Genomic DNA, 253,296 nt, shown 5'->3' on the forward strand with positions numbered 1-253,296 from the left:
CGACGCTGCATATGCGTTGGGAATCATTTACCTCTTTGTTGGTACCGACGAGTTCAAGCGCAGAGGCATGGGACTGCTCAGCGGGTTGCAGAAATCCAGATTTCTGCAAGGGGCATGGAAACTTTGTCGTGAAAATTTGCGAGCGCTGGTGAGGATGATATGGGTCAAGAATCCTGTGTTTCTAAACCCAGCGCCCATTTGTTGTGCCATGACACACGAGAGGAAAACATCTTCATGGCCTATGGATGCCGATGACGTGGAGGAGATTACATGTGAAGGCTGCGCTTGCGATGAAGAAATTGCAGCAATTTGTGCCGCCCTACCCAACCGTTAGTGTATAACATACAATGTTCATAACTCCTTTTACTGAACAAATTTGTCACCAGCGTGTACCTATTTATTATGTTTTTTCACTGAATTGACCGCTACTTCGTACTCTCTTAATATTACTGGTTTGAGTCCGTAACAATAGCTTATGTTGGCCCTTGTATGTTCTGCAAAGTATGACTTTCTCGTGAAAGCCCAGCTGTTTATGGCTTTCCTGGAAATAGATAAGAACAGAGTACCCGTTTTGCCATAAATTAATATTTTTTTATCGGGTAAAAGTACAATACAATCGATTAATATTTAATTGACCAGCTCTTTATGGCTTTCCTCCATTATAAGAACAGAGTACCCATTTTTGCGTAAATAAAATTTTTCCTATGGCCTACAATAAAAAGCAAATCGATTTACGTTAATGTTTCTGAACTCTTTATGCCTTTCCTCCAGGCAACAACAGAGAATCCTTTTTGCTAACACTAAATTTATTTATCGGATAACCCTAAAAAAAATTAAACTGCAGTACAATATAAGAACAGCTTTTTATCGCTTCCCTTTACAATAAAATCGATTTACGTCAACAAATTTATTTATGGGCTTAAATGAAATGATACAAGTTCTTGCATAAAACGCCAGCTCTTTTTGGCTATCGTCCATAAATTATCTATTTTCTGATTTTTCCATAAGCTAATTGAGGGGAGGTTTCTGAAAGTATCCCTTATAATATATGTGTAATTAATATTCATAAATTATATAAATACATAATTACATTTGTTATTATGAATAGATTGTAATGTAACCCCTTGCGGGTTTGGCTTCCGCATAACCCGCTCCGGAATACACGCTCCAATACGGAATCGGGTCGACTTTCGTTTGACTAAATCGGGTAATGCCTCCCTGCACGCCCGTCCCCGCCTGATCAATTATCCCACAAAAAGCTTGTCTTTCTTTACCTTCTCATCCTTTCTCCTGTTAAGCCCATCAAATATTGCTTCCCTTGTTGTGTGAACACACTAAACGGCTTCGGTTTAAACTTCCCCCCCCTTCTGAAATTTCGAGCATTTCGAAATTTCAGAGGGGCGCCAAGGTCCAAATAAATCGGATTTTTCGCCTTCGCTTCCTCTGTTGTTCAAACTACTCAACACTCGAATCGCATCCCGAAGCAGGCATAGCCAGTAACATGGAGGTCTGTATGAGTCTTCCAGTTTATGCAGGCATGTGGGTCGACGTAGAAGCTCTCGCTGGTGAGTGTATGGATATCACGGAATATCTTAATGCCCAAAATTTGTTAAATTTGCTGGCACATAATGACAAGTGCTATGCTGCGATGGTTAGGGAATTCTATGCTAACTGTAGGGCAAATAAGCAGAAGTCTGTTCTGCGTTCAGTGGTTAGGAATGTACACATGGAATTGTCTACTGAGGTTTTGTGTTCAGAGTTTGGGTTGGTTGACAGTGGATACACGGTTGACTATAAACGGATTAGCGCAAAGAATGTAGATAAGGTTGCTGTCAAGGGGTACAATGACCTACAATTTCTTGGAGAGATTAGGCAAAATGGTGACAGAGTTATGAACATGGGGAAAAAAATTATGTTTTATGGGCCGTATATGAAAGTGTTGCCACGGCTGTTACATCTGATAATAACTCATAACATTTTACCCAAAGCCGGAAGTATCACTTCGGTTGGTGCATTAGAAAGAGTTATATTGTGGCATATGTTACACAAGCAACCCGTCAACATAGGCAATTTGATCATTGCAACAATGCTGAACAGGATTAGGAAGATTAGGAGCAGGGAGAATAAGATAACACATCTCCCTTTTGGTATGTTGCTGACCAGGCTCTTTAGGCGCTTTAATGTGCCATTCTTGGCTGACCATGTTGACAAAGGATTTTACGCCCAAAAAATGGGAGTATCGTACTTAAAAAAACTGGCATTCAAATCTGAAGATGGTGGTTGGATGTGGAAGAAATCCTATACCTCTTATGCTGTCAATGGTCCGACTGGGGACGCGAATACAAAAGTTTCAGAAATAAAAGAGATGGATAAGGGGGGGAAGTGTGCTGGGGTCGAGGTGAGGCCGGTTGTGGGGGAAAAGGCACACCTTGAAGATGTTGTCATACTATCTGAACAAACCACAAAAGGGGCAAGTGTATGTGACAATGTTATTGTACTGCTTTTTGTTTCTTCTTCTCGATGGCAACACAGGGGCATAACCCAATATTTGTATTAATAGGTTGTGGATAAAGTGACACAAATTTTACAACGGGTTGGTGCCAACGAAGTGATGGACAGGAGATTTGAGGAATTGCCATTTCTACGAGATGTAAGACATGCTCTTGCGCTCTCCTGTAATCTACTTTATATATGCTAATACCTTTATTGTCCAGTGCGTACCACAAGCCTCCGGCGTAGCACCTGATGAATTGAAAGAGGCCGTATGCTTTCATGTCAGACACCTCGTCCCGCAGATGTATGTTAAAATATCGGTACTGTCAATGGGAAACACTGATCTCGCTTTCATGCGATTATTGCACTCATGTCAATCATTGTTCACAGCTGTGTCAGTACACTAGATAGGCAGCATCTCTTTGATATTACAACAGAAGAACTGGAGCAAGTGATGCTTCTGGAGACATGTCTCAGTGACAGAGTAAGCTTTTTATGCGATTGCACAGCCGTACCTTGTTCACTAATGTCGCTAAAATTAATAACTCAATGTTGAGTGTTTGAATTTGTTCCATTCTGTGAAGGTTGTGACCCAGTACCTTCACTTACTGCAGAAAGAATATAAGCAATTTGTTTTCTTCAATCCTATGTTTTGGGTACGTAACGAAAATTATTGTATGTGCTGTTGTGCCTTGCAAAATGTGGACCTAATACTTGCTTCTCAATAACTTCGTTGTAGCTGAAATGCGTGTTAGACTATCCATGCATATCTCCCGCAACCAAAAAAACATTCGTTCAACAGACCAATGACGACTCCATGACAAATCCTGAAAAGGTAAACAATAGCTATCATTCTCGCCTTTACATTCTTATACAATATGAGTTGCAGCTAAGGCATGTTAGTGGAATTGGATTCAGCCTAACATGCCTTAGCTTTTAACACATTCAACATTGCTTGTTGTATGCGATTGCAGATTTTTTTCCCAATCGTTTATTCAAATCATTGGTTGCTCATGATTGCACATGTCAAGGACAAACAAGTGTACATTGTTGATTCTATGCACAATTACAAAACCTTCTACCAAGGTTTGATGCAATCTGTGGTGAGTAAACTTCAAAAGCGTACCTTAGCTTCATTTGCGTACAAGGTAACATATTTCTAACATTCGATACTTGCTGTATTTATTTCCTTTTTTAGGAATGGATTTTGATGGAAATTTTCCATGAAAATCACCCCTGGACCTTTATTGTTGTAAAACACAAACTAAAACAGACAGACGCGGCGAGTTGCGGGGTTTTCACTTTGAAGTTTGCGCAATGTTGGGCAAAGGGGTGTCGGCCACAATTTGTAAGTGCACAAATGGACAACCCCTTGTGGCAACATCACCTCTATTGCGTCTGACATTGTTTCTGAATGTATGTACAGATTGATGTTGTCATTGCTAGAAAATTTATTGCCTGGGAGATCGCTTTGGGGAAACTTGCGGACCCGTTCGCTTATGCTGCTTTCCTGATAGAAAACAAACAGGCACATGAGGCTGTAACCAGAGGAGATTTGCAAGATGATGCTACCAAGGATGTGGGGCATCAGGAAACAGGGAACGGTACATTTTGTCTCGCCTTTACTGTAATTTGTTCGTTGCATATGAAGGCAATATTAAATTTTAAATTCTTTAGGGCTGTAGCAAATTGTTGGTACGAAATTAATCATTGTTTAGACGAAACCATAAAAAGTGTATGTACCTCTGTGCCGATGCATCTCCTCGTGACCATCGCGGTCACAAATTGCTTTTCTACTCCACCTATGATATTATTGCAGGGCTGCTGCTCACAAATCGGGCTAATATATTCTGGAGCCCACAACTTTGCTTTACACTTTCCAATTCCGCTTCTTTGATTTTGCATTATGACATTTAAATTGGATCTAAAAAGCAAATCCGTGTGCTGAAATGCTGTATGCCTTCAATTTTTCCCCAGCCGAAGGTACAAGGGTGAAAACAAGCCCGCCAGAACTTGCGTCCGCCAATGATTCAAAGAAGAAGCTTCTTATTCTTGATTTGAATGGACTGCTTCTGGGCAGTCCATTTACAAGGATGACCAGAAATCGGGACTTTAACTTCAGACCACGTTGCTTTGAATTTTTGCAGGTCTGTCTGTCATATTTTGAGGTGGCTGTTTGGTCATCAAAGCTAAGGTATCCGCCAACCTATATTTGAATTGCTTCGTTAACTGCAACGTCCACAAGTTTTTCTGTTATGTTCTTAAATCAACACACCTGTGCTTTCTGCAGGCACAACATTCAACCAGTGTTGGAGAGGCTATCCGAAAAAATGAATGAACGTTTGGAGCAGAGACTGTTATTTGTTTGGGTGAGATGTCATTGACAAATTACTTCGATTGTGTGTAGTCAGTCCGTGTGTAAGACTTCTCATAAATGAAAGTCGGGAACAATCAATATTGCGCAGGATCAGTCGCGGTGCACTATGACACAAACCAGCCTTGGCGAAAATCCAGACAAAAAGGTGATGTTTAAGGACCTTCAACATGTGTGGGGAGAATATAAGTCGTACAACAGCTCTAACACGATATTAGTCGATGATTCTCCGTATAAATCCTTCCTTAATTCTGTAAGTGCACCATACCCGCTGATCGTTATGTTGTATATGTTCCGGTATGCACCTACAACATGATCAGGGCTAACTGTTTCCGTATTACTCATTCTTCAGCCGTACAATGCCATCTTCCCCACCTCTTATACATGTTACACTGTAGAAGACAATTATTTGGGTAAGACGCGGTTCGCGATGTTTTCAAATGTGGCTTTTGGTAGGTTTACACAGGGTGAAATATTGGGCTGACACAAAACTTATTTGCAGATCCTGAAGGAGATTTTGTACGACACCTGAAGAAATTGGCCAGTGCCGATAATGTACAAGATTTCATTCAGCGAAACCGTTTTGGACAATCAGCCGTAACAGAAGGCAGTGTGGAGTGGAACTTTTATGTTAATGTTGTCAGCAAGCTTGGACCGCAGAACACAGCAAAGCGAGTGACGCGCAAACGGGAAGCCCCAATCAGATATTATGCGGAGGTATCCATTGCATTCATGTTCACGAATATGTTCACAGTAGTTCAACACCTCGTTATGATAGCTAAAATTGCGTCTGCTCATATGCACAGACCAAGAAAAAAAGGAAAATTTGAAAGCACGAGGAAGATCATTGTTCACTGTACGGAAGCTTCTCCAAACCTTTGGAAGGCGAATACCTCTCTTCTGATGGGACACACAACCAAAGCTTTTGTGCTTTAGTGAGACATTGGGCCTGTTAAATTCTTATATGTTGGTACTACTTTCTTCCCTTACTTGTGTTTTTGTTTGCAAACGCCCGTCGCTGACTTTTTTTATACAAATTCTAAAAATGTCGAAGTTTGGAATGACGTATGTTGTCTTTGAGGTTCCGGAATGCACATGAGGAAAAATTATCAGATAATGCCTGTAATTGCTGTCAAATGCAGGATGCGTCAGCCATATACTCCTGCTACAAACGTTGGCATGTACTGAGTTTAGCCTGTTTTCATTGCAGATGGTTGTTGGCAACTTCTCGTCTAAACATTAAGGATCTAAATTTCACTCACTAAATCTGTCCGCCTAGTTAACCTCTCAGATACCTGCAATACTAACAGTGCGTCAGGGAGCAATGGTTGACATTAATTGAGCTAGGCTCCTTGCTTTGCGTCTGTACCAAAATAAAGTCCAGCAATGGAATCTGTTAACCAACACCAAGTCTGTATGAGTAATGTATTCCTTTACCTAACCCCTGGTTCAATATGTCATTGGATAGTGAAAATTAGCTGCTGGACTAGCAGCTTAAGATTGTCTCACTTTTGAATGGGGATGTCTAAGCTGCTGACAGGCTTGGAGAACTTACAATACTTTAGTGGGCCTGTATTCATGCATTCGTTGGACAAATTGGAATACGTTATTGAAGGGATGCACATGATGCAGGCACAGATGTTTCCCATCATGCTAATGGTTTGACGCAACAGGAAACATACCCAGCAGCTTGGACATACCCCTTGTTTTGGATGTGACTTCAGGCTGGAAGGTTGTCTTGCATGAAGAAAATGGTTCAGTCTATTATTGGAATATTGAAACAGGAGAAACTTCATGGGAAGTTCGTGGTTTGCCCAGATAATGCCTGTTTGTGTAGACAGTGCAAGCGATGCGCCGATAGGATAGAACGGTTTCAATTAGAAAATGTAATTGGCTGGATTCTATGATTCCTGCAGCAAATACTTCTATTATATTCTGGTTTGCGTATAACAGCAGAATGTATCACTTTCCCATAAAAGACCAGCTCTTTATGACCTCCCTCCATTATAAGAACAAAGCACCCATTTTTCCACCAATACATTTATTTATCGGATAAAATATATAAAAACTCGTTTTCCAATAATGGTTTTTCTCCATTATATAAACAGAGTACCCTTTTCCATAAAAAAAATTTATTTCTCGAAAAATAATAAAATAAATCAGTTCTCTAATAAAACACCAGCTCTTTATGGCTTTCCTCCATAAATTATCCAGTTTCCCATTTTTTCAAACGGTATTTCAGGGGAGGTTTGTGAAATTATCCTGTATAATATATATGTGTATATAATATTAATAAAGTATATAATTATAATTATATAAAATATTAGTTATGGGTGAAGAACTGAACAAGAGAATTACGGGTGAATTATGGGTGAAGAGAGGAAAAATATTAGTTATTGATGAATTATGGGTGAAGAACGGAAGAAAGCCCAGTTTTCTGATTTGTCAACTTCCTGGAAATCCCATAAAGTACATGACACAGGGCCACCGACAAAGCTTTGCAGTGCATTAAGAAATTTATTCTAGGATAGAGTGCGAATAATGAATTTTTGTATCACACAAAATTTAGTTGAAGGCGTTGTGTTATAAGAGTCAACCTCTTTATGCCTTTCTTCCTTCATACGGGCACCAGTACACAAGTTCCTCAAATACAAATTCATTTATCGAAAACCAGAAAAATAGACCCGTAGTTCATAAAACAGTAGCTCTTTAAGGCTTTCTTCCGTTAAACTGACACACTCCCCAACTTTGTCTCTCTATCTTGCCACCTTCATCCAACCTCAACTTTATTCATCTCCAACCTCCCGTGGATGTTCGCTTTCCGCATAATTTGATGACGGACAACGTTGGCATCATCCAGAAGCAAACACAGTGCTACTTTGCGCCGCTCCTGCTCCGAATTGTACTGCGCCGATAAATTTGTTACTATCTCCATCGTTCGCAACCAAAGCAAGCAAACACACTTACTGTTACAGCACACGACGCCATTCCTTTTTGCTTACCTGATTCCATTTCCAGCTTCCAATTCCACTTGATAACATATCCATGTACTTCAGCATCAATAACCCACAATCCCACCTGCATTACAAACCATAACCACAAATTTAGACACAACCATTGCTGAACTATGGAAAAAACTTCCAAAACTATGCAGGTGCAACTTACGCATTCCGTTGCTGTGGACATGTGGCTGCAGCTTTTATTTTGTACAGCCAAAGGCATGACGAATACTGCCCCTCCAAACCATAAGTCAGCGCTGCTTCCAACCTTTCAATCTGACGGCCATACAAGAAAAACATATGCAATTTTAAGTTTACTGCCACCAATTGTAAAGGTGATGGTCGTGTTCATGAAATGTTTGACAAACCGACTTAGTTTACCACTGTCTCCACGGAGCTGCGCCTATTCATATCCGTTTGCTCGTCTCCTCTCATTGAATCATAAATTAATACTTCTTCGCTTCCCATGTCCACCACACACATATACCAATGCTCATCGTGCCACATTGGCACGAATATCTGAAGCATAGCAGCGGTTAGTTAGTCATCATCATGGCATCTGTATCTATTCCATTTTGCTACATAACAGAGTAGCTGCTCGTACCTTCTCACACTTTTTTATATTACCTCCTACTTTACATTCCTGTAGATATGTACAGTACAGCTCGTCTGCTGATTTGTTGAACTCCAAAATCTCTTGCTACAACACGACAGTCAAATATGACATTTTAATATTAATGTACGTACTCACACCCCCCAACTTTGGCCGAACACTTGTACCTGAAACCAAGTTGGCATGAACCACCATCGCATTGAATGATCGTCAAGACGCCTTTGCTGCCTTGCTGTTTTCATCGCACAATAGCAATTGATTATCTGCACCAAACTCAACTCACATCACTTCGTCCTCCATGAAACAGTCCACACAACACCACCCAATTTCAATCCCTCAATTTACTCACATCACATGCCATGGGTTTTTCAGGAAGCAAGGACCCCATTGCATCCCGACTTGCTGTCTGCCCCTTAATTGACACCAGTACTTCCCTGTCATTACAACAGCGTACATTAATCTTTTCCCTATGTGTATTACAGTTTCATAATCTACAAACTTGATATCATCATTTTCAATCACTCGAGTTAAAACGGCCAGAGTAGGTTCGCTCTTCCTCACTAATACAACCAGCAATCACGGTTTCAATGACCCAATCGGTCCTTACGGTCATTCAGTTAGCCTAAGGCGGTTATGTACTCACCATAAGGGTCATTCAGTTATCATTGTACTTCCATTCTCAAACTTCTGGAATACTCACCTTTTATTCTATATGCAACCATGTTACCTACCCTTGCTTTTTATATAAGGTGGCATGATTGACAGCACACAAATTGTAAGTTTTATGCTCACTTGTAAACCAATTTTAACTGCTTCGAAGCTTTTCGTTCCTATGCCCTCTCCCCTATGGGGATAATCATACTACATATTCAGTCAACCTTATAATTGCAAATACTTTTCTGTCCCCTTTCCCATTGCAATTTCAAATAAAGGATAAAACAAAATAGAACTGTTGATTTAACAAATCCATGTTCCAGTACATACCCTTGCGACAGCTGAGTGTCAAACAAGAACTTCAGTATTTTTGCTCGTCCCTCACTCAATTTTTCCCCGATAGATGCCAGCCTCGTTTCCTGCTACCACAAAAATATGTCATCTTTCATTGTCTATAATTTCCCATACTTTAGTAATTCTGGAACGTTGGAATACTCACCTTTGCCAATAAAGCAACGATCTTCGTTTGACACTTGTTCATCACACTGCTATCCATCTGTACATAAAACTACAATTTATACTTTACTTTTCTAATGCTACAAATACCTTGGCACAAACCGATGCATACCTTTATTCTTTTACCTTGCCTTCTGTTTTGTTTGTCTTCCCCCACAGGCTTCTCCGTATTGTCCATCCTTAGTCTCTTTCTACTCCTCCACTTTGTAATTTTCGATGCACTCTTTTCACCCATTACAGTACTATTCGTAGTCACTCTATCATTTTCACTCCTGCTTTTGGACCTAAAATCTGGCGTTGTAGGACTAAATTTATGTAACTCACTCCCTCTTTTAACATTACCGCGCCAATCGTCCTTCTGCCCACCCTCCACACCAAGTGCCCGGTTTGTTTTGCACACGTTCATCACACTTTCATACATGCTCCTCAGCCTTTCAAAACGACATTCAATCATTGCTTCCATTCTACCAATACTATCCTTCACATCTTTATTACCACATTCAATTTCAATCAGTCTTCTATCAATGTCTTCTCTACAGCTTATGTTATTGTAAAACTGCACATTGCCCTGTCACTACAACCCTTCAGTTTTGTACTACTAGTAACGTCACAAAATGCAGATTGCAATTTCAACAACAATTCACACGAAAGGATTTTACATTACCTGTTCCCCCTCAAATATGTGATTCCTCCTCAATATTCGCACGCTTTCATTAATCTCGTACCTTCCCCAAAATCTTAGCCTCGGCCCTCTCGGCTGGAACTTGCGAAACTCGTCCTCACCCTCGATATAGAATCGTTCCAGATAGTAAATCTGCACGGACAAAAACGCCTACCATCATTTACGGGTCTTTTCTATCAAAGTTTAATTTCATTATTCCAGCAATTCCTATCTCTAATACAAAATGGTGCGTCTTTCTTATACCATCAAGAAAAGTGCACATCCCGCTATTCCGTTGCCGTCTCTATCACGGATGCTCTTCACCAAATTGTCAAGTATGAATTCCGACCAGTTCAAATTTTCCATATTCTCCTCTGTAGCCACTACAGCCACCAGAGCCCGGCTCACTTTGTCATCCAAACTTGGTGCTAACAACCTACCAACAACAAACAATACGAACTTCACTTTGAATTCTAAGCCTTCGTTATGCAAACTACATATACTGTGCCTCAATTCCTCCACTACAATTTCACCGCTATTTATTCTGATATTCAATTCTCTTTCCAACTCTGTATCCATCTCTTGCCTTCGCTTTTCGCTTTCAATATCTTTCCCACGGCTGCTCAAACCAAGTACACATTCCACATCCTCGGCTGTCACCTGTAGACAGTACCCATGAACGTTCAGTGTCCTCCGATCTACATCAAAGTTATCCAGCAGCCACTTCAACATCTCTTCGTCAACCTCTACTCCCTTCACATTCAAAATTGACCCGAATCCAAACTCTCTGACAGCCTGCCGCTGCTCATCCGAGATCCAATCCACCATATTCTTCACGGAATGAGTTGAGTGGCTTACCATTGTTTCCGCCGTCCGACGAATGCCCTTCCTTTCACTGCTGCAACTTTTATAATTCGAAGGTGTTCCACTCTCATGCATCAGCGATACTACCATTGTTTCCGCCGTCCGACGAATGGCCTTCCGTTCACTGCTGCAACTTTTAAATTTCGAAGGTGTTCCACTCTCATGCATCGGCGATACTACATTTTCGCTTTCTCCTTCACTGTCCCACTGCATATCCGAAGCATCTATTTCCGCCGCCAGCTCCATAACAAATCCCTATCTTCTGCTATTCCTCCTGCTCAGCTTTTGGCGCTTTTTCCTTTCTAATACGCCTGCACTCTTTAGCTTATCCAGTAAGCTTCGCGCCTTTTTTCCATGCCCTACTTTCGCGTACAAACCCTCACTTTCCCGGTTGCTTCATTTCGGCCCCTCCACATTTCACATGCCCGGCTGGAGTCCCCTTCAACCCCCAATAGATCTTCCGGTTGCACGTCACAAAAGCCCTTTCCACGTGCCCGCCCAACACACTTCCCCTACCGTTTGTGGCCCAAAATGCTTGAATGTCTTTTCCATTAACTTTCCACACCTCTGTTTTGACATGTAAACATACCGCAGCAACATCCAGCGGTTAGTATCATATGCCACCATTTGATTTGGCATGCCACATGCTCCCAAGATCTCGAGATCAAGGTCTTTCAATGAGCTGTCACGTTGGGAACTTGTCCAACATGTTTATTGTTATTGTGGTGACTCACTGATGTCTGTGTAACTTGGTTTCAGACTTTTTTTATCATTGTAAACACGTGCCAGTGACCGATAAAGACATGGAACATTTTTTTTTAGTGTCTTTTCTCATTTTCCAATTAACAAATCTAATCAAGCATATATGAGTGAGGTTCGGAGGTTCGCGCTTACTCGAGCCTCCTAAGTCCTATATTTATATAATTTTCTATATTTACTATTGTTTAGAATGCCTATTGTGTGTGTATATATATATATAAACAATTACTTAAACTCAATTTAGCTCAATTAAATCGGATTCGTTGCACCTCTATTGGTTTTACATGAATATCGAATCAGACTCGAATTGAAGTCTTAAAGGCATGGCCAAGCTCGGACTCAACTCACATATTTTAGCTTGAGTCAATCTCAATTTGTTTCGGTTTTGTTTAGACGCCTTTTCGTTCACCAAAGACGAACACAAAAGGTTAAAATAGAGGAAAATGTGCAGGCCGTTCTTCATTTATCGTACGTCATATTAAATGTTCCCAAAGGAGAGCGACAAGACGGTTGACGTGCCGTTGGATTCATTTATTAGCTTCATTCAATTCCGAACCATTTAATAAATTCCTAGTTATTTTTTACATCTCATTTGTCAGACTACTCTCTGCTGACTTCACATGGTTGGGCACTTAACCCTCAATAAATTAATTCTCACTAGTCGTGCTTATATGTATATATATGTACGGTGTACCCTTCCTCTCTTCATCCAGTGGTGGGAATATTCAATATTGCAACAAACCGGCAAATATTGTGATAAGAATTGATTTCAAATCGTGATAGAATATTACTTTTTCTTTGGACTTTATTTGTTCGGTATAACACGCAATAACTTTGGATAAATATTATTTAGGATAAGATGAAATTTGTTTGTCTTAGATTCTTGTACAAAATAAAACAAACCCTCCTGAACTAAGGAGTGATTTTTGAGAGAATTCAAAATAGTAGGAAAGTAATTTTCTGCCACAAATCACTCTCTACTTGACCTCTTTATATAGAAAAGATTGTTTAAGAAATAAATGAACTTAATAAATACTTATATGAATAGATTCAATGTATTGTATACAAATTCTTATATTCTAATTCATGCATCACATGATTCTATGATTAAATACATGAATCTATTCTTACATTTAAGGATCCCTACGTACATGAATATATTCATGAATGAATATACATTTATCATAATGGATATACATCTTAGAATCATTTGATTCGTAATACAATACATGTATGTACATCATACAAATTTTGAAAATTTCCAACAATCCAAATGTTATATTTTGTCAAAATAGGAATGCAATTCAATATTTGTTAAAAAGCAAATTTTGATTTTTCCAATTCAAATTGTTATATTAAAAAAAATTATGTATCCAACTGTTGTAAAGCTGTTTTTAATAGATATTATAGTCACGAATATGTGAATGTGAGAAACAATAAGAATTTAACTTAAGCACGTGGCCTGGACTAAAAGGGGGTCTAATGTATACTTATCAGCCAGTATTCAAGAGACACACTAATATGTGTTTAACTAATAGAAAAAAAATAGTTGTAACATATTTTGAGTATATTTATTGAAATCATTTTCAAAAAAAATTAGTTTTATATTTTCGCAAAGCATTTGTAAAAAATTTATTAAAGTAAAAGTTATAAAAAAAGCAGTTATTTGGTAGTTGTTCATAACCATAAAAGGTCGTTGCTAATTAAAATTAAAATTTACTAAATGAGTTGAAAAATAGAATATTAAAAAATACATAACACTTGGTAAGAAATTATAGTGGTAGTGGGTAGTTATTAAAGATTGATAGATTTTTTATTTATACCAAAAGGCCCCTCATCGTCAAGGATAGTTTAGAAAATATATAAAGTAACTGATTTTTATTTACCCCAACCCCCTTCCTCTCTCTCTCTTAAACTTTCAAAAACTGCTAGTTGTTCTTTGGATTCCGTTGGAAATTCTTTAGAACCTAATTCTATTAGAAAAAGGGGGTTATGAACAATGAGTGCTTGTGCTGCTAACGCCAGATCCTTAAAAGGAGGAAGGTGCATTGAACTACAACTAAATTAGTCCAATCAAATCTATATTGTTCTCGCGTAATTTGCCTGTACTTGGACTTTTGTAAACAGCATTTACAGGATACTAATTAACAATAACAGGCTTTTGATTGTACACACCAAATTTTTTATTGTTGTTTTTACCTTTTAGATTTTAACAAAGCCTCGTATAAGATTAATTCAACGTTTATATTATTGTCTAAGGCATGCGATATTGACCTCAACAAAACTGAGCCTTGAAGACCATGCTTAAACCTAAATTGATTAATGTTAAACAAAAAGAAAAGGAGACTAGTATTCTCAGATAAAAGTTTTTATCAAACAAGCCTGTAGAATCATCAAAAAACTCCACTTCCATGTTTTCCATGGAAACTCTGTATCTGTATCTGCCTCTTCTGATCTTAGCCCTTCAGATTTTGACCAACCGAATCCTTCACAAGATTCAAAATCTTCCACCATCCCCTTTTCCAGCCCTGCCATTTCTTGGCCATCTCTATTTACTCAAGAAACCTTTCCATAAATCTTTATCAGCGCTCTCTAGCCGCTATGGTCCAGTTCTTTCCCTCAGGCTAGGCTGTATCCCGGTTGTTCTCGTCTCATCTCCATTGGCAGCTGAAGAATGCTTAGCCAAAAATGATATCATTTTTGCAAATCGTCCCAACTTTCTCAATGGGAAATACTTTGGCTACAATTATACCAGCCTCCCCTGGTCCTCCTACGGTGAACATTGGAGGAACCTCCGCAAGATTTCATCTCTTGAAGTTTTGTCATCCCACAAACTACAGTTGTTGTCAGCTATTCGTGCTGATGAGGTCTTGTCTTTGATTCGGAAGCTGTTTCGAGTTTCCGTGGAAGATCCTGGTCAATTCGCTGATATGTGATCAGCTTGCTTTGATCTCACATTCAATGTTATGACTAGGATGATTACTGGAAATAGGTACTATGGAGAAAATATAGAGAACTCAGAAGAGGCTAGAATTTTCCATGAGATAACTTCTGAGGCAGCAAAGGTGAATCCCAAGGCCAATGTTCTTGATTTCTTGCCCTTCATGCGGTGGTTTGGATTGAGAGACGTGGTGGAAAAGATGAGTGAAATACAGGAGAGAAGAGACAAGTTTATGCAGAACGTAATTGATGAACATCGTGCTCGTGCTGGTGCTTCAGGAGAGAAGAGAACCATGATCGGAGCTTTATTGGATTTGCATGAAAAGGAACCTGAGTACTACAGTGAGGAAACTATAAGAAACCTCATGTTGGTAAGTAGTAATCCAGATCCAGTAGTTTTTCTTTCCCGTTTTCTTTATCTGGAATCTAATTTTCATTGGCCGTCAGTTTTCTACACTTCAATTGATCGTTCTGTTACAGTTTTTACTAGTAGCTGCAGTAGGATTTCAGTAGGGAAGGCAAAAAATGAGTTGCAAACATGGTAGAAACTGATTGAACAAATTGTTGGCTCTTAGTGGAAAAGTCAGTTGGAAAGGCGAAGGAATAGTTGTGCTCTACAGGGCTCTCTAGCCTCATTAGCACTCTTCTGAAGTGTGCAAAAACTATTTGCTGCATAAGTATGGTCCCTACCTAATTTTCTGCTCGCCATTCCTAACATTATTTGAAACGAAAACTTAAACAGGTACTACTACAAGCAGGATCAGATACAACTGCCAGTACAATGGAGTGGGCAATGGCATACTTGCTGGACAATCCAGAGGTTTTAAAGAAGGCACAGGCTGAAATTGACCAAGAAGTGGGACAAGGGCGTTTCATTGCTGAATGTGATCTGCCTCAACTTCCTTACCTCCGCTGCATAATAAATGAGACCCTGCGTTTGCAGCCTGTAACGCCACTTCTGATGCCTCACAAAGCTTCCCAAGATTGCATCGTTGGAGGCTATCGAGTTCCACGCGGAACCGTTCTGTTTGTGAATGCTTGGGACATACAACATAATTCCAGGTACTGGGATGATCCTGAGAAGTTCATGCCTCAGAGATTTGAAGCATGGGTCGGAGGAAAAGAGGAGTTCAAGTTTATTCCCTTTGGCTCGGGGAGAAGAGGCTGTCCTGGAAATAACTTGGCAATCCATGTTCTTGGATTGGCTTTGGGATCATTACTCCAGAGCTTCAACTGGGAAACCAGGGATGGTAAGAAGATGGACATGAGTGAAGGAATAGGAGTTCCTGTGCACAGGGTTCAGCCTTTGGTGGCTAAATGTTGTCCACGGCCAAACATGTTGAAACTTCTCTCCCAAATTTCAACCAAGTCCGCATGCTTGCACTGATGCATGTACCACAAGCTATTGGCCAGCACTATGATTTATCCCAAAAAAAAAAGGGTTCCTATGATCTATTGGCCAGCACAGATGACAAATGAAAGATGTTCATAGAATTTAGGAATACTAATTATATTTACTAGACAAACTTGTTCAATACTTGATATACATTTAATTGGGCTCTGTCACTGACTTTCAACCCGCTACTCTGCATAGAATTACCCAATCTCTTATAGAGTTTTCAAATTTTAGCCCAACACTCTACATAGATCAGTCCAAATAAAAACTAAGTTATGACCATCCTCAAGAATAGCCCAAGGGAGGGGGAGAGAGCTTATGCCCAATGGGCTGCTGAAATTTGTTGTGTTTGGAGAATATTTATTTGGAGGGAGAGACTTTCACACGCATATACACTTTAGAGTAAATTTAAATGTTTATAATTTCTTTCAGGGTACAAAAAGATTTACTACTTATAAAGAATATAACTGTAAACTTTGAAAATATTAACAGAAAAATAGAACTTGGGTGCGGTGTCCCTCCTCGTCTCCCATAATTCTGTCCTTGTATTTGAATGGGAGGTTATGTGGAGAATTTCGTAAAATAATTACAGTAACATTTTTTCGTCTGTGATAAACTATATTTTATTTGGAATAAAAATTTAGAATAATAAATTTAATACTTTTTCATAATGTAACGTTTGTGATAATTAAAAAAACTTATTTGTAATGCAAATAAAATTATTATTATTTTTCCAATTATCACGCATGCAAGCACAGATTCGCGGTGGACTGGAAACAAGCCGAGTGCTGGGCGCTGGCTCGCAAATTCCAGTGCAACATCACTACACTGCGCACTAGTACAGTGGATGATGCAAAGCAGGCTGAAGAAGTCAAAAAGATGATGGGTGAGTGAGAAGGGCAATAAACAGCCCCGTCATGCATGGATGGATGGTGCAAATGATTTTGACCATTTGAGAATGAGGAGGTGCATGCTTTACATTTGTGATGCTACTGTTTCCATACATTTTCTTACATTTGTGATGCTACTACATTAAAGACATTTTATACTGGGACAAGATAAGCTCGATTGTTGCAATTGCTTTTTGCTGGGAAGTACAGTACTATTTTGCTGAGAGTCTGGATCAGGGTCTCACAAGCAACTTTTTTGACCCGTTTAAATCAGTTCTTACAATTTTTTGGTGTAAAATTTGAGTGCAAATTTGAATTTGTGAAATCATACAATTAAGTTGGTGATTACATCAAAACTGTGCGAATTCATACCAAATACAATATAGTAATTATACAAATCGATTTGAAGTTAGCTTGTGAGAATCCTGACCCGCAACTTCCAGCTTTCTGTTCGGTCCAAGTCAAGAAGCCGCGTAGAGCTTCAAAAAGTCGTTTTCCTCTGTTTCTTTCTTGCGCTGTTGCCAATTCTTCAGAGAAACAGAGAAATTCCCTTGCTTCAATAATCTTGTCGGTATTCTTTATTCTTTGATTTGGGTCCATCGGTTCAATGGAATCAAAATGGAGTGCCAATCTTTTTATCCAGTTTCTGTCAATTGGTACAGGCAAACAGGAATCAAGAATTTCCCTATTTGGATGAACATTTCTAGTCTAAGATCAAGCTACCATCCATTTGTATGCTTCATCTGCATCAGATCGAATATGGGGCAACACCACATTATCTGAACACTACTGATATTTTGCTGTCCCCTCAAAATTAAAAATAGGAGTCTTTGGTATGTGGTTAACTAAGAACTCTTCTATTTGCTAAAAAACAAAAAAAAAAAAGGTTATATAAGAATTCTGAATTTTCATTATTTCATTACGAATTCTAATTTAATTGGCATGTCTATTTTTGTTCTCTGTTCTCTCATTGAATACGCAGCAGATAGTTCCATTCCAGAACAAAAGGTATCCAATTCCCCATTTACTTCTTTCTCCCTTCCTAACCATCCATTTTGGAAAAAGGGGAAAAAAAACCTTTTAAGTTCAGATTTATTTTGGCAAGGGAATTGCGGGTGCATGGTGAACCGACCACTGTAAACGTGCTACATTCCTTCTTAATTGCCACACAATTAGGTTGAAGTTACAAGCATAATAATATTCGGTATTAAGCAGGGGGTGAAAAATCGAATCATGCTGGATTACCATCATAACATACTTCTAATCTTTTAATAAATACCCCGCAATCCACATGTGTAAGTATACATTCACTGTTACTTGATAGGGTGGGGATTTAGCAAATCTAATCTCAACTCACAAATTATATAGATTTTCAGCTTTCGGGTTCGTATTAAAAGGGTCAATCTCGACTCACATCATTATATGAGTTTCAAATTCAAATTCGGTTTGGCCCAAATTTATAATTATATATAATATATATTTTATAAATATGAATATATTTATATTTATATATAAATTATTAACATTTTATTTTGCAATACGTATAATTATAAATTATAGATAGTATTCTACTTCCTCCATCCCATTTTATATGTCATGATCAACTTTGCACATAGTTTAAGAAAAAAAAATTGTGACTAAGACACATAAGCTACTAAAAATTGTCTTTTCATTATTACCCTTCGATTAAACTTCAAAATTTTGCAAGTTTAGTTTGAAATTTTAAAAGAGGCACAACTACCTGAACACAAAGATAATTTGTAGCATGATTTATCAAGAGAATATGACTTAAATGCTTTACCTTGGGACTTGTATTAAGTGTACAATAGAAAAGTTGGATTTCATTTATTTCCATTTTAAATCATGATAAGTAGTTTGGGACACACCAAAATAGAAAACATGACATATAAAATAGGACGAAGGAAGTATATATTTTACATATATAAATTATACTCATATATGGACCGAATTTTAATCGGGTTTGAGTCTAGTATGATTCAATCTTGATTCACAATTAATTTAGACCTACTATTTAAGATAAAACTCTGTCCGATTCAATTAAAACTTAAATTCAATGAACTTTTTTTTCCGGTCGAATGGGTCAAACTTGAGTTAACTCTATTCCATTAACCGTCCTATTTCTTGACTACTTGTACACTTCTGGCTATAGTTCAAATTTGATTTGGGTGATGAAGTGACCCAATGTAAATCAAGGTTAAGATTTGAGTCATAACGTGACTTAGGGACTTAACTCTGGTCATCCAAATCTTGTTTTGCATGTCATGTCATAATGTTTTGCACAAGTGGCCGTAGATCTGTAGATGTCAAAGTGTCTACACCTACTAAAGTAATACTCCCTCCCTCTTTTTATAACTGACGTTTAAGGAATTTGCTCTAATATACTTTTATCTGTCATTTTATTATCCCCATACAGTATTAATTATTTTTTCACAATTTTACCCTTTTATCTCTCTTTTCCAATACAGGGTTCTTAATTATTACTTCTAGTAATTATTGCTTCTCTCTTTGTAACAACCCTAGTAATTATCTGCCCCTCCGTATTCTTTCTGCTTTTAGCCTAGTAAAATAGCACCATTTAATACTCTAGTGAGAAAAAATATTGGTGAATTGGATAATTAATGAGGGTATAAAAGGAAAGTAGTGTACAGATTTAAGCAATGAAAAACTTTTCTTAATTGGTGTGTAAAACCTTAAACGTGAGTTATAAACAAAAGGGAGGAAGTACCACTTTAGCACCGAGGGACTAGGCTGCTGTTTAATCCTATGTGTCATAATTTGATTGGCTGAAATCATACTTTTGAACATCGCCACACCACATAAGTAGACAGACATCGTATCAGATCCCCATCTCCAAAACAAATCCTATATATTTCACGAAACAACAACGTTGCTAGCACGAGAACGGCACAAGCACTGGACGAATCTAACTAATCCTCCGACAGCCAACACCAACCACCGCCACCGTCGGAGATCACCTTAATCTCCGCCAGCAGAGTTAATAATACGATGGGCTCAGCTCCACCTGAAGACCCAACACCTTCAAAAGACGAAGAAGCCTGCCATCTTCTATCCTCCTCCTCTCTACCCTCACCTTCACCGTCGCCGTTAGTTGACGCCAGCTTAAGAAAATGTCTACAAGAACAAGAAGAAGAAGAAGTGGCATACGAATCCCGAGATAAAATTTTGGTCGTGGATATTGAATCAGACGGTGCAGATTACTCAACAGTGCCACCTTTCTCGTTCAAGAAATTATGGTTATTTACCGGTCCGGGTTTTCTAATGAGTATAGCGTTTCTAGATCCGGGTAATTTAGAAGGGGATTTACAAGCGGGTGCAATTGCGGGTTATTCTTTATTATGGTTGTTAATGTGGGCCACGGCAATGGGCCTACTGATACAGCTTTTGTCGGCGAGGATTGGTGTGGCGACCGGGAAACACTTGGCTGAGCTTTGCCGGGAAGAGTATCCGAATTGGGCTCGGATTTTGCTTTGGTTCATGGCGGAGGTAGCTTTAATTGGAGCTGATATTCAGGAGGTTATTGGGAGTGCTATTGCTATTCAGATTCTTAGCCGGGGAGTTTTGCCCTTGTGGGCGGGCGTTTTGATTACTGCCTCTGACTGGTACTTTCCTTAACCAAAAAAAAAAAAAAGATTTTTTTGGGTGTTATTGCTGGTGGTTTTTTTTTAATTGAATTTACTTGGTTTTGATGGTATTCTGAGTTTAATGACTGCTTCTGGTTGGTAAATCTGAAAAATTTTTGATATATATATATATATATATATATATATATATTGTGTTTTTCTAGTTGAATTTTCTGAAATTTGGAAGTTTGTTCAGCTAGGATTGTTTAAGTGATGCTTACACATTTTTTTTTCTTTTTTGTGATAAGTAAATTAGTATTGCTTGGGAAAATGATGCTTAAAAACGGTCTGTTTTAAGATCTTATTGGTCTTTAGTAGTCAATTTGCTTTAAAGTTACTATTTGTGTTGGAAAAAGATTGTTGGAGGAGCTGGAATTGAAAAAGATTGTTGGAGGAGCTGGAATTAAGTCTAATAGGTCCTTCTAACATGTTGTTTTCGTAATAATGATTTGGGTCCTGCAGAGGTTATTCCCTTGTTTTGCATCTAGATGTCTTTGCTGAGATTGTTACGTGAAATATATTGGTTTTGCATCCTATCTGTTTCTGCACATTGTCATTTAATTGATGTGCTGCATTTTGGCCGATTGAAATTAGTGTTAGATTTTGTATGGGACTTTTATTAGCGTTAGTCTTTTTGGGGCTTTTGCTTTATGCTTGGAGTGCTTAAATTGTTTTAATTTTATTATTGAAAGATAAGAATTTTGGTATGTTTGTTCTGAAACCAATTACGGCTGGGGTTTATAGCTCCATTGGCTGAAATACTTTTTAGTTCTTTTCATTCTAACTTGGATTTTATTATTACAGTTTTTTATTTTTGCTTCTTGAGAACTATGGAGTGAGGAAGTTGGAAGCTGTTTTCGCAGTTCTTATCTCGACCATGGCTATATCCTTTGCTTGGATGTTTGGTGACACAAAGCCCAGTAGAAATGAACTTCTAATAGGTCTTTTGGTACCAAAGCTCAGCTCAAGAACTATTCATCAGGCTGTTGGAGTAGTAGGTTGTGTCATAATGCCTCACAATGTGTTTTTGCATTCTGCTTTGGTACAATCAAGGAAAATTGACCCCAACAAGAAAGGGCAGGTTCGAGAAGCACTCACTTACTACTCAATTGAATCTTCAGTCGCCCTCTTTGTTTCCTTCATGATTAATGTATTTGTAACAACTGTTTTTGCCAAGGGGTTTTACGGTAGTAAACAAGCTGATGGTATAGGGTTAGTAAATGCTGGACAATATCTTCAAGAGAAATATGGTGGAGGATTGTTCCCCATTCTCTACATTTGGGGTATTGGATTATTAGCAGCTGGACAAAGTAGCACCATAACTGGAACTTATGCTGGCCAGTTTATCATGGGAGGTTTTCTAAATCTTCGTCTAACGAAATGGCTGAGGGCATTGATCACTCGTAGTTGTGCCATTTTGCCTACTGTTGTGATAGCCCTTATTTTCAACAGATCTGAGTCATCACTGGATGTTCTAAATGAATGGCTTAATGTGCTTCAGTCCATACAGATACCTTTCGCTCTTATTCCACTTCTCACCTTGGTTTCGAAGGAACAGGTTATGGGAGTCTTTCGGATTGGGCCCACTCTGGAGGTAAATCAATGATTTCTCTGATTTATCATTTTAGTGCATACAGCTGTTTCTTTTGGAAATATATGTTTTCTAAGATGACAGAGATTCCTCATGACAGTTGAATACGCCGTCCAGAGTTTGAACAAACTTAGTTTGGTTAAAATAATATGGTTTGGGGCTTGTAATGTCAGTTAATTTGGATGCTTAAATCAAAATGAATGGATTATGGACAAAAATAATAATTTTCATGGCTGCACAGGTTTTAAGGCTGAAGTGATTGGAAAATTCTTCAATTTCTGAGTTGTTGCAATCTAAACGAGTAAATTTTGAGGAACATGTATGGGATGTCAAAGAGAGGAGACTGCCCTGACGCTCCAATTAGAGTGATAGACATATGATTTCTTTTTTTAAAGTTGCATTTGGTTTCAATTTGTCCAATTGCTGCTCAACTGTGCTTTGCCTAAACTAAGCTTACTGTGGGACAACTCAGCTATATCTCCCTTTTCTTTTCTTTTCTTTTCTTTTTCATTTTTGTTTTGAATCTTGGCAGCCATTATTGCAATTCTAAAGGTCAATATGATTTTAGCTGTTGGCAATTGGAGACTTATAACTACAGCTTGTATCTGAAATTGAGCTGAGTAAGTGATGTAGTTGATTAAATATTTGGTCAGTGTAGTAGTACTACATGCTTGAATTCAGAATTAAGATTCATCTACATCAACTATCACGTTTGGAACTTGTACATCCTTCATAGCACATGTAGTTTAACTTGTTTTGAGTATATGCTGTCATTCTCGATGATTGTTGCAAGTAAATATGTTAAATGGCTTTTAAAATGAAATTGCTGAACAATCAACTTCCTGGATAATTCCATGTTTTGAGATTCAGGTCTATAGAGTTTGTTGTCCATGTCATAAGAATGGATGTGGCATTTATTTTACTTGTGCAATTCCTGTAATTGTGTTGATCATCATGACTTCCAGAGAATGTTTCACTCCATGAAATTCACGAAGTTGGCAAGTTATGGTCTCTTTTACTGCCTTAGCCCTCCATCTTATGATCGATCCTTGATTAGCTGATGGAAAGTTGCAGTATGCTTCTCACACTTGACCACTCAAGTTATAAAATGCTTTCTTTTCTTGCTTCGAGCATGCCATCCCTTTTCTGCTTTGCATCTTTAACAGTTGTTCTGATTTTGCAGCCAATTCTGTCGGGTTCAGTTTTCCGTATCAGTTTTGAAGCAATAATGAAATCACTAACTTTTCAAGCCATAGTAGATAACAAACTCAAGATTCACAGTCTATTTTCTTCAGCAGCTTTGTAGTTAATTTGCCATTTGTCTACAGCTGCATATATTATTCCATTAACTGTTTGCAGTTCTGGTGAATTTGGCGATCATTGGATATACAAGTCCCAACCATATTAATTGCCAAAACTAGCAATTTGATTCCCCATCTTCTTATGTTGTTTACTTTGTGTTGCAGAAAGTAGCTTGGACCGTGGCTGCCCTGGTGATAGTGATTAATGGGTATCTTTTGCTAGACTTTTTCTCCTCTGAAGTTCATGGATTGCTCTTTGGTTTCCTGGTTTGTGCGGGAACTGTTGCATATCTAGCATTTATCTTATATCTGATATCGCGTGGTGGTGGTCCTTTTTCAAATTGGATCAACATACCGCTCTTCAAGGTGTTTACAACATCTGGAAATTAAGGCAAAAACTTCTTCTTTAGGTCAAGAATTAAAATTATCACCAAAAACGTTGAACAATCACAGCCATGGGGCTGATGGAACATGACCCTGCACTTACTTGACCTGATACACGCTTTGACCAGGATTTCCTCCCAATGGCGTTCTCTATTCACAATGACAATACAGTCTGAAAGTAAAATTTTGTGCATAAGTGTTCAATTACAGTGAGTGCTTCAGAACGGATGAAATTTGTAAATCTATTGTTGGGGAGATGTACCTAATTCATTGAGATGGAACGGGGCTTTTACAGCTGGAGAAGGTGATCCTCTAATGCCGTTGACCAGATATTGAAAGGATCTTGTGAAAAGAATGGGACGTGTTCTCTGCATGATGAAGGTGATGCTCTGGCTTCGTTTGTGCAATTCTTGTTACGTGTCAATTATACTCGAATAGATAGATGTACATTTATCAAAAATTCCCCCATTTTTTTTTTGTGTAAAGAACTGAGATATTTTATTTCCAGAAGACAATACCATTATTGGAATAGACAGGAGGGACTAGCCTTTGGGATGACACTGCAAATTGCTATAGTGGACACCTCAGATCTTTGGATATCTTTTCTTTAAAAGAATTTGAGATCTTTTTCCTTGACCTTACTGATTTCTCTTTTTCCTTTTAGTCAATCTGCTTTTGGCTGGTTAGCTAGAGCAAATCAGGCTGCCTGGTAATTGACATCTCTCATCTTTTCTTGTAAATAATTAGAGAATCTTTCCTTGACCTTACGGGTGTCTCCATCTTCTTTGAATCATTCTGCTCTTGGCTGCTCAGCTAGAGAAAATCATGTTCACTTGGAAATGGCCATTTCTCATGTAAAAGTTCTGAGAATTATGCTTTTTCAAGTCTTTCTCCGTGTTTTGTATGACATGGACTGCAACCGTTAACATCACTACATATCCTACTCTTCAAGTAGAGTTCTTTATAATCATTCCGCAATCCCTTTAAGAATTTACATCCCCACTTTTCAAGAATTGGCTAAGGAAGAGAAAAAAATTTTAACAAAAAAGTAAGCTGTCGTACGTGTTACCTTTCTTGATTTAGAGTATGCAAAGAATTGGTAGTTCGTAAATCCATAGTTGGTAACGTTACCCATTTCCAAATCTTGCCAGAAAAAAGCAGGGGTAGTTGTTACATCCCTTTGCTTGCCCAATCCTTCCAGATTTTCGACGGATAACATCTCAGACCTTTTTTAAGCAGGTGGACATTTGACATGGACGCCAGGATACTTCTTGAGTAGGTGGGCTACAGACAAAGGGGATGGTATGATAGATGGGATCAGTTGTCAATGGGGGGACCCAAGATTTCATTTACTCGCGTTAATAGTTAGAGGCTGTTTCCGTTGACAAACTACAAGACTGATGATCATATGATTGAATGACTGCTACAGTTCTAAATGAAATTCTGGATCTGTCTAGTTGATTTCACATCTTCTATATATCACATCCTCTGCAATAGTTTGTATACAATGCCCCCACAAATAGGTTCGAATCACTTATTGCCGATTATTGTCCTGGAAATCCCCATAAATCGTACTCTTTCTCCACCATAAATCGTACTCTTTCTCCAATTGTGGAGACAGCCTGACTATATCTTTGATTTCTTGAGATCTGTTTCACGATTTGACAAGTAGCGTAGTATAGAATTTTGACATGCACGGATGGCATAACCATCATCATTCATGACCGACAAATCCAGGAACAGAACAAAAACAAGTATTGGAATTTAATTGAATCAATGACCAAGAGTAAAAAAGTGGACATAATCAGTCAATTCTAGGCAACAGAAAAATTGCCTCTGGCATGATTTCATCCATTCAACCGGAAAAAGAAGATAGAAGGGACAATAATTGCATGATGACTTCTCCCCTAAGAAGCTATACCTATCATCTTCTATGTACGCCCTGTATTGCTACCCATCTTTTGCCCCAAAAAGAGAGGTGACAGGAGAAACAATGAGTTTGTTTGGATAAAGAAAATTTGGAAAAAAAAATTTTGCCTCACAAATCCCAATCACCTTTTTATCTTCCCAATCATCTTTTTATCTCACATACATCACATCACAAAAAGTGCTACAGTAAATATCTCAAATAAATCATCTAAATAAACTCTTATCCAAACAAACTCAATGGAATTATCTAATTCCTGCATTGCATTTCTTGCCATCTCCATTATATTCATCTTGAACTTATTCATAAGAAAACGGGCATTGCAGAAAAAGCAACCTCCAAGCCCACCTTCACTTCCTCTCATAGGCCACCTTCATCTTCTGAAAGAACCACTCAATCAGACCCTACAATCACTTTGCACCAAGTATGGTGACATCTTGCTTCTCCGGCTAGGTGTCCGTAAGGTCCTTATTGTCACCTCACCTTCAGCAGCCGAAGAATGCTTCACCAAGAATGATATTATATTCGCTAACCGTCCAAAAACCATGTCGTCCAAACACTTCAGCTACAATTACACCACCATCAGTGTAGCCCCTTATGGAGATCATTGGCGCAACCTTCGCCGTTTAGCAGCACTGGAGATATTCTCTCCAGCTCGAATGGCCTCGTTTGCCAGCACGCGAGGGAAGGAACTAATGCTGCTGCTAAGTGAACTGATGCAAAAGTGTAGTGTTGGTGGAGGATCAGCAAAGGTGGACTTGACTTCCGTGTCTGCTGAGATTACCTTCAATATCCTGTCCATGACATTGGCTGGAAAGAGATATTATGGAGAGAATGCGGCGGATGATGAAGAGGCTAGGAAGACAAAGCTTCTGATAAAGGAGATGCTTGTGAATAGTGTAAGGTCAAATCTGGGGGATTATTTGCCTATCTTGAGGTGGATTAATTATAAGGGAGTGGAGCAAAAGTTCTCAACTTTGATGAAAAGGGTTGACAAATTTATACAGGATTTGGTAGATGAACGTAGGCTACGTTTATCATCTACCAGTTCTATAAATGTGAGCCGTGGACAGGCAGAGAAGACCACCATGATTGATCACTTGCTCTCCTTGCAAAAAGAGGAACCTGGATACTATACAGATCAGCTCATAAAAGGAATTGTAATGGTAAGTGCTCCATTCAAGTTGGGCTTCTATCATAGTGTTTACATTTATTTGTTAGATATATCAAGGAAAATAGCATTATTTTGTAATGAGAAAGAAGGAATTGATCATTCATGCTTCTTCACTCTTGATATTTTACAGGTGTTGTTGATTGCTGCAACAGATACAGTATCAATAACCATGGAATGGGCCATGGCTCTGCTCATAAACCATCCTGAGGCTATCAAGATGATCAAAGCTGAAATAGATGATCATGTTCCGGATAACAGGCTACTAGAAGAGCAAGACTTGCCAAAGTTGGCTTACCTACAAAATGTAGTCAAGGAGACCCTGCGTTTGTATCCACCAATTCCATTTATGATCCCTCATGAAGCCTCTCAAGATTGTACAGTGGCAGGTTATTGTGTATCAAAGGGTACAATGTTGCTGGTGAATTTGTGGGCTATTCATAGAGACCCCAAGCAGTGGGAGAATCCAACAAAGTTTATACCAGAGAGGCATGAAGGGAGGAGAGTGGATGAGTATAGTCTAATGCCATTTGGTGCCGGAAGGAGGGGTTGTCCGGGGGCAGGGCTGGGAACTAGGATTCTGGAATTGGTGTTGGGGACACTTGTTCAGGTATTGGAGTGGGAACGAACCAGTGGAGAGTTAGTGGACATGACTGAAGGTAAAGGGTTCAGCCTTCCAAAACTCAAGCCATTGGAAGCTATTTGCAGACCTCGACAAGCCGTAGTTCAGCACTCTCTTGTACGCTTTTGAATTTTGTCTGTTGAAATTAAAAGGTGAATCTTGGAATCAGAAATGATTGAATAAGGCAATTGTTTTAGCTTGTAACTAGCTCATCGGACGAATAAGATTTGATCCGTTCAAGGCCTTCGTCTATATTTTTATGATACGCTGGGGGGTTAAAATGAAAGATTAGATAGATAAGGGACAATCCAAATCAAAATTCCAAAGTGTATTAGCATCACAAAAACAAGACTAAACACACATAAGGCCATTGTTCATGTTTGCAACCAGAGATGGATTCTAGTTGTTCAATGACTACCATAAAGCCTTTCACTAGAAAATATCACCAAAACTTAAAATCTTATAAGATCCTAGGAATAACAGCTAACTTGGGAGGGGATGCTGGACTAAGTTGGAATCAACCTTTTTGTGTTGATGCTCATGGTAAGTATTGGAGATTAAAAGATGTGAATAGTTCTTAGGTAATCCAATCTTGCTCAATGGAGCCATAAAATTCCACATTTCTTCTCAAACACTTATCTGACAGCCCTCCAACTATTCCAGAAAGAGCTTAACAGCTTCTAATGTTGCTTGCACTTGAAGTGGCAAGGAATATAAGGTAAGAAAGAGCAAAGTCTTTTCCTTTGTAATTGTGGGTTGGGCTCAAACTAAATTCTGCTTTGATGCTGGATGACCTCAACGAAGGCATCCAAAAGTCCAACCACCGTTACAAATCCTCCTTCAGTTAAAGATATACATCATAGTCCATGTAAATGGACATATTGGAAGGTACTTGGACAGAGCAATTAAATGACCGATACTAGCGGACAAATTCTCACATTTAAGTTAATGGGGGCGTTTTTTGTTGTTTTGCGGGGGGGGGGGGGGGAGTGGGCAATAGTCAAAGAACCTTTGCACAAGTAATGTTCCAGGAACAAGAGCATGGGCAATAGTCAAAGATCACGAGCCGCAGCCATAGAAAGAGCTTCTTAGCAATCCAACCTAAGTTTTCTTGCCAAACAAGTACAATAAAAACAATGCCAATAGATTATTGGAAATTAAATGGTAGCCTGGTCCCTATCTCTGTTGGCTTTGTATATAAAAAGGAAACTTGGACAAGGCAATTGTGCACTCAACCATAGCTTAACCTCATCCTCGTAAAATCATGGAAGTGGAAATGTCCTGGTATTACTGCATTTCCCTACTATCCTTTTTCTTGCTAATTCTCACCCTGTCAAAACTCTTCCTCAGGAAAAGAAGGCAGTGCGACAATTTACCACCAGGCCCACCTTCATTCCCAATCATAGGGCATCTTCATCTGCTAAAAGAACCTTTGCACAAAAGGTTACAGCAACTTTCTCATAAATATGGTCACATATTTTCCTTAAAGCTGGGATACAGATCAGTGGTTGTCATATCTTCACCATCGGCTTTTGAGGAATGCTTCACAACTAATGACGTAGTTTTTGCCAATAGGCCTCGTTTTCTTGTTGGCAAGCACCTCAACTATAACTTCACCACAGTGGGAACAGCCCCGTATGGCCCTCTTTGGAGGAACCTTCGCCGCATTACTACCCTGGAGATCTTCTCAAGAGGTAGACTCAACATGTTCTTGAACATTCGGCAAGAAGAAGTGAAGTTACTAGTAAAAGATCTTTATCAAAGATCAAGCCCAAGTTCTTCAAAGGTTGAGATGAAGTCTAGGTTCTCGGAGCTATCATTTAACATCATTATGAGGATGGTAACAAACAAGCGATACTTTGGAGCTGAAGTGCAGAACAATGAACAGGCTAAACACTTCCGAGATATAATAAGGGAATTGTCTGAATTGAGTGGAGCATCAAATCCAGGGGACTTCCTGCCAATTTTGCAATGGATTGATTTTCAGCAGATTGAGAAGAAAATGCTGAAATTGCAGGAAAGTATGGATGAAGTCTTGCAGAGCCTGATAGACGATTGTCGAAATAAGTGTAGAGAATCTCAGACGGAACACAAAGTGGCAGGGAGAGATACAATCATTGACTCAATGCTTTCCATGCAAGAAGAAGAACCTGAGTACTATACTGATGAAATCATCAAAGGCATTGTTCTGGTATGTTTCCTAACCATAACTTTCAGTCAGGGAAGATTGTTAACTCCAGTTTTCAGGTGTCCAACCACACTGTTGTATAGCAACATTTACACCAAGAACTAACAAATAACTAAAGGTTAAAACCCTCATTTGATCATCTCCTAAACCAAAGAACAATTAGATATTATCTAACCAGAATTTTCCTTTAAAGCTAAATGCTACTTCACGCTATATGGGTCTTCTGATTTGGAATTAATCTCAATTGAATTAATGTCAGACTAAAAGAACAATTTCTTGAGCAAATAAAACAAAAAAAATTCCATTTGGTCACATGCTAGATATTGACAATTAGGGGCTGTTCTGTACTTCTGTTTCCTAATTTCCCTTTTATTGCTACTCTGACTTCAATGTTTCTCAAATGCTCCAAGATACTGTTAATGGCTGGCACAGACACTTCAGCTGTAACAATGGAATGGGCCATGTCGCTTCTTCTCAATCATCCTGAGGTGTTGAGGAAGGCAAGAGTTGAGCTAGACAACTTTGTAGGTCAAGATCGTCTAGTAGATGAATCAGATCTTCCTAAGCTGACTTATATCCAAGCCATTGTCAACGAAACATTACGATTGTTTCCAGCAGTGCCACTCCTATCACCGCATGAGTCGTCGGCTGAGTGCTCCATCGGAGGCTATTATGTACCCTCTAACACAATGTTGCTTGTTAATGCCTGGGCCATTCACAGAGACCCTGAATTATGGGATGATCCCACCAGTTTCAAGCCAGAAAGATTCGAGGGGCTGGAAGCTGATACCTACAAGTTGAAGTTGATACCATTTGGCATGGGAAGGAGGGGCTGTCCTGGTGCTGGTCTTGCCAATCGCGTGGTGACATTGGCTCTGGGAGCATTGATCCAATGCTTTGACTGGGATAGGGTTAGCCAGGATTTGGAAGACATGACTGAAGGTTCAGGCCTCACAATGCCTAAAGCCAAGCCATTGGAGGCGATGTGCAGAGCCCGTGAAAAGATGACTAAAATCCTGAAAGAGCTATGAGTTGCTAACTTATTCTCAAACTAGTGGATATAGTAAAGGCAGTCGTATCAATTATCACCATGCAAATTAAACTTGGAGAAGCTTGTCAACTTTTCTCACTCGAAATGCAAATGTTCTGTCGATATTTGAACTGTGACTTACTCGTTTTGAATAAAAAGAGCTGGTTCAGTTGCAAATTGTTAGGCTTTTATGGTATAAATTCTAAACTTGGTACATAAGTAAATTGAATCAATACTGACAACATTGCTGATGCATCTAAAATAGCTTTAAAAAGATAACAAATTATCAATCTGACCTTGTAGAATTTTGGATGTTTCATGTTGAACTTGCTGTAGGCTATAGTTTAATTTTTCGTAGTTGTATGCATTCAAGAGTGAGTTGGTAAACTTTATGATTGGATATGCATCCAATCCTATGCATTTATGCCTATGGCGCGGGGAAGGGTAGCGGATAGGGTTGTCAACGGTTTGGATTCAAGTCGAAACTGAAAATTTCGAACTTGGATCCGTTATAATGTACCAATTTTGGACCCGACCCGTATATCTGACGGGTTTTGTACTTAGGGTTCCGGGTCGGGTTCGGCTCTATTCGAAAAAAATCAAATCCAACAAAATAATGTATTTATACATATTATTATATTTAGAAATAATGTATTCAGAAATAAGGCCCCAACAAGATTAGGATTCGTTAATTTGGTAAAAGAATTATTATTGTATTTAGAAATATTTACAATTTATAATTATTAATGTATTGCTCGAGTTCAGAGTTAGAATCCTATATTCCATATCCGACCCGCTTTTTTGTAAGATTAAACGAGTTCGGGTTCCAGAATTATTTCTTAATTTGTACCCGAAAAAAACTATCAAATTCGAGCCGGATCCAGATCCAAACCTGGCTCGTTGACAGTTGACAGCCCTAGTAGCGGAAGAGGCGTGGTTTTGTGGTGGTGAAGAGTCGCACCTTAATGTGCTAGAGGTGTATTTATATATAGAAGAAAACAAGATGGGATCTAAGTGAACCTAATATAGCCATAACATTATACTATGAAAGTTCAGATTGATTTTTTTTTTTAGTATGAACTTGATATATACGTGAGCTTGGTATTATTCTTTAGCTAAAACGAAATTTACTTGATTTTTATTGTGATGTGCTTAAGCAATTTCATTCATAAAAATGTAAATTTCGACACAAATTTTAGGTGGGTTTAAAAATATTAATAAGCACTAGCATACTGACACTGTTTAACCTTAATTTGATTAGTAAACAAATCATGCTCTTGCTAGTTTGTTTATTGTGAACAAATCATGCATTCAATCAAAGATTTAGCCTCATTATTATTCACCATGCTAGCTGGTAATTCGTACGATATGGTATAGGAATCTTTGTTACACCACGCGGAATCACCGCCACACAGTTTCTCGTACTTCTTTGCTCTGATTCATCTAATGAAAGTTTTCTTGTCCTTTATTGGCTGCAATTCCATGGTCAAAATTCTCCATTTCAGTCTGTTTCCTTGATTTTCCGTCACAACGCAGGCAGCAGCTGTGCCTTTGTCGGTCTCTGGACTCTGGCTGTGTCCGTGCGTGTACATTTTTCATTTTGCCCACTAATCACGGCTTAAAGCCAAACCCCAAAAACTGCAAAATGTTCCAACATGCAAGGGCCCCCCAAATCCAATACCTTCCTTTCCTCCCCCGCAAATCCCAAGGCCCCCGTACCCCCATATAATATGCAGATAAAGTGGGAAAACAAACAGACACAGTTCACAATACTTGCATTTGCCATTAAATTACGGCTATCTGCATTGCAATAAATTCTTTATTTCTTTCATCAGGAAAACATCAGACCAACGAGAAATTCAGCTAACTACAGAAGGAGCAATGATCCATGCAACCCCCAACAATCACCCAGAACAAGAAGAAGATCAAGAATCCAATATCCTTATTCCTTTGTCATCATCAACGGCTACCCATGATTACGTTCATGAAGCCCGTGAGAAAATCTTGGCTCTGGAAATTGAAACAGAGGAGCCATCATCATCCCATGGTAATTCCGACGAAGAAGAGGCAAAAGCACCAGCATTTTCCTGGAGGAAGCTATGGGAATTTACTGGGCCGGGCTTTCTAATGAGCGTGGCATTTCTTGATCCGGGAAACTTGGAGGGTGATCTGCAGGCTGGGGCTATTGCGGGCTACTCACTTTTGTGGTTGTTGATGTGGTCTACTGTGATGGGACTTTTGATCCAGCTCCTGTCTCTGAGGCTGGGTGTCGCCACGGGCCGGCACTTGGCTGAGCTGTGTAGGGAGGAGTACCCCTATTGGGCTGGGCTTTTGTTGTGGTTAATGGCTGAGCTGGCATTGATCGGAGCTGATATTCAGGAGGTGATTGGCAGTGCTATAGCCATAAACATTTTGAGTCATGGGGTCTTTCCTCTTTGGGCTGGTGTCCTCATTACTGCTGCTGATTGGTGAGGTTTTGTCTTCCCCTCGTTGCTAATTAATTTTATGGCTAGGGATTTGATTTGTAGAACTCAGCTTATTGGTTATAAAAGATCCATATGGGCATGATGTCCAGAGTTGTTAACTGTTTCAAGTAAATTAAGGAAAGCTCTGAACTTGGGGAAATGTGAATTAAGTTGAACTAGAAGGTACTGAAGTATGTCTTTGCTTGTGGCTATGGCATAGAATGTGACTTTCAGGGGACTAAATGTTCATCCTAATGTTACCATAAGCACATAAAAGTCGCTGTTCCTAAGGCATTGGTAGAAAGTTGCTTTAGAAAAACCAGTGAAGCACATTTTGTTGGCAGAGAAATTTGGAGGGCAAACCTCCACATCATTGACAGATACACATAACAGAGGGAAGCTTTTATAGACCCAAGGAGAAGATGGGGATTACTTGTGGAGACAATAAAAATTGTGTCTTGTGTTGGCCTTGTAGCTCCTGAACTTAGATTGTACCATGCACATGAAATTTTGATGACCGAAAAATATTTTTCTTGACAACGGTTGATTATTAGGTGAAGTTAATCCTATCAAAGGCCAAAGGATGTTGTTAATGCAATTTTTTTAGGTAAATGTTCATTGTTCAAAACTCTTGGCCCAGGAATTGAAAATTTTTCAATTTCTTTTGGTCTTTAACGAGTATCATTTTACAAATATTATTGCTTTGGATGATAAACTAATTACGTTACTTTAAAAAAACTCGTTTTGCCTAAACTTGCTCTAGCTTTATTATTAGTTCCATTCACTTGGAGATACAAATATATGTGGCAGAGGTGACAGAATTTTCAATTCAAGTTCTTATTGCACATATTTTTTATTTTTTATCAAATATTATTGAGAACAGGATGAAGGAACAATTTGGTTGGTTATGTTCTTTTCTGGTGATAAGTTTCTTTACTGTCATTTGTCTCTCAACCATTAGACTTTTTCTTTACACGTTCTCATTGCATATATATGGCATTTTTTCTTGCCAATATATAAATATATATATATATCTTTATTAAGTTTTAAGTGAAGCATTTGGCTTTCAAATGTTCTTCTAAAAGGAATCTGATTTCCAACATCTTGCGTCCTATCTCGAAATCTTGGTGATTCCTCACGCTTAAGTTTTCATCATCAGGACCATACTTGAACCTGCTAAAATGCAACTTTGTTCTGTTATCTAATGTGTTTTTGCTGGCATGAACAGTTTCATCTTCTTGTTTCTTGAAAACTACGGAGTTAGAAAACTAGAAGCTGTTTTTGCTATCCTAATCACAACAATGGCACTATCTTTTGCCTGGATGTTTGCTGACACAAAGCCTAGCACTAAAGAACTCACACTAGGTTAGAATTTTGCTTTATTTGGCATGCCTTTTGTTCAATGGGATAAAATTCTTCTTTATCTTGTTCAATTAATTAAGATGTCATCCTTGTGCAGGTCTTTTAGTACCAAGACTGAGCTCGAAGACGATTCAGAAAGCAGTGGGAGTTGTCGGTTGTGTCATAACCCCTCACAATGTCTTTCTTTATTCTGCTTTGGTGCAGTCAAGGAAGATTGACGCCAAAAATAAAGGGAAGGTCAAAGAGGCTCTCAATTACTACACCATTGAATCTTGCATTGCTGTTCTTGTCTCTTTCACTATTAATTTGTTTGTCACAGCAGTCTTTGCAAAAGGATTTTATGGCAGTTCACAAGCCAGTACTATAGGCCTGGTGAATGCAGGGCAATATCTTCAACAGAGGTATGGTGGAGGTTTGTTCCCTATTCTCTATATCTGGGGCATTGGGCTTCTGGCAGCTGGCCAAAGTAGCACCATGACTGGTACATATGCTGGACAGTTCATAATGGGAGGTTTCCTCAACCTTCGTATGCAAAAATGGATGCGATCATTGATTACCAGAAGTTGTGCCATTGTACCAACCATAATTGTGGCTATTGTCTTCAATAGAACTGAAGATTCGTTGGATGTCTTGAATGAATGGCTTAACGTGCTTCAGGGTATGCAGATCCCATTTGCCCTCATTCCACTGCTCACATTGGTATCGAACGAGCGTGTCATGGGAGTCTTCAAAATTGGAACTGCTATGGGGGTAAGGAAGGATTGAGACTCAGATTCTGGATTGGAACTTAAGATGCCTCTCTCTCTCTCTCTCACACACACACACACACATGCACACATTTGTTTCAGCGAACTCCTTAGTGCTTCAGCATGTCTAATTTCCTACGTCTCCCCGATCTGTGCTGTAGAGAACTGTCTGGACCGTGGCTGCCCTTGTGATAGTGATAAATGGATATGTTTTGCTGGACTTCTTTAAATCTGAAGTTGAAGGACCATTATTGGGATTGGTGGTCTGTCTGGGGACATTAGCATATTTGGCTTTCATTTTATACCTCATCTCACATGGTGGTAGCCTGCCTATGACCAATCTGTTCAGCCACATGCACTCTACTGGATTTGCCCAGCTCAAGAGCTGAGCCAACGATCCTTTTGCCAGATGAATAAAATGGAACTCCATAACACCCATCACTGAAAAGCCTTGTTGCATTACAACAGTGCCAGGAAGCCTTTGTCAGAATTGGCTATGCCGTATCAGGTGACGTAAGTGCACATCAAGACTCAGGATTCAAGTGCGAGAGCTGAGAACTGCTCTATACTACTTTTGAGCATGTCCTGCTACAATCATGGTATAAAAGTTTGTTGACTAATTGAGAATCTTTACTGCGCTCTTGAGTTTTTGACTCGAGTCATTAAGTGCATGCATGACAAAGTGAATCAACTGCTGAAAATACAACGGAAAATCACTACTATGTTCAGAGGGTGTGGAGTAAGAAGAAGACATGCACATGTTTGGAGGATAGTGTCGTTTAGTAATGGGTACGGGCAGTTTTACTCCATTGCCAGGGAACTAATATCTTGTTTGTTTGTTATTATATGTATAAAGCTAGTAGGAGTTAATTGATTATATTTGATACCTAAGAAGTTTAGAGATTTAACTGTCATGTCATTAGCATACAGCTGAATTGTATCTTTTGAGAAAATGAAATTTATGGTTTGCTTGAATCCATCAAATGCAAGTCACTTTTTTATGTCTAATGTGACTTTCAGAACTTGGCTTTTTTACTTTAGAGAATAAGGTCAATGAAGTTGCACAAGATAAAGTAAACTTTGCTGGTTTCTCAATGACTACAGCCTTCATCTGGCCTTGTGATATAGTAGTAGTATTAGGCATTAATCACGAGAACTGAGAAGAGGATGGGGGAACACAGAAAATACAGCAAGATGCAGATAAATGAACATATTGACCAGTGCCAAAATGATAGTAGTACCACTATCTACAAATCCAGCAATTCAAGGTAACGCGTGAGTTCATCCAATAATACTCGGGGCAGTAATTTGCTTGGAAAATGCAGGCGTGGAAGATGACAGATTCACTAATGCCATAATCCTTAAGCAGCTTCTAGACTTCGGGAACAGAAATGAATTGCTAGCCAAGGAAGCTCGATCTCAGTCCAAATTTTTGAGGGAAATCAGAAATTTCTTGAGTTGTCGTATTTGGAAGGATGACGAGGAATCGGAGTCAAAAGTAATTACCCGAAATGGAAAGAGACACGGTTTTGACTGTTCGAATGACTTTGAGTCCAGTCAATATGGTTGGACTTCGGACTTGCCTAAGCATCACGCATGGCCAGACTCATGATTAGACCAAGGCTATTATTACATCGTCTCACAAACTCATAAGCAAGTGGATTCTGCAAAAGCAGGTATCACCTGTCTGGGAAGGATTGGATTGGATGGTAAATTGATAAGCATCACCTATTTATGAGATAATTTACTGTATTAGATCAAATTTAACAATTGAACATCTCATAAGCGAGTGGGATCCATACACGTAGCTAGATCTCACCTATGTGCAAAATGATCTAATGGTGGATTAGGTCTATAATAGACTCTCCCACACATAATTAAGTTTTTAATTAGGGGCTCTTGATGGATTTCAGCAAGGGGGTTAATTTGATATGTGACATAACACAGTCAGTCGTAGAGTTTTTTTTTTTTTTTTATCTAATTATGCTATAGATGTGTTTCTAACGAGAGAAGTATAAAATATATGCTTTAACCAAACAATGGCTACCCAAAAGAAAAATGAACAATGGATATAGTAATTGTTTTGAGTATCTTACCTTTCGTAGCTCACAAGTTTCTTTGTGAACCCTTATCACTATAAAAAATTCTGGAGCTGTCAACAATACGTATAATACTACAAGAATTAGAGATTATGTATTCAAGTCTGACTAAATACCAGTTTTGGCTAACTCTATATTTAGTTACCATTTAAAGTATTTAATCAATATGTCTACTACAAGGGCGGATCTAAGGTGGGGGCACTGTCCTTAAATTCCTATAATACTTATATAATTTTAATATAATTTTAAGTGTGCCCCTAGAGTTTTTTTAAAAAGGATATGAAAGAATTACGTGATTTTTTAAATTAGTTCATAAACTAAAATTCTAAAAAGATACTTGGGCACAAATTCCATTTAAAATAAGTTAAAAAAAAACCTTTTCATTTCAATTTGCAAGTACCAATCATATTATTCACTTTCTTTGGGCCCCACTCCCCAATTTCCCTTCCCTTCTCTGGGCTCCCATTTTTCCCCCACAACTGAGAGTCACTACCTTCCACAACCAAGCAGCTAGCTACTCTTTCTCTTGATCAATTCATCCAATCATATCATTCACTTCCTTTGTTCCCACTTCCCAATTTCCCTTCCCTCCACTGGTCCCTCATTTTCCCTCCACAACCGAAAGACATTCTTATTTCCACAACCAAATTAGTTATCAAAATATAAAAACTTACAGTGAGCAATTGTAAATAGTTTAGTTTGTTTTTGAAATAAAATTATTATTACACTAATAATTTTGAATTTATCTTTTTATGTTTTTCATGAAATATATGCATCATTTGTACTTATTGGTGAGTTTTTTTTTTTTTGCTTAAAAAATTAGAAAAAGAGTAGATAAAAAATGTTAATGTTGTCTTTGCCCCCACTAAAAATTTTTTCTGGCTCCGCCCTGGTCTACTATATCCATAACGTTCAGAAATATCAACCATTTTTAATCCGTGTGTTTCCTTCTCAATACCGTATAAATTTCACACTTTAAGGGCTAAGACATCGCAAGGAAGTAGCGTCGTTGACATGAAATGTCCCGTTATGGTGCTATTGACAAATATCGGTTGCTGAGAGAGAGATGCTCGGAGTTTTTTTTTTCGTTTTTTTTTTTGGGTTTTCCTTTGATTTCGGCAGTTGAAAGAGTAGTTGAAAACTGAAGTCAGTTGTTTGATTAGAAGACCTCTTTGTTCCTAGACTTTACTAGCAAAAGAAATTAGAATCAACAAGAAATTTGAGTCGAGTACACCTTTATTTTTTCATTTTATGAGAACACGTACTTAATTATGCAGCTTAATTATTTTTCTCCAAGAGACCTCAAGTACTTTGATTCAAGCTCAATTATTCAAATATGTGATTCCTGCTTATTTTAAATAAAATCAGTACGTACACGGTACACCTAATAAAATTAGTATGTACACCTACTTATTTTTCTAACGCACTCAAATTTATTATGACTAAAGTTATTCATGGAATAGTGGATTATTTGTTTTACTTGGACTAATACCTAATAAAGTAACAAAAAGTTAGTTCGTCCTTACTGTTGATCTAAATTTGGTTTTCTTACTAAAATTGTAAAAATACTTAGTTAAGTACTTTTCTACGCTGTAACCTAACCATTTAATCCACACAATATAGACACAAAAACATTTTCTTGGAATGTTAAAAGTCTTATTGCTTGTTCTTAAGTGTTTTGTGAATGACAAAACATGCACCATGTATTTAGTAAATCCTACAATTTCATTCTTGTTCAACTTAATTTACCCTTATTGATATTAATAGCTAAAAGATGTACCGCATTTTGCATTTTCTTGCTAGTCCAATCAGAAGAACTTACTAGAGATGCTTTTTTTTTTCATAAATATTTCTTTTACATATTTTTCAATCATTTTTTTTTTTTACCTCACATACGTTATATCTTTAAAAAAAATATTACAGTAATATTTTTCTCAAAAACCCTTGAAAAAATTATAATCCAAACAACCTCTCACTGAGCTTAATAATAGCAAAAGGATGCACCACATTTTACACTTGCTTGCTTGTTCAAACTTGCTGACTCTCCATCTAATGGCAAAATATGAACTAGCTGCTGCAATCTTCTGAAGGATGGTACCGTACTGCCGTGTTCAATGCGATTAAACACCAGTTTTGACCAAGCAAATCATCCATGCACAAATTGAGCATGGTCTAGTCTAGCACAGCCTCGTGCAAGCTTTTACCTAGAATTTTCTTCAGCTTCCAGCCTTCTACAAGTGACAAGTGACCTGCAGAAGTTGACCCACTCTTGCTCCTCTCACTTGGTCATTTCCAAACTGCCATCACCTCAATTTCCTTGCATTTGCATGCAGCCTCCAGCATGAGTAAGTTCAGTTCTATTGAGGAAAGGGTTACTGGAGAAAGTTTTGCTTTTAGCCTTTGGCAATAAAAATGGCACAAACCATGAAAGGTCTGCCTTTCCAATTATATCAGGTGTACCAGAAATACACCAACTGGCCATAAACTCAACAAAAAAGGCAAAGACGTGAGAGGGAAAGTTTCTTTACTTCATCTTTTGAGTCGATTTTCTCATTTTTCGTAATTAACTGGAAGACAGACACACTAAAGTTGCAATAATACAAATTAATTTCGTAAAAGAAACTGATCCGCAATTAATAAATTGTTAGTACTATGTCCTACGTCTTTTGCTTACGAACCATGTAAAATTGTTCTATTAACTTGTCATGTCGTAGGATGCTACATTATTAGAAGGTTTTAAAGAGCATGCTGACGGAGTAAAACGTCCAAACCACATATTAATGACTCAATAAAGGATTACAAGACATCAAATTATGCATCCAGATTGCTCTATGAAGCAGGTTCTAGTTTTCACCAGTACGTATGAAAGAGATAGAACTTGTATATATAGTAGATTCTTGTGTACGCAGTCAAAGATTAGGCTGTCTCTATTGAATGGCTTGAATTACTTGTTGTAATTGACTCGACGGACCCACTTTTCACATATCAATTTACCAGAAATTTTCTCTCAAAAGACGTAGAAAAGACCATAGGACGAAGGATAAGACATGGATCCTTGGACTATCACGGTTGGATAGATTTGGTTTACAGTCTTGTTAACCGTAGTATATCTTAGAATTACATTATTATTATCTTGTATCACCATACATTACTCACTATCAATATACACGTATTATCATACATTTATGTGACTCCCGAATGGTGGTATAATTTAGGCTAATCACACTTTGCACCCCTAAATTTTAAATGTAATCATATTTTGCCATGCTCAACCTTGAAAAATGCAATTTATCCCTCTCACTTACACGGTCTCCATCAAACAATTCTGTCTATTCCTAAAATTTTTTTTTTTTCTAAGTGTAGGTGAGAGGGTTTGAATGTGAGAATTCTCTTACTTACACTAGTAGTCTCCGTCAAACAATCCTGTCTATCCCTAGAAAAGTAGTTAACTTTAAAACTTTTGATTTCGTAATAAAAAAAATTGAATATTAATGACAATATTATCCTTGTATTGTTGAATATATATATATATATATATACATACACGCATATATATACAGTTTGCCCTCAACCTTAAATGAATTCGTAAATCGACCCTACCTAGCTACTATTTCCTAGAAAATACACGAACAGAGGGATGCAGGTGCAATTTGGCAGAAGCCACGTCCAACATATGGACGCGCATGAGTTGCAGAGAGAGACTTTACTATAAATTGCATGGACTCTCTCAGGCTTTCCTTTCATCTGCAAACTCCAATTCTTTTCCTATTTCTATTAGATGTCTTTCTCCTCCACTCTACCCGATCACCCCCACACACACACATCCCCCCCCGACCCACACAATCCCTTTTTCCCTTAAAATTTTAAAAGTTTAAAAGGAAAAAAACCGAGAAAAAAATGCGTCCTTTTTAATACCTATAAATACACCCTTTTGCTGAGAAGTCAGATAAAACCCTCTTAAAGCCTTACTCTAGAAAACACACACACACTCTTTTGGCACTTGTAACGGAGATATGGAACATAGGGGCTTAGGGAACCGGCGAATTCCTTATTTTCCGGCCAGTTATTCACCGGAGAGTCAAGCCCAGAATTTTTTCATGTACCCTTTTCGCCGGAACTCCTTGCCTGAGGCTGGCTTTGACCACCCCCCACCACAAACCCCTAACGTTTTTCCCTGTGATCAAACCCTTGAATCAGCTCTCTCAAGACTCAACCTCTCTTCGGATATTCACCACCAGACGGCACCGTTCCAGCCTCCGGAGACGGACACGGAGGGTTCAATGGGTTATTTTCGTTCTGTGGGTTTGAACAATGTGGGATTTGAGCAGGGTGGTTTAATGGGCTTTGATGATTATCACACTGGTGGTGGGCCTGGTGGCCGCCAGCAGCAGGCTTTTGGCTTTGGTGGGGCCCACCGGAACCCCTTCTCGGGCCCGGGGATCTGGGATTGTGGGCCCGCGATTTCTGGCTTTAGTGGTGGCATTTGCAGGGAGCCATGGTGTGGGGATGAGGCTTCCTGCTTGTTGAATGTTGACCTGAAAAATGACAACAGTCAAAGGTTTTGTGATCATGGCAACTCTTTCTTGCAGTGCAAGCAATCCTTATCAAGAGGAAACCAGAATGGTGTGTCGATGGAAAATATGGATGGACTATCTAATGGCTTTCTGTCAAGAAATTTAAGCTTCTTGAGGCCTAATTCGCAAAACAATCGACAATTATATGCAAGGATTAAGAATCAATTAGATGGATTATCTTTGCGAGATATGAGGGGAAGGATTGTTTCCTTCGCTAAAGATCAGAGTGGAAGTAAGATTTTGCAGGCGAAAGTGGATCATGCTAATGAAGGAGAGATTGAGATGGCAATATCTGAGATTTTGGATCATGCTTCTGATCTGATGAAAAATCAATCTGGTAGTTATTTCATACAGAAGCTTTTTGTGGTCTGCAGTGAGGAACAGAGGACTAGGATTATTTTGGCTGTTACCAAGAATTCTTTTCAGCTTGTTGATATTTGTCTCAATCCACACGGGTATAATATACTGTTGATTGTTGATTTGATATATTTTAGCTTTGTCTGGATCTTGAATAGCACTTAAGTTTAAATTTTTTTTGGTCTGAATTGGCCTATATAATTTCTACAGAGCTCGCACTATGCAGAAATTGTTGGAAAACTTAAGTACCCCTGAGCAGATATCGTTTGTAATCTCTGCTTTAAGCCCTGGGGCTGTGGCTTTGGCTAACGACCCCAATGGTCAGCATGTTATCCGATATTGCTTGATACATTACCCCTATGAGTACCACAAGGTAATCCCGTTCTATTTATATATTGTTTTCCTTTTTTTTTTTTTGTGGTGCCGGTGGGGGTGGAAGATTACAATTTTTATATGTAGCATAGGGGACAACTAAGAATGTTAAATGTAAGAATTGGAGCAATTACCATCTTTCTCTTCGGTTGTGCTCTGGATGGCAAATAGGTCGAAATTTATCTGGATGGAATTGTATGCATTCGGGGGGGATAGTCTGACATTATTTTGTTTTCCCTGGACAGCAGACTGTTGCTTTTAATTTTTCAAGTGAAATGTTCTATGTGCTGCTTGGTGTGACGATTTACTGTGACGGATAAGAGGTTTAGGAATTCATTCAAGTAGGAAAGTGTTCATCATTAGATATTCTGTTAATTTATTTTCCTCGATGGTGTGGCCTAGATGGCAGATATATGTGATGCATGTCAAAGTCATTGCAAAAGTCTTTGTGCTGTGATGCATGGTACCTTTTGCTGACTAAGATACTCTGATAAGTAAGTTTTACTATCACCTGAGGATCCCTCCTCATTTTGTCCCACTAAAGAACTTGCTGGTGGTTGAGCTAGATGCTCCACCATTAGAGATCACCTAGAGGTTGGTTAGCACCCCCCGAGATTGCCATGTGTGTCGTGCATTCGTGCACTTCTCAAGCACTACCTTAAGGATGGGCCTTTGTGGTGTATGCTTAGAGAAAGTCACTTTGGGTGTGACCTTCAAGGCTGTATGCTGCACAAAGATAACTTTGAAGGTTTTATTTAGGGGCTCCTACTTCATTATGCCCACAAAGATGAGCTAGATAGCAATGGTAGTAAGGGGACAGTAAATTGGAGGTTCAGCCTAATGTTACTTAAGTTTCTACTAGGGTACTAACTCTTATTTACCATCCTTTCAAAAGGTGAAAGGTGCCACAGGGGACAACTTGACTGCCTAGTGACACTATGGAGGCCATTCACATCTATGCTCATGACTTTAGTTTTCACATGCCAATCTTGCGCTCTTCATTGTTAAATATATCAACCTATGTAAAGCTGACATTCTTAAGCAGATTGTGAGTCCTGCCAAGCCTCACGATGCATATATGATTGTGACATTCTTAAGCGATATATGTATGATGCCTAGCTATATACTTTACCCTGAAAGTCCACTTTGTTTGCTATTTTTCATAACATGCTTCTGATATTCAGTTTAGGTTGCAAAACTTGAGGCCCTTCTTGTATGTTCCTTGGTCTAGTGTTTGGCTTTTAGCTTAGACAAAAAAATCTAGAAGTTGTTTCCAATCTTCTTTCCTGTCTACGTTATAGCTTTTGTCAAGTCAAAAAGAACTCAAAGCAAGAAGCTGTGTGATAATAGCTTTCAGAATCATTTATTTGCCCGCAACTTTAACTTGAAACAAGAATGAACCATGCACGACTTAGCTCTCCTCTTCTGGAGGACTATTTAGTTGTGCGAAAAGTTTTGAATTATGACATACATAGACCAAAGAAAAGCTAAGCTTGGTTGTTCAGTATATTCTTACAGATTATCATTACCAAATACTTACTATTTTTTTTGTACTGCAGCATTCAAGCAAAAACTTCTGCTAGTATAATCATTTATAATCTCAAGGAATCTTATCTTTGTTTACTTTTACCGTCAATCATCTTCTAGAGAACAACTTAAGAGCATGTGAAAGATAAATCTCAGCCACTTTGTTATTTTCCTTAGGTTTAACTTTAAGTTAGGGTTTAGGTTTTAGACATTCAGGAGGCTTTCTCATAAAATTCAAACTTGATAGAAGAGTACTTTTGTATAGGTGCTCTTTTTATATTTCACAGCGTTATACTTTTATAGGCTTGTAGATTTGTTCTCTATCAAAAGCGATGTTATAGATGTTCCTTTTTTCTCTGTGGGAAAGGAATAGCTGCTGGGTGAGAACAGAAAGTCCTAAATATATGTTCTTGAGAGTGCTAAAATATGATATGAAGGTATCATTGAACTATCATAATTTCCACTCAAGAGTTTTGTATCCTGAGGTGGTTATAGTTCGTTGTTATACCATTTTAACCACTTCATTTCACTTTTGCAAATTAATGAACCCATTGTCAGCTTCATAACAAGTTTATCTAACATAATACGCTTGAATTTCTTGTTATGTAATTTCTTATTCTTCTTGTTCTTCTTCTCTGTGAGGTTGTTCATCATGCTTTGAACTAAACTGCGTAGCTTTATTCTAGCATAACTTGCCAACCTTCATGTTGAGTTTCCTCTCTACTCGAGTTCTCAATGATCACGTCATTGGGAAAGGCAACAAGTGAGATTATGGTCTGAATTCCTCTTCCCTATTTTTCCTTGTTTGACTTTTCTCTTCTTTATGCTACTGACTCAACAATTTGTATTGCTTCTCCACGCTACTTGGTGGTAGCTTCCTTCATAGTTGGTTTTGAGTTTTTCAACCACAATAATACTAGAAAGCAATCAAACTGGTGAAAAATATAAAAATCTACTGTTAAGATTTCTCATTTTTCTGATGTTTACAATTTCTAGCTTGAGGATGGTACAACACACATCTTCCTAATTTAGTTAATCAATGTGTTCTTGTACTGTGATCCTTTTACTACCTCAATCTAACTGACAAGATCCACCATCAGCACACCCCACGTATAATATTTACCTCATGAGAAAGTTAAAAGTATTGCTTTGTCAAACAAGCTGTCTTGAAATGGCCAAAATTGGTACTTACAGTCAGCAACAACTATAGGCTGAAGAATAAAGTAAAATTATTTGCTTGCATTACAAACACATTTTCTAACACACCTTTTTATCTCACATATATCACATCGCAAAAAGTACTGCAGTAATTATTCCAAATAATATTTCAAATAATTTCCTATCCATTAAATGCATTTGGGTCTTGGGGCTCCTTTCTCTAATCGAAATGTAGCTTAATGTCCTTGTCATCCGAACTGATAAGTATGACTATGCTGTTCCTTTGTGTGCCTAGTACCAATTTCTTTGTGCAACTCATTCCCCATTTCAAATCACTGCCCATTGGGTAGCTTGAGCAGGTAGATATTTGTATCCACATGATCTGCTCAAGCAGTGATAGACACACTCCGTTGCTTAAAGATAGTCAATTGCAACTTCATTGCTTGCATAAACTTGTTTTTTGGCCAATCTGAACTTAGTGTTACTCTAGCAGTAAATCTTGGATGATATGTTTGCCACAGTTGCTATTCAGGAACCAATTTGTGTGTCTGTTCGTGAAATATATCATTCTCCTGCACCAGCACTATCTGCCTATACTCAGACACGTGATAGATGGTTTACTGCTGCTCTCATATGTTTGATGAGTTCTTCCCATCTCTAGATACTTTGTTTAAGGAGTTTTTTTTTTTTCTTTCTGTATACTAGCATGTTTGGACTAAATCAACTGTCTGACAATATGTTGTATTTGGCAGCACCTTCTCAACGAAATTGTACATAACTGCTATACAATTGCAACAGACAAAAGTGGGTGCTGTGTGCTGCAGTCTTGTGTGGAGAATGCTTATGGAGAACCCAAAGAGCGTTTGATGAATGAAATAATAAGAAATGCATTACAACTAGCAGAAGATCCTTATGGGTTTGATTCTAATGCATGCTTTTTTTTTAATTCTTTACCCTAAGTTGTAAAACAATAATAATAAGCATGTTCTTTCTTGATATGCTTTTTGCCCATCATTCTATGTAGGAATTATGTGGTTCAACACTTGTTGGGACTAAAAATACCAGAAGTTACAGCTCTTCTGTTGGAACAGCTTCGAGGCCATTTTGTGGCCCTCTCCAGTGACAAATATGCGAGTAATGTAGTGGAGAAAATTCTAGTTGATTCTGGAAAAGGGCACTCCGCAACAGTTATTATGGAATTGCTCACAAGTCCAAATGCTGGTAGTCTACTAGTACATCCTTATGGGAACTTTGTCATTCAGAAAGCGCTATCAATCGCAAAGGTAGTTTGATGTACTGGATTTCTTTGCTGTCCCTTGGGCATGTCACTCTCCAAAGCTTCTGATATTTTTCTGATGCGTGATTGTTTTAAATTCAACAAGTACTTTACATATCTTTTGAGTTGCTTACCGTTAACCTTCTTGGAAAATGCTGAAATGACTACCTTTAGCCATGTTCATGCTGACAAACAGAAACCATTCAAGGCATCATTATCTCTTGCCTTTTAGATGAGGGGTCTCACCACTCAGTCTAGGATTGATCATTTGATTTCCTGCTGGCTGACTCAGTCTTGGTTTTTATGCTCATCAGCTACTTATTGACTGCGTCACTTTGTCATGATTTTGTTGTACAGGGTGAAGTATACGTTGCACTTCACAGCTTAATCCAAAGCAATGCTCAATCAATGCGCAGCAACCTTTTCGGTAGGAAGATTCTTGCTTGGTTTGAGAAGAAGAAGCACCAGCATGTATAGACACGTACCCGTAAGGAGGTGTCACAAACTCTAAAGGCAGCCGGAAATTGTAGCTTTATTCTTACTTTGTGTTGGTTCCGTTCAGATCTCCTACAGAAACCAGCAGTTTTTAACTTGTGTTTATACACCTTGTAATAGTAGCTTCGTGGTTGTAGTGTTAGCCTTTTCCTGACTTTGTTGATGGATGAGCTAAGCTTTAAAGTTGCTGACCTGAAAGAAAGAGGAGTGTGATGTGATGGTGGGAAAAATTGTGAAGCTGCAACAGAAGCATTCGTAGCATCATCAATCCAGTGGAGCTTTGTTGTTGGGATATAGCGGAGAGAAGATGATGATCAATCTCTTCCATTCCATTTTGTTGGTTTGTTGCATGATAATTTGTAGGTGTAGTAGAATTGTGTTGGTGTCAGCGTCTGTCTAGGAATAAAATTTTTTTACTCTCTGTTGTTTAATTAATCCTTAGAATGCTCCCTCCCTCCCGTCATGTGTTGTTTACTGTAGCAGCCTTTAGGTTGTGATTTTATACACTGTGATGAATATTTAGAAAGCAATTGTTTTGTTGCTACTTATTTCGTGGCCTTTGTATCCTTAAAATTATTTATTTCTCAATAAATTCACATCGACCTGGTTTAATTTTTTGTGAAGTGTGCTTGGTATCGTGAAAATTACTCTCTATATCCATCATATTTTCTTGATCTGATAGGTAGGTAGACAATATATTACATGATAAAAACCCTTTAAAAAAAAAACAGAAAAGTTGTAAACTTGTAATAATAACAATGACAAGAAGAGTGCTTCTCTTATAAGCTTAGGGACATCCATGATAAAAGGTGCAATCTCGTTGGTACGAAGGAGTTTTGTTAAAAATACTTAATAATTATTGGAATATTGAAAAAAAAAAAAAAGCTTTCTTGTTTAATTTGATTACATATAATTTTGTAATTTTGGGATTAATACAAGAGAATGCACGGTATTAATTTAGAATTGACTTGCACCTTTGTCGACGTAATCAAAGGCTCTAAATTTATTTCCTTGAAACTGTGTGTTTGGACAAACAAGATTTGAAGTAAAATAATTTAATTTACAAATTTCAATCACCTTTTTATATTTTCAATCATCTTTTTATTTCACATACATCACATTACAAAAAATGATACAGTAATTATCTCAAGTAAGCCATCCAAATAAACTCTTCGCAATTGTTGTTGATTTTCTGATTGGATTTGTTACCCTTTTACGAGCTGAACCGGGCCGGCAGGTGGGAGATGCAATTATTATGTATGGCGGGGACCGATGCAAGAGTAAAGCATAGCGTTATTTTCATCGTACAATGTGCATGTGACCGGGCCACATTCTCATCTGGGATCAGTCAACCTCGGACTTAAATATGCCAATGCCACCACTACTGCTACTTCCTGCCTGGCGATGTTGGGGGCGAATCAATAACGGAAAACATTCGGGTAAGTGTTTGGATGCCCACTCTTTGAAAAAAAAAAAAAAAAATTTTTGTTTAATTTGATGCTACACTACTTTTTTTATGTAATCTATGGGAAATTAAAAAAATAATTAAATAATGTGTGTATGATGTAAGTCAAATGATTATTTCAAATAATGAAATATCTAAACACAAGATAGCCCTTAAAACATACGCAATTATGATAGTAATTTTGATGCGTGCATCTATTTTGAGCGTTCTTTACAAAATATGTAATACATGTTCTGAATTATCTTGTGCAAATAATTGATTAATTTGTATAATTTTCCTTCTGTTTATGTTCGTTGTCATTTTGCATGTATTTTTTGAACTTTAGCTTTGCTGTCTAAAATAGAGGAACCTTCTAAAAAAATTATACACCGACGGTATATAAAAAAACTCACTCATATAATTATTAATATAGAAAAGATTGACACACAATGCTTTATGGCAGTAGCATGACACTCTTAATATATATTTTATACAGCAACACATATGAGGAAACAGCCAAAACACTTTTTTAAGTTATTCAACCATATAACTTAGTGGCCAGCGGTGACGGCCAAGATACACAGTAGTAATATATTTGTGCTCTCTAGATTTGGTAAATGAAACAGGTGAATTAAGTCAAGGGCATTTAGGCTTGCCCTTGGAGTTCTTCTTGTCCCTGTAGCAGGGGCACTCGTGCTTGTTCCCATAAGTTCCCGAAGGCACGCAATTGCACTCTTGACAGCAAATTTTGCAGTATTTCAAGCATCTATCTTGCACTCCAGCCTTCGAGCACCTCACTCCACATTTTGAATCACAAAAGCCTGTGACCAACCAAGTAGAACAAATTGAGATTAAAAGCAAAGGATAATAAATGCACAAGAATAAATGTATGCGTTACAGGTGAAAACAAAATTCGCAGCTTATTAGTATAATTGGCCAGACAGGTGCATGCGTTGGTACGTAGGAAGATGTTGTTAATTTCAATCATTATGTCTTGTATCCCGTCGAGGTTAAGAAGAAGATCTTACTTGATCCAGCCATTGTGGTTGGGATGAAGCAGGAGTTGAGAACAAGAGCAAGGAGGAGCAAAGTGAAGAAGACTGGCTTCATCTTTCTGGGCTCTCAAGAAACTGATCAGGCAGAATATATGTGGAAAATGTACTAGGAAAAGGCAGATGATTTGATAAATGCTAGGGGAAAAGAAAAATGGGATGCTTAGGAGGGTTGTGAGTGATTCGTTGTGAGTGATCAGAAAGGGCTTAGTTGGGGGGGAATTTATAGCATGAAGGTCTGTCTGTGGTAGGTAGAGGAGAAGAGCAGGAGAGGGCTTGTTGGAGTCTAGTTGTTAAGATTAAGTCATGTAAAGACTGACAAGTGGCTTCTGTTTGTAAATGCTGTTTAAAGATCGTCCCGTTTGAATAGTACATTCTTTTTTCTTTTTCTTTTTTTTTTGAAACTTCTGTGAAAAAAGAAGAAAAAATCTTGTAGTAACGTGATATAGATAAAATAAAAACGTAATTAAAAATTTTTTTACACGAACTCACAATTCAAATATCCAAGCTACATTGGTCAAGTTCAAACAATTAAAAGGACTTGAGAAAAAATGGAAATTACGAAGCTTCATTCGTGACTCTTCCCATGACTTCGGACAACTGTCTTAAGGTGTCGAGGACTGTCAATCTCATGTTAATTTTCCATTACGCTCGCGTCACGAGAATATCGTTAAACACTTCTCATTTGTTAAAAGGAATTTTTCAATTTAACTTGAATAAGTAAACTAATCAAAAATAGCAATAAGCAAGGATCAGGCCGTCTTATCTAGAATATGAAAAAAAAAAATTGACTTCCAAGCAAAGAAGATGAAGATGGCAAAAGGCAATGCGCCTTTACAGCTAAGAATTGGTGGTATGGGTGGGTTACACCACAAAACATGATGACATAGAATTACTTCTCGGAAACGGTACAAAACTTTCAACCACCCATACATATTACATGCTCTACTGAACAACTGAGCCATGCAACGTTAGGAGTGTAGCGGTGACGAGTTTTGGAAAAGAAGCAGCCGCCACAGCCACGATCGGAGTACCGAACGCCTTCTGGTATCGTTTACGCGTTTGTGACCAAACACCATTAGTCTGAAATTTCCGTAGCCCATTGTCGTGATGGTGATTGATTGCCAAGCTTGCAATTTTTTTTTTTTTGGTGACTGACGAGAAAATTCGCAGCCGCTGTTCGAAAGTGCATATTGAATAAACTCTATTCCGTACAATAGCTCGTCAATTAAACGAAAGGAAAAGACGTACCATGTAAGCCTTATATGACGGCCAAATGTTCCAATACAGATTTCAATTCCAGTTGGTAAAAAGACACCATACCAACTCTACTATTTCGACTAATTCAAAAAAACAACAAGCTTGTAATTTTGTTGGTTTCTTTTTTTTTTTTTTGGACATACTTTTGCAGCGATGGAAGGAGGTTTGCAGAGTTGGAGGCCCTCCCGTTATTCCTTCCTCGTATTATCTTCGATACGACAAAATTTTATCATCAATAAATTTGTAAACTGGAAACGAGGGAATAGAAATTGAATGTTAAATATTCAAAGTCATTGCTGTGAACAGATCAAATATAAAACCAAGCTGCAGGAAATTACTGGAGACACATTCGAGCAATTGGACGTACAAATGTTATTTTACACTCGAAATACGTATTACAGAAAATTCATAGTAGGAAATAATTAAGCGCTTCATGTATTGATTGTACGTCTTAAGTAACAAGCCAGAAATTCCAAAACCAGTGGCCGGTGAGCTGCGGCTGATTCCGCTGCAGAGGTTATTTAGAGCATTCTGGAAAGCCGTTAAAGGGCTGTCTAATCAAGAATTAATGGTTAAAGCCACCGCCCTACTGCGACCAGTCACCACCTTTACACCTTGCATGAAAAGAGAACGGTCGGCTCTATTGTCCTTCGGCGATCAAAAGTTCTCCAACTCTCTCCAGACATGTGACATGTCTTGCTCAGGTTTTGCAAAGAACAAATCCTTTATCTAGAAGCTTATTAAGGTAATTTTGAGCCTTTAGTCCCCTTACATTTGTTTCTTATGAACTGAAAAATCAATTGTCCATAAAAAAAAGAAAAAGTTACTAATTGTTTCACACTTCCATTTGTTTCAAGGATTACCTAGTACGATCAGGGGAAAACAAATTGAATTTTCTTCAACGGAAAATATTTTGCAGGAACTATTTTTGGGGGATATCCTTTCTGCTCTCATATTTTGGCCAAAATTTACAAAGTAGGTCTCCTTTTGATTATCTGTTTTAAGGTTTTTTGCACTTGGTAGTTTTAATGTTTCAAAGCTTGGTAGATTTTGCAGTACTTTGTGTCAATTTTTCCGCTTATGTGTTATTAAGGGTTTTAGTTGGTGTTTGATTCCTTAAGCTAATAATGTGTCGTTTTTGCCGACTGAAGGTGGTTTGCCAAGAACCCCAGCTTTAGCTACAAAAAGTTTTCCTTTTATTTATTTATTTATTTTGGTTGAGAATAAAAAACAAAATGGTTAAACTTCGTCTTATATCTTTTTCTTGTGAAATTAAAAATTGGACCATTCCCCTTTGTCCTCGGATCCAATTGGGCCTTCGGGGCCACATTTACTGTGAGAAGTTGAAGCTTCACTGGATTGATTGCAGATAACATACTGGACGACAACCTTTTGTTCTTGCAAGAGGAGTAAAAATACAGAGGAGGACCAGCTCTCTTGGTTTTGTTTTATTTTGGTATAATCCACAGATATCTATATCCGTTTAACGATTTGCGACTAATCCTGTTCGAGTCGAGTCCGACCTCTTGCAGGAAAGCTGTTCCAACGTTGTCCTTTCCATTTCCATGGATTTTGAATCTGATACCTCATGGTTAAGGGATGGAAGCCCCTTCTGCTTGCACCAACATCCGTTGGTTCGGTTTTGTTTTATGACTCAACAGTCTGTGCTTCCCAACTAAGCCAACTTGTGTTGGCTTCTTTTTCCAATTTATTTCTTCTAAATTTAAGGGACCGTTTATTCATTCCCCTAACCAATCTAACAGGACATTGAATGCAACCTTTTTTTTTTTTTTTTGTGGGTTCAATAAAGACTTCAAACCTAATAAAGGGATAGGAGAAAGGGAAAAAAAAAACTGACAGTCGAACTAGGTCAGGTCCCACCTGAGATGGATCATTTATGGAGTTGAAAAATAATTAGAGACAGGTGCCTCCAAAAAAAGAAAAAAAAGTAAATTAGGGAAAGGTCCTGAAGTGTGAATCTCCTTGCTCTGGATGGGGCAGTATTGGGCCAACAAGAATTACAAGTTTTAATCCATAGGTAGCCAATGAGTTGGGTAGGCAGGATTTAGTTAGGATACAAAAATATGCTGTACACCCAAGGTAGCCCATATGCCATTGTCTGCTTTGTTACGGTGGGAAAACAAGATGGGCAAACTGCTAGTCTAATCTGGTTGAGTTTACCCATCACAAATGGAAGCTCCCGCAAAACCCAAAAGGTCTCGTCCCACATTCAGGCGTGGCTTCACTGGCCCAAGTTAGGGTCCTTTTCGAAATTTGTTCTGGTGATGTGACTTTGCAAAATCGGATGCTTAAATTCTATCCTATTAGCTCCTTTTATTTCTTTTTCGGTCGTACATTAATATCTCGTTGATGGTATTCGTGTACCTAAAAGTTAAAAAGTAAAGTATGTAGATCCAATCTAACGAGCAGAAACATTAATTAGATAGATGATCGTGAAATCTCTAATTCGATTCTTAAATTTTGTTGATTCTCCCTTTCCCGTATAAGGCTAGTGTCTCCCTTTGCACAAAACCTCCAGAAAAATAATTAAATTAAAGCTTCTTCTCCAAGTTGGATGATTGAATAGTGAATGAATTCCTCCGTATAGCAACTGCACAGACTTTAAAAAAAAAAAAAAAAGGGGAGTAGAAACTTATCTGAGATTTAGACGAGTCAAAAGTTGCTAAAGCAACAATATTCCGTCCCCAACATTTTCTCAACTAAACTTTGGTAAGTGCATCAATCAAACAACAATGGTCCTCTCCTTTCCTAAGTTTTATTTAGGAGACAACCTAAGTGGTTGACGACTTTTGGCAAACCAACAAAGAGATGGACCGGCCTTTCTATGACTTCCTCGAGCAAGTTTGGTATCCTAAATTCCAAATTTTTACTTGCTGACACACTAGAATGAATGAAGTGGAGCTTTTCTTTTCTTTCTTTCTTTAGTATTGAGTATTGGAGAAGCCAACAAGAGTGTCACTACTCACTTAGGGTCTAAATTTGTTTGATGTTGAATATTTCAATTTGAAGAAGAAGAAATGAAGCCATAAAAAATGAGTACACTTCTTAGGTTGGTATGACTCCACTCCACATGGAAATCTTGTGTCAAAATTTGACATATAGACCATAAATGTCTAGTACCAAACTAGTAATTATTATCTTTTCTTGAAGGGCCGAAGGGATCTTTCATCTTTATTGGGAAAGCAAATAGGGTGCGAAGCCATGGAGCGAGAGACAAAATACTTACTAGGCTTTTTCACAATACTTACTAATTGATTGGAACTATGGAAGAAAACAAAACTCAAAAAGGGTCCATTTTGATGCTACTAAACTACTGCAAAAATGCTAGTACACATTACCAAGTGCTCCCTCGTCTCGTCAAACCACCTAGCTTAAGCTTTGCCATTCTTCTCCGCAATTTCCGCCCGAAACTCACACCAGCTTAATGTGATCCCCCTCCCATCAAGAAAAAGAGGGCTAAGAACTTTTACTGCAAAATATATTATAACGATTTAATGTATGTACGTAAGAATAAAAGATGTGTTTATGAAAGATATACAATTTTTTTGAAAAATCAAAAAGTGTATTTCCTAGGTAACCTTCCTTCACGTTAAGCTGGGTTGAACACATACACTAGAAGATTTCTTAACTCAAAAAAAAAAAAAAAAATACTCGAGTTTAAGAATGCAAAGGTTAAAATAAGACTGGGTTCTTCTGTCTTTACCGAAATAAATAAATAAATAAATAAAAGAAAATTTCCCATGACTGTGAGAGAACCAAATTTTTTTGAAGATCATGTAGTCTGCGGATGAATCAAATTACGAATAAAAAAAGGGTTGATACTTCAAAATCAATTTACTGGGATACTAGTATCCCAGCATCAGTCCAACATGTGATCTTGTGTTGGTATTCTTTTTTAACCTTTAGCATTTTACACGTTACTTGATTCCATTGAGATTCTCAATCTTTCAATTTCAGCTTTTGACTTTGACTTCAGTCTACTTAGGACACCTGTCAGCATGGCAAAAAATAATAATAATAATAATAATAAAGAGCGAACAGTTGCGACTCCCAGCCCGCAGTTAACTGAAGACTCGAGCCTGCCTCAGTTCTTTTATGGCTACTGAATACTGAGTGGGTATATTTTTTTCCCATGAAAAATATATAATTTTTTATTTTAAATTATCTTTTTATTTCATATAATTGTGTCAAAAAATAATACTATAATAAATATATTAAATAATATTTCAACAATTGATTTATGAAATTTACTTTAACCTGCTATTAGGTGTATAAAAAAAAAAATTGTTTGCCCGGTTCTTCATGATTGCCACCATTCTAGACCAATACAAAACATCTCTTGCTAATTGAGAGGCCAAGATGATTAAGTATTAGTGAGAAACATGGACTAAAGAAAAGCAAAAAAAAAAAAAAAGAAAGACAAATATCGTGTACACGCATCATTTCCCTATACACCCTACAATGCACAATAATGAGGGGTGGGATGCACAATACATGAACAAAAAGAAGCGCTGTGGTTTTGCTTTCAAAGTTTAAAACAAGTTCAAATGGACAATAGTTTCATGAGCAATCATGAACACCATGCGTGCTTGAGATTACTGATTAATGGAGCCGTTTAAATTTCAGGCTATGATATCCGATAATAATACAAAATTTTGAAATTTTAATCACTTGACTCCTATAACCAATCATTATAGGCCATGGCGAACAAAGTCAAAATTTAATTCAATTATCCCTTTTCACACATATGGTTTGTCGGGCAAAGAGAGCCAGAGGGTAACTACAGAGTATAGAACAATAATAGATGATAGAAGAAATGAAAATTGAAAAGACTTTCAGTGCTCCGTGACGAGCGCATTGATTGGGAGAATTTTGCTGCCGTTATGTTAGGTGCCTAACATCCATCCAGGCTCCATACAAGATAGAAATGCCAAAAAGTTATCCTTAAGTTCCATGGCTGGAATTAGGGTTACAAAGGAAGAACTTAAGTGGAGAATGAGCAGACAAGGAGCAACTGTTTACTTGTTTTCCTTACTGGATTACGCAAAATAGAAAATGCAATCAAGATAAGAGAGAGGGGAACTAAGAAGCAATAAGATGGACAACAATTAGAAGAGGGTTTTTAGAGATCTTTTCGTAATTAAGTTCAGGTTCGAATTCTGAACCTCAATCTGACAATTAGGGATATGAATAATGTGGGGCGAGATGAGAGGATAAAAAAAAAAGAAGAGGATAACGACAATGCTGATAGCAGTAAGGGAAAACAAAAATAAACCATCAAAAGAGCAAATCTGTAGCCTCCAAGCTACGTAAATTATTGTTATTAAATTAATGGCAGTCCAAGAGTAGAGTACCCAAACCACATTGGACCTGAGTATTGCAATTTGCGCGGCGCATGATGTCCCATGCCGCCCTCATCTCAACCCTGGTCCCACTTGCTCTTGCGCGCACAGGAAACTTTTTATCTCCATGCACCATTTTTCAAGGGATAGGATTTTTTTCCCCGTACACGGATGTTACGCTCGTATAACGACTGTATCATGGGAATATGATAGGACGCAGCAGTATTTAAAAAAGTGGATTCAAACTTGATTTGATCCGATTTTTTTAAAGACTAAATGGTTTTAATCATACTACTATATCAACTCAACGGGTGGTGTAATCTAATCTAAACCATTGAATATTTAAAAATCGAATCTATCCAAATTTTAACTAAAAAATGTACTGGAGGAGTGGTAACCGCTGTAACAACAAAGCAAAGCAGTAATATTGGCATTTTTGTTACTTCAATTTTTCATTCAAGACGGCTCCAAAAACATGAATTTTATCTTAAGAATGGATGTGTCGCATTAATTTAGCCCAAGCCAGTGTTAACTTAAAAGGTAATTAGATGCATCTGCTGCTAACTGCCCTCGGCCAAGAAAAACAAATCTTTAATGCAAGTAGTCACTATAAGTTACGTTCTTTTTCTGTCAAGTAAAGTAATTACTTTTTTTTTTTTTTTTGTCTGACAGAGGGGATATCCGGGCCGTCGGATAAACCGGACCCGACTAATCCCTCACCGGTCCGAGAGGAGAGGTCCCATCCCCCGAATACGATAACCATGGAATTCGAACCCTGGCCAGCACTGGACAACAGCTCCTAAGGAGGCGTGCTATGACCAATCGAGCTGCCCACGAGGAGCTTAGTAAAGTAATTACTTGTATCTTCGTTATTAGTGGTACAAATGATGAATCAAATTTCCTTGATAATGCCATAGTACTTGTACTATTAAATGCTACAGCCGCAGAAAAATAATAATAGAAAAAAAGTGAAACAGGGTCTGTTTCACTGTTTGTTCATACCCACCCATATATATAATATATGGGTCTGGACTGGAGTTCCAAGTGGACCCGTGGAAACCGCTTCATTATCTGGGTTTTGGATCAGATTAATGAGGAGGAAGAATCAGCCGTTCCAATCATCATAATCGGGTCACGGAAACCACCCATCATCAGAATAGCTCGTCAGATTCCAATAATAGCCTTCAGCCCCTCAATCCATCTCTCTGTTCTAATGAAACTAGGAGGCATGAACGCGCTTCGCGCGATAGAAATATAAAATGCCCTGTCCAGTTTTGAACTAATCAAAATAATAATTTATGTAGAAAAATATATTTTTAAGTATAGGTATTCTACAAGTCTGAAGTTTTGTTGATATTTCTTGGATGTTTCTCACAAAGCGTTTGGTGAATGGCAATTGGCAATTTACATTTTTTAGAAAACCATTTCTGATGAAACAATGGAGCCAACGTAGTATATAATATAGAGTAAGGAAAGAAAGAGTACCGCACAAGTTCCTCTTGTTTATGATTATAATTAAGAGACCAACATTTAAATATCTGTAGTTTGTTTTCAAGGCATGACTCTTTAATAATTTTCCAAATTAAGATTTTTTTTTCTTTCAATTTTTTTTTCTATGTGTATTACATCTAAACTATTAATTTTGTTATCAATTATTCTTATTTAGTAGTGAGAGGTAAATAATAACAGACTTTAAAAAAATTATAAATTAATTTTAATATTGTCATTCCATCAAATATTTTCTTTTTTTATCATACATTTTTGTTAGCTTCCATTTTGATCTTTAGTGGCATGAATAGGTGGTATAGAATTGCAGTATTTCTTTAAGTCCTAACATTTTTTTGTATTTTATTCAGGCCTATTATTAAAAGTATTTGAATGTTTGTTATTGGCCTGTAAGTTTTAAGCTTAAATTTATATTTTTCAAATTATTGTATTTTTATGTATTTGATCATGACTGCGCCACTATCCTAGCGTACTCAATATCTTCTAATGTAACATAGTCACTGTATAAAAGGTTATGCCTGTGTTATTATGGTATCAATTTATGATACTTTTATTAATAAAAATATTTTGAAGACTAATGTTAAGAAAAGAAATAATCAGAACGATAATTTATATTTTGTTCTTTTTGGAGAACTGACGTATGATAAATGGAAGCTAAGAGAAATATTTTTGGTTCTTTTTCTTTTTTTGTTGTTTGAGGGGGGAGGGGGTTCAGTCGGAGGCAAAAGCCTAGTTACATAGGAATATTCCACCCATCTAAAAAGTCTGAAGGGCTAATTTTCCTGCTTTGATGGTTTATTGAAATGCTTAAGATTGCAACCATCACATTGGATAAAAAAAATGCACCATCGAAAATGCTATTCAGGCCTGTAGTCAAAATGGATAAAAAGTTGGAAGCCAAAAAAAAAAGGGATACTATCTGTAACAAAAAGATTAAGGAAATAAGTAGCTGCCTTTGTTTGAGAGCATTGGTAATGGAAGAGTCCAAGGCATTAAAATGTGAGTCTGTGTCTCAGAGAAAGCTAAAACATCATAGATAAGATTTCCTTTTGTGCGCAAGAAAACCATATTATTTTCGTCAATAAGATTGTCTTTGCAGAAGGAATGCCATCCTTGCTCGAAACATCCATCTTTGATGTCGATTTGCCAATGCTGTATACCATGGTAGATTGTAATAGCATGACCGTTTTGAAGACCAAGTGAATGAAAAATAGCAGCAGAGATTTCCTACAAGAGAAAAAAGCTAGTGTGAATTTATCTGTTTTAAAAGAATGTATAATAGTGATCTGAACAGGTAACCTGCTTTTCTCTGTTTGAGCAAAAGAAAACGTGACACCATGGTCTTCCTTCTGGTATTTGGGGTACCTCTTGATCAGCCATTTCTGTAATCATTATAGTTAGCAATAAAAATAAAAATTATTTTCATCACGAGCGTAAAAAGATTCGAACATATAATAATGGAAAGTGGGAAAACAGAATCATATACCTGTATTTGCAAAAGCTTCTGAACTGATATCAATGATGTTTTGCAACCACTGAGTGACGGAAGTGATAGAGTGTAGAGATGGTTCACCTGTGTACTGCAGCACCATTGGATAATCTTCAATGAATTTTCTGCTGATATAGTATACAGCTGTTCCTTCATCTGATGTCTTAGCTGTTGCAGCATGGATGCGTTTCTTATCAAATGTGCAAAGGAAAAACTCTATGTTATCTGTTCCAACTGCTTTCCATTTTTTGAAAGGATTTCTAGGCTTATCCATTGGAAAAGTGATGATTTTTGCTACAGGTGTTAGAAAGAAATGGAAGCATGATTTCATGAATGTTTGAGCTTTATTTATAAGACCATGTTGTTTAATACATGATGTAATGAAAAGAAAGCCATCAGAGAGGGTGGTTGAATGAGTTAAATGAGTAATGAATAGAGAGACTGCAACACGGTCTTCTGTTGTATGTGCAATAAAGAGAGGTGTCTAGATTTTCTAAAATAGCAACGGAGCAATTGATTATCTCAGCTGAACAGAGTTTAGATATACCAAATAGAATAGAAAATCTCTGAACATTGATACTTGTTCAGATACAAGTTTAATAGCTATATTAAAGATTCTGCAATTTTTTTGTACAGATGGAACTTTGGATTCCTTGTTTTTTGTTTGGAATAGTTTTATCAATTCCATTTTAGTTTCTTAGTTCAATTAAGTGATAGAGACTGCAACATGACCTGATATAATGCAGCCATGGTACCTGTTTAGATATAGACTTAATAGCTACATTAAAGATTCTGCATTTCCTGTAAAAATGGAACTCTGGAACTTTGTTTCTTAACATGTAGTTTAGGGAAGTTGTTAAGATTGTCTCAGCATTAACAAATTGCAGAGGCTTTAATTTCAGAGGAGTGTATCTATAGTTAGTCTCAGGAGTTTTACATATATTTAGATAAATGCTGTAATAACCGAAGAGAAAACAAATAAATGTAGTTTTGATAATTATAATTAAAACAGGTGACTATCTATTATCATCTCCAATGGATTGATAAACTGAAAAATACGGCATCAGCAAGATAGAAATGAGGTATGATGTACTACTGATGGTAGAAAAGCATCGCTGCAATAGCTATGATAGAAAAGCAGTTCCAAACAGAAACCAATACAATATAGTATTAAAAGTAAATAGTCTATAATTCGGTCTAAGAGTATGACCTTGCAAACGAAATTTGTATACATAACCATTGCAGAAAAGTATTCCTAAAGACAAGTCAATGGCACACAGCATTAGCAAAAGGATTAAACCAGAATGCTAAAGCATAAAGCGATGGTGTGTTGGAGTAAACTCATATATTTCTTGGTTTCTTGTTGGAAGTAAAACCATCAACATCTAAAACGTCTTGCTGCTTATCCAGAGATTCCTGAGAACCAGTTTGAAGAAGCATTTTTGGCTTTGATGAAGAATGCTCCTTGCCTATATAAATACTTAATTAGCAAAACTAACAATAATTATAATGTATGAAATCAAAAATTAATTTATATAGAATCTAAGATTACCTGATTGAGAAATCATGGTAACTGTAGCATTTGTTGCAGTGGAGACATTCTGTGAGCTGTTTTCTTTAGCATATTCAATGGAATTCATGTCTGAAAACCTTTGTTGTTTAGTTTCAGATTCTTCAAACCTAGCCTCCAACCGAATTCTTGCTTTTGGTGAAGATGGCTGCTTATCTGTGTGATTGTTTATTTAGCTAGACTATCAGTAACCATAATGTAGGAAACTAAGAAGTTAATTTATAAATGAAGTAAATAATATTACCTTCAATGTGTTTATGCTGAGTACTATTTTCTTCAGGATATTCAATGGATTTGATCTCTGAAGTGTCTTCGAAGTAATACTCTATAGTGTAGCGTTTATGACTGTTTCCTTCTTTAGTAGTGCCTGGCTTGATTTGAACTATGAACATTTTTGTTTTCAGCTCTTTATGAACCTTATCCAATGGCAAGTCTATTTTCTACAGTTTAAAAGAATTGTTGAGATCATAAAATCATATATTCAGCAGCAATAATAATTTATTTTAAGCATATCTGGTTATTGATTAATGAATGTATGCAGCATTCGGTACTATGTAACAGGAACTTGCCTTGTCATAATATTCCATTGCTTCCAGTGCAGTCATTTTGAGCAAGCCTTCAGCTAATTCGCCAAACACTGATGCAGTGATTGTATCAGTATCATCAGTTAGATCAACATCAAATCGGCACCTATATTAGCAAAAAAGCATGCCATTCAAAAATTGCAAAAAATGCTCACTGAAAAAATTAGCAATAGTATGGAGAATAGCATAGATAAAGCAGAAATAGATGATTTTAGTTATATCAGGTCTAATAAAAAGAAAGGGATAAAAACAAGCAAACTTAACAATAAGCATAATACCAATCTAAATATTCCACAAGAAGAGAAAAAGCATGCCATTCAAAAATTGTAAAAAATGCTCACTGTAAGGATTAACAACAATATGGAGAATAGCATAGATAAAGCAGAAATACATGATTTTAGTTATATCAGGCCTAATAAAAAGAAAGGGAAAAAAAGCTGACGATAGAAAGTGCTGGAAAACAATAAAATTTTGAACAGATCTGCATTGTATCTGGGAAAAAAAAAACGATTGCTTGAAACCATCACCAACAGAACTCGATAATGTTATTTTCTTGACAGTCATAGTCCAGCCAGGCTGAAAGCATATGGAAAAGAAAATTCTTGGAATAGATCGGCAAAAAGAATGATTTTTTGTTTCTTATGAGAGCGCTAGACCAATATTAAAGGGCGGGGGACAAGAAGGAGGGAAAAAGTGCAATAGTCCAGAGACTAAAAAAACCACATCACGAAACACACAACTACATAGCCTCGAGTTTGCAAGGGAGAACCACAAAAAAGGGAAAAAAAATAGCGCAACGCAGGGGAAAAAAAAACAACGCAAAGGCCAACGTCAAACCCATGTAGACCAGATAACGGAACAACCAAACAAAAATACAACGCAACGTGGAGGTAAAAAGCAAAAAAAGGAAAAAAACACCGCAACAAAAAAAGGCAAGATCGACGCTCACCGGAGAGGAAAAACACCAAAGGAGGAAATATCAACCCTAGGCTAAAACATACAAAGAAAAGTCACATTGAAGAAAACTTACCGGTGTAGAAGGCGAAGTGGCGATGGTGATTATTGTTGGTAGTTCTGAGTTTGAGGGATCTGAGGAGTGGCGGCGGAGGAGAAGAAAACCGTCTTCTGTTCAAGAAAGAGAGACAAAAAGAATGAAATAAAGAAAAGAAAGGACAGAATAGAAGAAACGGCGGAGTTAACCTTAGTTCGAAAAATTTTTTTTGTTGCGTGTAAAAAGACATGGCCGAACTCCTGGCAATGAAGAAGTAGAAAACTCACCGGAAAGAAATTTTATGGAAGAAATAGAAAAGGTACAATGGCGGAGGAGGAGCGTACCTCACCGGAAAGGAAGAGGTAGAAAAGGTACAATGGAGGAGGAGGAGGCGACGCGAACGGACGGCAGCTGATCTGGACTACTGCAACACAAAGAAAGCGAGAGACAGAGGATGCATGGCCGCTACGCAGCTCAAAATGGGAATCAAAGAACAAAAAGCAAAAAAATCAGTTTCAGGTTACAACTCACAAAGGAAGCTCACAGTGAATCATGCACTTCACCGGAAGTAAAAAGAAGAAGAGATAAAAAGAAGACAACGGAGGAAAAGGAGGAGAACCCAACGGCTACCACTGCAACCCAGAGACCGCGAGAGACCGAGGATCAATGCTCCTTGCGTAGTAAGAAGAGAAACAGAGCAATATCGTCAAGAAGAAGGAGAGAGAGAAGTTAGGCAAAAGCAGAGGCATTGGATTCTGCCAGATTGAGAAACAAGTCTTTCAATGTGGCAGAGCAGGCAGCAGGAGCCTCAGTGCGGCAGAGAACGCAGCAGCAGACACATGGGTTACTGACAGAAAGAGAAGAGGCCAACGGAGCCGAACCTGCTGCGCCATGCGCGAACAACACAACGCTCCCAACCCACATGCGCGGCACGTGAGAGGACGACGAAAGTTTTGGCTGAATGCTGTTGGGACGTTATCTACTTATGTTGAAGAAAGAGAAGAGGCCAACGGAGCCGAACCTGCTGCGCCATGCGCGAACAACACAACGCTCCCAACCCACATGCGCGGCACGTGAGAGGACGACGAAAGTTTTAGCTGAATGCTGTTGGGACGTTATCTACTTATGTTGATTATGTTGAAGAAAGAGAAGAGGCCAACGGAGCCGAACCTGCTGCGCCATGCGCGAACAACACAACGCTCCCAACCCACATGCGCGGCACGTGAGAGGACGACGAAAGTTTTGGCTGAATGCTGTTGGGACGTTATCTACTTATGTTGATGAAAGGCTGCAACCCGATGGGCGCCCCTGGAAGCTGGAACCCACCAATGTAAATGGTCCATCACAAAAACGATTCACACCTCCTCTTCTTTATCAACGACCACCAGCTAAAAACTAAAACGAGACGGAGCAAAAAGCAAAACGACAAATCAATGACGCGCAAGCTGGATAACCAACCTACCACTGCCCACTGCATCCTACACCCTATTTCAACAGCCGTCTACTGCCACTGCGGCAGTACTTGTCCCCTTGTGCTATTCATGATCATCGATACGTCCTAGACGGACCCCTCTTATTCATTTGCTCTACCCAATTTACCCACCATTTTTTTTCCTTTTTTCCTATTTTTGCAAATTTATACAGTCTACTCCCACCACTATCTATTTATCAAATTACTCTTTTAGCCTGGTTGAGAATCCCTATGAGAAACTTTTAATTTTTTTTTGTGGCTATTTCAATAATGCGACCAATATATAATATCGTTGTACACTTGTTCTAGGGCTAAGATTGTAGATTTGATTAGAGATGCAGATTAGTTATGCCGAAACACTAATTAAACGGATGGAAAAGAATATACTTATAAAGCAATGGGTTCGGCAAGATTAATGTAGAAATTACACCATGCATTAAAGTTAAATTCAAGCTGAGTAATATTTCTAGAATGTTGTGTTTGGATTGCATTTTTTGTGATTTTTCATGGAAAAAATACTGTAGCGATGTGATGTATGTGAGGGAAAAAAGGTAATAGGAAAATGTAATCACGGAAAATGACGTAATTTTTCGACGGAAACCGACAATCCAAACAAGGCTACAATACTTCCAGTATTTGTCCTTATTTCAAAAAGAAAATCAGTTGATTAAGAATTATTGCTGCTTATGTTTTCAATTGTTCTTGATGGGAAGAGTTATTAGAAGACTTAAAGACCATTGTTTTACGGGTAGGGGAGGGGGGGTACAGTTGGTGTAACAAATTAGATAAGGAGATCAAATCAGAAATTGATTTCATTACTGTTCGTAAATGGCTAAAAGCCATAATTTAATAATTAGGTGAAACAACCGTTTCTCTTGAGAAGGTAAGGCAACTAATTATTAATTAAATCTGCCATTCATTTTAGCCTTACATAGCCGATAAACATGACTTGTTATACAAACCAATATTGTGCTTCCAATACTTTTCTTTTTGGGTTTTTCTTTTTTTTGTTAATATGATGTTTAGCGTTTTAAATGATAATTGCTTTCAAGTTATTATGACCAAAACTATCCATAAAAAATGAAGCACCGTGGCATACACGTTATTCACAATGTTTTTTTTTTTTTTGGCAATCTACATGTTGCTTTCAAAGCCAACTATTGCTATCATCTTTATTTTCATTCTACCAACATGGCTTGCAACTGAACATGATCTAAGTCTCAACCGCTGCTATAAGCTTAGTAAATATAAATCTTTAGGTTGCAACCATAAGTTGGTCCAATAAAAGTTTAAAATATTTTCTTACCACAATCTATATTAGCACCATATCTATGTCTTAATTATTTATCTTATCCACCTCAAAGATACCTTTCACGTTTTAATCAACATGATTATCGCGACAAATTCTTTATGCACAAAATGTCATTTGTGCGTGTTAGGATTGCAATTTTTTTTTTTTTGGGATTGCAATTTGTAGAAGAGCTTTTGACAGTTGTATTTATTTTGATGCTATGTGTGTAAGATGTAACGATAGTTGGAAAGATAAAAATACAATCATCAGGAAACATGTTAAAAACAAAACGAAATAGAATCCAAAAATTTTTCAAAATAACCTTACCTACTTGGCTAGTTTCTCACTTATTTTGGAATTTGGCTGATGTCAATCGAGAAATGAAACCCATAAATGCTGAGGGTAAAAATGACATTAAGTTATCAAAACGTTTTGACCGAAGTCAACAGTAAGAGTGGCCATAAATATGTAAATCACACATTCCATTCCACACTAAACAATGAGAAAAATGTTTTGCTTCTTTATAACGTCATGCCCTTCTGCCTTCTTTCAGTGACTCCTCACTCTCTCCACTCTCCATAGCTGCTGCATTCTCTTCACGATTTCTTCTTCGTTTTAAACCTTCCCTCTACCGTACTTGATTGCAGAAAACTGAAAAGGGTTCTCATTTTCATCTCCATTTTCTGCAAAAAAATGGAGCGGAAACAGGGCTTCTTTTCAGCACTCAGAGAGGAAGTAGTACGAGGTTTATCACCGGGTCGGTCCAGAGGGCGAAGCCCATCTCCTTCAAGGTCGAGTTTAAGGAGGAGAAGGAAGGGAGCCCACACGGTTCCGCCGGAGGCGTTCATTTCGAGATCGGGGAGTTTGAGGCCCGGCGTCGAGACTCTGTCGCCTTTGAGGGAGGGTCCGGATCCGGCCGGGTCGGAGGTTGGGGATAGTAAGAGCGAGAAGTGGGGCCACTGGCTGTGTCGGGCGCCCTCCCTTTCGACTTCTGCCTCCGGATCCGGGTCGGGTTATCAGAGGTCCGATCTGAGGCTGCTGCTTGGTGTCTTGGGTGCGCCGCTTGCCCCGGTGCACGTCAGCAGCAACGACCCTTTGCCTCATCTCAGCATTAAAGACACTCCCATTGTTAGTCTCTCTCTCCTCAACATTTTTCCTACAGCACTCCAATGTCTACTCTCTTACATTTTCTTTTTTTTTTTTTGGGTTTTTTGGTGGGCTTGGATTTTTCTGTGCTGTTAATGTTCTTATATTTGTTATTTCATGTGGTGGGGTTTTAATAATTGTTGGGTTTTGGATGTTACTGCTTTTCGGAGTGATGAATAAGAATTGTTGGGATTGACTGATAGCAACAGTTATTTTACAAAAAGATTGTTGGGTAGTAACTGTGAATGTTTTTGTTTGTGGTTCACAAAAGAACTGAGCTTTCGTCCTTCCAATCAGATACTGAAATGGATATATAAAAACCTTGATATAAAAATGTTTTGTGGTTTTTGTTTGTTTGATTTGTCACGTCTATAATTTAGTTTTTTTTTTTTTTTGGGTTTTGGCTGCATTTAAAATTTTTTTTTTATCCGGGGTTTTGGCTGCAGGTTAACCAATGAGTACTCTCTTGATCACTTCCTTTTCTGAGTTTCGTGTATGTATTGCTAAGGTTTGTTTAGCTTGTTGGTCCTAAATAAATATAAATGAATTTGGGTTGTTAATGTAATGGGATATTCTCTGAAAATGTGGTGAAGTTTGATTCTCAAAATTGAATACGTCAAAAGAAATATAAAATAAAATAAAAGAAATCTGCGCCTTGAGAATTTGGGAAAATGGATAATAAACAGACAGTGAATTAAACTTGGGGTGGGGGTGGGTAAGGAGATTGTAGAGGGCTTTGAACTTGTTTTTTGGATATTGGATAACACAGATTCTCATTGGTGTTAATTGAAATTTATCTTGGCTGATCATCTCATGTTTCGATAAATTGCTGTGCAGGAAACTTCATCAGCTCAATATATACTGCAGCAGTATACAGCTGCATCGGGAGGACAGAAGTTGCAAAATGCTATTCACAATGCTTATGCAATGGGAAAAGTGAAGATGTTGGCATCAGACATTGAGACTGCTACAAAGGTCATTAAGAGCAGGAATTCTTCGAAAGCAGCCGAGTCTGGTGGATTTGTTCTCTGGCAAATGAACCCAGATATGTGGTATGTGGAGCTCGCGCTTGGTGGTAGCAAAGTCCATGCTGGATGCAACGGGAAATTAGTTTGGAGACATACCCCCTGGCTTGGTGCACATGCTGCAAAAGGGCCCGTCAGACCACTGCGTCGTGCCCTTCAGGTAAATAGTATTGTCTTTAACTGTAGGACTTTCTTTTTCCTTTACCTGTGCCATCTCTGTTCGGTCAGTCTTCAACATGGTTCTGTTTTGGACTTCAGGGACTTGACCCGAGGACCACGGCAAACATGTTTGCTAATGCTAGATGCACAGGAGAGAAGAAGATTAATGGGGAGGATTGCTTTGTTCTCAAGCTTTGTGCTGATCCACACACATTAAAAGCAAGGAGTGAAGGACCTGCGGAAATAATAAGGCACGTTCTTTTTGGCTATTTTAGCCAGAAAACAGGGCTTCTTGTGCACTTAGAAGATTCCCATTTAACGCGTATTCAAAGCAATGGAGGTGATGCTGTTTACTGGGAAACAACAATCAATTCATTTCTTGATGATTATAGGCCTGTTGAGGGGATCATGATTGCTCACTCTGGGCGGTCAGTGGTTACCCTTTTCAGGTTCGGGGATACAGCACTGAGTCATACCAAAACCAGGATGGAAGAAGCATGGACCATCGAGGAAGTAGCCTTCAATGTTCCTGGTCTGTCGGGAGAGTGTTTCATTCCACCTGCTGAGTTGAGATTGGGTTCTCTCAGCGAAGCATGTGAACTTCCTCAAGGAGAGAGGGCAAGGACAGTGGCTGCAGCAGCAGCTTATCGGGCTAAGGTTGTTGCGCTGGAGAAATCACGGGAGAGCAATGTCAACAATATTGTACTCAAGATGGATATTTAAGACATGAAACTGGTTTAGTAGCTTCTTAGTCCCAGTAGGCTAGTTTATTTGCACAAATAGACTGACGAAAGGAGGTAAGTTAGTTAGCTAGGAACTCAGTTGATCGAAGAATTTTGAACTTGGATACAGATCTTTCTGAATTGTATATATTAAACTAGATGCCTTGAAATGAAACTCTCAGTCAGCAGTTTCTTGCTAGTGGAGGCTTATGTTATGTACCCGCAGCGCACTTTCAAGCTCAGTTGAGCTGTAACTTTTTAACATTTGAGATTTCGCTCTTGTAAAATCTCGTCTCAACTGTAATATTGAATATGGTCATCCCTTTCTGTCATGGTTTTGTATTATTTAAGGTTGTACTGGCATCCAAATATTCACTATCGCTACTGAAAAGCTGTTTGCGTGAGAGGCATTGGAGCTATTAAATGTTTTTGTTCGTTTTTGTATCGTGTCTAATTATTTCTGCCACTCTTTGTTACGTCCACGTCTACGCAGTCTCTGTATCTATATCTATACACTCTTTGTATCTATATAAAAGTCCTAAAAATTTATCATTGCCCGTTATAACCAAGGATGAGTGAAGTTATCGTTCCCATGATTCTCATTCTTCATGCCCAAAAAGAGAGATCATTTGTTGTCTCTCATGCGGTCTTGGCATTATAATTGATAATCCGTTCATGTAGATCCCCATAATAGTTAATTCCTTGAGCAATAATGACAAGGGAATTGTATAGTAGAAAACCAAGGTAAAGCTTGATACTTTTTTTTTTTTTTCAGGGTAACCCGAAACATACCCAATTCGAGCTATTTGGACTCGATACATCTGTATCAAATAAGAAGAGTACGCTGCGGTCCCACGCAACGCACTCACTCGGGCGAGTCATGGCCAAGTAAAATTCGAATTCAGAACCAAATGAGTTCTTAAGAGTTCGTTTACCACTAGACTATCCCATAGGGGCAAATCTTGATACTTGCTCTGGAGTGTAGGGATGGCTTTGAACATCCACAGATGCTGATCAAACCTCATGTATGCCCACCAATGCTTCAATTTCAGATAAATGGGCATAGCTATGCTGTCTTCTGGCTGTTTTCTCAGCCCTGCATCCGGGCCTCCAGAATAAACAAACAGCTTCGCATTCTCAGTTTCATGATGCTTGTTTAATCTTATGAGACAAACAAGTGCTTTAATTTCAAATGCATTAGGGATTATCTGATTATAGTTTGTTCAAATAATTAGTTTAAAAATTGGAACAGGAAATAATTGCGTGGAAATCCGGATAGGCAGAATTGCATAAATATCTGAACAGAGCAGGATTCTTGTGATAGTAAAAGAATGTTTTTAGCTAACAAAACAGAATACGATAATGTAGATGTCCATTGACAGGGATGGAAGCGCAACCAGCAGCAGTGCTTTTATGTCGGGCCGCAAACTGCCCCGATTCTATTCTTGGGAATAAAAGACTCACATGATAGGAAGGGAAAAAATCGTTCAAAACTATCAAAATGGATTTTTTCATCATTTACTTTTAAAATGACAATTATATTTTTCTTACAAAATCAAATCGATAAAATTTAGTCCCAATTTAGATTTTTGACTATTTTTTGCCCTGAATTTATTACGTGATTCATACATGATTACTTATTTTTTATTTTTTAAGAGCAAAAAAGATTATATCTTATTTGTAATTAAACAAATAAGCCTACTTATATTCATTTTTATCTCTTAAAAAGTGAGATCGAACCGAATCATATTCATTTCCCCCCCCCCTAAAAAAGTGGGTTCTAAGTTCTGATCCAATTCATATTCATTTTTGCTATTAAAAAATTGAAATTTGACCATTTTGTATATTGAAATTGATGACATGTGAGTCACGTGATTATTTCAGGTTAAAAAGCGATCGGAAACTTAGGTTAAAATCAAATTTTACTAATTTAAATTTGTGAGAAATGTAAAGTTAATATTTTAAAAGTGAAAGACAAAAAAATTTATCTATATTCTATACACACGCAGAGACGTGTGTGTATATATATATATAATTGTGCTAAATAAAAGCATGTTTCTTACTTTTTTGGATCTACCTAATATGTCCTTAATTGAAAGATTGTAACTTCTTAATGTAACGGACAAACAAGTCATTAAAATGATAAATACATCTCTTTATCAAATTGGGAAAACTTCTATATCCAATTAGAAATCTTGCTAAGACAGAATCTTTTGTTGGAAAATTTTCATAAAGAAGCAGAAATCTACCCAACAAAGGCTCCAATTGAAAACTAGAAGTATATCATCATTCAGAGTATAATTAGACTCATTACTTGTATAATTACATTCAGAACTCTAAAGGTGTATCATTAGACAGAAGCAAAGTGTTTTTTTTTTTGTGGATTAGAAACCGATCAACATCCATATAAAAAGTTTAAACAAGCTCTATTAAGCAAGACTATCTCATTAGTGGCCAAGACTTCACAGGATCGAGGATCAGATAACAATTATAGACAATGTGATTTTTCCCTCCATATTGTACTATAAAGATCCGTTGATGCCATTACTATCATAGTATAAAACTTTCGTTGAAAATTTATCATTCTTTTACATAAACACCATGATAGGGTGTTAATTGTTGATTATTTTATTATTAATTTCCCCTTTGTCCTTGCCAAATATTATTTTAATTATTAATATTTACTTATATTTGGCATTGGACCCAATTTCAGGAAGTGAAGCAGAAAACTACAAAAAAAGAGGGACTTTCTGGAGACAATTGAGACTTCAAATAAGCCACAGACCTGGCCCACATGGTGATACTCGCGGACTGCATTTCTTTTGCTGATGAGGAGTGTCTTGAATCCTAGGAGTCCTAGACGCAATGAGAAACGAGAAAAGAGGAAACATTAAGAGGCCTTACCCTTTGATCAGCGGGGACCACGGAGATAAGAAGCATGCGTCATTTGGGCTCTTGGAAAGAAACGTACAGAGGCTTGTGAAATGGAATTGGACTCTCAATTCGTGTGGGGACCACGGGACTAGATAGTATGAGTCATTTTCCTTTGGCTTTAAAAGAAGACAAACGTACAGGAGGTTTGGTGATCAATAGTTTTAGCTTAACTTTTAGCATAGTTTTAGTTTTCTTTTCTTTCTTGGCTCTTTTGATGGCATGGATCTCAGTTAAATTACGGGGAGATTTTCTCATGAGGCGTGGCTAAGTTTCTGATCTAGTCGAGGAACAATGGAGGACTTGGTTCTACTAAATTTGTGAGATCGAATTAGTTTTTATTTATTTCTATTATTCACTGGTATTTGTCTATCTTCTACTTTATGTTCATATGGTTGTTTTATTATTCGATTATCCAGGGCCCGGATTCTAGATTAATTCAATAACCTGAAGCCAATTAGGGTAGTTAAATCCGTAATTGTTTAATTATTCTAAACTGGTGGCAACTAACATGACTGGGTTTGTGTCAGGGAGATAGACAGGCTAACTTAAAGAGACCCTCGTAGTGTGTTGATTGGTTAGAATTAGACTCTTCTAATTATTCATGCAATTAGGGAATTGAACTTCTATGGTCGTACCTAGGGTTGTTTCCTGATTAGAGAAATAGTCAACGGTCGTACCTTGGCTATCGACAAATTGAGGAAGAGTTGGTTGTTTATCGCGTGTATGACAACTATAACTAATTTATCAGATAGTAACTGGAATAATCCTTGCATCTGTGATCGAATTAAGTGAATCATCTCCGAAGTTGTCTCTTGGCTAGAGTTCGTCTATTATTATTTTTATTGTGATAATTAGTTATTTGAGTTGTAGTTATTTTATTTTATTTTAATTTATTCCAAGTAATTTAGTTACTCTCATTTTCAAAAACCCCCCATATCTGGAACTTGAGAAGAAATTAAATTATCCCCAATCCCTGTGGATTCGACCCTACTTACCGCTATATACAGAATTTGTATTTTATTTGAGCAGGTATTTATTATTGCACAGGCTCGACACCCTGTCAATTTTTGGCGCCGTTGCCGGGGACTGGTGCCAGATTAATTTGTTTCTTTTTTAGTTCATCTTTTTTTTATTTTATTTATTTATTTTTCTCTTTTTTTTTAATATAATTTATGGCTTCTAACACTCCGTATTTTGGTGATAGACTGGATTTTGTTTCCAGGGAAGGCAATGAGGCTTCTTTCTTTGCTAAGTTTGCATATTCAGAGGCACTTAACTCTATTAGAGAAAGAATGGCTGCTGCAACCTGTAAAATTTGTTATGCCAGGGATCATTCAACCGGTATGTGCCCCGAATATCAAGATAATCTGAGTGTCCCACTCAATAATTATGGAGATTTTTCACTCTGGTCTCAAACGTGATATAACCCTAATCCAAACGGGTATGATCAAGGATGGTGGGATAACTCCAATTATAATTATACAACAGGACCAATAAATTTTCAGCAGTATGAGTCTCAAGAATCATCATCTATGTCAGGTATGTCTCTTGAAGAAATAGTTGAATCAATAGCTACTAATACATATTAATTCCAACAGGAGACACAAATGAGAAATGGGATGATGAAGGATGCAATGAGTAATTTGGAAGATCAAATATGTCTATTGACATCCAGAATAAATCGATTGGCTTCTCAAATTGAAGAATTACTCTCGAAAATCATTGTTGATTTTGAAGAAAATAAGAATGCAATTTGCTTGACTAGTGATGAGGAGATGCAAGAGTGTCAAAATGAGAGATCTACAGATGCAGTTGAAAAAGTTGCCGAAAAGGAAGAAATAGAACCCCAACCGCAACCCATTCAAGTGAAAGAATCCAGTGAAGAATCTTCAAATGTGGTGACACCCCCTCCATCCCTTAATCTATATTCTCTTGACTCTTACTCTATAATTTCTGTTAATGAGATTGATTTTGTTATACCGGAAGTTCTTGAGTCTCATGGCAGGAATGAGTTAAGAGTAGTTATGGTCAAATATCTTGAACCGTTGAATGCTCTTGACGGAGGAGTGGATGAAGAATTGCGATCAATACTTGATTATTTGGCGCCATCAACTAGTCCATGGAAGACCGTAACTCGTGTGCTCAAAAATTACTCAATCTATGAGGGTTACCAGGATCACATTGAAGATGAAGTATTGAAACAAGCCACAAGATTTTATCCTCCATGAACAAGACATAACAATGTCTAGCCAAAAACATTAAAGAAAGGCGTTTTCTGGGAGGCAACCCAATTGTTGATTTTGTTATTTTTGTGTTCAATTTCTTAAATATGTCGTTTCTCACTTGGGTACTAATCACTCTTGATGTTTCCTCACTATGACCAAAATAGGTAATCTTGGCGTGCCCACGCGAGGAGGGCACGCGTTAAGCGTCTAAATTCAAGTCTCATGGTCAGTGGACGTTTTACAATCTTGGCGTGCTCACGCGGTGTTTGGCGACTCAAGAATGAATTCGAAAAAAAAAAGAAATTTTTTTTTTCACATTGAAAAAAAAAGAATTTCAAAAATTCAAAAGAAATAAAAAAAAACATTTTTTTTCTTTTTTTTGGAAAAAAAATTGAAAAAAAAAACCCAAAAACTATTTTTTCTTCTTTCTTTTCTCTTTCTTTCTTTCTTTCTTTCTTCCTTTCTTTTCTTTTTTTCCTTTCCTTTTCTTCTTCTTCCTCGCTGCCCTGTATCCCTTTCCTTCTTTTCTTTCGCTTATCTGCCATCATCTCCCTCACTCTCTCCTTAGCCCGACGCCACCAGTCTCCCTTTCTCATCCATTGCCGCACGCCGCCTCCGAGCTCCAAGCTCCACCTCACGGACAACCTTCAGCAGCTCCAAAGGCCGCCGCTGCTCCTCTGCCCACGGCCGTCCACCCACAGCTCGCTGAGCTCCTCCGTTCCAAGCTCCACCCGCTACCTCCACTCACCAGCGCCTTTGACCGCAGCCGCAACTCCACCATCACGCGAGCACCGCCAGCTCACAAGCTCGCCGTGGCCTCCTCTCTCCACCACCAGCTTGCACCCCTCTGCCCTCAACCCGCCGCCACCCTCTTCGCCGCTGTCTCCACTCACCAGCTCACCACCACACGCACCAGCAGCTCCAAAGCTCGTCACCAGCTCTGCCCAGCCGCACCTAGCTCGCCAGCCGCCGCTGCCCCGCTGCTCACGCCACCCACTGTCACGCCATTCCAATCTGTCCAATTTGACAGGTGGAGGTATTGACTCTTCCACCTCGATTAGTATTTGTCTGGTTCTTCTATTGCTGGAATTTGCGCTTTTGTTTCGTGGGTTTCTTGATAGCTAATAGCAGGGGGTGATTGAGGCATTTTTTGGGGTTCATTTAGAACTGAATTGAGTTTAATTGCTGCTAGATTGTTGGCCGTTTGATTAATTTTTCCTTGTGACTCACCAGTGGTACTGGTTGAGGTCTTTTGCCCTGTGATTTACCAGTGGTACTGGTTGATTAATTTTAAAATTTAAGTTCTTGCGGTTGAGTTGCTGCCATTGAATTTAATTCTTTCCTGTCTGTGCGCCAGTGGTACTGGTTGCAGTGTTGCTTTCCATTTCGTAATCCTCTGTGCTGGCCTACCTATTTGATTCTTGAGTTTTGGTGCCTGAACTGTTCTCGAATTCTAACCATTGGTTGTTGCCATTGCCTGTTGCTTGGCCCAATTGCTAAGTTTTGATCGTTTGAGTTGGGTACTTGACTGTCCAATTGGAGGCAGTTGTTGAGATTTTGGGTGGATTTGTGTCCAATTGCTGAAATTTGTTGCTTTGTTTAGTTACTCACACTGCTCCTAGTTTGTTCGAATGAAATTGGTTGGACGTCCCTTGCCCGTGGAGTTTAACTGTTACATTGTTTGGGGTGATTTTCTGGTATTGATCGAATTGTTGGGCATTATTTGGGATTTTGGCTGCTGGAGACCCCTATTGCACCCTTAGTTGAGTAATTTTCTGGGTTGGTTTGTTGAATTAGTATTGCCATTGGTTGACTCTAAGTACCTTGTTTGGGGAGTATTCGGTTTTGTGATTTCAATTGCTAAGCTCATTGGAGCACTTGCAGAGATTTTGAGTTGCATTATTTCTGCATTGACTAATATTCGGACCACCATTGCTTATTGTTTGTAATATCTGTTTTGTTGAGACTTTCGCCTAGTCCTTAGGTGCCTGAAGTTTCCATTTTCTTGATTGGGGTGGTCCTTTTTATTGCTTCATTATCTGTGCGAGGCACCAGTGGTACGGGTTGGGGTATTTTGACTGCATTTGTTCATTCTCCTTGGTTGGCTGCTTGATTGAAAGCTCAGAGCTTGTGACTAAGTTGTTATTGCTTAAATTCTAACCTGCTATTACTGGACTTGCTGAATTTTAGGGGACATTTGTTGCGATTTTGGGTAGAATTGGGTTCATTTGTTGAGATTTGTTGATTTATTTAGACTCTATTACCGCTTCTAGTCTGTTTGATCTCCATATTCGTTGGAATTGACTGCGTTCAAGCACATTGTTGGACGTTCTCGGCCATTGATTGAAACTGCTGCATTGTCTGGAAATTTGCTGGTTTGCTGTTCTCTGTTGCACTCTAGTTCGCCTGGATCAAGACGCACGTCGGAGTTCTCATTCCCTCTACAATCTTTCACTGCCGCGCACTACCGTAGCACCATTTTCACTCCACCGTTCCCACCTATTCCATAGCCGCCCGAGACCTTCCACCACGTATTCAGGGAAGTGTAGTTGTCCTATTCGCTTTCTTTACTGTATGATCTCCATTGAGGACAATGTCGGATTTAGGTGTGGGGGGGAAAGCTGTGGTACAGCTGGTATTTCTGGTGTTCAGTTTTTAGTTTTTTTTCTTTTCCTTTATTTTCGTTGTTATTTGTTCTATTTTTCGTTTATTTCCTTTTCTTTCTTTTTAGTGGTCAGCTCTTCTATGACTACCAAGTTTTGATGCTGGATTGTTGCCTCTAATTTTGCTATTGCCAAGTTTTATTAATAAAAGGGTATGAAGTTAATGTGGTTGAGTTCAGGGACATCGCTTTGGTGAATATCAGTAATTGCTTAACTTTTTCAATTTTTGGTTAACTTTTCTAGGTATAGGGAATGATTGTTGGCATTTTTCATGTGAATTGGTCTGGCTATTAATTTTAGTTCTCCATGTTTGAAAATTTGAGGCTAGCTGCTGTTATTTTTTTGTGTTATTTTTAGTTATCGTGCTATATGGTTGTAAATAAGAGTTGACTGTACTCCGCTAATAGATTACTACTGAATAATCGGGGATCTTCACCTAAAGTGTCGATTCTCGCGTCAAAAGGTAATGATTTCTATGATTACGTGGTCATACAGCGATGGGGGCTGAGTAACCGGACTTCTTCATCTGACAAATGTTGGAGTCCGCGTCAAAAGGCTCCGATGGCTATAGACTAAGTCTTTTGTTATTCAAAAAAAAAGAACGAAAAAAAAGTAAAGTAAAGAGTGTGTTAGTATGTGAATAAGTCAGCTTGCCTATTTGTGATCTTAATGTCGAGATTTTGGTTAGTAATTGGACCGTTTGCTGATAAATGTGAGCAACCATTCCTTTCTCTTAGATTAGTTTGCTTTAAATTGGAGAAGTTTGTGGTTTAGAAACTAACCGGGGTGATGTTTCTTGAACCCTGATCACTGATGCTTGATAGATGTTTTCCTTGGTATCTTGGCAATATGGTAGATGGAGCAGTACCCATTTTCAAATTTTGGTGTTATTTGTTGTCCCCATGCTTGAGGGCAAGCATGATTCAGATGTGGGGGGAATTGATAGGGTGTTAATTGTTGATTATTTTATTATTAATTTTCCCTTTTTACTTGCCAAATATTGTTTTAATTATTAATATTTACTTATATTTGGCATTGGACCCAATTTCAGGGAGTGAAGCAGAAAACTACAAAAAAGAAGGGACTTTCTGGAGACAATTGAGACTTCAAATAAGCCACAGACCTGGCCCACATGGTGATATACGCGGACTGCATTTCTTTTGCTGATGAGGAGTGTCTTGAATCCTAGGAGTTCTAGACGCAATGAGAAACGAGAAAAGAGGAAACATTAAGAGGCCTTACCCTTTGATCAGCGGGGACCACGGAGATAAGAAGCGTGGGTCATTTGGGCTCTTGGAAAGAAACGTACAGAGGCTTGTGAAATGGAATTGGACTCTCAATTCATGTGGGGACCACGGGACTAGATAGCGTGAGTCATTTTCCTTTGGCTTTAAAAGAAGACAAACGTACAGGAGGTTTGGTGATCAATAGTTTTAGCTTAACTTTTAGCATAGTTTTAGTTTTCTTTTCTTTCTTGGCTCTTTTGATGGCTTGGACCTCAGTTAAATTACGGGGAGATTTTCTCATGAGGCGTGGCTAAGTTTCTGATCTAGTCGAGGAACAACGGAGGACTTGGTTCTACTAAATTTGTGAGATCGAATTAGTTTTTATTTATTTCTATTATTCACTGGTATTTGTCTATCTTCTGCTTTATGTTCATATGGTTGTTTTATTATTCGATTATCCAGGGCCCGGATTCTAGATTAATTCAATAACCTGAAACCAATTAGGGTAGTTAAATCCGTAATTATTTAATTATTCTAAACTGGTGGCAACTAACATGACTGGGTTTGTGTCAGGGAGATAGACAGGCTAACTTAAAGAGACCCTCGTAGTGTGTTGATTGGTTAGAATTAGACTCTTCTAATTATTCATGCAATTAGGGAATTGAACTTCTATGGTCGTACCTAGGGTTGTTTCCTGATTAGAGAAATAGTCAACGGTCGTACCTTGGCTATCGACAAATTGAGGAAGAGTTGGTTGTTTATCGCGTGTATGACAACTATAACTAATTTATCAGATAGTAACTGGAATAATCCTTGTATCTGTGATCGAATTAAGTGAACCATCTCCGAAGTTGTCTCTTGGCTAGAGTTCGTCCATTATTATTTTTATTGTGATAATTAGTTATTTGAGTTGTAGTTATTTTATTTTATTTTAATTTATTCCAAGTAATTTAGTTACTCTCATTTTCAAAAACCCCCATATCTGGAACTTGAGAAGAAATTAAATTATCCCCACTCCCTGTGGATTCGATCCTGCTTACCGCTATATACAGAATTTGTATTTTATTTGAACAGGTATTTATTATTACACAGACTCGACACCCTGTCAATTTTTACCACTTAATTAAACATACCAAATCATCACTTGGTTGGTTAGTATCTTCTTTGTGTGCATATTACTTGGTTCTAATATGTTTTTTCCGAAAACATATTACTTGGTTAGGCAGCAGACTTTTTTGACCTACCTAATATGTCATTGATTAAAAGATTGTAGTACATCTCTTTATCAAAACTTTTATATCCAAGTAGAAATATACCTAAAAGGACTTCGATACATTTCTTTGGTCTACCAAAAAATGTTTACGTTTTCAATAAATATATTTTTTAATTATTTTTTTATCTTTTATATATATATAATCGCTATAATATATTTTAAAAAAATGAAAAAAAAAAGAAGCAATCCAAACGGACAAATATGATATATCCCGCTTTTGGTTTCACGCATGCGATCCACGCTTATTACTAATTTATTTGTGAAAGCTTTACTGACAGGACAGCTGCATACAGCTCCACTAGTGATTATTTGAGAGTCATCCATGTCTTCTGTTGCTTCATCAATTCCTCTTGTTTCCCCTCTGACAATCTAAGGGAATACAGCTCCCGAACGAGAAATGCCGCCCGGCCAGCATGAAGATTCAAACTAAAAGGCGTTGCCTTGTATCTATATTGTGAGTCTTATTCTTTGCATCTCAAACTCAATTTGAAACATTGCTTCCACGGCTAATCTGTTTAAGTTATCAGCTATTGTGCATAAGATGCATAGAGGTGGTGGAATGGAGCATATTTTCTTTTTAGAATCCATAGCTTAAATGAATGAATTTTACTTCAAAATTTTCACCCAGTGGCAGTTGAAAAGGCTCTGCTTATGAGGACGCCTTGAATTCTGGTACGCCATATAGATATAGGCTTTGTTTTCTCTTCAGTTCTTCGTTGTTAGCTTATCATTTCTTAATTGCTGCAGCTAATCCAAATTCCAAGGTTTCCATGCCACTCGATTGGAAAAGAAATTCAAATGCAGCCTCTGCACTTAGCCCTGCTAGTGAATGATAAACTGTTTCTGGCATTTATAATCCATGAATTGAATACTGTGATGCAAGAACCTTACTAATATGGCAAGGCTTGTCCAATTGTTAATAAGATATGTCACAGTTAACTGATGTGCAAGTCATTTGTTGTTATTTACACGAGGAAAGAAGATAATACATGGCTCAAAGAGATTGGGAGAATTTGAACATCGATTGCCTGGTTGAAGTGTTCAAATGGGTTGGGATGGAGTCACTTCTATTGAGTATTCCACTTGTGTGTAAATCATGGTACAAAGCCACCCTTGACCCAAAATGTTGGCAGATTCTCGTTTTCCCTGATATCAGATGTTCAGAAAAATTGCCCAGAACAATGACAATGCACTTTGTGCATTCATACAGTCTATCGTGGCATCATTTTCCAAATGCTTCGTTTGCTAAATTTGTAGTTAGCCGAGGTCAGAGGTCTGCTACAAGTTTGGTGCTTCCTGGCACTTGCTCATATCAAGCACTAGAATATATCTCAGATGAGTAAGTTTGTCCTTTCCTTCACTGAAAATTTTCTTTCAGTTTTGTGGTTATCAGGATAACTAACCCGGAAATTGTATTAATTCTCTGGACTAGCAGGTGCCCGGACTTGAAATTCTTAGGTTTGTCGCTTGATCTATTGTATCACAACGGACCAGTCATCGCAAACCTGATCAGTAAATGGAAGAACTTGCAAGTATTGAGCATTGGACATTGCTATATGCTTAATGAAATGTTTGCTCAGCTCAGGCTTCATTGCAAGAACTTTGTAGGGCTAATTTGCTGCTATAGTTGGATAGGTCATGAAGAAGCATTTGCCATAGCCAGTATGCCAAAGATCAAGTACTTAAGTTTTAGGAAAGTCCATTTCCACCAGAATAACCTTTTGATGATATTGCAAAGCTGCAGAGAGCTTGAACTCCTGGACTTGAGTGACTGCAGCGGATTTGATTATGGTAATGAGATAAGGAAGCTTGCTTCTCATATCAAAACTTTCAGATGCGAGAGGTCAAGTTCAAGCGAGGAAGAGGATGATTATCACTACTATGCAGAGGAGGAACAAGCCAGACTGGTTTATAGAAAAATAATGTAACAATCATTCATCTCAGTCCAAATAATCTCGGCCGACGGACAAGAAATGATACTACTACAGGGCCTTAAATATGCTTCTTTCCACTCAGATGCCATATTTGGGATGATACAATTATTTTTGATGGTTCTGTAATAAAGAAAAAATATTTCCATACATCTTTTGGCTCAATCTTGAATAGTGAATAAATAGTTATGCAGTTGGTACACTAGCATTAACATCCTATAGTTGGGATCTTAAAAGAATTATTTTTCTTCTGCCAACAAAGTTTTATTACACTCCCTATTCTGCCTTGTCAACAGAGGATAGATCTCCTTAGTCTTGGCATTTGACATTGGAATTAGATGTCGCCAAGTTATTCAAAGGGTATGCTGTTAGGGCACTGTACACTGCTACTCTTTATCCTAAGGCTCCGTTTGATTCAATGTAAAATATTTTCAACGGAAAATGTCTTCCATAGAAAATTTTATCTAGGAAAATAATTACTTTCTCCATGTTTTTTCCAATGTTTGGGAGGAGATGAAGACTACAAATCTTTAGTGGGGTATTGCACAAGTGGTAGGTTTTGTTCTGAATCTTAAGGCTGGTGGGGGAGCATGAATGGATAGTCTTACGATTTACGAGACGGATATGGAAAATAACTTCAGTTCATTTACATGGGAAGTCATTTTACAGCATCTGATGTAAAATATTTTCAGCAAGAAAAAATTTTCCCAAAGCAATAACCCAACCAAACAATAGAAAATCAGGAAAACATTTTCTGGAAAATATTTTCCTTCCAAACAAACAGACCCTAAATGATGACAGAATTACATTGTTAAGAATTTGAGATCCAGACTCAATACTTCTTTACCCCCGTTATGGTTGCCCTGACATTTTTCCTTCCATCTCAAACTTTATGGTTCATTCAACAACCAGTCCCTCAATTGTCATTCTGCTATCAAGTTTAAAACAAAATTCTCTGTTGCTTCAGGTGAAAACATCTACCCTGCACCTTCCTTGTGCACGCTGCAGAGTCACAAGAACAGGAAATTTTTGAAAAAAGAACGGGAACTTTAGTCAATCATGCAGAGTTGGCAAAAAAACTTACATTAATCCTGTTTCTGTTTGACTAGAAAACTTAAGCAAGTGTCCTCCCTCCTGATGAGCTAATATAGATGTTTTCACGCGCATTATACAATTTAGAATAAACAAACTTGAAAAGAATCCCAGATGAAGAGATGTTGTTGAAAGAACTCAGTTTTAGAAATCATAACCATTAGAATATTCTTGAAGGTACACGAGCTGGAGACAAACAAGATTATAGTATACTCGTTAGTACTAATTAACATAATATATGTGAATCTGCTTTTTATGCTGTTGCCTGTGGGTAATCTTGTTGCAGCCGCATTTTCTTGAGACCTTCCCCTTTTTGTATGCTAGTGCTTAGCAGTAGGACTACCTTTCTATGCTAGTGTTCTTCACCAGTTGGAAAAAAGCTAATTTGAAAATGGACCACAATATCACTTACTGAGTTGAAGAGGGAAAACTTCCCAGTTTTGAGGTTGTGGTCCTTGACATCCTTCCGCAGCATTTGCACCACATTACATCAAATGTCTCTCCTATCATTAATTTGCGCGTGTTCGTAGCAAATCTTCTTTAATGCACATAGATTGCAAAGTAGTAGAAGTTAAGAGTTCAAAGCCTAGCATGACTAGCATCATCCCGAGATCAACATTGGTTTTGCAACTCCAGTCTGGGTTGAATCTAAGACTCGCCATACAAAAGAGTTTCTTGATCATATTATTGAAGTATATGTTACTTTCACCTCGTACGACGAAAAAATAAAACTGTTACTTTCACCAGCTAAGGTGGCCAAGAACATCATCAATACAAAATCCTTTTTCCTGTTTTAAGTCATGTTAAGGGGATAGGGTCGATAATCCTTTTTCTGTTTAAGTCGTGTTACGGGGATTGCCGACAGAGGGGGAAAAACTGTAAGAGATAATGATACATACTTTGAAACAATAATAATAGTTTTGCCTACAAAAATGTCATGAAGCAATATCTAACTCAGCCCCTAAACTATTCTCATTACACTCTTTTGGCCTCTCAATAATATATTGTCGCAAGCAAGCCCGTCAACCAAAAAAAAAGTGCCAAGTTTAAGTACTTTCATCAAATTTAACCGTTAATGCTGATGAAACGAGAGAAAAAATTGACCGAACACAAGAATTTTTCAACAATAAAGTATTTAGGGGGTCCTTAAACTATTCTTGTTAAGTTTTGGTCTCTAATTTAAATTTTGTCTCAGGGTAATCCATGAATAATTAAAAGTGTATACTTTCAACCCTTTTGGTCATTTTAATCTTAAATGCAACCAAAACGAAGGGATGTTTGTGTCCAACTACTTAATATAACTATCGCAAGTAGAATTAAAAAGGTAAAGAAGGAGAATGCACTTCATTTTACTATGATTAGATTTAGCTTTTTGCAATGCTGAATAATGAAATGTATTCTTCATCTTAACCCTTCTGATTCTACTTCGGATGACTATATTAAATTAAATGATTGGATAAAAATGCCATTTAGTTCCGCCTGCACTTCCGACTAAAATGGCTAGAAGGGCTAAAAGTATATACTCTAGATAAAATTTAGATTAGGGGCCAAAACTTGATAATAGAAATAGTTTAAACCCTTTCTATACACTTTTATCCCTCATTCTATCTAGCACTAATGCCAGAGTTTGACTGAAATCCTTAAACTTGGTACTTTTTTTTGTTGAGAGGTTTGTTTGCAATAATATATTATTAAGGGACCATAAGAGTGCTAAGAGAATAGTTTAGGGGTCAGGTGGATAGTTTGATCTGTCTAATGTTAGTTGTAATCACTGGACGCACTGGAAAAAACGTGGATTTACTGCAACAAAAAGGCAAAACTGAGAATTACCTCGAAGGAAAATTATGCATGCAATTCAGGCTCCTGATGACTAGGTTTTACTTTCTTTCAATGGATTATATGTGCACCCTTTACACTTTCCGGTTAAGGGCAAACAAGCTTTTTGGTCTCACCAATAGATCATCAAAAACAACAGCAAAAAGAGCTGTTGAAAGTGGAAAGAAGAAAAGGCCAAAGCTCCTAGACATGAAGCTTTGTCTTAAGTTGTTGCATTATATATCAGATGATCTCATCTCATGAGCGGCTTCTAGTCACTCCTTACCGCAGGATTGTTTTCTTCCGTTGGAACTTCTCTTATTTTTGCTTCATATTTTTGTGAAAGAAAACAGCAATAGGGTGACAAAAACAAAGAAGCCTGAAGTAAAACCTTTCTGAAATCATCTATTGTTTTTTGATACAAAACGGACAAATTAGTGTCTTTCACCTATATCTCCATTTCAAACACCTACCCCTCAAAATTGCAAATATGCCTAAAGATCAATTGAGTAGAAGCATGAGTAGGTGTTTCTTTTGCACACTCCAGGAACAAGATTTATTGCTCAGGAGAGCTGGAATTGCAAGCTACTTGAGAAACATGCATCAGATTGAAGACCAAGAACTTGTTCTAGTACTCAGTGGGCTGTGGAATATTGCCATGACTGAACCTCAAGATGGAGAGCTTCCTTCTTTAGGTGTTTTTGAATGCATGGCAAGTCTTATTGAAAGAAGTGTCAATGATGTAGATTGGCTTCTTAGCTATCAAAACATTTACAATGCATATTATGCAGCTCATATTATTGGTTCCTACACGATAAACAATGCCGAGTATGCTGTCAAAGCTGTTGATGCTGGTGTCATACCACCATTATTGGAGCTTCTTAGAGGAAAGATGAGCTGGGTAGAGCAAAGGGTAGCTGTTAGAGCACTAGGACATTTGGCAAGCTATGAAACGACCTTCAAAGCTATAGCGCTTTACGAAGAAGAAGTGGTTAGATTAGCCATGCGTTTGGCTTCTACCTGTCTGGAAGTTGTTTATAAGATGTTTGTAGGGGTAAAAGACAAGAAGAAGAGGTTGAGATACCATTGTGACTTGCTCACGAGAGGGTTAGGTCTCGGGGATTTGGAGATAGAAAATAGGAAGGCAGAGGAATGGGCTAGTCAACTTCAATGTTGGTGTCTTCATCTTCTAAACTGCTTTGCCATCAAAGGGAGGTCATTAGATCTCATGTGTAAGCCAGAGTTCTTGAAGGATTTGTCTGAGATGTGGGGTGGACTTGCCAATGGCACATCTCCTTCAGGGATTGGACTTATCAGAATTCTTTGTTATAGTAAACTTGGAAGAAGAAGCATAGCAGAAATAAAGCAAGTCATAGAAAATCTATGTAATCTCTCCAGATCTTCAGATGATTGGCAGTACATGGGAATTGATTGCCTTCTTTTACTTCTGAAAGATCCAGATACGAGGTACAAAGTAATCGAAATTGCCACATTACATCTTAGTGATTTGATTGAACTTAGGGACATTGGAGGAAGGTCAAACATTGGTGAAAAGATTGCAAGAGTACTTCTCGGTGATTTTAAACTACGAAACTCCAAGATCGTCATGAGCAATAATGTTCAAAGAGCATTAGAAGAAACATGGAATCTCAATATAAAGAAGAGAATGAACGAGAAGACCATGTCTGCTGAGAAACTCGAAGAGCAAAGAGTATTGGTGGCCTTGATAAAACAACAGGGAAATCATAGCTTTGAGTTGGGAAAGATTCAAGAAGCACAATTGAAGTACACAGAAGCATTAGAGCTGTGCCCCACGAGATTGAAAAAGGAGAGACTTGTGCTGTATAGTAATAGAGCTCAGTGTTCCTTGCTGCTGAAGGAACCTGATGCAGCCATAAGCGATACAACTCGAGCACTTTGCCTTTCTAATCCTCCGAACTCTCATGGCAAGAGTCTTTGGAGAAGATCACAGGCATATGACATGAAGGGATTGGGTAAAGAGAGCTTAATGGACTGTATTATGTTCATCAATGGTTGTATCAAATCAGAAGCCACAAAACATGTGAAAATACCATATTATGCAGTACGGATGATCTGCAAGCAGATGGATTCAACATGGCTCTTTAAAGCTGCTCAGTCAAAGACATTAAGCAAACGTGCTGAAACAGAAGAACAATCGCAAAAAGATGATGATCTTAGAATTTACCAGGACAAACTCCCGAGTTTGAAAATCTCCATCCAAGGGAAGGGTTTCATGGCAGGTAATCAAGCTCCATTATCTATGTTTATCACCAAGTCTAGATTTTTACGACTTATATACTTGCTTCTTCAATAAATGAACGACGACATAAGAGTTAATAGTACTTATTACTCCTGCCTTATGCATTGGATCAGGTCTGTCCACCACTTCTCAAGAACCTTTGCATGGAAACTGGAAAGGCAGAAGGAATCTTGATGGAGCTGGGGGAAGTGGAGAGAGTTTTTCAAATCAATGAGGCATTCTACCGATCATTAAGAAACAATTAACAGGAATTGGTCTTAACATGATTGATTGGTGAAAAGCGGGAAACACAGAAGAAGACAAGATGCTAACTTGATTGATGATCAAATGTAGTCTCCTCTCCCGTAAAGTAATTGATATCACCTGGTCTTAGGGTACGATCGCAAATTTTGTATTCCACTCACTATTCAAAACTTTCCTTTTTCTAGTACCTGCATGCTTAAGGATTACTATCACTTATGGAACGGAAGTGGGCAGGACCACAAGTCCACGTTAAATTGAATGCATTAATTTGTTCCTTCAATCAAGCAATGCTCCTTGCATGTTAAATCCCTTTTCTGGTAGAATTTGCACTTACATCAAATCATCATACTTTCTTTTTTTCCATAGAACAGGGTCCTTGAACAAGATCAATAGGTTTGCATCTCCCCTTTTTTCTTATTTTTTTTTGTTTGGGGGGTGGGGGTTGGTATACATTAACTTTGCAAGTCCTTAAGCATGTTGTTCTTACTATATTATAAGTTTGAAATTTCCTAATTTTAACAAGTTATTGGATTTAAATCACTTTCCAAATGCACAGGGACTATACTTTTCACTGGGATATCGATCGTAAAGATTTGTTAGGAGTATATAAATTGTAGAAAGTTTTATATCAGAATAAAGAATCATTTGATTTTTCGTCTCATTTTGCTATGAATTTGAAGAGGATGAAGGTAGTTGTTCCTCATTGCTCCAGAGTTAGTCATTTGTGGAAACCGAATCCACAGATTTAAATTTTAAAGAGAACGTAAAATTGAGTCCAATCTTATTGTTTACATGTTGCTTGAAACAAGTGTGTTTGGATCCTTGTTTTTGGGGCTGTTTTTGAAAAACTGTTTTTCACATCCCAAATGCTACAGTAAATGTGTATTTCTAAAACAACTCCAAAAACACCATATCCAAACATTTTATCAAAAACAACTACATATGTATATTTCAATTATGTATATTATATATATATATATATTATATTAATATAAATTGAAATATACAAATTGAAAATTATATATATTATATATTATATAAATATTTATATACATTAATATTATACATAATATATTATAATATACATAATATAATATACATAATATGTAATATTGTATACATAAATGTGTAAATATTTATACATAATATATTATGTACATTATATTATAATATATACATTATTAATGTATAATATTATTATGTACATTATTGTGTATAATAATGTCTAACAATGTTAGGTATAATATATAATATACATAATATGTAATAATGTATATTATGTATAATATATTATATTATGTATATTATATTATATATATACAATATTATGTATATTATACAAATTGAAAATTATATATTATATATTTATATATTATATATTATATGAATATTTATATAATGAAATATACAATAAATATTACAAATTGAAATATTATATAAACACCATATTTATAATATTATAATATTTATAATTTATATTAATTTATATTATATATATTAAATATTTATATATTTATTTTTACATATTATAAATATTTTATTTTACTTAAAAAATATTTTTACATATTTATAATATATTTATATGAATATTATATATTATATAAATTATATATAATATAATATATATTTTACATTTATATAAATGTACATTTATACATAATATATATATTAATGTATATTTATAATAAACATTTATATTATGTATTATACATAATATAATACATTTATAATACATTTATATTAATATACATAATATTAATTTTATATTTATACATAATATTAATACATTTGTACATTTATATTAATTATATTAATACATTTATACATATATTAATATATATTAATAAAATTATAATTTATACATTTATATAATATTCATTTGTAATTTATACATTTATAATAATATACACTTTTACATTTATAAATATATTTATAATATGTATTATATGTAATATAATACATTTATGTATTTTTATATAAATACATAAATATATTTATTTATAAATATTTATAAATGTATATTTATATAAAAATATATAATTTATACATTTATACATTTATATAATATTCATTTATAATTTATAAATTTACAATAATATACACTTATACATTTATAAATATATTTATATTATGTATTATATATAATATAATATATTTTTAATAAATTTTATATTTTTATATAAATATATTTATTTATAAATATTTATTAATGTATTATAAATCCATAAATGTATATTTATATAAAAATATATAATTTATACATTTATACATTTATATAATATTCATTTATAATAATATACACTTATGCATTTATAAATATATTTATATTATTTATTATATATAATATAATACATTTATAATACATTTATATATTTTTTAGCGAATATATAAATATATTTATTTATAAATATTTATAAATGTATTATAAATGCATAAATGTATGTAAAAATAAAATTATAAAAATATCCAAAAATATGTTTTAAAAATACCTCTAAAAATAATCCAAAAAAATCTACAGTAAAAATTTTTCATATAGTTTTTGAAAAACAACCTAAAAAACAACTAATCCAAACGGACTTGTATTTCAAAAACGAAATGCTACAGTGCTGTTTTTGAAAAACAACCCCAAAAACAGCTAATCCAAACGGAGCCGCTGCGCGTTTTATTATTATTATTATTTTTTAACGATCATAGGCTCGTGGTAATCTTGCTTTTAGATCTTATACTAATGGGCCCCGTAAGCCCATGAACAATTTCACTTATTCTTACTGGGTTATATACTTTACGAACTAGTGACTGTTAACCCACTAATTATGAACCCAATTGTTAACCTCAATTGATTTAACTATTATATCTTGAGTGAGCCAAAACCAGATCGATCTTGAGGTAAAACTCAAATTTTAAGAATTCGATGAGTCTGAACTTCTTCTACTCTATAAAATTTGTCATGTTTTGTTCCAAATTAATTGTTATCTTATGAAAATTAACTTATCTTTTTCAATAAAATTTTATTTTTATCCTTCATCTGACCGATCACTTATTCGTCACAATTATCAATACATCAAATAAAAGATGACTCACAACTAAGAATATAAGATGAAAGTAAAAATTTTATTTCCTACTAATATCACTATATATAAATTACAAATTTATTTCAAAAATAACAAATTTTATGGAAGAAAAGAAAGGAGTAGTATTGTAGCTCAAATTTGAGCTCGAGCAGTACACCATCCGATCTCGATTTAGACAGTTTATACTCCTAAGATGTCACAGTTGATGAACCTCGTACAGGCCCTTTCTTGGTCATTTCCAACTGAGAAAATCAGCTTTACTTGATTCAATTTACTACTAGTTCTTCTTTTTTCTTTTTTTTTTTGTTTAATAAATAGGAGGGAACTAACTAACTTTTAAGAAAATTAATTACAATAAAAGTGAAGCAACGAATTTCTCAAACAAAAATTAAAAAAAATACAATTTCAATCGCGCGACCAATGAAGAAGATGTGCACGCGCAACTCGAGGGTGGCTGTTGTCAGCGTGCCATCTCGCGAGAGGCCAGCAGCAGGTCGAGCCGTAGGGGAAAGGAAGAAGGCAACAACCAACAAAAGACTCTAAAAATTGATTGGGATTTTGCTACTAAATGTCAAAAACATGAATCCAAATGCCAACGTAAAGGGGCCAATTTAGTGCTCTTGTTCCTTGTCATACAAATAAAAACAAATTCTTCACCACAAATCTAATTTAATCAGTGGGGCCCATACATGATTGAAATCAATCAGCGGGGCCGCTCGATCAATATACAAAACTTCTCGGAATCAACGATCATTGATGAAAATGAAACGATGGTACGTTCTATAGGAATCCAAAACTTTTTTGGTTACTGCTTTCTCGACTTATATCTGTCATCATTAAAGATAATGATTTAAATTTTTAATATTTAACATTATTTAATTTAAGAATTGATAATATTTTTTTTCACCATCCAACAAACCACGTCTTGAAGCAATTAACTATCAAATTTTAGTGTGGCCAGTAGCCACCCAACACCACTGCCGTCTCTCTTTAAATCAACTGAAACTTGTGCCCTTAATTGCATCTTTGTCTCTGGAGCCCTCTCCAATTTCCTCTGTCAAATCCTCCCATAGTCTCTCTGAAAAAATGAGCTGGTGGTGGGCTGGTGCTGTTGGAGCTGCAAGGGCAAGTCTACTGCTCTTTCTGATCCTATCTAGTCTTTGATTTCCCCTGCTGTTTTTATTCTGTTTTTTTTTTTTTTTAAGTTCAATTCTATGAGCATGTTCTTGACTGATATTTTGGGAAAATTTGCAGAAAACGCTGGGGGAAGATGGTGCACCTGCTTCCAAGAATTTCCAGAGTGTGGCCCTTGTGGCGGGAGTCACGGGCATAATTGGCAACAGCTTGGCCGAAATCCTCCCCCTCTCCGACACCCCGGGTGGTCCATGGAAGGTTTACGGGGTGGCGCGACGCCCCCGGCCGTCCTGGAGCCTAGACCACCCGGTGCAATACATCCAGTGTGATGTCCTCAACGCTGATGACGCTCGGGCCAAGCTCTCTCCCCTCACTGACGTCACCCACATCTTCTGGGTAACCTGGGCTAATCGGCCATCCGAGGCAGAGTGCATACAAGTCAATGATGCCATGTTCTTGAACGTCCTAAATGCCGTTGTCCCAAACGCACCAAACCTGACCCATATTTGTCTTCAGACAGGCCACAAGCACTACATCGGACCCTTCGAATCCTTGGGAAAAATCAAGCCCCACGAAACTCCATTCGTCGAGGATGTTCCCAGACTCCCCGTCCCCAACTTTTACTACAGCCTGGAAGACATATTGTTCGAAACTTGCAAGAAGAAGCAAGGACTAACATGGTCAGTCCACAGGGCTGCGGCGATATTTGGCTTTTCCCCGTATAGCATGATGAATGTGATTGGCACAATCTGCGTTTACGCTGCAATCTGCAAGCACGAAAAGGTGCCCTTTAAATTTCCAGGCACAAAAGCGGCCTGGAATTGCTATTCGGTGGCATCAGACGCTGATTTGATCGCGGAGCACCAGATTTGGGCGGCCGTGGATCCCTACGCAAAGAACGAAGCTTTCAACTGCAGCAACGGGGATTTGTTCAAGTGGAGGCAAATGTGGAAAGTGCTGGCGGAGGAATTCGAGTTGGAGTACGTGGAAGTTGATGAGAATGAGGAATTCGTGAGCATGAGTGAGTGGATGAAGGACAAAGGACCGGTGTGGGATGAGATTGTGAAGAAGAATCAGCTGACTCCTACGAAATTGGAGGAGGTGACGACTTGTTGGTTTGCTGATGTGATTTTCAGTGGAGAGTGTATGTTGGATAGCATGAACAAGAGTAAAGAACATGGGTTCTTGGGGTTCAGGAACACTACAAAATCTGTCATTTCTGTGATTGACAAGATGAGAGCTCACAAAATTGTTCCATGATTTGTATCTCTTCCTGCAGGCTTTTGATTCTAAATAAATATTTTACTTCTGGTGGTTAAATTTTGCAATAAATATGTGAAGGAAGATTTAATTTTCCTCCCAGGAATTGAACTTCCCTGTTGTATTTTCCTTTCAATTTTTGTAATCTTTGTACGAATGACATCATAAACAAACTAGCTTTGATACCGGACACCCCCTTTTCTCTATCCTTTTCAAGTTGGTTCTCTTTTTTTTCTGGCCGGGATGTCCATAGATGATGTGATACCCTGATAGAATCACAAAACTAATTTCACTTTTTTTCCCACGGAAAAAAATCAATAATGCCTTTTTTTTTCTTACGCATGCAATGACGTAACAAGTAACAATTTGTAATTGTAAAATTTTCTCTTTGCAGTTTTTGGGTTCTCATGACCATAATAGGAGCAAGAGAATGTCACGTCCATGCATTAATTGGATATTGCAATGGGTACAGGCGCCAGAAGAATAATGTTCTCATCTATTTCACGTCAAATTTCTTGGGTCACTACTAAATTTGCCTGGTGAGAAAAGAGCCCAAGAAGTTTCTTGTCGTAAACTGTCTCACAAGTCTACCTGTGTGATATTGGAAATCAAATTAAAGATGAACCACAAATACTCAGAACAATGGTCATAATCATTGAATTGGACTTTGCAAACTATTTTTTGACCTGATCCATTACTTTTGCAACAAATGGTCGTGGGTTTTCACACGAAAACTCGCTGGAGCTATGGGTTTTTCTTGTATCTTAATAAGGGATGCAGCAAACATTCAAGCTTCATGTATGCATTTCATTGGTGAGTCAATCTCGTACCACATACAAGATAAAAGGGGAAGAAAAGGACACATACAGCGAATAACGCGCGTGGAAAGAAGGGGAAAAAAATAGGACAAATAATAGAGAAAAGCTAGCAAGAAACTCTCCAAAAAATATCCAATTTGAAAATAAGTAAGATAGAAAGCTAGAAATATGTAACGATTAGCATTTATTGTGATTTTTTTTTCTTTAATAAAAAGAATTAATAGTGATTCCTCACTAATTATCATAGTGACCAGATCGAATAACTTTAACGAGTAACCTTTCGATTATAAGTGAAACATCCTGATAAGTAATCTTTCGATTATAAGTGAAACGTTTTATCAATTGGTTCTCATTCATCATCGCAATAGGTTGTTTACTTTTCAACGAACGGATAACACGTTGAAGTCATTTAGTCAAATCTATTCTTAGAGCGTGCATGCGATCCTCGAGGAACTTGTATTACTCGTCAATTGTCACTCATCATGCATGGAACTCGTGCTGCCGGTATGACAAAAGAAAATATAAACAACGAGTCTATTTTGCAGAGATTCCCAACACCCACAAACAAAAGATAATAAAAAAAGAAAAATATTTTTTGTACTCCCATTTTTATTAATCATATTTTTATTATGATTTTAGTCATATAATGTTTATTTATTAGACGATGATGTGAGTGCATTGAAAAAGTTTTGACCTATTGATTAAGGTTGGAGACCTGGAATATAGTGATTCTGAATTCTAATCTTTCGATCCCCTTTCTATTTTTAAAATCCTACAGTTCTCCTACTAGACTTTTTGTTTTAAAATAATAGGAGTACAAATAACCAAAAAAAAAATGGAGTGTAAATAACATTTTTTTTTAAAGGAAAAAAGATTTGTTTTGGTTTAATAAACCATCTTCCCAAGTTCGATTATGTATTGGGTTAATTTGTCTTGTTTCTTTAGTTCTTTCTTGTGTTCGACTGTTCATTTAAATCCAAGCAACAATTTGGTGATTATTAATAGTTAAATGACCCACGCTCTCAGCCTCGTAAGTTCTGCTGCAATGCTCTGTTTTAATTACGAGTGCATATCATTTTTCATTGACAACAACGATACCAACAATTACAAAAATAGATAAATGTTAGGGTAATCAAAATTTCTAATCTGACATGCGTCATGCACAAAAGGTGTTAAGGTATTGTTTTAAAAAATATTTTTCTAACGAATGCCTCGAAAGTATTTGTTAAAACCTAAATTATACTGAATTTACCAAGTGAATACACACGTTCATATTTATTGCGCCTCTTCAATTTGAAAACTTCTATGAAATAGTTACACTTTGCCCCCAAAAAAAAACATCTGAGCCCCTCTTAACGAGCATTTATTGGCCAAACTCTTTTAAAACTTTTTTTCTATATGATCTTCTATGTAAATACTTGTTTTCAGGAGGCAACTGCTTATCCAAAGATCAGTAAATAGATCAAAGATATTTATCAACTAAAAAGCTAAAAATGTAATACCAAAACCTAACTCTACCATCTAACTATACTAAAGTATATCTCAACTTCACTAGTTTAAAAAGGAAACCACCTTCAATTTCAAAACAAAAGCCATGGTTGAGTTTGGATTTTATCCCACCCAACACTTAGTAATCAATTTAGTAATAATCAAATGCATCTAACTCAAACCGCTGATTAACTATTTTACGCATGCGATCCTCGAGGGTTATTTAGTCTTATCTACTCGCGTGTGATGTGGAGTCCTTTTTCGTCTCACTGTTTAAAAGCATTTACGTTCTGTTTTTTTTTTTTTTTTTTTTTGCATATACTTATTATTTATTAATAAAGAAAAGACAGAAACCCAAAAAATACAAACATTAAATAGCCAGCAGATTTAATTATTAATGATAAATTGTTTGGATTGGCCATTTTTTTCCAAATTTTTTTTTGCATTTTTCGTGAAAATATTTTTCATTCATCTTTTTATTTTATACATATTAAATCGTTACAGTATATTTTTCTTTTAAAAAAAGTATAGAAAATAACAATCCAAACAGGGATGTTTTAGTTTTGTATTATACTATTGTGCTTTGTACATGCGGCCCTCGAGGGATTCATCTATTCAATATTAAAAAGAGGATGTTCACCATTGATTTTGCAATGTCCTTTTCGTTTTGAGCCCACGAGCCTCTGCAATGGAAAATTGGCCGGGAGTTGAATTTCTAGTAATGGTGGTGGTGAAACCCAATAAATTCAATGGTGCCCTTAGATTTTAAAGGGCATGTTTCTATTACTTTTTTTTTTTTTTTTGAAAAAATGTTTATATTGCTTATAACCACTAGTAGTTGGCTACAAAAATGTCCTTCCATAATGTCAATGAGAACAACTTTAAAAACTTCAGAAAATTACCAAATATATGCTAGTTCCAAGATTAGATAGTATTTTTCGGCGGTGCTATATGCTATTTAATTTCATTGTAAACAAAATTAGAAAAAAAAAAAAAAAGGCCAAAGATACTCCATCCATAAAGCACCAGAATCCGATGACTTAAAAAAAAATAAATGAACCTACGAGTATAGGATATGAATTAGTAGAAAAGAACTAGTCTCTTTTAATTTACCTCTTTTTTCATCGTATTTTCTGGAACTGCGGAAGATAAACACATTTCGCTTGCATGATAAATATATTTCCCAATCCACCTTTTTATGTTCTCAACCACTTTTTTATCTCACACACATCATATCACAAAAAATGTTACAGTAATTATTCTAAATAATTATTTGGAATAATAATCTATCCTACCAAAGCCAATGTTAAATTATTATTGTAACATTAATAAAAATGCGGTGAAATTTAGCCCCTCATTTGATGCATGTTAACATTCCTTTTTCATAACTGCAACAACAATTAAACCTTACAAAGGCTTAGTGCATTAGTGTCCCTTCAATTTAGACCATACTCACTAAACCCATCTGTATCAGTACTAGTAATTATTCTTAGGCGTTTTTGCAAATAATGTATTCTATGCGTTATAGTGAGAAAGATATCATTTTTGTAATGTAAAACAGGATAAGATGAATGCTCCTAGTCAAGATCTTAGCAGATAATGCATGCATGCATAGTAATAAATAAATAAAAGGATTGCAATCCCAACACTATATATAGAACCTGAATCATATTAGACTGAACACTCGAGGCTTTTAGTCATAGTTCTTAGTAGTGAGCCTTGAGCTGATTAGAGTGCCCTTTCCTTTGTGTCCTGTTTCGGTCTTGCAATCAACAAGTCAACATGGCAGCCAACTGGTGGTGGAACAGATCCGTTGCTGCAGGACAGGCATGTACAGCAAATGTATTACTTGTCTACTAAGTACCATTTTATTAGTGTGATCCTCATCTCGCCTGCAATTGAATAACCACTAATTTCACTGCTCTTTCATGGTCTGTTCCACTGTCATTTCGTTTCCGTCTTGCTCCCTAAACTTGTGTCAAGTCTCTTGAAATCGATCTCTCCTGATGATATTCATTTGTGGTTATTGGGGATGGTTAATTTGAAGCTGATCAGGTTCATGTACTATAAAATTGAAACCTGATCTGCTTATCAGGTTTTAAATTAATAGTATTAATTTGAAGCTGATCATGTTGCTTTGTGAAAGAGAAGAAAAAGCAGCTTGGGACTAACTAACAAATTCGCTGTGTTTGTTTTTGTGTTTCTGTATTCAGATTTCGCCGAGGAAATGTGTGGAGAACGGAGGACAAAAAGAATACAACAGTGCAGCTCTAATTATAGGAATCACTGGAATTGTTGGCAGCAGCTTAGCTGAAATGCTGTTGCTCCATGATACCCCTGGCAATCCCTGGAAGGTCTATGGTGTGGCTCGCCGCCCTCGTCCCACCTGGTTATCCGACAAACGACTCAACTACATCCAATGCGACATCTCCAATTCTAGAGAAACCATTTCCAAGCTCTCCCCTCTCATCGACATCACTCACATTTTCTATGTATGTTGGGTTGGGTCGGAGGACTGTGATTTAAATGGTTCCATGTTCAGGAACGTCCTGAGAGTCGTCATCCCCAATGCTCCAAATCTCCAGCACGTTTGTCTCCAGACAGGTATCAAATACTACCTTGGAGTGTTCGACGAACGATACAAGCAAGAACCTCATGAGTCGCCTTTCACTGAGGACCTGCCTAGACTGCCCATACCAAATTTCTACTATGACCTGGAGGACATTCTTGAAGAAGAAACCAAGGCCAAGCTTGGTTTGACGTGGTCCGCCCATCGACCTGCTCTGGTTTTCGGGTTCTCCCCTTGTAGCATGATGAACATGGTCAGCACCATCTCCGTTTATGCTACCATTTGCAAGCACGAGAACAAGCCCTTGGTGTATCCTGGAAGCGACTTCTCCTGGGATTGTTACTATGATGTTGTGGACGCGGATTTACTAGCTGAGCAACAGATATGGGCATCGATGGAGCCCAAGGCCAAGAACCAAGCTTTCAATTGTAGCAATGGAGATGTCTTCAAGTGGAAACACATCTGGAAAATATTGGCAGAGCAGTTTGGGTTAGAAATGGTTGGATACAGAAAAGGGCAGAAGGAAACAAGCATGGCAGAATTGATGAAGGGGAAGGAGCCGGTGTGGGATGAGATTGTGAAGAAGCACAAACTGGTGCCTACAAAGCTGAATGATATTGCAGCATTTTGGCTTGCAGATGTGGTGTTCTATTCGGATAATCGAGTGAGCTGTATGAACAAGAGCAAGGAGCTTGGATTCTTGAGATTCAAGGACTCGACAAAGTCATTCCTCGACAGCATTGAGAAAATGAGAGCTTACGGATTTATCCCTTAAATTAGCCCATGGTATAACTGTGATTGATGTTGGTAATCATTTCTCTGTGTGATTGAATTAAAAAATGTGTTGGTTTTGTGGAATAAACTATAGTGAAGGGATCTTTAGCATAGGCTTGATTTGTCTGTTTCTTCTAGATGTGTGATTTTGTAATTGTTGTATACTTATATCTGCAATTTCACACGCACCATAAACTTTTCCAGCATTATTGGGAATGGAAGCCTCCCTTTCGAGTCATTTTGACGAACATCTCCGTTTGGAACGTGAGTTTTTTGGGTGTTTATCTAAAACTTTACTGTAACTTACTGTAAAAGTTCTTTAAAAAATTTTTGAAGTGTGTTTTTTTTGAATATTTTGAAGTGTATAGTTTAAAAACTTTGAAAAGTTTTTTGAGGTTATTGTAGTTAAAGTTTTTAAAAAACTTAAAGCAAACAAAATTGGCAAAAAACTTGGCTTCCAAACAAGGCGGCACTAAGAGTAAAAGTAGCTGCTTTTTTGGAAAGATTTTTAATTATGCAAAAAGCATTAATTAATTGTGTTGAAGTCAATTAACTAACTTGTTTTAGACAAGTTGGCCACCAAAAAGAATTTAAAATTCTTGTTTAGACCTAGGTCGGGATTCAAATCTTGCACCCTGCCCGCACTCAACAAAACCAAAGATAATATATAGTCAATTTGAACGTGAAAATCAGAACAGGAAAAGGACAATATTAAAGCATTTAAGCAAAAAAAACAAGGGATAAATCTTTTACACACCGTCAGAGTATAAACTTGCGGATTTAGATGTATGCCACACATGTAAAATTTAGTATTTAAATTTAAATTTAGATGATATAATATGCATTTAGACCCGTTAGTGAATATATACACTAACAGTGTAGATAAAATTAATTCAAAAATAAAATCTAGTGTTACTTTACAAGATAGGGTCTCGTGGTCTTCCATAGCAAGTAGTAGCAGTTACAGAAACAAAAAGCACTAAAACATGCAATTGCCCTCCTTACACGCAGACAGGATCCTCTGTCCAATTTTCTGTGTCCAATTTCCTATCCAACACAAAACTACGTAGTTTCACTTATTCTTGTGACTGACGTGGCACATAAAAATAAATGTCTGTTTGGCTCAAGCACCAAGCAACAGCCCTGTCAAATTGTAACCATTCACCGTGAATTCCTCCAAAGCAAACCACTAGCCTAACGGAAAGACATAGCAAAATTTGGGACATACAGAGAGACAATCAAATCCTTGGAAGTACAAAGCAAAATTTGCAGCTGGGCCTAACGGAAAAAATAATCTAAAAAATTGGTGAAGGAAAACAAATTGTCCTTCTCGCTTTCTTTGAAGGAAAACAAATTGTGTTTTAACATTTTCAGATAGAAAAAGTGTTTCTTGTACCTTTTGCAATCTATTTTTTATTCTGGTAAATTGATTCCTCTTTTTGTTTTTTAAGTAGAATTATGTCTTCATTGATACAGTGTTCATTTAATTTATAATCCATCTCTTGGGGAAATATGGTTAAAAACTGACATATTTCATTGGCTTGGTTGACAAAGTTGCTAATTGAATGAAAAACCATGTGATGGATAAAAATTGAAAACCTTTAAACATCATGGAGACCTCTGCTATTTTAAGATGTAATAGCTGTTTTCTTTTCTTACCACCCCCTCTTTCCCAGAGAAAAAAAACACCACCCCACCCACATACACACATTTTATAAGGCATACGGATTGCAGTGGTAAACAAATATATGTGCTGCAATTTGGTTCACGATGATTGTTGTTTCAGATGTCAATGCCTAGAAGATTATATGCTTAGCCAGTTTTTTTATTTTTTTATTTTTGGTTTTATGGAATTATATATTTCCTTTTCACATACAGTGATTTTTGTGATCACTGCTAAACCGGGGGAAGTAGAAGGTGCTGTGATTTGATTGCGTTGTCTTTGAATTGTTTATCTTGTTTGAGCATTTTTTATGATGTTGCGGAGAGAGTCTATCATCGACATCTTCTATGAGAAGCACTTGGGTCATTTGATTGATGTCATAACATCCTCATGCTCACCTAATAGCGTTGCTCAATAGGTAGTAATAGGGTATTGTTATGGATCAGTGTTGGGAATTGTTATGGTAGTAATAGGGTTTTGGGAATTGTAATAAAGATATGTAAATAAAGAAAATCCAAAAAAGAAGAGAGATCCAAAAGTATAATGGAGCCAAACAGGCATTTATTTTTATGTGCCACGTCAGCCACAAGAATAAGTGGAACTACGTAGTTTTGTGTTAGACAGGAAATTGGACATAGAAAATTGGACAGAGGATCCCGTCTGCCTTACACGGAACCAACTTACTTTAGAGGAGTTGGTCACTACCTTTATTGTGAGGTGAGAAATCAAGGGTTCAAATCATGTTTTTCATTAAAAAGTTGTCACTTAATATGTCTTTACTTAGATCCATGTGGGCGCTTTGCACCCGTATGGGCCGATGGTGGTTTAGTCCCTGTCGGTTCTTTGTGGAAATAAGAGTAGATATAGATGGTAGATGGTGACAATTGATCCCAAAAAAATAAAAGAACAAAGAAAATAGGGGTTATTCCTTTTCTCAGTTTTGTTTTCCCCAATGAATGGAACTCCTTACGGGAAATCGGCATGGCATGTTTTTCCAATAAAGGAAGCTGACATCTAGAAATGAAAGGTAGAGCTCAAAAAATGGGAGGCACCAAATGTGACAAATCACAAGAAAATGAAATTATTGAATGGAGCATTGATGTGATATCTCGAACTATTTCTCTCCAATTATGGAGAGAATAGAAAGAGAAATGATCGTAAAACTATTCTGGACCATATCATTGGTGGCCAACATCAAATTTATATGACTTTACTCTTTGTTTCCGAAATAATTCTCATCAACTGTTAGGAATTTGAAGAGGATGAAAAAAGAAATTTATATGAAAACGCCACGTTGTTTGAGAAATTTAACTGGACACAAAAGAAGATGGACAATTAATTGATATGGTATGTAGAACTATTTCTTTCCAATTATAGAGAGAATAGTAGAATAAGAAAATTGATGGAAAAATCTTTTTGGACTATTTCTTCTGCCTACCAAAGAAAAGAAACGAGCAAAACCAGTCGAACTTCAAAACATAATGGCCGAAAATTGAAAATGCTTTTGCTCCTATTCAAAACCATTACACTGGGCCTAAGATGTACTTTAAGCGGCCTACCTCTGTTCCAACTCTGGGCCAACAACATGGAAAAGTTTCACTACTAGGTCAGCCCAGATATAGTTTATCTGCTATCAGTAGCCCATCATTCTGATTTCTCATCCCCAGTGTCCTTACAAGGAAGAATCCATTTTCTTCACTTTCTTCTCCCCTGCTCTCAGGTGTAAATCCCCCTAAAATCACGTTAAAAAAAAAAAAAAATAGGGAACAGGCCTGAAGGAAAAGGCGATGGGGCTTAAAAACTTCAATGGGACAGGAGTGGGTTTTGGTAGGTGTTTTTTTTTTAATTTTTTTTCTTTAATACCCATTTGCTGATGTAGAAATTCTTGGCATAATTTTGATTTAGCTCTGAATTTCGATTTGTGTGTTGTTTTTTACTTTTATCAGCTTGGCCCTTTCTGTAACCTGACTGTTTGCAGTTGTTTTCTTTTTCAGGATTTGGCATTGGCTGCGGTTTTGGGGTGGGATGGGGTTTTGGTGGTAAGTTTGAAGTTTCTACTCTTTACTATTCTCATTCCTCTGCATCTTTTTCTTTTTCTTTTTGTTTATCTTTTTTTAATTCTATTCCTGTTGGTAATTCTAACTTTTCTGTGTAACAGCTTTTTTCCCCTTTTCTGGTTTTGTTTTTTAGCTTACTGTTTTGGAAAAACCAGGTGAGCACTAGCAGAATGTGAAACTCTTTGATGCTATATTGCCTCTTTAAGTCTTAGCACTAATAACCCGCTCTAAGGGCATCATGCTTAGCTGGGATGAGGATTGATTGATTGTGAATTTCTAGCTTTAATAATTAATCGTGATATATCCATGGAATTCGATGGTACTAGGATTTGAACTCGCCCTGTAGCAACTGCATCCGGGACCTCCTAACCTGGAATTTATGTTTCCCTCGGCCGTAATCTACTTGGGATTTCTGTAGTAAATTTTAAAAATCCTGTTTGGCACGATCAGATTCAGCTATGCTATGATTCCTTGCACTAATAAGTGAATTTTCCAGTCATAGGAAATCTTGCATCTGTGAGCTTTTCTTTTTACAGCAAACCTCATTGTCAAGATATATGTACTATATATGAGTATTTGTGCACATTCCTTCAAATATCTATGAAGATTCTTTTCCAATTTTAGTTAATGGATGATTATGCTTAGAATTTAGCAACCTTAGGATGCCAAGGTTTATTTATCGTGCTGAGATAATGTATTTGTTAGATGAGTTTTACACCTGTCAAGGACTGCATTCTTGGTTCAGTGACCTTGCATTTTTGGCAAGCTGAATATTTTTTTTAAAATTAATCTTGTGTTGAATATTTAACAACTTAATATCTGTTCTTAATCTGAGGTAGACGAAGATATTTTCACATTTCAGGATTAGCATAGCAATATTATTACTGTTTCAAACTCCAGAACATTGGCTGCTCACTGGAACGCATGCATCATCATTTATGCGTCATGCTACTCAAAAAGAATGAGTAACAATTTGCAAGTTAGGCACCAGGTTTCCTGAATTTAGGTCATACTCAAACCAACTTTGTTCTAAATAGAGAATAACCGTGTCAACCCTTTGATAACAACTGAACTTGAAGATTTTTTTTTTTTTTAAAGGATGTAGTTTTTTGTTTACAAGCGCCTAAAACATTTTCTAATTTTGGATGTTTCAGAATTGGATTGCAATATGTTGGTCTTTTGTCAATTTCAATTTACTATTACAGGTTATAACATTGTTCGATATATGAAATATTATTTTATGACACATTTAGTTATCAATGAAGTTACCATCTTTCAACCTTGGTCCATAGAATGCTATTTACTTAATGTCTATTCACCTGCCTAATTCTTAATACTTAATCTAGTTCTAAAACACAAATGCTATAATGGTATAATTGGTAACTTATTGTTTGTTAGATTAAGAATGTTTGAAAATTTTAGATGGGTGAACTGGTAATTACGCTAGAAACAGGTAGTTCAGCTAAGCTTTATTCCTGATACTATAGCAGTGGGAGTCATGATGTCATGGAGGGATTTCAACAATGTAAAGGAGTAATAGGGGACATGTTGTTGCAGGACAGTAAGATTAATTGTGATGCAGGTTTATCTATGTGATCATTACCCAACTTTTTGCTCAAATTGAACCTGTAATTCCTTCAGGTATTGCTTAAAGTACAAAATGATGGATTAATTGTGATGTAGGTTTATCTATGTTCTTTGACAGAAGATGATGGATTTTGCTGAGATTTCTTCTTTTAGTAATGTGTTTATAATGGTCAATAAGACGGGATAGATCTATGCATTAATGATGAAATATCTTGGCCATGTTTCTGTACTGTGCTTTACTTTTTACAGAGCTTTGATAGCCAATTGAAGTACAAAGCTTTCTGTTTTGTCCTATTTGGTTGCCGTTCACGCTTCCCTCTGGAATTTTATGGTGTAACTCCTCAGTGTCCTTATTTGGTGAATATATAGTACTGGATTCAGTTCTGATGGGTGTTGAAGAACAAATTCTACTCATTTTTCTGCGACATGGTTGAAGGCCTTTCTTGGCTGCAGTTGCGAACATTGTTCTTTCTTACTTAGTTTCTTATTTCCCCTTGGCAAATTGCTAGTATATCTTGTTTTCGATTTCTACTTGTACCCATCTCTAATCAATTTCCCTTAAATGTTGTGTCCTTATCAGGCATGCCTTTGAATTTTCTGGGCCTCGGTGTCGGTAAAACTGCATCTCATTTGATATCGTTCCCCCTAATATAACTTCTGTTGTGACCTTGTTTGGATTCTGATGTATGCTCACTGATCTGAAGGTGGTGGATGCGGAGTTGGTGTAGGCCTTGGATGGGGATTTGGTGCAGCTTTTGGTAGTCACTACCGAAATTCAAGGGTCATATTTCAGGGGACGGATCTTGACGCCAAAGATTCTAGCAAAAGTAGCTAGTGCAAGGACTTATCAAAAAGCACTCAGAAACTATATGCGTCATGCTGATTTTCACTTACTGATTACTCCGTGATGTAATGACTACATTTGCACCAAAATTAAGTTTGTAAAGGCTTGCTTGTATTCCTTTTCGGCAGTCCTAGTTGGACATAGATTTTAGAGGTACCCGAAGTTAGGTCCTGTTTGATAACTTAATTCAGCACTTAAACTTAATGGATTCAAATATTAATATATTCAAACCGTTTGATAATCAAAAATTGAACATTTGAATTAATTAAGTGACACTGAATTTTCTGGATAAAACTTGCTCTCAAATTAAATAATAAATTATTCACTTATCATTGAATGTGATATGCATTCAAATATATTAAATTTAATACTTAACAATTCAATAACATAATAGATTCAAACTTTCGATTTCAAACTTTAGTTTTATGTAACGCATCCTTAGTTGAATGTCTCAGTATTCGTAGCTTTCTTACATACCGCTGGTTCACAACACTGTAAATTGACTTGTGATGAGAGTCTGGGATACAACTTTCCGATTATAATTGGTAAAATCTTTCATTAACCTCAAAACGTTAGATTTAGAAGTTAACAAGGGCAAGTAACCTCAGCCATTTCCACAACTGTTCAAACCTAAGTAAACATGCAACCTGACACAGCAAATGCAACCAACGATGGTACTTCTGCAGCAGAAAGAGGACAGGCACGCATTTAGATCTCCAGATATGCCCACTCCTGGATCTCTCTCTCTCTAAGATTGCCCAGAGGTCAAATGCATGACCCTCGACGGTGGAGCAGTGTTCAAAATCATAATAATCGGGGTTTGTCGCACCTGCTCCCACGTTATCGAAGAGGACAACACGATGGTCGTGAAGCAGATGGGACACCAAGCACTTCCATATAAACTGATCAGTCCCAAAACCATGAGCAAGCACTGCTTGCTGCTCTCCTGATGCTGCTACATTTACATTGTGGGCGTCTAGTATACCCGTTGCCTTTCTTCTTCTATAGAAGGATGTGAGAGTAAATAAGCTGTGCCAGAAAGTTGGGCAGCGTGACTTCCTTTTAAGCAGATGGAATTTCAGAAGCCCAATTAAGGTGAGGTAGGATCTTAGCAGCCATACATGCACTTCCAATCTCAAACACAAAAAGGTATCTGAAGTGAAGGCAGTTGGTCCAGGTCCGGTTGGCCCTCAGCTAGCCAAGCGCCTTTAAAGAGAGGGTACTTCAAGCAAGGCGTTATCCAGTAGTACAAGTGGAAGTGGACAGCGGACACTGCTCCAACCCGAAAAGAAGCTAAGCTAGAGCAGGTTGAAGGGTAAATGGTGAAACTATTAAGGTGGTCGTCTAGAAAGTAGAAATTATTTAAGAGAACCTTAACCCATGAGGCATTGCGGGGGTTCAAGGAATCTCCGAAATAAGAAGGTAAATGGTGAATAATTTCGATCTGGTCCTGAAGAAAATGAAAAAGATAGAATCAGGATAAGAACTTAATGATGCAGTAGAGGGGTTTAAGCAATCTCCGAAGGAGTCACCCTGCAACTACAAGATACAAGCACAAGACATTTGCTTTCCCAAATTGACAGAAGACATAATGTCACAAACCTTTTGGCTTCCAATTCACTGGATAACAACTTCAATGAGCACGTTTTTAACTATTGAAAGTCCTTTACTGGTGCAACATATTTGATGAATCGAATACATGAGGGAATAAAACTAATATTAGGCAAGCATGACTAGCACCACGAACCTCATAACTGGAAAAACAAAATATAAAACATAACTGTGGAATCAGATCTGTTATTTTACGGACATAGAAATGAGAGGACGCCCAGACAAATTCTACACAAAGTTGATACTGTCTCGTTACTTTATACATCATGGCTTTCCAAGAGAACACTATAATGCTATAGGACAAAATATCATGAAGCAACACTGACGAAAGTAAGTGTATTTTGGCTTCCAAAGAAGCACATGGTACAAGAACTATCATTGCACATAAATGATAAAAGCGGGACTCGAAAAACACCGGAGAAAAGGAAAAGTAATATGCTGCATCATCTAGCCAGTGGAGTAGAGCTAATTATCCTGAGATTATACATTTTTACAACAAATTCACCCACCATCATCTGAACTAAAATTTAACAATTATCAGAAGAGCATTAGGTGGGAATTACTGTAGTAAAATTGATTTGCAAACCTAATTAGAGCTTTCATTCCCAAGCATAAAATCAGGTGAAAGAGAAGCAAATTGTAGCTCTGTCCATCACCTAATAGCATCAAGAATGCCAGCATACCTCCGTGACTGCCAATACAAGGATCATAGTGTTCTTCAGAACCCACGAGATGCCAATAAAACTGCAGAGACAATAAAAATCCCACATAAGTATCCCACAAGGACAAGGCATGCAATTTAAACTTTTAAGTGCCTATCTCCATTCTTGTTCAGACAGAATTACACACATATGCTTCGCCAAATCAGATTATAACATAGACAAGCCAAATTGCAAGATATGTGTACAAACATAATCCCACACCACCTCACTGGATACTGGGAGCAGATAATTTTAGACTAGCTATTTGCATATGATACTTTCATTATTATTTAAAAGGACCAAATTTGACATTGATCTGTGAGAGTCTCCAAATAGAAAAAGAACCATATCAACTCGGTTCCGCATTTGTACCACTTCATTGGCAAGCCAAAATACATTGTTCGTCATTATTTCCCTTTCTTTTAATGCCACTGTGGGTGGATGGGCTTGAGGCTGAAGATATCTGGTAAAGCCTTAAAAGTGTACACCTAGGTAAACGCAAGTATGTGAATAATATCATTTACCAAGCAATCAAGGCACATGTATCTAGGATTATTAAGGGTTGCAGATCTTAGCACTACTGACTTTGAACTCAAAAGAGAAGAATGACACAGATGCTTGTCAAACAATTATTAAAGAGTCGGAGAGATCTGCTAGGAGTTCATACAGCAAATACCTCTTATTATAATACGATAAACTATACCAAACTTACAGTTGCACAAGATTAATTTTTTTAAAAAAATCTCAATGTCTTACAATGACAAAACAATTAAAGATAGGACCACATTTAGGCAAAATCAGATTAGTTTAGTAAAAGATGTCATAATCAATATGATTAATTTTAAAGCCACTACCATGGAATCATTAGATCTTATTCATCCATAATCCCCTTTATAATACCCATTATCCAGAATATAATTCTTATACATGATATGTCAAAATTCATCACTGCCAAAAAGCTTATGTCCACCAACTACCCCACTTCATAAACAGAGGACTTTACGCCATTCTAGATGCTACGAAGGTGGACTTTTTACTTTTCCCCATGCTTTGAGTATATTTGGCATCAAATTAGCCAGCATAACCAAGGACAGGACACATGAATTTCCTCTAATCTCACTTTGCCTGTGTGATTCAGCCTGACATTTTGCTATACAAGCTATCTCAGACGTGATTCAGTAAAATTTCCTGTAAATCACCTAACATGCCTCGTGAGTAGCGGCTCAATCAGTCCCAAAACAGATCATATTCCTATTGATAGATCACTCAATTTAGTTACTGGCAAAAACAATCAAATAATCAGGTATCTTTCCAGGAGGTAGCATGCACCAGAAATTCTAGTCATTAAAAAAATGAAGGACCTTTTTCCTTTGGCATATCAATATTATACAGTTATATTGATTTCGGATATAGGCATGGCAAGAAAAATAAATCATATCACTGGAGGAAAAATTCAACTGAAGAAACAACATTCCTTGTTAACTGCCAAAAAGAAAAAGGAACCAAAAAAAAAAAAAAGAGGCATCCACTCACTAAGATGGCAAATTACTGCAACTTGGAAGAAGCATATGGTACCAAGATATTTTATAATACTAACACACAGTTAAAATAAAGAAGCAATGTACTGTCAGGAAAGAAATCAACCCCAAAAGCATCAATAATTTTAAAATGCTACTAGATTAAGATCAAAGTTAGTATTTTTAGAATTCTAAAATATTTCATGCAACAAACATCCTTTCTCAATGCTACATACAAACATAATCAGGCACGGTACAATCATCTTATTATCAGTTATTCAAAAGAATCGCAGGAAACAAAATCAAAGCATTAAACCAACATAAATCGAAAAACTTTCATTTGATCTGATTAAATTCCCATAAATTTCTATATTCTCATGCAATTCAATCCTAAAGAAAAAAGACAGTTTAAAATTTCTAGCTGCAGCCACATCTAGATATCTCGAGTTAATCAACATTGCTATAGCTCATAAAACTTTCTCTTTGAGGACTAGAAGGAATAAACATTAATTGCACCATAAGCAAAATTCTCAACATCTGCTTTAAATATCAGAATCAAAGAAAGAAAGCTTCACCATCCATTTCAAAAAGACAAAAAGCTCCATAATCAGCAGGCTCACCAATCACACAGAGAAGGATGACAGCTGAAAAGACGACTTGCATGGGTCTACTATACTGCATGTGATACTGAGATCTTTGGAGCTGTCTTTGGATGGCGCCATACCAACCATAAAGTTGCTTATCATAACATTCATCACAACCCTCAAGGCAACTCTTACTCTTCTCGTAACACAAGTTAATGCCCTGCATGTTAAAAAGTTCATTTCATCATAATCAATAACATGCTATATACGTGAATAAAATCAGCAAATGAGTCTATATAAAGCAGTTTAAAAATCGCACTAACTCGAGTCAAGGGCTGAGTTCGAGGTAATGGAGTATCAGCTTCTGGATGGTGATCTGAAAGCTTCAATTTCCTATAACCATTCTTTGACCACTTCAACTTAGCTGCAGATTCTATCGTATTCAGAAAACCAGAAAAGCTCGGAATCTTTGGCGGTGGTAGATCTGATTGAACATCTGGTGAACTCTGAGGCAATGCATCCTCGGCAACTGAAACCTTCCAGTAACCCATGTCAGCATTAGCACTAGCAGTTCTGCGGTGCCCAGGCAACTTCACCTCCTTACTCTCCAGTTGCCCCAACTCCAAAGAATGAGAAGAATTTGTAGGATGCTTCAGTTCTGATTGCTTATCACCCTCCTGCAAATTTGCTATTTGCTGCTCTCTACCATGGAGTCTTCCAAAGTTTTTATCCCCAGAAAAGGACGCTGACGGTCCTGAGAGAAACAAAGCCAGCTCGTCACTTTCTCCCTCATCCAGATGTACCCATGGATTTGGTGGTTTTCCCCGAGAAACAGCTGATTCATTTAACGAGGCTTCAACCTTTGAAATCTGGCTCCCGATTGCAATAGCGAACTCCCTATGTCTATCCTTGGCATCATCAGCTGCATTATTCGTGTAGCTTGAACTAACTGCTCGTTCAAATTCCTCCAACTGCATATCATTGGCAGAACAACCGTCAACCCAATTCACTATTTGTTGCAACACCAAAAAGTTGGAAGAAACATAAAAGCACCCAACATAAACAACAGGCTACAACACAACTATCTAACACATTTGTCATTAGCTTTATGAACTCTTTTTTTCTCCTTTCCCTTTTGCTCGCTTTAGAGCTAGAAACTAAGCAAACAGTGCATAGAAGTGCACAATGTGGTTAAAAACGCGTGATCATTTTCTAGTACTGCCAGAGGGGTGTCAAACCTGCCATTTAGTCGTGCCAAGGGCAGTACGAAGGTCTCTACGAAGCTCATCGGAGTTCCAAAGACTGCCGGAATCCTTCATAGAATGAATCCATGTCCTATAAGTTGACTCCATCCTGCCAAAAAAAACATATTACAAACGAATTTTTTTTTAAAAAAACCCAAAAAATTATCTCAAATCCGGCCAAACACTGCAACCGACATAATCCAGATCAACTTCTCACGAAAAAAGCCAATTAATCATAAAAACTGCAATAAAAATTCCAAAAAGGAAAAAGCAAGGATTTTTACGAACTTTGAATTTAAAGTTGGTACCTGTCGGCAGATTCCTGAACCTCCTCGGCGGCAGAGAAGAATGGATCTTTTTCCCACCGATCAAATTGTGAAGCCATATTTTTATTAACCTAATTGCCAAGATTTCAGTCTCGCTCACTTCTTCCTCTAATTTGATTTTCCAAAAAATAATACAAATAATTTACACCAAAAAGAATGTTTCAAAGAAATAAACCCTAAAATCAAAAAATCGCTAAAAAGAATTAGAATCTCCGGCAAAAAAAAATAGAAATTCCAGATCTATAGATTATCTGTATTCAATTATCCAAATCAGAAATAAAAATAGAAAGAATTTAAGGCGCGAGAGGAAAAGGTATTGGATAATCTATCTGGAATTAACCTCAAATTACGGTATTGTTCGGATTTATCATTTTTTTCCTGTTGTGATACATATATACTTTTTGAGTTTTTTTATTTTTTATTTTTTTAAGCGTGGCGGATGTAATTGTAGCATGGGGCGACCTTCCAGGTAGGCGGCGAGTGGTTGTCGTTGAGGAGTAAATCTGAAGGTAACGGTGTCGTTTTCGATGGTGTTGGACCGTGTTGGTTTTTTTAAGAGGATTTTAGGTGCGTGGTCAAAATAAGTGTACAATGATTGAGTTGAGACGAGTAAGACGCAAAGATAAGAGCCAATCGACTATTCTTCTTGAAGTCCGAGTCGGTTGACAACTTTTCTCCTTCCAGACTTCCGGTGGATGAAAAACAGGATAAGAGTTTATTTGGATGATTTATTTGAGATAATTATTATAGCATTTTCTGTGATGTAATATATATGAAATAAAAAAATAATTGAAAAAATAAAAAAATAATTGAGATTTGTGAGACAAATTATTTTCTCTATCCAAACACACTCACTAGTGTTTACTATTGAACAAATAACTGTTTTCGTATGTTTTTTTTAGGGGCGGATTTAAGGTGCCCCACTGCTCCCTTAAATTCCTATAATACTTCTACAATTTTAATATAATTTTAAGTGTGCCCCCAGAGTTTTCTTAAAAAGGATGTGAAAGAATTACGTGATTTTTTAAGTTAGTTCATAAACTAAAATTCTAAAAAGATACGTGGGGCACAAATTCATTTGAAATAAGCTAAAAAAAATCTTTTCATTTCAACTAGCAAGTACCAATCATATCATTCACTTTCTTTGGGCCCACTCCCCAATTTCCCTTCCCTCCTCTGGGCCCCCATTTTCCCCCACAATCGAGAGCCACTACCTTCCACAACCAAGCAGCTAGCTACTCTTTCTCTTGATCAATTCATCCAATCATATCATTCACTTCCTTTGTCCCCACTTCCCAATTTCCCTTCCCTCCACTGGTCCCTCATTTTCCCTCCACAACCGAGAGCCATTCTTACTTCCACAACCAAATTAGATATCAAAATATAAAAACTTGCAGTGAACAATTGTAAATAGTTTAGTTTATTTTTGAAATAAATTTATTATTACATTAATAATTTTGAATTTGTCTTTTTATGTTTTTCATGGAATATATGCATCATTTGTATTTTTTGGTAATTTTTTTTTTTTTTGCTTAAAAAACTAGAAAAATAGTAGGTAAAAAATTTTAGTGTTACTTTTGCCCCCACTACATCATATCATTATAATATATTTTTCTATAAAAAATTTAGAAAATAATAATCCAAATCAAACCCATTGTTACTTATGTAAAATGCTGATTATGGTTGAAATATGAATGATGAAAACACATAAATACTTTATTTAGGTAGCAGGACTGGGTTTGTTTGTATAGAGTATTATTTGAAATATTATTTGAAATAATTATTGTAAAATTTTTTGTGATGTTATGTATGTGAAATAAAAAAGATAGTTGAAAATATAGAAAAATATATAGAAAAATATGTTTATGATGCAAGTGAAATATTATTTGGAAAAATTTGCTATCCAAGCACTCCCATTATTTGGAGTAATTCTTGATGTTCTTAAGTGCTTTTGCATCTAAAACCAACTACTTCTATAATAGTTAGTCACCAGGAGACTTTTAAAAAACTATACTTATGTATAGGTCAAGGGGACAAATTCCTTTGTCTACATTATAAAATCTAGAATTTTCTGAAAAATGTTGTCAGCAAGTGCACAGGCATTCGTCTAGACTAAAATTCAGAATTTTCTGAAAAATGTTGTCAACTAGTGCATAGACATTCGTTTAGACTGGTGACAGTTCAGTCTCCTCCGATTTCTCTTTGAATCTCTTCAAATCCTCCTTCCTCTAGTATAGAGTAAGTCTAGATCTATCGTATCTCAGAAAAAAAAAAAATGCTTTTGCATCTAAGGTTCAAATTTTTTAATAGTAGAAAAATTAAATTATAAAATATATTCAAAAGTGGTTTTAACTTATTCTGATTTTCTCTACATTTACATAAACATGTCTTGCGAGATCTACACAAACGAGAACAAGCTTTTTTTTGGGATATGCAATTTTACTTTATTACTAACATTTAAATGATGACTCATCTTAGGGACGAGTTTGCCTAGAACAATTATAATGGGATATCCATTCCGATTATAGTTGAGCAAGACTTAAAACATAGGAGTGCATGCCATACTTTGAGCGTATTTGGATTATACATTGGTTTGTTTGGATAAAGTATTATTCGAAATATTATTTGGAATAGTATTTTTTGTGATTGATGTATGTGAAATATAAAGGTGGTTGAAAATATAAAAAAGTGATTTGAGAAATGTATTTATAATGTAAGCAAAATATTATTTAGAAAAATTTGGTATCCAAACATTATTTCTGCCTTATTTACACACACTGATTTACTTGCATTATCAACACATTTTTTAATCATTTTTTTATCTCACACACATCACATCAACAAAAATGTTACAGTATTTTTTCACAAAATTATCTCAAATAATTTATTATCCAAACACACTACTTGTTAACTAATAATAATAATATTTGATGTATAATAAACATACTAAATTACTAATAAATAGTTTTATTAAATACATATACAAACTTAGTACTTAATATTATTTGGGTTGTGTAATAAATAATATTCAAGGCAATAATGCAAAATTTTAATCCTTGTATTGGTTGGTCTATTTTTGGCTCCAGAGATCATTTTCTGTACTAATAATGCAAGGACTGTTGCCTTCTTTTTTATCCTTCCATTTTCCAATACTTATCGTTTCTAGGTTGCTACTTGCAATTTTATTATGTCTCGGAATATTTGTCTTCCTTTAAGAGTTTTAATAGTTGTATTGATTGTGATGACTTATGAATTAAGGCGTATACAATGGATGACTTATATGCTTATGTGATATCTCAAAGGATTCTTATGTACATGATACATTTGATTGAAATTTTCATATATTTTATTGAATTACTTGTTTTTCAGTTGAAATCCAAACCTCCAAATAGAAGTTTGGACAATAATCAAATTTTTCCCACAGTGACAGTGCATACACTATTAATATTGGATGAATGACAACTATGCAAAAATTTGAATTTGAAATTTAACTTTTGCACGCATGTCATGAATCTAACGATGATAGTGTATATACACCGTCAGTGTAGAAAATATTTACTTATTATTTAATCTCAAAATATTTCAACTCGATTAATGGTTCTATACTTGCTTTGGAGCATTAAATCTTTGTTGATCATATTGAATTTGTACTCAGTTGATGATTTGAATTGATTATAGATTATAACTGTGACTATTTTTCATATCTTCGTTTGCTTTAGTTTTTCAAATTATAGAATAAATTCAAATTCATAATTCATAGTGTATACAACGTCAGTGCAGGAAAGATTTACTCTTAAATAATTTGTTTTACAAATTTCAATCACCTTTTTATCTCACATACATCAGATTACAAAAAGTGCTACGATAATTATCTCAAATAAATCATCTAAATAAACTCTTATCCAAATAAACATGCCTCCAAAGATTTTCACTAAATTTTTTATGACAAAGACTTACAATCAAGTTTCAAATTTAATACTAACAATCAGATTATAGGATGTTGAAGACCGGCACTAGTACTAACAGCTGTCTCCTTGGGAAATTGAGAACTAGGGGTGGCAATTCGGGTCCAAATCAGGTTGGCGGGTCGGGTCCGGGTCAACCCGGCAGAAAATCTGTTGACCCGAACCCGACCCGCCAACCCGTGACGGGTCAGGTATGCTGACCCGAACCCGAAAATTTCAGGTTTGCGGGTTGGCAGGTCGACCCGAAATGACCCGAAACTTAATTTTAATTTATTAATTTATCACTGTAATTTCTAATAAAATCAATTTCTCACAAAACTAATTACATAATCAAGTAATAAAAATTTAAATAAATAATTCCAAACCAAATCTAAAATAAATTAAACACCGTAAAAGTGTTTTATCCCAAACAAAATATAAAATAAATTAAAACAATATAAAAGTAAAAAATAATATAATATATTATTTGTCCAAATATAATAATTTCAACTTCACACAAATTAAATAAATTCATTTAGGATTAAGTAATTAATGCCTTTGAAAAAAAGAATAACTTAGTTTAGTTAGATAAAATTATTTTTAAATTTATTAAATTATTTTTAATTCGTAAACGGGTCATATCGGGTCACCACGGGTTGACCCGAAATCGACCTGTTTTCTTTTCGGGTTCATCGGGTCCAACCCGATTCTGACCCGAATTCCCGAAACCTCAACCCAAACCCATTAATTTCGTGTTAGGTTCGTGTCGTGTTTTCAGGTCGTGTCGAAAATTGCCACCCCTATTGAGAACCCTCTATTTTGTCACAAAAAATTGAGAAAACCCGAAATGGGGAGCCTATTGCCATATCTAATAAAGCAATGGCAGATTAGTGGAAATTACATAAACCTCCAGGGTCTTTAGTGAATAACGATTTTGACACTAATGCCACTTCTAAAATGCTAAATCGAAAAAAACCCCACTAAAATTTTTTTTTCTAAGTTTCCAACCCCGCTCAAGCATTCTTCTTTAATCTTAAACCCACACAGCAGGATTTTCTTCTCACTCTCTAAAACCCCATCCCAGAAAGCAACCAACCATGGAAAACGACGAGTTAGTCTGCGAGGCAGCTCGAAACGGCGACGTTGGAAAGCTCAAGACATTAATTGACTCTGGAGCTGACGTCAGCTGCTTCGATAAAGATGGCCTTACTCCCCTGATGCACGCCGCCAAGCACGGCCATGCTGAGGCTGTTAAGTCCCTCCTCGAAGCCGGCGCCCCCTGGAATGCTCTCTCCCCATCTAACCTCTCCGCCGGCGACTTCGCAATGGATGCCGGCCACCAGGACGCCTTCGACCTCCTCCTTAACGCCGGTCTGTGGATTCAATTCTTGCTTAAACCTTCGATAATTATTATCACCTTTTTTCTTTCAACAGTTGCATTTGCTTGAATGTTTAGGAATTCAGTTAATGAATATTTAGGAATTCAGTTGATGTTGAAATTTTGTAGGACCCAGTTGATATAGCATTGGCATTAATTTTTAGCTCGGCTCAAAATGGACCTGGATAACTATAAAAATGTAGTTTTTACAAAAAGAAAAGAAATCAAGATATTCGAGCAGGACCTGGGATCGACATGATAAAAACTTGGTTGAGCTTGACTTGTGCAATAAGCAAGTTAAGGTTGAACACAATTTTAAGCTTGATGAGGAAGAGAATCAAACTTAGGTTGAATACTAATAGTGTCGGGCTCAGTTAGGCTGATTTTGCACGTAAGCTGTTTGGAGTGGCATTTTCTTCATTTTTTGGTTGTAGCTGATGCTGAATTTCAAGTACTAGTTTAGTTTGGAAATGCTTTCTTTTTCCCTTTTTATTATTTTTGGTGGTTGTTTCTGAAATTTAACATTAGGGAATTGGTTTCTCTATTGTTTTCTAATAGGGATACAAGCTGAGCTGGTGCTAGGAACAATTGCTAGGAAAGGAAGTGAAAATGGGGGATCCAATGTTGATTACTTGGAAGATAGAGTGAATTTTAGTGAGGACAAGTTGATGGATACGGAAGATAAAGCAGTAATGATGGCATGGGAAAAGCCATTGATGGAGGCTCATGCAAAAGCTGTTTGCTCTGGAGGTGGACACATTTTGAACATTGGATTTGGGATGGGCCTTGTTGACACTGCTATACAACAGTACAATCCCACGAGTCATACCATTGTTGAAGCTCATCCAGGGGTGTATAAGCGTATGATTGACTCTGGGTGGGGTGATAAGGAGAATGTGAAGATCATTTATGGTCGGTGGCAAGATGTCCTTGATCAGCTTGGATCTTATGATGGTAAGATGACATTTGCTTTATCCGCTTCCATATTCACACATGAATTAGTGTTAGTATAGGCCTGAAGAATTTCAAAAATTGTTTTAAAGCTAATTCAAAGTAGTACTTCATAAATAATCAGATTGTTTTTCTTGTTGTGACTGGCATCATTTTCATGGAATAATAAGCTCTGCTGAAAATTATTGAAACCAAATGCTGATGAGACTATACCTTGTAGATGAATAAATACATGACATATTGTATACAATATACACTTATATCTTAGAGACAATTTAATTTGTTTAGCATATTTTGTTTCCTTACAGACATACGTGCGTTCAGCATGATTATATAGTCTACTTATATTGTATAGAGATGTTTGAATTTATAGAGTCTACTAATAATAAATTGAAGATATCTATGAAGTGCATAGCTGTGAGATTTATCATTTTTTTTCTTGGTTGGTCATGAACTATCACCATCACTATCATCTTTTCTGATAACTCTAAGAGAAACGTCTGTGCATGTGGCTTCTGCTGTAATAGTATTTGAGAAGGGTCATGAGTTAGCAACCTTAAGTGGTAGTAAAGGGGTATCCCTTGTATTGCATGGATTTGGATTCACAATAGAGCAACTTTACCTCTAAGCCAATTCTCAACATAACTACTTGTTACTCCTAATCGAAAGACACTTTAAGCATTTTTTTTTTGCCAACTCGTCAAAAATCTTCCTGTGTGATGTGAAAATGTGCCTGGTTCTTATTTGTTCCATTTGTACAGGGATATTCTTTGACACCTATGGGGAATATTATGAAGATATGAGAGAGTTTCATCAACATCTTCCTACACTTTTGAAGCCTGGAGGCATATATTCATTCTTCAATGGCCTCTGCGGAAGCAATCCTTTCTTTCATGTTGTTTACTGTCAGTTGGTCTCTTTAGAACTCGAGAGTCTGGGTTATTCAACGCAGCTGATACCATTACCTGTAAAGGACTGCTTGGGTGAAAAAATTTGGGAGGGTGTGAAACATAGATATTGGCAGTTAGATACATACTATCTCGCTGTTTGTCAAGCTGTGGAGGATTCTGAGTGATACTTTACTGTAATAGCTTTAGAAAATCTTCAAAAAAAAAAAAAAAAGAGATTAGTATGCATTATTGCACTTGATTAGAAATATCTGAATGTTAGACTGCTGGAATAACCTTAACGACTCTTGCACTTTGTGTGCCTTTCGTATTCTAATGACCATTGTAGTCCTGCCTTGAAGAATTTTCATTCACTACAATTCTTCATTGTGCTATTTGTCTCCAGCATTTTACATAGATGTAAGAGCCTTGCATCTAATAGAAGGAAAAAGAGGAAAGAAGAAAAGGCTCATTGTTTTGATTTCCAGCATGTACGGTTAAAGATCTGCAGCAATATTTAGGTTTGTTATGTGGTGTGCGTTGAAGTATCCCTTTGCACAAAATTTTGGATCTGTAAGGTATCTTTAGTTTCGAGTTGATCATCCCAGAAGTTGTTAGACCAATAAGGATCCATGTTTATACACAAAGAAAGAAAGCAAAATGAAAGCAGCCTAATCTCTTGCGGCCACTTGCCACACTTTGTTTGCATGGGCTCTCGCATTATTCATGCAAATTGCCATCTCTACCAGAATCATACCCCACGCTTTGAGACTTCTGTGCATTCTTTCTGCAACATCCTCACTCGCTTTGTACAGCAGATGCATAAGCCAACAATTAGCATCTCCTATATATATGAGAGCTGCCACCGAAATAGACGAGCAGATCTCCCTTTCTGCTATAAATCAGTACTACTAGTTGTTATCAATTATAAAGTATGTCATTCGTCAAGGCTCTTGGCTTGCATGTTTAAGTTATTTTCGACTTCCTTGCACCATTTTCTGAGCCTTAACTTCCTAAATTTTGCCTCATTTCCGTTTACATTTCTTTGAAATATTTTCTACGTTCCTTATAGTAAGGATTGCCACCAAGAGTTTCCGTTAAATTTAACCTATGCAACTTTGTGAGAAAGACAATGGCACATCATGATGTTGGTTTGTTGAGTCTCATTTTCCTGCTTGTGGTGTGTCTAGAGTTTTATGCTTGTGTAGCTGTCGAAGCTACAAGGCCTGAGAAAACCTTGGCTGTTAATCAGTATCATATAGGTAAAAGGCATGAGAAGAAGTACGTGAATAGGGCAGCCCATGTGGGGTTGACAGCTGGTAATTTTGGTAGCGGCTGGAATGGTGGTGGTAGTGGTGGCAATGGATATGGATCAGGTTCTGGGGGCAATGGTGGTGGATATGGGGCTGGAATTGGAGGCAGCAATGACGGCAGTGGATATGGCTCTGTAGGTGGTAATGGTGGTGGTTCCGGGGCTGGAAGCGGAGGCAGCAATGACGGCAGTGGATATGGCTCTGTAGGTGGTAATGGTGGTGGGTCGGGTGGAGGTGGTGGCAGTGGGTCTGGATTGGGTGGAGGTGGTGGTCCAGGCTGTAAATATGGTCCAGGTGGTGGTGGTAATAGTGGTGGATGGAATGGTGGTAGCTATGGTCCTGGTGCAAGCAGCAGGCAAGGGAGTCGGGGCAGCAGCTATGGCTATGGCAGGGGCTGGCGCGGGGGCCCTGGCTCAGGATATGGCAGCGGTAGTGCTGGTCATGGCAGCGGAGGTAACAACGGAGAAGGGCAGTATGGAATCAATGGTGGGCGCCTAGACAGGGACAAGCAGCAGCTCCCATGCAGCATGAAACCATGACATAGCCAAGGTGTTTCCTGAGCTATAATTGCTCCATTAGTGAAGAAATAAAGAGCACTTTCTCCAGTGTAATAATTCTGCAGTTTGCTAATAGCTATGCTTGCTATATATCTGCAACAGTGATCTCCAACTAGTGTATAACTTCCACTGTTTGAGAATAATAACGTTCTTATTAGCCGTGGCCTTGTATGTGCCGAAATCAACTATAGGTTGTGCCCGTCAGTTGGAACCAAAGCTTCACATCGCACAAAATTAAGGATCACACTATCTAAAGGCAAGCAATAATGCTGTGACAAGGGTGTTGAAGCCAAATCTTTTAACAATTAGAGAAACACAATACAGGAAAGAAATACAATCCAATGAAGACCCAAGTACGTGAAAAGAATTATTGATTAAGTCAAGAGGCCAATCGATCTCTGGACAAATGCTGATGTTCCATATATACATATATATATATATATAACTTGCATGACCACTATCATAATCATCACCAAGGAGAGATAAATGATAGCAAACAGCCAAACGGTTCAAATCCACACTGCACATGGTTGGAAAAATTACATTGTGCTTTTATTTCGGGAGAAGGAGCCAAATTTGTTGCCAACACAAGCGGTTAATCAACTTTCTCATTCTTCGTCCTGGAATTGGAAAGCAAATTCTGTCAGAATTATCGTATCATGTGTAGCAACAGGTGATTATCTAAAACATGATCAGTGGAGGAAATGCAGAGTGATTTAGAAATTTGAGGGGCGAAGGCAACCGAACCTAAGAGGATTGGATAAAGGCAGTCCTCAAGCAAAAAAATGGCGATGTTAATTTACAGGTGGACTTGGACTGTTCATCACGAATGCCAGCAAAACCTTGGAATTAATACCAAAGCAAGGACACTCAAGCCATCTAAGTGGTTTTCAGCATTGTAATAGATAGCAATGACGGGGTAGGATGACTTGAAGTTCAAGAGAAAATCATAACAGAGATTCCTAAAATCAAGATGAATATGTAATCCCCTGACAACCTTAACATTAACCATTTACACAGTAAATGAAATAGAAAGCTGGAATTGCCGCGGATTCCAATCATCATCATTAAGAAAAAGCACAAGATCAGTATATGCCATGCTGGACCAACCAGCATACTCAACATCAACCTAAAGCCTCAAATGCTGAAACTATCAGTAGTCTTCAATGAAGCTCCTCAAATAAGCCTTGCTGAAATAGAAAATAAGGGCTGAAATAACAATTCTTAGATCTCAAGGGGATGTTGTATGACAGGTCCTTTTTTTTTTTTTTTAAAAAAATTTTTGTTGGTCAGATTGTAGCCAAAACTCAGACTACATAAATAATTTCAATTAAGACCACAATATGCTGTCAAAGTTTGCCCAAAAAAGATCTCCAGAAAATAAGCTTTCAAATGGACTAATACCAAATCAGCACGTACACAACTTAACTACCTCATGCCTCTCAGCAACTCAACCTCATTGATCTATTCCCCTCAGTAGACCAGTAACAAGAAGCAGAAGCTACATTATAGTATGAGACAGCATAGTATATAAATCATTATGACCTCGAGAAAAAATGAAGCAGGAAATAACTGAATTTTCCTGTCATCTAAGAACCATATTCCTATCTTTAATGCTTTGACTAGAAGGGATGCAGGAAAGTAATGTATTTAACTAGTTTCCTTGAAAGGGTAAGAGACAATAGAGGGCGGCACAGAAGCATAAGGAATCAAGTACCTATTTCAGAACCTTTAACTCAAAATGTGAAATTTGTCTATGGAAAACAAAATAAAGACTTACTTTCCAACTTCAAAGCTAATCTGAGGGTCCTGAACAGAGCTTGACTCAGTATCTGGATTGCCACATACTCCAGTTTCGGATTTTAAAGAACCATGCCGTTCATCTTCCTGCAGCTCAAAGGCAGTAGCATGAGGCTAACAGTCTTCCTGTGATGATTATTGAGCAACTTCACTTGGATACAGGACAAACTTACAGCAGAAGAATGTTGCATCCAACCAGGATTGTTGTCTGACAGAATCTTGATATATTCCTCCATTGCGACCTCTGGCCTCATGTTTCCCAGTTGCTGCCACGCATTCCTTGCACAATGGAATTAGGGCCTCCATCACTCACACATAGCAGCTTTCAACCCTGTTATGTAACTAGCAATCAAACTATACCCTGAACGTCTTTCATTGGTTGGTCCTAAGGTGATCATTGGACTCAGTCCATCTGTCTAGTTCAAAACCCCCATATCTTACATGTCTATGGTATATGTTACTCATGAGTCAAGCCAAGGTATTTAATCTATCAATCAACTTTTACCATATTCTGTTCTCGCTTACAAATTTAAGTAGTACTAACAGAGTTGTCTTCTATGAAACAGGGAAGGTCAAGGAAAGGATCAAAATCTAACAATGAGTTAGTTCCTCACTGAAGGCTGTGAACTCTAATTCCAGTCTAAGGGGTGTCTGGCTGAAGATACATGCACACACACATATTGGTTCTTATGCCTATACTATTTTTGTCAGCTACATTTACACTTTTTCTCTGTTGCACGGTAACTCATACAACCCTTGTAAATGTATTTTCAGATTTTCAAAGATATTTTCACATTGATTCAGTTAAAAACAACTAGGCTGCCAATCTTGACAGGTATTTTAGCTTAAAATTGTACCAACTTCCTTCTACATTTCCTCAACAACCACCATATTATGAAAATAGTCCTATTTACTCCTATCTTCCTTTCACTCATAGATGCCCACTAGTTATGTTCAGGATAACAATCACTTCACTAAAGCAACTTAATTAAACACATACACAGAAAAACAGGGTGATAACTTTCTAAAAATCAAGGAGTATGGATGTTTTATCCAAGTAAAAACCATTACCATTTGGCTCGGGCAGAGAACATAAGCGCCATTGGCTGGGGATCATGGCATGGCCCTTCCAATGCAAGTTTATGAAGCGCATACAATTGCACCAGCACATCACTTCCCAAGCTCACCAACTGTTCATCCTTTCTTTTCGCCCCATACTCCACATAATTAACAGCTTCAGCAAACACCTTCTCTAGCTCACTTCTCTCTATTCCCTCCCAGTCATCATCATCAGAAGCAGCACTATGATCGATTTTCTCATCCCTTAGTATATACTTATCCTCCACCCCTTCATTTTCTTTACTCAAGTCCTCTACGATTCCAATCGCATTGCCCTCCTTAGTACTCACAACTCTGCCTTCCTCATTTTGAGGAAGGGAGATATCATCGTAGGCCAATTTCACCTCAGACTTTACCTTCACTGAAACAACCAAATCATCCAAATTTCCACTCACCATTTGAGTGTTGCTGTCATAGACCTTGTCTGCATCAATTGCAGTATGTTTACCCCTTTCATAAACAGCCTCTCTGTCCAACTCTTTATTTAAGTACTCTGCATTAGCAGCCAACTTTTCTCCAGCTGCAGCATCATTTTGATTACTCTCATAACTCATCAACTTTAGCTCATTCTCATCACCAGTACTTTCAGTTTTTATCTCCTCTCCAATCACCACACCTCCCAAGCCACTACCAACCACAACTTCATTCTTTACACTACAAAGATCACCAAATTTAGCATGCTCATTCTTTTCTCCAACAGCTTCTCTATGGAATGCCTCATCCAACAATTCAACATCTTTAGACGCTTTTTTGCCTTCAACAACATCATTTTGATCACTCCCATCACTCATCAATTTTAGCCCGTCTTCACCACCAATACCCTCAGTTTTCATCTCCTCTCCAACTAACACATCTCTGAAGCCACTACCAACCACCTCTTCATTCTTTTCACTACAAAGTTCACCAAATGTAGCAACTTCTTTCTTTCCCTCGACAGCCTCACCGTCGATTGCCTCATCCAACAGTTGAACATCTTCAGACCCTTTTTTCCCTTCCACATCACCATCCTTTGCATCCCTCGTCATATTTTCATGAGCACGTTCCTCAACCAATTTCTCACCATAAGCCCTCAGTACTTCAGATTTTTTATCCACTTTTTCACCCCCAAATCCATAATCAGCCTCCAACGACTTATCCAAAATCCCAACTTTTTCGGATATACTTTCACTTGTATGAAAATTTTTAACGGGTTCCTCAGAACTCTCCAGGTGAACAACGTTTCCAACCACAACATCATCCACAAATTTCACTCTCCTTTTCTTGCTCTTAGCCCTCCCAACTTTTAACCCTTTATCAACCTTCACCTCCTCTGCTCCAACCTTTTGATCAAGATTCTTTTCCTCACTACTGCTGGGAACAGCAACTGAAACCAACTTTGCAATAACAAAAGAGAAAACCAAAGCCACAAAGGCTGTCAGAAGGAGCTCCAGAAACAACCCCATACTCTGCACTCTTCTTTTTCTTTTTTTTGTCAAGAAAAAAAAAATCCCAACTTTGGAGACTACTATCAGAGGGGGAAACTTGTATATGAGATAAGAAAGATTAAAGTATAACGGAAGGAATAAGAATTGCAGAAAAATATTAGCATTCCAAGAATGAAAGACACCATCAAGTACAAGTTATCAAGGGATATTTACAGGGAAGAGCAAAGCATATTCTCTATTCCCAAAAGACTCTTTTGTCTTTCAATTTCTAAACAATTTTCCATGTTTGTGGGGCCTGGCATTTGGCTCTTCATTGGATGATAGTAGACGAAAAGTGCATAAAGAGCCCAGCTAAATGACGAGATCATGTGAACTTTGCTACAGGTCCTCTGAATCCTGGTACACATTTAATTTTCATCGTGGAAAACATTTTTGTTAATTTTGTTTTACTACATGGTTTTTATACCCGTGACAAAAAAAAAAAAAGTGGATCATAACATATTATGATGTGAGTAATCTTTATAAATGAGAAGCTTAGACTACTATTAAGATTATTAAGTAATGTTTAAATATATTGATAAAATGACCTCTTCCTTCTTATGTATCCAAAAAAGAAGAGAGAGAGAGAGAAATAAGAGTTTAATTTAGCACATTATACTAATTTCGTAAAAGAAAAGGGGACCATAATTTTTATGGCAAAGAAAAGGAATCTCGGCAGTAAGGAAATACTTCGACGAAAAATTGGATAACGTTCTAGTTCCTCGGCAATCACAATCACAACCTTGTAGGCTTCTTGCAGTGCATCGATTTCCATAACTTGCAAAATCTTTTTTCCTGGACCGTAGTTAAGGACCTGACCGATTCTACAAGTTAGAAGCAAATTGTGCGGAAGTTACAACATAAGAAATCAAATAAGAACGTAATAAGGCTTAAATTGTAAGATTAAACGGATTTTTTATTAAGCATCCGACACTACACTTAAACTTCACATAATTTGTCACATATATACCCATATTAATCATTACTATCGTTCCTTATATTTATATACTTTTTTTTAAATTAATTTTTATCTTTTTTTAAAAAAATCTAACAATTGAAATATATCTGAATCGAATAAACACTTGTTAGATTGATCCGTTTTAAAAATACCATGCGACTATACAAGTCACGTATGGAGGTGAGTTGATGTAGCTAAATCGCAAATGGAGATAACTTCTTTCCTGTGTCAAGTCAGTTTAACACGAATAATCAATATTCTTAATTCCTTCCGGTGCAAGTAATGATTGCATGTGAGCATTTTCGTTAGGTTGGAACCATACGTACAACCTTGTCCAAATTCTATGCACACGCATAAAAGGGGAACACACGCGACCCAAACAAAATGCCTGTACCAGATAAATTATGCTCCATATAATGTAGCCCCGGCTGACAAAAGATTCTTCTGTTTCCAATACGGTAATTAGAAAACCTTTCAAGAAATTATGTAAAAAATGATGGTCCAAAGTTTGACCATTAAAATTCAATTGTAGCGTGATACACTTTTTTGGACACGGGAATTACATTTTGCTAGTATTAACTAAGTCAAACGGTGTCACTATCATTATCCTCTTTGCATGAGGACATAAAATGTTGTAATTTTTTATGAAATTAATCGTATATACACCGTCACTATTAGATACATAACATAATATGTGTATAAATTTTGAATTAAAAATTTAAAATTTTCTCATATATCATGTATTTAACCGTGACTCCGTGACAACGTATAAAGTGTTAATGAATATAAAATTAATTCTTTTTATTTTTTTTTTTGCAGCGATTGTTTGTTTGGCGGATACAACAAAAGATCCAGATGCGTGCTTGCTTAGTCAGTAAGCTTATCCTGTTGAATAGGACGGTGTTGTTTTTGTAAAGACTGCTTTCCTTTCATCATTATGGCAGTAGGTGCAAACATGTGATTCCCTTTCCTTACCAACGAAAAGAAAATGGCCACATATGATATGATCAAGTTGGTTTGTTTGGACAGTTGATTATTTTCCCACGTGTCAAATTTCTTTGAGTCTTGTAGCATACTTAGGAAGTATTTTGGATTTCTAATCCACCAATTATTTAGATTCTTCTAGATTGGATTTAAATTTTCCGGCGTTTCATTCTCTCTCTTTTTTTTTTTTTGGGTTACAAACCTAAACTATCCTCCATTTGGGTACACAGAAAAAACTTGATCACGTTCGTTTTGTGCGTCTAAATGTGCAATTACATCTTCAGGATGTTAAGATAGGTTGTCAAATTGGGATTCTATTTTGTTAACGTTAGAGTAAATTCATTTAGAAGATAATTGCAATTGTAATCCAATTTCAGTTATCCAACGAACTGTTTCTATGAATCGACTGTGAAGCCCAATCTGTTGAGGAAAAGTCTTCCAAGCCGAAGTACTGCTTAACATTGAAAGCCCAGCCCAAGGAGCTTTGTGAACGGATTGAAATGTTTGTTTGAGTATTGGTTCTTCAGCCGATGGTCATTATAAAAAAACGCTATGGGCCTAAATCTCCACTCCAAAATCCGAAACACTTTAATTTTCTTTACTTGTTTTGTGATATTTAAAATCTTTAGACACCAATCTAATTTTTTATTTAATAAAAATTGATCAAATCTCCGATTATGCGACTAAATTGTTAGGTAAGATACAAAAAGAACCACACTCTTTCTTCAATTTATTTTTGTCCCTTCTTTTCTTATCACTTAAATTTCACGAATATATTATTTCGTAAATTAATCTTCCATTGCTTTGGTAAAAATAGTCCAGCACTAATTGTTTTCAAAAATGTGAGAGAGCTTTCCAAAGAGAATAATCATTGAAACTCCTGATTTAGCAAAAATGCTAATTCATTAAACATTTTTTTGGTCTAGTCAGATCTTTAAACTCCCCTTTCATACAAAATAAAATATATTAAGTTATAAAAATATTATCGTAAGAAAAAAATGAGCTACTCAATTCCCATTGTTTACCTGTAAGCAATGCTGCTAGTTTATATATATATTTTTTGACATAGGAGTATCCGGACTTTCGACCCGACTAATCCCCTATGGCTCGAAAGAAGAGGTTCATTCCTCTCGAACACATTAACCCCGAGACTCGATCCTCAGTGACCATAAGAAGAGCAACACACCACACGAGCTACCCCGGGTTGGGCACTGCTAGTTTATACATACACATCACTTTTTGCGAGTGCGGATTAGGTTAGGTGAAACAAACAAAATCCATTACGTAGTACCCCGGAAGATCAAAGGAAAGGACATATAATTTATTGCCCTATCTCCCAACTTCCACCAGAGACAGACAGAGGTTGGACATTTTCTTTCTTTCCTTCTTTCTTTGATAGTGGCATGATCATCAAGCCAGAGACAAAGCAAAATCAAGACGGTGACCAAAATTTCTTGTATCACTTGGTTAGCGTGTTAGGACCACCAGCTGTTGTTCTTGGCAAATCTTCTTGAATGCGTACCACCAATTTACAATTAATTTATAGTGAGCTCCAGCTGTATGCTGTACAAATTCTTTGACCACTATTATTAGTCTACCCAGGAAGAAGAAGACCCGCAACGGCAACGCCCCTACAATACCCATCGGTTTATCATTTACGGCCACCCATGATAGTCTCAAACTACTACTAGTATATTATTATTGTTTCTGCATGGCCGACCATACAATTTCCACCCTCTGCATCTTCGCAGTTTCGGGCTTCAAAAGTCCACTCCTAAATCCCCACCTACTTGGTGCTGTTGCGTCTCACGGCTTCTTTTTTACTCCTTTTTTAAATTTAGGTTTCATTTTGAGTTAATGTAGCTCTTTAATATGTTCTATTAGTGGACTTTCTATACTTATATTAAGAAATTCAAGCTGCTAGATAGTATCATGGATTTGTTCTCGATTGATTATTTTGACTGATTATAAATTCTGATTTGAGTAATTAGTTTTTGTGATATTTTCAGTTGTTTTTGTATTCTGATTATATATTTTTTTAATTACTACAAAATTTAAAAATCATAATAGCCCAAAAAAATAACTTTTATTGATTTTGAATAATCAAATTTTGTAAAATTTAAAGCAACCAAAAACAAGGCACATATATGACACTTGTTTCATTATATATAGTAGAAAACTTGGTATAAAAATTTAAAAACAAAAGGAAGAAAGAAATCTAGCAGTAATCGCAAATTGAAGTTTTCTTTCGTTTTTTCTTTATACTCCCTCCGTTCCATTTTGATAGTTCTAGTTTTTTTTTCACACATTTTAAGAAAAAATAATTAACTTTGTTGGAACAATAAATTTATTTTGCTATTTTTCTAAAATACCCTTACATTAAATAGAGTATAACTTTATATTAATTATTCATGAAAACCTGAATTGATGGTTTATGGAAACTTGAATTGATGATCAAGAAAAATTCAATCCTCATTTTACATTATTTCACTTGAAAGAATAACAAAGCTGGTTTTTCATATATAAATATGTTTTGGAAAATCTAAATGTGTTAAATGGGGTAGGTTAACAATCTATATTAAATAAGATAGTTTATAATAATAATAACCTACATTGAATAACGGTATTTTAGAGAAATTAAAAGATAATTATATTTTTCAATTGGAAAGTGGACTATAATTTGGGACAGATGAAAAAGGAAAACAGCTACAGCTACCGATTTTAGACTTGTGGCTTAATCAGGGCTGCTGTCGAGTTGAGTCGACTACTCGAGCTCGACTCGAGGCAAATATAACTAAGCTCGAGCTCGATATCAATTTATGGAACTCGAGCTCGAACTCGAGCTCAAGTTTAATTAAATGTAATTAATTCAAATCAAGCTCAATCGAGCTTATTCGAGCTCAATCAAGCCTAATCAAACTCAAGTAATAAAAATTAATATTTTATATATAATTTTAAATAAAAGATATTATTGACATTTCATAATAATAAAAATTAAAATATATATTATAAAAACTCGATAGAGCTCGTCGAGCTTTCGAGTATTATATTTCCAAGATCGAGCTCGACTCGATAGCTCTAACGAACTCGATCTCGAGCTCGAGCTCAGCTGCCGAGCTACTTGGTTCAGCTCCACCCCTAGGCTTAACTAATGCATGAAGCCATGAAGTCCTTGGAAACAAAATAGGAAGTATATCTACAGAAATTTATCATCTTTATTTTACAGTTATTGAATCCCTCTCATCGAATGATCTTACGTTCATATCCAATAGAATATTCTAACTCACATATTAATTAAGTTGACTTATGGCTGTACATTAATGTGTGTCAAAACATCTTAATCACTGGTTTCATATTAAAATCCAATTTCCTGTGTTTGTCTTTCAGGAAAACAACAAAACGTTTGGCATGTTATGTTATTGGCCATATGCTTATCCCATAATTTCTTTTCTTTATCTTGATGTGAAGCAAAGCCAACCATATATTTGAAAGGGAAAATCATCCAAAACGTCCCTCACATTTTGTAAAATGACTTTTTTCGTTACTCACTTTTAAAAGTATAATTTTATGTCCCTTACATATTCACATCGGTCAAATTTAGTCTCTAACTAGGTTTCAGATCATTTTTTGGCCGGAATCCATCACGTGCAAGGCACGTGATCATTTTTTAAAGGTAAATTTGTCAAATTTTATTTTTTACATAATCTAATCTATAGTCCTCCGCATTTTATAAAACAAATTTTTTCTTCCATCACATTTTATAAAATGATTTTTTCATCCCTCACATTTCACAAAATAAATTTCTCTATCCCTCACATTTCAAAAAATGAATATTTCCATCCCTCACTAATTATGTGTGTGAGGGAAACCCTAAAAAAAAAATATGTGTGTGAATATATTTTGTTTAAACACATATATACATCTATTTGATTTTGCTTAATAATACGAATAGCATAAATATATGTATGTGTCTATTTGATTTCACTTAACAATACGAATACCATATATTATACGTGATCATTTGATTTCATCTGGTATTAGCTAGTAAAAAATCTTGCATTCATTGTCAAGTTGGCCAATAAAGCTATTTTCGATCAAAATACAATAAGAATATGCAAATTAAGGTTCTATTGGTAAATATTAGTCATAATCATACAAAAACAGAAGATAGCCCACAAGTTGGGCCCAATTACATATATGTGTTTATGCTATTATTATTAAGCAAAATCAAATAGACATATACATGTGTTTTAAAAAAAATGTATTCACACACATAATTAGTGAGAAATGAAAAATTCATTTTTTGAAATATGAGGGATGGAGAAATTCATTTTGTGAAATGTGAGGGATGAAAAAAATCATTTTATAAAATGTGAGGGACGAAAAATTTTATTTTATAAAATGTGGAGGACTATAGATCAGATTATGTAAAATATAATTTGACAAATTTACCCTTCAAAAATGATCACGTGCCTTGCACATGATGGATTCCGGTCAAAAAATGGTCGGAAACCTAGTTAGGAACTAAATTTGACCGATGTAAATATGTAAGGGACATAAAATTACATTTTTAAAAGTGAGGGACGAAAAAAGTTATTTTACAAAATGTGAGAGACGTTTTGGACGATTTTTCTTACTTGAAACTATCAATTGGGGTTGAATTTACGCTTGAAAGCATGTAGTTACATATAGTATAGGTTTTGCAGTATCAAAAAATAAATAAATAAAACAATAAAAATTGAAAATAAGGTGGTAAGTTAATATGTTCTTGTTCTTTTTTAATTTAATGTGTTTTTAATTAATCGTTTAATCAAATTGTGGTTCTATGTTTGAAAAAAAATATAATAAAAAAAATTGCGATTCTGAGACAGATTGAAGTGTATCTTTACCCATAGTCCATAGATTTATGCCAATTACGTAACTTTGACTAAGCACAGGTATTGCCCCTCCTGGGATAGCTCGAGTGGTTTCGATCCCCCTCTTTAGACTATGTTGATCATGGTCCCAGGTGTACTTCGTTCGGATTTCAGGTTGGGCGCCTTCCCCGGCCCTGGGGGATTAGTAGGGTCGTAAGGCCCGGACACCCCTAGGTGAAAAAAAAAAAAAAAAAACTAAGCACAGGTATTAAGATTGAGTACCGGGAAAAAAACATCAATAGTAATTTCAAGCGGTACTAGTACCAGTACTAGTAGTAATTATAGTAATTAATTGGCCGTCTCGTTTTTTCTCTGTGTATAAAAACGAGCGATATCAGCAGCCCCCAAACAGGCAGGGGCGTCAAAGAAGAGGGCAAAATCTCTCTTCAAAGGGTCAGAGGGAAAGCAATTCTCAGCAGCTAACAGGCAGAGATGGGCGGAGGCAATGGCCAAAAATCCAAGATGGCTCGTGAGAGGAACCTGGAAAAGATAAAAAACGCCGGCAAAGGTTATTACCCATCTCGTTAATTTGTTCTCTCTTCGTACTATACTACTATTAGTACAAAATCTTAGCCACAGAAACCTTCTTTCTTCATGTACTGCATAATAGTTGTTGAATCAGATTAGAGTGCTGCTGAATGGGGTCTCTCTGATCTCTTGTCTTCGCAGGAAGTCAGCTGGAAACCAACAAAAAGGCCATGAATATCCAGGTCCTTTTTTTTTGGCTTTTTCTCTCAGAAACGAAATTTTAATTCAATTTCAAGCTTTGGTGGTGTAGTCGTTGATTTTGTTGTTTCTTCCGATCTGATCTATCTGTTTTGGTATTTGTGTGATACGTATGAGAAGACCCTTATCTATTTGAAAATACTGCGCAAAGGTTAAGATTAGAAGGTTTATCGGCTTTCAACTGCTAAATTAATTCCCGCAGATGCTTTTAGATAAAATTATTTTGGATCTTTTTTTTTGGGTTAATTTCCAGTTAGGCTGTGAAGAATCGGACAAAAATTGAATCTTGCTAGGCCACTTTAACAGGGTATTTTAACTTTTTATCCCTCCGGTTGTTGGAGGAACTGTTGTAAAAGAAAGGATTCAGTAAGATTGTTTTCAGAACCTATACTTTATCTCATGGTATATGCTTTTTACTCATTTCCTTGTTATTTTGCTTTTATCCCCCTTTAATTAGGGGTGGCTAATTCTTCCTCCCCCTGCCCCCCACTCCCCCACTCCCCCCGGGTGAGGGGGTTTCTGTGCTAATTTATATTGGGATCTTTTACTAGTGTGGGTTGATTGGGTATGTTATTGATATTAGTACGACTTTCAAGATGTTATCAGTGATAATATGCACAATACACCATCCTTGCTTCCATTTTTGTATATTGTTAGAATCCTTTATGCGTACTTCTCGTGTTTTAGCTGGATTTTTCTGGTGGCATATTCTGTATGTTATGCAATTTTCTATCGCAAAGTGTGAATTGTTGATGGATGTTTTGGACAAGCAAATCCTGAATGATATGCTCATGTTTTTAAGTACCATGTGGACCATGACACTTTGTGCCGGATTGAATGAGTTCTTTGCGTATTCAAGTCCTGACTTTCTGATGTTATCTCCATTGTGGAGTGATAAGAAAGATAGTTTTAGCACCTACCTCTTACTAGAGCAGTAGCTACTGGTATATTGAAGGTCACTTAGTTTTTGCTCAGTTTATTGGTATTCTTTAAAAGTAGAATGTTCACAGGAGCCTGCCATTTAAATAGCTATTCATACAAGTACTGAAGAAGGATGTGAATGACATAAGCTTCAAAGTCAGGTCTCAATTGTGATTAGGAAGCACTGACCATATAGTTATTGTACATCTAGAAACATGAGTATCTTCCATGCTGTACTAATTTGCTTAACTAAGGTTAGGTTTCTTAGTTGTTACCACTAATGAACTTAAAGAACCTTGTAAAGATTCTATGCCTGTGCAAAGTTAGAAGTGTGATTTGTATATGAATCTCTGAAGTTTATGGTCAAAGAAATAACTGGGAAAGAATATGTTATGTACCACCAACATCTCGTATGTGTAAATGTTTATCTCTTTCCTCGTCTATGGCCCTTTTGACCCAACAATTATGAGCTTGTTTTGTTTTGTTTTTTTTTTTTTAAATGAGTACTTAATGCAAGCTATGCATGTTATCATCTCTTTAATCAAAATTCTTGTTTGATGTGAATGCAGTGCAAGGTCTGCATGCAGACATTCATGTGTACTACCTCAGAGGTGAAGTGCAAGGAACATGCTGAAGCAAAGCACCCAAAATCTGATCTCTATGCTTGCTTCCCGCATCTTAAGAATTGATATGAAAGTTGGCAACAACTTTTCAGGATGGGTTTCGACTACGTCTGTGATTTGTCAACATTAGCGAGTTTGAAGCTGTTTCAGTGCTGTTACTGAGATTGTGTTGCAACTTGTTGATGGTTATAACTAGTTTGAAACTCTTTGTGGAATATGTTGATAAATATCTTCTCTTATTCAAAATCTGGTTACTATCTCTGAAGGTGGGAAAAAAAAGTGGTTTTGCTGATTCTTTTCCCTTCCATTTGTGACCCACATGGATGATCATTGTTTCGGTTTAAAGTTTACGGGGCAAAGATCAACCGGGTAAATAGTTGAGGGGTGCAAAGTGAAATGAACCCTAAACAAAGTATAAAGAGCAAAGGACAAGGACATTGTTGCCCGTTCAGCGAGTCGGGGGAATGACAGAAACGGTGACCTTGGTAGCCAAGCAAAGGCAGAACTACTCTTGAGATGAAGTTGACCGTCTCCTTTGATATCTAATGTAATGATCCCTCGGCCGTTTTCCGCAATATACGATTAAGCGATCCATGTTCTGAGTTTTAAAGGGGGCAGGCATTCAACAGAAAGAATTAGACCAAATTTACTGCCTGCGGCAAAAGCAAACTTGGGTTGTCATCCTTCGCATTCGTATTATGCTATTTGGAGCATAAACCTACATTTGCTGCTCACAACGTGCAAATATAAATACGAATTCTTGGAAAATTGATTCCTATCGCTCATCACCGTATAAGCTTTTATGATCACTATTGCTTGATTTTAAGGTCAGCACAATATTCTGTTTCAACCTGAGACTTTGGAAGCTCTGTAGGCAGCTTCCACCGGTTGGAAGACTAGCTTGACAACATGAAAGGAAACTCAAAAGAAGGCCCCACGAAAGCAGATAAAATTGTACATGTGAAATTGTACATGTGAAAAACAAAACCTTCACCGAAAGCATAGTGGTGTTCAATTAGGAGGGTATACAGCAGCCAATCAGGTGCCCCCCCCCAAAATGACAATTTAACCTTCAAACTTGACATAGAGCTTACCTTAGTGCAAGAAACACCATGTATTTTTAATTTTACCCACACCTGAAAGACTTGGTCTTGTATTTGCACTAGAAATTTACAGTGTCTGAAGGATAAGCGTGCTGGAAGAATGTCGAGACAACATAAAACATTTTTAAACCCATTATGAAGCTTATGGTCCTTCCTGCACAGTAAATATTTCCTCAAAAAAAAAAAAAAAAGAGTACAACACGCTAGTTCATTCATAAGCAAGTGTCAGTCTACTGTGTCCTCATCCTACTATTTTCAGCAGCCCTCACTTGGAAGAAGTATGGATGAGCCTGAAACATCAAAAAGCACGTGTCACAAATCAAAGCCAAGTAAGGCACAAAAAGGGATAACAAAGGCTTGCATATCAAGGTAGCTGGATAGAAAAGCTATATTGCTAAAAGTAGAAAGATTAGTATCTCTTTAAGTTTACTTGAACGCTGGACTCCAAAACATTCAAGACTTGGAAAATCAAAAAATTCTGACCTAAAAAGGTTTGCAATAAAATTTGCCTAAAGTCAAAAGTGCTAAAAAAAACTTAAACCAATGCAAGGCTAAATAAAATGGCAGATCCACAACAGGAACAGGAAAGTGCAATTTTGGACCCAAATCAAATACTCCTCGAGTAACTACATATAACATCGAGGACAAATTACTCAAAACAGCAAACCTTGATCACATCAAATATAACTTCCAACAGGTTCTGGAGAATCCAATTCAAAGTAGACTGGATCCTAAATATGAGTAATACTAGATTAATCCTCAGCAACAGAGTAACAAAAATTATGGATATTGAAGAGCATCCAGAATTACCATTGCTTCTTTTGCTGTAAGCCTATCTTGATGATCATAACGAAGAAGCTTGTCAAGAAAATCAATGGCCTGACCAGTCCATAAAAACAACCAAGAGAGTATCCAATGCTCACGTCAGAGCAAGTAGTAGTCAAAAGGCAAAATTAATTTAACACAGTATATTCATCACCTCAGGGGAAACTAGATGCTGATTGTCAGCATTAATAAACCTGGACCAGGGCTTCCTGCTGTGCCTGTGGTAAAAAAATAAAGACATAGAAACTACACATTAAATTTAAAAGTTCATTGACAGGCCAGTAAGGCATGGGTTTGACAAATGAAATTTTCTCATAAGTGAACTTTCAATTATGATTAATTAAAAGTACCTTCCAATAAGAGTATCAAACTGCGGATCCAATTCTAAATGATATTTGGTCAAATAAGCATTCAGCTCATCCGTACCAAGAACCTATAACATGATAACATCACAGATAAGCACTTAATCTTTGTCTAGAGCTCCAGGTGCTGTGTGACTACATGCCAGACAACAAGAACCTGGAAACTAAGACAACGCCTAGGTCAAGGATTTTAATTATGGATCAGCAATTCTATGTGTGGACTTGGAATGAATGATGAAGAATTATAGACTTTGCAATCACTTGTATATGGTGAGACCTAAAAATATCTGAACTAATTAGAGAATTGGTTTTGGCATCATGCCAAAAACACACAGTTGAACTCAAAAAATGCCATCAACTGTCCTCTATAATGTCTTTCAGTATAAAGCCATTCTCTCCCTAAAACTTGCAAGCCAATTTCTGCCTCATCTCAAGATACAACCTCATCACACCAGAAACAAGGGAATGAACCAAGTAAGCGAAACACAAGTACCCTAACAAGTTGAGGTTCTGAAACATATGACCTATTTTGTGAGAAGACAATGACAGCTATACTGCTTCAAAACACTGACAGACAAAAAGGAACCAATATTTCTGGTTATCTTCGCCGTCTCACTTTTTCTCTGTGTTTGTGTCTGAGGATGATTGGATATGAGGTGATGTGCCTCTAAGGAGCCAATATTAAACAAGTGCAGGTGACAAGATAGTGCTTCAAAAAATACCTTGGCAATTTTCACAAGCTGATCGTGGTTATCATGACCATAAAAGAACGGCTCCTTCCGAAAGATCTGCAGGTTGACTTTAAAAATTTTTAAGGCCACATAGGAACAAAATAAAGGCAAACAAGCAGGAGAATAAGCACAAAAAGCTTACCATCCCAGCAAACATACAACCCAGGCTCCAGATATCCAAAGAATAGTCATAGTCTTGCAAATCCACAAGTAGTTCTGGTCCCTTAAAGTACCTGAAAAAGAATTATACAGAAAATTAAAAAAGCAGGACTCAATATATAAGCTCAAGAGCAATCTCTCAGATCAATATATAGTCAGCATAAAGTCAGTGGAGAGACCTAGCAACGATGGGTTCTAAGATGAAGTCAGAAAAACAGACCTTGAAGCCACTCTGATATTGTATTCTTTGCCAGGATGGTAGAATTCAGCAAGACCCCAATCGATCAGTCGAAGTTTCCTTAGATCATGATCAATCATAACATTGTGAGGCTTGACATCCCGATGCATTATTCCCTGTGAGTGGCAATAATCTAATGCCTACAATTAAGAAAAAGGCAACGCTATTAACCTTGCTGTATGGATGGAACCTCCAAATATTGCCTACTTTGACCACGATGATCATGAGGCATTCACTCAGAAATGCAAGAAAGAGTACCCTCAACAGCATCTCAATATAGACAATAGGCTATGCACACGAAAGAGTACAAGCAACTGAGAAGGTAAGAAAGAAACAAAGTGATTCAACAGTTGATAAGCATGTTCTGCTTGTCTTTACCAAATTCTGATTAAAAAAAATTGAAAAGATCACCAAACTTCTTTTTACAACATTGATCTGCTATCTTCAATTTACTGTGCATGGTCCCCGGCCACCAAGACTATGTAACTGCAACATAAGACCATTTGCCAGCTTCATTTCATACTTTTATATGCATGACCAATGTACTCATTTACCATAGAATGTCTTAAAGATACCCAATAGCTGGGAGGGAAAATGTTCTGTTGTCAGGTTCCAAGTCCAAAATTATTGACCAAGCTCAGGAAACAGCTGAACTCAAATGCACCAATGAGAAAGCCAAACAAGTTTGGCTTTCAACTTGCTCGGACACTGTAATGTACTCATGTTGGTGAGGATTCAGTAAGATGAGAGAGGCGCTTCCATGCATTCTCAAAACAATTTGCATGTAAAGAAATGATAGGATGGATATCTGTTGCATAAACTGTAAAAAGCAGAAAGCATCCAGAAAATCTAGACGTAATGCAGAAATCTGAAACTAGATGCAACACAAGCAGAACTTCCTGATATCTTTCAGCATTCACAAAAGTGACATCATAAACGTCCAAAATTTATATGAAGGAAAACACCCATTGCCTGAAAAACTAATTAAAGAATGTTACGAAGCAAGAGGAACAAAATGTGGGTGCGAATTTGTAAATCCAAGAATTTCAGTAAAAATCCAAAAGGTTACATGAAGGAAAATACCCATTCCCGGGAAAACTAATTACAGAATTTTACGAAGCAAAAGGAACAAAATGTGGGTGCAAATTTGTAAATCCAAGAATTTCAGTAAGATAAAATGAAGCACCAACCTTGAGAAGCTCATATATGTAATAACGTATGTCATAATCTGTCAGCGTTGGGTACAAGACTTTAAAATCGGTGCTGTTCACGTACTCAAAAATCAAACTGGGTGTTTTCGAGTGCTGATCTCTGACTATGTCAAGCAACTTTACAACATTGGGACCACCACATAGATTTTGGAGTATCTGGATCTCCCTCTTGATCTGCACATGTGAAACAATTAAATATAGTAAAGAAGAAAGTAGAAAAATTGATTGAGATGACAAGCTAATTAGAAAATGAAGGGAAAATTCGCAGAAACAGCATATATATGTGAAGCAGGAGCACCATTTTCAGATGAAGACATTTCTATTCTGTATCCATATGCACTTGAAACATTTTCATGAGTAAGATACATGGGCAAACATAGCCACTTCAATGGAAATTCCTCATGTTCAAGTCTTGCAAACAAAAAGATGGGACACCTTTTTACCAGGAAGAACCAAGAAAACTCATTTACTGGACCTTTTTCACTCTGCTGAAAGGCTAGGTTTATCAGACCAGATAAATACTGAAACATCACAAAGTTAAATTACATTCTGAGCACAGATCGGTAGTCCCTAATACATTCGAATCTGTACAAACAAGTTCATACCATGATTGTGCTCCCTCTATCCCATATGTGCGCGCGCACGTGTATACACATGTGGCTGTAGTTATTGCAATTAACATTACTTATTCCAACTTGGCATCCATCAGGTTACAAGAATTACCTTTTTCTTTTTCACCGGTTTAAGGATTTTGATGATGCATCTTTCATTGTTTGTAACATTTATACCTTCAAAAACCTCACTGTATTTTCCCCTTCCTACTTTCCGGACAACCTCGTAGTCATCTTGGTCACTGGAAACAAAACAAACAAAAAAGAAAACAAAGACATCATACCTTAAGAAACATGCTTACACAACGTTTAAACGAAAGAAACGTTTCTTAAATTGGAGAGAATGACAGAAAATTTTCTTTCATTTGTTCATTTTCTCCATCATCCAGCTTTAACTTCTATTCAATTTTTCCTCTTCTGGTGGCATAGAGGGTGAGAATACATATGAAGCACAGAAGAAAATTGGCACACGAGTCAAAAACTAGATTCCTGTTAGGTTCTCGGCAACAATTTTCACAACGCCTGCATTCAATTATCCTCCCTCCCATCCTCTTGTAAAAATAAAACTGTTTTCTTCCTCCCTAGAATGTACAAAGTATTGATACAAGCGACGAACATGAGGCCTGGCCAGTCTATACATGACCACCAATATAAGTCCCCTAATTTCTAAGAACGCAAATGCAACAATCTCAAAACAGACCATATGATGACGACAACGGACTCTTACCACAGCCACCATACATAGTTTACCCTATCATCTTAAAAATAAGTTCTATAGCACAAAACTCCAAGGTATTTCTATAGTCAAATACAGATTGCATAAAAGATCCCCTACAGACCTAATCCAAGTGTATTGAACCCAAGGATTGAGTGCAATCTGAAATTTAAGTCGACACTCCGACAAAAATATGAGCAAGAATGGGATATTTCTAAAAAGGTTTTTCTTCAATAAATTTCAGACACAGTATACACTCAAAATTAGGCGCAGGTATGCATAATTTGAACAGTAATGTAGCCAATAACTGAACTCCGCAACAAAAATCTAATCATACCTGGTTACATAATTGTTCCACCAATTTCATAAAAGTTGGATTATTTGCGGATAAAATGTGGTTACAAAATAAGTTAAACATTGAAAAGTTAACTACAAAAAGTTAGCCAATTATTCCGCCAAGTTAATCCAAAAAACAGTTATATAAAACCTAGATATCCACTAATACGATATGAAATACACAAGTAAAAGAAGAAATAGGCTAATTAGAGCTAACTATCTAGATTAAGCGGGATTTACCCCCACTGGACGGTGAGAGCTTCGTAGTTCCAATAATCTTGAGGACGGTGGACATTGATGTCTGCGTATACTCGAGCTCGAGACATGGCTCTGACGAAATTTGGAATTTCAAGCTAGGATTGAAGCTCCGACGATTGAATCCGACGAAATTTCACCTGATCTTTTCTCTGTTTCCGCTGTCCATCGTCATTCGTCAGCTATGAGCCTATGCCATATTGGATGGGTCCTCATGGTTTTGGGTTAAAACGAGAAGGAGACCGAACCCTTTCGGCAAATTCAGCTTGAGGCACTTATATCAAGCCTGTTGGGGAATTTCTGAGTCGGGTCGGCTTCAAACTGGAGTTCAAATTAAAAATTACTCTACCCGGACCATGTATTATAAAATAAATTTCATAAAAACTCCCGACGACGTGTAGGTGCACTTCTCGAAATAAACATAAAAATAAGTTTAGACACGGGATTGAGCAAGATATTTCATATTAATAAGTATAAAATTTCTTTTAAATTGAATATACACTTGAGATTGTATTCGAGCTTTATTTATAAGTTTTTTTTTAACTCGAAGTTATTAAATTATTTAAATTACTTGAACTTGATATCATTTTTTTTCTCGGAAACGATAGATGATATTTCATAAATAATTGAAATGTACAATATTTGAGCAACGGCTCAAGCAGCTTTACAAAGTGTATCATGACATTTAAGGAGAGCCAAAAAATCTCTCCCCATCCATAAGTATGTTTAGAGCATGATGGCTAATTTGATTACATAGAGTCATATTACTATCATTCCTAGCTTCAAAAGAGCACACTTGAAACAGATTAGCTAAAGCATGTATGTCTTCAATCATCAAAGTGGCAGTGTTTGGATTGTCTCCTTTCCCATCTCTTAGCAAGGCAATAAGTTAGCTTGTTAGCATTGGTGACTTTGATTCTTTGCCAACTTTGTTGTCTTGCTTTCATTAGCTTGGATTGTCTCCTTTCCCATCTCTTAGCAAGGCAATAAGTTAGCTTGTTAGCATTTGATTCTTTGCCAACTTTGTTGTCTTGCTTTCATTAGCGCCAACCTTACTGCTACAGCTTCATCTTGAATATCCCTTTGCGAGCTTCTATCCACTAAAGTCCATTCAGCTCTGATCCTCCCTCCAGATTGCTTGGCGACTATGCCAATTCCCAGTTTATGGCCCACTGCTGATTTCTTGGTGAAGTTCCATCAGCTCTCGTTATCATGCTAAATATAATTTTCATTATTTGAATACTTACATATCTAAATTAGATAACGAGTGTCTGAGTCCAATTGAATCCATCAATTTCGAGTCGTGTCTAACCCGATCTCAATTATACATGGTGCTTGTTTTCTTAAGCAATAAAATTAAAAGTTAGCGTAATAAACACAAATACTTGAGTTAATTGTAATTTAGATGCTTACTCATTTTGCTCCCGCAATAATCTTATCGCTTTAGCTGTTGGCAAAAGAGATTATTACTTTCATTTTCCTTCTTTGGACTTTTCTAGGGAGAAATTTTGGTCTTTCTAATTCTCTATTTTGGTCAGAAATCATTTGGGCCTATTTGGTCCAAGGTTTTAAACAAAACCTACACACACACACAATTGAAAACTGTGACAAGAGAGCTCTGAGATCTCTGAAGACATTGATTTAAACAACTGTAATATCGCATATAACAGTCAGCTGCTACACCCCTTTTCGGATAATCCCAACTCATTTGTCATTAGCATCACTCCCGGACTCTCTCATACAATCGGTACATAAGCGTTGATTTTGACATCTGAGGCTCCCTTTCTAGAACAGCAATCACATCCTTGACTGAAATAGTGCGAGCCACCTTGGGTTGTGCCACTACAACTTGATTTCTTCCTACTTTTCTAACTGCACCTGCAGAGAAAAGCAAGTTTAACCAAAAAAAAAAAAGGATCCCACAACAAAGCAGACTGTGCCACATGAACAATGCACGATTAGATTATGCTAGGACTCCAATAAAATGTCAGCCAACATTATGTAATATCACCAATAGCTGGGTATAACAGTTGGAAAGAAAATCTTGTCGAACATTTCAAAGCAGCAGTGAGCCGTTTAAACACAAGCATTTTGCAGTAATGCAGCCATAGGCATGTTTTCATAGACAATGAATATACCAGTAACAGGAAGAAAGCCAATTCTGTACCATCAAGCAATCACCATCGGCAAAAGTATGAAGACTAGTAACACAAAACACTATGATGCTCAAAATTCTTGGGACATATCAGCACTAACTGATACATTTGAGCTCATACTAGAGTATATAACAGTGAACACTTGCTGAGCATCCGGGGGATTGGTTATTGGGGGTAGGGTGGGGAAGGGGGAAGACGTATTAAAATGTCAACTCTTTTACATAAACTTTTCACAGTGCTTAACTCAACAGGCCCTGTTACCAGGATTTTGCCCAGAAAAACAAAGGAAAAGAAGCTGCTCACTAGCAACTTACCTAGCACTTTATCTGATAGTAGAAGTTTTTGTTACATTTCAGAATGCACTGCATTAAGTGGTTGAGTTATTAAAATATCATACACATCATATGCTTCCGTCAGTTCCTTCCTTTCGAATATCTACATTACTGACACCATCAATTGACAACAAACCATAGTGCTAGTGTTACAAAATAGCAACTGTTAAAACCCAATTAGCAAAGTTTTATCCACTACCATGCTTGCACAATTTCATTCATATCTGATAATCTTGAACAGCAACAGCAACATGCCACTAATATAGCAAGCTCAGACATATCCAAGATCAGCTCTATACTAAGCAAGGTTAAGAAGAAAGCTGTTCACAGCTTAAACATGCAGCAAAGACTTTTGAGGCTCAGTAGATCTTCATATCATCCTTGAAAATGCTCTGAAAGCGAAAAGAAAATGTAAATATACCAGGAGTGGAATTAGCAGCAGATTGGCCCCTTTTCTCCACTTCTTGATTGTCCCTTGAACTTCTTCCTGATGACGGCTTTCTGCCTGTATCTTTTCCAGGCTGTGAACCAGATGCTGCATCAATTCCTCCTTCACGTTTCTGCCTGGCTTGCTCAGCCATCAGTTGCCACTTTGACAGCATGTCGTCTCCTCCAACAGCAGCTCGGGCAGCAACATTTGCAGCCGTTGTCCTCATCTTGTCATCTTCTTCCTTGTTTGCCTGCAAGTGTACAGAGTTTGTATAGTATCTGGCATAAAGCATTGAGTAGACGATAGCTAGAGATGAATAAGCCTAGGTACCTTTACCGGTTTTACACGACCTTCATCCTTCTCCTTCTCACCATCAACCCCAGGATTACTCTCAGGCTGCGATACAGACATATCAAAAGTAACAACGCTTTTGAACTGTCAAAAAGCATAGAATAGTCAACTGATGGCAAAGACAAGAATTACTCACTTCATTCAGCTTTTGTTGTTTCTCTACTTCAGCTTGTTTCTTCTCCCATTCTTCCCGAGCTTTTCGGTTAATCAACATGATTTGTTGGTGAACATCCGAGGTCACAACAGTTTTGTGCCTAGACTTCTCTATATCCAAGCGCTATGAAAAATGCATCAAAGTCCATCAAAGGGTTTAGACGACTAGATTCCTTTTTCATTCAAACAATTCTTCACTGCTTTAAGAGCAATGAAAATAGCTAAAAGTAAAACTCACCTGCTTTGACAGTCTGATAAGATTACCTACCAGCCCACGCATTCTTTCTTCCACACACTGAAAGAAAAACCAGCAGAACAATAAAAGAAAATGCAACATAAAATTTAGAAGAAGGGGAAATACCTATACAATTTAGAATAAGGGGAAATAACTATCTTAAAATCTCACCAGAGACAAGCACCGCTCAACATCATTGCTGATACCCTTTAAACCACATTTTGCCACTGCCACAGATAGCCAAAAGATAAACCCAGATCAATCCTTTTAATTCTAATAACAGAGTTGTACAACAACAAATTCATATACCAAAAGCAAGAACAGGTTGTCAATAGAGTGAAGGATTTACAAATCTCTGCTAATTTCCGCTTAAGAGGGATTTTTTCCAAAATCAGCCGATCTTCTTCTTCTTGCACAACACGTCGAGATGCTTCTGAAACACGACTATCTTCCTTTGGACCAGAAAATAGTTGTTCTTCCTCTTCCTGTTTCATGCATTGAATTATCATGATACTGAGTTGAATACAATGCAGTGCAAATTGCCTGTCCTACATGCGTGAAACTGAATACATAGGGTTCTTGTCTTTCTCTTTTCTATCTTGTTTCTAGCAAAGGGATATGGGTCAGTACCCTGAGATTAACACCGCTGACAGCAGTCACATCATTGAGTTGTTCAATGCTTTGATCCAGAAAGGCACCAGATACTTTTTGCTTCTTACTGGAAGATGTGCCACAAATGTATGCAAGCAATCGTTATACATAAATACCAACATTAAGAAGGAAAAAGACAATTTGCCTCAGTAATTAAAAAATTCTCAAGTAATCATGTGTCCTAATCAGTCACATGACTCGTGTCAACCTTGATGGAGGTGGTGAGGAACCAAGGGCCTCCTGTGGCTTTTTTTGGCCGATCGAAGGTTTTTTAGCGGGAGCCTTTGAACTGGTTCCAATCCCCATGCTGGCAGAGGTAGAAGAATGCATCCTGGAATTTAACTGGTAAAAGGGGTAGGGGAAACCAAAAAAGGACAAGTTGTAAATAAATCATGCTGAGATCGACAAGATTCTGAGCTGGGCACCGACATAGGAAAGAAACTTTTACAGCTGGGAAGCAAAAGAGTTACATTTTCACTTTAGAAAATTTGTACTTTTGGAAAACCCAGAAGAGAGATCATAGTTAAATAAGAGGCAAACATAAAAGAATCACTTGACGAACAACAAGATTGTTAGTAAAGTCTGATGATAGCCCACATCCTCAGATAATATTACATATGACAAGTTTAGAGAAAAGTCCTCCACGCTCCCCACCAGAAAATTAAGGGAATCCACCGTGAACTGTTCTGCAAACAGTAACACGTGGAAAACAGGTGTCAAAGAAGGGGAATTTAAGCGCATCAGGGAAGGAAGAACCATGAAGATATTAATCAATGGAACTCATTCCTTTATTAACCAGAGTTGTTAATAAACTAACTACAAGGATACTCATAAGCTAAAAAAATTCTCCTAAAGCTGAATGCTACTTGATCAGGACTTCGACTCCTACCTGACAATCCTGCTATCATTCAGATTTTAATTACTTTCCCAAAATTTTTATCGTGATTATGGTTTTGTTTCCTACTTAAAAGTCCTATTATCATTATACTTTTGATTCCTAGTTGAAACACATAAATCTAGAAATCTTAACAATTAAGACTTCAATTAAGATCCTAATACATTTAAGGCCTGATATGAACTCAAGAAACATAACTACAGCAAAGTCAAAGCCAAAAAAAGGAAAAGACCAAAATACACTTGACTCCCAAACTTCAGATAAAGCATTCATAAGAAGTCCAGAAGCAGATTACCAATGGTTCGACCAAAACAGCAGTCTGACAAAGTTGCCAGATGTTGATCAAGCCATCTTAAGGACTTTTGAATTACCATGAGTAACTCTGGACCACAAAAAGCTCTTGCTTGCAAGTAATACCAAAAGCTTTTGTCTTAAGCTTCCAAAGGCATAATTTCTATTCAACTGCCTTATACTGCATCATAATATGCTAAAAGCTAAATCACCATACTACCCCAATTCACAGCAATTTGGTACAAAAATAAGCAAATTTTACTAGACACAGGAGTGGACTCCGAACCAAAAAAAAGTACCAAATCTTATTTATCGAGTTTCACACCGATGATGCAAACCAAGAATGCCTATCCCATAACTTGTGAAAACATAAAAATGGAATTGAAAGATGCTAATTGAAATCTAGATGAATTTGGGAAGTTCTCTTCAATTTCGAAATGTAGAGTATTGATATGCTAAAACCAGTGGCCATGTAAGACAAATACAAATAGAGATAAAATTAGGAAAGGCAAAGACAGATGCTAGAATCCAAATTCTTAACAGAATCACTACCACTACCAGCAAAAGTAGAACAAGCTAGCAGCCACAAAGATCAGAACAAAAAATACCGTATTATTAGGTTCCATCTGACTGGGCATTGATGACAACATGGGATTTGTTGGCACCGTGCTTGTGGGTGCCGAGAACCCCAATCTGGAGGACTGCATTTCAAAAGTTTCATCCTTTAAAGTTCCAGGAAGAGTGTTTCCTTGTTCAACATTTGTGGAAGGGAAGGATGACAACCCCTGTGTAGCTGAAAACTGGGATTTGTATTGTTCATTTGACTGATCAAGCGGTTCTGGTTTAACAAAGGTGGTAGAAGATGGAATCCCACTTTTCTGCTCTTTAGCAGATAATGATTGCCACTGAACTGAATTCTGGGGCAGCACTGGACTGTTGGTGGCGGGTGTGAGACTTCCACTTTGCAATCTTTTAGGGTCATTGAAAGAATTCTGCCCATCAAACTTCGTCACACTCACCATATTCATGCCCTGGGTTGTTGTTCCCAATTGAGTTGCATTCATGGTTTGATGAGCTGGAATAGGTCTCATTTGGGAGTCGTGGGGTAGTTGTTTGAGAGGTGTTGAAGTATTTGTATTCATTGTCGAATACGGGCGATGAATGCTCCCAGTATTCCCATATGTCGGAAAAGACGGATGTGAGAAGTGCATATGCTGTGAATGCTGCTTATTGATTCCTTGTGGTGGAAAAGCAGAGCGTTCCTTATCTTGATTAGCAGCCAAACTAGCAGTAGACATTTGGCTTAATGGGACTCCATGTGAATCTGGCAGTCGTTCAACCTCTCGTGGTTTCTGAGCATTGCTATCAGATACCTTATTGGTCGAGTCTGTTGTCATGGCGACTGCAGAAATGAAAAGAAGTCTAGTCAGTGGAAGAGATCTTGCACTTCTAATTGAATTGTGCTAATGCTTGAGATTAAGAGAATATTTTGGCACCAGTAGATGAGGTTGGCAAATTTTGCTGCTGAGTTGAAACCTGTGACTGTGATGGAACTTGACTTGGCACATTCTGTGTGTTTCGAGCAGCCTGATTTTCAAATTAGAAATTTAGCATAAATTAAACTAAACTGGGATTTTTTTTCTTCCATACAAGCGTTGGAGGAGGCAGGAAGTCATGGAAATTTATGTCTACTTAGTTACTTACTTGAGACTGCAATTTATAAACAGCCATCTTCAGCATCTGGTCTCCGACAATACTTCTCATGTGCCGGACAAAACCATCCTTAGAGATTTCATTTTTCTGAAAACAGAAACTCAACCTAAGGATGAAAATGCAAAGGATTTTAATTGATGCAAAAAAATGCAACATTTCAGAAAGGAACCGGACTCAGCAACTCACCCTTAATTTAAGGTAAAGAGTGTTTAGTTGCATTGCTCTATCCTTATCAAGTTGGGGCTGTATGACAGGTAGCAACAGAGCAAAAGGCACTTGTTTCCCACGATTCAATGCGTTGTTGGCCTGTTGATTACTTGTTCCTGGAGCCTTGGGCTGTTGATTGGTCATTGTTGACACCACAGCCTGTTGATTACTCATTGCTGAAAATGATGCCTGCTGATTATTTGCCTTCTGCAAGTTTACAAGCTGAGCATCATGATCTGGATTTTGTGTTCTCTCAGGCCCAGTGTTATGGACAACATTAGTATAAGCATCCTGCATATTAATTTCCTGAGAAATAGGAACCATCTTTTGCTCAGCTTGCGGAGGATGCAAATTGTCCTGGGATGGTTTATTTTGGACGGAAAAGATGTTCACCTCCTGCATGGTGTTATCTTGTTGTTTCTGATTCTCGTGGACCAATCCAGGTTGTTTCACATCCATTTCCGCTGATAATGGCTCACTTTTCTGTGAACCAAGAGGATCTTGCTGACTTAGAGAATTAGCATTGTCATCGTGATTCGAAGTTTGCCACTGGGGAAGAAACTGACTGGAAGCATGACTACTTCCTTGAGACAATGCATCTAGTATTCCAGTTAAATACATCAGTACTTATGCACTTTTAAAGACAAATTTCAAGCCAACCTCAGATGCAGATTTCTATAGTAAGAAGCAACAAACAGAATGTGTATGGTGTTCGACATGAGTTGATTCCATGATTCCTTATATACCACTCAGAATAAGAACTTAAACCAAATCTGCAATAACTCCAATGTAGAAAAGATTCAACACATGCATGCATTCATCTATAAAATGAGGACACATTTGAAAAATGTTGCTGTATGCCCATGCACCGCAAGAGGGTTTGTTTGGATATCGCATTTTTTGCCCAAAAAAAAATGATTGCATCACAAATACATATTTCAATCACCTTTTATATCTTCCCAACCACTTTTTTATGTCGCATATATCACATCACAAAAAAAAAATGCTACAGTCTCATTCCAAAAACTTTTTCCATGCAATCCCGTAACCAAAAGCACAAATATTCTTTTAGATGCTAAAGGAGAATATCACAAAATGGTTATTTACAGGACCCAAATCCTCAAATTCGGGGCATGAGAATTTCATTATTTTCAGTTAATCCTGCTCATAATTTTCTCATCTGAAACCAATCTCATGCTTCCAACATTTTCCTTTATCAATTAAGCTACGCAAGAATCTATAAACCCATGGAAATCAATTTTCTCCGGAACTCGTGCTGTTTAGATGACATTGCCATAAGACAGAAAAAATCAATTTATTACCCCAACTTAAACGGGAAAAAGAAACGAAATAACCGAAAAAATTCTGGCAAATATTAGGGAAGATAGAGAAAATTCATACTACTATCTGAATCAGAGGGCTGAGATGTGGAAATATCCCCTTCGATATCTCTATTCAGGGCAGCTGTGAAGGCCTCCACGTCGGCCCCAGAATGCATCGTCTCATCCTGCAAAACAATAAATTCACTCGTGAAAATTAAAATATTTCGAGGCTTTAACCTGAATAAACTAACTTAACGTGCTTCCATGGTCGTGAACCTCATCTTCTTCCAGGAGTTTCATGATTGAAGGGTCCATTGGGGATCAAAATTTAATTGCTTCGCCGTATTGAATATTATTGCAGGTGCTGAACTTCGAACAATGGACGATATTTGCTTAAATAGCCATAGAAGGAAAGGACTGAAAATCTTCAATTTTCTGGTTTGAAGTTCCGGAGAAATTTGTAAGAAAAGAAGCACTACTGTCAAGCAACTCGCTTTATCAGCCCGGATGGCTGGATCCTCCTCTCAGGTGTAGCGGTATTTATAGGGCCAAAAAAAAAAAATTAGTAATAATAATACTGTTAAAATACAAAAAAAAACCCCTATAGTTTGACATATGTACATTTAGTTCCCTGTAGTTTTTTTTTGGAAGGTAGTTTCGAAATCTACAATTTATCCTCTTTATGTTTGTAATTAAAGTGAAAATTGTTAGATTTTCTGTTAAATTTAATGGTGAAACTTGAATAGTCAAACTCTCCAATAAATTTATTATCCAAATTATAAATTCATCCTTCAATTTAAGATTAACATAATATTCTAAAAAATATGATTGCAAGTTATACTTTTAAACAATTTTGAGACAAAAAATAAATTTTTAACCGCTATGATATAAAAGCTTATACTCTATGCTATTGCCTTTTTTTTTTTTTTAAAAAAAAGATTATAAATAGCCCACAACAATGAATTAATACAGACTAGTAAGGACACCATAACTAATAACTTACATATAATGGGATGAATACTAACATCTAAATAAGAATGAATTTATATTTACATTTGGTCAGGCAGTACCATTGCTTGTTTACCGCCTTATTATATATAGTTCGATGAAGTAGCAAAATGCTAGGATTTGAGCTTTGTTTAAAATTGTTTTTAGCTGGACAAAAAAAAAAAAGGAAGAAGAGAATTCTTGTGCAAAATGCCTTTTATGATTGTCCAGTAAGTAATACACTACTTAGATTTGTTATCTTCGACGGTGAGGCCAAATAATTGCAAAACAACCCAATGGACCAACATATTTTTTCATACCTAAGTTGGGCTAGATATCATGCTATAATGCATAAAACTTCAAAGTTTAGTTGAAATTATTGGGCTTATGTTGTGGAAAGAGATTTGGGCCCAAAAGATTAATTGACATAAGCTACACCATCCTACTTATTTGGGCTCAAAAGGTTCTCGTACAGTACAACACCGTAGCGTGCTGCTAGCTCCTTTCCCGCCACGCATCACGCAACTTTTTCCCCCATCCATCCATCCGCGACTTGCCACGAGTTCCCCTCGGAGTCCACCATATAAATAAGCTCGGCTCTCGCTTACAATTTCTCCCTCTTTCCGAAATAATAAGGGTGTCTCTGTAAATCCATAACCAATCTCAGAAGAAACATCAAACATTCAAGAATTCAAGATGAGATTAGCTAATTCTGTAGTAAATCATTTTACCAAACGAACCTTTATCCAACACTCTCAACAACAGCGACAACGACAGCGTCGTTGCTTTTCTAAATTTCTGCCAGCCAAAAAAATCCCACAATGCCGAAGCACACCACAACCAAGTACTACCATTAGGGTTCCTTCTCAAACCCCTTGTCGAAATTCAGTGATATTTTTTTCGTTCCTTCACAAGTCATACTATTCATCATCATCTTCATCGGGGAATCGAAAGATGGGTTTTCTTTCTTGGTATTTGTCAATGCTGGATTCGCGGCCCATTCTTACAAAGAGCATATCTTGTTCTCTGATCTATGCAGCTGCTGACATTACTTCCCAGGTACTTGGAATTTTAATGTACTAATCAACTAGGGTGACTAGTTGAGTAAGCAGGGCATGTTTTAATGTATCGGTATGAAACGTGCACAACATTAATATCGTTTAGATTTGCTCAATTTTTTTTTGCTGAAGTTAGGTTTTCTTTGAAATTTTCTAGGCTAATAGCAAGTCATTTGTCCCGCACATCTTTACTGTGAAACTAATTTAACAAATGTTATAGAAAGAACTTTTATTCTCAATGAAAATCCTTGCTTATAAAAAAAAATCACAAATTTTAAAATTGGTTACAGCCGAGCCAGCAAATTGTCCCAATCAGTACAGACTATGATCGTTGAGGCTTTGCAGACATATACCCCTTATTGTGTAGATAAAGTTGAGCAAAGTGTCTATGGTTGATGGGTTGCTGTTCTTTCTTCCTTTAACTGCCAGATGATTACAATGCCACCTTCAGGTTCACTGGATTTAGTAAGGACATCAAGGATGGCTGGGTATGGGCTGGTTATACTAGGTCCTGCACAGCATATATGGTTTAACTTTATAGCTTGGTGTCTTCCCAAACGGGATCTCATCACGACACTGAAGAAGCTCGTAATCGGCCAGCTTGTCTTTGGACCTTTCGTTACTTCTGTTTTCTATTCATTTAATGCAGCCATGCAAGGTACTGGTTTATTTCCCTTTTTCTTTGGAAAGTATTTATTGGATCTATAATTGCTGTGGATTCAGCATAGTTCATGGTTGGAGCCTGGCACGCTGATTTTTTCCTTCCAAATATGTTGGAAAGTATAAAAATGAAAAAAGGTGATGTCTTCTGCAGTACAAATATTCTTTCTACAATAATTCCGTACCATGCTGCAACTAAACTTCTATATGTGGCAATTTAAGTGTTTTCACTGATTAATTGTGATTTTGCATTAGGTGGTTATGCATCTCTGTGTTTTACGCTAATCCTAGCTTTTTGCTTCAGCATAAACAAGTCTTCTTTTGTTTCATTTTGATTGAAATTGTTGAGTAATTGGTAATCGTATAACGTTTAGGTGAAACTGCGAGTGAGATTACTGCCAGATTGAAGCGAGACGTGCTCCCAACATTGTTGAATGGCCTTATGTTCTGGCCATTATGTGATTTCTTCACATACAAAATTATTCCAGTCCATTTACAGGTTCTGCTCTTTCTTAATCTGGACATGTTTGGGATGGAACATTTTGGTTCCTTTGTTTATGTAGCTTGGATGCTGGATAGATTTCTCATCCTAGTTTTTTAATATCTGAAATGGTGATGGTTTATCATTTGTATATTTGCTGCAGCCATTGATGAACAGCTCCTTTTCATACATCTGGACTATATATTTGACCTACATGGCAAGCTTGCAGAGGGCAGTTGCTAATTAGTTCTCCCCTCTTTTGCTTTAGCTGGCTGTATTCCATGAGCGGAAGAACAACTGTAACTCATTTGATAGATCACCCTTCATGTTTGAAAGATCAGCATACATCAAATTACAATTCCATAGGCTGCAGGCAAGTATGCAACAGAACTGAGGATCTAGGGGGCTTGTGAATGTGTCTCTAGATATTTCCCTACTATTTTGACTTTGACTTTTTTATTTTCTTGTTTTCCTTTTCTGGTTTAGTAACTTCTACGCAATGGTTTTATCTGCACTTTTTTTTTGTTCTCAGATGTTTGGAAATATATTACCTTTTTGTCATACCCGCGGGAAAGAAGTTCCTATAGGCGTTCTTTATCTGTCTGCCTCAGAAATTTTTTTTTTTGAGCGCGTCTGCCTCAGAATCAATTAATTTTCTATTTCTTGACATGGTTAGTTAATTTTTTTGATAAATCTACTTATCTGCTGACGCATCTCCTCAATAGCCAGGAGCTGGAGAACATATTTCCTTTTATTCTGTTGGTCTTTTGGGGTACCAACTACTTGAAAGATATTAATTCAAATTTTGGTGGAAGAAATGGAAAACGAGATCATTAAGATGATCCATTTAGGCAACCCTTAAAGTTTGAAGGGATGGTCAATTAGAAATGTACATGGCAAGTCTACCAATTGCAGTTGTGGTTCCATTCAGCAGTGATGTCTCATGTCCATTTTTCGTTCATAGTTTCCCAAGTTGATGGAAAGAGCAAAAAACACAGAGTGCGCTGTCTCCAGCACAATTTCTTCTATCTTTGCAGATTTGCTTCTAGTTCCACATAATGTCATAGTTTTGGGAATCAATGGTGGTGTACTTCATCTATAATAGTGTTTCAGGAAGCTGTGTTTCAGCTGGATTACTGGTGATGATCCTTTCAAGTTCGAGTCTTGGTTTTAGTATGTGACATTATATCCAACCCTTGCTTTTGCTAGCCAGCAAATGCTGCATAATCAGAGATATGAAACATTTCCTGGCTGTAATCGGAAACCAGGTGGATTCAATTAGAAAATATATACTCATCACAGAATTTGTTATGGAAAATTTTGCTCTTCGTGTCCCTTCCTTCCTTTTTTTTTATTTTTTAATTATCTTATGGTTAGTGGAAGGGTTCGAATCCAATACCTCCTACTTACACTCTCCTCCTCCGAACCATCCAATCCATCCCCCGGTTCTTTGTGTCCTTATTGAAAGGTTCTGTAGCACCTTTCATAATGTCATTATTATCTTTATCAAGCGGATGATTTGTAAACTTCTGAGGATTATAGTAAAGTAACAACAAAAGCATTGGAAAATTCTTGAGGGTAAACTTGTGGGCAAAATTGAGCCGTCCTGCCTTGAGGGTTATAAAACGTCCTCATCATTCATTCCCAATCCTTACTGGTTAAAATCTACCAAAACTACGTACTACTACAGAAAGTTTGCATCTCTTACTCTGATGAACTCACTGAATTCGTGTATCAATAACTTAAATTTAAATGTGCTACACAACGTTACCTGTATTTACAATTTTTTTTTAATCTCTTCTTCTTGTGGTTTGACCAGTGATAGCTACAGAAGATAAAGGGCTGTCAAAAACAATAATTTATAACGTTTACAGAGTGATTATTACATCTTGTACTAACAAGTGCTCTGGCTAGTTGCTACAAAATCCCTGTCCCGCTACAAAAGCGTTTTCAGATCTGATGAAAACCATGGAAAGAGACTGTAATTCTTGGGCTTGCCACCCCTTTTCATGCTCTGGGATTGTCAATGGTTGTCCAATGCTGTAGAATTATGACTGGCCTAATCTAATCGTGGTCAAAGATGCCCACTTTGGCAGAATATCCTTTAAATAGCTGAATTAATTTATGAAAGTATCTCAAGTAAAAAACAAAAAATCCAATAGCAAAGTAAGTGATAGCCTTCATATAAAGGTCAGGATAAAATAATATAAGGTAAATCCATTTGGATTGGTCATTTTTTAAAAAACAAGGGTTCTGTTTGGATCAATTAGTTTTTTAAATATTATAAAATTTTTTAAAAAATACTTTAAAAGGTATTCTAAAAAGTAGTTTAAAATTTTTATATATACTATTATAGTAAAATTTTTCAAAAACAGTTAAATCCAAACGAAGCTACGTATATATAGCTCTAAAAATCAATAAACACCATTCTGATAATAAACTCTCATGTTTTGCATATGGAAAATTTTAAGTGCATCATTACGGTAGTAATTAACATTATTGATAGAAGGATCTAGAACAAGAATTTTGATATCAGGGCATTGATGAATCTTTATGATTGTAAATACGCCGAAAGGAACGTGGAATTTTTCTATCTGGACTTTCTGTTTATATCTCGCATGTCTCCTGGGAACCTTAGGAGCTAGGACTGAAGGTCCAAACTGTAGGGGAAAAGATCTTCCGTGAGACCCACACCACAATAGTGAATAATATTCCCACATGGGTAGACCAACCAACGAGAAACTCGGACCAATAAAAAGCGCCCGCGTGGACGACCAAAATATGGTTCTGAAACTGATTGACGAAGGGTCGTAATCAACGGGGACTCGCACAACATCGGATTCGGACACAGTCTCCACACGAACTTTTACAAAAGTAGATTCCCGACGCGTGTCACCTCAAACTCCCGCTCTTGCGTCAGCAACATTAAAAACGTCAGTCCCAACGATCTAACGCCCCATTAACGACCACGCCTATATCCAGCTTCTCCCTTACCCTCCGGTCCCTCCCTCCGATAGAGAGTGCGAGAGACAGAGAGGAGATAGATTTCGTTCCGTCAGAGGTTTTTGCCTCCTTCATTTCAGGTACCCAAAAAAGAAAAAGAAAAAGAAAAAAAAGCTTCTTCTTCCTCTTCTTCATGGGTTTTTATTTGTTTTTACAAGTTGTGAGTTATGTATTTATATATATTTTGTTTTATATATAGCAAAAGGTATCTGCGGATTTTGACGGTAACTGAATTTCATGGAGTGGTGGGACAAAATGATCGTTCCTATCAGAAAAGCTTGGGTTAATGTTGCTCAACATCTTGGTATTCGAAAAACGGGTCAGTTACTTTCCTTCCCCTCCTCCTCCTCTGTCAGCTCTCTCTTTTCTTTTCTTTTTTTTTTAGTTTCCCTTTTTATCAAATTATTATTATTTTTTTGTTGGTCTTCACGTATTGGATTTTTTTTCATCTTTTTGATCTCGGCATACCTTGTTAGCAGAGTTCTTTGGTCCCATAAAGTTCTAGTTCTGATATTTTGGTGGGATTGGTGAATCTTGTATGAGTCATGATGGATATCATAATGAATGGATGATGGTAGTGATCAAAGTAGGTGTATGGTGGAAGAGGGGCCTCAACAAATTAGACTCTGTGATTTTTGAAGGCAATTTGCATCTAATGACAATTTAAAACTTGGCGATTGAGCTCGATTGGTCTACACAATTTCTAGTTCGTTACAAAAATCAATAAAAGGCGTGTTGAGTGTACAATTTGCATAAGAAGGCGTGTTGACTGTTGAGGGGTTGTAAAATTTTTTGAGCGATGATCATGTATTAGAGTTTCCTGATAGGGAAATATGTCTAGTTGACTCGGAGACTGGAAAAGTTAAAAGAAAGGTAAAAAGGATGAAGGAAAGAAACCGAGAATTCTTGTTGTTAGCGTTTACTACGACCATATTGACAAATAGGAAATTAAGAGGGCGGTTTGTTTCTATCCCAGCCAAGGTTAGGAGGAGGTTTTTCCATACGTGGCACATGTCATTTTCTGAATGATGTGAAAGCCTTATGCAGGGTACGTAGCTTGTTTTAGTGTAATATAGGCAGGGAGTCATATCGTTGCAAGAAGAACAGAGGAAATAACAGCCTCAACTGAAGGAGGAAAGAAAAAAAAAAAAAAACGTAACCTAGCTGTCTTGATCAGTTGCTTAAGTAGAGGTTGACATAATGCTTTTCTTGTCCTTTTAAATTCTTTTATTCGGGTTGTTTATACTATGGATGTTGGTAATAGTTAAAACCCATCATTTTCTTTTTCTTGCTGGTGATCTTATCTGCATCATGAAGTTGTCACCTAGACTTTGGTCTCCTGTCTCCAAAGCCTTCAGAAGATAGAAACAGGTTTTGAGAAGCTTGATGTCTACGGATTTTGTCAAAAAAAAAACTGTTTCATATGTTGTTAAAGATTTACTCTTCCAATCCCGTTTAGAGATTTTTGTGAAAAAACTCAAAATTGTGCAGGGCTTGTTAAGCTTCGCCATGATGTGAGGACTTGTGAGTACGAGGATGTCCACATCTTGTGGGAGTTGCTGAAGAAGAATGACGCACCGCTTCAAACATCTACAGCTGCAGGAAGCACAAAGAGACGATTTTGCAGGGTTGTTGAGTGGGCAAATATTGCTCCAATATTGCTTTGCCACCATGGTGTATAGTCAAATTATTAGCTGTGATTATTCTGTAAGCTCCAAAATGCTTGTGGTAGATAAAAAATTTTGGCACTGTCTTACAACTTTGGAGTTCAGAAGGATTATAAAATGCAAGATGTGTGAGTGCATGGTCGCATGATCGTGCATCAAAACCTCCTCAGGTGGGGGAAGTGGCCTGTCACTCGCACTTGTCTGTGGCAAAATAAATTGGTGTGTGTTTCATTTGATTTCTTGGCTGTGGTTAGTGTGATTTGTGGGATTATGCTCTTTGGCGTCTTATCACTAATAATCTTAACTGCTTGTATGTTGCATACGAACAGTAGCAGTCTAGGAGACTTCCGAGCCTATTTGGTTGTTCTGCTTGATATATATATATCAAGCCAAGAAATTAGTGCAAAAGGGGTCTTCAACTATAGCTTCTGTATCGCGTTGTAAGTTTCTTTTTATCCTTTTTCCAGGTTGTTGGTGAAGGCTACACCTTGTCTGTGTCTTGCATAGCTTCAATTGGTTGCATCCCTCAAAAAGTTCTATTTTTGGATGTTTGATGACTTTATCTTATCAAGGTAATTCTGTAAAAATTTCTTTTTTTTTTTTTTGGATGACAAGACAAAACTCATTTATCAGTCTTATTTAATGTTTGGAGTATACATTAAGTTATTTATTATTAATTTTTCAAAATTAAGCTTGTCTGATGGAGAAATTTGTGGACCAAATGATTTTGATTGGTGAATTTACAAAGAGAAAAGTCGAAACATCTCTTAGTTTCTTATTATGAAAGTTGCTGCTCAAATAAGTAATTGTACCATTTTAACTAAATTTGACTAAATCAATTCCTTATATAGAAGCTAGCCTGCTTAATGCCCGGTTCACTTCACTGGGCAAAGGGTTTCAATCTCCAACTAGGCCGAGTTTAATAACTAAAATAATGGCCACGAGGGATATTGGAGAATTTACAAAGAAAAGTCAAAACTTGTTGTAATTTCTTGTTCTAGTAGGTACCACTGCCCAGCTGAATGGGCAATTTTGCCGCCGTGGCCTTTGGGATCTTTGGAAAGCAAAGGTTTGACTTTGGGCCGTTACCGTGAATTGCTAGTCGTAGCATGATCTCCCACTACGAGCCCACGCTGCTTCCGTAATTGTCAACTGGGCTGTTTGGTGTCATGCGGAATAGTCAACCGCTATATCCTCGGCCTTATGGTCTTTTAGATGGATCTGAAGTCCGAGTTTCCCAAATTTCCTCTCTAGTTTCTTCTTTTCCCATCCTTTTGGCTGTATATTTGCCTGAAGAAATTGAAGAGTTCCACCCTAGGAGTTGAAGCAAAAGATGACAGATTTTGGGAATTGATATTCGCAATTCCATCTTAGTCTCTTGCACTTCAATTCACTTACTAAATAGTATTGATACCTTCAAGGAGTGCAAGAGACTAATTTCCCCAGATTTTAAAGAGACTAATTTGCATTATTTTGTCTTTAAGTGAGATTTCTCGTTCTAAGTTTAGAAGATTGCTTCTGTCTGGCCAATTAAATTGAACACATAGGACGGTAGTGTATCCAAAACCATTGTCCATTTAGCCCGGATTCCATATAAATAAGTGCCATGCCAACAAAAGGATTTAGGCCATCTTTGACAAATGAGTTTTTTAGATGTTTATCTAAAACTTTACTGTAACTTACTGTAAAAGTTGTAGAAAATTTTTTTGAAATGTGTAAATTTTTGAATATTTTGAAGAGTATAGTTTAAAAATTTTGAGAAATTTTTTGAAATTACTGTAGCTAAAGTTGTTAAAAAATTTGTAACAGACAAACTTGGCAAAAAACTTGTTTGCCAAACAAGGCCTTAGTTCCATGTATATTCTTTCTACCTTTTACTAAATTAATTGTTTTAAAAACAATCATTATCGCAACTAGGGGTCCAAACGAGTCGAGTCGAGTAGAGTTTTGGCCTAATTGAGCCGAGCCTCCAGTTAATTTTATGAAACTCGAACTCAAGCTCGAACTCGACGAGCTCAAAATATCGAACTCGACGAGCTCAAAAAATAAAAAAATAATAATTATTTTATTTTTAAAATGAATAAAATAATAAATTTTTAACAAATAAAAAAATATTAAGAATATATATAATTTTACTATTAAAATAAAAAAAATAAAAAAAAAATATATATATATATATATAATCGAGCTCGTGAGCCCAACGAACTTAATGTTTTTGAACTCGAGCTCGACTTGATTAGCTTGAGTTTGAGCTCGAGTTCGACTTGATTAGCTCGAGCTCGAGTCGAGTCGATCGCGAGCAGTTCGATTCGTGAACAGCCCTAATCGCAACTACCTCATTTATTCATGTGAAAGTTAAAATAGTTGAATGATGGACTTTTTAGTCATTTGACTTGATAAAAAATGTAAAGGTGAATGTATAAAACCTGAAGGGAAGTATATATTTGTCTTGCCGTGGAAATTGGGATGATAGCGTATTTACTAACTTGGTCGGTGACACTAATTTTGATGCTGTAAAATGTAAAAGATGAAGCCTAATATTCTTTTCCTTTGGACGTATAAAACTAGATTGTTTTGGCCAAGTAAACAAAATTTGTTTGTTTTTGTTATTTTTTAAAAATTCAGGAAATTGACAAATTTGGAGAGTTTATTCGCACCTCTTTAATGGCACAAAAGTAATCACCGCCAAAATAGTAGTATTTTTGGATTTGGTTGTCGGGGCCAAAAGGGCAATCTTCAAGACTGCAGGGGCAGCGGGGGCTCAGTTTCCATCGCGCTTTTGCATTCATTTCGTTTCACATCCCACCATCTTCTGCTACACAAAACAAACTACAATAACTCTCCCATTTACTACCGCTCATCCCCCATCACTATTCAACTCTCACACAGCTATGGAAGACATTGAAATCCACATGATTTTCTTGATGACTCACAGCCGAAAATCATTTTTTATACTGCATACAAATTTCCCTTTCTTTAATATGCATGACATACCCCTAGACATGGGCTCATAGCCATTTTTCTTCTTATCTTTGCGGGTATTCTGGACGACTGTGGTTTGTTTCAGTTCCTGGGGTGGTAATTTTCTGAGGAATTTGCCTAATGGGTTGAGTTATTTAAAGGCCTCGTAGTCAAGAACATACGAGTCATTCCACTTTTTGCATTGCTTTTGGTTGTGAGAAAAGGTGCAGACCTTTGGGTTTCAAGAGAGCAAGAAAACGCTTGTGGTAGTTAATACTTAGATTCCACTTTTTTGGCAGCATGAAAAACTTTGGTTCATGGGTTCTGTTCTTGGTGACTTCGACAGGTTTTTTATGCTTTGCTTTCTCGACTGAGAGCAGCATCACCTCATCAAGTCCCGGTAAATTCTACCATCTTTCTTCTTTTCATGCTTAAATTTGTCTCTCTCTATCTCTGTGCAGGATAAACCAGATAAGGACATCATGCTCGTCTACTTAGAAGTTAAGATTACATGAAAATTTCGAAAAAGTATGCTTTTGTTTAGTAGTATGTGAGAAGGGGTTCAATCAATTTACGGTCATTATTCAATTTTAAACTCATAGAACTTCCTCTGAAGAGCTTGCCTATGTTCTCCTTCAGACTACATTTAATTCAACTTTCATAAGTTTCAACTCATGGCCTGGTGTTTTTATACTAATAGGAATTGGTTTTGTTGGATGATTGTTCATATCGAACTAACCTTGTATGGCCAAAAAAGAGAAACATATTGAATTGCAGTTAAGTTTCCTGTCAGAAGATGTTTGATAACAGTAATTGAATTGCATAAAAAGAAAAAAAATGCCACCGGAAGCAAAGCAAACACCATGAACAGTTTCCCTTGCTTCTTTTCCTCAAAAGAAAATCAAGAAAAAATAAAACTGAGAAATATCTGAGTGAACTTCAGTGTCCTGTGTTTGAACTTTTGTCTTCTGAAAATATATTCTTTTTATCTGGTTTCACTTTGGTTTAATTTCCAGATTATTCATGTTTGTTTAAAGGGCTTAAAAGTTTTGGTTCGTCCTTCTCCATAATTGTCACAAATCTATCGGTACAAAAGGCCAAATTGACAAAAGTCACCCAGCCGCCAGTTTGATTCCTCAAAGGAGCTGCTTGGACCAGGAGTTTACAAGGATTATGAACAACCTTGTGCCTCTATGATAATAAAGATTGGTCCTTAAGAAATAGGCGTAACTGAGATTATCTGTATAATTAACTTTCCAGCCAATTGGACTTTTGGCAAATGGATCAAGTAGGTCATTGACTGCTCGTAGCTAATGCTGTCTCTTGATCCCAGTATTCTTCTGGCATATGCCTGTGGTTACCTTTTCATTGTACACTAGACGATCGCCACTTGAACCGATCCCAATAGTAGAACATAACTGTTAACTGAATAATTGTTGTTTTTTTATATGCATTGGTATAACAGAAAATAGTTAGAGAAGCAGTGTATCAATAGAATGCTACAAACAATAGTACGAATTTTATCTAGAATAATTTTCTAGTCCAGGTCAGGTGCTGAATGCTGATATATCTACTTGGAAATGAATCTCAGGTTTGGTTCTCGATCAACTTGGGAGTGATATAACAGTGACTATCCAGAGTAGGAAGTTAAAGGTACTTTTAACAATTAAGACAGACTTTCAGGCATGGAAGTCACTTCTATCTGCATGCAACTATTTGATTGATAAATACCTGAAAGGCCATTCCAGCTCCAATATTTTGTCCCCCCCCTTCATGTCAGATTAGTCCTAAGTAGTCACTTGGTTTTATCTGATTCTTTCTTTCTCTGATATGCAGGAGTACACTGCAAGTACTTATAAGGATGAAACAGGCCATGCAGAGCTTGATGATTACCGTCCAATCGATCCAGCTCCTAATTCAAAGGCTTCCATAAGACCTGGGCCTATCCAACATGGTACTCCTCTCATGCCTTACATCCCCAAGCCTTCTCCTCCCCCTGGTCACCAGAAAGAAGGCGGCTTCCCTTAAGACGATTTCCAAGCTCCCTCTTGATGCTCGTGCCTGAAGGGGAAGAATGTAATAATTTTTAGGTGTCGGAGATTATTAGTTTTCTTGTCTATCATGTAATATGTCTACGTTGAATGAAAACTTGCATGAGGCCCCTATAGGCCTTGCCTAAAAGAAAACCATAGTTGATCGATATATTATGATTATAGCTAGTGTTAAATTGTAATCCTTTGATTGTTTAATTAACCTAGGAAATCAGCATAAGCATTAAGTTGATTCTAGGCAGATAATTGGCATTTAAGCACACAGTAAAACTGCAGAGGCAGCATCAGTTAACAGGCTTATCTGGTGAGTCAATCAAAAATCCTATTCAGAAAATAGATCTTCAACAGATATCCTAATTCCAATAGCTAAAGGCATGTTTTTGTTGAACATCCTTGTCCTTGATACGGGAAATTTTCTACATGATGGCAGCCCCTGCAGTTTTCTAGCCGTGATTTGCACCGCCAATGTTAATTTTCTGACTTCAAGTATTTAGGCTGCATACTTAGCAGCTGTCGTAGCAAAATGGTTTCCGTCAGGCTTCCTTTCAAGAATAGCCAGCTTGACTTTTACCATGAATAACGAACGCAAATTGACCTTAAAAATTTTTAGTTGCATAAAAAAATTGTCAATGTGGAGTACAATGCGAGAAGGAAACCTAGGGAATTTGTAATTTACTCATTCCATGGTCAATTTACTAGTGACTGGAATGAAGGATGTACTAATTTGCTTCAACAATTATATTTTTATCTTTGGCTCTTTGTATAAAACGGTTCTTAGACAACCAAAATCCCACCTTCCCGGAAAGAAAAAAGGCATCAAGGCAAAAGACATCATGCTCAATTGCATGGATAAAGGAGAGCAAGGAAACTAATGTTTTCTTGTCTAAATATCCTGAAATGGAGTGGGTGAGTCTACTAAAGTGGATGCAATGATAAATTTTACTACTAATAATCAAAGCATTGTGGTTGGGAAAGTTGGAAGGAAGATTCCTTCTTCCTCAAGGGTAAGCCTTTATTATTGAAACTTGGATGGTTGCCCACTCCAAAACCCTCCCCACCACAGCCCATAACTTTTCTCCTTCCTTTTTCCAAATGTGGTTATTAACCTCTATTTTGGATAACCTACTAACTGCATCATTCTGTATAGTCTTTCTCCGTCCAATAAAACAGTAACTCTTAGCATGATGATAATGATCGTCAATAGTATGAAACCCGTGTTTTGTGTTAGTCCCCACATTTTCACTCCAAATCAGATAATCAGTGCCACTTAATTAGTAACAACTCAGTATCACTCCTTCATCTGATGCCAAGCGTCCAATTAATTTAAGTTAGAATCAGATATCACGTGATAATTTAAATTAATTGGACACTTGATATAATTTTAAAAGTGACACTGAATTGTCGTTGAGAAAATGACATGGCGCTAAAGATCTCAATTGTTTTCACTCCTTTCTTTGGTGGGATGGAAATTAAGTGGATAATAAGATCATGGAGATATGAAAACTACCTCTTATATATATATATATATGTGTGTGTGTAGTTTTCTCTGTCGTTTCATTTACACTTGAGACTGGATTTGGGCCATGGTAATTGAGTTTCTAAGTGAAGTTTCTTAAGTTACTTCAGTATCAGTACCAATAACACTAGGCAATATATATGAAGTGACTCTTAAGGTATGATGCTTTCCATCTCCTAACTATCATTATTCGCTAATATAATTACTACGTTTTAACTGAAAGAAAGGACTATTGACAACTTCACCTACTGATGACTGACTGTTCACAAAACTTTCGAGAATTCAAATCCCCGATACGTGTATATAAATCCAGTACAAGCAAAGTTCCCAAGACTTCAGCAAAGTTTATTCTTGAAACCAAAATAAAGCAATTTGAAAAAGAAAAATAAAAAAAAAATGCAACTTTCGTCAAACCTACAAGTTGAGGTCGTCTAAATTGAGGGATTTCATGGTACATGGATTGCTAAGGAGAAGCAACAGTTGATTCTGTTTCAGTCAATCTAAATTTGTGCTTTCATTCGTGCTTTTTCTCATATATATTGCTTACTAAAGAAACAAAAACCCGATCAAGTATGCATTACAAAGCCAATAATGTGTCTGTTTGTGGCTTGTTTTGGAGAGGGGACGAAGAACTTCTTTCTTCTTCTTTTTCCTCTTTTTCTTCCCCTTTTTCTTCCTTATGCTAGTGCTCAAATTTCCCTGTATATTATAGAAAGTAGCACGACAAGAGATACATGAAAGTGTTAATTCCAGTATTGGGTTAATGTATTTCTACAAAAATTAAGGTGGAAAGGTACGTGAATGCTAGTTGCAAGCTTTGTAGGACAAACTGGAGTTGGAGACGAGATGTAGTGAGAGGGAATCAATGTATATGCTCAATCAAACGTTTCCATCGGAAGCAAAAATCATTTATTATGGCTTCAAGTTGCAAATGTAGTGCAAATACACGTACGAGCAGATATGATTGCATGCTCTCTCGAGCCAAAAGATATTTGGCTCCGAATAAGCAGAACCCATATCCTCCAAAGACAAATTTACTTCCCTGGTTCGACTCTCAAGTATCCTTCTATTTTGCTCCCCTCATTAATGATTAATTTGTAAGATTTTAAATCTCCTCTTGAAAAAACAAAAACAAAAAAAAAAGAAGAGCAAATTTACGTGGTAACAGAGAAAGTGCCTGCTGGGAGTAGGACCTAAACCGTGTTGACACCATACAGAACACAAGTAAAGGCGCATAACAAGTAAAGATACTGATTGACAAAGAAAGGCGATTCGGGACCGAACGAGAAGGCCAAAGGGCCAGCATATGATGATAACTCTGTAGCATCCATAATCCATGCCATCTCTTTTTGCTGTAAAGTGGATGTTAAATTCTCCAATTAATTGATGATATACTGTGGTAGTCCTCCAGTCCTACTACATAATTATTACTTTATTAGCATATGTTCCATAAAATGTGAAAAATTCAGCTTATTTATTAACTCATGATTATTGTTTGGCTACATGGTCATTATTATTTGCATTACAAAATTTCTCTAAAGATGGACGCTTACTCACTATTACATGTTAGTTCACTATTTTCTCATTAACCATCATTAAGGCTCTTTTATCTTTATTTTAACTCGTATTACATGTATAATATATCAATTGTCCTTTCTTTATCCAAGAGAAAACTTTGAGATGTTAAGTTGGACCATAAAATAAAGAGCAAAAAACCTCAGCGCCCGTAGACTTTTGATTATCAAACAATTTTTCATTACAAATTAGTCACTGAATTAACTAATCAGCACACCTGTGGTCATTTCGTCGATTATTGCTCTTAATTTACAAAATAATTAGAGCACATGTCAAAATGTAAGGGCATATTTGTCTACCAGAGGTACTTTATTCTGAATATTTTATAGATAAAGAACAATAATTGATGAAATGGCCATGAGTGTGCTAATTAGTTAATTTAGAGGTTAATTTGTGACGAAAAATTATTTGATGATCAAAAGTCGATACAGATAATAGTTTAATGACCGCTGAAAATTTTTGTTCTAAAATAAATGTGTTCATGATCCTAATTGGGGTTAAGTGAAAAATGGGTATCTTTTCATTTCTAGAAAACAACCTAGCGGAGTTGTCTGATGATAACTAAAGAAGATAAAGAGAAAAGCATTTCCACTTACGTGCTGGAGAAGGTATGAACTTTTAGAACAAAGAATGAAAGAAGGGGAAGCGGTCCTTCTATATGCATGTGACATGTGTAATGTCTTGGATTTGCGCTTTGATTCGGGCACTTTCGTTATCAAAGTTGATGTCCCGGCGTTGAGATTCCGGCATTCAGCTTTAGAGATCTTTCTGTTGACCGTTTGTCTGTCTTGTACACCTATTCTGTATCACATTTAACATTTGAATACATATGTTGTTGCCCTCATTGTATTTAGATAGTGTCCCAATTAATTGCATTTTTCTAAACAACTAACACTTCGAAAGTAATATTAACCCAAAATCAAGAGAGTCGCGATTTGATCTATGATATATATATGAAAACTTAATTTTAAATCCAAATTAATTGTTATGTAAGCGATAATAATGAGTACATCGTAAATATATAATAAAATAAAATGAAAAACTAATTTCTTGGAAGGATTATAGCCTTCAAGTATCCTTGTATGTATGAGAGTTGGTCCTCTTTATCTCATTTTATTTGTAACAAACATTTTGATGACTATCCTTGCAGCTGAAGCATAGTGATGCCTATGTAGTAATGCTTTATGTTGATGAGCTCTAAGGATTTTTTTTTTTTAATATAAGAAAAAGTTTGGGTAAATTCAATTCCAATCACCATCACGAGTCAGTACATGCCCCCTAAAATCATAGATTGCTTAAAGGGGCTTTTACAGATCATCAGTGACTTATATTATTACAGATCGATCACCAACACAATTCTCATATTGACAGTGAAAATTGAATACATGATGTTTTACGAGAAAGTGGTCTATCTTTACCAATTAAGCTAACACTCTGGCGAAGGATTGCATCCAATGAATGCTGAAGCAGGGACGATGAAAGACATTAGAATGTGGACATTGATAGAAGACATTAACAACCTAATTAGTTTGTTTCAATTGTACTCCTTTTATGTAAGAAATACCGGTAGTATGAATCTATGTAAATGTATTAGTGAATATAAGTTAGGCATATTAATAGATAAGGAGAGATTTTTTGTCACTCCTTAGATGTCAGGTACACTTATGTAAAGTTGATTGAGTCGTTACTCAAATACTGTACAGTTTTGACATATTAATAAAAAACTTCTATTGTTTTCAAAAAAAAAAAAAAAAAAGAATGCCTAAGTGTGTTCATTTACGCTCTCATCAGATGTATCCCCTATTTGCACTGAAAACCAAAAGTTATCCACAAAAAAAAATTCTCTGTTTAAATTAGTACAACTAGTTACTGATTAATCAATTATACGTCTCTTGTGACGTATAAATGTCGCGTGCTTGTTATCTATCGAAATCCTGATTAACTTAGTATATTTGATTGATAGAAATACTTTTATACCTGTACACTTGATGGAAATGCCTAATACTTGGGATTATCATAAAGAAAGGATCGGGTTAGCGTTTCACGAACTCAAACGGGCCGGCCGACATTCTTTATCACTTTCAATTTCCGATGATTGAAGAAACCTTAATACTCAATTAGTAGTCAGATGAATTGTCCTTAACTAATCTTGACGTTAACGTCTGGTCAATATGTAGATGTTCGCAGTTGATCACTTAATTGTCCGTTGGTTCACCAAGAATTAATCATCATCCATTCTTGCACCTTCGAATTTCAGTTTTGTTTGAACTAATATGTCCAATGGTGAGTGTATTAATTAAAGTGTCTTCCTTCAAAATTTGACTTTCTCATAGGTTGATCGATATACATAAATTTCATAATTTAAAGGTGGAACTTGGTAGGATTTGTTATCTTATCAGTCAAGCACTCATGGTATAAGTTTTGGCCAAATATATTTAATTAATTTCTTCTCTCCACTTCTCCTCTTCTCTAATTTCTCTCTACTTTTTTTTCTCTTTTCAAAAGTCTTCTCTTAGAGAGGGAGACCACCACACATTACTTTAGTTTTTTTAAAATAAAGTCTCGCATAAGTTTTCTTAGTGAGAGGTTTCTGTTTCTCCTAAGGTTTTCTAGTGAAAATTTTTTGTTTTCCAAAGGGTTCCTACAGAATTTTTTGTGTTTTTTTAGATATGAACTTATTTCAGATCTCATTGTCAGATTTGACTTCTTTTTTTTTTGAATCTTGGTTTATTTTGATAAATTTCATCATCATTATTGGAGTTTAAAACCGTTGATTGGTAGATCTGACGATTACAACATGCTAGGAGGGAGTTGCAGCAATTTATCTGTTAGAAGACAACTTTAAAATTTCATGTATTTTTCAGATCTGTTCATAATTTTTTTGGATCTATTCCATCTGTTAAATTACAAATTTGTAATTTCTAATGCATGTTTAACTTATCATTAGGGTAACAATATAGATCAAATCATGCTGGACGATTTCTAGTAATTTGCTAATAAAATTTACTTTTTGTCCAAAAAAAAAAAATCAAACAAGTTATTCATTTAAAAGCGTTGGTTGGAAGAATAGTCATAAAGAGATAGATCATTGCAGCAAAAATTGAAAAAAGAAAAGTGCTCCTACATCATACGTTATGCGGATAATTATAATTTGGAAAGAATTATTGGACTTATAATTTTCTTTCTTGTCAAATTATTATGACAAGAACAATGGCGGAAACTCCAAACTCCCACACGACGCCTTATGCGTTAGTTGGGGTTGGATAGCCTATTCATTATGTCACCGCTAGTAAGTAAACTTAATTGTAAGCTGCTACAGTTGCAAAACTTTAATTAAAGACATCTCATAAACAATTGTGCATGGCGAATTGAGTTGAAATAAAGTAGATGGATCTAAAATATCAGAAAAGTTGCGATGTTATGACAGACAAAATCGAAATCATGATTATTGATTGTCTCAAACAATTAGAAATGACAATTACATTGGTTCAATACCATACAAATTGATAGATGGAATCATAAAAATTTACCTTGGCAAGTTGAATCTTGATATATTTATCTTTAAGCTCATAATATAAGATATTTTCAAGTTTTCTGAGAGCTGTCTCCTAATTCAAGTCCATTTCGATGATATGTTTTTTAGATGTTTGCATAATACTATAATTTAGTGTAAAATTTATAAGAAGAACTTTTTGTAGAGAAATTGAAGAACTTTTTTTTTTAATTATTCTTTTCCCTTTCTTTCACCTCTTCTTCTTCCTTCCTGTCACCACCAATGCTTCAATCACTGTTGGCCATCACTGCCAGTTGGCACCCCTATTGGTGCTAGCGGCGCCGCCTCCTCCCCTTTTCTCTCTCTCACTCCTTTCCCCCTTCATTCCCTTCCTTCCTCTCCTCCTTCCCTTGCTACGCCTCTCTCATCTCTCCCTCACCTCACTCCCTCCACTTCCCTCTTCTCGGCGTGATCATAGACTAGTGCACAACTAGATTTGGTCACACGACAAGGTCACAAGGAAGAGGGAAAGAGGGCCAGGAGAGGAAGGGGAGAGAGAGAATGACAGGGAAAGGAGGAGGAGAGACAAGAGAGGAGAGGAAGAGGAGGAGAGAGCAAAAAAGTAGAAGGCTGTAGTGACAGTGCTTGTAGGTTGAAATGGGAAGGTGATAGTAGAAGAGAGGAATGAGCATGTGTTTTTTTATTGTTTTATGATGCATATGTTAAAAATTTTGTGGTGTTTTTAGTTGTTATTGTAGATAAAATTAAAGAAAAATTTTGAGTGTGTTTGAATAGAGTATTATTTAAAATATTATTTGGAATAAATATTGTAACGCTTTTTATGATATAATGTATGTAAAATAAAAAAGTAATTTAAAATATAAAAAATATGTTCAAAAATATATTTATGTTGTAAGCGAAATATTATGTGGGGAAGTTAACTATCCAAATTTGTCTATTAAAAATAGGCAAAAAAAAACTGGACATCCAAACGGACCCGAGTAAGCATAGCGCAGATGTTGTCTAGTTCCTTCCATGCTATAACCCGTATTATGAGAAGGATTTGTGTACGTCAAGGGAAAAAACAGGGCCTTGTTGAGTAATTCTCCTACAATGAAAATTGGTCGCCAAAACATCATTTCCTCATCAGAAACCCATCAAACAGCGTACAAACAATCATTATTATCGTCTAATCTACAAGAAGTAAAAGAAAAGTATAACCATTAGATAGCTCTAATACTTTAATTGGAAGAGTAATGATGTTGATTCTTACTTGAATTAGTAAATAATTTTCGCCTGCCCTTGTGAGCAAAGAAAAGGTTGCCTTCTCAGAAGTACCCTTTTAACCCATTTTTGCCTGTAACCTCTTAATTAATCCTCTCATTTTGCACTCATGTCATTCTCTAATCTCTATCAACAATCACGTCACGTACAGCTCCAAACAGTAGTATCTAGTACAGCTCCAACTAAACTCCACCAATATTTATTTTCATCTAATTTTCATCTAAACCGACACTAAAGAATATCCTTAATCAATTGTCATCATCGTAACGTCTCTCCCAAGATTCACCAAAAAAACCTTCATCAGTGCCCCCCCACTCTCACTCAACTTTCCTTAGCAGCCAAAGTGACTTACGCCTTACCCCAGCTTTCTTCCTCCACGTGTCCGTCCATGTAAGAATCAAATTAAATTCTCTTTCTTGAAAAAGTTTGGGTTTGAATATATTAATTTAATTGCCCTTTGGAATTGGCTTGAATGGTTTTGGGGGTAGCTCAGTTGAGTCACGAGATCGCATGTTCGAACCACCTCTTTTACCGTTTATGTATCCTTGGGAGGCAGGGTGCACAGACGAAGGGAGATTAATTTGACAAAAAAATTAAGATACTTCCTGTGTTGATAAAAAAAAAAAAAGAAATTTTGAAGAGAAATACTTTTTCTTATAAGACCACAATTAACCTGGGGGGATTAGCCTCCAGATCTGAAAATATATATATATATATATATATATATATATATATAAAAGACCACAATTAACTCACAACAGAATATTAACTTACAACCGACTAATGAACAATCAGATAGACATTAATTTATTCGTGTAAAAAAATTTTTGTATACTAACAGATTTGGATGGATGGCACAGAATTTTAATTCAAGAATTACCCCTTTTCTTTTTTTCTCAGATCTAGATGGATGGATGGCACAGAATTTTAGTTCAAGAATTACGACTCTTTCTTCTTCCGGACGCGATGACATGAATTTAGGATGCTCGGGTTATGAGGAAGATCAATTCGTTCCGAATAATCCAAGTTTGATGGAGCTATAATTTATAAAACTTGTTTTGCAACCCATTTCTAATATTCATTTTCAACCCAAGCATGAATATGTTAGTAGTTGAAATTAGATGTCATTTTAATATGAAGAATTCGGCTTGATTTGGCTAGCTACCAATAATATGTCACCAAATAAAACTTTCGCTCTCTTAAATTAAGCTACCCTTTTAAAACCTCACTCCGTTAAACCCAGCAAATACTCCCTAAATCCTACTCTACCGCCTGTGAAGGAGGAGTCTGAGTAAGACTTCGCTCATGCGGTCCGTGCCATATCTGTGTACAACTTTTAATGCAATAGGCCTAGCCCCGGAAGTACACCAATTTTTCTCTCTCACACAGTCACACATTGGAACGACAGTTATGCTTCCCAAAATCTCGTCCTTAACAGGCCCGCACTTTCTCTCCCTTACTTCCGCGTGTAGTGTCGCCGGATTCGGTAACGGTCATTTTTCCCGATCCCTCACTCTGTCCTTTCTCTCTCTAAAACTATGCATAAACCCCACTCTCCACTCTCTCTCAGGCGCTAGCTAGATACACGTACACAGTTAACATCATTGCTCGGTCGTAATTTTCACTTTCTCTGATTAAATTGAGTGCTTTTTTCGGAGGATTAGGGTTCTTAAGAAATGTGAAGTTAGCAATGGTGGCTACTATTTCTGCTAAAACACCAAACCCTAAGCTCTCATCAGAATTCTCGTATAAGAATAGTACTAGTAGAATTGATAGTAGTAATGTCCGGCTAAATCCAAAGAGACCTCCATTGCTACCTTCGGAAGCTGAAAATGGACCTGCTGGCCAGCTACGGCGGCCGAAATCCAGAGAGGTTACGTCACGGTACTTATCGTCTTCGTCCACGTCATCATCTTCTTCAATTTCGACGTCGTCGTCTTCGAACTCAGGAAATTCCATTTCCTCGCGCCGGTCGGCTTCGCCGATGGTGTCAAGGACTACGACAACGACGGCGATGACTCCAACGCCGCAGAATTACCTGCGTCGGGCGCAGTCTGCGGAGCGTCGGAGGCCGGTCACTCCAAAGCCTTCGTCGGTGGAGATGTCCAGTGCTGCGAAGCTACTTCTGACGTCGAAGAGGAGTTTGTCTGTGTCGTTTCAAGGTGAATCGTTTTCGATGTCGGCAAGTAAGGCGAAGCAGGCTCCCGCTCCGGCATCGGCTTCTGCTCAGGCGGTTATTGGTGCGGGTAGCGCGAGGAGAGGTACACCGGAGAGGAGGAAACCGACGCCAGTGAAGGATCGGATGGAAAATTCAAGTTTTAAACCTAATGATCAGCAGCGATGGCCTGGGAGATCGAAGCCTGGGAATTCGAGTTTTTTGACTCGGAGCTTGGATTTTGGCGCTGCTGCTGATAAATCCAGATTCAATGGATCTTCGAATGATGTTAAATCAATGCAAAAATCTTCAATCGATGCTGACAATAGACTTAAAGCTGAAAAAAGATTGGAGCCAGCTACGAAAGATGTTGAGCTGGAGAAGAAAGCTGAGGTTGTTGCTAACGGGACTTCAGCTTTATCAAATGCTGCTACAGATGCGGCGCCTTCAGATAGTGAGAGTGTTTCTTCAGGGAGTACTACAGGTTTACAGGAATGTGGGAATTTGGCTCAATCACGAGGAGGCCCACGTGGCATTATCGTGCCTGCGAGATTTTGGCAAGAGACAAACAATAGGCTCCGAAGAGTGCCGGAGCCTGGTTCGCCACTGTCAAAACATAATGGATCAAAAATTAAAAATGTTTCAAAGTTAATTGGTGCAAAAAAATCTTTTAACGATACCCCTGTGTCATCTCCTCGAGTAATTTCGGGGTATGTATCTCCTCTTCGAGCTGGCCCAAGGCCATCATCACCAAATAGGAGTTTGAATTCATCTATCAATTCTGCATTTAGAGGGATGACTAGTCCAATGAGGATGAGAAATGGTGTTGCAAGTATGTTGAGTAATGATGTATGTAGCACGCCGTCTATTTTGAGTTTTGCTGCTGATATTAGAAGAGGGAAGGTGGGGGAGAACAGAATCGAAGATGCACATGAATTGAGGTTATTGTATAATAGGCAGTTGCAGTGGCGATTTGCAAATGCTAGAGCAGAGGCTGCTCAATTGGTTCGGACTGAGACAGCAGAGGTAGTGCTAATGTTTGTCCCTTCTTTAATTCGAAAGACCAGATTGCACCTTCATGCACATTTTGCTTTGTCTCTTTTTGGATATAGCTTTGCTTGGAGTTCGTTCCTCACTTAATTGCTGTCTTATTGTGGTATTCTGTTGCATTCCTTTGGGCTCCTCTGTGGAGGCTTTCAATTGCAATAAGCGGTTGGAATTATCAAATTTCAATGCAGATAACTATGACTAACGTAGACCAGTTTATTACCAGTGCCGTATGAGTCTCTGGGAAATGAACCATTGTGCATACTTTTTGCTACCTTCACTAGTAGAAACAACACTACTTGGTTTCGAATTTGAAAGTCAGGTGTAGGTGGATGCCTTGTTGCTAACATTTATGAAGCCATTAATAACTAGGATAGAGTCTGAGGATGGCTAGTTCTGAGGGAATTTTCTGGGGATGAGGAGCTTAAATGCTAAAGAGACATGACAGAAAAGGGAGGCTATTTACTTCCCTCTCTGATAATAACTCAAATTGGAAAGATTGCTTTCATGCATTTTAGACAATGACACGGTAAGCGAAAAAATAATTTGGCACTTACTTCTGCTGCCAATCTTGAGAGAAGAAGTATACTAGTATACAAATGGTAGGCGGAGAAATGATTATTGAGAAATGCTAGGAATTTCTTTTTTAAATAAATAGCTAGATGCAGCCCATTCAAATTTGAAACCTATTTGTAGGCACTGAGATAATAAGACCCTGGTTAATAGGTTCAGGAAGAGAAACCCAAGGTGAGTTGGTTTTGCAATTTCAAGTTACTGGAGCTGGAGAAGAAGAGCTCCAGTAAAAGGAATAGTTCGGGTGAGCTTGATTACTTGGTTTTGTTTATAAAGTTTTTGACAGTATAGCTATTTTCTAGAATCATTCTATGGGTATTGTTTTTCCTAGCTGTGCAAATCAATGACGTGGTAGACTTAGTGGTTAGATTTATCTGTATTCAGGTGATTTCGGCCTCATTTGAGACATGGTGTCACTTCTGTACCAATAATTGACCTACTTGTGACTCTTTAACATCCTTCTATGCATTTCCTTTAACAAATCCACTACTTGTTAGTATAGAAAAAACATAAAATTCACGAATAATGTGTTACGATTAGTTGAAATCAGTAGATAACATCGTGGACAAGGACTTTGGATTGACATGATTAAAAATTACGCACCAATAATGTTTAGGATCCTTTTTATAGATTTTTTTTTTCATGAATCCCCTGTAATCTAGTTTATAAATGAAAGAAAGTAATCTAAGTATACAAATGAAACAATCTATGTTGATTACTGAAATCCAGTTTATGAATCAAAGTAACCAAATGCATTTTTTCATGCCGCTAAACATCTTTATTGACATCATCAAGTTTCTAACATTTGCTTCAGCTATGGGTTGAGTCATCTATTGGGTCTGATATTCTCTATAATGAGAACCTAGCAGCCTTGGTACATTCTTTCCTCGCACATGAAATCTTGGGTTATTATGACATTAACACTAAAACCATCGTTGCCCCATAATTATCATATTCTGTAGGGCATAGATTGAAAAAATCCTAGGCCAAATTTTTATTTTGTCGACAGTCATAATATGGGCTCCTTGCAACAATTTAATTACTTAAGGCTACAATTCTGTTGGCTGATATTTCCTTTGATTTACTTATCCACCAGAGAAGTCTGTATAATGCCTGGGTGACTGTCTCAAAATTGCGGTATTCTGTCAAATCAAAAAGAATGGAGCTGCAACTACTGAGTCAGAATCTGAGGCTATTCACCATCCTTAATGATCAAGTAAGACTCATTTGTTGTTGTTATAATGCCGTATATGAATTACTAGTTAGTTGTTCAAGACTTATTTCATGCTTTTAGCACCATAATCTGGAAAGCTCTAACCCTTTCTTCCTTAGCTCATGATTTATCTATTGGTTCTTTCTTGAATGTGCATCAGATGATTTAATCTCTCTCTCTCTCTCTCTCTATATCTCTCTCTCTGTCTCTGCGCATCTGTGCATGCTCACGTGCTTGTCCAGCTTAACCTGGAAATGCAGATGTGCTGCGGTAGTTGCAACTTTTTAACAGGTTAATTTCATGATAACAAAGAAAATTTCTTTGCTTCTTGATCTTAGCCATGTTGAAAGTGATAATTCTTCTGCCCCATATACCTTTTGACTTTGAGGCCAGTTCCAGCTATATGTATCTTTAGTGGATGCCACTGAATTAAATACGTTTGGCATATCTTTCATGCTTTAGTTAACATGATAAGAACTGTTTCCATCTACTAGCAATGGTCTGGATCTGTACTAAGTCTCAATTTGTGTCTATTTATTTCAGGTTCCATATCTGGACAACTGGGACATGATTGAGAGAGATCATTGCTCTGCTTTGTCAGGGGCTATAGAAGCTTTGGAATCTAGCACTGTGCGTCTTCCAGTTGGTGGTGGTGCCAGGGTATTTGTTCTTTTCTTCTTTTATTTTTATTTTTATTTTTTTAAAATTTGTGTTATGTGTGACAGCCCATCATTTTTTAAGTTTGGCATGTGATGGCCTAATATTTTCCCTTCTCCAATTGTCTTTTTTTGCAGGCAGACATTCAGGATGTTAAAAATGCTGTTTATTCAGCTATTGATGTGATGCAAGGAATGGCATCCTCCATATGCTCTTTGCTCCCAAAGGTGATTTCTGTTTTTAATAAATACAAGGAGCTACTGTTTATTATCAAATATATGTAGCAAACTTTGTTAACTGTTAATTGTTTGGTCTTCATTTTAACCTTATTGCTTCTACGCTTTTTCTTTTGCAACTGAAGAGCATCGTTTTAGTAGCTTGTCATCTTTCCATCAAACTATCAGCAAGGGAAAATAATTGAAGGGTAAATAGATGGACACTATTCCACCGCAAGCTCAACTTATATGATAGGCTAGGTTTTCGCATATGCGACGAGTGGCAAGTTCAAGGTGTTTTTCTTTATGTTGAAACAAAAAACGCTAAACTGAAAAGGAATTGTAGAGATGCCTATTTCCTGTCAGAATGTGGAAACATTAAGTCTACAAGAAAGAAAAGAAAAGAAATGTATATTGGTTACTACGTATAGAATGAGCATGTTTTGTCTACTTGTAAATCATTTATTTTCTCTGTGTTTTTCCTTTCCCCAAAAAAAAAAAATTCCTACTGCATATCGGGAAGTTTTAAGCAGCCAGTGTACAAGATCTCGTAGGCAGATGTACCACTGTTTAATTAGTCTAATGCTTTGGGTAGGCTCTGAACATTCAGCTCAAGTTATACCTGCAAAGTAACATCACAGACACATGCTTCCATTATCATACTTGTGGTTCTCCATAAACTTGGAATATACTTCTCTACTATGTTCTGAACAATTTGGTCAACAGGTTGAGCAAGTCAACAAATGGATCTGCGAACTTGCAAGATTGGTAGCAAATGAGCGCAATCTGATTGAGCAATCCAGAGATCATTTGTCAAAGTTAACAGAGATGGAGGTAACAGTAAGATTTAGTTTTGTGTTCTGTGGAAATTTTTGATACTTATACAATTAATATCAAATTTGGTTGGTAGTGGTATCTATCTCTTCTATCATTGTGTTTGATCCCCCACTGTCTAACAATTGAAATGCTGAAGGACTCTCCTGATAAAGGTTTTATGTTTTCCAGGTGAAGGACTGTAGCCTCAGAGCACACATTCTGCAATTAAGACGTTTGCATCCTGTCTTAACAACCAAAGACTAAAGCTGATCAAACTTGACTGACGTGAAATCCTAAAACTTCCCCAAAAGGCCAATTTTTGCCTTGGATAACACGAGAGGTGGTGATTGACAGACAGTGAAACAGTTAACTTTTGGGTTGAAGAACTGAAGAATGGGCATTTTCTTCAATCTTTGGAAAGTAGTAAAAAAAGAAAAAAAAAAATTTTTGGCATGCACTGTTGGTAGGAAATCATCGAAGTACGACCTAGATTTGTATACTGCTCATGTTCAGTAGCTTAGTGATATATATGTAAATATTTCTAATGATGATTCTGATAATCAAAGGCTTTCTCACTCAAGTTTGTATGGAAATGCACGTATTCGTATCATTCTGTGTATTCTTGTCTCTTTTTTTGTTTGCTTGGTTATTTTGGCTGCTTTAGTTAACACATATGGACTAAGTAGCTAACTTTGCTACACTACCACGGTCGTCCCATGTGAGTAGCACTTGACAGAGGTTTTTTTTCAAAAAAAATTTTTTTTAACCGACACCATCAGTTGCCTTCTATTTTTCATTTTCTTTTCCGCCATAAATCTTAACCAAACATGTGCTTGAGATGTGAGGGGTTGGTTGCTTTTTGTTGTCTTTCTGCGAGAGCAGGATAGCAATGGGGTCAAGACTTTTTCTGCCTGTGACATCATTCCCACTCCCTTCCTTCTCTACCTCAGTAATCTTCTCATTCTGTTCCATCTCTCGTCTCTTTTGTTCTTCTGGGTGATCCACTATTACAGGAGAGAAATGCTGAGATTCTTCTTCTCGGTAAGTGCATTTTTTAACCCCCCCCTATTTTTGGTATCTGAGTTCAATTGTTAAAATGATGCAGGTTGAAATGCGTCTTTAATCTTTATATGTACTGCTCCAGATTAGTGTTGCATGTTTCATAATTTTTTCTGATTTCCAGTGATATGCTTTGATTCTGCCCTAAAGCCCTCTCGTGTTCTTGATTTTGCTGTATCATCATATGCTTTTTGCCTTGATCAACTACTTTGGCTTTTTTACTTTTTGATTGTTTACTTCATGGGGTGATCCTTAGGAGTACTAATGATTTTCGGGGAATTATTGCAGGGACAGAATATTATTTGGAGTGTATATATGAACAGCTAATGGTTGGAGCACTATTGTCAGGTTATATATTTGTTTGATAACTTTTTTGGGTTTGAGTTTCACTTTTTTTAATGCAATTGGCTCTTCAAATTCAGCATGCTATGCCTTAGTTTACTAGGATTCTGATGATACCCTCTTCTCTTTTCTTATTTCTTGATTTTCTTTCTTATGAGTGGATTTAAGATTTTATTGGTTTGATTATCTGAAAACTTCAAGACAATGGACCATACAAACCAATACAATGTGAATGTCGAGTGCTTAAAGGAAAATGAAAATTTTAAACACCATCTTATATTTTCCCCCTTTACCGTGCTATAGGGAACAAGAAGCGAACCAAATAACTAAGTAGAGGTTCCTTCTTGTGATGAAATGGTCAAGATATGAAGTTTTCCAATGTAATAACTAGCAAATGTAAGTTGTTTATTTCATTACCTTGAGGTTCATTCAGAACATTTGGAATAATCATAAACTATTTGCGATGATTGGTCTTGAAATGATTAACAACCTATATGTCTTCGTTGTGAAAAACCTTGAATCTCCTAAGCTGCCATTCGTAAGTAACTTGTAGAAGTTGCTGTTCTTGGCAGTGTCGAGATTAAGTGAACTTTTATTACTAATGTTTGATTTCATTAGCACTTTGACTTGGTCTTATTCTTCAGTTTTCTTATGAAAAAGAAGAAAAGGTAATTGTGACTGGATTTCATGAATATGTTTGGATTGGATAATGCTTCGTGGGATGGTGTGTGTTATATGGCAGGATGAATTAGGTAAATGAAGATCCAATAGCAAAAGCCATAAAATCTGCGATGAAGGTTACATGTTTCCCTTGTTTGGACTGGATAATGAATCATGGTATGCTGTATATATTGACCACAAATATTGGACATCTGTATCAGTTATTTATCAATGAAAATTTGAAAAGTTATGCTAAAAAACTTCTCTCCTATTTGCCTTTCCTATACGTACAGCTTGTTGTTCCCCTTTTGGATCACTCATAGTAACATACAAGCGTCTTTAATTTTCAGTAGGAGCAGGGTTGATAATTTTGACAATACGGGAACTATTGTCATATGTTGGTCAAAGTGTTGATTTTTTTCTTTTGTTAGATTTTTAGTTTTGCTATGATCGTACAAAGAATGCTTGGAAATCTGTAATTCATGATAAATGATGTGGATACTGATCTCCAAAAGAAACATATATACTACTTGTAGATTTCCCCTTTTCATGCATGATAGTGGGGAAAATATCTAAAACTTAGTCACTGTTATTGTTGTTTAAGCAAATATGATTCAGCATCTTCCAGCAGATGAAAGATTTTCAATTAAGCTTGATTATATTCGTTTATGCTTTTGCAGTTCGGAAGGTAAGGCTTAAGCTACTGCAAATTATAGTATCTAATGTTTTATTTGTTCTTCTCTTGGACATGGTACTTTTACTTGACAATTTTATTCATTCCAATTTATGGACTTTTGAGAACTTGTTCATATTGTGCCTATCTGTGGAGTTTTTGGTCCTCTCCTTTGAATTTCTGGTAGCAAGGATTGTTTGGTTTACATATTCTAGGAACATCTCAGGTAATTTTGATAAAACCTGAACATGTTTGAAAGACAAGTGTCGAAGATTTCCTTGTTTTGGCTGATGAAGTGTCCACACCACCGGTCAATTGGAAAATTCACATTATTAGGCTTTTCTTTCCCATATCTCATAAACTGACGATCTTCTTGAGAAATATTAGGTTGGTTTACAGGCAAACATCAATATTACAAGAAGAGGTTGATTAACCAGGAAATTAGATTTGGTTTAAAAATTTGATGAATGGGAACAAATTCATGCAAGCTTTTAGGATTCTCCTCTCTTTCTTGCTGATAAGGCTTATTTTAGCTCTTAATTTTGTTTTTGATGTTGTTTTTCAAAATTTCAATCGACAATTCTGGTATCCTTGTGATTTTTTAACCTATAGCCGAGGAAAATTCCTTGCTCCTGGATGGTGGTTGTTTTGAGATTTATCGAGAGACAAACTCTGTGATGTTTGACTTGATTCTGAATATTGCCTGCTATTGCTTTAAGTCTTCAGTCTAACCGAGTTTTTTTCGTTGAAAAAAAAATGATAAAAGTAAAATTTGTACAGTTACCAACCATGTTGATGTTATCAATGCGTGATTCCAATTATCAGCGATGTTTTTTTTTTTTTTTATCAATTATTATTAACAAGCATCGTGTTTTTCTTAAATTTATTCTTCAATCAAACGAAAACGTCGTCAGAATCCTGTTTCGCTAATATGCTTTTTGCTTTCTACGCGAGTGCCACTGTGAGTAATAAATTCATAAAGTCTCATTAAATTTGATTACGTCCTTACAATCTTTTAGGATTGGGTGGAAGATTATTAGTTGCTCACTGCAAAGCATAGATATACAAACCTTTCTGTAAGATTACATGTTACTAGATTTTTCCTCCAGTATTTACCGTTACTCTGTCAATGTAGATGATAAATGAAATGCTCCATGTAGTCTTTCTTAAGTGTATTCAACGTGCATCTTGTTTACTCACAGAACCAGATCGTCGAATGGAAGAAATCTTGAAGACAACGGCCACAGAAAGAGACAGGAAGCACCATGATTATGCCTTTGATCCAGATTATCATTCAGGTACGGGTACTCCATGAACTCTTCATGCAAAAATGTAACGTCTTTATTGCTTCAATGCTAATATCTTCTTATTTGTCTGTAGACGAGATGAGGAAAATACAGATGAAAAGTTCTTCAACAAAGAATATTAGAAAGGTAAGATGTTTGAGATCAAGGTGTATGTCTAAGGTGAAGAGCAAGTTAACTTCCTGTTACGTTTACTTAAATCTACAATATTTCGGTTAAACTACTCATGAACACACTCTGGGAATTCCCTACTGAAATTCAAATGATAATTACGTATGTTTCCCATCTTTTGCAATTTTTCAATTTCCTTCCATGCATTGGTTCATTGGTTGTTAGTTTATCGTATATTTTTCTTCTTAATATAATGATGCAAATTTATTTATGCTCTGTTGATTATTAGAAAAATGAGGAAGGAAACGAATTGAGCTTGTGTTCGTGGGTCACGTAGCTGGTTTTCTATCAATCAGAACCCTACAATAACGCATCAAGATATTTATGTGTATGGTGGAATTAAACGATTTTGAGTTAACCATCAAGGAACCACTGGGCCAATGGCTCAGTGGTCACTAGGGAGGGGCTTGAGTCCCTCCTTGGGCTGAACCCTCACTTGCAGCGAAAAAAATCTAAGAGTTGTGTCAAAGCACTTCCTTGGTTTAGTTGGGTCTGTGTATGTATTTTTGCTGACAAAAAAAAAAAGTTAACCATCAAGGGGTTAAAAATTAAACGTTAGTCTATTTGGATTGTAATTTTTTTCTGAGAAAATTTTTGGGTGCATCCTCCATACTTTTTTCAATTACCTTTCTCTATTTCTAATTGTCTCGTAAAAAATTAATTTTTCATAATGTATATATACTGACGGATCTAAATGTATGTTATATTAAATGAATTTAAATTTAAATATTAACTTTACATGTGTTACGTAAACATAGACCCGCTAATGTATGTATAAGAGATTGGATTAATCTTTCCTACACTATTATTTTTGTATAAATAAATGATAATGATATAAAATTTAAATTTAAATTTAAATTTTCATGCATGTATCATAAATAAATTCAAATTTTTTTTGAAAGGTTTATCCAACAAAATGTGGAAGTAGACTAGAAGCAGTGTTTTGAAAACCGGACCGGACCGGCCGGTTCGACCGGTTGAACCGCGAACCGGCCATGGCTCCGGTCCGGTTCAATGCCAGGTTTGACTTTGTCAAGAAACCGGTCAAAAACCGGTCGGACCGCGAAACCGCTGAACCGGATGTGAACCGGTTATTTCCGGTTTTTGAGTTTTCCTTTTTTTTTTTTTTGCAAAATGTAGTTATCAAGATTCGAACTCAAGACCTTTGTAATAGAAGACCAATGTAGTAACCGTTGCACTATCACATCTTATTAGTTTTTTTTGATAACTTATTTATATAAAACAAACACTCATATTTCTTTTGTTCCATTTTTTTTTATAAAATATCATCCTTTCATGACTCTTTCTTTTTAATCTTCAACACACACACACACACACACTCTCTCTCTATCATCTTTTCTTTTGCCACTCATTTTTTTAATCAAACCTCTTTATTTTTTATTTATTGATGTTTTCTTCCATATTTTAATTTTGTTTTTGTCCATTAAATTTAAAAAAGTTAAAAAAGAATTATTTTTCTTTAACCCAATTTATTTAATATCACAACCACTCACTTTTATCTCATTTTTTGTTTCTTATCAAATTTGCATTTCTATTTTCAATTCTCTTGATTTTCTTCGAACTCCAAACTTCCTTTTTTAAATTGTAAATTTAAATTCCAAAATGTAAATTAAAATTTAAGTTCACAATGTCTAAATTTTCATGGACGTGAATTTTGTATAATTTCAAATATTGTGATATTTTTGGATTATATTTAAGATTTTTTTGGTAGATATAATTGAAATTGAGATGAAATTTATTTGTTTTAACTTATAATTTAAAAAATTTATTTTTAAAAATCCAAATTATTCAAAAATAGTAAACTTTTCATCATATAAAGTATTAAATTATCCATTACATGTCTTATTTTGTACACATATATATTTATATAAATTATTTTTTAAAAATTTCATTGAACCGAGGTTGAACCGGTCCGACCGGTTGAACCTCGACCCTTTCACTTCACCGGTTCGATTAACGGTCCGATTTTTAAAACATTGACTAGAAGTAGAAGTTAGAGGCTGCAATGGGAGTAGGACCCTCATGTGGGGAAGCGGCGCGACGCAAGTGCAACCATTAGCGAATCGTTTGCCATTTATGATTTCTCTCGCCTTTTTGTTGCAGTCCAATGACTCCAATTGTCCGGACTCTTTTCCAAACAAAATCTTTATTGGAGGGGAGTACATTAAAAGATGAAAAGAAAAAGGGATGACGTGGATCCCACTGCTGATGGAGGAGAAAACCAGGGACCTTGCTGACGCGTACCGCATGTTTTCCCTACTGGATGATATGATATGCTATGAATTGACCTCCTTTTCCTTTTTGTTAATCTCGCAAGGCCTATTAAATAAATGATTAATCACATACTAAACAAAATGCAGAGGAAAGACTGGAACATCTTTTTTAAATATGAATTATTCTTAAAGGTTAGTAAATAGATTCATACTATGCATTTCATGGTCTTAGAGTTGTATAATATAATGGTCAACAATATTTTCAATGGTTCTCTACTATAACAAGGGTTGATTTTACTTCATATATGTTTTTTTAGTATTGGTGGAAACAATTCAATTGAGAACCTGAACTGCGTCCATAACTATCAGCATTGTCTTAGATTATATGTTTTTGTTTTCGAGTTTTCATTAAAGTATTTAGGAACCTTCAAAGAAATTATGCATCAATAAAGAGATGATGGATAATGGCTATGCTGGTGCATGTTGTGAAAACATCATCATTTTTGTATTTTTTTTTTTCGAGGATTAGAAAAAGATAAATAGACTATCTAAAGTATCATAAAGTAGTTGACTGTAAATGAAAAGCTCCGTGCAGAAAGGGTATTAATCGCTTTTGCCTCACACTTTGGATCCAACTCCCCGAATGCGACCAAAATAATTTTCGAAATGTGGAGACTTCCAAATCCCTTTTTGTTAAGGATTTTTCTTGAAGTTATGAGACTGCTCAGAAAGGTTCAGGACCATAAAAACCAGTAGTACAAAGCCAGCTGAGGACGAACGCATATGGTACCATTCGGTTTTTATTGTTTGGATTGATTTTTGACCAAGGGAAAGGAAAGGATAAGAAGTCTAATTGTTTTGTTGAATTATGGTTCCCATCCAAAAATGAGGGGAAACGGAGGAAAGTGAAATTAAATTAATTAGATAATTTAGAATTTTTTAAAAGGATCATTTTTTCCTTAATTTTTTCAATATATTAACACTTGATCCTTTTCTTTTGCTTCTTCAATTCTAATAAAAATTTAGTATTAGTTTGAAATATTATTTAGAATGATTACTATAGTAATTTTTGTGATGTGATGTATGTGAAATAAAAAAATAGTTAAAAATATAAAAAAGTGAATTGAAAAATGTATCTATGACACGAGCGAAATATTATGTAAAATAATATAGCTATCCAAACACTCTCAAAATCACTGTATTTCCTTTCTTCTCCTTCCATCCTTAATCTTAATAAGATGGTGAAAACCACTTTCCTCTGCTCTCCTTTCTTTTCTTTTTTATTCCTTCAATCCAAACGGTGGCACAAAGTTTAGAAATGCAGAGATGAAAGTGTCCATTTCCTCTTCTTGGTTTTAAGTTTTATTTTCTTATAATCGATCGAGTCTCTTGCAATCGGACCTCTGCTGACGGAAGCCAATGAGAAAGTGAGTTGATTCCTAAGTGCTCCGTGCCCGATACCATCATGTACGTTTAGGAGACGCCAAACTAGCAGCGGAACGCAAGAAGTACTGCATAGATTAAAGAATAATATAAACCTGACTTATGGTAGTAATGAACAACTCAATAAGTCGTTATTATAAACTTAAAACCAATCAAAACATTATTGAATTGTGCAGACAGAAACGAAATTTTTTTTTTTTTTCAACACAGAGGTGTCCGGATCAAGACCCGAAGGCGGCCCGACTAATCCCCTGCGCCTGGAGTACAGCACCACCCCAACCGCACCCAGGCGTTAAGTGAGGTTCGACCCCACGACCTGCGAGTGCCGGAAGCAGCCACAGACCGCGTGATCTAGACCGGGGGTGCAGACAGAAACGAAATGGGGGAGTAATTTATGAGTATTTGCATAAAGAATTAAAGCTGGGGAATGAGTATCACATGAACTCCGCTATTCGGCGGTGCAACTACACGGCAATCGAGCTTCGACCAGTTCCAAAACAACTTGTACGGACATTTTTGTCGTCTCTTCATTTTTTAATCTATAACTTGAACTGATGATTTCTCTATTGGTTGTATTTTTCTTTTTATTGTCTAATTTTTTAAGAATTAATCTTTCCTATTTATACACAGCATCGTCAGATGAAGGATAAATATGTAAAATTCAATTTTTACACAGATATCATAGATTCGATTCAACAGTGATAGTGTATATTAATTATCAGTGTATAAAATATTGAGTCATTTCATAACGTGATTTAAAAATTATACTCAATTAGTTTCATAAATTCTGATTGTTCTCATAAATATGTCCATAAGCTCAAGTAATTTACCAATTCTTATTACCAAAACAAATATTACGTGATGATTATTGTTGTTTATCCTTCGAGATTAAACGCAAGCCCTTCATGAAGAAGGCAATTAAATGACACTTGAAACCCTCAATAATTTCTCTCTCAAACTGAAAGGCATTAATATATTATTATTATTATTATGGTTTCAAAGGCCGTTCTATATTTTGCAGATGGAATTCCATAAAAATTACGAGTTATGATTAGTAGTAGTCCATTAGAATTATTTATTCGCCAAAAAGCAAAAATAGTCATAACAGGTCAGCTAACAGCTCAGACCACCACAACAATTAGCCGATTCTCGACTCACCGGGTTCCAGAACTCAGCCACATGCTACAAAATAACCGAGTTCCGAGTTCACTCGTTAGTCATATGCTAGTAACTACCGCCACAAAATTCAGCAAAATTACACAAAAAGATTCAAAAGCTTTGGCTCTTTTCCACCAACTCCTTCAATACCACAGCTTCCAAAACTCCCCCACACGTCAGACGCCTCCGACGACCGAAACGAGGCCGACGCAGACATATTCTGATCAGATTCAAATTCAACCATCATTTCATCACCGTCCGATCCATGCATGAAAAACGGCGGTTGAACTCTCCACAAGCCGCCGCTGTTACAGAATGCTTCCGAGGCTTCATTCGAATCAGGACTCAATACTCCGACACCGTTCATAGGCCGCAACGTTCCGCCGGCGAGGACTGTTTCCACCGCCGCTTCACACACTGGCCAGTTCCCAGTCGACAATAGCCCTACCGCTCCGCTCACCGGATTCACCGTACGACCACATGCTTCATATAACAGCGACTGAAATAAAGCTAAAAGATAAAACAAATTAAAATTTCTACTTTTTTTTTTTCCTTAAAAAAATTAAGCAAAATTCCAAACGATGCATTTCTCATTTGCTATTGATCTTCAGTTACCAGGTTTTTTGGAGTCGGGGACGGCGGTGATGAAGGACATGAGATCACTGCGGCCGAAGAACTTGGAGACGAAAAGAGTGGCGTTGGCTTGAGCTTGGGGAGTGGGGATCCAGCCCAAACAGGGCCTAAGGGCGCATTTGTCGCTGCATCCTCTTCGGAGAACTCTACATCCATTGCAGCTCATCTTCTTGTTCTTCTTCTCAGGTAATCTTATATTGATTTCCCTCGAATTTAATTAGCTAAAAGTTTTGGTGTGTTTTTTGGATTTCTTGAAGCCAAAGCAAAAGCAAAATACTAGTAGTACAAGAAAGAGGATAGGAGAACAGGGGTGAATGGGACCAAAGCCTAAGCGGGGGTGACGTTGAAGTTATAGTGGGGAGTTGCACTGTAGAAGTGTGCGGGACACAACAATATGCTATCAATAATTAAACCATTTGGGTTTTATCTATTTATTAATATTTTACACTTTACAATAATAATTTTTACTTCCTGAGACATTTAATTGTGTGAGTATTAAAATTTAGATTTTATTGATAGTCTGAGTTTAGTTTAATATATTGTGAAGGTGTGGAGATGTAGGGATCATTGGAAGGTAGTGAGGATATTTGAAAAAAACTAGTCAATGTATGTATAAGAAAAATATTTAATTGTTATTTATGAAGCTCAAATCATGTGATAAATATTATATGGCGTAATAATTCCACACTTAATTTTTTTTTTTTTGGTGTTGATAGCTAAATGATGACTACCAACATCGGGGAAATGAAAACTGTCATTTTGCCCTAATCCCTCTGCTATGGTTTAAAGATAGATTAGATCAGCTTAAGGGTTTTTTGAGAAAAAAGTGAAGTAATTATGGTTTGGTTACCCTCAAACAAAAAAAAGAAAAAAAAAACTATGGTTGGTTAAATTGATTTATTCTTTACTAGGAAATTGTGAGTGCGAGTGTAAAGTGATGTGATGTTTGTAATAATTTTTGGTGGGGTTAAAAGACGAGTTCGTGATGATGGATGGTAAGACGGAATATATCTTCCAAACTTTGGGTTCGAGCGGCTGCGTGTCTCCGCGGCTTTCGTGATGAGTCATTTTCCACCATTGGATTTGGATGTCCCTTTCATCTGTTTTTGTCTCTGCCTTTTATTCGTGGTGCTTTGGGAGGGGGACTAGGAGGTGGATAGAATGAGACTCCTGATATCCAATCCCACACCCTTCTTTTTCTCTCCACCGTTGGATTTTTTTTATCTTGACTTGCATTTCTTTTCCCTCCGATATGATTTGTCTAAATGACGCAGAAGCAAGATCCAACAAGAGCGTAACAAAGCAAAGGGTGCTGAAATTTGCATCCAGCATAAAAGAGAAAGATGGGGCTTTAATTGGTCACTCAACCTTGGAGAGAGTGATTAACAGCATATCACATTTCTACACATAACATGTTTGTCCTTAAATTGCAAAAGAATGACAACAGTTGTGAAATACCCAATTAGTCCAAAATAACATCATCTGATTCCAAAACTTTCAATACTAGAGAAATTATTGAAGTTTCCTCGTAACTTCTTTGAACAATTTGCGATGATGACTACGCTTGGCAGTTCAAAAGCAACTTGCAAGATGAAAAACAAGTACGGAATGACCTTCTACTTCAAAATTTATTCACTTTGAAAGTCAAACTTCTTTAGGCAAAAGAAATCTTAGAATAAAGTACAATTTTTTGATAGAAATGGGTAGTTAACGCCTTTTCACCTGCGATAGTGGACAATTTTTTTCAAGATAACTCAAAAAGAGTGGCCTAATAGAATATTAAAATTCCTTTGTTTGGATTCACTTGTTTTTTCAAAAATTAATTTTTTAAATACAATACTACAGTAATACATGAATAAAAATAGCTCCAAAACAGCTTATCCATACAATATATAAAAAAATAACTCACAAATATATATAAAAAAATTAAATTTTACAAATCATCACCATCCACCACCATTGCCACCATCCCCTCTTTCGTTTCTCTTCCCCTCTCCTCCTTCTTTTCTCTTCCTCCTCTCTCTTCCTTGCCCTCCCCCGGCCCTCCCTTCCCCCTCCGATCTGGCTTCAAATAGATTGTGATAGGGGAGAGGGGAGGGGCCAGATCGAGATAAGGGGAAAGGGAGGTGCGGGGGTGGCGAGGAAGAGAGAGGGGAGGAGAAAGGAGGAGGAAAAGGGTGGTGGCCATAGTGGGTGGGGGTGATGGTAGTTGTGAGTGATAGTGTTAATTTTTAAAAAGAACACTAAAAAATTTTTAAATTTTAAAAGGTACCTCAAAATATATTTCAAAAATTCCTCCAAAAACACCACAAAAAATATTTATAATAAAAGTTTTTCGTGCACACTATTACAATAAAATATTTTAAAAACACTTTCAAAAGTAGCTAATCCAAACAGAGTGGAGAATGTAGCCTTTTCTTGGTGCCCATAGAGTAAAGAGTCCATTCTAACATCGCCTCTGTGCTAGAGAACAAACTGTGGGCCATAAGCCCCAAAAGTCGAAACACTTGATTTGGAGCAATTTTTAACCCAGTCCCTAACTGGCTAACTGGACGCAGATTCGTCATAATGTACTCTTATGGATACTTTATTGGGCCTCAAATGCTACATAGCCCAATGGACAGTGGCTGAAGGTTTGAAGTTTTGAACCTCGAAAGGAATTGAACGCCCCACAGAGTAGCCCAGGACCTGAAGTTTTTAACGATTTACCTACTCTTATGTATAATTACATTGACCCTGTTTGGCATTGTGGTACTTTTGCTAAAAGTGTTTTTGGACGATATTAAATTCATTGAATTTAGGAGTAGAGTTTTTGGATATTAAAACACTTTTAGTACAAATTCAAAATTGGTACTTTTAGAACAGCATTTTAGTTTCAAAAAATAAAAAAAAAAACTAACTTTTAACAATTCTATTGCAAATTTTGAACTAAATTAAGAGATAAATACGTTTTATAAATTTATATTTGCACATTATCAAATAGAAAAAAATATTTATTCAAGTATGCACCAAAATTATACGATTAAACCTTAACAAGTACTTTGACCAAAACCTCTATGCTCATTAAAGTGGTTTTTGGTTAAGTCATCGCAACTTCAAATGGACCTTAAGTGATACTCCTATACGGAAATACTTTTAGTTATTAGTTTGTTACAAGATATAAGCAATCTACAATCTACGTTGTCAGTTAATAATCCTTTTTGCATGAACAACTTTTTTTAGATCAAGTTCGTGAAATGCCATCATTATAATCAAGATGGACGTAAAGATAAATCTTTTGTAGATTTTCTTCTAGCTTTATTGCTCGACTTCAAATAAGCTTCTTGATTGAACTGACAAGTACGTGCCTTTTGTTAATCTTCGCATTGCCGTAATTGTTAGAATTCATTACGATTAGCTCTGCACAATCATTTGCAGATGTATGACTGTAAAGAGTTAAATCTCTCGGCAGTTGGTTTAGATGGATCAGGATTAAAATAACGATAATTACCTTCATTGTTCCTTGAATAACTTGGTGCAGACCATTAACACCAGTTTTCAGCATGCACAGCCCCATTTTGGTGTACCTCCTTATGTAGGTTTGGTGAAAATTGATAACCTTCCAGGACCTTCTGATGAATCTTCGAACGTTCAATCAGCCAACAGTAATTTATTCAAGCATTTCTAGTGTATAAAAGCCAAAAGAATATACCACTTCTTTTTCTTTTCTTTATTACTCGATCAAGACTGTTGTTTTTGGCACTCTATTTTTGTCAATGACACTCCATATTTTAATATGTTTTCAGAAAAAAATACAAAGAACATAAGATTGTTATTAATAATAACTGAAATGCCATTAACAATGCTCATCGATCAAATGTATAATGATGGTTTAGTTATCCGGGCATGATTTCACATTTATATATCGACTATAAGGCGTGCAACCTTCATTTTGGATGGAGTTGTTAGATTTCTTTAAACCCTATCCGGATCGTTATTTTTAGAAGTTTTTATAAAAAAAAAATGTATTGTACTGATTTGATGTATGTGAAATACAAAGGTGATTGAGATATGTGTTCATGATAAATATAAAAATTTTTCTGCAGAAAATCACAATCCAAACAAGGTTTCTCTAACTTCCCCAAAAAGGATTGATTTGAGAAAGAAACGTACGGAGTTTGTACTTGACATCTCTCTAAAGAGAAAAATACCTTAACTTAGTTATCACTATATCAAGATTTTAAATGCTTGTATTTTTTTTTTTAAAGGAGAAGGTGGATATAATTAGGTATTACCAAGTATAATTATTCAAAGCTAATTAGCCACCAGACCGGGTCGAATTTTTTTGCCGCGGATAAGAACAACCAATGGGACTTGGTTGGTGGTTGATGTAAGCTATACAGGGTGGAGTAATTGTAAACTTGTGGCTGTTTCAATGGCCATGCGTGATCCAAATGGTGTTGTATCTATCTGATGTGGCCAATGAGAATTCCCTTTGTGACTTAACTGCATCGATCACCTTCTTGAGTTGGTCCAAAACAGTGCCAGAGAAAATTCCAAGTAGGCAGAAAGCCTCTTGTTTTGTTAGCTCATCCTAAGCTGCTGACTCACCAAATGGGATTGATGATTTGTAAAACTTTAAAATTTGAAGAACAACAGGGCAATAATAGTATTTTTTTTTTGTCCTTATGCAAATTATAAAGAGTTTTAAACGCAAGATTATGAGTATACATGCTACCTACAGCCTTCGGAAAAGATCTTTTCTCTTTTTCTGATTCCGGTGGGGGCAAAGCATCTAGTCAGCGTTCCCGCAAATAGCTCAAATTGACTTGGCAGACACGAGCTCCTGGATTGAAACGTGACCAACCATTTGGCACCCTAATCAGCAATATAACACCACTCAAGTACTAGGCACTAGCACACCAACCAACTATACCTTTGCGGTAGTTTGCCGTCACATGTACTGTGAGGTGAAAGGACAAGAGTTTAAACATTATTTCCTGTTAAAGTTGTCACATTAGTTGTCACTTAATGTGACGTCTCTTAGATCCATTTTGAACATAATGCATTGGTGATGGTTCAGTTCAAATCGATTTTCCTTAATCCTGTTGAATCACCCCTAGAATAGGTTAGGTTAGATTAGGGGTAGATGATGACAATTGACAAAGAAAAAAAAAGTACTAGCACATCAATCCTCCACGGTTGGTTGGTTAAGACTTAAGAAATATATACAGGAAGGACAGTAAGCATTAGAATTTCAAAGCCAGGGACAACGTACAACTTCTTCTTTTTTTTCTTTTGATGATGTATAACATAAATAACTACGAGTAATTTTAAAACAGGAGGCCGAAGTTAGTTGAAGCCACAATTTCTTGCTCAAGTGGCCAACCACTAATTTTCCACGGCATACTGGAATAGTCTTCATGTTAAGCACGATTTAAGTTAGGTTGACATAAGATAAAAGAGTTTGATCAAATCTTACTACACAAAAGGAATACCTAAATAATAAGAAAGAAACGCGAGAGTTGAGACGTGGCGACAGCACGAATCTGTCAAGGCGAAGCAACTAGGTTTTGACGTAGTTGAGGTGCATGACTTTTAGGTTCCAACTACGGTGAATTGGACCGCGTATGTGTGATGAACTCTTCTTAGAGCGTGTTTGGTAAATCGGCAAGGAATGAGTATCAATCAAAGTCAATAACATTTAAAACTAATGTTTGGGTAAATCATTCGTTGTCATATGCATCCAATTGTCATATATATATATATATAAAATTATCTCAATTATATTAACAGGTGTAAAAGTGTTTGACTTCAGCCCATTTGATTAATCCATCAGTTGAACGAAATCATTTCCATTCCAAACCGAAAAAGGTTAAGGGGGAATGAATGTGAACCAAACGCCTAACACTGGAAAAAGTGTGAATGTGGAAAGTCTCTAGTCATTCCCATTTCCCCTCCGAGTAGACGTTGATGGCTGCTATTAGCTTCTGCGGTGGATGAACCGGAATGGTTTCTATATGACACCGGGCCTTGCTTAGTTGTCTTTTCTAGATCATTTGCGTTCTTTCATAACTTTGGAATGGTTTCTATATGACACCGGGCATTGCTTAGTTTTAACAAAAGCGTTAGATTCACATCCTATACTAATTTAAAGGTGCCATGCACCAAGGCAAGGCTTAGTCAAATTGATGACTCTGCTAATCCACCGGATTTCTGGCGTAATCGTGTGCGTGTGATTTGGTTCCTAACGCTGATGAGGCGTTTAAGAATAATAAAGAGTGAGTTCAACCACATTAATTATTAAAACTCATATGTTTGAGATAAATACTACATTGATGAGGGAGGGGAGGTGTTTAATTAAGATTAGAAGTGAGTAAATCCCTTCCACGTTTTTCATGTGATATGTGTGGAATTGCATGGTAAACATCAATGATCAATGTTAATTGTGTTTCCTTCTTTTTAACGCCAATCTTTATCAAGGATTGCTTGCTTTCTTTTGTTTTCATTTTTTATTATTCACCTCACTAATTAACACGTTTAAATGTAGAGAATGGCTTGGTCTTGTGTCATACCATTATTGATTACAAAATTATTTTACAAATTCGATAAAGATCTTCTACAGCGTTTTGCATGAATAATTCGACCAAGGTATAAAGTTGCAGAAGGGGGTAAGGTGTGAAACAAACACAGAAATTGTACTAAATGTAAGGATGTTGTCTAAATGTGAACAAGTGAATATACTTAAGACTCGTTCTCGATTGATTATCGTAATTGATTATAAATTCTGATTTTGAATAATCGATTTTTGTGAGGTTCTTTATTGCTTTTGCATTCTGATTATATATTTTTTTTAATGATAAAAAGAAAATCAAAATCTACAATCATTCAACTTTTGCTGATTATGATTATTCTTCATAATCAGTTTTTATTATAATCAGATTCATTAAATTCTAAAACAGCCCAGAACAAAAGCCTTGCATGATAAGTTAAAATCTGCTATACTGACAAGTGTCACCATTAGCAAAATCCAGTCATTATTGGCCTTTTGTGTGACCGATAACGTGTAACTGAGTTTTGTCGGTATATATATTTCTTGTTTCTTAAGAAGTGCAAAATGTCGGTACAGTTGAATATCGTACGGAAGTAGAACCCCGAAAAAAAAACAAATTTTTTTTTTCTTTTTCAGTTTATGGACATAGGATGGTGTGTAGTATTAGGAGTAGGGACTCAAAACTATCCTAATTAATCTCCTGTACTGCTATATATTTATATATAATCTCTGGCTGATTTAGAAAGAAAATTCATGACAGCTTCTTAAGAATATATTCTTTACGATTGATTAACAGTTGATTAAACGTTTTGCTGTGAATAGGAGAGTCTTATTCTATTCCCTACATCTTAAGTAAAGCAAAGCTACCAGCTGCTTGCTAGCTAGCACACTGGATGACCGGCAGCTGGGATGGAAACCAAAATCAACTGTAAGCAGAAAATGGAAGCAAAACAACTAACTATACAGCACACTAATTAATATGTTGTCATAATCAGCACCAGTATCAGTATGGGGAAACAACTTGCCAGTAATATCATTATCTTATCCCACACCAAACCGTCCATCCAGGTCTGGCGAGTTCCTATCCTCACCGTCTTTGTAGGGGATAAACATTAACAAATGCACCGCAAATTATTGATTAGTGTATTATATCAAAAAAATTAATTTCTATTTGTCAAGTCATCATTGCTAATCCGAAAACTCAACTAGACAAAAAACTTGGAGTCTAGCTAAGAGTAGCCCTTTTTTTTTAAAAAAAAAAAAAGATTTCAGGAATCATGCGAGGCAGGGCACTTAAATTAGAGCTCACTAGGTGGGCATGTGATGTATCATGCATGTTACTCATCGTGATTAACAAGTCATTTACACTATTTACTCTTTTTTCTTAAAAAAATTTAAAGAATAAAAAGCAAAGAATTTTTCCTTTTGGATTGGTCTATTTTTCAAATACAATGTTACAATTAATACACAAACAAAAACAACTCAAAAAACACTTCATCCATACGATATATAAAAAAACAACTCACAAATACACATAAAGAAAATAAATTTTACAACATTTTTTCACCTATCACCACCACCCACCCCGACTGTCGCCACCGTCACCACCCCCTACCTTCTCCTTTCTCCTCCCCCTCCCTCTTCTTCCTCCTCCCCTTCCCTTTAACTCGCTCCCTCCGCTTCCCGGCCACCCTCCAAACCTCCCCTCGATCTGGTCGCTGGTCATGACCAGAAGCCGTGGTCTAGTCGTGGCCAGATCACAACCAGAAGATTTGGTACTTTTTGGCGCAATTTAGTCACGACTAGATCAAGAGGGGAAGGGATGGCTAGAGGGTGGAGGGGAAGGAGAGGGAGGAGTGGTGGCGGTGGGAGTGGTTGTGGGTGATAGTATTAATTTTTAAAAAGTATTCTACAAATTTTTAATTTTAAAAGGTACTCCAAAGTATATTCTAAAGATCCCTCAAAAAACATGTACAGTAAAAAATTTTCATATACACTATTATAGCAAATTATTTCAAAAACACTTTCAAAGACAGCTAATCCAAACGGAGCCGCACGTTATCTCTTCTAGTCAAATATTTGATACTCTGTCCCTAAAATCCAATTTAGCTAGTAGAAATATTAGTTAAGTAATTACGAAATTTTTGATTTCGCTATCGAGCCCTACCTTTTTTTCTTCTCTCAACCAACCGCAAATAACACACACACCCAGAACCTAAGCCAATTTCACAGCCCAACCCAAAAGGCATGCTGAATTTTTTTTCTTCTCATTCTTCCTTTATAAAGTTTGGAGTCTCCTTTTAAATAAGAAAAAAATGCAAGATACTCTGTTTTTTTTTTCCCATTGACGTCAACTTTACTTGGTCATATACTAATTGCATACTACACTACACCACAAAAAACTCATGTCACGTAAGGCATGGGAGTATAATACTTTGGTTGTAAATTCAGTAAATACTACAACACATACATTTGGCAGCAAGAAGTAAGAAATCAATATATAAATCACTAAAGAAATGCGGCTAAGATGGCACTATGGTGTAACGCGTGAACCTCATGGACGCAGCCTTTTGTACACTCATCTTGAACCCCCCCCCCCCCCCCTTCTCTTTTTTTTTGAAGGAAGTCATCTTCAACTTGGAAACAAGAAATGGTCGTAGATTTACATGTGAAATCCAAGTGGCCACAACTCAACACAACTCAACCTCACCTCGCCCAAAAGCATCAACTACCAACATGCCAACAAAAGCTTCATAGGCCTAGCGTACCATATGGATCCCCATGTCACCATTTCCCACCTCCCCCTCTCAATTCTGACCAAATTTGGCACCCTTTACAGTACTGCTACAGATACAGATGAACGATGACGCGTATATGCCCCGCCACCAACCACGACTCTTTGTCCCCCCTCCCCTGCCTGCTCACGCTTCTTCCTGCAAATTGCCAATTTGACTACTCCATACATAATCCTTAGGTACACATAATATTGCATTTAGTCAAGAATATTAAGGAGTTCTTTTCAAAATTTCAAGCCCTTCGTTGGATTTACTAGAATCTTTTTCTAAGTATCATGCAATTTGTTGGATGTACAACTTTTTACGATCATGAAATACAGAGGAGGTATTTTATAGTTAGTGTGCAGTGCAAATATGAACTACACGAGCTAGCGTCAAATAATTCTGCATAGAAAGAAAAAGATCACGCCCAATGTTCAAAGATTCACAACTTTAAATGTCAGCTTCTTAATAATAGTTCAGGATTAGTGAATTGACAATAATAGAATGATCACATAAAACATAATACTAATAAGCATTAACCCGAAAAAAAAAATGGAAAAAAAAGTCCACTACAAGTCTACAACACGTCTAAACTGCATTAATGAAAAAATGAATTAAATTGATTGATCACTGTCTCTATCGACAAGTTCATCTGTACATAGACAAACAAAAACTTTCCCATGAATTAAAAAGAAAAAAAATAAATGATTTTACACCATAAGCTAACATGAATATTTCAACCTAGACTGCAAATTCCACTAGTATTTAATGTTCTCCACTTTAATTGGCAAATTGAAGCGAGATTTTTTTGCGGGATGAGGGCTCTCGACCTCATCTTCAGTGGACCAAAACTCCGGCAACGCAGGCAAGTTCAAGTCAAAGTCCCGGTGGCTGTTGGTATTAGTTGACCCCGCCCCTTCAGATGAAGTAAGTCCGCTGTGTCCGCCGCTGCTGCCGCCGCCAATTGTGCCTTCATAGTGGCACCGCTTGTGGCCTCCCAGAGCCTGTCCAGAAGGGAAGCACTTATGACAAATAGAGCACTCATGAGTCCTCCCGCTACCGCCAGCGCCGACGCCGCTAGTACTAGTAGTAGTCACCGTAGTGGTGGAGGTGGACGGCTGGTCATCGCCGCCACCGCTAGGAAGCTTCCTATGACTAGCTTTGTGCCCACCTAGAGCTTGGTACGACCCAAAAGCCTTGTTACAAACCGAACACTTGTACAAGAGCTTAGGAACATCCGAGGAAGTCGAAACATGAGGCGGCGGAGGCGGCAAAGAGGCCTTTGGCGCCGCTGCTGCAGCCGTGGAGGAGGAGGAAGAAGAGGGAAAGGAAGAAGGGAGGTTGAAGTTTACTTTGCCACCGCGAGCGAGCATAATTAGGCAGAGAGCTAGATACTCTTCCTCAGTGGGCTGTGGATGGTCAAGGCTACGCGGTCGTTTTGATCTTTTTCCCTTAGCCCATGGCTCCGTTAGATGGCGGAGGCTTGGGTTGTCGAAGGGGAAGGAAGGAGTAGGTGTAGTGGGAGAGTTCAATGCTTCCAGAGCCATATCAGGTATTGTTTCTGAAAGTAATCAAGAAATCAGCAGGAAGGAAGTTTGGTTGCTTGTTGTGACAGAAAAGTCGCGAGAGAGAAGGGTTTTGCTGGGGAGAGGAGAGCAAGTAAATTGGTGATTGGAAGAGTGATGGGAGTGAGAAGTGGAAGGTGGGGGGGACTATATATATAGAGGAAAGGGTTATGGGAGTCCGTAGAAAAGTAGGAAAGGAGTGGAAGTTGCGTGAGGGGTGACAGGAAAGTACTAGTAGCAGTAAGACGGTTATGCAAGGTATTTTCGCTCTTCTATTCTAAGGATGACGATGTAAATAAATGGAAGCAAGCAAACGAAATTTGGGGTCAAAGGGGGAGCATTAAAAATTGGAAAGTGAGTGGAGCACGTTTAGTTGAGGTGAGGGTGAGGGGGTTTGGTTGCTTGGGGGCCAAGTGGAGCACGCTTGGTGAGAGTGAAGTCGGTTAGTGTGTGAGCGTGTGTGTGTGTGTGTGTCATTGCTGGGGTGTGGGGCTTTCTCACGGAGGGAGGGAGTGTGTGAGAGTGGAGACTAGGTACGTAAGTGTGAGTGTGTGAGAGTGGACCAAAATAAGTACAAGTGGTAGTGGTCTGGAACTGGTACAAGAATTCCCCCTTGGACTAGAGACTGCGTCAAAGTCAATCCACATGAACGCTAGTAATCCCCCACGCGGCCTTTTACGTGGTACAAACTACAAAGAGTGCTAGTCTTTTTCTTTTTTTCTTTTTTCTTCTCCCTTTTTATTTAAAGTTACGTCCTTCGATTATACTTGAATTCTCACTATTTTAGCTATGACACTTTAGTTTCTAAAGTATAAAATCTACACCATTTTAATTCTTAAAATATAAAATTTGCCTCCCTTTTTGTCATCAATTTCAATTGCGCGAGCCAATGAAGTTTCATTTAAGTGAAATCTGATTAGATCAAACGGGTATTCTGATATTTTCTTTGAATCCTTTTTAAAGCAGGTGGAGTTGGAATACTCGATCTATAGTCGAAAAAGGGATTTAATCTATTTTTAGTGGCCACTAAACCAAAACTGATAAGTGGTTTCATCTGTTTAAGTTGAATGAAGTTTCGCTTTCTTTGGATTTAAGTAAACTTGTAGTACAACATGAGCCCTCCACCATCCACCGCACCACCAGATGTCATGTGAATATGTGCGTGTATTCCAGTCGGGTCACCAGCCGGCGCCCAGCAGCCATTTGGGAATCAAAGAAAGAAGGAAAAGCAAAGCCCTTTGAACTTCGGTGAAAGGCGGCTGAATTTGCTTTGTGATCATCTGGGGTCGGCTAACATCTATTAATTAGTTCAAATAATTCTCTCCACCTGTCTATCCTATACAATTTGCTGCTCTTGCATGATTACTAGTCTTCTCAAGTAAATTCATGCATCTCTTCCCCTGGCAGCCGGCTGCTATTTTGCACATTGCAAAATTGATGTGCCGACTTGGACATTTCAGAGTGGTTAAAATATCCAGTCTCACTTGGATAATTCTAAGTTCAACAACTATAGGTAAGAAAAGTAGTACTAGTATGCAGTGAAATTGATTATTTCTGAGTTTCTCTTTTATCTTGATTGTCAGCTGATGCGTTCTATTTTTTCAGCCCTTCAATGATTTTTCTACAGTAAACAAAGTTAAACTTGTCCTTTTCAAAGAAAACGTGATATATTGTTTATATCATATCAGAAAAGTGGGAGGGGGGGGGGGGGGGAAATCAAATGCACCACGTGTTTAAAACAAGCCAGAAGTAGATGGTAGTGTGTTAAAACAAGCCAGCACAAAGTTAGACATTGTACAAATAATCTGACGTTTATATAATTTCGTGTGGTATAAATTCAAATTATATATATGTAGTATGCATCTGTTGTAGCTGTTGGTGTAAAAAAAAAAATTACTATATTGTAAGTGCATAAAAAAATTAATCATTAAATAAAATCGAGTTATTAATTCCGGATTAGGGTGCCGTGGACCTGGAAATAAATTGGCAATCTCAACAAGCTCATACTTGTCCGATTGTCCACCTGCGTGGTTTTATTGACAGAAGATGAGTTGATACCGATCACCAAGACGAATTTGGGCACCTATTGGCTGATTCATTTCTGGGGGAAAAGGAAATTGGAAACTACAAAAGACCCTACAGGGTTACTTGATGTTTGACATTTGTATTCATTGTGGCATGTATTTTGATGTTCACGAGACCACGTGTTACATAAACGAAAGTTGTTCTAGATTCGGAAATTCTTCTAGATTACTTATAACAAGGAAAAAAAACAAAGGAAATAATTCCAGAAAACCATTACATAAATATATCTCAATTCTTACCTCTTGCTAGTTACTAGCCTAAATATTGTATGTGAACCAATTATCCAAATGGGTAAAACTCTATTCCTACGTGGGAATCCTGTACCCTACACTTAAGAAGATCGGAGGTTCAAATCTTGTATCCTGCATATAAGAAAATTTAAGAAGTGTACCAAAGTACTCATTTGATCTAGAAAGATCTATCTTTCCTCTACCCTCTTATACCTATCTTCCGATGTAATCCAATCCGATTGGAATCTCCCTCCCCTCTAGATTCTAGAATAGGATAGTACAAATATTGTATTTTTTTTTTTCGAATAGTACATATATTGCCGATTGGAAAAAAAAAAATCTATGGGATAAAGAGAGCAGCATGATTTGAACATTACTCATCTAGCTTTTGACGCCGCCGGAGGAGATCTACATGGTTCCCGTACAGTACAGCCACTATGAAATTTATTTAATCTTTTTAACCGCGGTTGTTGACCTCCTCATTTAACCAGTCAACGTTTGATTGCCAAAGAGAATGCTGGCCTCTTCTGTTGACTGTCATTCTTCTTCTGGATTTTGACCAGTAACGCATACCCTGGAAGCTGGAAGCATCCAGATTCCCTGTTATCTGTTGCCACTGCCTTACTTCAAACCCTGACGACTTTTACCATACAATTCAACTCCCTCATCCAATTAACTCTGATTAGTGCTAGAAATTAGAATTGCCCTTCCAATACAACAACTCTTTGTGACCCAAAACAGACCTCACTCGTATGCCATCCATTACTAACCACATCCTTGTCTTTCTTCAATATTCATGTCATCATCTCAACCTAACACACTTATATGTACGATGCTAAAATGTGGTTCACATATGTTGGGAAGGGACTGAATACAAGTAACTTAACTAACAACTATCGAGGACAATAACTTGGTGGCGGTGAAGTTTCTGGTTGACTCTCGAGTCCTTTCCTCTCCTGTTTTTCCTTTTGCAAGACTTAAAAGTCGTCGTTAGACCTAAACTAAAAATTAAAAATCGATAAAAGAATTCGCCGTGAATTAGAAATTAAACAAGGTTTTCATGAGTATAACAAAGTTTACAAGACTTTGGTTGATTTATTCAATCAAATTGAAGAAGTTCTAAATGAATGAAGCGGTTGCTCCTCCTTTGGGAACGATGAGAAAATCAAAGATTGTATCCAATTTGTGTTGTGCTTTTGTTGTTCTTGACAGGATAAGCACAGAGAGAAAGAAGGCAGCCTGCGCCAAGTAAGCTAGTGATTTTAAGTCACTGCTTACCTAAGTAACTTGCTAGTTCACTTTGCACTCCGTTTTCATTGGTTGGTGGACTGGTCGCAGCTAAAACCACTGGGTTTTGGATTTGCTTGCAAGATACACACATAACATTTGTTGAATGAATATGACTTTTCTGTACAAAGCCGAAAAAGCCCATTTCGGCTGCCAAGTGATTGACCCGCCGGGCGACTACTCTTTGGCTCTCCATGAATCTTTAAATTTATTGAGAGCAAAATGGAAGATTAAATTAACGACCAGCTTCAATTTGCATTGCTAGATCAATCTGTTAGCACGTGTGTTAAAAGCTTTCTACTTTATTTTATTTTATTTTATTTTACATCATTTCCCGTTGCCATAATAAAATTTCGGCCTTATTTGACAAATAAGTTTTTGGCTAAATTTGTCGGCTACAAGTTTTTTAATAATTTGAACTACAGTAATCTCACAAAAATTTTCAAAATTTTTAAACTATACAGTTTAAAATATCCAAAAATTTACACATTTCAAAAAATTTTTCTACAATTTGTATAGTAAGTTTTAGACAAATACTCAAAAAACTCACTTGCTAAACAGGGCCTTCGTATTCTCGCAATAGTGAATCTTGATATGAGACAATGATCAAATTTTATTGATTGAAATTATACTGCAAGTTTTTTTTATTGAGTTTGAATGTTATTGAATATAAAACGCTGTTCAATCTTGACTTAATTAGTTAGCGAATCAAATTTGAATGAACTCTTATCAAGTCAGAGCTCATAAAATGCTGTTCAATCTTGATTTAACTAGTTAGTGAATGAAATTCGAGCGAACTCTTACCAAGTAAAGTTCAACTCGAATATCAAATAATTTGATTCATCTTTTAACTCTATTGATTATTGTCCAACAGGCCTCTAATGAGTTTTTAAATTATGTTAGAATCATAGTCGCTTGACTTGCATGTAACTTTTTAGTTTGTATGGGCCGAGAAAGTTCTGGATTCTAATTTTCCAGAAAAAAGTTTAAACAAAAAAAAAAAAAAAAACCTTCTATGCTCCTACTACATGTTTTAGTCAAACCTTAAGCTAACTTCAGAAAGCGTGGTTCTTTTGGGGAAAATTACCACGCTCTCCGTGAGACTCGTATAGTCGTTTTCTGGATCACTCGTAATACGACCGAGAAAATCCCAGACCCAAAGACAGAGTGAGAGAGAGAAGAGATGTCGTCGCACGCGCAGCAGCCAAACGATCCAAGGCTACCGTCGGCGGCGCGGCCGTACAAGGCTCGGGTCGTGGCCCCGCAAGATCTCCCCATAGATTACTCCGGTTTCATTGCTGTCATCTTCGGCGTCTTCGGCGCCATGTTCAGAGTCAGTTAATTTCTCCCTCCTTTCTCTCTTGCATACTGATCTGTTGATCCGATTTCTAGGTTTTGCAATTTTTCTCTGATATCTATAATAATAAATGCAAAATATTGGGTGATTCATTGTGCAGTACAAGTTGTGCTCGTGGCTAGCGATTATATTTAGTGCGCAAGCCCTAGCTAACATGAGGAATTTTGAGAATGATTTCAAACAGATCTCCATGGCCATGATGTAAGCATTTCCATCTCTCTTTCTCTTTTCCCTCTCATTATTATCATTAATTGCTCATTCCTGCTCCGAAGAATCTATGTTTTAGTTGCTTAGATTAATGCGTTTAATCGCTATTGGTGCCCTAATTTGAAACTACTCTTGGGTTAGACACAAATCTGGGAATTTGTAAGATACTATAAAATTTTTTAGTTTCCTTAAATATGTTTCGTTGCTTAAGTTGCAACTGAAGTGGTGTAAGTGTTCAAGATATTTCATGAGCAGCATCTGGATTTTGCTCTTGCGTTGGGAAATTACTAACTAGGATACTTATGTGAGGAATGTGTTTTCTGCATGAATTGATATGTCAGAGTGAGTTATATGGTCTGACATGGTTTTCAGCTTATGGTTTTAGTTGCTTATTTCTTGTTGCTTGCGAATGTTTTGCTCTGGTATTTTATGCGTTTGCTGGGGTTTGTGTAAGTTTGATTCATTGAGTTACTTGGAGGTTGTGGGATGTCTTGGTGCAAGTGTGACAGCGCAGCTTAGTTTTACTCCTAATTCTTTTGAGTTCCTTTTGAGGAGTAAATAATTAAGTTTTGTGACTGGACACAGGCCGACTTAAAGGTTCTTTAGCAGATTTTCATGATTTAGGTAACAATCAGTTTATACCTTTTGATGGGATTAAGTTCGAGGAAAGCAAAAACTTCGTTGTTTTTATTTCTATAAGAGATGAATGATACCAGGATTGTGAAATTTTTTGATATCGTCTTTGGTTTCTCCATGAAGTTTAGTAGTCTCTCCATGATTGACTACAAAATGACTAAAATGCTGAATTATAGAATGAAAACCAGAAGTGATGAATATCTTGGTGAAGGTAGCTAGAAATTCAGACTTGGTATTAGTGTCCCTAGCATCCCCAGCATCTACATTGATAACCTGATTAAGCATACTAAATGATTTTAGGATGATTCTCATACTCCTGGCAATGTTGTTAAAGGATGTAGCGTTGCTAATAACTGATACCATATCTCAGGTTTTGTGGTAATTAACATTTGCCAGTGTGTGCTGTTGTTTAAATTTGCAAATTTGATCGGTCAAGATAGTATTGTTGTGTGATAGAGTCTCAATTTTGTTTTGAGCTTTATTTTGGTTATTGTTTATAGTGTGTGTTCTTTGTTGTAACCTAACCCTGCTGGCATACCTATCCCTGCGTTTGCCAATTTACCTAGGTTTGGCATCATGGGCTTGGTGACAAACTATTTGGGGATGGGACCTAAGGCAAGCACAAAACGATGAAATCAGCTATTGCAGTTTCAACAAACAATTCCTGGAAGTGGTAAAGACATCACTCACTCTTTGGTTTTGTGGGTTAAAAGCTCTACATTCTCTTGCTTTCTTTTGTAGGGTGGGGGTGCATCAACCCTTGTATGTTTTAGTTGCTATTTTCCTTGGGGGAACTTGGAGATTTCTTTAATGGCCTGAGAAAATAGAGGTTTACTGCTGATGTTTGATTAAACAAGTAACAGGGAGGTGAAATTTTAACTTACCTTGATAGTGGTATTAGGTCTTGCTACGTTACAGTCTGTGTTTCTTATTTTTGTTTTTGTTTTATGTGAGGTTACTCATGGTTTCTACATCACAAAACGGGGTGATATTTCAAACCAAATAACCTAGTGCCACGTTGTGTGAGTTATTTATGAATGTGAACAATTGATGATTATATGTGGAAATGAGGAACTTTCTGCAATGGAATTTGGTGGGACATTTGTATGATCTGGGAAGGCGACGGATTGAGGATATCATTACCAGCTTTTTACATTTTATCTTGTTGGAGAATATTTAATGATGAGATTCTTCTTATTATTATCACTCCAATTGAGTCAGGCGGTAGTACAAGCATGGTTGTATCATCAGGTTTCTTTGTGAATGGTGAGTCAATGGTGCCAATATGAGATACCGTTAGAGAAGAAGAAGCAAGATATTAGTTACCTTTCAATTTTGTTCATCTCTTTAAATCAACTAAAGTTGAATTAACGTGGACTTTGTGAGTTGTATTATGAATCACCTCAATTGATCATGAACTCCACTTGTTCCTCGACGGGTAAATGCTACTGTAAACCGTTTTCCTTAAATCACGGTTCACTTTGGGACCTAGAACAGATATTAAAATGGCCAGGACAGGATTTGTACGAATCTGATCCACTAATCATCTCATCTAGACTTGGATAAGCGATACAAAAAAACTGTAATACTACAGAATTGCTGATGCATTGAAGTGACAACTTGAAGCGTGGTTCATGAAATTCATCACGCATGCTTCATGCTGTCCAATCCAGAGATGCAACTTGCAACAAGTATTTCTTTGATTATTAATCGTCAGAAAATAGGAGCGCGACTCTCTTCACACACTTGTGCCGCTCCCATCCTCTCGCCATATTTTGTTTACATCGGCTTCAAAGAGTCAATGCCTTACTTGAGTGTGAAAAATTTAGGGAAAATGCATGCTACTAGTGTGTCATTAGAATATGAATTAATGTTGGCAACACTGAATGTATATATATATATATTAATGAGTTTGAATATATGACTCGTGTGTAAAATTTAAAAATAAATTAGTATTAACTGTCACGTACTCATGTTCCTTAATTTTACACTGTCAAGTAGCAGATATTAATCCAACAAAGTATATTATCAGTGTATGCATTAATATAATATGCATAGATAAATCTGAATTTGAATGTAAATGCCTAGTTATGCCCTCAAGCGTCTACGTTGAATACATAGAAGGTGGTGTATGAAGGATTAATTTAAAGAAAATTTATTGATACAAAATCTATCCTACTCGCCGTCTAATGAGAGAGATCCAGCTGTGCAGAGTTTTCCAGCAGCTACTAATAATAGGGAGGTCTTCAGACTTTAGGGAAGCAAACAGTTGAGCAGGTTTTTTGGCCAAGTTAGGTGCTGAAGCTACAGAATAGAAGACTTCCTTTTGTTTCCTGTGTACTATTTGGATTTCTCATCTTTTGAAAAACAAATTTTCATACACAATGTTACAGTAATATATAAAAAATAATTTTTTTAAAAATATCACATCCATACAATATATCAAAAATAATTTTAAATATATAAAAAAAAAAATTTACATTACTTTCTTATTTCATTTATTATCGCCACATATCATTACCACACTTACCCACCACTGTTACCCATTCCCTCCCTTCTCCTCTTTCCTCTCCCTCCCTCTTTTTCTTCCCTTCCCCTTCCATCCCTCTTCCCCTCGGGAGTTTCCTACCACAACCTACTCCTCCCCTTCCCCTTTCCCCCCAAATTTGGCCATGACCAGATCGTGACCAGAAAAACTATGATCTGGCCACGATGTCATAACCAGAGCCCTCGATTTGGCCTCGGCCAAATCTGGAAGTGGGGAAGGGGAGGGGTGAGGAATGGGGGGGGGAGGAAAGAGGAACGGAGGATGGGAGGAAAGAAAGGGAGGAGGAAGGAGATGGAGGAAGAGGAAGGGGGGAGAGGAGGGCGGAGGAGGGTGGTGGCGGTAGTGAGTAGTGGTGATAATTTTTAAAAAATATCATTTTTAAACTTTAAAAATACTTCAAAATATAATAAAAAATATCACGAAAAATATTTATAATAAAATTTTTTTAATATATATTATTATAATAAAATATTTTTAAAATACTTTGAATCCAAACGAAGCAAATTGTCTAAACACGTTAAAAAATAATAAGGAGAGGTACCAATGAACAATTGGCCACCGTCTACTTTAAAACCAACCCCCTTCTCTTGCTGACTCGTGTTCTCATTTGGTCCTTGCTCGTCCTTTATATACCCGACCAATGAACATAGCCAGGGATTTACTCCCCATTGTGCCCAACTCTCCGGGCCTAAAACTGTCACAGAAACCTACAAAAGATATTTCCACAGGGGCATTTCTGTAAAAACAGTAGAATTACCTAACTCAACCACAACGACCACCACTGCCAGACGAGCTGAGCACACCAACTCAGTAGCAGCAGCTGGTGGCGAGAGAGATCAAGTGACGTCATTCAAAGTACACATGGCATCTTCTACCACTGACGCCGCAGACGACCGAATCCCTCGTATTGCATCTACTATTCGGGTCATACAAGATTTCCCAAAACCCGGGATACAGTTTCAGGACATAACAACGTTGTTGCTTGATCCCAGGGCTTTTAAGGATGCTATCGATCTGTTTGTTGAGAGATATAAAGACCAAAATATCAATGTTGTTGCCGGTCAGTTGCCTTCTTTTCTTTTCTTTTCTTTTTTTCTTTTCTCTTTGCTTTGTCGTTTCAAATACTGTTTCAGAGTTTTGGTACTTATTCCTTTGTTGTCAAGTCCTGATTATTTGTCGTTTTCTTTTTATGGATGGTTTGCCTTTCAGTTTTTGTAGTTGACCGTTTGCAGTTCTATACATAATTTGTAGTTCATGTGGGATTTTTAAATTTTAGGAGTAATGGGCTGTAAAATGAGTCCTACAGGAACTAAGTAGAAAGCATAGAGATTTTGTGCACCATCTAGAAAAAAAAACCTTTTTGATAGACAATTTGGTTTAAATGGCCAATTCTGAGGAAATCTTGTTATAGACTAGTATAGTCTTGCTGCATAATCTGCGTACTTTACTGGCTGCTACACAGGAATAGGGGAGAAAGACCTCTATTTGGGGGCATATTTATCTCTATTTGCCTGCTGTTTATTCCCCACGCTCGTCTATTGTACCCTTTTTTTTTGGAAAATAAAGGGTACAAACATTGCTTTTAATTGATGATTCAGGTCCAATATGATAGACAATATGAACTGGTTGTTGATTCAGATCTTGTTTGGATCATATAGGTTGAAGGTTGTTCTAACCGTGTTATGTGTAACTAAAAAAATGTTAACTTTGGATCATTTCTGACGTGCTTTTCTTTCAAGTTGTTACTTTATTTTTTGAAGATTGCCTGCATTATGCTTATTGCGGGATCTCAACGAGTCATTCACTGGTTTTTCTGGATAGTCATTGCCATATATGTCCTTTTCACTTTCTTCTTTCATTTTTCTCATTTAAATGTATTCCTTCTTTGCCTGTGTCTGCATTGCTGCTTCATATTTATATCGTACATTCGATACTGATGGAAAACAATTATTTCAGGTATTGAAGCACGAGGTTTTATATTTGGCCCTCCTATTGCCTTGGCTATGGGGGCAAAGTTTGTTCCCATGAGAAAACCTAAGAAATTGCCTGGTAAATCCTTGATGCTTTTGTCCTCATCCTTTCTGTGATTACTTTATACTGATTTTTTTGATATAGTTGTGGAGGAGAGCATAAATATGAAGAAAACAAAAGACGAAATGAATTAAAGATCCAGAAATAGAGGAAATAATGGCTTTCATTACCTTTTTTGTCCCTTTGTATACTTTTAGGATTACTATAATTACTGTTTTTTCAAGTCTGCAACATGGAATTAATAGGAATGTTTACTTTTCTTCATTTGTCTTTTCTGAATTGAGAGTGTATCTTAAGGAGGAATAGGATATTTGACAACCTTCAAATATTCGCAATTGGACTACTATAATAATCAGAGGCATATATTAAACTTAAAAAAAGAAAAAAAAAGAAAATGAAACATGTAAATAAACACAATTGTACAAGTATGTTATCCAAAATGTATAGAGACCTATCCAATTGCTTATAAAATATTTATGTCATTATGTATTCTCCTGTATGACAACAAATTATAGCACTGAAGTATAATATTCCCTGTGCAAATTTTATTTAACTGATTTTAGAGCAAGTCCACCAAGAGTTTGAACTTGATAAGGTCAGAAATTTTATCTTCTTTATGCTGCACAAGGACTAAAATATCATTTGTGAACACATCACTTGGAAGGATAGCTTTAGTAGAATGCTTAGTTCCCACAGACATTTCATGTAGTTCACATTCTATTTTGTGGTTTCCATCTCATCCAGGTGATTGGAGTATCATATCCAAGTTATATTTGTTATACAAAGAATTTAGGATTCTATGTTATATCAAAGTTATATTTGCATGCACTAGTCAAACATCATTTTATGATGCATTTAAGTTTCTCCATGTCTGTGGGAGAATATGTTCTTTCCTGTTATTACCATAGCTGGAAAGGTTTTGGTTATGTTTCTCTGTGTGCCAATATCTCCATGTTTCAAAACCTTCTTTTGAATCATCTTCATACCCTGCTTATCAGCGAAATATGACTATTATATAGTTATCTGATTATTTAGCTTTGTGCTATTCCTTTGAGGCATTTTCTGTAATTGACCTGTTTTTTCTGCTGCAAATAATCTTCTGTCTAATGCAATCTTTCAGTTTGTTTGTTATCCATGTTTGTGAATATCTTATATTAACATCCCCTGACTATAAGCTTCTTAAAACTGTGTTTGTACCATATAACGATCGAATGGAGATGGAATGTCTTTTCAGGAGAGGTTATTTCAGAAGAATACTCTTTGGAGTATGGTACAGATAAAATGGAGATGCATGTAGGGGCTGTACAATCTGGAGAACGGGCTCTGGTAGTAGACGATCTCATTGCAACTGGAGGAACACTAAGTGCTGCAATCAGGCTACTTGGTAGTTGCTACCTTCATAAAAAGCTGGGATGGGCTTTAAATTTTTTTTCCCACTTTTAATGTTGCTTTCTTTTCTTATCGGGTGAATGTAACTTGGAGCCCATTGCAATAATAAAGATAAGAGGTAACTATTCCCCTGCACTGAAGGTTTGGCTTTTCCTGGGACAGGAGGGGAAGGGGTGGGCAGAATGAATTTTCTAGTTATTTGACACGAATCTACTGACTGAAGCCCTGCCAATAGGCTAAAAGTGAGAGTTTGTAGTGTTTGTTATTTCTCAAAATGATTGGTCACAAAGGGATGCTTTTTTTTTTCTTTCATTATGTGCTCGTTTTGCTTGGACAACTATGCTCATTGGAGATATGGTCTTTGAGAGTTAGGAAACATGAAATAGATTTTTGGGCTATTTAACTTATTGTTGTTCATACTTCATAGTATCATAACTTGGATCTTTGCATGCTTCATAACAATGTACGACCACTTCATTAAAAAGCTTAACTTGGTAGAATGGTGATAAACTTGTTCAGTTTTGCATTCTAATGAAAAGAAACACTCATTTGAAGTTTCTATCAAAATTATACAGCGTTGTTTCTGAAATATGGTGACTGTCATTTAAAAAATTGTTCAACAACAAATGACATGTTCGATGGTAGTATACCTTTTGGCTAGTTTTTTCCCTGTAAAAAAAATTATTCTTGTCATTTAGGATTTCCAATGTTCAAATGTAGTTTGCTTTTCCTTTGCAGAGCGCGTTGGAGTTCATGTTGTTGAATGCGCATGTGTTATTGAATTGCCCGAACTCAAGGTATGCAACTTTGATAAAATCCAAAAATATTAGCTGTTATTAAGCCATTGCCAGCTTAACGCATTTTGAGACGACAAATTGCTTGGGACTTGCAATTGAATAGACACAGGGATCTTGAGAAAAATACTATGTAGATCCGGGTGTGAAACTACTTGTCTTCCTGTAGCCTGTTAAATCAATGACTGCTTATGTGTTCTGTAACTTCAGAACAAATTACTAGTCAGTATACCGTTTGAACACATCTAAACCTGTTAGAAAGGGGTAACAATAATATCTACAACTCTACCATCATGCCTTGTAATTGTGTGTGGAAAAGTTTACTAGGTTTGCACATCCTGGTGGTACATTGGTATTGTAAGTTGGTCATCTTTTCATGCGGTACAAGCCTACACCACCGTACAATTAGGTTTTTAAAAGTAAATGTATGAACATCAGATTATAGTATAGTACCTATGAACATCAGATTGTCACTGTATATTGGGGTGGCACTCTCTGCCATAGTGCTTGTATGTTATTGACCAGGGTTTTGGAAGTTTCTTAGTTTCTACGTAATATAAGTCAGTGGCAGAAACTACTAATTTTGTTATGGCTTTTGTCTCTTTGTGTACTCTCCTTGCTTCTTGTGTACCCTAATTCCAGTGTTATTAATCTGTTGATGCTGCATTTTGTTCAACTGTAGGGTCGGGACCGGCTAGGAGACAAACCACTTTTTGTTCTTATAAGTTGAATTTGGTCTGGGAAGCTGTCATGGAAGAGCAATATGGAAGTTTGCTTCTGATGTAATAAATTAGTTGTAGAATTAATAAGGACATAAAATTACTATTACAAGGCAAGTGAATCTTGTTTCTGAAGTGGGTTCACTTTTTCGTATTGATTGGTGGAACACATTAAAGCTCGAGTTGGCTATGACCGGCTGATGATTTTTATGCGGCATATCACGGGAGAAGGATGTTTGACTTTCGAGTCTTCCTACTGGTGTTAAGACGATAGAACATCCTTTTCATTGTTAATTTTGATCAAATTATACTTGACAATCAGCTATGCAATCTTTCTTTTCTTGGCACCGCTATAGAAGATCTCTCACTCGGTGTGATTGTGTGTCCCTTTTTGTTGTGCAATTGTTTCTTGATTGTTCTTTTGTTCATTTTTTTTTTTGACATTTACAAGGAATTGTTGGAGAATGAAGCCTGGAGGTCGGCAAAAACTGGGGAAGTCAAAAGTGTATGGGGGGATCGCAGCCCCCATCTCCTGCCCCTGTAGGATCTTAAGACCCTCCATTTGGCAACCAGACGGAGAGTTGGCTGGCTGGTTGCTTCTTTACTTCTTTTTTTTTTTGTTTCCAACAAGCAGAACACACACACACACACATATGTATATTATGTCTGTGTGTGTGTGTGTTTATGACACACGCACACATGATAATATAAGAGCTAATTATAAAAAGGAGCAACTGCCCTCATATCCTTTTGTACGGATTCTGTTAGCCACACCGGAAAGTTTCTTTCCCATTGAATGTCATTAACTAGCCTAATTACATAACTTGTTAGCGTATGACTGCTTACATTACCTCTTCTAGGTACAGAAGTGAAAGAGCAATGTTCAAAGCTCAGGCCCAGTTCTTCAATGTCCTCCAGGATCGTAGCAATTCTGGTGTTCTGGACATTGCTTGCTTGGATCTTGTCAATGGCTTCCTTGAGGTCTGAATGTAGTTCTATCTTACTCCAGCCTGCCTCCTTGCCATTAGTAAAACTAGTCTACCAGTTAAAGTTTCCTCTATTAGTGCCTCCCCTCTCTTCTGCTCAACTATACCCCGTGCTCTAATCTAATGAGTTTCCCAGTCCAGTTCGTGGCTATGATTCCTTTTCCTGACCTGATCATTCGTGCCAAGATGGCTGCATCTGTGTTGATCCTTATTGTTCCTTCTTGAGGTGGCTTCCACTCCCATTGGTTTTTGGTGATTCTCCCTCCTTATCCCTCGCATTGGCTGGTTGCTTTTTTCAGTTCTAGCTATTGGCATGGGAAGGGATGAAGAAGATTAAAGATACAATCAAATATCTGTGACTAACCCCTCTTCTCCTCTTTTCTCTTTTTGCCCTTTTTAGAATAAGGGAGGAAAGAAAAAAGGTAAAAGTGTATTCGATTCAACAACAGTTGCGAGACCTGGGTTCAAGTTCGAATTCTAAATGAATATTAATAGTAGAAAAATGGGTTTAGAATAAGAACAAAAAAAATACTCGTCCAAGGAAAAGGCATCAAAATTAGAAAAATGTATTACAAGATATATAACTGAAAAATAAAATGCTATATTTCGATTTGTAATAGAGTTTAGAAATTTTTGTATTCCTTATTATACTATGACTTTCATACCCTACACAATGGTCATTGAACAACTTATTCTAGTTCAAGTTTACCGGCTTCGAGGCTTCAACTGGTAAAATCTTTGCAGCCTCCAAAATTTTGCTTCGGCAATTCGGTTGCGAATGGACGCCATACAGGTCATTGAACAACGTTAACCAGTTCAATAAACTGATTCACAAATTTACAGAGGCTTCATCTGGTGAAATCTTTACAACCTCCGAACTTTTAGCGTAGCCAGCTCCTAAAAAAAATATGAATAGGCGGTGCTAATTCTGACGGCGTACCTACTGCAGTTGACTTTGTCCCCAAAAAAAAAAAAACGCATTTTAGTTTGACTTGTCATTTGCACTGCGTTGACATTTTTCAGTGTCAAACAGGGGGTTCCACCAACGGGAAAATAATGCATCTACATACTACAGATTCCAATTTCCAACAGTTTCCATTTTTAGCAAGGGTTAAGTGTTTTGTTTTTTATGATCGTATCAAAATTGGTTAAGGGTTTTTAAATTCCGGTTTTTTAATGAAAAATCGATTTGCAATTGCACCACACCTTTCTGATCATTGCCCTTCATGCTTCCTGCTCCTCATCACTCCTCTTCTTAAATTTTCCTTAATGAAAAAGGTTTTTCTACTCCACCTTTTCTCCCCTTTGGTTTTTAATGAGGCTCGAATGCTATATGGTGCTACACATCTGAAACTCCAGTAGAATGAAAAGAAATAGGTTTTGTATATGAATAAACCACTGAGATTGGTTCATTGGTCAGTAGAGTACTTTTAAAGTTCTTCCGACTAAAAAACATTTTATATATGAATAGCAAAAACTGTTGGAAAGAAAGAAATAGAGAGCAATCAATTTTCAAATTTGTAATGATGAAAGTTTTCATCATTTTCTTAAATACATTTTTCGACCCAAAAAATAAATAAAGGTTGGTGTCTCCATTAAGATTGAGGAGCTCCTAGACAGGATATTTCATTTCTATTTTTCCCCGAATTTTTTCTCTTTTTCCCAGATTTGAAGATATGTTACTTAAAAAATTATTTAGTCAAACTTTTGACGTGGCGTTGGTGTGTGTGTGAAGGGCGAAGACCTTCTCATACCATACAGACTATAGTACTATTATTGGTACTTCAGTAGAGTTGACTAAGCAAGCATACCTGCAGATATAGCTGTCTTGATGTTGCCCGGGAAGATGACCATTTCAACTTCCTTATTACACCGAACCAAATGGTTCATGATTTTGTATCGAGTAAGTTCAACAATAATAATATTGCTTAGCTCATCCGAAATTTGAACCAGCTTAAGATGGTTTTAGCGGCCTTCTTCTTTCATACATATTTTGCAAGAATGGTTTAACATCTTCTACAAAGCAGACAGACACCTCTAATATTGCATTATAATCAATTCCTGTTTTTCCGAATCATAATGCATCTGGGGAACCTCAAATTGCAGTGCTCTAAATAACGTTTGAAACTGGGCAAAAGGCAGAAATGCAGGAAGAACAAAAATAGTGCTGACTAGTTGAGGCATGATACAGCCCCCGGGCAGATCGACTGGTTTCCGTAGTCCCCTCTTTAGGGGCAGCTCATTGGTTCGACCCCCGAGAGAGCTAACGCGCTGTGAACCTTGGGGCGGGGCTCTGACAGCCGCAGGAAATTAGTCGGGCCCAATGGTTCCGGACACTCCTGTGTCGAAAAAAAAAAAAAAAAAGTTGAGGCATGATACACAAATATGCAAATGCAGTATTAACAATTGACGTTGCTTCTTGATGAAACATGGAAGAAAAAATGAAGGAAAAATGAGCCATTTTTCATTTAGTTTATGATATTTGAAGGCATGACTCGTTCCTGCAGTTCTCATTACGAACCAAAAACTAAGAAAGACATGACAGTAATCCAAAGTCAAATCCTCCAATAAGCTGGATGAGTTGAAGAAAATGTAATGATGATTTGCATCCATTGTACCATTTCTTTGACGCGTGCTGGGACTCATTGAGCTGTACTTTCAAGTAAACATGCATTTATAATTGTGGGTTGAAAATTAAAAGCACTATCCTCTCAATAAATTATTCGGTAGTTATGAATTATGTGTTGCAATTCTAAAATAATGCTCCTAGACATTTGAGCTTAGTTGTTTTTACACTTTATGCAAGTCAACCAACAAGAATATTAAACTATTCTTTACACCATCTAGGGCTGACTTGGAACTTGAAATGGTCCCCTTTTGCCTACTCGTTTAGTTCATACTAATAAACTTATCTTTTCTATTTTCTGTTCCATTATTTCTTGCCTACTTCTCCAAACATGCATCTTATTTTAGCTTAAACATCGAGTCAGTTTCTTTTATATTGAATCTTGATCTTGTAGAATAAAGATATCACATACTATATGAAGTATGGAAGACTTTTTGACGCCCAAAGTCCTATAATTACGTTTCAGAAGAACTGGGATAAGCTTAACTAACATTAAGTATGGTTTAATTAAGGATATATATATATAATCCTATCTTTGCCTCTAATCATTGGCAGAATTATGAATTCTGCACTAGCTTAATCTTAGTTCAACTCCTACAGTTAGAAAAGACGTGGCCAGAAGGCATTATTATTTTTACGAGTGCCATAACAACCAGAACAAACTTGTATTGTTGAAATATTGTATTTCATTTTACAAAGCTATACCATACTTAAACAATGAATAAGTAAAAGAAAATAGATGGCACGATAATATACTTTATATAAAAAATACAAAAATAAAGAATCTATTATCTCTTTTTTATTTTTTTGAGGAATGGTTTAAAATTGTGTTATGTAAGACCTTTTTTTTTCCCTTTTTGAGGAATGTTAAGTATGACTTCACAATAGTCGCATGTCGGCAACAGGCTATAGTTTGGGCTATTTGAATCTAAAAGTCGAGTTTTCTCATGTAACTCAAGCACCAATTTTGCAAACAAAGATTAAAAGAAAAAAATGAAATAAAGACTCAAAAATGAAAAAGACAGAAATAAACATTTTCTGTCTCAAATTCTAAATACTATCACCACAGCAGCTCATTTCCTATTTCCTTCACACATAATTAATAATGTTATGCAGGCTACAACCTTCATAACTGTTGATTAAGTAGAAAGGTCATTAGAGATGATATGGATACTAATAATTAAAAGTTGACAGGTCCTGAATTGCAAAGGATGTGAATCCATTATTAAATAAAACTGCTCATGACTAACCTTATTTGGTGGGCGCAATGACGCGTCTATGAAAAGAATAAAAATATGTGTCTTCAAATTAAGTAGCCAATTTCTTTGAACTAATGTTGAAAGTGTTTGAAATCTTCGCTAATCGCAAACTAACAATTAATTAAACCCTTGATTGTACTTTCAACACCTAAACTAAACAAAAGGTATACGCAGCCCCGGACAACGCTAGCGATCCAGAAATATGAAACTGAATATTTCCTGCTCTTGGAAGCAAAATGTGGCTGAATATCTTATGGAATGATATATTTATGGAAGAAAAGAAATGTTGAAATCATTAAACTTTTGGCCTCCAAACATTAAATTAAAGTTTTTATCAAGTGATGTAGTATAAAGGGTCTGTTTGGATTGAAGATTGTTTGAAAAAGATTTTTAGAATATTATTAGTAACACTTAAAAAGATGATTGGGAACATGTTTATGATGTAATCAAGAAATTTTTTTTCCAATTAACATCCAGTTGTCATGGTTTACGCTTTGACCGGACAGATTGGTCTCATTTTTTATCTCTAATGATTTCAATTTCATTTCCTAAAGTAATAATGGTTTATTTCAGTTGAACAAGTTCATTTATATAAGTTTTTGAATCTGCATATTTGTCCCTTGTCAAGTTTTATGTATTCTACTGAAAAAAAAAAAAAGATATTAGTCAATTTACGTATTACTAGAAAATTTATTTAATCCAAGTTTTGGTCCGGCCTGTGTTGATCACACTGGTTTTAACAGCTTTCTCGAGCCAAGAAAAATCAACCCGTTTGTAATGTGTGTCTAATTGTAACTTGAGGGATTTAGTGAGCGCAATTGAAAATGAATCCCGAACAAGGGAAATAGAAATCGTTCCCTTCTATTTCAATTTTTTTAAAAAAAATTATCCATTTTTAAGTTCATATTCAACATGAAAATTACAAAACGACTCTATAGACAAGTCTAATTTGAACAGAAAGTGCTGAAATGGACCTATATCTCAAAAGACAACTACATGTTATATGCATGTAATTGTGCAAGGGTAAGTAGAATAGCAAGATAATTGTAACGTCTCTGATTTGACTTTGAAATCCTTCTCTTTCTCTTTTTCTGAAATTATGCATGTTGTATAAGCACATCGTGTAGTAAAGCTCAAGTGTTTTATATACATTAATTATGTAAAATATATTTTAAGGGATTAGAAGAAAAGTCCCGTCTAAACCAAATGAATACTGTCTTGTACCCTCGAAAATTTTTGTTGTTGCAAGGTGTGATATTGCAAAATTTGAACCTTGAGCCTAAATACAAGTCACTTATTCATTTTTCATTTTACCATACGAATGCTATATCATACCCTTCCAAAATTTTCTAACTACAAGCTACTATAAAATTTGAACCCGCACCTACACTCGTGGGACCAATTGCCAACTTGTCTTTAACAAGTTATTTCTTCGTTTTTCATCCTGTAAGCGAATTTGGGAGATATGGAGCGAAATTTTCAACATTGGCCCTTCATTTTTCATCTTGGAAGAGAAATTGAGAGATAAAGAGAGAAATTTTCTACAATCTCTACGTTTTCCTTTGTTGTAAGTGAGTTCTCTTTGAGATTTGCAAAAGGCAATTCTTACAACAACTAAGGGTGCAAATGTCAAACACTGATGTTTAAAATGTGGGTTTAATTTAGAGGAGTTTAGAGTTGACGTACACTTCCCTCTACGAGTTTATGATTTCAAACGAATCAAAAGAAAGTAACTCACAAAAAAAAAAAAAAGATTAAAAACCACAACAACCCCAGGCGAGGCAGAGAGTAGCTAGAGGCAAAACACGTGTCTTTCGATAAATGGCTTAAGGCAAAACAAATTCCTAATGTTGGTAGTTTGATAAGACAAAGTTAGCTGTCACCTGAATTTTTGCCCCTAAGTGCTTTAGATGAAATGAAATGGTACAAAATTGCGACTCATGCATACACGAAGTGACGACTCTTTATTATTAGAAAGAAAGAATCACTAACTCCTACTTTGGAACAAAAATACCTCCTCCAGTCGTGCAAGCTGCAAAGCCGGCCAGCCAAAAAAAAATACCATCCCACCACAGAAATTCCCAAGAGAACCAAATCTGATTTTTTGAAATTCCAATATTAGTAGATTTTATTCTCAAGCCTGTACACATACGAATGTCTAATTGAGTTGCTGCTTTTTTTCCCCTTTTCTGAGACAGAATGAGAGATGAGAGATCGTGCATTGGACGGTGCACTTGTTCTTCGCACACGGTACATTGAAGACTTAAAATCTGTAATGTTTTTGTACTTGATCTATAGATTAGTTGTGTAGTACGAAAATTCAGAGGGATTGATTCCCAGTCCCTTTCTGACGCGTAGGATCGAAGCGTGAGAATCGGCGGAATCAATGGGGGGGCGGGGGGTGAATGAAGCAGTTAATGACTATGTTCAGGTAATCTGAATCGCTTTCTGCTAAGCTTCTTGGGATATCCCAAAGTGTTTTTAATCTTAAAAACCAGACTCCCAAGATGTTACAGCTGGGTTTTAATTCTGTAGTAGATACTGTCCTTCCCAAGAGCATTTTCACAATTCTTTTCTATCCATGATTCGCTCCTGTCTGTGTAAACTTGCTTGGCATTTTAAGATTCTTCTTTTTTCTTTTTCTTTTTTGACGGATGCATGGGGTCGAATTTAAGATTTTAATCAACCTGCAGACAGGATTAAAATCTTGATATGGTGCAGATTTAATACTCACAAAGAAGAGTTCATCAAGATAAGCCAGATAGATTTAATATGAAGGGAGAAGAATTCCATCAAGATAGGCCAGAGTGAGAGATCTATCGCATTGTGCTGTATGGAATGGGAGATTTTATGCATTTGCACGACGTATTTAAACTATGACTATGTCTCACCAAGATTTTAAACTTTGGATGGATGATGGAAAATCCCCATAATGCTCTTTATTCCAGAATTAAATTCTTAATCTGCGCTGCGAATAGAATAGTTTTAAGGAAGAACAAAAAATGTTATCAAGACAGGCCAGATAGAACAATGCATGCAATGCTGCCACTAGTGAATGGAAGATTAATGCATTCGTTTAAACGACATTAATCAAGACAGAATCTCATTTGAACTTCGAATCACATTACATTAGCCCTTTTGCGTTCCATAATCAAGCAGCTAAGAAATACATCTTCTCATGCAAAATGCAGAAGTCACACAAGGAATAAGTTAGCGAACTTGCATCAATGTTTAACCTGAAACTAGTAGAGACAATGGTTAGGTTTTTGCCCTTTCGGGTTTCGGCAGTCTCAGGCCGGGGGACAAGACCCGAAGTTTGAGGTTACTCTGTCTGATATGGAGGCCTGTAAGGAATGTCATACTCAGCTCCACGATCAGGCCGACTTCCCTGATTTTGTTTATCATCCCTTGAAACAATTTTTCTGCTTGAGTTTTCTACTTTATAGTATTCCCTGTACCAAACCACGTTGTCTCAATCCCATCAGTACAACTTTCCATTCTCCGTAACTCGCAGTCTTAGCTAGTTTTCGGGTCGAAACTTGCATTATCATCATCACTTCTGATTAGTCATAATTAGTCGCACCTAAATGAATGTTAATAATCATAAGACTACGACAGTTAACCCTCCCGTCAACCCTAATGCTTTTTTAAGCTGAGTCTTAATATGGTTTAAGCCCATTGACATAATGAAAGTATTTTAATGCATAATTGCAAGAACTTGTGGGACCCCCTTCTGAGTTGTATTTTGCCTGGTTTGGCCACGGTGGACTAGTGACTCATGAGAGAGATTAGTTACAAAGCATTAGGACCTCCACCTAAAGAATGATTAGCTAGGTTTTGAGTACTCAATATTCAAGTCAAACCCTAGCTAACATTCTTTCATTCCATTGTAACAATATACTAGTATATATATGTCCCCGGTTTTTTGTTCATTTCAAGCGTGACCGAGTATCATCATCAGTATCGGTACTAGTGATACAAACATTCCCTTTTTTTCTTTTTCCCAAAAGGCTGCTAACTCCACTTCTAAGAAACTTAAAAACATGGAGCCAATGGCAGCTTTTTTTGATGAAGAATGGGAGTCTTTGAGCAGAATGTTCTCCACTGAAGATGCAGAGTTCATGATACAGCAACATGGGCATGAATCCCTGTCAAATGACTCTGACAGCAGTTTGTTCTTCCAGACAGCAGCAAATTTCTGGCCCGTTGGTGATGCTAACATTGAAAATGTGGCAGGGGTTGGTGAGAGTTTTTTGTGTTGCGATAATATCATTGATTATAGTAACTTCCTAAATGTTTCTCAAGACAGTAGCAGTAGTAATGCAAGTGATACTAGTATTGTTTTTCCCAATCTGAGCTATGAATTCCACCAGGCTAGTGATATTAATGTTTTCCAAGTAACAAATGGTTCACCTGAGTCCATGGATTTTAATGCGATGGATGAGAAAAATGATAACTCCTCAGTTCCAGTTTTCCTTGATGGTCTCGTGGAGGACATTATCTCTCCAAGGGAAGTGATGGGTAGTGAAAAAATGAACAATGCAGAGACTCAGCCAGCAAGCAATGGCAATTCAGCTAATGAATTGCTGCTTAAAAGGAAGTTCAAGAAATCTAAACTCCAAACTGAAGCAGAACCTGTTGAAAATTCTAAGAAGAAATCTCGAGTTCCGAGAAATGTGAGTAAACTTTTACAACTGGATGTGTAAATTTAATATCTCTTTGCGGGCATCTTTGATTAGTCTTTGTTACTCATGCACTCTGGTTTCTGAGCAGGTTCAGAAAACTAAAAGGACTGTGCAGCCCAAATCCACGAAGAACCAGAAGGCACAGCAAATTAACAAGGATGAAGAGGAGGCTAATGGTGCACAGAATGGACAGAGCTCCTGCTCTTACAGCTCAGAGGATGATTCTAATGCTTCTCAGGAGTCAAATGGAGGAGAAGCTTCAGATAACAAAGGGCCAGCCCTCAACTTGAATGGTAAAACAAGGGCCAGCAGGGGGTCTGCAACTGATCCACAAAGCCTCTATGCAAGGGTAAGAAATTCACCAGCCTTGTATAAATATTCAGAATTTAGGATGATGAAAACATGATCTAGTTTGGATTACAGGATTCTTTACTAAAGATTTGATTGTTTGTATTGCAGAGGAGAAGAGAAAGAATAAATGAAAGACTGAGAATCTTGCAGAATCTTATCCCGAATGGAACTAAGGTAAACTTCAATAATGAATTGAAAGTGCCTAATTCACATATTCTTCACTACAAGAAATAGGTATCATCTTGCTTTAGTGGGATTTGGACGAAAAAAGTGCCTAACAGATCCTGATTGTACTTGACAGGTTGACATTAGCACAATGCTTGAAGAGGCAGTCCACTATGTCAAGTTCTTGCAGCTTCAGATTAAGGTAAGAACAATCCGACAATCCTGTCTTAATTTGTCAAGTTCCTTCCCTGCTTTTAGCTATCTAGTTTGATGACAATTTTGGCTAAGTCCTATGCTCTCGTGTCTCTGCAGTTACTGAGCTCAGATGATATGTGGATGTATGCTCCTATTGTCTACAATGGACTGGATATTGGTCTGTATGGGAGGACTTTCCCCACCCTATGATCCAGGAAGCAGCTGTTGCAATTTTTGTTTTTCATTTTTTTAATTCTTTATCTGCTGCCAGAGGAGAAAGAAATACAAGAAAAGGACAAAATTGCAGAAAAAAAAATGCAAAAAGACTGTACAATCTGACTTGTAATTGCTTCTCAGAGTCTCATGTTTGATCATGAGTAATAACTTACATATTTTAGATTAGCTTTTGCAATTAAAGTATTGTTGCACATGGCTCTCAAAGAGTATTTCCATTGTACCAAAGATTAAGATTCATGAATCTATTCAATCAACTGCACATTTGCAATCATGATCCTGATTCCTGAACAACTCAATTTTATGCTACATGTAAAGAATGAATGTGAAGAGTCATAAAATATTATTCCTGCTTGCATTATTGATCTTCAACAAAACACACCTGTCGCTAATGCTAATTGATGGTCATATTTTATGACAGCAAATTTTGCATTTCTCTTCAATAACTGTCCCCTTGATATGAAAATTTGGATGTGACAAAATTGGTTTAAGCATTACGAGCTTGAAATTATGGTTTTAATCGCTTCTCACCGTGCAATTTCTAGTTTGCTGCAAAGCCCTCGAAAGTTTCTAAGAGCACAGCATTGAATTTCACAAGTTTAATAGATTATGTTATGATACCTTTTCACGTTCAATTGTTCAGCATTGGGAACAAGTCAGTTAATAAGAAAAAGAAAAAACTCAGAAGTTCGGTCTGTAGTTTCGTAAATTCAATTCGTATGTACTTGTACAAAATTATGCCAGTTTCCCTTCATGAATCTCAAAAGGGTTGATCAATTTTTATACCGTTATTCTCACTTTACAATCATTAGGGTGGAGGTAACCATTCATTAGAACGTATGATTAGCAGGTCCCCCCCCCCCAACACACACACACAAAGACACTACAAGTCTTACAAAAGAGGAAGGAGAAGTGAAAAAGGGTTGAAATAATATCAAGTGGCATTAATTTGGAGATAGATCTATCTTGTAGATCTTAGTAGGGCAGGTGGATTTTGACATAAATTGCCTCGATATTGTGATTATACTAACTTGGCGCCCTTGTTTTTTTAGCATGTCTTTGATAAACAATTTTTTTTTTTTTTTAACAATTTTGTCTACAAGTGCTTTCTAAAAATACACAAAATTTTTAAAATGCGAAGCATAGTTCATTTGCACCTCTAACGCCACAGCTCCCACCTTGGTCCGCCACCACTTCCTACTGCCACTACCCCGCTTGCGGTAATGGGAAGAGGGAGAGGGTGGCAATAGTTGGAAGGGAGGAAGAAGAAAAGAGGGAATAAAGGGGGAAAAAGGAAAAGAAAAACAAAATAAAATTTTAAAGTTTTTCATCTACTTTCTAAACATCCAAATACATAAAGGGTATTTCTATAAATTTTACTGCAAGTTACATTAAAGATTTAAACAAACTATAAAAAATATACCATTCAAGTGAAGCTAAAATTCAGTCGGAAGACTTACCGTGGATTGCCCTTTTCCATCCCACGGGTGTTGTTGCTCCGAAACTTATTTTGATTATTGCATTAGGGGGAAAAAGGGATCTTTCAATCAGACACCTTAACAGATTTTATGATTAAACTGAAATTCATCCAGAGTGGAGAATATTTTTAAGGATGTTTGGTCCCTGTGATACTCATAAGTCATACCTATTGTTTGGTAGTATATTACTATGGAAATCATTTAATAGGAAACATTAGAGATATTGCCCCTATTATTTCTCTGTTATCGGGTATTGTTCTAGTTTCGAATTAATTAACTTTTTAGTAGAATGAAATCGATTCCAAGCCACCCGAGCAAAATAGACCCATAGTAGTGGCGTTTATGATTCCCGTTCCAATTCCAACGCCAGAACATAAAACTGAAAATTGTAGTGGTGGCTCCTATGGAGTTTGTCTTGTCTATAAGCCTGTTTTACCATTGAGCTTTTTGAAATGCATTATTGGGCTTGAAATGAATCGATGATACAGGTTTGATGACAACTTTCAGTCCATCAGGAAATTGTTTGTTTTTCAGGAGCAATAGGATTGGGCTTTTTGAACTTCATGATAGGGCTTGAAATGATACAAGTTTGATGACAACTTTCAGTCCTTGAGGCATTGTTTGATTCGGGGGAATGATAGGGAAAGGAAATAAAAAGAAATAGAGGGATAAGATTTTCTATATTTGGGCTAATTTTTTATGAGAAGAAAGAAAAGGATAGGGAGAAAAAGGAAGACATAAGATCTAATTATTTTTTATTAACTTACTTTCTATCTCAAAGTGAGTGGAAATGGAGGAAAAGGAAATCAAGATTCATGAAAATTTTGAAATTTCTTCTACTCTCCTATGTTTTCTTTTCCACTGAAATCCTCTACTTTTCTTTCTTTCATGCCAAATAGTATAGGCAATACCGTCAAAGGATGAAGTGAAGCGGATTGTGTTTGAGTTGGAAATAGAGCTGTAAACGAACCGAATCGAACCGAGTATCTCATGTTTGAGCTCTGTTCGTTAAGCAGTTCGAACAACGTTCGTGTTCGTTCGTTAATTTTCGAACTCCAAACTAGTATTCGTGTTCGGTTCGTTAAGTAAAATTCGTGTTCGAATTCGAGTTCGAGTTCGGCTCGTTTAACATAAACGAGCCGTTTGCAAACATGTTCGAAATGCTCGAATCCAATTTATTTTATGCCTTAAATATGCCATGCAAATTATTAATCATTCTCAAAAATAATTAAAGCACTAAGTGACTAAATTCTATTATTCAGTAACTATATAACTAACATTAACATAAAAGCAACAAATAAAACAAAGAAATTTGCCCTCCAAATATAAAAGTCCAGCCATAAAATTAATCCTAAAATTTGTCAAATGATAATTATGTCTATGTTCGCGAACGTTCGTTAAAACTCGCGAACATGTTCGTGTTCGCAAACGTTCATTTAGCATGTTCGCGAACGTTCGTTAAAACTCGCGAACATGCTCGTGTTCGCTCGATTATTAATCGAACAAAAAAATTCGTTCGAACTCGGTTCGTTTAAAATTTCGAACGAGCCTTTCACGAACACGAACGAGTCGAAACGAACCGAGCTACTGAACAGCTCGGTTCGTTTAACAGCTCTAGTTGGAAAGAGATGGTGCAGCGGGGCCAAATGGTTTTTTTTGCCTTTTTTTTTATCAAGTTTGTTGGGGTATAATCATACAGGATTTACTGACTGTGGTTCGGGATTTCTTTTAAGGAAGATAATCCCTTTCTTTATACACACCCTATAGTGTGAGGAAAGAACGACAGAAAGCCTCAATTTTTCTACCGAATGAGCATGAATGATCAAAGGATAAAGTGCCCTGAGTTTATTACTTTTCTTTCTTAAAGAAGTACAAAGAATGAGCTTTGGTTGAAATTTGAGAACAAATGATTTTGACATCTATAATATATATATATATATATATATATAATGGAAGAGCTTCCTATTGGTACAAACAATTAATGTCACTTAATATTATACCAAAAATACCCTCTAAATTTATTTTTAAACTATTCAAGTTCTTTCTTTCTCTTTATCATGATCATAAGTATATTTACTCACATTTCCGCTTTTTCTCGACCATCATTTTAAATACAATAACTTCCTAAAAAAAATAGTATCCATAAGGGATTGAATAGAGCAAAGCAAATGCGCGACACTTCAACATGGATCCATTTGCAGATCATCTCTAGGATAGTCAATGGGGTCGGGCCAACCCGAGTTCGACTCATTCAGCCCCACAAAAAGTCCGATTAGCCCGACATTTTAGTGAACCGGTTTGAATTTGAGTCTAAAAATTAGGTCCGAATTAAATATGAGTCGAGCTTGAACCTCAACAAGCTCAAACCCCATATAGGTCCAACCCTTTAATTACCTATATATATGATATTTATATTTTTTATATTTTGTATAATTATATATCCAAATATATTATTACTAAATATTAAGTATATATAAATTACAAAATATAAAAATACATCTGAAGACTCTTCTATGAGCTTTCTTGAAAGCCAATATTAGTAATGCATAGCTAAATCTCTAACTTTTCTTATTGGTTGAGTAAATTTTTGTGTTAGTATAATATTGGTTGATTTCTTTTTTGGTTTAGAAACACAAATCATCAAACATGTTTGGATTTAAATTATAAGGCTATAAAAAAGTTTCAACTTTTGAAGATGTATTGGTTTATGACCGCATGTTTTATTACTATTTTTCATGTATTTTGAACAAATTAAATATAAATATTGTTGAAATTTTTTTGGTTTATATACTTTTTAAGAATTATTATTTGTTCTTGTTTAGTTTTAATATTGTAGTCCTGTAAATGTTAAATTAGTTTTACAACTTAATAATTATAGTAATTATATTAAGAAAATTAAGAAGTAATAAATGAATTTAGGTCAAACCCGAATAAGACTCACAGCCCGATTATTACGTGAGTTGAGTATGAGTTTCATATTTATTAACCCGAAACTTATAGCCTGAAACCCAAAGATGTTACAAATTAAATGAGTTGAATTCGAACTTATGAAAGCTCGGCTCATTAGGCCCGATTGACAGGCCTAATCATCTCGCGGATCCTTGTGTTAATTGGTGCAACTTGTTCATCCACATGCACACTTTTCTCACTTCTTTTTGACCATCTATATGTACTAACTTCTACAACAAATTGGGACACTCTTAGACATCTTTTTAGTGACTCTTGAGAGCAATTAGGAGCAAAGTAGCTAAACTTTTTTGTATAAAAACACCTAGAGATTTAGGAAATTTTCCAACATTTTCATAGCAAGATTTGTAGTAGAAATTCTATCGTACTTGAAAGATTTGAAGACAGAGTAGTAAGAGGAGCATGGAGGAGCTTTATCACTACATTTGAAATAAGAGCTCTTCATTTTTAACTCTTTACTTCTTTACATTCATTTATTATCTTGTTGCAAGAGAAATAAATGGTTGTACTTGCTTAAATATATTCATAGCTAAACTACTTTCTCATAAAATTGAGATGGATGTATTTGTATCAGGATTTGCAATGATTATGGTTGATTGTTGCTAATTATTGCACTTGTTATTTCATGTATTCATGTTTTATATTTGTGATTACTTGATCGCTAATTGCAAACCATCTAATGTATTGTTAGGAGCAATGAAAATTATTTTCAATAATAGATTTGGATTCATAAACCCTAAAGAGTATACTTACGAAAGTAGATATACATTTAGGTAGATTTTTAAAAAGTAATTTTACACATCTTAACGATCTTGTATCTAATTATTCAACCATGAAAATGGGTAAGTGATAGATATATGCATAACTTGATTCACCGGTGAAATTGGGTTTAAAATACACTAGAACATTACTCCTTGGTAAAATATTAGTCAATAGTTTCAATCAACTTAATCAATTCGAATCTAGAGCAAATAGAGGAGTCAAAAACCTTAGGAAGTGTCTTTTATTGATCCTCAATTGTTGTTTCTTTTCATCTCAACAAGTATATTTTCTTGTATAATTTTTACCTAATTTTTAGTTGTTCAGATAATAAAAGAGTAAGTTTACAAGATTTAATAACTGCAATTGTTCCTTATAGAATCGATCATAACTCGTCTCGACTTGTATACTTGCATACTTGCTGAGAATGATAAATATTTATTACTTGATAATTATTACTTGACATACAAGTACAAATGCACAATCAGTATATATGATTCAGTATGGCAATAAGGGTAAAGAAGTAAATTGATTTACAAAGGAAAAAACTATTTGTTTACAAATTGTATTTGTATAGTACTTATTTGTCCAAAAATTATTTGCATGAATCATAAGCATATCTTCTAAATTATTTTTTTATTTTTTCAATCAATTTTTTATTTTATATACATCACATCACAACAATCATTATAATAATTATTTCAAATAATATTTTAAATAATCTATTATTGACGATAATCCTTATTCCAAATATTCCAATTAATTTGGTGATAATCTTAGATTCGGAGCCCCAAGTCCAGAGCCCGTATTAATCTTCTAATAGCAGGCCGAGCTCTCTCTCTCTCTCTCTCTCTCTTTTTCTCTCTCTCATTCATTGTGCGCCACCATGACTTCGGCGGAGCAGCCGCTGAAGAAGCGGAAGATATTCGAACAATTTAAACAATCATCACCATCACCGCCACCTCCACCTCCATCTGCTCCACCGTCACTACCAACACCACCACAACAACAACATCCGCCACCGCCAGGAACGCCGCCAGCTCAGCCTCTAACGCAGGAAGAAATTTTTCGAAGACAAGGAAACCTCGAAGAAATTCGTAAAGTCTACAATTGCCTCAAGCAAATCAAATGCTGCATCGCCCAAGAGGAGCAGGAGCCCCGTCACTTGCCCGAACTAGAACAAGCTTATCTGTATCTCATCACTGCTTCCCGAGGTTAGGAATAAAGTTGATCATTACTGTTTAGCCCCTCTTATTTTGAGAACTCTACGTTTTTATACCCAAGTTTCTGTTTGCTAATTTTCTTGTTCGGTTTTAAATGCGGATGTTAGATTGGAAAGGAATTTAGGCTAACTAAGTTTAGGGTATTTTGTATTTGGAATAACCGGAGCCAATTTCGCATTGAGTTAAATTTCATTTATTATCTCCTGAAGGTTCGATCTGTTAAGCGTTGGAACATAGAAGGACTTGTAAGAACTGAGGAAAAAATGTGGTAGAAGTGGAGAGAGAGGTGTTGAAAATGAAATCCTACTTAACCTCATATGACTCAAGCTAATTTTCACTTTAGGCTCCGCTTAGGCAAAACCAGCCTAATTCAAACCAGCACTATATGTTTATGCTTTTTTTTTTTTTTTAATTCTTTTGACGAGCTCAAAGTTGTGTTTGAGCTTAGATTCATTACTTTTTCAGCTAGTTAAAATGAGTTTTTATTGAGTCAAACAGGAGTATAGCACGAATAGCTTGATTGGCTCGTAATAATATTTGAGTAGCATGCCTATCAGTCTCCCTCAGCTTGAGAAGTAAATAAATTTGCTTGAGCGTGGTTTTCATTGCTTGACAAAGCAATCCCGAATAAGCTGTTGCAGAGGCAAGTAGCTTGATCAGTGTGTCAGAATAAGCTCTTATTGAGCTAAGTAGCAGAGTTCAATATCATGCCAAGTGGTCTAACAATAAAATGGCTGAATATGTGCAGCATTTAAATATATATGCATGATGGTCTAACATCAAAGTTGCTCTTATGTTTTTAGTTGAGTCCTACCAAACAAAAAAAAAGTACATTTCTCTGTGAGGTTTTGGCAGGAAGGTAGTTTACATTAACTTTATGAATTATTAATGCTGACTTTCAGGCTGTACAAGTGTACAACGTATAGTAGCTGATTTGATTCCCAGATATGCGTCATATTGTCCTACTGCACTTGAAGCAGCAGTAAAGGTTGTTATTAATATGCACAACTGCAGCTTGGCATTGATAAGCAATGGGGAGGATTTTGACGGTGTTGCATTTGAAACTGCCGAAGCATGTATTTTTGGTCTGGTTGATATCTGCGGAGCTGCTGCAAAGGAAGCACCAACATCATCGGTTATTCAAGGCATTTGTTCGGCAGTTTTTCTGAGTGTGTTTACCTTCTTCATATCTTCTTTTGAGGGGAAGGATATTTTTCAAATTATTGACAAGGAATCTCTAATGATTCAAGATGCCAAAGAATTCACTTCTGAGTTCAAGGAAAAGTTTTTGGATGAAGGAGATTCAAAATTGTTGAAATTACTTAAATTTCGTGCTGTAAGTTTCCTCAGGTTATTCTTTAGTTGCCCAAAACATTCACTTTCAGCATGCTTTGAGCTCTTCGACTCTACTGCGACAGATGCGACAAACATGGGAGGACATTACTTTCTTCGTCAACTGACAAACAGGCTTGATGATGCTGTTTCTTATAATTTGACTCATGAAAGTGATGATGAAAAGCCATCTCTAAGTTCCATGGGAAAAATTTGTCAAGGCAACAATGTTGGTGCCTATCGACACTTAGAAAGCAACCTTGTTCCCAGAAATGTTTCTGCAGTTTCCAGGAACTGCATACTAAGCCTGGTGAGTTTTTAGTGTTGCTTTAGATTGTTGATTTGGTACCAATATTATGTTGAATTCTGGTATGTTCTCTTTTCCCCCTTTTGTGCAAAACTTAGATTTGCTTGAGTCATGTCTGTGAACAACATTGAAGCCTTTTTACAACCTGAGATCTAGATAGATATTGTTTGTATCCATATTCGTTAGGATTGGTAGGGAGAGAGCAGGGGATGGAACGTGCCCATGAGAATCTATGGATGGCTTTCCATATATATTCCTGATTCTGGAGATATAAAATTACCCTTTTGCATTGGTTATCCAAGCAAAGTCACCACTAGTTTCAGGGCTATAATTACTTGACAGACTTGCACCTTCAAGGTATTGAAAGATTTATATAACACAATATCAAGAGGCCTTTCAGGCTTGGTTTCAGGTGCTCTGAAATCTATGTGAAAGGCTAGTTTGACGAACTTCCAAGAGCTGTATTCTGTTTGAATATTTTATTCTTTACTTATTTTGGTAGTTGAAGTATCAATGTTGGCTTATCATATAGCCCAAAAGGAAAAAATTCTGGAAACTGTACCTGAATATCTTCGTTATTATCATTTTATTTGAAAACTACATGGATGGAGCCTTTGTGTGTTGGTTATGGTCTATTTGAGGTGCAGAAAAGAGGAGGATCAACAACAAAATCTGCACAATCGAAGAAAAAATAATAAAACTGAAAAACTGAGAAATAAAACAGCAACAGATGACAATGGCAGAAGAAATTCATGGCAAATGAATGGCCTCAAAGTCATCAGTATCAAAGGCAAATTCAGATACATGGAAGATGGAAAGCATGTGGAGACATCTGAAGACATCAACACAGTTACATTTGTATCACATGCAGCCCATGTGTGTTCAAGAGTCATGGTTTTTGAACTTTAATGCTTTAGTTTAATTGTTTCTTTACTTAGTCATAGAATTTTTGGATGAATCATCAAATGACATGACCCGTAGATTGTACATGTTGTAGCAAGTCCCAACTATAAATAAGGGACTCCAGAGTATTGTCAATACAAGTTCACAGCTACAACCAGGACATGAGTTCAGGAATTCGTAATAAACAAAAGCTAAAAAAAAAACTTACGACAGTTAAGTACGCAGCTTTATACCTGACAGGAGCAATATTCAGATTTTGCTGGGTTATGTACAGGATCTTTGAGTGAATTGTAAACTATACTAATGAAGTTGTTTGGAAAGAAAAGGAAGGCGAATTTTATTGATAAGGAAAAAACTTGTATCTATGATACATTGGAGTCCCCTATTTATAGTTGGGATTTATTACAATATACATGTATAATGATTCATCGAATAACTCTATGACTTAGCACAGAAACAATTACAATTCAATATTGAAATCTGAAAATCATGATTTTTGGACACAAATGGGCTGCATGTGCTATGGTAGTAGTTGTACAGATGTCTTTGAGATGTGTCTACGTGCTTTCTATCTTCCTTGCCGTCGTGTTTGTCTTTGATACTGATGACTTTGTGGCCATTCGTTTGTCTTAAAATTTTTCTGCCATTGTCATCTGTTGCTGCCATTGAATTTTGCTGCCAGTGTCATTTGTTGCTGTACCTATACTTCTTGACTTGCCATGTTTTATCTGTCAGTTTTTAATTTTACTATATTTCATTGATTGTGCTGATTTTGTTGCTGATCCTCCTATTAAATAGCTAGAATTCGATGCAGATAGTATGGAAATAGTATGTGGTGGCTGTGGTGGAAAATTACAAAAAAATAGCAATTGATGCAGATAGAGGGTGAATATCATATAAAATTCATAGCAGTGCAGTTGTTCTCCTACTTAATGATGGACCAAATTAGATTCAACACTTTAGTAGATGATGTTGATCTTATCATTTGTCCCTAGGCAACTGTTCTGGTATTGTATTAGATAATCACCCTGATAACTATTCCCAGCAGACACTCTTTTATTTATTTTTTTGTGATATAGAGAATATTAAGTTATGCATCTTTGACCTAATTTGTTGATATAAACTTCTACCATGTGCCTGTCTATTTATTTATTTTTAATTTTTTACACTTCTTGTTCTTGTTGTGTATTCTTTGTTCCCCAATTGAATTGCCAAGTTATATTGTCAGATGGTTGGTAAATCAAAATATCTCCTCATGTTTTGGTCTTCAGTTTATGACCATCCATGAAATGATTGATCTAGTCTTTACACACATCCTCATGAAATGCAACTGGTGGAATCTTTTTTTTTTTTTTTTTTAAAAGTCAAATTAGAATGCCACAATGATAACTGCGACTGTGTTGTCAGTCTATGGTTCTCCTTCTCATGTCCTGTTTCCGACGTTTTCTGTGCAGGTTCTTGGGAAAGACTCATCCCTGAAAAGTTGGATTTTCTCTAGGTACAGAAAGTTACGTGCATCAGTAGCTTCAGAGATTGTTTCAAAAATTACTTCTCTTTTGGATGGAATATTTGAATCTTTCACAGAACAAGTAAATAGAGAAGAAACCCAAGCAGATGATAACGAGAGTGAACGTAGCCAATCCAAGTATGTTAGTCAGTACTTGGTTTCTAGGGAACATAGTCAACCAGAATCATCATCTGAAGTTAGTGGGAAAGATTTTACTTCGATAATTTATGATAAACCTTGTGCAGACAACATGACTAGCAGATTTTCAAGCTCACATTTGAAAAGAAGCAGCTCAGTCGATTACCATTCAAGTGCAAGTCCCTCCATTGATAGTGGAGGGTCAAGGTCCATGGACTTTGATTTTGGGGGCCCAGGAGATTCATCCCATTCTAGGTCTTCTGTTCCAAGAGACTTGTTGAACCGACATATTCCCTCGCCTATCACAAGAACACCGGGGGGCTCAAGGAGTTCACTCCATGGTGTCCAAAGAGAGAAAAGTCAAGTTTTGAGCATGGACGTCTCTTCTCCTATCTTGAGGTCTGTCAGTGAAGCCATGAGTTGTTCTTTTGATTCACCTAAGAATCCTTTGTCACTGGGAAATCCTTCAATGAGTAAAGTGGTTTGGTACTCTGATGGTGACCCGGCAGCCATGGATGTTTTTGCAGCTTCTAAACAGCTTTGGTTGGGTCCTTTAGGTCCTGATGCATCTGAAGGATTTGTAAGGTCTCAGTTTGAGAAGTTTGGCCCCATAGACCAGTTCATCTATACTCCGTTCAAAGGATTTGCCTTAATAGAGTACAGAAACATTCTTGATGCTTTCAAAGCCAGGGAGAATATGCGAGGACATTCAACTTGGGGTGCTAGTCTTCAGATAAAGTTTTCAGATACAGGGTCTGGAACTAGGGGGGATATAAATGGGGTTGCTGTTGGTTCAACTTGCCATGTTTACGTTGGTCATGTTTCAAACAGATGGGTCAGGGATGAGGTAATGAATGAAGTCAACAAAGTACTCCATAAGGGACCTCGCATGGCAACTGATCTTATTGGTGAAGGTGCATTGCTGATGGAATTTGATACACATGATGAAGCTACTATTGCCATGGCTCATCTGAGAAAGTGGCGCAAGGAAAGTGGTATCACTCTTCTGCAGTCACATGGAGGTCCTGCTGATGTGATGCATTTCGAAGGAAATAAGTATTATGGTAATAATATAATTGATGCTCAAGCACCGTCCGAAAAGCCATCTGATGGTTATTTGCCCAGGGTATCACGTTTGTCTTCTATGGTTTCGCAGTTACGAATGAAGTATAATATTCCTCAAAACCTGGCTCATCCTGACACTCATTTATCTGGAAATCATCACATTGCTTCCACAAAAGAACAATTACCAACGAATATTCTCTGGATTAATATCCCCCAAATGAACCCCATTTTTCTCACTGATGATGAATTATTGGCCCTTTGTAATGTTGCGATCAACAATGTTGGATCTATTGTCAGGTTGACAAGACAAAATATATCTACAGGTTCCTGTTGGTTTGTTGAATGCAACAGCATAGAAACAGCAAGAACTCTTCTAAGCACTCTTCGTGATTGTCCAGAGATATTCTTCCAAATTGAATTCAGGTTAAATTACTGCTGATGCTTCTTTGTTTCAATCATTTTCCTTTTCTGTTGATTGATGATTTCGGTTTCTGCTTTATCCTTGAAACTAGAGTTTTAGGGGTAAGCTCATTCACTTTATACTTTTTTGGGTTAATACAAAGAAAGACAATCTTAAAATAAGAGGCATCTTATTTGTAATGCTGATTTTATTGAGCAAACCGTGTCCTACAACATGTTATCAGTTGGTTTTGAGACTTTCAAGAATTGGCTTAATGGTTTTCGGTTAGAAAATGAAGGAAAAAAAGGAAAAAAAACATAAAACTGAACATAGCCTCAGTTTTGCTGGTGCAGTGAGGGACATTCTATTGATTGCATAAGGATGTTGAAACGAGCTCTTTTAGATTAGATTTTATAATTGGTCACCATAAAAAATGAAGAATAGCAGGCATGTGCAAATTAATTGGGTGGCACTTCATTTTTCCTTGACATATCTATGCATTTGTTGGAGGCATCTCATCCTTTCATGCTTTAATTTGAGGACTGAAGGAAATAAATTCATGTTTTCTGAAACTCATGGGTGCCGTTGCCTTTCAGCATGAAGCAGTTGCTAGACTCATATTTTGATTAGCCTAAAGCATCATGCTATAGTTCATGCTTTGTATAAAACTAGTGGTATAGGTGCACTCAAAGTTGTGCAAATGTAGGGAATTAATCGAGGAAAAGAAACAAATGGACAGTGAGGCTAAACTTTTTCAAGTGGTGGCACCATTTTACCCATTAGTGTGAGGCTAAAGGAAATACAAAAAGTGACAGAAAAAGTTAACTCCAACCCCTTTCTCTGGCTTTGTCAAGTAATAAGATATCGGTCCTGTTGTTATAATATTGGGCGCGAACAGATTATCTTCTACTTATTCTTCTTCCTTCCATCATATATGTATGGTGTCAACTACTACAGTCCTAACAGAAGTATGTCCTAATGTTTTCAACAGTCATCCTGGAAAGCTCCAGACCCAGCTCCTGGTAAAGCCTGATGGCAATGCTCTGGAGCTTACATCACCCAGACTAAAGCCAGAAAATCATGGAGTCATGAGGCAAGGTGGACATGCATTTCAGTCAAACTGGGCCCATGTTGGTCATTCTGGCAGGCATGAAGTTCGGTCAATAACTCCTGAAGCATTGTTTGTTGATCCTTCTCATGGAGGTAGTTTTTGTTATCTTATAAGTTTATGTGCAGAGGATGGTTGCATATATTGAACAAAAACTACATGTAATCCTTTATTTTCCTTCGTATGCTGGAGAAGAGTAAAATATTTTCAGTGTTTATGTTTTTCTTGTTCATGCTCAGGGGGTCATGTTGTTTCAAGTTCTGCTGAACAGATGTGGATGTACAGAAAGCCAGAAGCAGAGCTGCATTCTGGACCACGAAGCATTCCACATATATCTGCACCAACTGTTGGGCCTTCTATTGCACCACCACTACCAGTTCAAGCGCCTTATTTCCGACCTCTTAATTTTCCACCAAATAGTTCATGGGATGTGCGTGGTTTGAACAACCATATGCCTATAAATCCAATTTCACCTCGTGTAATGCCGAATGTTCATCGCAATCCAATTCCACCACCATTTATACCAGCTTCTGTGACTCCGTTAGCTCAATTTCATGGAAACTCAATGCCTTCATTTGATCAGATGTTTTCTGTTCCTGCAGTTACACCACCTCCCCTCATAGCTCCCTTACCCCCTTCTCAACCCGATGTCCAGCCTCCATTACCTCCATCCCAGCCTCCACCCCCACCTCCACCCCCTTATTCTCAGCCACCTGTCGCTCCTCCTCCGCCTACTTCTCCACCTCCACTTCCACCTTCAGTATCTTCTAGTTCAGAATATAGTAAGCAGTCTAATGTACAACACAAGTGGCAGGGAACCTTGAGCAAAAGTGGTATACATTACTGTACAATTTATGCACAGAGAGTTGATTCTGATATTTGCAAGTATTCAGATGGGATGGTGGAGCCAACAGAGTACATATCTAATTCCCACTTGATTATTTGGTAAATTGAATTTGAAAGACTTCTGAAACTTTCTTATTGCTGTCTGTCCAGATGGCCTATTAAATTAGATATGACAAAGCGCACTGATTTCCGGCATGTCAAAACAACATTTTCCAATACTCCGCCACACAGAGTGAGTTGTTGAACACGCTATTCAATTTCTTCTCTCTCCCTCCCTCCCTCTCTCTATCTCTCTCACACACACACTGGCGCACCCATAAACACACATACATTGTGGTAGCGCTACTGCCTTCTACAATATCTCAGTTCCTAAGCTTTGTCTTGGTCTTGTATGTTAGCCGGGCATCAAAAGTAGGTAGTTTCAATTTGTTTGGCAGATATAAGTGTTTTAAGTGTATTGAAATCTTTTTGTCTGACTGCTAGAAGATCATGGATGAGGCTGGTACTTTTGTTTGCTTTTGTTTCTAAAACTAATTTTTTTAAATGTTCAGGAATTATCTGGAGTTTCCTTTCTAATTGTTATCACTTTTATTTTGTTTCCTTCTAATGGTTAGTTGATGGAAATAAGGCTGCGCATGCCTAATCACGTCATCTTATCTGAAATTTTTTGAGCTGATTCAAATTAGTGTAGGTCATAAGATTTTGGATTATGGGTAAAAACTCTTTTTTCTTTTTTCTATTTCTTTTTCCGTCATTAGTTACTTCACAAACTAGCTTTACAAAGCCGAGTTAACTGGAGTTGTAACATGACTTAATTTTATATAATGGCCTTCTCAGCTCTCCTTCCTTTCCTCCAAGAGACTTGAATTGTGTTCCCCATTTTATATTTGCTTCTCTATACATCCTCTTGCAAATATGTATCTTATCCCATGAGATCTGCACAAGGCAAGTTTTTGGCTATTTCTATGATTTCAGTTATTCGAAGTCTTTGTTTCTTTCATCCTTTATCCTGGATATCTTGATTATTTAAGCTGGTGTGAAATGTAACAGTACTATATTTTATAAATGTGATGCAGAGAGAAATATGCTGGTTGCTTCCCTCCTCTCAGGACGACAATAAGGGTGTAAGTTTATCCTTCTCTGCTTTTTAAAATATGGATGTTTAAACCAGGTACACGGGAGCAATGATTTGTACACAATTTACCATGATTTATCGTAAATGCATACCCTTATATTTTTTAACCCCCTTGCTTATGGTAACTTTCTTGATTTTAGCTTTCTAAATAGTTAGTGGAATTAGACAACCCGTAAAGTTCTCAATGTGGCAAGGTATTAATGGGATTCACTGAAAACTCTTCGTGCTTGCACATGCCTCTTATTTGGTGGCATCATCTCCTCCAATTTATGCTTAGCTGATGATACTGCATCTTGATGCAAGATGAGATTCTCATTTTGCAGAAGCTTTATGCTATTGTGTCAAATACCTTCGTGGATTTGATTTCTGGTGAAATTTGACTAACTAAATGTAAATTCATTGACTACTATAAGGGTACTATTCTGTCTGGTCTCACGAATACTTGTATTCTTGTGCAGTTTCAAGATTTTGTAGTATACTTGCAACAAAGGCAATGTGCAGGAGTAATCAAAATCCCAGCCATGAAATCCATGTGGGCAAGGCTTCTTTTCATTCTTCCGTATTCACCCGATGTGTGTTCCATGCTATCTATTGCTCCTAATCCCTCACTTTGCCTTCTTGGTTTGGTCTTGCCTAAAGAAACAAACTTTGAATGGGTTTGACCTGTTGAGTGGTGGAGGTAAGGAAGGAAAAGGAAGATTGACTTCTATTAGGTGACATGTTTCTTACTAGTATATTTCAGATGCCTGAATTCTCCAAGAATTTTGGCATTGATTAACTTTTGCATGAAATATCGTAGTTTCATTCAATACCCTGTAAATCAGCATAAATTTCTGATAGTCTGGATGAACTCCTTTGCTAGGTAATATCTTCATGAATTTGTAAGCATTAATTAGTCTGATGTTGATAAAGGTTGCCTATTTTTGGTGCATTGCTAGATATAAAATCTTATGTTCCAAAGTGTTCATATATGTTATCTTATCCAAGCTTAACTTTGCTGGTTCATAGCTAATCTCTTCGGAGTTTGGATGGGAAAGCAGCTCAAGGAGATGTTAGTAAACTTTAAACATCTTGTTTTAAGTTTGTAGAAGTCTGTATATGAATGTGTATCATCCACAGGATGACTGATGAGGATGACTAATTTTTCCATCTTTAGCTTTGTGATATGCTCAGCCACAAAGGTTCCGCTTTAGATTTCTTTCCCCTGTGCCAGTATGCCAGCATAGATTCCACGTTAGCGAATAATTGATTGATCTCATAGTCTTGTGCTGCGAAAATGATAAAAGGTGTCACAGAATTAAGTAGGTTTTGTGAATGCTTCCTGTAGTTCCCTCAAACTTTAAAATTTGGATGAAATGATTGAAATTTTATTGCTACCGCAAGAATCAGGTTGTCAACCAAGTTATCCTCACTCTACTGTAATTGGTTGTTGAGAATTTGTTCTCGGTACGTGTAGGTATAGTGAAAGTACCCCATTAATGTTAAAAATACGGTTCCACAGTCTTTGTTTATAACCTCTTTTGGACGTCAACCTGAACCTAGGATTTGAAGCAGCGTTGGAGTAACAATTGGCTAATAAGTAGTAGCTTTTATGGTTAATTGGCCTCTCTCTCATTTTTGCCATTTCAAAGGTAATTGTAAAATTAAAAATGTTGAAGGAAAATCAAGATAATTTTAAAATTTCTGCACAAATTCCAGGAAAAGGTATTATGATCACGCTCATGACGGTGTACTTTGTTCTTACCAAAGGCCCTTATATGCTCCTACCAAAAGAAAAAAAAGAAAAAAAAAATTGCATGCGGTACCCACTCCTTTGTCAATCCACCTTTTTTTTTTTTTTAGGGGTTTCAAAAGCCATCTCTCTCCTGCACTAATTTCCAGGTAAAAAATAGGACTAGAGCGAACTTCCAAAGTTTACCTTTTTAAATTACAAAAAAGTTTGAGAAACAAGTGCAAATCCAATATGTTTAAATTCTAGTAAAATTTGGTCCATATGATGAAATACAATCTAAGTTTCATCAAAAGTCTTGCGTGAATAAACTAAACAAATTCACTATCAATCAAGATCAAGTTAGTTTCTCATGTAGTAATGTTGTATTTTATGTTAAATGGAATAATAACTAAGCCAAACTCACACACATTCTTAACCTTCATATAAAAATGGTTTTTTTTTTTTTTATTGGGTGCTCAAGAGCACACTCATTAGTACACTTAGATCACACTTATCTTTTGTTGCATTTGTATGTTTTTCCTCATTAGCATTACTTTCCAAAAATATGAACATGCTTTCTCTAGTTAACATTATTTTTCTAAAATATGAATACCTAAAATCCGTTTTAATGAGTATTTAATGGGCACTAGTTAGACAATCTCTACAAAAATTAAACAAAATATTTTTTTTGGAGAACTTATTATTTTTTGTAAGTTTTCAGAAAAACTAAAATAAAACAAGAAAAAAAGTTGTTCAGGGGACTTTTTATTTTTTTTATGGGATAATTTAGTAATTTCAAATAGCTCTCCTCACGTTTTGAAAATTACACATACCTCTCCTAAAACATAGGTTTGGGTTTCACCTTGATGATGTAAAACCAAAAAAGTATATGAACGCTCAAAATTGCCTCATCTAAATTTCCTTAATATGAATAATCATTAAAATTTTTAAAAAGTCAATAATACACTTGTATACTACCAAAATTATGAGTTTTATTATTTAGCCAATATTTTGATATTTTCCATCCCCATGGTTTTCTACATCTACCCAAATTTTCAAACTCTTATCACTTTTTCTTCTTGTGAACAAACTCTTTGTCTTAGATGTCAAAATCCACCTTCGTAATTCTTACCTTCATAATTTTTACCTCTTTATAGGTTTCTTTCATATATTGCTTACCAAATCATTAGTCATAAAACTCACAATTCTTACCTTTTTTTCACTCAAACGGCCAAGCCCTCAGTTACCAAAATCATTCTAACCCATACTTTCAACATTTGGGTTGGTCATCCTAAATCAACCCACATTTTTTTTTCCTTCTAAATTGACATAATTTTATTGAGAACAAGTTTGATGTCTATTAAGAGAAACTAGGCAAAACATCAACAAAGTGCAAGTTTGGGATAGTAGTTTTAGTACAATTTATCAAATTTTACTTTTCTGTAATCCAGTAGTTTTTTTGTGCTCAATGATATGAACAATTGAGTTGTTGATAGTGATGATTGCTTCCATCATCATCATCAACGGTAACATATTTGAGTGATAGAAAGGAAGGAAACATCTATCTTGATTAGCATACTTGAGTGATAGAATGTTATAATTTAATGGTTATGGTTAAAATAGTTTGGCCACAATATATGGCTCGGTCAAAAAGAATTGTTTTCCTTTTTTCATTATCCTTTTTCTGTTATCTTTTTCCTTTTTTATCAATGGCTTGTCTTTTGAAAAATTATGAAGGTTATTATAGTCATTGTGTATCATTAAGGGAAGTAAGTGTAATATTGAAAACCTCAAGGAGCTCAGTGAAATTGTTAGAAACCTCAGGGGAGGTTTCTAAAATTAGCCCCTTTTTTATTTGTAGATTGGTCAAGGTGGCGACTGCTACTTATATATATGTTGCTGGCGACTGCGAGTATTCAGTACCGAATCCCTTCTCTGCTGTCTCCCCTTTCTCTGAATTTGCTCACAAAAATGTCGAATAGATTCGGCAATCAGAATTACAGGAATGAAAGTAACAAAAAGGGATTTCATAAAACTCAAAAGCAATTTATTCCTAAGAAAGAATCATCTGCAGATCAAACCTTCTCCAATTCTTTAAGACAATCCTTTTCCCGCCAATCCGATGCAACATCCAGCGCCGCTGCTGCCGGCCGAAGTGGAGGTGGCGGTGCAACGGCGGCTTCTGGGAATAGTAAGGTTAAGATGGGGGAGAATGGGAACTGGGTTTCTGATAATAGTACTACTGGAATTCAGACTGGCAATTATGTTAATTACTTGCCCCAAGATGAGGCGGTGGCATCTGGGCTAGGGGCTGATGAGGGTGGAGTGGACCCTGTGGAGTCTCAGCGGGTGGTGGATCTTCTGAACAGGGAGTTGTCTCGGTTGCTCAAATTGAAGCCCAGAGATTTTTGGAAAGAAGGTTACCATTTTGTCTTTCTTCAAAAATTTTTTTTTGTTTTCTGCTAGTAAACAGTTTGCATTTTTTTTTAATTAGTTCATTTTGAATTGAGAAGAGTCTTATTAAATGGTGATAAATATGTAGGATGAAAAACTATTGCCTTAGAATGAAGGAGCCGGCAGGGTTCCCTTTGTGCTAATAGTGACAAATTCAATCTTCTTTCAAGGTTTAGCTTTGTACATTTTTGACAAATTACAATGCCAATTGAAAGAGTATTTTCAGCAATAAGGTCAAGGAATTGTGAAATGCTGTTGGAATTTGTTATGGAATTAGTATATTAGTCATATAACTAGAAATTATTGGCATGCCACATATGAATAATTACTTATGCTAAGCGTGCTCGTAATGATGTTGACCCCTTTCCTTTTTGTTTTTCACAGTGGCCAGCGACACCTCTCTGCATGCTTTTCTAGAAAGCTTCTTGAAGTACAAGAGCAGATGGTATGATTTCCCATATCGTGGAGCCAAGGGTATAGTCGCTGGAGTCATTGTTGGGGAGTTTGAGCTGTGTCGCCGTGTATTTATGGTCTTGTATAGAATGTGAGTTTTGAATGCTGTAGTTAAATTTCTATGATAGGTTTCATTCTGTGAGGTGGAGATTTTTAGATTTGATTGATTCGGATATCGTACCATCCAGATCTTCAAATCGGGATCCTGGTGCTAAGACAGCTGATAGTCTCAGTTCAAAAGATCATGCAGGTATGTGGTTCTGTAAGAAGCATTTGCAAATGATATGTTGCCCTAGTTGTTGGATACGAATGTGCTGCTGGTGACTTAGAGAAAACCCACCCCCCCCTCCCCAAAAAAAAAAAATTATAGCATGCTGTTCTATATGCATACTGGAAGGTAGATTCTTTTGCCTTCCAATGCATCACACGCTATTTGGTAGTTAAGAGAGCATGTCTTGGTATTTTTCCCCCTGTTTGTGATTTGTTCTCCATTGGTTGTTGAGATATATAAATGTGCTATATAGGCACTGAAAACACTGAGCTGCAGAGTTTTCAAGTAGTAGTTTTATATTTTGACATATGCTGGACTTCTTTGGAATGCACTTTGTTCACTAATTCCATTTGTAGTTCTTCTGCAGGACAAGAAGTTGCTTGACTTGCCAAAGTTACTAGATATCTGTGCCATATATGGTCATGAGAATGAAGATCTTACCAGATTATTGGTAAGTGTGTGGGATTAAACTGGTATACAATTTTGTTTCTTCACAATCCTTTGCTATTGTGCTTCTGTCTGTTACATCATGCAGGGTATAAATCGTTCTGAATTGTTCATGGGACCCCAACTCAGTCTTCTTCTTCTTCTTCTCTTCTGGTTTTGCCAAATTTGGAAAACTGCTGGGTTTTTTTTTTCTTATGAAGCATTTTTGTGTTTTGGGTATTTATTTACATGATATTGGATGCTTTTAATGGTTCTGTATCTCTGTGTCATCATCATCATTTAGCATAAAGCATGCCTAATGTCATTCTTTGTAATTGGACTCTAGTTACTGTGTTTTTTGTTTATTGGTTTCTGGGCTACCCTCATTTGTTTTGCTGGTTAGCTATATGCTATTTCTTCCTTGCTGAAAATGTCTTTTTAATCTGTACCATGCTGTATGCAGTGTTTGTTCAAATACTCAGCCTGTCATATCGTTTTAATTAGATTTCCCTATAATATCATTAGCTGAATTTATTGGTTTTTTTTCTGTAAAAAAACACATTTGCTGGTTGAATTTCTGGTTTTAGTTTGTTATTTGCATCTTGCATCAATGAGTTTTCGGTATATTGATATTAAAATCTTACAACTAATGTTGTGCCTGCAAACATGTTGAAAAAGGCCTGTGGTGTATGAGTTGGTAGCTCTTTCCCTATTTCCTCTCTCATGTTGCTGTGTTTAATGATGTTCCTCAGGTTGTGAATGCAATAAAAGCTCAGTGGTGGATGCATGATAAGTTTACAGCAGTTTTGTCACATTTTCTGACCCTCATCCAGACAATGTATCAACGTTGTAGCTCATCTTTAGAGGTGGTCTTTCTTCTTCTGTTTGCGTTTATATGTTTCCTGGAAGGTGGAGTAGATACTAAGAACAATACATTTTTTATGATATTATTATGACAAAACATTTTCATTAAATTTTTTCAATCTGCTTTTTGGTGAGCTTAGACTTATAACAGATGTTTTTTCCCAGGACCTGGTTTAATTTTTCTCCATCTTTGCATGGTTCTTTATTGGTTATGAACATTACATTTAGCAAAAGCATCTTATATGATGTGCCTGTTGTATACTTGCTCATGGCCGGGCATGGTTGTGCAAACGCACAACATATGCCCATTGCCACATGCACATAGTGTATGGTGAATCATGATTTTCATCTGCATTTAGTTGACATTTTAGGTGACAGGAGAAAATTATGATTCTCATAAGAGTGGTGAAGTCATATGTATTTCTCATCTGTATACATATGTTATATTTTTTTTCAGCGCTGGGTAGTGTTTAGTATAATGTGATTAGCTGGTGGAGTTAAAATTGGTATCTGAAAGTTTAGGATCTAAAGGTGATAATCCCATTTGGATTGTTAGTTTAAGTGTCAATTAGATGCCCTTATTGGTCCTCAAAGTGCTTCAATTTTTTTTCTACTGAATTCTAGGCAACCAGCTGGATTGGATTTTTAAAGTTTATTTCCTAAATCAAAGTTGTTGAAGGACTGTACAATGTGATGGAGAAAATGAAAAATTTTATTCTAGCAAAGTTTTTCTTGTTTACCTGATTTGTGAGTAATTTGTGTTGAAGAGTTATGCTATGTATTTGATGCGGATGCATGTCCATTTGCAGGTCCTCTTTGCCACAGGTAACTTACAGGATCAACCAGTTAGTCGGCTTCGTGCAGACTACTTAGAGGTAGCTTTTTCTTCATTTCTTCATAGATTTTTAGGGTAGTCCTCTTCCAATACCCTCCACTCCCCATTACCCCTGCCAACAACACCCTTTTTGCTGTACAAGTAGAAGAAGAAAATTTCTCATTGACAACCAAAACAAAAACAAATGAAGCACTGAGAAATTCCTCCTTTTCCCTTGGGGATTGTAGAATAATTTCATCAGAGCTTTCAGAGAAAAAGCATCTTACCATTCTATGAGGACCATCCTCAGTCCTTAAAAGGGTTTAGTTGGTTACCAAAAGCTAATGTATGTTTGCTTCAAATGGGTGGTTATTTTGAAGCTGTCATTGTTTCTCCTCACTTTCTAGAAGTACCAATCTGTCACCACTTTTTAATAGTTCATCATTGTCTTACTATCATTTGCAGGTTATGGATTTTATAAATGATGCAGTTGTCAATATGGATGCATTTGTTGCTGCATACAAGTATGCAGCTGTCTTCTTCTGTTGTCCTGTTGATATGAGGTATTGCATTCACTCTGGAAGTTCCCCTCGTACAACCATTCAAACATTGTAGATGCACTCCATTTCAATTAGACGTACGAGGCTAATGCAATCATAACAATAACCAATGTTTTTGGCAAACTCAATGTGTGTCCATATTTTTTGATGTATATGTTATTAGTTAAGTGTGAAAAAAGATTTTTTTTTTTATTTTGTGCTAGCAGTTTGAAGGAAGTTTTTAACTTATTCTAAATATCATTAAGACAGAGAAGGGGAAGTAGGTCAGTTAAAATCGAGATGAAGAAGGGTATTTTAGGCATTCTATTAAGTGGCAGAAAATTTTTACACAAATGACTGCTCACACTTCAGAGAGATACTTTTGGGTAACCCATATAGCTAACTGGCTGAATGAACTAGTCAAGGAGACAATTCTGCTTTAGAAACAAATTTGAACATGATAAGAATGACCCCACTAAAGCTTGCTTAAAGTTGCCTCAGCATTTTGCTAGTAGATGCATTACATTTTTGCGCTTCATAGACAAAGGAATTTACTGAATGACGTTACATGGCAGGAGGATGAGAAAAAAAATGTTGTGCTTCATTGCAATTTAGTAATATTGTGAACCCACATATTCCCCAATTATCTTGGTTTCAAATTCCCCATCTATGTTGAGCATTAATGAGTCAACCACATTTTTAACCAAGGAAATTACCAGTAGTCATCAACAAGGAAGAAAATAGTTGTTGATAGGTTCAATCATGATGCAGTTTTATGCCTAATTTTTCTATCTGCATGCTTTAAGAAGTCATGTAATTTCCTTCTCCCTACAGCCATGGAAATTAACCAAGGAAATTACCAAGGAAATTCCTTCTCCCACATTTTTAACCAAGGAAATTACCAGTAGTCATCAACAAGGAAGAAAATAGTTGTTGATAGGTTCAATCATGATGCAGTTTTATGCCTAATTTTTCTATCTGCATGCTTTAAGAAGTCATGTAATTTCCTTCTCCCTACAGCCATGGAAATGAGGAGCTGCTCACTACTCTTGCAAGACTACATGATTCACTACTGCCATCATTGCAGAGGGGTTTTCACATTATTTTGGCTTCAAGAGATGACGCAATACAGGAAACATCTGGTGACATGCTTTCAGATATTTTAATCAGTTTGAAGTTGTTGTCAACGAGAATAGTAAAATTTGGTTGGAAACTACTGTATTTCTGTTATTTAAGTGATGAGGCATTTGAAAATAGTTGTCCTTTTCCGGCATCTATGAAGATGTTTCCAGCAAATGTGGATGACCCTATCATAAGGACAGACATTTTGGTACAAACACTAAGAGATATTGGCCAAGAGTTCTCAAGCATAACTGAGGCAGAAAAAAGAGGAACTTTTCTCCAAAATATTGAGAAGGAGCACAAGATCATGAGCAGAGTTGTGTTATTACAAAACACAGGTACAATTCTATGTGTAACGAGGTTTTAGATTAGATGGTTGGCTTCCTCTAGAGTTATGAGACATTATCAGATGACATTAAGAGTTACCTCACTAGAAGGTATATACAAAAATATAGCTATATGTTTCAGGATTTCATGTCAGAGGGTGATTTTTGGAAAATTTTAGGAATTGACAGTTAATACTGTTACATGTAGCATATTCAGTTTTATGCATGTGAGAGATTATTGTTGCAATGCAGTGTCTGTTATATTCCCAGAGAAGGATGACATAGTTTCATGGAAGACCTTACCATAGACAGAGATAAACATGCCCCTCTCTCTCTCTCTCTCTCTCTCTCTCCCCGCTGGTGTTTGAAAATCATTAAGCAATTCCCGGAGGTCTCTCACGAAATATATCAATTTTGTTGTTTCCAATGCTTGTTTTTCATGGTAGTGTGCATAAACGTCTTACCAAACGCAGCATGTTTTGAGACTTCGACTGTTTTTTCCCCTTTCTTTTGCAGGATGGATGTCTTTGGATGATGATCAGAAGCAGTTTCTTTCTGGTATCCTTAAGCATCCACTGGAAACCAATGCAAATGATGCATCGCACACAGCATCTTCAGGAACAGTTGGTAGCGTGAAGACTGATGAAGACAATGCAATTTTGGAGTCAAAAATCAGTCAAATAAAAGATTTGTTCCCAGACTATGGCAAAGGGTTCTTAGTTGCTTGTCTTGAAGTATATAACCACAATCCAGAAGAAGTGATTCAGAGGATCCTGGAGGGAACCCTTCATGAAGATCTTCAATCCCTGGACATATCATTGGAGCAAAGTCTAGTAAGAAAATCAGCTGTGTCTGCAAGCACGATGGGCAAGGGAAAAGGTAAACTGGTAGAATCTGCAACCCCCATGAGTCAACTTGTAGCCTATCAACCTGAGGGTCCATCAATTTCATCTTCCTCATCTTCTATAGGAAGGTATATCAGGAAGACTGCTACTGACTTACCGGAGACGGAGACCCTGGATTGCAGGGATGAGAAGTACATAGAAAAAACTTCCGCTCTTGTTTCACAACTAGAGTACGAAGATGAATATGATGATTCTTTTGATGATCTGGGCCTTAGTGTTGGTGATTCAGGGTTGGAGGAGACTGAGATTTTGGGTGACAAATTAGCTTCTGATAAGGGAAAAGCAAGGGCGGCTGATAATGATAGCTCAGCTCCAAACACTACCTCAAAATGGAACTCTCGTAAAAAGCCCCAGTTTTATGTCAAGGATGGTAAGAACTACAGCTATAAAGTGGAAGGTTCTATCGCCGTTGCTAATTATAATGAGGCCAAACTAGTCAGTCAAGTCCAGAAGGAAACTATCCTTGGTCTTGGACGTGGCGGGAATATTCCATTGGGTGCAGTTAGAAGGTTGGCTGAGTCTAATGAAGAAACTGATGTCGGACCTGATAGTAATGAAGGTGCAGGAAGAGGTGGTAGGGGGAACTTCAGGGGCAGAGGAAGGAGAGGTGGTGGAAGAAGCCATTACCGAAAAGATCAAGCTATGAGGAAGCATTTTTCTGGAGTAATGAATTGATTCGTACAACTATACCCTCTTTTCTGTGATACTAATATAAGATCTCGTTGTATAGTTAATTGTACAGAAGATAAAATTTTCTTTAGTGAGGGAAAATTTCATATTTTACAGGAACAATAGCATACTGATTCTGGTGTTTTGAGACTGGTTGCGCGGAAGTTACTGCATCTGGTAATGGGTTAATAACAACATGCACCCGTGAGAAATACATAATTTTTATTTTACCCCGTGCATTGTCCAATTGCATCAATACGACTTTTTTTCCCCCCAATATGATGCACTTCACTTAGTAAACCAATTTGACTATGTTTTCATAATTTAAGTCCATTAAATACATCCACAATGATTTACACTTTTTAGAATGTAATTCACATGTCACGTCAGCATTCCATTTTCTCCTCTTTTATTACACTTTCACTCATAATGGATTACACTCCACAAAGTATAATAGTATGGGTCCACTATTAAATTAAATATTTATTTTAATAATGCATGACTCATATCCCATAAATAAATAAAGTAGTTTTTAAAAATAATTTTGTTATTTTTAAATAATAAAGTATTAAATTTCATTAAATTTTTTACCTTTTGAATTTTTTATTTTCTAAAAATAATATTATTAATTTTCTATATTTGGAGCATTTAACATATTTGTAAAACTACTAAAATTTTCATCCATAATCACAAAATATTGAAATTTTAAAAAATTGTGCACAAAGGTTGAGGAAAATGAGTGAGAGAGTAAAAGAAATAATAGAATAGAATAGTGGGATATGAAAAAAAAAGTGTGTTGTGTGTTTATATAGAAAATTAAATTATGATTGTTGGAAAAAAATGAACGTTGCAAATGGACTCCACAATTGCAAAAAAATGAACACGGCTAAATTTTATAATAGATAGCTCACCCATTACACGCATCATTCTGATGATGCGTGTAATGGGTATTACACAGCCACAATGGATAGCCATGTAACCAACCCTTAAACTGTCAGACATTACACCGCTTATTCCACGCAGTTGGAGATGCTACGTAGTTGGAGATGCTCTGAGATTCGATGAAACGACCTAAATGAAATGATAACTCGGGAAGAAAGGTATGGCCGCGCGCATCCATACATATCGAGCGACAAACATACCCTCCTAGTGATGGCTTGCGGACAATGATGATCTTATCATGTGTAGACCTTTTTCACAAATTGAGACACAATTAGTTCTTCCCTTGAAATATTTACTCCTCAGACGACGACAATTAATTGTATTCAATGTAGGGTTGCGAGGTTGATTGTCTCGCACTATAAAATTTGAAACTTTGGAAGCGTGAATCGATCTAATCAAACAATGAAGAGGGCAAAGTGGATTATACGTCCTCCCTAAAGAGGTACTTTGGCAATTGACTTTCAATCTCTTTGGTAACTAATGCTGTAAGCATCCGTATCTAAAGACAAAGGATGCTTTGCCCTATACACCTAATCTCCGGTGATTTATGCTTTTGCTTTTCTGCCGGCTGAGGCTTGCATATTTTCCCCCCCACCGGGCAAAATGGAACCTGATCTATTTTGTATCCCGACAATCTACTACTTGATATACTAGAATCGTGAAACAGGGATCATGCGGCAATACGAGCAAGGAGATCAAACGAGCACAACATCATTGATATTTGCACTGTCAAAATGCTGAGACTTGCACTTTCACTGCAACTTCTGTCTTTGGGAGACAAAATAGTTCATCCCAGTAAACAGTTTATCAAATGCAGTTATGCCCAACATTCTACTACATTAAAACCTTATTCATTTAATTAGTACAAAGAATAACACACATCCCAGTATGGGAAACTAGCACGCTATGTGATTACTACTAAAACAATGAACGGAGTACAACGGGAAGCTGGCCACATGTAATTTCAATGATTTACTGAATCTCAAGCCATCTCGTTGAAACACACAGCATAGTGCCCGGTGTTCTTGTCCTGCATACGAGCATAACGACGTCAAAATACAAACCAACTATAGCCGTATTAAGATGCCAAATTTACCAGAAACGAATTATAATGTGTTTCTGCAAAGAAGTTTCCCTCAAATGACACATTTCCCAACACAAAGCACCAAAATTTTAAACAGATTACATTGTACCAAAGTAACGCGCCAATGATCCAATACCAATACCAATACCATGTTATTCACACACTATAAAACAACACAACGGTGGCTTCAATGATTAACAAATCAGATAAGAAGTTTCTGTATTACCTGGGATATCATCCTCTGTTTGTTCAGCAACTGAGTCCTTGCCTTATTAAGACAGGAATTTGGTGATCTGTATAGCCTCTGAGGAAGGAGAAAATAAACCACAGTTAATCACAATACCACAGGACAGAGACGTGTGCCTGAATATCTAATGAGCCACACACACCCACACACCCAATAGACGGGAGGTAATGAAAGAGGTAGCGAAAAGCAAGCAAACCCAGCATCTCTATTCCCGTTCAGTGATAAGTAGCAGATTCATCATGGCAATTCAAATACAGTACAAATTAATCAATAAAATTGATTAGATATATGACCCAAACTACTCTTCTGAAAATAGATGAATAATTTAAGGTTACTCACTCAATCTGATACTCTTAGAGACAATAGTAGTAGATCTAGAAAGCAAACATCTATACCAAAATAAAAGTGGCAGAAAATTGTCACCTTTTCACTGGCAGATAAACGATGCTCAGCAGCTGACATGAATTTCTTCTTTGGATTGAAACCAAAAACGTCATGAAGAAATTCATTTTCCTATTTGGACAACAATGACCAAATTTTAGGAAACCCAATAAACATCTATCAAGAACAAAATATTTATATGGCCCAATTATTTCCTGAGGCAAAAAATGAGTTAAGGGATCAAATTAAATTAAAAAAAAAAAGACCTGCACATGCTTCACAAATCCTCCCCCAAGAAAATGCTTTAAAAAATTCAACTGTCAAAACAAAAGAACAGTCAGCTTTGACAAAGCTTGCAGGTCTGACATTCCAAAAAGAAAGAGCAGGGTGAACCTGGATCAATTGAGCCCACGAAGTTGTGCTCAAAGACTCTCCAGCAACCTTCATTGAAGTTTCTGGACTATATCCATCCTGATTAGCATTTAAAGAATAGCATCAAATGAGTTTTTAATCCTTAGGATGGATAACTATCACCACCACAGAAGTAAACAAAGAAAAAAGATAGATCACCTCGAGAAATTCCAAGATATCGCGAAATGTATTTCTTTGGCTATTGAGATCTTTCTTTGCAGAACCTTTGCCACCAGCCTCTGTTGAAAGATTCCTCACTTGGTTTAAGATTTTACCCCTCAGACCCTGAATATGCACCAGCTCCCGAGATTTGTCTGCTTCACTGTTAGAGCCATCACTGGATCCCTTAGATTCACCCGCAAACTTCTCCAAGCTCCCCACCTCAAAAATTAAAGCAAGAGCTTCACCAGCTGCAATGCGCACAGATCTCTCCTCCTTTTCCAGTAAAGTAGAAAAGTAGTAAATTGGCCTGCATAATCAAGAAAATGAATATAATTTCTTCTACCTGCAACACTCACTAAAATTACTCCAGAATATAAATATAATACTGAAAGGAGGAGGAGGTTTACTCTTGCCAACTTTTTTGGTTAAGCGTCCAACCATCCACAGTTGTAAGCAGGAATGACCAAGCAGACACTACTGTGGTTATCATAGCTGGCGAAGGTCTACCTGCTTTGACCTGAACGGTAAAGAAACCAAATAAGAATAAGCATTAGATCTACAGCACTAAATAAAAACATTCTATACCTACAACACCAGGTAAAAAAAATCTCTACATGTCAGCATATAATAGCAAACCAGAAGTTTATTACCAAACTATAATTGATAATGAATATATGCACATTCATGCCCAATTTACAGGTATGTGCAGAGCAGGGAAACATAAAGTAGGTAGAAAGATGAATCCCACTTTAAACAGAATAGGAAAGTTTATGCATACATACATTGGGACCCAGTTTTGGATGAGCCACTTGCCACATTATTTGCATTGATTTTTCCGTTTGCTCTGGCTCTTCAGCACCAACAAAAGTGATGATTGCCAGACACTCCAATAACTAGAATCAGCAAAGGTCCATAAAAACAATCAGCTTTAACAGCAAAAAAATTCAACTTAAGAATCCCAAGTCCAAATAATATTATCCATCAATATACAGACCGAAGACATCTTAGATACTTCACTTCGAGATCTGAGGGCCTCAGAAATAGGAGAGATTGAGTCTTCCAGTATTTCTTGCGATTTGTCTCCAGGTCCAGCAGTCAAAGCCAAAAGTCCTACAGAGAACGACATAAGTTCAATAATAAGCAGATGAGACATAAGAGCAATTTAACTGATGATTAGCTCAAGGATTACCAATAGCGTGAGCAGCCAAAGCAACCTCTTTAGCAGAACCACGCTTGATGGAACCTATGCACTGATGCAACAGTGTAGCAAACCTGGAAAGCAACATAACTATGAGAATTTGAAAAATATATGAATGCCACTTGAACAAACGTACAACATCCAAAATCTTGAACTGAAAAATATAAAACCACACAAAAAAGGTCTCTTTCGCATATTCCCATCCCCATTGTAAGATAAGATTCTAGCATTTGGAGTAAAAAACAATGTAGAAGCAGTTTCTTATCATGTGTCCAAGAGAAAGCAAAATTCACGAAAACCACATCTCTTTTCAAATAAAACATCATACATATTCTTTGAAATATGTTAAAGCACCAGCAAAAAGTCATAAAACATCAGTATATCAAATCCCTATATCTTAACAAAATTATAAAAGGGCAACAATTAAACCACACCCAATTGATAGATGCATACAATAGAGTACCATAGTTCCCAAAAGTTGAAAAAACCCAGTAATAGCCAAACAAATTAAGAAAAGCCTTACTTCTTTTCCACAAACTCATGCTGTAAATTGCTATTAAAAGACTCTATAATAGCTGCCAATGCTTTCTCCCTTGTAGACCCCCTGTAGACATACCATAATTGCAAATCTCAGACATCATATAAAATGGAAAGTCACCACAAGCCAACATGTCACAATGTCCAAACTCTAGTAAGTGCACAGCGTTAATGAAAATCTGTATGATTAGTTTGAAAGCCAGTACCTTTTCTCATAAAGATCATCTAAACATTGATCAAGAAAAGTCTCCCTATCAAATTGAACATCCTCAGAGCCTGACACAACCATAGAATCGGAACGGACAGTAGATGAGGAGCTAACACTATCAGTATCATCACTATCCAGCATAGCTGCATTCTTCTTTTGTGAACTCCCTACAATTTCAAACCCACATAATCACCTTCAATATCAATGTCAATTTACAAACAACCCTATATCAAAGCAAAAAAATTGCCAACTTGGGCAATCTAATAGCACACAAAACAGGAAATTGCATCAACCAAAACAGGCAATTAGTTAGTAAAGTGGTGACATTTATTATCCTACAAGCAAAATTATGGCAACAGACTTCCCAGCAGCAGACATTACCCCATGAACAAAATGCACCAATAAACAACAAACAATTTCAGAAAAAAAAAACACAATTCAATGAACTTCAGCAGCCCTATTGGACCTGCAGCTATTATCTGTAACAGAATTGAATAAGATTTCTAGTAAATATTACGAAAAAAATCAACCAAGAGAGGGTATCACTTGATTAATCTAACCTTAAGAAGTTGCAAACTAAAGATTGAAATTAAAGTGGTAAGTTTTATCTGGGGCACATACAGAACTAGCATAGGTCTTTCCGCCCAAGATAGCAAAAATAAAGAAAAATGATCATATATTTGCCTGATTATTTCATAAAATCTCACAATGACAAGTTGCCAAAATCAGAAACTATCCCACCGGAAAAAACAATTCAAGTAACACCCAGAAAAGAAAAAAACTAAAAAGACAGAATAAACGAATAAATTTAAAAAAAAAATTTTGAAGAACATACGTCTGCCCATGGTGGTGATGATTGATGAGAGCTCCTAATTAAGTAGCGTCAGAAGCAAAAAGCACAACAAGATTGACTAGTTGGAATTGGACGGTGGAAAGCTATTGAAACAGAAAGATCGGATGGCTGAGATTGAGAATTAGAAACAGGAAAGGAACTGCTGGCCAGATGATTCAACTTCTTCAACTTTATTAATTCGAGGAACAACGTATCCATGAAAAATTTCTCGGAGATAAAAAGATTGGAGGATTTTGAAGGAAGGGATTCTGACGTTGTTTTTCTTTTTCAGATGATTTTTAAGGAAGAAGAGCGAGGCGTGTTGAACGAGGGTACACAGGTTTTATAGAAGAAGTTAAACACCAAGGGAAAAAAAAAAAAGACTTAATATTTACTTTTCCAGTTAGGGGAAAATGGAGATGGAAAATTGCACAAATGGGCCTCATGTCTACAAATTATCTGTCCTTCCTTGATCTTGCACATTTGAAAGGATATATTGTCATTTTACATGTTGATAATTATTTACTGCCACAAACTAGTTAGGTATTTGACAAGCATCAGTCTCTCATTTTGGCACATTTCAGTATTCAAGAATGTTTATTTATTTAATCAAAATTAAAATTTCGGCTCAAACTTAAATAGCTCTAATTTTATACATGTAAATTTCATATTTTATAGGAATCGAGCTAAATTCAAGTCAAATTTGAAATTTTATCGAACACAAAATTCTATTCATATTTTAATTAGTTAGTTAATAGATTTAAATTAAAATGAGCTTTTATCACATAGAGTTTGACTCAATTATTGGCTAGTTTAGTTTGTCTTCTAATTTATGGTCCATAAGTTATTAGCAGGAAGTGTAAGCTGAAAAAAATGGATTAACATGGAACTTGAGACGAAAATGTCAAATTTCGGATGTTTTTGCCAGGTTGAAAGTACACAATTCTAAACTAAAGGGGTAACAAGTAGTAATAACTTTACAACGAGTGGGACAAATTGCGAGACGGTGCAAAATGGAAAAGCTGCGGCGAGGAGCAATGGAATTATTCACGTTGGCTGGTTTGGAATATTCGGGGTCCGGCGATCGTGTGGGGAGAAGTGGTTGTGGTGACGTGGAGAGATCAGGACCGTTGCTTAGAGACGGGTCCGATGATGTTGTGGAACGCTCGCCGCTCGGTAGGAATGGAAACAAAATTAATTAAACCAAATATTCTAGTGTTTAAATTTTGTTCAATTATTTTAATAAATTTAAAAATTTTATTTAATTTTGATTTATTTGTTTATTGAATCGAATTTAAATAAATATTTTATTAAACTTATTGAATATAAAATACTATTCAAACCTAATTTGATTAAATGACAAATGAATTCTTACGAATCCAACGCAAACTCAACATCGAATAGTAAGGTTGTGTTTGGATTGCATTTTTTGTCATTTTTTATGAAAAAATTACTGTAGCGATTTGATATATGTGAGGGAAAAAGGTGATAGGGAAATGTGATCACGAAAATCGATAATATTTTCCGACGGAAACAAGTAATTCAAGCACGACCTAAGTAGCTCAACTATGAACGCTGGTTCCATATGCCACGTTCGGCCAGTTGTTCAAGAGGTTGAATCGGGATGTTGGAGAGCTGCCACATGGTAGGAGCACGTGCTCTTCGCTGTTGGTCCTGAGTCAGCCACGCAACTGGATGGCTCACTCGGTGGTACAGGAATTTACTGGAGGAGGAATATACAAACAGTTCTTGCTTTGCTTTCTAGTTTCTACTTCCGGCAGCCAATTCTTGGTAATAGTCTTCAATTCTACCAATTAAAAAAAGAAAGAAAGAAAATCGCTTTCGTATACCATCCAATTATAGCTACACAGAACAAATTTTCAACGTTTTTGATATCAGTAATGACATGTTGTTATCACATGGCTAGAGACAATTCATCTGTCTAATTAAATAGTTGTCTTCATCAAAGATTGTTTTGTTGCCATGTTTGACAAGTGATTTGCTTGAAAGCAACACCAGGCGAGGGTTTAAAGATGGTGGGTTGTGGTTGATTTTATTGGATTGAACATAAATTTTGGTTCGAAACCCGCAAGCAGTTGGCTAAATTTGGTGTCAAGCACCTGCGGTAGAGACCACCGGTCTGTATCTGTTGCCAGATTCATCAATCAACTGCAGAATTAATTTGGGGATCTGATAAACGGATTATCCAGAAAGCCCAAGAAACTTTAGCTTTATGGGCTCTCAGACCCAGTTGATTTCATCAACCCTTTTTTGGACAGCTTTAATCATGGGACCAATATGGGTTGGACCCATTTTAATGCAGCCCAAATACCCAATAAATTCCATTTTATTTTTTAAACTATTTTTTCTAAAGCCAAATGTCTCAATTACCTTTTTAAATATCATTTACTAAGTTTGTTTAACTTGGCAAAAGTATCAACCATCAAAGTCATGGATTCTCCTCAAATGTTTGATGATTTACTTTTGTACCTGTCCAAATTTTTACTTCCTATGACTAAATGCAACCCATGTT

The 253,296-nt window shown here is 36.7% G+C and overlaps 36 protein-coding genes across 43 annotated transcripts in view; 25 read left to right on the forward strand and 11 right to left on the reverse strand.

The window, feature by feature from the left end:
• Positions 1-14,353: 14,353 nt before the first annotated feature.
• LOC113749295 (cytochrome P450 81F2-like) lies at positions 14,354-16,260 on the forward strand. Its single transcript, XM_027292982.1, is given in 2 exon segments — positions 14,354-15,244; positions 15,616-16,260. Coding segments are annotated over 2 exon segments (1,536 nt in total).
• Positions 16,261-20,073: 3,813 nt separating this feature from the next.
• LOC113750204 (metal transporter Nramp2-like) lies at positions 20,074-24,149 on the forward strand. The gene is made up of 3 exons (XM_027294180.1): positions 20,074-20,800; positions 21,626-22,415; positions 23,879-24,149. The coding sequence occupies exons 1-3, from the start codon at positions 20,187-20,189 to the stop codon at positions 24,101-24,103; spliced, it is 1,629 nt and encodes a 542-aa protein (XP_027149981.1). The 5' UTR covers positions 20,074-20,186; the 3' UTR covers positions 24,104-24,149.
• A 2,114-nt stretch (positions 24,150-26,263) lies between these two features.
• On the forward strand, positions 26,264-27,365 carry LOC113749296 (cytochrome P450 81E8-like). The gene is made up of 2 exons (XM_027292983.1): positions 26,264-27,190; positions 27,351-27,365. The coding sequence occupies exons 1-2, from the start codon at positions 26,264-26,266 to the stop codon at positions 27,363-27,365; spliced, it is 942 nt and encodes a 313-aa protein (XP_027148784.1).
• LOC113750205 (cytochrome P450 81D11-like) lies at positions 27,340-28,023 on the forward strand. Its single transcript, XM_027294181.1, has one exon. It carries the CDS (start codon positions 27,368-27,370, stop codon positions 27,944-27,946), a length of 579 nt encoding a protein of 192 aa, XP_027149982.1. The 5' UTR covers positions 27,340-27,367; the 3' UTR covers positions 27,947-28,023.
• A 1,058-nt stretch (positions 28,024-29,081) lies between these two features.
• LOC113749297 (isoflavone 2'-hydroxylase-like) lies at positions 29,082-31,279 on the forward strand. Its single transcript, XM_027292984.1, has 2 exons — positions 29,082-30,008; positions 30,416-31,279. Exons 1-2 carry the CDS (start codon positions 29,082-29,084, stop codon positions 31,034-31,036), a joined length of 1,548 nt encoding a protein of 515 aa, XP_027148785.1. The 3' UTR covers positions 31,037-31,279.
• A 1,524-nt stretch (positions 31,280-32,803) lies between these two features.
• Positions 32,804-36,583, forward strand: LOC113749722 (metal transporter Nramp2-like). The gene is made up of 4 exons (XM_027293549.1): positions 32,804-33,503; positions 34,729-34,865; positions 34,960-35,612; positions 35,770-36,583. Exons 1-4 carry the CDS (start codon positions 32,917-32,919, stop codon positions 35,995-35,997), a joined length of 1,605 nt encoding a protein of 534 aa, XP_027149350.1. The 5' UTR covers positions 32,804-32,916; the 3' UTR covers positions 35,998-36,583.
• Positions 36,584-41,720: 5,137 nt separating this feature from the next.
• On the forward strand, positions 41,721-47,912 carry LOC113749298 (putative pumilio homolog 8, chloroplastic). The gene is made up of 5 exons (XM_027292986.1): positions 41,721-42,736; positions 42,849-43,011; positions 46,448-46,611; positions 46,720-46,978; positions 47,329-47,912. The coding sequence occupies exons 1-5, from the start codon at positions 41,721-41,723 to the stop codon at positions 47,446-47,448; spliced, it is 1,722 nt and encodes a 573-aa protein (XP_027148787.1). The 3' UTR covers positions 47,449-47,912.
• A 1,503-nt stretch (positions 47,913-49,415) lies between these two features.
• On the reverse strand, positions 49,416-50,170 carry LOC113749387 (peamaclein-like). Its single transcript, XM_027293105.1, has 2 exons — positions 49,939-50,170; positions 49,416-49,731 (listed from the first exon to the last, which is right to left on the reverse strand). The coding sequence occupies exons 1-2, from the start codon at positions 50,018-50,020 to the stop codon at positions 49,547-49,549; spliced, it is 267 nt and encodes an 88-aa protein (XP_027148906.1). The 5' UTR covers positions 50,021-50,170; the 3' UTR covers positions 49,416-49,546.
• An 8,881-nt stretch (positions 50,171-59,051) lies between these two features.
• LOC113749300 lies at positions 59,052-59,760 on the reverse strand. Its single transcript, XM_027292988.1, has 3 exons — positions 59,578-59,760; positions 59,391-59,473; positions 59,052-59,318 (listed from the first exon to the last, which is right to left on the reverse strand). The coding sequence occupies exons 1-3, from the start codon at positions 59,758-59,760 to the stop codon at positions 59,114-59,116; spliced, it is 471 nt and encodes a 156-aa protein (XP_027148789.1). The 3' UTR covers positions 59,052-59,113.
• A 959-nt stretch (positions 59,761-60,719) lies between these two features.
• LOC113749979 lies at positions 60,720-63,187 on the reverse strand. Its single transcript, XM_027293875.1, has 7 exons — positions 63,075-63,187; positions 62,935-62,985; positions 62,765-62,859; positions 61,720-61,787; positions 61,395-61,590; positions 61,133-61,306; positions 60,720-61,049 (listed from the first exon to the last, which is right to left on the reverse strand). The coding sequence occupies exons 2-7, from the start codon at positions 62,973-62,975 to the stop codon at positions 60,922-60,924; spliced, it is 702 nt and encodes a 233-aa protein (XP_027149676.1). The 5' UTR covers positions 62,976-62,985; positions 63,075-63,187; the 3' UTR covers positions 60,720-60,921.
• Positions 63,188-65,979: 2,792 nt separating this feature from the next.
• On the forward strand, positions 65,980-68,945 carry LOC113749613. Its single transcript, XM_027293413.1, has 3 exons — positions 65,980-66,615; positions 67,471-67,818; positions 67,917-68,945. Exons 1-3 carry the CDS (start codon positions 66,181-66,183, stop codon positions 68,538-68,540), a joined length of 1,407 nt encoding a protein of 468 aa, XP_027149214.1. The 5' UTR covers positions 65,980-66,180; the 3' UTR covers positions 68,541-68,945.
• A 10,258-nt stretch (positions 68,946-79,203) lies between these two features.
• LOC113749973 (F-box protein FBW2-like) lies at positions 79,204-81,036 on the forward strand. Of its 2 annotated transcripts, none has more exons than XM_027293868.1 (4): positions 79,204-79,314; positions 79,388-79,532; positions 79,608-80,199; positions 80,296-81,036. In XM_027293868.1, exons 3-4 carry the CDS (start codon positions 79,850-79,852, stop codon positions 80,786-80,788), a joined length of 843 nt encoding a protein of 280 aa, XP_027149669.1. In that variant the 5' UTR covers positions 79,204-79,314; positions 79,388-79,532; positions 79,608-79,849; the 3' UTR covers positions 80,789-81,036. The 2 variants fall into 2 exon arrangements, with proteins under 2 accessions (XP_027149669.1, XP_027149670.1); XM_027293869.1 differs by having other exon boundaries at positions 79,489-79,532.
• Positions 81,037-84,188: 3,152 nt separating this feature from the next.
• On the forward strand, positions 84,189-86,283 carry LOC113749301. Its single transcript, XM_027292989.1, has one exon. The coding sequence runs from the start codon at positions 84,189-84,191 to the stop codon at positions 86,031-86,033; it is 1,845 nt and encodes a 614-aa protein (XP_027148790.1). The 3' UTR covers positions 86,034-86,283.
• Positions 86,284-90,241: 3,958 nt separating this feature from the next.
• On the forward strand, positions 90,242-97,337 carry LOC113749302 (iridoid synthase CYC2-like). The gene is made up of 3 exons (XM_027292990.1): positions 90,242-90,418; positions 90,548-91,684; positions 96,207-97,337. The coding sequence occupies exons 1-3, from the start codon at positions 90,380-90,382 to the stop codon at positions 97,335-97,337; spliced, it is 2,307 nt and encodes a 768-aa protein (XP_027148791.1). The 5' UTR covers positions 90,242-90,379.
• A 3,319-nt stretch (positions 97,338-100,656) lies between these two features.
• On the forward strand, positions 100,657-103,604 carry LOC113749454 (protein TRIGALACTOSYLDIACYLGLYCEROL 5, chloroplastic). Its single transcript, XM_027293201.1, has 4 exons — positions 100,657-100,826; positions 100,994-101,038; positions 103,224-103,256; positions 103,348-103,604. The coding sequence occupies exons 1-4, from the start codon at positions 100,787-100,789 to the stop codon at positions 103,476-103,478; spliced, it is 249 nt and encodes an 82-aa protein (XP_027149002.1). The 5' UTR covers positions 100,657-100,786; the 3' UTR covers positions 103,479-103,604.
• Positions 103,605-104,023: 419 nt separating this feature from the next.
• LOC113749094 lies at positions 104,024-109,897 on the reverse strand. Of its 2 annotated transcripts, XM_027292750.1 has the most exons (6): positions 109,453-109,897; positions 109,139-109,253; positions 108,224-108,871; positions 107,937-108,120; positions 105,782-105,842; positions 104,024-104,937 (listed from the first exon to the last, which is right to left on the reverse strand). In XM_027292750.1, exons 1-5 carry the CDS (start codon positions 109,527-109,529, stop codon positions 105,817-105,819), a joined length of 1,050 nt encoding a protein of 349 aa, XP_027148551.1. In that variant the 5' UTR covers positions 109,530-109,897; the 3' UTR covers positions 104,024-104,937; positions 105,782-105,816. The 2 variants fall into 2 exon arrangements, with proteins under 2 accessions (XP_027148551.1, XP_027148550.1); XM_027292749.1 differs by lacking the exon at positions 104,024-104,937 and having other exon boundaries at positions 105,243-105,842; positions 109,453-109,895.
• On the reverse strand, positions 104,066-104,876 carry LOC113749303 (probable esterase KAI2). The gene is made up of 2 exons (XM_027292991.1): positions 104,860-104,876; positions 104,066-104,489 (listed from the first exon to the last, which is right to left on the reverse strand). Exons 1-2 carry the CDS (start codon positions 104,874-104,876, stop codon positions 104,066-104,068), a joined length of 441 nt encoding a protein of 146 aa, XP_027148792.1.
• Positions 109,898-114,453: 4,556 nt separating the features above from the next.
• LOC113749482 (protein arginine N-methyltransferase 2) lies at positions 114,454-116,994 on the forward strand. The gene is made up of 3 exons (XM_027293238.1): positions 114,454-114,785; positions 115,351-115,746; positions 116,505-116,994. Exons 1-3 carry the CDS (start codon positions 114,512-114,514, stop codon positions 116,816-116,818), a joined length of 984 nt encoding a protein of 327 aa, XP_027149039.1. The 5' UTR covers positions 114,454-114,511; the 3' UTR covers positions 116,819-116,994.
• Positions 116,995-117,762: 768 nt separating this feature from the next.
• LOC113749304 (putative glycine-rich cell wall structural protein 1) lies at positions 117,763-118,482 on the forward strand. The gene has a single exon (XM_027292992.1). The coding sequence runs from the start codon at positions 117,763-117,765 to the stop codon at positions 118,480-118,482; it is 720 nt and encodes a 239-aa protein (XP_027148793.1).
• A 299-nt stretch (positions 118,483-118,781) lies between these two features.
• LOC113750146 (acyl-CoA-binding domain-containing protein 3-like) lies at positions 118,782-123,014 on the reverse strand. Of its 2 annotated transcripts, XM_027294086.1 has the most exons (4): positions 121,372-123,014; positions 120,474-120,579; positions 120,281-120,387; positions 118,782-119,120 (listed from the first exon to the last, which is right to left on the reverse strand). In XM_027294086.1, the coding sequence occupies exons 1-4, from the start codon at positions 122,859-122,861 to the stop codon at positions 119,096-119,098; spliced, it is 1,728 nt and encodes a 575-aa protein (XP_027149887.1). In that variant the 5' UTR covers positions 122,862-123,014; the 3' UTR covers positions 118,782-119,095. The 2 variants fall into 2 exon arrangements, with proteins under 2 accessions (XP_027149887.1, XP_027149888.1); XM_027294087.1 differs by lacking the exons at positions 118,782-119,120; positions 120,281-120,387 and having other exon boundaries at positions 120,558-120,631.
• Positions 123,015-130,054: 7,040 nt separating this feature from the next.
• LOC113748709 (uncharacterized protein At2g23090) lies at positions 130,055-132,315 on the forward strand. Its single transcript, XM_027292247.1, has 3 exons — positions 130,055-130,248; positions 130,410-130,450; positions 131,957-132,315. Exons 1-3 carry the CDS (start codon positions 130,173-130,175, stop codon positions 132,074-132,076), a joined length of 237 nt encoding a protein of 78 aa, XP_027148048.1. The 5' UTR covers positions 130,055-130,172; the 3' UTR covers positions 132,077-132,315.
• Positions 132,316-133,100: 785 nt separating this feature from the next.
• Positions 133,101-138,839, reverse strand: LOC113748708 (casein kinase II subunit alpha-2-like). Its single transcript, XM_027292246.1, has 10 exons — positions 138,542-138,839; positions 137,363-137,492; positions 136,619-136,813; positions 135,411-135,568; positions 135,174-135,264; positions 135,023-135,088; positions 134,289-134,371; positions 134,093-134,156; positions 133,924-133,992; positions 133,101-133,403 (listed from the first exon to the last, which is right to left on the reverse strand). Exons 1-10 carry the CDS (start codon positions 138,625-138,627, stop codon positions 133,344-133,346), a joined length of 1,002 nt encoding a protein of 333 aa, XP_027148047.1. The 5' UTR covers positions 138,628-138,839; the 3' UTR covers positions 133,101-133,343.
• Positions 138,840-140,175: 1,336 nt separating this feature from the next.
• On the reverse strand, positions 140,176-147,783 carry LOC113749688 (transcription initiation factor TFIID subunit 4b). Of its 4 annotated transcripts, none has more exons than XM_027293514.1 (16): positions 147,569-147,783; positions 147,372-147,477; positions 146,364-146,569; positions 145,950-146,177; positions 145,755-145,850; positions 145,547-145,637; positions 144,659-145,452; positions 143,073-143,206; positions 142,844-142,931; positions 142,563-142,698; positions 142,385-142,440; positions 142,217-142,273; positions 141,962-142,102; positions 141,805-141,870; positions 141,466-141,724; positions 140,176-140,434 (listed from the first exon to the last, which is right to left on the reverse strand). In XM_027293514.1, the coding sequence occupies exons 1-16, from the start codon at positions 147,605-147,607 to the stop codon at positions 140,277-140,279; spliced, it is 2,655 nt and encodes an 884-aa protein (XP_027149315.1). In that variant the 5' UTR covers positions 147,608-147,783; the 3' UTR covers positions 140,176-140,276. The 4 variants fall into 4 exon arrangements, with proteins under 4 accessions (XP_027149315.1, XP_027149314.1, XP_027149313.1 ...); XM_027293513.1 differs by having other exon boundaries at positions 145,950-146,276; XM_027293512.1 differs by having other exon boundaries at positions 141,811-141,870; positions 145,950-146,569.
• A 1,127-nt stretch (positions 147,784-148,910) lies between these two features.
• LOC113750156 (protein SYM1-like) lies at positions 148,911-151,075 on the forward strand. Its single transcript, XM_027294104.1, has 4 exons — positions 148,911-149,338; positions 149,767-149,995; positions 150,372-150,496; positions 150,642-151,075. The coding sequence occupies exons 1-4, from the start codon at positions 148,976-148,978 to the stop codon at positions 150,723-150,725; spliced, it is 801 nt and encodes a 266-aa protein (XP_027149905.1). The 5' UTR covers positions 148,911-148,975; the 3' UTR covers positions 150,726-151,075.
• Positions 151,076-158,052: 6,977 nt separating this feature from the next.
• LOC113749645 lies at positions 158,053-160,392 on the forward strand. The gene is made up of 3 exons (XM_027293464.1): positions 158,053-158,509; positions 159,701-159,762; positions 159,946-160,392. The coding sequence occupies exons 1-3, from the start codon at positions 158,410-158,412 to the stop codon at positions 160,135-160,137; spliced, it is 354 nt and encodes a 117-aa protein (XP_027149265.1). The 5' UTR covers positions 158,053-158,409; the 3' UTR covers positions 160,138-160,392.
• An 8,973-nt stretch (positions 160,393-169,365) lies between these two features.
• LOC113748607 (QWRF motif-containing protein 2-like) lies at positions 169,366-175,314 on the forward strand. Its single transcript, XM_027292079.1, has 6 exons — positions 169,366-171,209; positions 172,900-173,019; positions 173,560-173,676; positions 173,811-173,900; positions 174,615-174,722; positions 174,894-175,314. Exons 1-6 carry the CDS (start codon positions 169,719-169,721, stop codon positions 174,966-174,968), a joined length of 2,001 nt encoding a protein of 666 aa, XP_027147880.1. The 5' UTR covers positions 169,366-169,718; the 3' UTR covers positions 174,969-175,314.
• Positions 175,315-178,458: 3,144 nt separating this feature from the next.
• LOC113748748 lies at positions 178,459-178,993 on the forward strand. The gene is made up of 2 exons (XM_027292294.1): positions 178,459-178,736; positions 178,819-178,993. Exons 1-2 carry the CDS (start codon positions 178,574-178,576, stop codon positions 178,959-178,961), a joined length of 306 nt encoding a protein of 101 aa, XP_027148095.1. The 5' UTR covers positions 178,459-178,573; the 3' UTR covers positions 178,962-178,993.
• Positions 178,994-183,674: 4,681 nt separating this feature from the next.
• On the reverse strand, positions 183,675-184,675 carry LOC113750067 (LOB domain-containing protein 38-like). The gene is made up of 2 exons (XM_027293986.1): positions 184,364-184,675; positions 183,675-184,258 (listed from the first exon to the last, which is right to left on the reverse strand). Exons 1-2 carry the CDS (start codon positions 184,545-184,547, stop codon positions 183,846-183,848), a joined length of 597 nt encoding a protein of 198 aa, XP_027149787.1. The 5' UTR covers positions 184,548-184,675; the 3' UTR covers positions 183,675-183,845.
• Positions 184,676-194,264: 9,589 nt separating this feature from the next.
• LOC113749486 (zinc finger protein ZAT10) lies at positions 194,265-195,393 on the reverse strand. Its single transcript, XM_027293243.1, has one exon. The coding sequence runs from the start codon at positions 195,235-195,237 to the stop codon at positions 194,449-194,451; it is 789 nt and encodes a 262-aa protein (XP_027149044.1). The 5' UTR covers positions 195,238-195,393; the 3' UTR covers positions 194,265-194,448.
• A 4,549-nt stretch (positions 195,394-199,942) lies between these two features.
• On the forward strand, positions 199,943-202,259 carry LOC113749001 (protein Asterix). Its single transcript, XM_027292619.1, has 3 exons — positions 199,943-200,190; positions 200,315-200,415; positions 201,624-202,259. Exons 1-3 carry the CDS (start codon positions 200,041-200,043, stop codon positions 201,688-201,690), a joined length of 318 nt encoding a protein of 105 aa, XP_027148420.1. The 5' UTR covers positions 199,943-200,040; the 3' UTR covers positions 201,691-202,259.
• Positions 202,260-204,240: 1,981 nt separating this feature from the next.
• On the forward strand, positions 204,241-208,925 carry LOC113749360 (adenine phosphoribosyltransferase 1-like). Its single transcript, XM_027293061.1, has 5 exons — positions 204,241-204,665; positions 205,562-205,654; positions 206,871-207,020; positions 207,764-207,822; positions 208,502-208,925. Exons 1-5 carry the CDS (start codon positions 204,467-204,469, stop codon positions 208,547-208,549), a joined length of 549 nt encoding a protein of 182 aa, XP_027148862.1. The 5' UTR covers positions 204,241-204,466; the 3' UTR covers positions 208,550-208,925.
• Positions 208,926-217,452: 8,527 nt separating this feature from the next.
• LOC113749306 (transcription factor bHLH85-like) lies at positions 217,453-219,015 on the forward strand. The gene is made up of 5 exons (XM_027292993.1): positions 217,453-218,085; positions 218,183-218,443; positions 218,554-218,619; positions 218,747-218,812; positions 218,923-219,015. The coding sequence occupies exons 1-5, from the start codon at positions 217,453-217,455 to the stop codon at positions 219,013-219,015; spliced, it is 1,119 nt and encodes a 372-aa protein (XP_027148794.1).
• A 6,114-nt stretch (positions 219,016-225,129) lies between these two features.
• On the forward strand, positions 225,130-235,127 carry LOC113749307. Its single transcript, XM_027292994.1, has 8 exons — positions 225,130-225,457; positions 226,369-227,108; positions 229,463-231,141; positions 232,110-232,321; positions 232,466-233,141; positions 233,223-233,304; positions 234,149-234,196; positions 234,666-235,127. The coding sequence occupies exons 1-8, from the start codon at positions 225,130-225,132 to the stop codon at positions 234,867-234,869; spliced, it is 3,969 nt and encodes a 1,322-aa protein (XP_027148795.1). The 3' UTR covers positions 234,870-235,127.
• A 2,727-nt stretch (positions 235,128-237,854) lies between these two features.
• On the forward strand, positions 237,855-244,909 carry LOC113749142 (activating signal cointegrator 1 complex subunit 2). Of its 2 annotated transcripts, XM_027292811.1 has the most exons (9): positions 237,855-238,337; positions 238,757-238,916; positions 239,014-239,075; positions 239,453-239,547; positions 240,275-240,388; positions 241,196-241,261; positions 241,666-241,763; positions 242,760-243,199; positions 243,704-244,909. In XM_027292811.1, exons 1-9 carry the CDS (start codon positions 237,890-237,892, stop codon positions 244,765-244,767), a joined length of 2,547 nt encoding a protein of 848 aa, XP_027148612.1. In that variant the 5' UTR covers positions 237,855-237,889; the 3' UTR covers positions 244,768-244,909. The 2 variants fall into 2 exon arrangements, with proteins under 2 accessions (XP_027148612.1, XP_027148613.1); XM_027292812.1 differs by lacking the exon at positions 237,855-238,337 and having other exon boundaries at positions 238,903-238,916; positions 239,464-239,547.
• A 1,485-nt stretch (positions 244,910-246,394) lies between these two features.
• LOC113749143 (interferon-related developmental regulator 1-like) lies at positions 246,395-251,083 on the reverse strand. The gene is made up of 13 exons (XM_027292813.1): positions 250,767-251,083; positions 249,930-250,098; positions 249,710-249,790; positions 249,178-249,260; positions 248,983-249,098; positions 248,771-248,881; positions 248,396-248,505; positions 247,986-248,295; positions 247,809-247,886; positions 247,682-247,732; positions 247,458-247,547; positions 247,014-247,091; positions 246,395-246,733 (listed from the first exon to the last, which is right to left on the reverse strand). The coding sequence occupies exons 1-13, from the start codon at positions 250,774-250,776 to the stop codon at positions 246,686-246,688; spliced, it is 1,335 nt and encodes a 444-aa protein (XP_027148614.1). The 5' UTR covers positions 250,777-251,083; the 3' UTR covers positions 246,395-246,685.
• The window catches only part of LOC113749308, a 10,738-nt gene continuing 8,422 nt past the window's right edge, over positions 250,981-253,296 (forward strand). Inside the window, exon 1 of the mRNA XM_027292995.1 lies at positions 250,981-251,103. Coding sequence (XP_027148796.1) covers positions 250,981-251,103 — 123 coding nt within the window. The remainder of the gene's footprint in view (positions 251,104-253,296) is intronic.

The sequence above is a fragment of the Coffea eugenioides genome, chromosome 10 (assembly GCF_003713205.1).
Source record: "Coffea eugenioides isolate CCC68of chromosome 10, Ceug_1.0, whole genome shotgun sequence".
Lineage (NCBI taxonomy): Eukaryota > Viridiplantae > Streptophyta > Magnoliopsida > Gentianales > Rubiaceae > Coffea > Coffea eugenioides.

Excerpts from the sequence above, each read along its gene's own strand:
- LOC113749001 (XM_027292619.1), top strand. The coding sequence starts at position 200,041 with ATGTCGTCGCACGCGCAGCAGCCAAACGATCCAAGGCTACCGTCGGCG. Across the intron at positions 200,191-200,314 it reads TCTTCGGCGCCATGTTCAGA|TACAAGTTGTGCTCGTGGCT; the intron begins GTCAGTTAATTT and ends TTCATTGTGCAG. Across the intron at positions 200,416-201,623 it reads CAGATCTCCATGGCCATGAT|GTTTGGCATCATGGGCTTGG; the intron begins GTAAGCATTTCC and ends CAATTTACCTAG.
- LOC113749387 (XM_027293105.1), bottom strand. The coding sequence starts at position 50,020 with ATGAAGCCAGTCTTCTTCACTTTGCTCCTCCTTGCTCTTGTTCTCAAC. Across the intron at positions 49,732-49,938 it reads AACCACAATGGCTGGATCAA|GCTTTTGTGATTCAAAATGT; the intron begins GTAAGATCTTCT and ends GGTTGGTCACAG.
- LOC113749360 (XM_027293061.1), top strand. The coding sequence starts at position 204,467 with ATGGCATCTTCTACCACTGACGCCGCAGACGACCGAATCCCTCGTATT. Across the intron at positions 204,666-205,561 it reads AAATATCAATGTTGTTGCCG|GTATTGAAGCACGAGGTTTT; the intron begins GTCAGTTGCCTT and ends CAATTATTTCAG. Across the intron at positions 207,823-208,501 it reads TTGAATTGCCCGAACTCAAG|GGTCGGGACCGGCTAGGAGA; the intron begins GTATGCAACTTT and ends GTTCAACTGTAG.
- LOC113749973 (XM_027293868.1), top strand. The coding sequence starts at position 79,850 with ATGGCTCAAAGAGATTGGGAGAATTTGAACATCGATTGCCTGGTTGAA. Across the intron at positions 80,200-80,295 it reads CTAGAATATATCTCAGATGA|GTGCCCGGACTTGAAATTCT; the intron begins GTAAGTTTGTCC and ends CTGGACTAGCAG.
- LOC113749301 (XM_027292989.1), top strand. The coding sequence starts at position 84,189 with ATGCCTAAAGATCAATTGAGTAGAAGCATGAGTAGGTGTTTCTTTTGC.
- LOC113749143 (XM_027292813.1), bottom strand. Across the intron at positions 248,506-248,770 it reads ATCCAAAACTGGGTCCCAAT|GTCAAAGCAGGTAGACCTTC; the intron begins GTATGTATGCAT and ends TTTACCGTTCAG. Across the intron at positions 247,733-247,808 it reads CGTGGGCTCAATTGATCCAG|TTGAATTTTTTAAAGCATTT; the intron begins GTTCACCCTGCT and ends TTGTTTTGACAG.
- LOC113749307 (XM_027292994.1), top strand. The coding sequence starts at position 225,130 with ATGACTTCGGCGGAGCAGCCGCTGAAGAAGCGGAAGATATTCGAACAA. Across the intron at positions 231,142-232,109 it reads TTCTTCCAAATTGAATTCAG|TCATCCTGGAAAGCTCCAGA; the intron begins GTTAAATTACTG and ends TGTTTTCAACAG. Across the intron at positions 234,197-234,665 it reads CTCAGGACGACAATAAGGGT|TTTCAAGATTTTGTAGTATA; the intron begins GTAAGTTTATCC and ends ATTCTTGTGCAG.
- LOC113749482 (XM_027293238.1), top strand. The coding sequence starts at position 114,512 with ATGGAAAACGACGAGTTAGTCTGCGAGGCAGCTCGAAACGGCGACGTT. Across the intron at positions 114,786-115,350 it reads CGACCTCCTCCTTAACGCCG|GGATACAAGCTGAGCTGGTG; the intron begins GTCTGTGGATTC and ends GTTTTCTAATAG. Across the intron at positions 115,747-116,504 it reads TCAGCTTGGATCTTATGATG|GGATATTCTTTGACACCTAT; the intron begins GTAAGATGACAT and ends CCATTTGTACAG.
- LOC113749486 (XM_027293243.1), bottom strand. The coding sequence starts at position 195,237 with ATGGCTCTGGAAGCATTGAACTCTCCCACTACACCTACTCCTTCCTTC.
- LOC113750205 (XM_027294181.1), top strand. The coding sequence starts at position 27,368 with ATGGAATGGGCCATGGCTCTGCTCATAAACCATCCTGAGGCTATCAAG.
- LOC113749979 (XM_027293875.1), bottom strand. The coding sequence starts at position 62,975 with ATGTCTTTTTACACGCAACAAAAAAAATTTTTCGAACTAAG. Across the intron at positions 62,860-62,934 it reads AAAAAATTTTTCGAACTAAG|AAGACGGTTTTCTTCTCCTC; the intron begins GTTAACTCCGCC and ends TTTCTTGAACAG. Across the intron at positions 61,307-61,394 it reads TCAGCATAAACACATTGAAG|ATAAGCAGCCATCTTCACCA; the intron begins GTAATATTATTT and ends ACAATCACACAG.
- LOC113749613 (XM_027293413.1), top strand. The coding sequence starts at position 66,181 with ATGGAGCGGAAACAGGGCTTCTTTTCAGCACTCAGAGAGGAAGTAGTA. Across the intron at positions 66,616-67,470 it reads GCATTAAAGACACTCCCATT|GAAACTTCATCAGCTCAATA; the intron begins GTTAGTCTCTCT and ends ATTGCTGTGCAG. Across the intron at positions 67,819-67,916 it reads CACTGCGTCGTGCCCTTCAG|GGACTTGACCCGAGGACCAC; the intron begins GTAAATAGTATT and ends TTTGGACTTCAG.
- LOC113748607 (XM_027292079.1), top strand. The coding sequence starts at position 169,719 with ATGGTGGCTACTATTTCTGCTAAAACACCAAACCCTAAGCTCTCATCA. Across the intron at positions 173,901-174,614 it reads TATGCTCTTTGCTCCCAAAG|GTTGAGCAAGTCAACAAATG; the intron begins GTGATTTCTGTT and ends TTTGGTCAACAG. Across the intron at positions 174,723-174,893 it reads CAAAGTTAACAGAGATGGAG|GTGAAGGACTGTAGCCTCAG; the intron begins GTAACAGTAAGA and ends TATGTTTTCCAG.
- LOC113750204 (XM_027294180.1), top strand. The coding sequence starts at position 20,187 with ATGGGCTCAGCTCCACCTGAAGACCCAACACCTTCAAAAGACGAAGAA. Across the intron at positions 20,801-21,625 it reads TTGATTACTGCCTCTGACTG|TTTTTTATTTTTGCTTCTTG; the intron begins GTACTTTCCTTA and ends TTATTATTACAG. Across the intron at positions 22,416-23,878 it reads GGATTGGGCCCACTCTGGAG|AAAGTAGCTTGGACCGTGGC; the intron begins GTAAATCAATGA and ends TTTGTGTTGCAG.
- LOC113749298 (XM_027292986.1), top strand. The coding sequence starts at position 41,721 with ATGGAACATAGGGGCTTAGGGAACCGGCGAATTCCTTATTTTCCGGCC. Across the intron at positions 42,737-42,848 it reads ATTTGTCTCAATCCACACGG|AGCTCGCACTATGCAGAAAT; the intron begins GTATAATATACT and ends TAATTTCTACAG. Across the intron at positions 43,012-46,447 it reads ACCCCTATGAGTACCACAAG|CACCTTCTCAACGAAATTGT; the intron begins GTAATCCCGTTC and ends TGTATTTGGCAG.
- LOC113749297 (XM_027292984.1), top strand. The coding sequence starts at position 29,082 with ATGGAAGTGGAAATGTCCTGGTATTACTGCATTTCCCTACTATCCTTT. Across the intron at positions 30,009-30,415 it reads TCATCAAAGGCATTGTTCTG|ATACTGTTAATGGCTGGCAC; the intron begins GTATGTTTCCTA and ends AAATGCTCCAAG.
- LOC113749722 (XM_027293549.1), top strand. The coding sequence starts at position 32,917 with ATGATCCATGCAACCCCCAACAATCACCCAGAACAAGAAGAAGATCAA. Across the intron at positions 34,866-34,959 it reads CACTAAAGAACTCACACTAG|GTCTTTTAGTACCAAGACTG; the intron begins GTTAGAATTTTG and ends ATCCTTGTGCAG. Across the intron at positions 35,613-35,769 it reads AAATTGGAACTGCTATGGGG|AGAACTGTCTGGACCGTGGC; the intron begins GTAAGGAAGGAT and ends TCTGTGCTGTAG.
- LOC113749454 (XM_027293201.1), top strand. The coding sequence starts at position 100,787 with ATGGGGCTTAAAAACTTCAATGGGACAGGAGTGGGTTTTG. Across the intron at positions 100,827-100,993 it reads TGGGACAGGAGTGGGTTTTG|GATTTGGCATTGGCTGCGGT; the intron begins GTAGGTGTTTTT and ends TTTCTTTTTCAG. Across the intron at positions 101,039-103,223 it reads GGTGGGATGGGGTTTTGGTG|GCATGCCTTTGAATTTTCTG; the intron begins GTAAGTTTGAAG and ends TGTCCTTATCAG.
- LOC113750067 (XM_027293986.1), bottom strand. The coding sequence starts at position 184,547 with ATGAGCTGCAATGGATGTAGAGTTCTCCGAAGAGGATGCAGCGACAAA. Across the intron at positions 184,259-184,363 it reads CCCCGACTCCAAAAAACCTG|CTTTATTTCAGTCGCTGTTA; the intron begins GTAACTGAAGAT and ends TTTATCTTTTAG.
- LOC113749304 (XM_027292992.1), top strand. The coding sequence starts at position 117,763 with ATGGCACATCATGATGTTGGTTTGTTGAGTCTCATTTTCCTGCTTGTG.
- LOC113749094 (XM_027292750.1), bottom strand. The coding sequence starts at position 109,529 with ATGGCTTCACAATTTGATCGGTGGGAAAAAGATCCATTCTTCTCTGCC. Across the intron at positions 108,872-109,138 it reads TTGGCACGACTAAATGGCAG|TTGGAGGAATTTGAACGAGC; the intron begins GTTTGACACCCC and ends AATGATATGCAG. Across the intron at positions 108,121-108,223 it reads GAACTCAGCCCTTGACTCGA|GGCATTAACTTGTGTTACGA; the intron begins GTTAGTGCGATT and ends TTTAACATGCAG.
- LOC113748709 (XM_027292247.1), top strand. The coding sequence starts at position 130,173 with ATGGGCGGAGGCAATGGCCAAAAATCCAAGATGGCTCGTGAGAGGAAC. Across the intron at positions 130,249-130,409 it reads GATAAAAAACGCCGGCAAAG|GAAGTCAGCTGGAAACCAAC; the intron begins GTTATTACCCAT and ends TTGTCTTCGCAG. Across the intron at positions 130,451-131,956 it reads AAAAGGCCATGAATATCCAG|TGCAAGGTCTGCATGCAGAC; the intron begins GTCCTTTTTTTT and ends ATGTGAATGCAG.
- LOC113749306 (XM_027292993.1), top strand. The coding sequence starts at position 217,453 with ATGGAGCCAATGGCAGCTTTTTTTGATGAAGAATGGGAGTCTTTGAGC. Across the intron at positions 218,444-218,553 it reads CACAAAGCCTCTATGCAAGG|AGGAGAAGAGAAAGAATAAA; the intron begins GTAAGAAATTCA and ends TTTGTATTGCAG. Across the intron at positions 218,813-218,922 it reads TCTTGCAGCTTCAGATTAAG|TTACTGAGCTCAGATGATAT; the intron begins GTAAGAACAATC and ends GTGTCTCTGCAG.
- LOC113749645 (XM_027293464.1), top strand. The coding sequence starts at position 158,410 with ATGAAAAACTTTGGTTCATGGGTTCTGTTCTTGGTGACTTCGACAGGT. Across the intron at positions 158,510-159,700 it reads CATCACCTCATCAAGTCCCG|GTTTGGTTCTCGATCAACTT; the intron begins GTAAATTCTACC and ends AATGAATCTCAG. Across the intron at positions 159,763-159,945 it reads TCCAGAGTAGGAAGTTAAAG|GAGTACACTGCAAGTACTTA; the intron begins GTACTTTTAACA and ends TCTGATATGCAG.
- LOC113749688 (XM_027293511.1), bottom strand. The coding sequence starts at position 147,607 with ATGGACCCTTCAATCATGAAACTCCTGGAAGAAGATGAG. Across the intron at positions 145,453-145,546 it reads TTTGCCAACCTCATCTACTG|TCGCCATGACAACAGACTCG; the intron begins GTGCCAAAATAT and ends TCATTTCTGCAG. Across the intron at positions 142,274-142,384 it reads TTGAGCGGTGCTTGTCTCTG|TGTGTGGAAGAAAGAATGCG; the intron begins GTGAGATTTTAA and ends TTTTTCTTTCAG.
- LOC113749302 (XM_027292990.1), top strand. The coding sequence starts at position 90,380 with ATGAGCTGGTGGTGGGCTGGTGCTGTTGGAGCTGCAAGG. Across the intron at positions 90,419-90,547 it reads GTGCTGTTGGAGCTGCAAGG|AAAACGCTGGGGGAAGATGG; the intron begins GCAAGTCTACTG and ends GAAAATTTGCAG. Across the intron at positions 91,685-96,206 it reads GAGCTCACAAAATTGTTCCA|ATTTCGCCGAGGAAATGTGT; the intron begins TGATTTGTATCT and ends TTCTGTATTCAG.
- LOC113748708 (XM_027292246.1), bottom strand. The coding sequence starts at position 138,627 with ATGTCTCGAGCTCGAGTATACGCAGACATCAATGTCCACCGTCCTCAA. Across the intron at positions 137,493-138,541 it reads GCTCTCACCGTCCAGTGGGG|TGACCAAGATGACTACGAGG; the intron begins GTAAATCCCGCT and ends TTTTGTTTCCAG. Across the intron at positions 135,089-135,173 it reads GTTGTATGTTTGCTGGGATG|ATCTTTCGGAAGGAGCCGTT; the intron begins GTAAGCTTTTTG and ends GTCAACCTGCAG.
- LOC113749142 (XM_027292811.1), top strand. The coding sequence starts at position 237,890 with ATGTCGAATAGATTCGGCAATCAGAATTACAGGAATGAAAGTAACAAA. Across the intron at positions 239,548-240,274 it reads AAGATCTTACCAGATTATTG|GTTGTGAATGCAATAAAAGC; the intron begins GTAAGTGTGTGG and ends GATGTTCCTCAG. Across the intron at positions 241,262-241,665 it reads TTCGTGCAGACTACTTAGAG|GTTATGGATTTTATAAATGA; the intron begins GTAGCTTTTTCT and ends TATCATTTGCAG.
- LOC113748748 (XM_027292294.1), top strand. The coding sequence starts at position 178,574 with ATGATAAATGAAATGCTCCATGTAGTCTTTCTTAAGTGTATTCAACGT. Across the intron at positions 178,737-178,818 it reads TGATCCAGATTATCATTCAG|ACGAGATGAGGAAAATACAG; the intron begins GTACGGGTACTC and ends ATTTGTCTGTAG.
- LOC113749296 (XM_027292983.1), top strand. The coding sequence starts at position 26,264 with ATGGAATTATCTAATTCCTGCATTGCATTTCTTGCCATCTCCATTATA.
- LOC113750156 (XM_027294104.1), top strand. The coding sequence starts at position 148,976 with ATGAGATTAGCTAATTCTGTAGTAAATCATTTTACCAAACGAACCTTT. Across the intron at positions 149,996-150,371 it reads ATTTAATGCAGCCATGCAAG|GTGAAACTGCGAGTGAGATT; the intron begins GTACTGGTTTAT and ends TATAACGTTTAG. Across the intron at positions 150,497-150,641 it reads TTATTCCAGTCCATTTACAG|CCATTGATGAACAGCTCCTT; the intron begins GTTCTGCTCTTT and ends TATTTGCTGCAG.
- LOC113749300 (XM_027292988.1), bottom strand. The coding sequence starts at position 59,760 with ATGCTGCAACAGCTAAGACATCAGATGAAGGAACAGCTGTATACTATA. Across the intron at positions 59,474-59,577 it reads AGAAGCTTTTGCAAATACAG|AAATGGCTGATCAAGAGGTA; the intron begins GTATATGATTCT and ends TAATGATTACAG. Across the intron at positions 59,319-59,390 it reads GCTCAAACAGAGAAAAGCAG|GAAATCTCTGCTGCTATTTT; the intron begins GTTACCTGTTCA and ends TTTCTCTTGTAG.
- LOC113750146 (XM_027294086.1), bottom strand. The coding sequence starts at position 122,861 with ATGGGGTTGTTTCTGGAGCTCCTTCTGACAGCCTTTGTGGCTTTGGTT. Across the intron at positions 120,580-121,371 it reads TTCTCTGCCCGAGCCAAATG|GAATGCGTGGCAGCAACTGG; the intron begins GTAATGGTTTTT and ends CCATTGTGCAAG. Across the intron at positions 120,388-120,473 it reads GGATGCAACATTCTTCTGCT|GAAGATGAACGGCATGGTTC; the intron begins GTAAGTTTGTCC and ends TTTGAGCTGCAG.